The sequence below is a fragment of the Capra hircus genome, chromosome 21 (genome assembly GCF_001704415.2).
Source record: "Capra hircus breed San Clemente chromosome 21, ASM170441v1, whole genome shotgun sequence".
Lineage (NCBI taxonomy): Eukaryota > Metazoa > Chordata > Mammalia > Artiodactyla > Bovidae > Capra > Capra hircus.
The window spans coordinates 4,711,244-4,999,601 of record NC_030828.1 but is presented as its reverse complement, the minus strand read 5'-3'; the positions used below and the strand labels follow the sequence as shown (position 1 = coordinate 4,999,601).

Genomic DNA, 288,358 nt, shown 5'->3' with positions numbered 1-288,358 from the left:
TACCAAAAGAGGAGCTCCCCAGGTAGGTAGGTGCCCAATATGCTACTGGAGATCAGTGGAGAAATAACTCCAGAAAGAATGAAGCGATGGAGCCAAAGCAAAACCAATACCCAGCTGTGGATGTGACTGGTGATAGAAACAAGATCTGATGCTGTAAGAGCAATATTGCATAGGAACCTGGAATGTCAGGTCCATGAATCAAAGCAAATTGGAAGTAGTCAAAAAAGAGATGGCAAGGGTGAACGTCAACATTCTAGGAATCAGCAAACTAAAATGGACTGGAATGGGTGAATTTAACTCAGATGACCATTGTATCTACTACTGCAGGCAGGGATCCTTCAGAAGAAATGGAGTAGCCATCATGGTCAACAGAAGAGTCTGAAATGCAGTACTTGGATGCAATCTCAAAAATGACAGAATGATCTCTGTTTGTCTCCAAGGCAAACCATTCAGTATCACAGTTATCCAAGTCTATGCCCCAACCAGTAATGCTGAAGAAGCTGAAGTTGAACGGTTTTATGAAGACCTACAAGACCTTTTAGAACTAACACCCCCAAAAGATGTCCTTTTCATTATAGGGGACTGGAATGCAAAAGTAGGAAGTCAAGAAACACCTGGAGTAACAGGCAAATTTGGCCTTGGAATGCGGAATGAAGCAGGGCAAAGACTAATAGAGTTTTGCAAAGAAAATGCACTGGTCATAGCAAACACCCTCTTCCAACAACACAAGAGAAGACTGTACACATGGACATCACCCGATGGTCAACACCGAAATCAGATTGATTCTATTCTTTGCAGCCAAAGATGGAGAAGCTCTATACAGTCAGCAAAAATAAGACCAGGAGCTGACTGTGGCTCAGATCATGAACTCCTTATAGCCAAATTCAGACTTAAATTGAAGAAAGTAGGGAAAACCGCTAGACCATTCAGGTATGACCTAAATCAAATCCCTTATGATATTACAGTGGAAGTGAGAAATAGATTTAAGGGCCTGGATCTGATAGATAGAGTGCCTGATGAACTATGGAGTGAGGTTCATGACATTGTACACGAGACAGGGATCAAGACCATCCCCATGGAATAAAAATGCAAAAAAGCAAAATGGCTATCTGGGGAGGTCTTACAAATAGCTTTGAAAAGAAGAGAGGCAAAAAGCAAAGGAGAAAAGGAAAGATATAGGCACCTAAATGCAGAGTTCCAAAGAATAGCAAGAAGCAATAAGAAAGCCTTTTTCAGTGATCAGTGCAAACAAATTGAGGAAGACAACAGAATGGGAAAGACTAGAGATCTTTTCAAGAAAATTAGAGATACCAAAGGGACATTTCATGCAAAGATGGGCTCGATAAATGACAGAAATGGTATGGACCTAACATAAGCAGAAGATATTAAGAAGAGGTGGCAAGAATACACAGAAGAACTGTACAAGAAAGATCTTCACGACCCAGATAATCATGATGGTGTGATCACTAGTCTAGAGCCAGACATCTTGGAAAGTGAAGTCAGGTGGGCCTTGGAAAGCATCACTACGAACAAAGCTAGTGGAGGTGAATGAATTCCAGTTGAGCTGTTTCAAATCCTAAAAGATGATGCTGTGAAAGTTCTCCACTCAACATGTCAGCAAATTTGGAAAACTCAGCAGTGGCTCAAAAACCGCAAAATTTCACTCATCTCACATGCTAGTAAGTAATGCTCAAAATTCTCCAAGCCAGGCTTCAGCAATACATGAACCGTGAACTCCCTGATGTTCAGTCTGGTTTTAGAAAAGGCAGAGGAACCAGAGATCAGATTGCCAACATCTGCTGGATCATGGAAAAAGCAAGAGAGTTCCAGAAAAACTTCTCTTTCTGCTTTATTGACTATGCCAAAGCCTTTTACTGTGTGGATCACAATAAACTGTGGAAAATTCTGAAAGAGATGGGAATACCAGACCTCCTGACCTGCCTCTTGAGAAATTTGTATGCAGGTCAGGAAGCACCACTTAGAACTGGACATGGAACAACAGACTGGTTCCAAATAGGAAGAGGAGAACGTCAAGGCTATATATTGTCACCCTGCTTATTTAACTTCTATGCAGAGTACATCATGAGAAACGCTGGACTGGAAGAAACACAAGCTGGAGTCAAGACTGCTGGGAGAAATATCAATAACCTCAGATATGCAGATGACACCACCCTTATGGCAGAAAGTGAAGAGGAACTAAAAAGCCTCTTGATGAAAGTGAAAGAGGAGAGTGAGAAAGTTGGCTTAAAGCTCAACATTCAGAAAAAAAAGATCATGGCATCCGGTCCCATCACTTCATGGGAAATAGATGGGGAAAGAGTGAAACAGTATCAGACTATTTTTCTGGGCTCCAAAATCACTGCAGATGGTGACTGCAGCCATGAAATTAAAAGATGCATACTCCTTACAAGAAAAGTTATGAGCAACCTAGATAGCATATTCAAAAGCAGAGACATTACTTTGTCGACTAAGGTCCGTCTAGTCAAGGCTATGGTTTTTCCTGTGGTCATGTTTGGATGTGAGAGTTGGATTGTGAAGAAGGCTGAGCGCCGAAGAATTGATGCTTTTGAACTGTGGTGTTGGAGAAGACTCTTGAGAGTCCCTTGGACTGCAAGGAGATCCAACCAGTCCATTCTGAAGGAGGTCAACCCTGGGATATCTTTGGAAGGAATGATGCTGAAGCTGAAACTCCAGTATTTTGGCCAGCTCATGCAAAGAGTTGACTCATTGGAAAAGACTGTGATGCTGGGAGGGATTGGGGGCAGGAGGAGAAGGGGATGACAGAGGATGAGATGGCTGGATGGCATCACGGACGTGATGCACGTGAGTCTGAGTGAACTCCGGAAGATGGTGATGGACAGGGTGGCCTGGCATGCTGTGATTCATGGGGTCTCAAAGAGTCGGACACTACTGAGCGACTGAACTGAACCGATTGACTGCAGCACTCACAGCATCATCTTTCACGATTTGGAAGAGCTCAGCTTGAATTCCATCATCTCCACAAGCTTTGTTTTTAGGGATCCTTCCTAAGGCCCACTTGACATTGCATTCTACCTTATCTGGCTCTATGTGAGTGATCACAGCATCGTGGTTATATGAGTCAGGAAGATCTTTTAGTATAGTTCTTCTGTGTATTCTTGCAACCCCTTCTTAATATCGTCTGCTTCTGTAAGTCCACACAGTCTTGTCCTTTTTTGTGCTTGTCTTTGCATCAAATGTTCCCTTGGTATCTCTAATTTTCTTGAAGAGATCTCTAGTCTTTCCCATTCTATTGTTTTCCTCTATTTCTTTGCACTGATCACTGAGGAAGGCTTTCTTATCTCTCCTTGCTATTCTTTGGAACTCTGCATTCAAATGGGTGTGTCTTTCCTTTTCTCTTTTGCCTTTCACTTCTCTTCTTTTCTCAGCTATTTGTAAGGGCTCCTCAGACAACCATTTTGCCTTTTTGCATTTCTTTTTCCTGGGGATGCTCTTGATCCCTGTCTCCTGCACAATGTATGAAGCTCGTCCATAGTTTATCAGGCACTCTGTCTAGCAGATCTAGTTCCTAAATCTATTTCTCACTTTCACTGTATAATCGTAAGGGATTTGATTTAGGTCATAGCTGAATGGTCTAGTGGTTTTCCCTACTTTCTTCAATTTCAGTCTGAATTTGGCAACAAGGAGTTCATGATCTGAGACACAGTTGGTTCCTGGTCTTGTTTTTGCTGACTTCATCTTCAGCTGCAAATATTATAATCAATCTGACTTCAGTATTGCCCATCTGTTAATGTCCATGTGTAGAGGTTTCTCTTGTGTTGTTGGAAGAGGGTGTTTGCTATGACCAGTGCATTCTTGGCAAAACTGTGTTAGCCTTTGACCTGCTTCATTTTGTACTCCAAGGCCAATCTTGCCTGTTACTTCAGTTATTTCTTGACTTCCTACTTTTGCATTCCAGTCCTCTACAATGGAAAGGACATCTTCTTCCTTTTTTTTTTTTTTTTTTTTTTTTGGTGTTAGTTCTAAAAGCACGTGTACACCTGTGGCGGATTCATGTTGATGTATGGCAAAACCAACACAATATTATAAACCAAAAAAAAAAAAAAAAAAAAAGTCTTGTAGGTCTTCACCAAACTGTGAAAAAAGGACATCCTTTTTGGATGTTAGCTCTACGTCTTGTAGGTCTTCATAGAACCGTTCAATTTCAGCTTCTTCAGCATTAGTGCTTGGGGCATAGACTTGGATTACTGTGATAGTGAATGATTTGCCTTGGAAACAAGCAGAGATGATTCTGTCATTTTTGAGACCCAAAATGCACCCAAGTACTGCATTTCGGACTCTTTTGTTGACTATGATGGCTACTCCATTTCTTCTAAGGGATTCTTGCCTCTAGTAATAGATATAATGGTCATCTGAATTAAATTTGCCCATTCCAGTTCATTTTAGTTCATTGATTCCTAAAATGTCCGTGTTCACTCTTGCCATCTCCTGTTTGACTGCTTCCAATTTACCTTGATTCATGGACCTAACATTCCAGGTCCCTATGCAATAGTGCTCTTTCCAGCATCCGACTTTACTTCCATCACCAGTCACACCCACAACTGGATGTTGTTTTCACATTGGCTCCATCTCTTCATTCTTTCTGGAGTTGTATCTCCACTCTTCTCAAGTAGCATATTGGGCACGTACCAACCTGGGGAATTCATCTTTCAGTGTCATATCTTTTTTGCCTTTTCATACTGTTCATGGGGTTCTCAAGGCAAGAATACTGAAGTGGTTTGCCATTCCCGTCTCCAGTGGACCACATTTTGTCAGAACTCTTCACCATGTCCCATTTGTCTTGGGTGGCCCTACTTGGCATGGATCATAGTTTCATTGAGTTAGACAAGCCTGTGGTCCATGTCATCATTTTGGTTAGTTTTCTGTGATTGTGCTTTTCATTCTATCTGCCCTCTGATGAATAAGGATAAAAGGCTTAAGGAAGCTTCCTGATAGTAGAGGCTGATTGTCAGGGAATCTGGGTCTTGTTCTAATGGGAGGGGCCATAGTCAGTAAATCTTTAATCCAAATCTGTCAGTGGGTTGGTCTGTGTTCCTTCCTTGTTGTCTGGCCCAAGGCCACCAGAGACTCCCAGACACTCACAGACAAGTTGACTCAGTTTCCTACTGGCTTCCCAGGTTGGGAAATCTGTTGCAGGTCCTAAAACTTTCTTAACAGAGAATTTATTTGGCATAATCATTCTTCAGTCTGTGGGTTGTCTGCTTGGCAGTTCCATGGTGGGGCTAAAGGTGACCTCCTTCAACAGGGCTTCTGCCACAGGCTGTGTGACCCAAGTCTGCTGCGGGCAGAGCCCCTGTCTCCATGGCAGGTCACTGCTGACCTGTGCCTCCACAGGAGACACTCAAACACTCAAAGGCAAGTCTGGCTCAGTCTCTGTGGGGCCTCTCGGTCCTGGTGTGCACAGACCATCCAAGGGTCGCTGCTCGTTATGGGGTTCAATTCTGTCGACTAAAAAAAGATGTATGACTTGAGAGTTGTGAGTTCAGTTTTACTTGGGCCAAAATGAGGGCTGCAGCCTGGGAGGCAGCATCTCAGATAGGTCTGAGAGTGCTCCAAAGCGGCAGTGGGGAAAGTCAATATACAAGGCTTTGGTGAAGGGGGAATTCAATGCCATGAAGCACTCATTCTACAAACTTCAGTTCAGTTCAGTCACTCCGTCGTGTCTGACTCTTTGTGACCGCTTGAATCGCAGCACGCCAGGCCTCCCTGTCCATCACCATCTCCTGGAGTTCACTCAGACTCATGTCCATCGAGTCAGTGATGCCATCCAGCCATCTCATCCTCTGTCGTCCCCTTCTCCTCCTGCCCCCAATCCCTCCCAGCATCACAGTCTTTTCCAATGAGTCAGCTCTTCGCATGAGGTGGCCAAAGTACTGGAGCTTCAGCGTTAGTATCATTCCTTCCAAAGAAATCCCAGGACTGATCTCTTTCAGAATGGTTTGGTTGGATCTTGCAATCCAAGGGACTCTCAAGAGTCTTCTCCAACACCACAGTTCAAAAGCACCAATTCTTTGGCGCTCAGCCTTCCTCACAGTCCGACTCTCATATCCATACATGACCACAGGAAAAACCGTAGCCTTGACTAGACGGACCGTAGTCAGCAAAGTAATGTCTCTGCTTTTGAAAATACTATCTAGGTTCGTCATAACTTTTCTTCCAAGGAGTAAGCGTCTTTTAATTTCATGGCTGCAGTGACCATTTGCAGTGATTTTGGAGCACCCCCAAAAAATAAAGTCTGACACTGTTTCCACTGTTTCCCCATCTATTTCCCAGGAAGTGATGGGACTGGATGCCATGATCTTCGTTTTCTGAATGTTGGGCTAAGCCAACTTTCTCACTCTCCTCTTTCACTTTCATCAAGAGGCTTTTTAGCTCCTCTTCACTTTCTGCCATAAGGGTGGTGTCATCTGCATATCTGAGGTTATTAATATTTTTCCCGGCAATCTTGATTCCAGCTTGTGTTTCTTCCAGTCCAGTGTTTCTCATGATGTACTCTGCATAGAAGTTAAATAAGCAGGGTGACAATATCCAGCCTTGACGTACTCCTTTTCCTATTTGGAACCAGTCTATTGTTCCATGTCCAGTTCTAACTGTTGCTTCCTGACTGCATACAGATTTCTCAAGAGGCAGGTCAGGAGGTCTGGTATTCCCATCTCTTTCAGAATTTTCCAAAGTTTTTTGTGATCCACACAGTCAAAGGCTTTGGCATAGTCAATAAAGCAGAAATAGAAATAGAGTTCAGTTTTACTTGGGCCACAATGAGGGTTGCAGCCTGGGAGGCAGCATCTCAGATAGCTCTGAGAGTGCTCCAAAGTGGCAGTGGGGGAAAGTCAATATACAAGGTTTTGGTGAAGGGGGAATTCATTTCCATGAAGCACTCATTCTACAAAAGGTTTTCGTTAGTCGTGAGGATCAGGTGTCACCATTTAGGGATTTAGTGTTCTCTGGATAAGAAGAGATTGAGATCATAAAATCTGTTTCAAAAAACACCCAATTATCTAAAGACCTGTCCCACCAGATTCCCTGGAGCACGGAGGGCCTCACTGCACTCTGAACTCCCTCAGGGTGTGTTGAAGCTATAGCAGTATGGGTTTCAATCTCCATAGGGGCAGATGGCTTTGTAGCTGACAATTCCAAGCATGATTTCGACACTCCTACCATCTTGTTGGGGCTTCTCCTTTGCCCTTGGATATGGGATTTTCTTTTTTTTTCTTTTTGGTGGGATCCAACAGTCTCCTGTGGATGTTGTTCAGTATCGAGTTGCAATTTTGGAGTTCTTACAGGAGAAGATGAGTGGATGTCCTTCTACTGTGCCATCTTGTTTGCTTAATATTCATTAATAGTCCAAAATATTTTTAGTTTCTCAGTAAGATGAAGCCAGTGTTTAGTAATTCTTTCAGTACTTTATTTTATTTGGGAATGACCTAGTTATTTGATAAACTTCCATCACTTAATTTAGCACAACTCAATTATCAAATATATAATTGTCGAATATCTGGAAAGACTAAAATAAATAGACATTCCTAAAATATAATTATTCATAATAGAGTTTATCTAAGGCTCTTATCTCCTTTATATTTTCTTTGCTTAAAAGATTTTTCACATTGAGTTAATTTCCTTGCTGACAAATTTGCAACAGATATAATAAGACCTTATTTAGCTTATATTAGACCTAGGCACAATGAAAGTGTTATACTGATTATTATATGGATAACTCTAAAACATGTCTATATTAATTAGACTAACAAACTTGAACAGTAATACTAGGTACTAATTTAATATTGACTATTTCCCAGTTCACTAGAACCTGAAATTCATTTAGCTTAATTCTTCTCGTATTTAGAGTTGCTTGATTTGTAAATGTTTTTTCCTTTAGGCCAATTAGATTAGAGCTCATGGGCAAATTAATCTCAGCATTTCTATCAAAGACAAAGAAAGACACATTTTGAGACATACATTCAGTTCAGTTCAGTCGCTCAGTCATGTCTGCTCTGTGATCCCATGGACCGCAGCACCCCAGGCCTCCCTGTCCATCACCAACTCCCGGAGTTTACTCAAACTCATGTTCATTGAGTCGGTGATGCCATCCAACCACCTCATCCTCTGTCGTCCCCTTCTCCTCCTGCCTTCAATCTTTCCCAGCATCAGGGTCTTTTCAAATGAGTCAGTTCTTTGCATCAGGTGGCCAAACTATTGGAGTTTCAGCTTCAACATAAGTCCTTCCAATAATCATTCAGAACTGATTTCCTTTAGGATGGACTGGTTGGATTTCCTTGCAGTCCAGGTCAGCTCAGTTCAGTTCAGTCACTCAGTCGTGTCCGACTCTGCGATCCCATGAATTGCAGCACGCCAGGCCTCCCTGTCCACCACCAACTCCCGGAGTTGACTCACACTCACGTCCTTCAAGTCAGTGATGCCATCCAGCCACCTCATCCTCTCTCGTCCCCTTCTCCTCCTGCCCCCAATCCCTCCCAGCATCAGAGTGTTTTCCAATGAGTCAGCTCTTTGCATGAGGTGGCCAAACTACTGGAGTTTCAGCTTTAGCATCATTCCTTCCAAAGAAATCCCAGGACTGATCTCCTTCAGAATGGACTGGTTGGATCTCCTTGCAGTCCAGGGGACTCTCAAGAGTCTTCTCCAACACCACAGTTCAAAAGCATCAATTCTTTGGTGCTCAGCCTTCTTCACAGTCCAACTCTCACATCCATGCATGACCACAGGAAAAACCATAGCCTTGACTAGACGGACCTTAGTCGGCATAGTAATGTCTGCTTTTGAATATACTGTCTACGTTGGTCGTAACTTTTCTTCCAAGGAGTAAGCGTCTTTTAATTTCATCGCTGCAATGAACATCTGCAGTGATTTTGGAGCCGCCCAAAATAAAGTCTGACACTGTTTCCACTGTTTCCCCATCTATTTCCCATGAAGTTATGGGACCGGATGCCATGATCTTCGTTTTCTGAATGTTGAGCTTTAAGCCAACTTTCTCACTCTCCTCTTTCACTTTCATTAAGAGGCTTTTTAGGTCCACATCACTTTTTGTCATAAGGGTGATGTCATCTGCATATCTGAGGTATTTGTATTTCTCCCAGCAATCTTGATTCCAGCTTGTGTTTCTTCCAGTCCAGCGTTTCTCATGATGTACTCTGCATAGAAGTTAAATAAGCAGGGTGACAATATCCAGCCTTGTCGTACTCCTTTTCCTATTTGGAGCCAGTCTGTTGTTCCATGTCCAGTTCTAACCTCTGCTTCCTGACCTGCATACAGATTTCTCAAGAGGCTGGTAAGTTGGTCTGGTATTCCCATCTCTTTCAGAATTTTCCACAGTTTATTGTGATCCACACAGTGAAAGGCTTTGGCATAGTCAATAAAGTAGAAATAGATGTTTTTCTGGAACTCTCTGGCTTTTTCCATGATCCAGCGTGTTGGCAATTTGATCTCTCGTTCTTCTGCGTTTTCTGAATCCAGCTTGAACGTCTGGAAATTTATGGTTCACATATTTTTGAAGCCTGGCTTGGAGAATTTTGAGCATTACTTTACTAGCATGTGAGATGAGTGCAATTGTGCAGTAGTTTGAGCATTCTTTGGCATTGCTCTTCTTTGGGATTGGAATGAAACCTGGCCTTTTCCAGTCCTGTGGCCATTGCTGAATTTTCCAAATTTGCTGGCATATTGAATGCAGCACTTTCACAGCATCATCTTTCAGGGTTTAAAATAGCTTAACTGGAACTCCATCACCTCCACCAGCTTTGTTGGTAGTGATGCTTTCTAAGGCCCACTTGACTTCACACTCCAGGATGTCTGGCTCTAGATGAGTGATCAAACCATCGTGATTATCTGGGTCATGAAGATCTTTTTTGTACAGTTCTTCCGTGTATTCTTGCCACCTCTTCTTAATATCTTCTGCTTCTGTTAGGTCCAAACCATTTCTGTCCTTTAGTAAGCCCATTTTGCATGAAATGTTCCCTTGGTATCTCTAATTTTCTTGAAGAGATCTCTGGTCTTTCCCATTCTGTTCTTTTCCTCTATTTCTTTGCACTGATCGCTGAAGGAGGCTTTTTTGTCTCTTCTTGCTATTCATTGGAACTCTGCATTCAGATGCTTATATCTTTCCTTTTCTCCTTTGCTTTTCACCTCTCTTCTTTTCACAGGTATTTGTAAGGCCTCCTCAGACATCCATTTTGCTTTTTTGCATTTCTTTTCCATGAGGACGGTCTTGATCCCTGTCTCCTCTAGGGATTATCAATAATCTTCCCCAACACCACAGTTCAAAAGCATCAATTTTTTGGTGCTCAGCTTTCTTTATAGTCCAACTCTCACATCCATACATGACCAATGGAAAAACCATAGCTTTGACTAGATGGACCTTTGTTGGCAAAGTAATGTCTCTGTTTTTCAATATGCTATCCTGGTTGGTCATAACTTTTCTTCAAAAGAGTAAGCATCTTTTTATTTCATGGCTGCAGTCACCATCTGCAGTGATTTTGCAGCCCCCTAAAATAAATTCTGCCACTGTTTCTACTGTTTCTCCATCTATTTCCCATGAAGTGATGGGACCAGATGCCATGATCTTCGTTTTCTGAATGTTGAGCTTTAAGCCAACTTTCACTCTCCTCTTTCACTTTCATCAAGAAGCTTTTTAGTTCCTCTCCACTTTCTGCCATATGGGTGGTATCATCTGCATATCTGAGGTTATTGGTATTTCTCCCAACAATCTTGATTCCAGCTTGTGCTGCTTCCAGCCCTGCGCTTCTCATGATGTACTCTGCATATAAGTTAAATAAGCAGGGTGACAATATCCAGCCTGAAGTACTCCTTTTCCTATTTGGAACCAGTCTGTTGTTCCATGTCCAGTTCTAACTGCTGCTTCCTGACCTGCATTTCTCAAGAGGCAGGTCAGATGGTCTGATATTCCCATCTCTTTCAGAATTTTCCACAGTTTATTGTGATCCAGACAGTCAAAGCCTTTGGCATAGTCAATAAAGCAGAAATAGATGTTTTTCTGGAACTCTCTTGCTTTTTCCATGATTCATCGGATGCTGGCAATTTGATCTCTGGTTCCTCTGCCTTTTCTAAATCCAGCTTGAACGTCTGGAAGTTTATGGTTCATATATTTTTGAAGCCTGGCTTGAAGAATTTTGAGCATTACTTTGCTAGTGTGTGAAATGAGGGCAATTGTGCATTAGTTTGAGCATTCTTTGGCATTGCCTTTCTTTGGGATTGGAATGAAAACTGACTTTTTCCAGTCCTGTGGCCACTGCTGAATTTTCCAAATTTGCTGGCATATTGAATGCAGCATTTTCACAGCATCATCTTTTAGGATTTGAAATAGCTCAGCTGGAATTCCATCATGTCCACTAGCTTTATTCAGAGAGACACAACAAATTATTCAGCTTCAATTCCTGTTTGTTTGTTTGTTTGTTTTTTCCATCAGTTTCAGGAATTAGAGATGGTCTAGATAAGTGATCATGAGAATTCTGGTCTCAAGGTGTAAGGAGTGAAACTCGGGTTCTCCTATTGTTGTCCTTTAGTCGCTAAGTTGCACTCGACTCTTTGCAAGCTCAAGGCAAGAATACTAGAGTGAATTGTCATTTCCTTCTCCAGGGGATCTCCCTGACCCAGGGATTGAACTCAAATCTCCAGCTTGGGGGGCAGATTCTTTACCACTGAATCACCTGAATTAGAGCTTATTCTCTCAGAATTTTTTTTTCAAACCTTTCATAATAGTCCAGAATGGACTCATTCAATCCTTTGAATATTGAATTATTGTTCAGTCTAAGGTCTTGGGGGAAAACTCTAGGTTAAATTTAAGCAATTTTTGAGGTAAATCCTTATGTTCAGTGTAAGCCTGAGATCCAAGATCCATTAAGGGATGTTTCCACCCTGCTTTCTTTATTCATTTCTTTTCTTCCTTTTCAGACACTAAGAGCTGTATTAATTGACACAGATCTGAAAACCCAGGGTAATAGGACGAGATGGTTAACTCGAATTCTTCAGCAAATCCCAATAGGTCCTGACTTGGATTGGGAAATTCCTTAGCCAGGACTAAGTTCTGCTCAGGTCCTGGGTGTGCAGCTCCTGAAGGGAACTATAGCAACTTCTGATTATTATTATTTTTTTTAAATCTCCTTTGCTGGAGAAAGGGGAGCAGTAGGAAGAGGAAGATTAGAAAAGAAAAAGAGGTAGCATCTGGCCAAATAATTCAAATAGAAGAGGATAACTTAGAGGGAAAGACAAGTGCTAGCAGCCTTTTTCCTGTTTGTTTGATCCAGTCTCGAGAAGTTTCAAGTGAAAGTGAAAGTCACTCAGCCATGTCTTACTCTTTGCACTCCCATGGACATACAGTCCTTGGAATTCTCCAGGCTAGAATCCTGGAGTGGATAGCTTTTCCCTTCTCCAAGGGGTCTTCCCAACCCAGGTATCAAACCCAGGTCTCCTGCATTGTAGGCAGATTCTTTACCAGCTAAACCACCAGAGAAGCTCAAGGATACTGGACTGGGTAGCCAATTCCTTCTCCAGCAGACCTTCCTGTCCGAGGAATCAAACCGGGGTCTCCTGCATTGCAGACGGATCTTCACCAACTGAGCTATGAGGGAAACATAGTCTCAAGAGAAGCTTTTAGATACCAATCAAGGCAAGCATTCCATTCAGTCTGTTTGATCTTACAGCCAGCTTGTTTGACCGTGTGCTCAAAATGTATCAATTTTAGAATATCAAAAAAACATAATTTGGTCATTTTAAGCTGAGGTCTACATTAGTATAATTTCCCCAATTAAGTAGGTACTTGCAAGCATAAGTTTTATTTATTTATAACCCTGGCTGGGGTGTTATTTAGACATGGGTTTTCTAATGCCCCTTATGAAAGCATCAGATCAGCCTCTTACCTAAACACTCAGCACAAACCATTCAGTTTCCTACAACTGAGAAACCTCAATATCTTTCAACAAAGCCCCACCCAGTACCTTGCCACTTGGTGAGTGTCACCCAGTATCTTTCAACCAGCCCCCACCCCTGCCACCCCAGTATCTTTCCACTGGGTGAGTGTGTGTGTTAGTCGCTCAGTTGTGTCTGACTCTTTGCAACCCCATGGACTGCAGCCTGTCAGGCTTCTCTATCCATGGGATTTCTCAGGCAAGAAATACTGGAGTGAGTTGCCATTTCCTTCTCCAGGGTGTCTCCAGGAGACCCAGAATTGAACCTGGGTCTCCTGCATTGCAGGCAGATTCTTTAGGTAACTTTCAACTCCCCACCCCCTACCCTCCCACTAGAGTATGTTTCAGCAGGGAGGGGACAGATACATGCTCTACCACCAAATAAAACTCAAGATCATCAACCAATATGGGAAACCTGAGAACCAGGAGAGACTTACCAAATTCATGGACTCTCTGAGGAGATGGATGGACACAGGGCCTCTACTGGTACCAAGACTCCAGTTCCTCATAGAGTTCAAGTGAAAGAGAAAAATCCACTCTGAGTCCTTTCTTCTTGGTTGCCATAAAACTGTAAAAAAAACAAAAAAAATTTTTTAATGCACAATATGAGAGTTGCAAGTTAAGTTGCAAGGTAAGATATCTGGGGCAAAATGAGGACTGTAACCCAGGAGACAGCATCTCAGATAACTCTGAGAAACCGATCCAAAGAGGCAATGGAGAAAGGTCAGTATATATGTGATTTTGGTGAAGGGAGAATACATGCAATCAAGTACATATTCTTCAGGAAGATTTCTACTAGTCTTGTGATACTTTTGAGATTCACAAGTAACACTCATCACCATGAAAGATTTCAGTGCTTTTCTAGATATGAGGAAATATAAGAATTGGGTTTATGAAATCAGTTCCTAACTATAGATTCAAGGGATTAGATTTGATAGACAGAGTGCCTGAAGAACTATGGATGGAGGTTTGTGACATTGTATAGGAGGCAGTGATCAAGACCATCCCCAAAAAAAAGAAATGCAAAGAGGCAAAATAGTTGTCTGACGAGGCCCTACAAATAGCTGAGAAAAGGAGAAAAGCTAAAGGCACAGGAGAAAAGGAAAGATATACTCATCTGAATGCAAAGTTCCAAAGAATAGCAAGGAGAGATTTAAAAAAGCCTTCCTCAGTGATCAATGCAAAGAAATAGAGGAAAAAATAGAATGGGAAAGACTAGAGATATCTTCAAGAAAATTAGATAAATAAATAAAATACCAAGGGAACATTTCATGCAAAGATGGACACAATTAAGGACAGAAATCGTATGGACCTAACAGAAGCAGAAGATGTTAAGAAGAGGTGGCAAGAATGCCCAGAAAAACTATACAAAAAAGATCTTCATGACCCAGATGATCACTATGGTGTGGTCACTCGCCTAGGGCCAGACATCCTGGAATGTGAAGTCAAGTGGGCCTTAGGAAGCATCACTACGAACACAGCTAGTGGAGTTGATGGAATTCCAGTTGAGCTATTTCAAGTCCTAAAAGATGATGCTGTGAAAGTGCTGCACTCAATATGCCAGCAAATTTGGAAAACTCAGCAGTGGCCACAGGACTGGAAAAGGCCAGGTTTCACTCCAATCCCAAAGAAGAGCAATGCCAAAGAATGCTCAAACTACTGCACAATTGCACTCATCTCACATGCTAGCAAAGTAATGCTAAAAATTCTCCAAGCCCAGCTTCAATAGTACATGAACCATGAATTTCCAGATGTTCAAGCTGGATTTAGAAAAGGCAGAGGAAGCAGACATCAAATTGCCAACATCCATTGGATCGTCAAAAAAAAAAAAAAAAAATGAGAGTTCCAGAAAAACATCTATTTCTGCTTTATTGACTATGCCAAAGCCTTTGACTGTGTGAATCACCACAAATGGTGGAAAATTCTTAGAGAGATGGGAATTCCAGACCACCTTACCTGCCTCCTGAGAAATCTGTATGCAGGTCAGGAAGGAACAGTTAGAACCAAACATGGAATAACAGACTGGTTCCAAATCGGAAAAGGAGTACTTCAAGGCTGTATATTGTCACCCTGCTTATTTAACTTACAGGCAGAGTGCATCATGCAAAATGCTGGGCTGAATGAAGCACAAGCTGGAATCAAGATTGCTGGGAGAAACATCAATAACCTCAGATATGCAGATGATGCCACCCTTATGGCAGAAAGCGTAGAACTGAAGAGCCTCTTGATGAAAGTGAAAGAGGAAAGTGAAAAAGTTTGCTTAAAGCTCAACATTCAGAAAACTAAGATCATGGCATCCGGTCCCATCACTTCATGGCAAATAGATGGGGAAATAATGGAAACAGTGAGAGACTTGATATTTTTGGGCTCCAAAATCACTGCAAATGGTGACTGTAGCCATGAAATTAAAAAATGCTTGTTCCTTGGAAGAAAAACTATGACAAACCTGGACAGCATATTAAATAGCAGAGGCATTACTTTGCCGACTAAAGTCCGTCTGGTCAAAGCTATAGTTTTTCCAGTTGTCATGTATGGATGTGAGAGTTGGACTATAAAGAAAGCAGAGCTCCAAAGAATTGATGCTTTTGAACTATGGTATTGAAGACTCTTGAGAGTCCTTGGACTGCAAGGAAATCCAAGCAGTCAATCCTAAAGGAAATCAGACCCTAATATTCATTGGAAGGACTGATGCTGAAGTTGAAACCGCAATACTGATGCAAAGAACTGACTCATTGAAAAAGACCCTGATGCTGGGAAAGGTTGAAGGTCAGAGGAGAAGGGGTAAACAGAGGATGAGATGGTTGGATGGCATCACCGACTTGATGGACATGAGTTTGAGTAGGCTCTGGGAGTTGGTGATGGACAGGGAAGCCTGGCGTGCTGCACTCCATGGGGTCGCAAAGAGTAGGACATGACGGAGCGACTGAACTGAACTATCTGAAAAGGTATTCTGCCGGTTCCCCCTCCCACCCCCACCCCCACCCCCACCACCCCCCGCCCCAAGCAGAGGTCCTCAGAGTTCTCCACCCTGAACTCTTTTCAGGAGGTGCTGAAGAAATCAGCTGCAGCAGCCCATGATTTAATCCTTGTAGAGGTAGATGGCAAGCATCTATAGCAAGTGCCAATTTGTAGCTGACAACACCATATTAGGAATTCACTGTTGGTCTCTGCTGCTAGCAAATTGAGCAGTTGGCCTTGGTTCATGTAGGGAAGTCCTCAGGAAGCCATAGATACAAACTGGAAGGGAGGAGTTAATATAGCAAGAGTAGGGAAAATGGGCATTTGGGTTACTTCTTCATGTAATTAACTTGTGCCTCAGAGCCTACTTTGGCCCAATCACACGTATTACTTCCATCTGATGATGGAGTGTTGCTGCACACAGTCACATTCAACATTCTGGCTTGGTGTGTCACATAATGCCCAATTTATGGTGGGCAGCTCAGGTAATATGGCAACTTTATGGTTCATGGCTAAGCATTCAGTCCCCACTAAGACCTAGTAACAGACCAAGAGCTGTTTCAGAGCAGTCATCTGCAGAGAGTAGAAAGACTTTTCTCCAAACTTGAGTCTCATTGTAGGTCTAGAACAAAGAGGGTGTGTGTGTGTGCGTGTGTTGTGTGTGTGTATGTTGGAGAGTTGAGGGTGGATGGGTAGGTAGGAGGTCCTGGGGAGAGTCAGAAATCTTGCATGGCAGCTGCCTCAGGTGAAGGTCCTTACAGTTTCCTCTGCCAATGTAGGAGGATTAATCCTCTCAGATAGGGGCAACAAGGCAGCTTCACTGGGGGTAGAGAGGCTGTTTCTTATAGGCAAAGAAGACTCATTAGAATTTAGGGGGTCAAAGTTCCCAGGTTCATTAAGTTCCCCCCCACAACCACATCCCCATTCCAGCCTTCAGGAAACCATTCCTTCCCAATGGAGCAAACAGTAGATACCCTGAAAATTTGGAAATTCAATTTGAATTATTAGACAGTCACTCACTGGATGAGATTGTATCTTTGATTTTCAGCCATCTCAGCCCTGGGGCTATTGTAGATAAAGGGTCTCTTTCAGGGCAGACAGAGAAGCTTTCAGGTATATATTCAGTACTTGAGCTGGGAATTTGATTACTGAGCTCATACTTTTCTTTCCCTACTTTACCCAGCATTGATAGGAGCAACCAGTCAGTCTCATATACTTATTAGTCTGACAAAAATGTTTGAAAGTATCATATACATGATATTCAGATTCTTGCTTCTTTATAAGTGTTTAGTTAGGAATAAACAATGGTGATATTTTATGTATCTCTATTGGCCAGATTATGCCATAGGCATCACTGTTCTCTTTACAAACAGTCTTTAGTGTCCAGATTAGAGATCCAAATCCAGAAACCACAGAACCAATTCAGAAAATTTTTTCCTAAGGTTTTTTTCCCTCTAGAATTACTCTCATTACCAAAATCTCTTTTAGTCAGAGTTCTCTGGAAAAACAGAACCCATGGGAGATCTAATATATATGTTACACTTGACTCTAGAACAACACAAGTTTCAACTGCATGGGTCCATGTATATGCAAATTTTAAAAAGTAATTACATACTACAGTGTTGTATATTACCATTCACAGTGACTGAATTCATCGATGTGGAACAGCAAATATGAAGGGCTAACTGTAAAGTTACATGCCTCCCTAACCTCACATTGTTCAAGGGTCAAATGTATATTATATAAAAATTATAATTATATAATTATTAATAGAGTTTATACATGTTTATTTCTTAGAATAAATAGCCAACTTATTAGAATAATTCTCTTTATATGTCTTATTATATATATTTATATGTAGATATGTAAAAATGATTTATTTGGAAAGACTGGTCTCCTTGGCCAATATATTTTGTATATATATGTGTGTGTGTGTGTGTGTGTGTGTGTGTGTGTGTGTGTGTGTATGAATAAAGTCAAAGTGTTAGTTGCTCAGTTGTGTCCAACTCTTTGCAACCCCATGGACTATAGCCCACCAGGCTTCTCTGTCCATAGAATTTTCTATGCAAGAATACTGGAGTGGGTAGCCATTGCCTTCTCTAGGGGATCTTCCTGACCCAAGGTTCAAACCCAGGTTTCCTGTATTGCAGGCAGGTTCTTTATCATCTGAGCCACCGGGGAAGCCCCATATATATATGATTATAAATATAACTATGGAAATTTTATATAGTAGAAGTAAACTTCTATATATAAATATAAAATATAAATATGTATACAAAGAGATTTATTCTAAGAAATTGGCTCACACAGCTATGGGGTCTGGGATGTACAAAATCTGAAATGTGGGTCTGCAAGCTTGTGGCCCAGAAGAGCCGGTGGTACAGATAAAATCCAAAGGCTGGCTAATGGAGAATTTTCTCTTACTTAGGGTGGCTGGTCTTTTTGTTCTGTTGATTCCTTTAACGTATTGGAGAGGGCCACTCACATTATAAAGGGCAATCTGCTTTACCCAAAGTTCACTGATATAAATGTTAATCTCATCCCCAAAAGCCTCAAGTTGATGGTGTAAAACTAGTCATTATAAGAACTAACAAGAAAAATCACATGATTATATCAATACACGTAGGAAAAAGGATCAAAGCGTAACAGACAAACTGAGAACAGGAGTGTACCTCCTCAGTCTGATACAGTGAAAGGGAAAGTCGCTCAGTCCTGTCCGACTCTTTGCGACCCCATGGACTATACAGCCCATGCAATTCTTGAGGCCAGAATACTGGAGTGGGTAACCTTTCCCTTCTCCAGGGAATCTTCCCAACCCAGAGATCCAACCTAGGTCTCCTGCATTGCAGGCAGTTTCTTTACCAGCTGAGCCACAAGGGAATCTGATAAAGAGTATAAAGCATACTAACTAACTAACATAATTCTTAGTAGTAAGAATTATGGGAAGATGGGAACTTCCCATAAGAAGATGGGAACTAGACAACGATGTCTACTTTTACTGCTGTTATTCAATACATGCAGGAACTCTTGGAAATGTAAAAAGGCAAGAAAAAAAAATAAAGGACATTCACATTTGAAAGGAGACAAAACTATCTTTATTCAGACATTGTTATTTTACATAGAAAATTTCAATCTCATTTTTAAAAACATCTTGGAATTAATAATTGAGTTTATCAAGGTTATAGCACACAAGAGCAATATACAAAATCAGTCGTGTTTCTGTATAATCGTAATAGACAATTGAAAACTGATTTTTTAAAATAGTAACATTTACAATAACATTGATGAAATTCTCACATATAAATATAACAAACTGTGTGAGGATATGTTTGCTGAAAAATATAAAATGCCAGTGAAAAAGATCAAAGACCTAAACAAATAGAATGACATACAGTGTTCACAGATTGGAAGGCTTACTTAAAATGTCAATCTGCCTAAATTGATATATAGATTCAGTCTTAACAAGACTCTTTCTATATATAGACAAATTGAATCTAAAGTATGTATGCTAAAAATTAAAGAACTAGAATATCCAAAACAGTTTTGAAAAAAAAAAAAAGAGCAAAGTTAGAGGACTCATGTTACTTGATTTTAAAATAAGTGATAAAACTCTGGTAATAAATACAATGTAATAGTGTGGTAAAAGTATCAGTTCAGTTGCTCAGTCCTGTCTGACTCTTTGTGACCCCACGGCCTGCAGCACGCCAGGCTTCCCTGTCCATCACCAACTCCTAGAGCTTGCTCAACTCATGTCCATCGTCCAGCTGTCTTATCCTCTGTCATCCCCTTCTCCTTTTGCCTTCAATCTTTCTCGGCATCAGGGTATTTTCAAATGAGTCAGTTCTTTGCATCAGGTGGCCGAAGTATTGGAGCATCAGTATCAGTCTTTCCAATGAATATTCAGGACTAATTTCCTTTAGGATTGGCTGATTGGATCTCCTTGCAGTCCAAGGGACTCTCAAGAGTCGTCTTCAACACCACAGTTCAAAAAAAGGTAAAAGTATAGAGATACCCTTCAATGAAACACAAAGAAAATCCAGAAATAGGCCAAACAGATATGGCCCACTGAATTTTGACAAAGTTTCAAAGGCAGCTCAGTCAAGAAAGAACAGGTTCAATAAATAGTTCTGAACAATGGAACACCATGTGGGAAAAAAAAAAAAAAAAGAACCTCAATCTATATACACCTCACACCATATTAAAAATTAACTTAAATAGACTTAAATACATAGACCTAAATGTAAAACATAAAACTGTGAAACTCTTAGGAGAAAAATCTTCTTGACCTAGATTAGTCAAAGAGTTCTTAGACATCACACCAAAAAGAAATGTTTTTCTATTAAAAAATTGATAAATTGACAGGTTCGATGCATGAGACAGGGTGCTCAGTGCTGGTGCACTGGGATGACCCTGAGGGATGGGATGGGGAGGGAGGTGGAAGGGGCGTTCATGATGGGGAACACATGTACACCCATGGCTGAGTCATATCAATGTATGGCAAAAACCACTACAATATTGTAAAGTAATTAGCCTCCAACTAAAATAAATAAATCAATAATAATAATAATAATAATAAATAAAACCCTTGCCCTGTAAAGGATATTGTTAAAAGAATAAAAGCACAAGCCACAGACTGGGAGAAGATATTTGCAAATCACATATCAAAGACCTTGTATCTAGAATCTAAAAAAAGTCTCAACACTAAGAAAAATAATAATAATAAAATGAGCAAAACACTTTACCAAAGGAGCTAGACCACAAATAAACACATGAACAGATGCTCAATATCATTAACTATTAGGGAAATGCCACAACACATCTATTAGGATGGCAAAAAGATAAATAAATGAAAGACCAAAAGCATGAACAATAATACCAGATACTGACAGGAATAGAAAGCAACTTCTAACATATATTGTTAGTGGGAATGAAGATGGTACAGTCACTCTGTAAAATAGTCAGGCAGTTTGTTATGATAAACTATAGATGCACATGACACCTTGGATGAACCTCTTGGGCATCATGGTTAGTGAAAGAAGTCATTCTCAGAAAGTACCTACCCTGTGATTCTGTTCATATGACATTTTGGAAAAAGCAAAACTGCAGTGATGGAGAACAGATCAGGGCTGCCGCGAACTAAAAGCAGAATAAAGATTTGACTGCAAAGAGGCAGCATAAGAGGTTTCTTAGGGGTGTGGAAATTGCTCTGCTTTCTGTCTGTGACTGTGGTTATAAGAATCTCTGCATATATAAAAACTCAGAGTTGTTCACAAAGTTAATTTTATTATATATAAAGGATTAGATATATATGTTTAAAGTTTTATATATCAGGTTTATAAGTGTATGTATATATATCTGAAAATCATTATGTAATATGAAGTAGTTACCAATGAGCTAGAAATTTTTAAAGTTAGGAACAAAGAAAAAAATCATTTTAGAATGCTTAATTATATGTCATTTATCGATGAATAGAGTCTGTACGTTTTACAGAATTGTTGTGGGAATTGGATTCCTAAAATTATAGCTGTCCCATTTCTTGGGTATAATTAGATGTGGAATAGTGTTCTACATTGTTTAAAAGAGGGGGTGGGGGAGAAATGTCAAAGCTTTTCTGTCTGGCTGAAATGATAGGCCAAACAGCACAGAAATGTCTTTGGTTTTGGAAATTGACATTTGGGCGCAGATTGTCCAATTATCTGGGCCATCAGCCTCGAGTCTGAGCTGTCCACACTGATGCTTTCTAGGCCCAAGGCCAAGGCCTCTAGGCCAGGAAACGCTTCACTGACATCAGGAGACCAAAACTGGAGAGGAAGAGAGGGAGGGGTCCTCCCAGGATCCATGGCTGCTTTGAAAGAGATATTTGACTCTTAAGGTTCGGGATTTGGCTTCACTAGTAGCTCAGCTGGTAAAGAATCCGTCTGCAATGCAGGAGACCCCTGTTCGATTCCTGGGCCAAAAAGATTCCCTGGAGAAGGGAAAGGCTACCCATTCCAGTATTCTTGGGCTTCCCTTGTGGTTCAGCTGGTAAAGAATCTGCCTGCACTGCGGGAGACCAGGGTTCAATCCCGAGGTTGAAAAGATCCCCTGGAGAAGGGAAAGGCTACCCATCCAGTATTCTGGCCTGGAGAATTCCATGGACTGTATAATCCATTGGGTCGCTGAGTCGGACACGACTGAGTGATTTTCACTTTCTTTCACTAAGGTTCAGGATAAGAAGTTTACCTTTTCAAATTAGTTCATGAAGATCCAGCATGTGGGAGTTTAGTTGAAAATTTCAGTGTGTACTTGAAATGGAGACCAGGACTGTGGAACTGAAAGGCTTCTGTGTTATTCTCTTCCCAACAGTATATCTCCTTCCCAACAGAGCCCAGTGTGAAATCCCTCCTAAACGGTGGAGCCCTCAGATGAAAGGCCCCTTCAACACCAGCATCTCAGAGGCAGATCCAGTTGTGATTAGAGATGGTACTCAATTTGGGACTTCACTTTTTCAGAGAGGCTCCCATCTTCTTTATGACTGGATACAAATCTCACCTTCATAAAGTCTTCACTACCTAGAGGGAGATGACTTGCCAGGGTTTGGCTTTATCACAACTTATTGGGTGATTTATAACTTGAACTCTGTGCCAACTTTTTATAGCAACCCACATGGACTGATATAAAGGATTCTGGAAACCTCCTAGCCTCCTAAATATGTCATCCATTGGCCTCCAAGGGCACCCAAAATGCCTACAGTATTTACTCTTTGAACCAAGTTATTAAAATGAAAATGTTAACCAGGATGGAGCAACCCACTGACTCATCACCACCCGAGTGGTTGACTGCTCCACCAAGGAGAAGAGCCCTGACGAGATGGGACTGCTTTCAGGGAAGAAAGCATCTGGACTCTAGGACTTGGAGGTGGTCCTGCGATGGAGGGAGCTGCGTAAGTGTCCTGAAGGCCTGAGAGGTGGGGAGCAGCAAGGGGCACATCCACACATCATCATGCTCATTACTCCTTTCACAAATATGGTCCTTTTTTCCCAGAGCACCTGCAGGGTACCTGACGGTGCCTTTCCTAGGGTTGCTCACCCAGAACGAGTTAAGAGAACTGGTACCGTTTCCATCTCCTGGCAGCTGACACATCAGCACAGACTACACTGTGCCAAATCGAAATATTAGAAACAGACATCAATTAATAAACTAGGGGTTTATGTTTTTACATTAATGAAAAGCAAATGGGCCAGCATGTTTGGCAGAGGAATGTGAGAGGAAGGAATTGTGGTGGTAAATCCACACCCCTTATCTAAATATTGGGGCAGTTTCTTAGTGATAAGTGTCCCAGATACGTTTTAAAACCTGGGATGCAGAGTGCTTTAGTGAGCTGACAGGGAACAGGCATTCCAGTGTAGACATGGCTTTGGGGAAAGAGTGGAACAGGAACAAACTGTCAAAAGATAAAGTGCTTGAATATTTAAGTGCCAGGTGGCAAGATGAAGGGATGGATGACAAAAGCCAAAAAGGATGCAGGCAGTGTGGAACAGGCTCCTCCTATGTCCCCTGGCATCCCCTTGATTTGGGGGCAGCCATCTCAGCTCTCCAGCTCCTCAAAAACGATGGTCCCTTGGAAGGACCCTCCTGGCAGATACTACTCTTGGTAGGCCTGGGATTCTAGACATCCTGGACTAAGAAGTGGACAAGCTTAGCAACAGAATGTGGGGAAATTCTGCTGGTTCATGCCCAGAAACAGTCAGAACTCATTAACACCTAGTTAGCCCATCAACAGCATCTCTTCCCCAACTCCCTAACCCAACCCTTTGGGAGCATGGACTGGCCTCTCTTGCTCCCTCAGGAACCTAACTTCTCTTTCTTTTCCAACTTATCTTTAGGGGCCATTTGAAAAAAAAAAAATCTATTATGCAAATCTCCAAATACCTTCAAAAATAGAGAGACTAGGTGAATGCACCTATATGCCGCTTCAGTAAGTCACATATAAGCTTGTTACATCGACACACTGACTCTCCTCCTAACCCAGCTACTAGATTATTTAAAAGCAAATCCAAGACATCGTACCATTTTATTTATAAATAACAGAGTAGGCATATCCAAAAAGTTAAAGACTCATTTTGAAAAATAATAATAAGCTCAATATCATGACCACATCTGCATTTTTAGCAAAAAGACTAAGTGCCATCATATATATGGGAAATCTCACTGTGCACTCTGGAGTGGGGGATGTAAGAGCTATGTGTAAGGCATTAAAATATGCATTCGTAATTTACCAGTCTACTGGTATCACTATTTTAACACTTTGAATGAAAATAGGAATCTTACCATTTGGGTTCCTTTACTATGCTCTCTACACTTTATAACATAATTGCCTTAAATATGTCCTTGACGTATATTAAGCACCTCATTAATTGATGTTTTAATTTTTGTTTCAACCATCAAACTTCAATTTTAAAACTCAAGAGGAGAAGGAGAGTGTATTTTATTTTACTCTATATTACCCATTTCATCATTTCTGCCTTTCTGGTCTTCCAAGTTTCCTTCTATTACCATTTTTTCTTTCTGTTTGAAGAAATTTCTTTAGTCATTCTCCTAGGATTGGTCTGTTAGTAACAAATTCTCCTTATTTTCCTTTATCCTTTATTATATGCCTTTATTATCTCTTCATGCCTGAAAGATATTTTTGCTGGATTTGGAATTCTGGGTTGACAATTATTTTCTTTCACCACTTGAAAAATATGCCACTTCTTTCCAGACTTGTGATTTCTGGTGAGAAATCAACTCTTATTCAAATATTTGTTAGCCTGTAGATAATGTGTCATTTTTCTCTATGCTTTTTCCTATGTCCTTAGTTTTCAAAAGTTTGATTATGATGTGTCTGAGCATGGATTTCTTTAATTTATCCTGTTTGGAATTTGCTCAGCCTCTTAAATATAGGTTTATGCCTCTTTCCAAATTTGGAGAAACAGGCTTCAAACATTTTCCAGCCCCATTCTTCTTTTTCTCTCGGGATTCTGATGAAATGAACGTCAGACGTTTTATTGCTGTTCTACAGATTCTTGAGGATCTCTTCATTTTATTCAGCCTATTTTTTGTCTTTTGTTCAAATTGGGTAATTTCTACTCATCTGTCTTCAAGTTTACAGATTCTTTCCTCTTCTTTGCTATCAAATACATTAAGGATTTTTAAATTTTGGTTATTGTATTTTTCAGTTCTACAATTTCTACTTGGATCTTTTCTATTTTCTTGCTAGGACTTTTTAATTTGTTTCAAAAGTGCTTCCAATTACTTATTAGAGCATTTTTTATGATGTCTGCTTTAAAATTCTTGTCAGAAAATTCCAACATCTGAATCATCTCAGCTGATTATTTTTCAAGTTGTGATTCTGGTTCTTGGTATAATGAATGATTTTTTAAAACATTATACATGAAATTATGTATATGTATGACATTATGTATATGTATGATATAATTATTTATGACATTTGGGAATTATGTATGAGACTCCGAGTCCTATTAAATTCTTTCATTTTAGCAGGCAGTCATTTGCTTAGACTTAGCATGCAAGTCAATTCTGCTTCTTTTGTGGGTTCAGTTCAGTCACTCAGTTGTGTCCAACTCTTTGTGAAACCATGGACTATAGTACACCAGGCTTCCTTGTCCATCACCAACTCCTGGAGCTTACTCAAACTCATGTCCATCAAGTCGGGGATGCCATCCAACCTTCTCATCCTCTGTCATCTCCTTCTCCTCCTGTCTTCAGTCTTTCCCAGCATCAGGGTCTTTTCAAATGAGTCAGCTCTTCGCATCAGGTGCCCAAAGCATGGGAGTTTCAGCTTCAATATCAGTCCTTCCAATGAATATTCAGGAATGATTTCCTTTAGGATGGACTGGTTGGATCTCCTTGCAGTCCAAGTGACTATCAACAGTCTTCCCCAATACCACAGTTCAAACCATCAATTTTTTGGGGCTCAGCTTTCTTTATAGTCAAACTCTCACATCCATACATGGCTACTGGAAAAACCCATTGCTTTGACTATATGGACCTTTATGGGAAAGTAATGTCTCTGCTTTTTAATATGCTGTCTAGATTGGTCATAGCTTTTCTTCCAAGGAGAAAGTGTCTTTTAATTTCATGGCTGTAATCACCATCTGCAATGATTTTGAATCCCCCCAAAATAAAGTCTCTCACTGTTTACATTATTTCCCCATCTATTTGCCATGAACTGATGGGACTGTGATAGAAGCAAGGTCCGATGCTGTAAAGAGCAATATTGAATAGGAATCTGGAATGTTAGGTCCATGAATCAAAGCAAGTTGGAAATAGTCAAACAGGAGATGGCAAGAGTGAATGTCGGCGTTCTAGGAATCAGCGAACTAAAATGAACTGGAATGGGTGAATTTAACTCAGAGATGACCACTATATCTACTATTATGGGCAGGAATCCCTTAGAAGAAGTGGAGTAGCCATCATGGTCAACAAAAGAGTCTGAAATGCAGTACTTGGATGCAATCTCAAAAATGACAGAATGATCTTTGTTCATTTCCAAGGCAAACCATTCAATATCACAGTAATCCAAGCCTACGCCCCAACCAGTAACACTGAAGAAGCTGAAGTTGAATGGTTCTATGAAGACCTACAAGACATTTTAGAACTAACACCCCAAAAAGATGTCCTTTTCACTATAGGGGACTGGAATGCAAAAGTAGGAAGTCAAGAAACACCTAGGGTAACAGGTAAATTTGGCCTTGGAGTATGGAATGAAGCAGGGCAAAAGCTAATAGAGTTTTGCCAAGAGAACACACTGGTTATAGCAAACACCCTCTTCCAACAACACAAGAGAAGACTCTACACATGGACATCACCAAATGGCCAACACTGAAATCAGATTGATTATATTCTTTGCAGCCAAAGACGGACAAGCTCTATACAGTCAGCAAAAACAAGACCAGGAGCTGACTGTGGCTCAGATCATGAACTCCTTATTGCCAAAGTCAGACTTAAATTGAAGAAAGTAGGGAAAACCACTAAACCATTCATGTATTACCTAAATCAAATTCCTTATGATTATACAGTGAAAGTGAGAAATAGATTTAAGGGCCTAGATCTGATAGATAGAGTGCCTGATGAACTATGGAGTGAGGTTCGTGACATTGTACAGGAGACAGGGATCAAGACCATCCCCATGGAAAAGAAATGCAATAAGCAAAATGGCTGTCTGGGGAGGCCTTAAGAATAGCTGTGAAAAGAAGAGAAGCAAAAAGCAAAAGACAAAAGGAAAGATATAAGCATCTGAATGCAGAGTCCCAAGGAATAGCAAGGAGAGATAAGAAAGCCTTCCTCAGCAATGAATGCAAAGAAATAGAGGAAAACAACAGAATGGGAAAACTAGAGATCTCTACAAGAAAATTAGAGATACTAAGGGAACATTTCATGCAAAGAAGGGCTGGATAAAGGACAGAAATGGTATGGACCTAACAGAAGCAGAGGATATTAAGAAGAGGTGGCAAGAATACACAGAAGAACTGTACAAAAAAGGTCTTCATGACCCAGATAATCATGATGGTGTGATCACTCATCTAGAGCCAAACATCCTGGAATGTGAAGTCAAGGGGGCCTTAGAAAGCATCACTACGAACAAAGCTAGTGGAGGTGATAGAATTCCAGTTGAGCTATTTCAAATCCTGAAAGATGATGCTATGAAAGTGCTCCACTCAATATGCCAGCAAATTTGGAAAACTCAGCAGTGGCCACAGGATTGGAAGAGGTCAGTTTTCATTTCAATTCCAAAGAAGAGCAATGCCAAATAATGCTCAAACTACTGCACAGTTGCACTCATCTCACATGCTAGTAAAGTAATGATCAAAATTCTCCAAGCCAGGCTTCAACAGTATGTGAACCATGAACTTCCAGATGTTCAAGCTCATTGTAGAAAAGGCAGGGGAACCAGAAATCAAATTGCCAACATCCATTGACTTATCGAAAAAGCAATAGAGTTCCAGAAAAACATCTATTTCTGCTTTATTGACTATGCCAAAGCCTTTGACTGTGTGAATCACCACAGACTTTGGAAAATTCTGAAAGAGATGGGAATACCATACCACCTGACCTGCCTCTTGAGAAATCTGTATGCAGGTCAGGAAGCAACAGTTAGAACTGGACATGGAACAACAGACTGGTTCCAAATAGGAAAAGGAGTACATCAAGGCTGTATATTGTCACCCTGCTTATTTAACTTCTATGCAGATTATGTCATGAGAAACGCTGGGCTGGAAAGAGCACAAGCTGGAATCAAGATTGCTGGGAGAAATAAAATAACCTCAGATATGCAGATGACACCACCCTTATGGCAGAAAGTGAAGAGAAACTAAAAAGCCTCTTGATGAAAGTGAAAGAGGAGAGTGAAAAAGTTGGCTTAAAGCTCAACATTCAGAAAACGAAGATCATGGCATCTGGTCCCATCACTTCATGGGAAATAGATGGGGAAACAGTGGAAACAGTATCAGACTTTATTTTTTGGCAGTCCAAAATCACTGCAGATGGTGACTGCAGCCATGAAATTAAAAGACACTTACTCCTTGGAAGGAGAGTTATGACCAACCTAGATAGCATATTCAAAAGCAGAGACATTACTTTGCCAACTAAGGTCCATCTAATCAAGGCTATGGTTTTTCCTGTGGTCATGTATGGATGTGAGAGTTGGACTGTGAAGAAAGCTGAGCACCAAAGAATTGATGCTTTGAACTGTGGTGTTGGAGAAGACTCTTGAGGGTCCCTTGGATTGCAAGGAGATCCAACCAGTCCATTCTAAAGGAGTTCAGTCCTGGGTGTTCTTTGGAAGGACTGAAGCTAAAGCTGAAACTCCAGTACCTTGGCCACCTCATGTGAAGAGTTGACTCATTGGAAGACTTTGATGCTGGGAGGGATTGGGGGCAGGAAAAGAAGGGGATGACCGAGGATGAGATGGCTGAATGGCATCTCTGACATGATGGACACGAGTTTGGGTGAACTCTGGGAGTTGGTGATGGACAGGGAGACCTGGTGTGCTGCAACTCATGGGGTCGCAAAGAGTCGGACACGACTGAGTAACTGAACTGAACTGAACTGAACTGTGGAACTGTATGCCATGATCTTTGTTTTCTGAATGTTGAGTTTTATGCCAACTTTTTCACTCTCCTCTTTCACTCTCATCAAGAGGCCTTTTAGTTCCTCTTCACTTTCTGCCATAAGGGTGGTGTCATCTGTATATCTGAGGTTATTGATATTGCTCCCAGCAATCTTGATTCCAGCTTGTGCTTCTTCCAGCCCAGTGTTTCTCATGATGTACTGTGCATATAAGTTAAATAAGCAAGGTGACAATATACAGCCTTGATGTACTCCTTTCCCAATTTGGAACCAGTCTGTTGTTCCATGTCCAGTTCTAACTGTTGCTTCCTGACCTGCATACAGATTTCTTAGGAGGCATTTACCTCTTTGTGGGTTCAGTTCAGTTCAGTTCAGTTCAATTCAGTTCAGTCGCTCAGTCGTGTCCGACTCTCTGCGATCCCATGAATCGCAGCACGCCAGGCCTCCCTGTCCATCACCAACTCCCAGAGCCCACCCAGACTCGCGTCCATCGAGTCAGTGATGCCATCCAGCCATCTCATCCTCCGTCGTCCCCTTCTCCTCCTGCCCCCAATCCCTCCCAGCATAAAAGTCTTTTCCAATGAGTCAACTCTTCTCATGAGGTGGCCGAAGTACTGGAGTTTCAGCTTTACCTTAGGCTAATCTGAAATTCAGGGTGGTATTCTCTACTGTAGATCTCAAACTTTTTTGTCATGTTAATTCTGGTCAGTTTCATGTGTGGGAACTCACTGTTTTGTTATTCCTCAAATGCTGAGATTCCTGGCTTGTCTGTCTTATTCTTTCCACTATTCAGAGGCTTCTTATGTTTGTTGTTTTACAGGAAAGATTTTTAGTTGTTCTTAAGAGAAGAATCAGAGAAGGCAATGGCACCCCACTCCAGTACTCTTGCCTGGAAAATCCCATGGATGGAGGAGCCTGGTAGGCTGCAGTCCATGGTGTTGCGAAGAGTCAGACATGACTGAGCAACTTCATTTTCATGCATTGGAGAAGGAAATGGCAACACACTCCAGTGTTCTTGCCTGGAGAATCCCAGGGGTGGGGGAGCCTGGTGGGCTGCCATCTATGGGGTCGCACAGAGTCGGACACGACTGAAGTGACAGCAGCAGCAGCAGCAGCAAGAGAAAAATATGAAGAAATAAGCCTCATCCATATTGCCTGGCTGGCTTACCACATTCAGAGGATTTTCTGGGACCAGGTGGGGCTGGCACCATTCTTGGAATTTTCCAGGGTCAGAGAGCTGCTCTCTGATTTGAGATGGCTCCTGTTGAAGATGTAAGGTCCCTGAGAGTCTTGGAGGCATCATGGAACACTTCCTGGAGTCTACAAACATGGCTGAAAATTACTGCTGCCAGAGGCATCCTGGCTTTTCTGTGCGCACGGTGCTGCCCCTCACTCTACAAGGGAACCAACCACAGTGTCCTCACACAGGACTTCTGTCCCCCTAATGCCACAGCTGTGCCACAAACAGTCCCAGTATCTTACTTCCGATACCTGCATACTGCAAAAGCCAGCAATGGGGAAAAGAAACCAGTTCCAGAACTGTCAACCCTGTGAGCACTTGTTGAGTTAAACTCCCCAGATTGTTATAAAGTGAGGTGCATACAGCGTTTCTTTATCTCTACCTTTGTTTCAGAGCAGAAAAGTCACACCCAGTAGTGAAGTATTTGCTTTAAAAGAAAAGGTCCTATGAAACTTCAACAATAATGTTTTCTCACAAAGGAAACCATTGCTATTCAGTAATACTATCATTATAGGTAATCTTTTATCACCTCACCTTCTTTAAGTTGATGAATCTAAATGTTATTTCCCCAAACGGCCCATGTCAGATACCAAAAAAGCTGCAGAATTTAAATTCTGTAATTCATAGATCTTGATACAATTACCTCCAGGTTGACCTATCAGAAAACCACAAGTTTCCACTGAGGAAATGTCTGCCATGTGCCATCAACACGCTGCCTTAATGATGTCGCTCCAGGAGGGGGCTTTCTGGGCTCACTTCCTCAACAACACATCTCTTTGGTCTCTAGCCTTTATGGAAATGCCTTTTTTTTTTTTTAACTCTGTACAATCCCCAGGAATCCCCCAAAGTAACTATTCCTTCAGGGAATCTCTGCTTGTGGCTTAGATTATATGGAATTGCATAGGATCTCAGTCCTTTGCACCCTCTTTTAAACGGTTAGGTTATTATAGGTAGATGGTAATAAAAAATGCGTCCTTTAGTGCAGAATAATATCAAGATCAGAATACTTTTTAGAGTTATCATTAAAATCTAACCACCTCCTCAGGCTCTACTTCATCCCTGGAATTTTCCTCTTGCATTTGAGAGTGAAGAGAAGGGGACTTTCAAAGGAAAAGCTCCTCATTTTGGTGGAAATGTTCCTATTGCTTCTTGATTCTATTCATTAACTTGTTCACATACTTGCTCCTCTTTTGATAAAAAGGAAATTCAATAGAGGTGAAGAAAACATATAAACAGCAAATCAAGTCAAATCACTGATGTCTGAGCATCCACCACCTTCACCTCTCATTTTGGGTGCATCCGTAGTTCCCAAACTTTTATTTGTGGGCAAAACTTCTCATAAGTAGCCTTGATTTCTTTATGTAATTAATGTAAAACTGTGGAGTTTCCATCAACAGAAAAGGGAATTCCAGCCCCAGACTGGTAATAGGAGTAATTTGCCTTTATCATGACATAGAGCATGTAATCAGATGGCCATGGGTAAACCTGGGCAACCAGACCCTAGGAATTGTCCTGCTTTCTGACTGTGGACTTCTGGGGATGGTCTCCTGGGGCCTTTGAGTCAAGACAAGGAGCCTCCTAACTGCCCACGACCCAGGTCAGGGAGGGTCCTGCCCAGGACCACAGCAGAGGGAGTGAGTGCATGAGGTGGCTGGCAGGGCAGCACCCTCGAAGGCAAGCAGCAGGCTGGGGGAATTCCTGGACACTTGTGTGTGGCTTCTAGAGCAGTCAGACTTTGGGATGAGCTGGACAATGCCAAGCGTGAGGAGTTGAGGGAGCCAAGACAGTCTGTTCAGCTAGTGAGGGGCACCCATGTGCTGGTCTAAAGTGACCACTTGATAAGAGGCCCTTTCCAAAGCCATGCAAGCTCATGATTCAGCAGGAATTAGTAAGGAGCTTTGACAGTCACATGTCAACAGTGTAACAAAAATCAGAGATCCACATCATGGCTCAAAGCCACGCTAAACTCCTCAAACAAGGAAATTTGCCACCTGAACTATATAGGGCACGAGCTGCCTCTGGAGCCCAGGAAACGAAGGGTGAGAGGCGTGAGCACGCATGGGGGGCACAGAGGAAGTAGGGCCCAGTGGTTCCCAGAAGCCCTCCCGGGAGTGCACTCTGTGCCTCCCCCTTGTGGAGTCCTTGTTGGGAAAGGCCAGTTGAGCTATTGGGAACAAGGACAAGCAATGCCTTACCCTTGATTGAAGGGAGGAGCAGGAGCCCCAGCATCTTCCCCTGAGTGCCTGTGCCCTGACTGCACACACTCCTGAGGACAGGTGCCCAGCTGTCCACCCCAATGCTGGGCCACTAAGCCAGACGACTCCCCAGGTGCTCGGAAGAGGCCGTGGCCTTACCGGCTGTCTCAGCGCACGCATGACCTGTGCGGCACAGTCCCCCCCCTCCTGTCTTGTGCCTGTGGTTGTGTGGCCTGTGCTCATCTATCTCCACCTCCTGGCTCTGTCCACTGTTGGCCACCCTGGGATCCTCATCTCCCTCTGGCATGGGGCCACCCGCGCAGTCCACAGCCTCTGGGTCCCCTGGCTGGATTCAGGAGTGGCAATAGGGACAAGGTACATTCCCTAAGTGTTTGGAATGTCACCGGAGGAGTGGGAAGGGGGGTGGGAAATGTGGTAGCTTCTCCTGGGAGAAACAAACACCCTCAACAAAAGCCCAGAGGCCTCAAGCCCCAGATTGATGCAGACACAGCTCCATCCACAGGGTCCTGGTCTGCAGCCAAGGATGCTTGAGAAAAGTACACGAAGCAGGGATGATGGGTGCACATTATGAGTGCCCAATGCACTGGAAAAGTACAGTCCAGATGCTGGCAACTTGGGGTAGAGGGAGAAACCTGGAACGCCCTTGGAAATGGGGGTCAGGAGGGAGTTAGGCCATCAGTTGCGCCAGCCCAGTGTCACTCGTGGGGGGTCCTAGAGGGTTGGTTCAATGGAAGGAGAGGAGTGGAGAGTAAGGGATAAGGGGACAGGGAGCTGTCAATTTTCAGGACTCCACTAGCCTTACCAGGCAGAGGCAAACACCCTCAAATGCCTTTCCTTTCCTGCCTTCTTCTCCAGGGAGCACAGAAAATGGGTACAAGTTTCTCAGGAACTTTGAATACTTCTGGGATGTTCCCTAAGAATGATGTTCAGTGATACTTGTTAATCCCTAATCATCAGGCTATAACTCAGTAAATGAAGAGCTCATAGGCCCAGATTGGATTTTCTGAAATCTAGAGGATTTTTTTTCTACAATTTTTGGAAATCCACAAGAATTCCTTTGTCTTATCTCAAAGCATATTGGTTTGAGTGGATCTTATTACAGATATCAAATCAAGCAGTTGGCTTCTGATGATCTTTCCTCCACTGCCAGTCCACTCCTTTTTCCTCCACAGCTTCACCCTACCCTTGTTTCTGAAGATTTCCCTGGGTAAAGTCATCCCAAGACTATTCATAAAGCATCATTCTAGAGTTTTACAGTAAGAAGTCTCTAAACTATCATTAAGTCACATGCCTTCATTTTAAAGGAAGAAATTAGGCCACAGGTCATGAATACAGGGCAAATAAACAATGCCTTGTCTCAGCTAAACCACATTTTAGAAACCAGCACACAAGTCATATGCAATGTCAGACATTAACATTGTCTTTAAAGACGTTATCACACCGATGACAAAGTATAGTGAGTGAAGAATGGTGTAGCTTTTGAGATGGGGACAGGAAAGAACATGAACAAACTGTGGATGACTGTTTGATGATGGAATTTGCAAGGTAAAAATATCAAAGCTCAAGACTTGAAAAGCATAATATTCCATGTGAAAGACTTTAAGCAGCAGAAGAATGTTCATGACTACAAAAAAGAGGGCAGAAATAGTACAGTGCAGTAGATTGCCAATGTTTGTTAAAAATTGATCAGAAATACAACAGTGAGGGTTTCTAACTAATTATGAAAATGAGCCTTATCTCAACCAAATGAGATAAGTGATAAAACTGAGACAAGTGACATTTCATTCAACACGTGCCCAGACGATCTAACAGAAAAATTCCATTTCTTTTTTATTCCAGGAAGCTATGGGAGGATGTGTTTCATAAAAAAAAAGAGAGAGTAAAGCAAAAATAGGACAATGTGTACTCCAGGAAATGAGATCCAATGAAGAGGAAGGTAAAGGGTATTTGTGGAATGATGATGAAGGGAACTCTGATGCCAAGGGCTATGCAGCAGCCTTGAGAACGGTCTGTGAAAACTGAAGGGAGATGGGGATTCTGGGGTGGGGCTCCATCATGCAGTGGTCCTAGGAAGCTGGCTGGCATCCACATGTGAGAGCCCACTGTTAAATATTCAGGAAATTTACAAGCCATTATTTTAAGTTATATAAACTGATATTTAACTAAATTGTATTTTAAAACAAAGATAATAAATGCTAGAACTTCATCTCTTTTAAATTACTTTACTCCTTTTTCCTAATCTTTATGTTCCCGGGGTACAGAGGCTTTAAGTATCTGGATGGTAGAAGTATGCCATATGTGCCTTTGCGCATTTCTCCCCAGCTCTTTGTTCAGTGATGTCGCATTAGTAGCTTGAAATTGGCCAGGGTGGAAGCATTTATACTATGGAAATCGGCAAAAGTTACAAATCAGGCTCTGATTTGTTATTTTGATGGTCTATACTTAAGAAAATAATGAAGAAATGATAGTCCATCTGTGTGTGCTAAGTCGCTTCAGCTATTCTCCAGGCAAGAATACTGGAGTGGTTGGCATGCCCTCCTCCAGGGGATCATCCCAACCCAGGGACTGAACCCACATCTCCTGCGTTAGCAGGTGGGTTCTTTACCACTAGTGCCACCTAGGAGGCCCAAAGAAATAGTGAAGAATGTAGATTAAACTTTAAGGTGTGCTCTGTTTGAAGTCATTATATTGTAAATAGCAGGAACGAAATGAGGAAGTATTTATTCTTCCAACATTTGAAAATGAATATTTGATCAAATCATATAGAACAATACAAATGAGGTTCCAAAAAAATTCTTGATGTTTTCACTTTTGCCTTACTTAGGAACATAAATGGAAATATAACTAACAATCACCTAAGAACTATACTCATTAGTTATGGATACAAGAGTTTGGCAAAAAGTAGGGAAAGAGTTCCATGAAAATAGAATGGCTATATGGAAACTACAATAAAGAGTACTGTATATTTTATTGTTAATTGTAAATCGTGTACTATGATTTTTATGTTGGCTCAGATGCACTTTGGCCCAGGCCAAGAAAACTATCTTACAGAGCCATCCTGTGAAGGAACCTGGGGCAGGAACAGGTCAGTCCCCTGGCCCACATTCTTTGCACTAATGTCACATGTGTTCGAGAGCACTTAGCCTGCTGCGTGTACATAGATCTTTAGCATGCACATGGATTGTTAGCATGCACATAGCCTCTGCTTTTTTATAGAATTTTCATAGCAGGACAGGCATCAATCTTATTACCCTCCTCTTCCATTGACAGACATGGGATCGCGATTCCAGGGGTCTATGTGCTATACAAAGCCACACAGTGCCAGCTTGCCTCAGCTTGCAACTCTGCTCTATGGCCTGCAGAGCTGCATACCTCCCTGGGATAAGGGGCTTGAAGCTCTGGAGGTGACTGGGATTGTGGGTGAGCTCACCATGTCTGCCCTGAAGGCTCTCTGTTCACCAAATGACATCACCTTCTGCATTGTGTGATTGTGATAATCCCATCCATCCATGCTTCCCCTGAGAAAAGAAAGAAGCGGCCTCTTAATTGTCCTACCTTGACTTAATTGCCCTACCTTCACAGTCTTCGAGAAATATTCCCCACGTCTCAAGACCCTTCAAGCATGTATCTTTCAGTGATTATTTCTGGAAATCAGGCCTCTGAAATTCCACCCCATTTGTATGGGTCATCTATCTCAGTCATTATGCTACGTGCAGTTTTCTGTCCATCCAGAGAAGAAGCTTCCAACCAGTCTGCTACATAGATGCCACAACCTTCATGGCAGCTTCAGGAGACTGGCAGAACACCCAGGAGAGTGTGGGATTACAACCAGCAAGGTCAGGAAACACACAGGGGCAACACACAGAGGGGGAGTGTAGATGAACGATTGTACATACATCTACCCACCCTCAGGATTGGATGATCCAGACAGCCCCCAGCAAGCCTCATCTGATTGTGCTCCCTAGAGTCAGGGCAGAGCCGCAGATCAACTCAGCCTTCCCTGAACCACATTAAGGTTCTGAAGCTGACAAGTCTGACCAGATAAAGCCCCCATCCTGTATTGTGTCCAGGAAGAATTATAGATTTTGTGAAGAATGCTTTTAATTTTTATCTATGTCACGACAATGCTCATCTTGCTAAGCCATAATTTGTGTGGGGACTAGTGGCAGGGCACCCTGGGCAGTCTTGATCAGGAGCACTGTCCCATGAGCCAGGATGGTCCTTTTCTGTACTACACAGGTATCAGGAATCAGATTTCAATCCTTTTTTTGCATCTAGAGGGTTGACTACTGGTGACAACTGTGGTCTTCACAGCCTCCTGGCACACACCTGAGTCCACTTCAGTGCTATTTACAGACCTGAGCAGTTTATGGGATGCTCAAGACAAGAATCCCGAAGTGGTTTGCCATTCCCTTCTCCAGTGGATCACGTTTTGTCAGAAATCTCCACCATGACCGTCAGTCTTGGGTGGCCCTATGCAAGATGGTTCACAGTTTCATTGAGTTAGAAAAATGAAATGCAAAATGCTGGGCTGGATGAAGCACAAGCTGGAATCAAGATAGCAGGGAGAAATATCAGTAACCTCAGATACGCAGATGACACCACCCTTATGGCAGAAAGTGAAGAGGAACTAAAGAGCCTTGAAAGAGGAGAGTGAAAAAGCTGACTCAAAACTCAACATTCAAAAAACAAAGATCATGGCATCCAGTCCCATCACTTCCTGGCAAATGGATGGGGAAACAATGGCTTTGAACAGAACACACTTTAAAGTTTAATCTACATTCTTAATCATTTCTTCCAGTTTATCTGAAAAGCCAGGTAGCTCAGGTGTGGTGGAAACCTGGAATCAGAGAGACCAAGTTTGGAGTGAGGGAGTTAAATGACTTTGGACCAGCCATACTTAGAATACAGCTTGGCACACAGTGCTCAGTGATTGCTAGCCAATTGTTTATTATTAATATTCAAATTTACATAATTTTATGTAAAAAGTTGACTTTTATTTGGGGTACAGCTCTATGAATTTTCCCACATGTGGATTTGTATCTCCACCACCAGTTAGTCATGTGCAAATGTACACAGGTAGTCATATACAGATATGAGAGCTGGACCATAATTGTTTTTGCATTGTGATGCTGAATGAGACTCTTGAGAGTCCCTTGGACGGCAAGGAGATTAACCCAGTCAATCCTAAAGGAAAGCAACCCTGAATATTCATTGGAAGGACTGATGCTGATGCTCCAATACTTTGGCAAAGGATTGATTCATTCAGAAAGACCCTGATGATGTGAAAGATTGAAGCCAGGAGGAGAAGGGGGCAACAGAATATGAGATGGTTGGAGGGCATCATCAACTCAATGGACATGAATTTCAGCAAACTCCAGGAGACAGTGAAGGGCAGGTGTGCTGTAGTCCATGGGGTCGCAAAGAGTTGGACATGACTTGGCAACTGAACAACAGCAACAGTTAGGATCCAGAGAGCTCCCTCTTCCCGAACAACTCCTTCATGCTGCCCCTGTAGAGTCAGATTCTTCCCCAGCCCAACTTCTGGAAACCATTGATTTGTTTTCCATCTCAATAGGCTTGCCTTTTCTAGGATGTCATACAAAGGACTCAGACAGGAAGTAACCTTTTGAGACTATTTCTTTTAGCATAATGCTGCTGAAACTCATCCATATCATACGTGTGTGTTGATAGTTCACACGTTATGGCTAAATGGTATTCCATGGTGTACATTGCCATAGTTTGCTTGTTGAGTCATCCATCCAAAGACACTGCAGTTATTTAACTCTGGGGCAATTATGAATATTGTGTCTATATGTGTTACTGAACAGGTTTCTGAACACTTTTTTGAATGTATTTCCATTTCTCTAGAATAAATACCTAGGACAGAAATTATTGGATCATATGGTAAGTATGTGATTGCATTTATAAAATACTGACAAAAAAAAAAAAAAAAACAAAATAAAATAAAATAAAATACTGACACATTGTTTTCCAGCATAGCCACAGCCACACCATTTTGCATTCTCATCAGCAATGTAGGAGAGTGATTATTGCTCTTCATCCTCACCAGCAATTTGTATGTTCACTGTTAAAAAATTTTAAGCCATTCTTATAGGTGTGGAGTGGTATCTTATGATGGTTCGAAATTGCATTTTTCTATTGATGTTGAATATCTTTTAAGTGGCTATTTGTTATCCTTACATCTTCTTTGGTGAAGTGTCCAGTCAGATATTTTGCCTGTTTTAAAAATCAGATGCTTATTTTTCTGCAGTTGGTTAGGAGAATATCTTTTTGTATATTATAGATCTAAGTCCTTTATCTAATAAATGAATTGCAAATATTTTTTCCTACTTTGTGGTTTGTCTTTTCATAGAGACTTTTATAAGCAAAAGATTTTAATTTTTGATGAAATCCAGTTTATGTAGTTTTTTCCTTTATTGATCCATATACTGTTGATATCATATATGAGAACTTTTTGCCTGACCCAAGGTCATGAAGATGTTTTCCTATTTTCCCCTATGAGTTTATAGCTTTAAGTGATCTATTTTATTTTTTATTTTTTTATTTTATTTATTTTTTAATATATATATATTTTTTAATTTTTTTAATTTTAAAATCTTTAATTCTTACATGTGTTCCCAAACATGAACCCCCCTCCCACCTCCCTCCCCGTGACATCTCTCTGGGTCATCCCCATGCACCAGCCCCAAGCATGCTGTATCCTGCGTCAGACATAGACTGGCAATTCGATTCTGATCTATTTTAAATTAATGTTTTTATAATGTAATAAGCTTAGTTCAAGAATTGCTTTTAGTTTAAAAAAATTGCTTTTAGGTTTTTGATTTGTTTTAGTTTTTGCTTGTGCATTTCTGATTGTTATGTTGGCCAATATTAGCATGAATTTTGTACCCCCTGTTTATGTCAGTTTTCCTCTGTGAATCAAAGATCGTTTTACTTACCTAAAACAGCAAGAAATAGGCAAAAGGATGTGGCCCCCTGCCTAGAATGTTGTTCATAGAAAAGCAAATAAATTTTGGTTTAAATAAATAAATTTATATTAAAAATAAATAAATAAATCATACACTGAAAAGAAAACTGCACAAGTCTAAAGATTAATATCTGTCATCTGAAACTAAATTCTGAAATCACAAGGTAAAATTTGCAGCACTAAACTAAAAATCACCAAAAAGTAGTGATCACTGGCTCCAAGGTAGCCCCTCTGGAGACCCTCTTGGAGTAGAATGTCCCTGCCTTTTTATAGAAATGAGGTCAGTCCATTGTCCACTCCAGTTAGTGGTCAAATGGACTTTCTGTTAAAATGCATTGGCTTCAGCTGAGGTTGAAAACTGTCTTCATAAGCTGTGGAGTGTAGCATGTGTGGGTGTGTGTGAAACCCACTCTTTTAGTGTAGACCCCCCGACTCTGCCAGCGCAGACCCCTCATGGGAGCCATATGCATGTGAAGTATTTACCCCGGTGACTTTAAGACCATAGAACCCATCCAACAAAGGAGCTCATTTATTTCCTGACATGGTTAATGTCCTGATTTAATGGCCCTCTTATATCACACTCAGCACCCTAAATTATAGGGCAGCCCAGGCAATTACACTGCAGGATTTCAGATGCACCTCGCCCTAGAGCAGCAGCGCGGTTGTCACAGCTGCCGCCAGGGCTCATGTGAGAGAGGCTGCAGGAAGCTTTCATCCCCTCGTGTGAGCAGCAAGCCTTGCCTCTCATTAAAGTAATTGTTTGCACCTCCTTGTTGCTCCAGATCACTGTCTCCTGAGATTTTTCAGCCACAGGAAATATTATTCTGAACATGTAACTGCTCATGTGAAAGTCTACAAATGTCTTTCTTGTTGTTATTACTGAAGAAACAGAGCCCATGTTTCTTGATTGTGTATTAAAGGGGAAAAAAATCCCATCTCCTTGGCACGCTCTGAAATGTTTCTGTTATAAAAGATCATTTTCCATAATGACCCTTTGAGATGAAAGTAGTTATGGCAAGGATTTCACACACTTGAGTCCCCAAACTTGCTCCTAAATACTACCAGACGTAGAGTGAGGCTGATTAGGGAGGTTTAGCACCTAACAAAAATTTGGTCAGATGAGTTTAAGGGATTTTTTTTACCTCCCTGGCATTAACTGTTAGATTAACGTAAGGTAGAAGTTTACCATATTTACCATGTGTCAAGGGCCCACATCTAAGAGAACTGGTGGCGACTTCTGGGTTGAAACTTTCTAAGAAGCATCTTTTAGCTTTGATCTATTTATTCAGTAAATAAAGATTGACCTTTAAGCAAACTAAACAGCTGAACACATAAATTGTCTGGGAGATGAAATTTCACTTTTAAAAATAACATCACACTCCAAAGCTTAGATTCTGCTTCAGAAACATGGGGGAAAAAATAATGTATGTTTCAGTGAGACAAAGTAAAGAAAACTGGTTATAAAAATTAGCATTTATTTATAACAGGAAAAAATAACCTAAAATCCTCTAATTGTATCAATTTGATTAGCTAAAAGATCAAGTTGGAAGAGGGTCCATCAGGGGAGAGAAGAGAGGGTGGGTAGTAAGACTATTTTCTGCTCCAGACATTGTTTCATTCCTTTCTGAGTCCTCAAACTCTCTGCCTGACTCTGAGAAGGGATACATTGCCACTTTGGGGGGAAGAGACTCTTAAAAAGCAACAGAAATACCATAGTAATCATGACTATGTCTTCCTTATGACATTCCCACTGTCGCTGGCTATACAATCCATGCTTTTATGTTATTTCCAATTTAAGTGAACTGGTTGCTGAGAGCCCACGGTTTCCTCATGTGTAAAAGGGGAATAAAATTCAATTATTACAGAGCTGTTGTGATGACTAATTGATGTAACATGTGTAGAGCCTTTGGCAAAGAATGCCTTGACATAGAATGAAGATTCAACAAAATTTAGCTAGTATCATTATTGTTGTGTTCATTATCTGATGGATGATACCTTGTTGTTGTTTTTCAGTCAATAAGTCGTATCTGACTCTTTGTGACCCCGTGGACTGCAGCACACCAGGCTTCCCTCTTTTACACTGTCTACTGGAATCTGCTCAAACTCATGTCGTTGAGTCGATGATGCCATCCAACCATCTCATCCTCCATCATCCCCTTCTCCTTTTGCCCTCAATCTTTCTCAGCATCAGGGTCTTTTCTAATGAGTCAGCTCTTCACATCAGGTGGCCAAACTATTGGAGTTTCAGCTTTATCATCAGTCCTTCCAATGAACATTCAGGGTTGATTTCCTCTAGGACTGACTGGTTTGATCTCCTTGCTGTCCAAAAGACTCTCAAGCGTCTTCTCCAGCATCACTTGATGGATGGTGTTTTGGGGTTGTTCAAAATGGGAAATGCTATACTGTTTCCTGAACTGATGGCTGACCTAATCAGTGACGACACAAATATGCTCTCATTTTCTTTCTCTCTCATACGCACACACACATACACACACCCTACATACAACTGGTTTTAATTATAAGTTATTAAGCATTAGAATGGCTTGTTTCTTTCTGGTGCTTAATTATAAAACAATAGTAATTACTATAAAATAATAATTATTGTTACTATGTGGCACTGGAGTCAAGTACTGGTGGAATTTATAAGGGACGTGAGTAAGCTGCCCTGAAATCCATATACAGCTGTGTTTTCTCTAAATAAAAGAAACTGTGGAAACAGAAACAAAAAGGCACAAAAGGCAAAGTATGAGGGAGAAAAAGCAGGTAATGTACTCTATCCCGTACTTAGAGCTGATCAGCCCAGGGGACTTGGGCCACTCCCACGAGCTCGCAGCAGAAGGGAGGCCCCCGGCTCACAGGGGAAACTTAGATCTTTAATGGAAAACAGCCCTCAGCCCCACTGGAACTGCAGCCCACTGTTGCTGATAGCATGTAATACAAAACACATTTGTCATTTTTCTTTACACCTAAATAAATAAATACCCGGGGGGAAGGGGAAGCTTACTCCATATTCGGGTTTGGTGATGTGTCTTGAACAAGAATGCACACCCAAGGGCTGGCACGGAAGATGTGGACAGCAATCAGCCAAATGAAACAACTAGAAAAGACCCGCCACGATGGGACAGGGTGGAAAATGGCAAATGGTGTGGGCAATGGAACCAAATGAATCCCTTGAGAATTATATCATTTTCATCAGATTGAGTCATTGTGGGAAGATTTTGGGGAGCAAGTTAAAATCCATTACTTAAGGAAGCGCTCAAGACTAAAGTCACAGTTTTATAGGTTGTGTGCAAATATTAATAAAACCCATGTCGGGTTTTGCATACCACAATTCTGAATGATTTGAAGTATGCCTTCTCTTAGAGACATGCAGCAGAGAAGGGAGGTGCCTCAGACTGTGAAACTGTTAGAGAGGTTCTAGACCGCTGCAGTGGCACATGGGAAAGATAAGGGATGGAGCGTGACCACTCTGAAGGCCCAGGGGTGGAGCATTGCCCATCTGGTGGAGGTGAAGTTACTGTGTTCTGGGTTGTTGGCTAGATTCTCAGTTTTCTTAGCTGATAGAGCTGAAACTGATGGCCATTCACTTAATGATATAAGTAATGTCAGGCTACATTGTACCAAAAGTGTGTCAGGAACTCCAAGAGTTCCCCAGCTTATGGGTGGGGACTCGAGTCACTTGGCTTCCTAAGATAGGAAATTCACAGACTTTGGAACATATTTATATCCTTTATGTCACATATATCTCTATCATTGTCACTTTTTTCTAACTCCTCATTGAGCCTAAACTTCTAAACCTCTCAAAATGACATGATTGAAGTTGTGTGTTTTCTTTCATTTAACTGAAAGCTCAACCATGGTAAACTGTGAAAACAAAGTTAAATTATTTAGAAAAAAAGAATTTGAATTCTCAAAGTGTGGGGAGGCACGGCAGAAATGAAGAATTTTGCTCTATCTGCTTTTACTTGATCATGGACATTCAAGGCCAAATAATATTCATAGAGAAAAAGTTAACAGTGGTTACTCATGTATAAAGACAAATATTTTTCACAAATAAATGTAATCAGTCTTGCAAGTGCTAGTTTTAAAAACAAGTCTCAGGTCCAAAATGAAATAGAAAACAGGACTGCAGAATATTAGAAAATAAAAGTAATGCATATATGTAGCAGAAACTATATGATAGAGCTAAAGCAACACTCTGAGGAAATTTCTTAGCCTTAAGTACTTAAATTAAAAGAAATTAGGGAGAGAGCAATAATACATTTGAGGATATTGCAGGGAGAGAAATAGGAAAAATAAAAGAACAAAAAAGTAAAAGAACTTTTCCCTCCTCTGCCTTATTAAGTTAAGCAATTAACCAAAGCAAGGGAAAACCACAAAAAGAAAAAAAAATATGGAAATGAGAAAATTCTTAGCTACAAAGAAAAATTTTTAAATAATAAATATTTACCCTGCTCAGTTCTATAACAATAAATGTGAAAATCTGTATGATTTTCTTAAAAAATATAAATTGGTAAAAATAGAAATCAAAGGAGATAGAAATAGAAACAAAGCAATTTGCATAGTAGAAATTTTTAAAGTTATCAAAAAGTTACTTTCCAGAAAACCCCCAGTCCAGTTGGCATTGTAGATAAATTCTACCACATATGCGAAGTACAAATACCTTCAGTGACTTTTAAAGTGTACAAGATTGTAAATAAAGAGGGAAAGTTTCCAAATTACTTTTTATTTCAGAATTTTTATTTTGATTTTAGGTTTATTTTTAGATTTACAAAACAGTTGCAAAGATAGTGCAGAGTTCCCACTCATTCTTCTCCTAGATTCCCCTAATGTTAATGTCTTATATAATGAGAATATATTTCTCAAAACTAAGAAAGTAACACTGGTATTAGAGTATTAACTAAACTACAAACTTTATTTGGATTTGACCAGTTTTTCACTAGTGACCTTTTTCTCTTTTAGGATCCAGATCAAGATACTGTGTTGTAATTAGCAAATTAATTTTATGAGGCAAAAAAATGGTATAGTGATAACAAAATTTGACAAGGCCTCCTAAAGGAAAGAGCTAGATCAACTTCTCTAACAAAAGCTCCAAAGGGTTTCAATAATCCAGCCATGCTTTAGAAGAGAAATGCATCAAAGCCAACTGGAGTTCATTCCAAGAATATGAGACTGTTTCAGTTTAGATAATCTATTAATACAGCACAGTAGAGGTCAAGGAGAAAAACTAAATTTATTTCTTCATAGCTTAAGAAAAGGCATTTATTAATTTCAACAAAATTCATAATTCAATGTCTTTATAAAACAAATAATAAATTACAAAGACACTTTACTTGCCATGATTTTACATACTTACACACATACACAACAGCTATATTTTGCTTAATAATAAAGCGTTAGAAGTATTTCTATTGATGTCATGAAAGAGATAAGGATGCTCACAATTACTACAACTATGAATAAATTAGAATTACTCGTCAATGTAATCAGATAACAGAAACAAAATGCATAAAAATTGGGAAATAAATAAATTTTTCATTATTTGCAGATGACAAAAGAGTACGCCTCAAGCACACACATACATATACACATAGACACATGAAGAATCAACTGAAAAACTACTATAAGGATTATTGTTCGGTCACTCAGTCGTGGCTGACTTCGTGACCCCATGCACTGCAGCACACCAGGCTTCCCTGTCCATTGCCATCTCCTGGAGCTTGCTCAAACTCATGTTCATTGAGTCAGTGATGCCAACCAACCATCTTGTCCTCTGTCATTCCCTTCTCCTTCTGCCTTCAATCTTTCCCAGCATCAGCGTCTTTTCTAGTGAGGCAGCCCTTTGCATTAGCTTCCGCTATGGCATCAGTCCTTCCAGTGAATATTCAGGGTTGAATTCCTTGGACTGCAGTCCAAGGGACTCTCAAGAGTCTTCTCCAACACCACAGTTCAAAAGTGTCAATTCTTCGACACTCAGCATTCTTTATGGTCCAACTTTTATATCCATATATCACTCTTACAAAAATCATAGCTTTGTCTAGACAAATCTTTGTCAGAAAAGTGATGTCTCTGCTTTTGAATATGCTGTCTAGGTTTGTCAGAGCTTTTCTTCCAAGGAGCAAATGTCTTTTAACTTCATAGCTGCAGTCACCAACTGTAGTGATGTGGAACCCAAGAAAATAAAGTCCGTCACTGTTTCCATTGTTCCCCATCTACTTGCCATGAAGTGATGGGACCAGATGCTATGATCTTCATTTTCTGAATGTTGAGTTTTAAACCAGATTTTCCACTCTCCTCTTTCACCTTCATCAGAGGCCCTTTAGTTCCTCTTTATGTTCTGCAATAAGGGTGGTGTCATTTGGATACATGACATTATTGATATTTCTCCTAAAAATCTTGATTCCAGCTTGTGCTTAATTCAGCCCATCATTTTGCATGATGTACTTTGCATATAAGTTAAATAAACAGGGTAACCCCCTTGATGTCCTCCTTTCCTGATTTGGAACCAGTCTGTTGTTCCATGTCCAGTTCTAACTGTTGCTTCTTGATCGCCGTACAGGTTTCTCAGGAGGCAGGTAAGGTAGTCTGGTATTCCCATCTCTTGAAGAATTTTCCACAGTTTACTGTGATCCACACAGTCAAAGGCTTTAGCCTAGTCAATGAAAGAGAAGTATATGTTTTTCTTGCTTTTTCTGTGATCCAACAGATGTTGGCAATTTGATCTCTGGTTCCCCTGCCTTTTCTAAATCCAGCTTGAACATCTGGGAGTTCTCAGTTCACGTGCTGTTGAAGCCTGGCTTGGAGAATTTTCAGCATTAATTTGCTAGCATGTGAGTTGAGTCCAATTGTGAGGTAGTTTGAACGTTCTTTGGCATTGCCTTTCTTTGAGATTGGAATGAAAACTGACCTTTTCCAGTCCTGTGGCCACTGCTGAGTTTTCCAAATTTGCTGGCATATTGAGTGCAGCACTTTCACAGCATCATCTTTTAGGATTTGAAATAGCTCAGCTGGAATTCTATCACCTCCACTAGCTTTGTTATAGAGATGCTTCCTAACGCCCATTTGACTTTGTAATTTAATTGTCTGCCTCTAAGTGAGTGATCACACCATTGTGGTTATCTGGGTCATGGAGGTCTTTTTTGTGTAGTCTTCTGTGTTCTTCTTAATATCTTCTGCTTCTGTTAGGTCCATACCGTTTCTGTCCTTTTTTGTGCCCATCTTTGCATGAAATGTTCCCTTGGTATCTCTCATTTTCTTGAAGAGAGCTCTAGTCTTTCCCATTCTATTGTTTTCCTCTATTTCTTTTCATTGTTTACTTAAGAAGGCTTTCTCATCTCTCCTTGCTCTTCTTTGGAACTCTGAATTCAGATGGATATATCTTTCCTTTTCTCCTTTGCCTTTCACTTCTCTCCTTTGCCTTTCACTTCTCTCCTTTGCCTTTCACTTCTCTCCCTTTCTCAGCTATTTTAAGGTCTCTTCAGACAAGTACTTTGCCTTTTTGCGTTTCTTTTTCTTGGGGATGGTTTTGATCAGCACCTCCTATACAGTGTTACAAACCTTCATCCAGAGTTCTTCAGTCACTCTATCAAATCTAATGCTTTGAATCTATTCATCACTTCCACTGTAAGGGATTTGATTTAGTTCATACCTGAATGGCCTAGTGGTTGTCCTTACTTCCTTCAATTAAAGTCTGAATTTTGCAATAAGGAGTTCATGATCTGAGCCACAGTCAGCTCTCAGTCTTGTTTTTGCTGAGTATGTAGAGCCTCTCTATCTTCGGCTGCAAAGAATATAATCAATCTGATTTCAGTATTGACCATCTGGTGATATCCATGTGTAGAGTCTTCTCTTGTGTTGTTGGAAGAAGGTGTTTGCTATGACCTGTGCATTCTCTTGGCAAAACTCTGTTAGCCTTTGCCCTGCTTCATTTTGTACTCCAAGGCCAAACTTGCTTATTAACTCCAGGGATTTCTTGACTTCCTACTTTTGCATTCCAGTCCCCTATGATGAAAAGGACATCTTATTTTGGTGTTAGTTTTAGAAGATCTTGTAGTTCTTCATAGAGCCACTCAACTTCATCTTCTTTGGCATTACTCGTCGGGGCATAGACTTGGATTACTGTGATACTGAATGGTTTGCCTTGGAAATGAACAGAGATCATTCTGTCGTTTTTAAGATTGCACCCCAGTACTGCATTTAGACTCTTTTGTTGACTATGAGGGCTACTCCATTTCTTCTAAGGGATTGTTGCCCACAGTAGTAGATATTGGTCATCTAAATTCATTTCACCCATTCTGGTCCATTTTAGTTAACTGACTCCTTAAATGTTGATTATAAACATTATAAAAAAATTTTAAGATAGCTGGTGACAAAATTATACAAAAATTAGTAGGTTTTATATGTCCAAGCAACAACTCATTAGAAAATATAGCATAAGTAAAGAGTCATAAGAAACAGAGACAGGGAGACTGTCTGGGATTATATAAGAAATGTTCAGGTCCTATATTAAAAATCTTTAAATGGTACAATGGATTTAAGGGAGACTATAAAATAGGGGAAATTGCTTTATTGTTGGAGAGAAAAACTCAGTGTTTAATGACGACCTGTGTGTGTGCTCAGTGGTTTCCTACTGTTTGTGACCGCATGAACTATAGCCCACCAGGCTCCTCCGTCTGTGGAATTTTCCAGCAAGAATACTGGAATGGGTTGGCATTTCCTTCTCCAGGGGATCTTTTGGACCCAGGGATGAAATGAAACCTGCATCTCCTGGGCCTCCTTCATTGGCAGGTGGATTCTTTACCACTAAATCACCTTGGAAGCCCCCCAAATACTAGTAGGATCTCCTTTTTAAAAAATTATGCAAGTTAGTGCTAATTTCACATAGGAAAAAATAGACATTTGATCATTCCATAAAAACTGTTAAAACTCAAGAGCAATGAGAGAGGCAAAGCTGTAGTTTGGTCTTTGTGTATATCAGACCAAAAGATCAAGGGAACTGTGTAATAAATGTAGTAACAGGCCAAATGCATATGGGAATTTGGTATATGATCAAAACTACATTTCAAATCAGTAGGTAAAAAAGGTCAATGATTCAGAAATGGAGTTTGGGCAGCAGGGTAGCAATCTGCAAAATATAATATGGAGATTTTTATCTCATTTTATTTAACCAAAGTCTTCTTTATGGCTGAAAAATTTAAACACATACAAACAGTAAAACTACAAAAATATTACAATAAAACTCAGGAACATTTGGAAACACTTACATGGTTTTCTATGTATAGGTCTTTAGTTTCTTTAGGTAGATATATTCCTAAGTATTTTATTCTTTTCATTGCAATGGTGAATGGAATTGTTTCCTTAATTTCTTTTTCTATTTTCTCATTATTAGCGTATAGGAATGCAAGGGATTTCTGTGTGTTGATTTTATATCCTGCAACTTTACTATATTCATTGATGAGCTCTAGTAATTTTCTGGTGGAGTCTTTAGGGTTTTCCATGTAGAGGATTATGTCATCTGCAAACAGTGAGAGTTTTACTTCTTCTTTTCCAATTTGGATTCCTTTTATTTCTTTTTCTGCTCTGATTGCTGTGGCCAAAACTTCCAGAACTATGTTGAATAGTAGCGGTGAAAGAGGACACCCTTGTCTTGTTCCTGACTTTAGGGGAAATGCTTTCAGTTTTTCACCATTGAGGATAATGTTTGCTGTGGGTTTGTCATATATAGCTTTTATTATGTTGAGGTATGTTCCTTCTATTCCTGCTTTCTGGAGAGTTTTTATCATAAATGGATGTTGAATTTTGTCAAAGGCCTTCTCTGCATCTATTGAGATAATCATATGGCTTTTACTTTTCAATTTGTTAATGTGGTGAATTACATTGATTGATTTGCAGATATTGAAGAATCCTTGCATCCCTGGGATAAAGCCCACTTGGTCATGGTGTATGATCTTTTTAATGTGTTGTTGGATTCTGATTGCTAGAATTTTGTTGAGGATTTTTGCATCTATGTTCATCAGTGATATTGGCCTGTAGTTTTCTTTTTTTTGTAGTATATTTGTCAGGTTTTGGTATTAGGGTGATGGTGGCCTCATAGAATGAGTCTGGAAGTTTCCCTTCCTCTGCAATTTTCTGGAAGAGTTTGAGTAGGATAGGTGCTAGCTCTTCTCGAAATTTTTGGTAGAATTCAGCTGTGAAGCCGTCTGGACCTGGGCTTTTGTTTGCGGGGAGATTTCTGATTACAGTTTCAATTTCTGTGCTTGTGATGGGTCTGTTAAGATTTTCTATTTCTTCCTGGTTCAGTTTTGGAAAGTTGTACTTTTCTAAGAATTTGTCCATTTCTTCCACGTTGTCCATTTTATTGGCATATAATTGCTGCCTTATGACCCAGCAATCCCACTGGGCATACACACCGAGGAAACCAGAATTGAAAGAGACACATGTACCCCACTGTTCATCGCAGCACTGTTTATAATAGCCAAGACATGGAAACAACCTAGATATCCATCAGCAGATGAATGGATAAGAAAGCTGTGGTGCATATACACAATGGAGTATTACTCAGCCATTAAAAAGAATACATTTGAATCAGTTCTAATGAGATGGATGAAACTGGATCCGATTATACAGAGTGAAGTAAGCCAGAAAGAAAAACACCAATACATTATTCTAACACATATATATGGAATTTCAAAAGATGGTAATGATGACCCTGTATGCAAGACAGCAAAAGAGACACAGATGTGTAGAGCGGACTTTTGGACTCAGAGGGAGAGGGAGAAGGTGGGATGGTTTGGGAGAATGGCACTGAAACATGTATACTATCATGTAAGAAACAAATCGCCAGTCTATGTCTGACGCAGGACACAGCATGCTTGGGGCTGGTGCACGGGGATGACCCAGAGAGATGTTATGGGGAGGTAGGTGGGAGGGGGTTCATGTTTGGGAACGCATGTACACCCGTGGTGGATTCATGTCAATGTATGGCAAAACCAATACAGTATTGTAAAGTAAAATAAAGGAAAAATAAAAATTAAAAAAAAAACAACACTTACACGAATGGATAAAGAAAATGCAGTATATACATATAATGGAATACTATCTAGCCTTAAAAAGTAAAGAAATCCCACAATATGCAACAACATGGATAAACCTGGAGGACATTATGCTCAGTGAAATAAACCAGCTACAAGAGGACAAATAGGGTATGATTTCACTTATATAAAGAGTCAAAAATAATCAAGCTCATAGATGCAGAGTAGAATGGTGGTTGCCAGGGGCTGAGGGGAGGGGGACATGTGGAGCTGCTAATGAACATGTTTAAAATTTCAGTTATGCAAGATGAATAAGTTCTAGAGATCTGCTCTACAGCCTTGTGCCTGTAGATAACAATATGATATTGTGCACTTGAAAATCTGTTAAGAAGGTAGACCTCATGTTAAGTGTTCTTACCACAATGTTAAAAAAACCTTAAAAATATAGTATAAAATTTTTAAAAAGCAAATCTTATACATAATGAACAAGCAAACAAACAAATAAATATCCTTGAGTGTTTTGAGTTATGAATTTGATCACATAATTCTGTTAAGGACAAAATAGCATAAGCAGAGTCAAAAATAAATGACAGTCTAAAGGGAAATGTTTGTCACAGATTAGATAGAAAAAGGGCTGATTTCCATCTCATCTTCCATGATCTGTTGAGATTCAGTAAGAAAAGACAATAAACAGAGAAAAACTAAAGCTATTTCCATGTAGAAAGAAATGCCCAAAAAATGACTGCCCAACCTTAATCGTAATAAAAAACTTCATTTGATCTAAAAAACATAATACTTTTGCCTTTCAAATTGGCCATTATAAAGAGTTTAATTTTTCATACTGCTGTGGTGAAGCAGACTGGCATTTGCCAGCTGTGACAGGTGCAGCTTCTTGGGAGGTAAATTTTGCACTATCTGCCTTTTGACTCAGTTGATATAGGATTTCATCCTTCATTCCATTCACAGTGGTGTGTAAAGACATACACAGAAGAAGAGTCTCAGCTACAATGTTTGATCCAAATAACCAAAATGGTCATCAGCTAGGAGACTGGTTAAGTAAATTATGGTGTATCCCACCAATGGAATATTACACCGTTGTATAAATGAATAAGGAAATACAACTCCATTTTTATAAAAGAAAGAGCAAAACTAAATGAGATATTGTTCAGAGATTATTACATGCAGAGTAAAAAAATAATTTTTTATAAAGATTTAGATAGAATCTGGTTTTAAGCTGCATTTGTGGGCTCAGGGGTTTCAGTTTTATTACTGGGCTTAATACCACATACTCTTTATATATTCTGTTGTATCTGTCAATTTTGTAGTAATAACTGTTTTCAATGAGAGAGGTGGCCCTAGGCAACAACACAGGCAGTGGTCACACACAGGTTCTGGGATCAGAATCCTGGGTTAGCCCCTTCAGACTGGTGACCTTGGGCAAGCCATGCCTTTATTTCCACATATGCAGAATGGGCTTAAATAATTGCATCTACTTCCTAAGACCATTGAGAGCATACATACAAGCACGGATCTGGTATCCTGCCACTAGTGTAAGCAAAGCAATAACCTGCAAAATCCACAGAGAAGTGCAGAGAGCAGGGAGGCAGAAGTAAATGAGTGGCCACTCCCTTTGGTGCAGAAGGTAGAAGAGGACTGTGCTTTGTCTTAGAAAATCACACTTACCCCTGGAGAGGAGAACTCCACTGGGAATTTAGGATATAGGTAGACTTGCCTTTCATTGTACAGTTCGACTTCTTTTCCTCCATGCGTATGAGTTTCCTTTTTAATTAAACAAATAAATCCAGTACTAGGCCAGTAATAAGCTGAAAGCTTTTCTGCTCTGGTGAGGAGGAATTCCACATGCCCATGGCCTTTCTCTCTGCCCACTGATGCTTAAGCTATCAATAATCAGAGAGCTTGATGTCATGCCAGTTCCTGGTGGTGGTGACAGGCTCCAGCTCAAAAGTCCCTTTATTAGACCTTGTCCCTCAGTAAAGCTTGCAAATTACTCTGATCTTAGTAGACAAAGCCATCCCTCATTCTCTGAATCTCTGAGCATCCTACACAATAACATAAGAATTGGTGAAAATTACCCCAGATAAAGCGTCCTTTAGAACATCAAAGTCCCTGATTTCCAGGCTGTAGGCTGCAGGTATGTGACAGGGCTGACAGGCCAGATGGACAGCAGAGATAAAGCAAAAAGTGAAATTCTCCAGGAAGGGAGCCTGAGTTGGATTTGGTGCTAGGTTTTCTGTGGAGGGGATTAATGTTATTTTCGGAGGCGTGAGCACACATTGCTTTTACCTTGAAATCCAGGTAATCAGCAGCAGATAACAATCGAAGAAGGAAGCCTTTAAACCCTCTGTGAGCTGCAAAGCCTTTCTCCTCTCAAGTTTGGTCAATCCTGGACTAGGTCGTTTCAAATTATGCACACATATTTTCCATGTTTTGTCTCAATTCTTTGTTTCTAACTTAATTTAGGATGTGAGCGTCTTTCCCTCACCACCATCCTCATTGTGCTTTCAGGGGCAATGTTGCCTGTGGTGTGGAGGATGGGCTCTGGCAAACTTACCACTTTACTTGGTTGACTTAAACACTGTATGTAGAAATACAGCCCAGATGGAAACTTGCACACATTCCCCAAACTACGCACACATTGATCTGAAACCAGCAACATGAGTTAGAAGTTTAAATACCTTCTCTGAGGAGAGCGATGGTGTTTCACAACTCACAGAGAAGTTGCTTCGTTTGACCACTGAACTCTAGCTGTCTTTCTGGAAAGGAAGTATTTTACCATACAACAAAAAGAAATGTGAGACTTTTTATATTTAACAGCTGGACTATTGGCTTAACTCTGACTATTCTAGCATGAAGAGCTCTGTTCATAAAAATAAGCTCCACTCACTGAATTGGAACATGATCTTGTTTAACATAAATTATGGAAAACTAACAAGAAAGAAATAAGTAACATAAAGTTATAAGGAAAATAAGGAAATAGTAACATAAAGTTCCGTTATAAAGTCAAAACTAAAAAAAAAAAAAAATTAAGTTGAATTCAAAGTAACCGTGATATAAGCATAACTTGTAAACATTATTGACCCACAGTATCCCTGAGACAATATTTTCAAGGAAAGTAGAAAATAATTCAAATAATCCCAGTGCTATGATCTTTGGCTGAGGAAATTTAGTAATTTATAGATTTTATTGTTTAGATAAATGCTTCTTGAACCTGGAAGCAAAATGCCTGTGGCTTCATCTATGGGAAAATGCTGTGAAACAGAGTGGATCTCAAGCTGAAGGGTGTCTCTTGCAAGGAGCAGCTGTGTTGGAAAAGCATAAAGCATAGCGAATAAAATACTGATAGACTGATCTCCAAAGAACTGAATCCAAATGTACACTTTCAGTTGGGCACTGCCTCTTTGAGAGACTGGACTCCACTTTCATGATGGAGTTTTCTTGGAAACACTAGTTAACAAGCCTCTCCCACAAAGTGGGTCTCACTACTTTTCTTAAGATAGCAAAATTCTTTTAAAACAAAAGATGATATTCCCTACAGTGATTATTTTTTTCACCAGATCTGAGTGATTTTAGAATGATTTAATTCTAAAAGAACAAAGATCTGTCCTCCCAGAGGACAATCAAATTCCTGCACCACCAGCCCTGAGCTGCCCAGTTTCACTATAGACAAGGCTGGATCTCTGGGGCAGAGGGTCTGTCCCTGGAAGAGCATGCTCCCCCCAAGATAGTGTTGGCTACTTGTGGAAGGGCAGTTTTTTAAAAAAATTAATTTATTTATTTTAATTGGAGGCTAATCACTTTACAGTATTATAGTGGTTTTGCCATACATTGACATGAATCAGCCATGGGTGTACATGTGTTCCCCATCCTGAACCACACCCCCCACCTCCTTCCCCATCTCATCCCTCAGGGTCATCCCAGCGCACCAGCCCTGAGCACCCTGTCTCGTGCATCGAACGTAGACTGGCGATCTGTTTCACATATGATAATATACATGTTTCAGTGCTATTCTCTCAAATCATCCCACCCTCACTTTCTCCCACAGAGTCCAAAAGTCTGTTCTTTATATCTGTGTCTCTTCTGCTGTCTCACACATAGGGTCATCGTTACCATCTTTCTAAATTTCATATAAAAGGGTTAATATACTGTACTGGTGTTTTCCTTTCTTACTTACTTCATTCTGTATACTAGTCTCCAGTTTCATCCACCTTATTAGAACTGATTCAAATGCATTCTTTTTAATAGCTGAGTAATATTCCATTGTGTATACATACCACAGCTTTCTCAACCACTCATCTGCTGATGGACATCTAGGTAGCTTCCATGTCCTGGCTATTATAAACAGTGCTGCAATGAACATTGGGGTACACGTGTCTCTTTCAATTCTGGTTTCCTTGGTGTGTACACCCAGCAGTGGGATTGCTGGGTCATAAGGCAGTTCTATTTCCAGCTTGTTAAGGAATCTCCACAGTGTTCTCCATAGTGGCTGTACTAGTTTGCATTCCCACCAACAGTGTAAGAGGGTTCTCTTTTCTCCACACCCTCTCCAGCATTGTTTGTAGACTTTTGGATCACAGCCATTCTGACTGGCGTGAGATGGTACCTCATTGTGGTTTTGATTTGCATTTCTCTGATAATGAGTGATGTAGAACATCTTTTCATGTGTTTGTTAACCATTTCTATGTCTTCTTTGGAGAAGTGTCTGTTTAGTTCTTTGACCCATTTTTTTGATTGAGTCATTTATTTTTCTGTAATTGAGCTGTAGGAGCTGCTTGTATATTTTTGAGATTAATTCTTTGTCAGTTGTTTCATTTTCTATTATTTTCTCCCATTCTGAAGGCTGTCTTTTCACCTTGCTTATAGTTTCCTTCATTGTGCAAAAGCTTTTAAGTTTAATTAGGTCCCATTTGTTTATTTTTCTGTTTATTTCCATCACTCTGGGAGGTGGGTCATAGAGGATCCTGCCGTGATTTATGTCGGAGAGTGTTTTGCCTATGTTTTCCTCTAGGAGTTTTATAGTTTCTGGCCTTACATTTAGATCTTTAATCCGTTTTGAGTTTATTTTTGTGTATGGTGTTAGAAAGTGTTCTAGTTTCGTTCTTTTATAAGTGGTTGACCCATTTTCCCAGCATCACTTGTTAAAGAGATTGTCTTTTCTCCATTGTACATTCTTGCCTCCTTTGTCAAAGATAAGGTGTCCATAGGTGCATGGACTTATCTCTGGGCTTTCTATTTTGTTCCATTGATCTATATTTCTGTCTTTGTTCCAGTACCATACTGTCTTGATGACTGTTGCTTTGTAGTATAGTCTGAAGTCAGGCAGGTTGATTCCTCCAGTTCCATTCTTCTTTCTCGAGATTTCTTTGGCTATTCGAGGTTTGTATGGTATTTCCATACAAACTGTGAAATTATTTTTTCTAGTTCTCTGAAAAATACCATTGGTAGCTTGATAGGGATTGCACTGAATCTATAGATTGCTTTGGGTAGTATACTCATTTTTACTATATTGATTCTTCCAATCCATGAACATGGTATATTTCTCCATCTATTTCTGTCTTCTCTGATCTCTTTCATCAGTATTTTATAGTTTTCTTTATATAGGTCTTTTGTTTCCTTAGGTAGATTTACTACTAAGTATTGTAGTCTTTTCATTGCAATGGTGAATGAAACCGTTTCTTTAATTTCTCTTTCTGTCTTCTCATCATTAGTGTATAGGAATGCAAGGGATTTCTCTGTGTTAATTTTATATCCTGCAAATTTACTGTATTACTGATTAGCTCTAGTAATTTTCTGGTGGAGTCTTTAGGGTTTTCTATCTAGAGGATCATGTCATCTGCAAACAGTGAGAGTTTTACTTCTTTTTTTCCAGTCTGGATTCCTTTTATTTCTTTTTCTTCTCTGATTGCTGTGGTTAAAACTTCCAAAACCATGTTGCATAGTAGTGGTGGGGCAGTGCTTTTAAAGCATGGCTTTGTGGTCTCAGCTGATAACTGTGCAGTATGTGGCTCACACACTGTATGATGTGCTCCTCTGGAATCTGACCTACTGAAGGGCTAAACAGCCTTCAGACCTGGACAAGACAAACGCTTCACTTAACCATTGTCCCCAGATCATTTAGGACTGTTTTCCCAATGTCATATGGAGTCACTTCAGAGAGTTCCATCTACTGATCAAGACATTTCCTTGAAGGAACTCAGGTCACAGCTGTCTGATTCCAGCACCTCAGGGAAGCCCTCTGACATCATGAAGAACAGGAGGAGAGAGAGGTGGTAGGGCCTGGAGGACAACTGACTGTGACCTCATGATTCACAGTGCTCTCAAGAAACAGAAACCTGGACACATCCAAACCCGTGATGGTATATTTCAGAAAGATGTCAAGAATTATAAGACTGCACTGGTTTTTTCGTTCATGGTTAGGTTCAGTTCAAGACCTTAACCAGAATAACTTTTCATTTACCTAGGATACTTTAATCCAGCAGTGACAGGCTTTATTTTCCTAGGCTCCAAAATCATTGCAGATGGTGACTGCACAAAATTAAAAGAGGCTTGCTCCTTGGAAGAAAAGCGATGACAGACCTAGATAGCATATTAAAAAGCAGAGACTTTACTTTGCCAGCAAAGGCCTGTATAAAAGCTATGGTTTTTCCAGTAGTCATGTATGGATGTGAGAGTTGGACTATAAAAGAAGGCTGAGCACTGAAGAATTGATGCTTTCAAATTGTGGTGCTAGAGAAGACTCTTGAGAGTCCCTTGGACTGCAAGGGGATCAAACCAGTCAATCCTAAAGGAAATCAGTCCTGAATATTCACTGGAAGAACTGAAGCTGAAACGCCAATACTTTGGCCACCTAATGCAAAGAGCCAACTCACTGGAAAAGACCCTGATGCTGGGAAAGATTGAGGGCAGAAGGAGAAGGGGATGATAGAGGATGAGATGGTTGGATGGCATCATCAACTCAATGGACATGAGGTTGAGCAAACTCCAGGAGACAGTGAAGGACAAGGAAGCCTGGTGTGCTGCAGTCCATGGGGTTGCAAAGAATTGGGCACAACTTAGTGACTGAACAACAACATATTAATCCAATGAGTAAACAACAAAATGACATATTTTTCAGCTGAGAAGTTGCTCACTTTCCTGAAGTAGACTTACTCAGAAAAGGTTTCTTTCTATCACCTCCAGAAATTGATGTTTTGGAATGACTTGCAATGATTTCCAATGTGGTTAAGGCATGTGTACATTTCTTCTTTTGAAATTAAGAAGAGAATGAGTCTCCTTGAACGGGTGGGCAGTGGTGGGGAGGGGGAAAGCACTGGGCAGTGCAGGAACCTGTCTTTTTGAGTGGATATCAGTATGATGTTTTATAACTAAGCAATGTTTCATACCATCTGCTGTGCATATTAATATACTTATTTTTTCAAATGATAATAAGGGGAAAAATAAACATCTTCAATTGCTCTAAAATAAAACCTGTGTGTAAATATGTAGTATATACATAGGAAAATTATTCAGCCAAAAAGAAAGAAATCTTGCTATTTGAGACAACATGGATAGATCTTGAGGGCACTGTGTTAAATGAATTAAGTCAGACAGAGAAAAATAAAGACTTATGATCTCACTAATGTGTGGAATCTAAAAACAACAACAACCAAAAAGCCTGTACTCACAAATACAGAGAACAGATTGGTGGTATCCAGAGGCAGAAGGTAGTATGGGTGAAATGGATGAAGGCGGTCAAAAGTTACACACCTCCAATAATAAAACAAATAAGTCCTGTAACGCACAGCATGGTGGCTATAGTTTAAAATAGTATATTGCATATTTGAAAGTGGATAAGATAGTCAGTCTTAAAATTTCTCATCATAAGAAAAATAATCTGTGGCCATTGTCAAAAAATCTACAGACAATAAATGCTGGAGAGGATGTGGAGAAAAAGGAATTCTCCTGTACTGTTGATGGGAATGCAGACTGATACAGCCACTATGGAGAACAGTATGGAGAATCTTTAAAGAGCTAGAAATAAACCTACTGGAGATACTACTGGAGATCAGTGGAAAATAACTCCAGAAAGAATGAAGGGATGAACCTAAAGCAAAAAACAAATACCCAGTTGTGGATGTGACTGGTGATAGAAGCAAGATCCGATGCTGTAAAGACCAGTATTGCATAGGAACCTGGAACGTCAGGTCCATGAATCAAGGCAAATTGGAAGTGGTCAAACAGGAGATGGCAAGAGTGAACGTTGACATTCCAGGAATCAGCAAACTAAAATGGATGGGAATGGGTGAATTTAATTCAGATGGCCATTATATCTACTACTGTGGGCAGGAATCCCTTAGAAGAAATGGAGTAGCCATCATGGTCAACAAGAGTTCGAAATGCAGTACTTGGATGCAATCTCAAAAATGACAGAATGATCTCTGTTCATTTCCAAGGCAAACCATTCAGTATCACAGTAATCCAGGCCTACACCCCAACCAGTAACGCTGAAGAAGCTGAAGGTGAATGGTTCTATGAAGACCTACAAGACCTTTTAGAACACCCAAAAAAGATGTCCTTTTCATTATAGGGGACTGGAATGCAAAAGTAGCAAGTTAAGAAACACCTGGAGTAACAGGCAAATTTGGCCTTGGAGTGTAGAATGAAACAGGGCAAAGGTTAATAGAGTTTTGCCAAGAGAATGCACTGGTCATAGCAAACACCTTTTTCCAACAACACAAGACAAGACTCTACACATGGACATCACCAGATGGCCAACACCGAAATGAGATTGACTATATTCTTTGCAGCCCAAGATGGAGAAGCTGTATACAGTCAGCAAAAACAAGACTAGGAGCTGACTGTGGCTCAGATCATGAACTCCTTATTGCCAAATTCAGACTTAAATTGAAGAAAGTGAGGGAAACCACTAGACCATTCAGGTATGACCTAAATCAAATCCTTTATGATTATACAGTGGAAGTGAGAAATAGATTTAAGGGCCTAGATCTGATAGAGTGCCTGATGAACTATGGAGTGAGGTTCGTGACGTTGTACAGGAGACAGGGATCAAGACCATTCCCATGGAAAATAAATGCAAAAAAGCAAAATGGCTGTCTGAGGAGGCCTTACAAATAGCTGTGAAAAGAAGAGAAGTGAAAAGCAAAGGAGAAAAGGAAAGATATAGGCATCTAAATGCAGAGTTCCAAAGAATAGCAAAGAGAGATAAGAAAGCCTTCCTCAGCAATCAGTGCTAAGAAATCGAGGAAAACAACAGAATGGGAAAGACTAGAGCTCTCTTCAAGAATATTAGAGATACCAAGGGAACATTTCATGCAAAGATGGGCTTGATAAAGGACAGAAATGGTATGGACCTAACAGAAGCAGAAGATATTAAGAAGAGGTGGCAAGAATACACGGAAGAACTGTACATTAAAGAGCTTTACAACCAATATAATCATGATGGTGTGATCACTCACCTAGAGCCAGACATCTTGGAATGTGTAGTCAAGTGGGCCTTAGAAAGCATCACTACGAACAAAGCTAATGGAGGTGATGGAATTCCAGTTGAGCTATTTCAAATACTGAAAGATGATGCTGTGAAAGTGCTTTGCTCAATATGCCAGCAAATAGGGAAAACTCAGCAGTGGCCACAGGACTAGAAAAGATCAATTTTCATTCCAATCCCAAAGAAATGTAATATCAAAGAATGTGAAACTACCACACAGTTTCACTCATCTCACAGACTAGAAAAGTAATGCTCAAAATTCTGCAAGCCAGGCTTCAGCAGTATGTGAACCATGAACTTCCAGTTGTTCAAGCTGGTTTTAGAAAAGGCAGAGGAACCAGAGATCAAATTGCTAACATCCGCTGGATCATGGAAAAAGCAACAGAGTTCCAGAAAAACATCTATTTCTGCTTTATTGACTATGCCAAAGCCTTTGACTGTGTGGATCACATGAAACTATAGAAAATTCTGAAAAAGAATACCAGACCACCTGACCTGCCTCTTGAGAAACCTATATGCAGGTCAGGAAGCAACAGTTAGAACTGGACATGGAACAATAGACTGGTTTCAAATAGGAAAAGGAGTACATCAAGGCTGGATATTGTCACCCTGCTTATTTAACTTCTATGCAGAGTACATCATGAGAAACGCTGGGCTGGAAGAAGCACAAGCTGGAATCAAGATTGCCAGGAGAAATATCAATAACCTCAGATATGCAGATGACACCACCCTTATGGCAAAAAGTGAAGAGAAACTAAAAAGCCTCTTGATGAAAGTGAAAGAGGAGAGTGAAAAAGTTGGCTTAAAGTTCAACATTCAGAAAATGAAGATCATGGCATCTGGTCCCATCACTTCATGGGAAATAGATGGGGAAACAGTGGAAACAGTGCCAGACTTTATTTTTTGGGGGCTCCAAAATCACTCTAGATGGTGATTGCAGCCATGAAATTAAAAGTCGCTTACTCCTTGGAAGGAAAGTTATGACCAACCTAGATAGCATATTGAAAAACAGAGACATTACTTTGCCAACAAAGGTCCGTCTAGTCAAGGCTATGGTTTTTCCATTGGTCATGTATGTATGTGAGAGTTGGACTATGAAGAAAGCTGAGTGCCGAAGAATTGATGCATTTGAACTGTGGTGTTGGAGAAAACTCTTGAGAGTCCCTTGGACTGCAAGATCCAACCAGTCCATCCTAAAGGAGATCAGTCCTATATGTTCATTGGAAGGACTGATGCCAAAGCTGAAACTCCAATACTGTGGCCACCTCATGCAAAGAGTTGACTCATTGGAAAAGACCCAGATGCTGGGAGGGATCAGGGGCAGGAGGAGAAGGGGACAACAGAGAATGAGATGGCTGGATGGCATCACCGACTCGATGGACATGAGTTTGGGTGAACTCTGGGAGTTGGTGATGGACAAGGAGGCCTAGCATGCTGTGATCATGGGGTTGCAAAGAGTTAGACAAAACTGAGCAATTGAACTGAACTGTACTATGATCCCACAATCGAACTACTTGGCATATATCCCTAGAAAGCCACAATGCTAGGAGACTCATATACCCCAGTGTTCACTGGAGTACTATTTACAATAGCCAGTTCATAGAAGCAATCTAGGCATCCATCTACAAATGAATGGATAAAGAAGATGCAGTATGTACTGCAGTATATACAATGGAAATGCACTCAGCCATAAAAAGAATGAGGCGGAGCCAGTTCTAGTGAAGTGGATGAACCTAGAGCCTGTTATACAGATTGAAATAAGTCAGAAAGAGAAAAATATCACATATTAACACATATATATGGAATCTAGAAAATGGTATTAATGAACCTATTTGTCAGGAAGGAATGGAGACGCTGGTGTAGAGAATGGACTTGTGGTCACAGTGAGGGGAGCAGAGAGTGGGACAAATGGAGACAGTAGCACGGACATTTATATTACTACCATGTGTTAAATATCTAGCTGGGGAGCAGTCCCTGTGTATAACAGGGAGTACAGCCTGGGGCTCTATGATGACCTAGATGGATAGGGGAGGGGAGGGGAGGAGGCGCCAGAGCGAGGCGATATATGTATAATCAGGGCTGATTCACGTCGTTATATGTTAGAAACCAACACATTGTAAAGCAATTGTCCTCCGATTAAAAAATAACAAATGTTAAAAAAAATTGTAACTGTGTGTGATTAAATGTTACAAAAATACAATTTTTAAAATTTCTAGTAAAAGAGAAGCTATTATTTCTTGAGTTCCCACTCAGCAGTTACTTGATCATCAACTCTACTCCTGCCCTCCACAGGCAGGAGCTATTCTCCCACAGCACAGATGGAGGAACTGAAGCTTGGGTCAAACAGGGCACCCAGCTGAGGAAGGTCCAAGCTGGGACGGAGGCTCAGACTGAGGCTCAGTCTGCTCCAAAGTTGGCATGCTTGCCACCCCTTGTGCCAACTTTGAGTGGACCAAATATTGGAAAAACAGGCTTGCTCAGAGACCGTCAGTGACATGGCCCTGACTTTCTTTGTTTTTGCTTTTACCCTCCTTGTTAAATGTTAAATGTTTAAAAGTAAATAACTCTCCTAATGCATGACTTTAAGCTGAATTGTGAACCGAATCTGGAAGAAAACTAGCAATTTGTTTTAAAGTTTCTGAAACAATAAAAGGTAAGAATGAATGAGTAAAAACAAGTACTCACAATTTCACTACCTTTCTCTAATTACTTCTATTTTCTACTCTACACTCATAATTTTACTACCTTACAGTAGCTACTTCTATTTTTGCCTTCTTCCTTACATATACTTACATAATTGTAGTCACATATATTTGCCTCTGTTGTCTTCTTTCTCAAAAAACATTGTATCATGAATACTTCCCCTATTTCTAGCATTTACATAATTTTTAATCCCTGGATATCATAGTATAAATTTGACCTGTATATATTATTGTTAGTGTTTCCACCACTATAATGAATACCTTCAGACATACATTAATGTTTTTTTGTTATCTTAAGATAAATTCGCAAAGGGGCTGTTATTCAGACAGCATGTAATGTGTTATAATCCCTGATATATGTCACTAAGTTACTTTCTCAAAACTATACAACCAGTTCCTAGTGGCTACCAGTGGCAACCTCCACAAGCAATACCAGTTTTATTGCAACCTTAGGAACACAAACAGACCAACCTTCTAGATAATACTCACTGATTTCCACGATCACTAGCTATTTAAAATGTTATATATTTTCTGAAATGACTACAGTGGGAAACAATGAAATATCCAAATAAATAGAAAACAGCTCAGCTATGATTCTGATCATAGAATTTTAGAGCTCAAAAAGACCTTTGGAGGAGGGAAAGCAGGAGACACTTCACCATCATCCTTTATTTAGCACATGAAAAATCTGAGACTCATTTGCCTGAAGTTACAAATCAGGTCAGTAACAAAACAGATGGACAAACCAATAGAGGCCTGCTGGCTTTTGATGAGAAGTCCAGAGCAAACAGGAGACTCCACTTCCTTCTCCTTCTCAGGCAAAAGCCCCAGAATGAGGCTACCACTGCCTCTGAAAGGGAAGTTCCATTTCCTGGTGACTTCTGATGACTTGGATCAGTGTTAACGGGCATTTCAAAAGCCGCTGCAAATAGTCTCTGAGTCGCAAGGAGCGATGTATTCTGGACCAGTAACCGTTTGGATCTCACCATGTCTCCTTCCTCCTCCACCCTTCTTTTCTGTTTCTTATAGGACCTTGAAACTCAGAAGGTCAGATCTAAGCCATGTAAAGAATGACTTTCAAATATATCTTTTAAGGAAAATGACTCTTGGTCTCCAGCCTCTCTCTCTCATCACACTCTAATGCATCTCAGGGAAATTAGCAACTTGATTCTTCCCCTAGCTGTCATTTCAAATAGAAAGCTTTCTTATCTACCATTCAAGAAAAAAGTACAGTAAACCTAGCAACGGGCATACAGGGGTAATAAAACATGATGAATCACATTCAGCCAGCTCTCAGTGTCATGTTTACCTGGATGTTTCTCAGGGGTGCAGCGTGGGGATGATGAGAGGGCACATCTGGCGATAGTGCTGCCCACTCAGTATGCCACGGTGCACGCTGTACGTGACGAAGGGAGCAGGGTGGCCCACAGAGTGATCCCAGTGTCCCCAAGGCTACCCACATAGTCCCTCTGCTGGATATACAGAACCAGCGTGTGGTATCCACTTAACACAGAGCCTTTGGTGAACCCCACCGTGTATATATACAGGTATCTTCACAGAGGCTGTTAGAAAGGCACCTACACCTGGCTAAATACACACTTTTCCAAACTCCACCTTCACTCATGCGCACCGTGTGCCAGGCGCTATCCTAAGCACTTTGCTGATATCAGAGTAGAGTGAATCCTCTCGACAAAGCTACAGGGAGATTCTGCCACTCTCCCCAGATGGGGAAACCAAGGCACAAAGAGGAAGGATGGCTGCTGCAAAGGAAAAGAGACCAGCGAGACACAGCGTGTCTTCTCAGATGATCAGAAGCACGGTGCTAGAGTTAGGGTATCTCGGTGCTGTTCATCCTCTCAAGGGTGACTGCTGTATTGTGTCATGCAGGAGAATGTCTTTAGCCTCTAGGAAAGGCCTGCTGAGGTCTTCAGGAGGAAAGAAGCATGATGTCTGCAACTTAATTTCAAGTGGTTTATGAGGACCCAGAGATGAAGCAAATGTGGCAAATGCTTATAGGCACAGGACCTAGGTGAGCAGTCACAGTTATTCCCTGTATCACTCTTTCACCTTTTTCATATGTTAAAAACTTTTCATAATTCAAGTAGGAAAAAAATGGATCTATCTATCTATACTTCTTTTGAAGCATGCTGACTGAAAAGAAACTCACAACTCAAATCTTTGAACATAACATTTTAGGGGCAGCCTATCATTTTAAAGATTAGAAAAGTGAATATATTTAAAAGTTATTAAAATATAGTATTATAAATATTTCCATTAAGTTTATTTATCCTTTTAATGGTTTTCACATTTTTATAAAGTTGGAAAAAATGAAAATGTAAAGTATCTAAATATTTTACTAATCATTTTTAAATGTTAATTTTAATAAGCTAATACTGATAGATAATCACACATTATAAATATAAATGATTAGTGTGTTCAGCCCATGTTATGAATTAGAGAGCAGAAAGGTCCAGGACTTTACCAAAAGTATAAGTGGGACAGGGAAACTTGGGAGTTTAGTTTGAAACAACTCTAGTGGAGAAAAGTGGGAAAAGATATTAAAACCTAGGAAAAAGAGGTGGAGAGAGGGTGGCATGTGATGATTTTATTGAGTACTTCTACTTTATTTATACCAATCAGGCTACACCTGCTATAATATACAACTCTGGAAAGCCAGATCCAAAACAGATGGACCAAAGCACATCTCAGCTGTCATCAGCCAAGTATTTTCCAGACAACAACTTTGTGACCTGATAAACGTGCTTTGGCGGGACCGACGCCGTATGTGCTGGTGCCCAGCATGGAGAGTGTCTACCTGGGGGACCAGGGTGGAGGTGGGAGGCCATGGAACCGACAGCTATCAGTAAGTCCAGGTCCCCACATCTGTGGCTTCTGTCCTCTTCCCAAACACCCATGGGTGCCACCCCAACCCCGACATCCTCTCCCATCCCACAGACTGGTGACTGCAGGTCACCAGGAAGCCCCACCACTCATCAGTCCTGGTTCTTCCATAAATGGACTCAAAAGAGTGAGAAGCAAAGACATAATCATTAGAATTGTGAGTTTCCCACAATACCTGTCACTACAGCAGCTTAACATCTCCAGATCTTGTCCCACTTCTGCATCTGAGAAACCAGCTATGGTGCCTCCTTGAACTGGGAGCGAGAGTGAGCGTGAGGCTTTGTGGAGCTGCTCCAGAAAGGATCTCCCTCTCCCAGCAGGAACCAACCCTTTAAGAGGCTTAAGTAAATGCATCAGCAGATTTGGGCACTGATAAACACCTTTAAGCACTCTCACATTGCATGTATGGGTTTCTTAAGGCTCTTGATTTTAGATAAAATATGTTCCAATAAATTATATTTAAGCCATTCATATACATAAGTCATAGATTTAATTAGTATTGTAATATAGTACATTAAATAAAAATTTCTCAAAAGATATGAATTAATATGCTTAGGAAAACATTAATATGTTGTTTAAACCTTATGAATTAATATGCTTAGGAAACCCATTATTTCAACTCCCCTTGGATACTTTATATAAAATTGTGTTCTACAGGTACCAAATACTATAGCACCCTCAACATATTTGTAGCAATTGACTTCTGACACTCTTAAATGTTGATTTAGTTCTGTTTCATAATGCTATTTGCTCAGGCTTTAGAGCTCCACACCAGCAATCAGAGGAATAATATAATGCAGGTCATGGAATCTGTTTGGGGTGTTAGAATAACGCCAGCAAAACTTCCATGGCAACCCCGACCTCAGAGGTGGCTGGGAACCCACAGGCTCCTGTGAAGTTCTGCCCAGAGGGTTAAATGCTGACCCCACTGAGCGCTGCATTAGCGAGATGGGGTCTTCCACTCCCCCCAGCTCCCTGCTTTGAGTTTTCCCAGTTAGTACATGAATCAAATTACGGGCACCTCTGCTGGGTTTCCTGTGAAATAACAGATCTCACTGTAACCAAATATTACCATCTTGCAAAAACTGTATGCAACTAGTGAGGACTCTTCATTCTCAGGCAACAGAGAAAAGCTTCTTTGTTTTGAGACTGAACACCTGGAACACGTTATCCAGGGGGGCCTCTCTGGGCCCACAGTGCGGAGGGGGCTCTCAAGGCCTAGTCACACCCCTGTCTGTGGAACGCCAGCCCGCCCAAAGCTCTGCGTGGCCTGGTTTCTGCAGGCTTTGCTGTGGGCTGCAGCCACATGGCAGAGGGAACCCTGCGTCTGTATGGAAGGGCCGTGCAGGTGAGGACTGCATAGGTGAGAGGCAGCGTTCCATGGGGCAGAGCAGAAGGACTAGGGTTCGGGAATGGAGGGTGGGAACCTAACCTCCTGCCCCCAGCCTGCTCTCGCCTTCCTGAAGCATCTCCCAGATAAGAATGCTGGCTGTGTGTCCAGGAGAGCAGGCAGACGCTTGGCACGGCATCAGTCGGGGCGTGCAGCTGTGGACGGCTCCCCTTGGAAACCTACGAAACCCAGTGTTTCCACATTTGCTCCAAAACATTGACTTTCTGTAAGAAAACCTTGTGTTCCTCCTTTTATCTTTACGCCATGGCAGATCCAGCAGCCACGGAAAGGAATGTAACTTGGGACAGTTTGGAGGTGCAAGCTGAAACAGGTGTGTAGGGTCAGGATGAGGAACTAACAGCCTCACGCCTCCTCGTCAAGAGAATAGGATGACTGCTCAGTGTGGACCGCCAGGGCCCATCCAAAGGCAGATGTTGGTCCAAACACCATGTGACTTTTTGAAAGTGATATCCCACCTCTGTTAGCATCTTTTAACCTTATGTTGATGAAATATAAGGTCTTTGCTGGCTCCTCACTTACGATGCCCAGATGGGATATATAGTAGCCACCCCGTGTCTTCTCACACCCTCGTGTGTACGGTGGTGCCCTGAGACGCAAATCCTGAGTCAGTAATGGAGACAGGCCTGATGTAGCACTTTCCTAACAAGCTCCCAGGAGATGCTGGGGCTGCCAGTTCAGGCCACACTGAGATAGAAAGGGACGTCTAAATGACAGTTACTGGCCTACAGAACAGGCAATTTCCCACACCCACTGATTTCTCTTTGTCTCTAAGATAGTTGTATGAACATATCTTTTTTTCACCCCAGCAAAAAATAATAATAATAATAATAATAATGTCTGTGTGCTAATTCTTGTGTCATTCAGTTCAGTTCAGTTCAGTTGCTCAGTCGTGTCCGACTCTTTGCGACCCCATGAATCGCAGCACGCCAGGCCTCCCTGTCCATCACCAACTCCCGGAGTTCACTCAGACTCACGTCCATCGAGTCCATGATGCCATCCAGCCATCTCATCCTCAGTCGTCCCATTAGTCCAGTTATTTACATGTGAATATGAAGAATAAATCTAAGCAACTTGTAGGCCCTTTAGATGAGGAACTGGGGAAACAAATTAAGAAATGCATGCTTTTTTCAGAAAAGTGGGAACTGCATGATCACCAAGCTATTGCGAATAGCAATCATCATTTTAAATACATTTTAACAAAAGCTATTAACTTTTGCTAATGACACAGATATGTTTTGAGAGGGATAGAAAACCAGGTAAAGCCACTCTTAAGACTCTACCCTTTGCAGAAGACTGATTGGGAATCTGCACTTGACTGACACTTTAAAAACAAGTTCTTTTACTTAATGTTCATAAAGGATTCTATTGGTTTGCAGATAATTTCCTTAAAATGGTGGGAGTGCTATTAATTATTCCCTGCCCAGTGTAGTGTTTCCAGAGACCTGGTGTTCTTCTACTCATCGGAGCCAATCTCTCTAGCAGGATGCAATTCAACTGCTTCACTTGGTTTTAAAGCAAGTTTAATTTACTTGATTAAAAGTATGCTATGTTCAGTGTGTCTCCAAAGGGCCAAGGAGAGACATTCATGAAGACATTTCCTTTGAAATAAAATATGCAGATTTTGTTTCCCAGCGTTTTCATGTCGATCTTGCTTGCTTTCTTAGTTTTCATGTAGTATCCAGTGTCACAGAGGTTGGCAGCGGAACGACAGGGAAATGCTTCTGATGGGGGACCCATTCTCTAGGCTCGTAGGCGTAACATATATTTTACAAGAACAATGAGAAATCAGTGGGATTCACTTTTCACCATTCCCCGCAGAGAGAAGTCTGCAGCAGAAGTGGGGGTAGGAGGTCAGTGGCGTGATATAAAGCCCTCAGCAGAGAGACAAGTCCTCCTTTTCTGAAACTTTCTATCACTACAATCTCTTTCACAATGTTCCTTTGCCTAGATTGCTCATACAAATCATAAAAGTTCATGAAGAAAAAGGAACCCTACTGACCAGAATTCATATACAATTTTTTGAATGGAATGTTGTCTATTTATTATATGTTCACATATTTCAGAGGAAAATGTAAGGCATACATTTTCACCATGATGTGCAGAAATTCCTTAAGCAAATACGTGATTAAACGTTTTAAAATACAAGATTTGTTTATTTATAGCTTACACCACACATTCACTTTTATTTATCCCAAAAGATTGAAGCTGCACTTACTGGGTCCTTTCTCTGATTTCCTGCTAAAATATATAATTAGGCAAGTTTTCAATGCACCTAATAGCTCTGAGGGGACTAAGCAGTGATCTTTGTGAGATGAAAAATATTGGTAGGAAGTGGTTCTCTTCTTTTTTTCCCCAAGTTCAATAGCTCAGCTATTCGTTTCCTGTTTCCAACAGCCAAGGTAATTAGACCATAATAAGAACTCTTTACTTGAAGGATGACATCTGAAAGTTGAAACTATTTGCTGCACAAACCTTGACACAGGAGGAGGGGGCAGGGTGCGTCTCCTCAGAGGGACAAAGTTCTGCTATTAGAGTTTACTCCCCTAGATGATTTTTTCATGAAAAGACTCTTAAAGTCTAAGAGGGAAAGTGACATCTGTATTGATTCTTCATTGTGGAGGAAACATCTCTGAAAGCTCCAGAAAGAGCCAGAACATGCAGAAAATCTGGTTACTACGTAAACTATCTTTCTTTCCAGGCAGAGCACACATACAGTGATATGCACACATCGGAAAATCATATCTTGATGAATTTTTCACCTGGGTATATATCTATGTAACCACCACTGAGAATAAAAAGCTGCATCTTTGATCCCTGAAAGCTCTTAACTCCTCCTGGTCATCATCCCACCCAAGAGAGCTTCCATCCTGATTTCCATCCCCTGGAGAGGTTCTGCCTGTCCTTGGATTTCACACAGAACACACCTTTCTGTCTGGCCTCTTTCTCTCAAGGTTGTCCGTCCAGTCTGTCCAACCATATTGCCCTGGGTTCTGGTATCTTCATTTCAGAGTAGTTTCCTTTGCGTGGATATACCACCCTTAATTGACGCTACCTTTTATGGTCATTTGTGTATGTCCCAGTTCTCAGGAAGAAAGCTGCTGTGAACTCTCTTGTCCACATCTATTGGTGATGTGAAAACCCAGGTTCATGTCTTTGGGTAAACGTAAGCACTTTTTTCCTTTTGGGTAAGAATGGAATTCCTGAGGCATTCGGTATGTGTATCTTTGGTAAATTCTGCCAGATCGCTTCCCAGGGAGATTGTATCAGCCAGCCTTGTCACCAGGAGCCCGTTGGACACATTTTGAATGTCAATAAGGGGTGTAATCTCACCATTGAAGAGAAAACCTCAACTGCTCCTGAAAGGAGTCACCATGTTCCAGCATGAAGTCGCTCAGTCGTGTCCGACTCTTTGCGACCCTACGGACTTTAGACCACCAGGCTCCTCCATCCATGGGATTCTCCAGGCAAGAGTACTGGAGTGGGTTGCCGTTTCCTTCTCCAGGGGATCTTCCTGACTCAGGGATTGAACCCAGATCTCCCACATTGTAGGCAGACGATTTACCCTCTGAGCCACAAGGAAAGTCCAATAGGAAAGGGAGGAAAAACTAATTCAAAAACTGAAATCACTCCCAGGGAAGGAGCTGGCCTCAGTTTCCCTGGCTCTGTCCAGGTGTCCTGTTTCCTACCCACTGTGGTCAGGGAAGAGAGCTCACAGGCTTAGGGCTTTTGGCCATGTGTATGGCCAGGATTCTCCTGGGACAAACAAGGCTTTCTGGGATTAGGCTGCCTCTAGTACCATCCAGCCCAGTTCCTTGCCCTGAAGAGTGATACTCATGGGACTTGCCTGCTTGATCCAGTAAGTCACCTGAGCCTTTCTCATTTGTACCAAATCCCATATGTTCTCTTTTTCCAAAAACCTTTCTAATTATTGACCAAAAAGTAAATAGTGGGACTACTTAAGGAGGTCTGCCATCCCCGTGGTCAGCAGTCCCCCTACTCACAGTGGTCCTGCTGCCCTCTCTGGGTCCTGCCTGCCCCAGGGACAGCACCGTACCCTCCCTACTTATGCTCAGACCCACAGGAGGCCCAGAAGGAGGTCTTTGGGCCCTGGGCTCTAACTAGGCCAGAATCCCAAGGGAAATAGGAACCCAAGATGACACTCTCAGGCAATTTTAGAAATATGCAAGGCCATCGTCCTTACTGACAACTTTCCTGAACAACCAGCATGATATCGTTTTTAAAATTTAATATTCCTGCTGCTTCCTCTGCAAATCTGAAAATCTGCCACTAGCAGGATCTGTGTGGGCTGCCAAAGGGTGACTCTGGAGGCCTTTTGACTGGCAAAGCCTAGAACCTCTGGGTCAAGGTGCCTTGCCCATCTCGTGCCCCATTTCCTTGGCGCCACTGGCTTTCTCCTGGGTTTATCTCAAAGCTTTTGGTCCTTCCTTTCAACTCTAGGTTGGTTGATTGGAGTCTCTGCTGGGGGTTTCACATGGGCCAGGATGTTCAGCAGGCCCCTGGCCTTGAAAGTTTCATTTGTAACTCAGAGTTTGGGTATAACTCAAAGGCATAGATCAAAGGTTTATAGTTTTGTGGTAGCATAAAGGTGAACCCCAGGCCCTTGAAACTTATGGGCTTGGTACAATATATGCTTAGCTAGTGAGGGACACCAGCTCTCTATTCACCTCTTCTCAAAGGGGCATCTCAGTTTGCCCAGGCCAACACCTCTGACTCCAGCAGTCTACCTGTGGCAGCAGTGAGCTGGGGTAAGCAAGAGAAGTTAGGGAGAGTTCATGGGCTGAAGCATTTCTCTCTCATCTTCCCTTTTCATCAGGAGACTGTTTTGAATTGTATGCCCTTCACCCTCCTCCTGTTGGGGACCAACAGGGACAGATGGAGAAGCCCAGCTACAAGGAAGAGGGCTGCACAGGTCCTAGTGGACTCTCAGCCCTGCGGACGGGCCCCAGGATCGAATCGTTAGCTGGGGGGTTCGTGTAAGTGAAGTTGATACAAGACCATTGTCCTTACTGACAACTTTTCTGAACAACTGGCACGATGTCATTTTAAAAATGTAATGTTCCTGCTGCTTCTTCTCCACCTCTTCAATCGGCCACCTACACCAATCTGCGTGGGCTGCCAAAGAGCAAATCTGGGGAGACTGCTACAGAGCTCCTGGCCAATTCACCCAGCAAGTGAAGGGGTATGAAAGCATGGCCCCAGACTCTTGGATACTCCTCCTTCAAGAGGCAGGGCTTAATGCCCCTCCACTTAATTGTGAGCTGGACTTAACACCTCCGTTTTCACAAATAGAAGAAAGCAGAAGTGATGGAGTGTAACTCAAAAACTGAGTCCTAAAAGGCACTGTAGTTTCTTCTTTGTTTCTCTCTCTCTTACTGTGTCTCTGTCTCTGATTCTTTCCCTCTTGGGTAACTAGCTTTCGGAAAAACCAGCTGTCATGTCATGAATATTCTTGGGTGGCCCAGGGGAGAGACCCACACGGTGAAGAACTGAGGCCTCCTGCCAACAGCCATGTGATGTGCCACCTTGGAGCAAACTGTCCATCGCAGGCAAGCTTTCAGATGATGCAGACCCAGCCAACAACTTGGCAGCATCATCAGGAGAGACCCTGATCCAGCATCACCTCAGATTCCTGAGTAAGAAAATAAATAATTACTGTTCTAAGCCACTAAGTTTTGGAGCGATTTGTTACACAGCAACAAATAACAAAAACAGGAGGGTTTTAGGATTAATAACCAGATATTTCTGATTATACCTTATAGAAACACAGCAGGAGGATAGATCATTCCTCTGTGGAAGTTTTAGATATGCATATACAATTGCCTTTGGCTTCCCTCATGGCTCAGACAGTAAAGCGTCTGCCTGCAATGTGGGTGACCCAGGTTCGATCCCTGGGTTGGGAAGATCCCCTGGAGAAGGAAATGGCAATCCACTCTAGTATTCTTGCCTGGAGAATCCCACGGACAGAGGAGCCTGGTAGTCCATAGGGTCACAAAGAGTTGGACACGACTGAGGAATTTCACTTTCACTATGAAATGTGAGCAAGACTGGTGTGGGTCACCTCCTTGAGGGCACTTCAAGAGCCAACACACTGCCTCCATCTTTCTCCCTCTGCCAAACCAGTCATCAGTGTTGCCTATCAGGGACCATGCTGAGGACCCACGGTGGGGGTGATTGCTACAGAGCTCCTAGCCGACTGACGATGGACAGGTAGCAGAAGAAGAAAAAGGTCTTGTGGGTTTGAAGGTACTTCTGGGGTGTTTGTTACTGTAGCAGGTCTAGAACCATACTGACTAAAACAGGCCATCCCTGCTCAGGGATCCTCCATCCCTGCCCCCTTCTCTTCCTGCTCTTTGCAGGAGGAAGCCAATGTCTCCATCAGAGTCAGCAGGATCGCACTGGGAGCATGGGGCTCCCATCCTCCGGACAGGGAACTGCGCTTTCTTATGTCCGAGTGAGCGCAGGCGTGGTTTGGGAGGCTGGGGACTGTCTCCGTGGCTCTTGTTGTTCAGAGCCCAGGGGATAGGAACAGCTTGCGCGTGAGCTAGAGGAGCTGAAGGTGGTAAGGGCTCGTGTGATCCAGTTCTGAAAGTCACAAAGTCAGCCCTGATTGATTCTTTGCTTTCTTTTCCAGAACCATAAAGAATTTGGGGGAAATTACTGTCTGGCCACCCAGAAAACAAAGGCCAGTTCGGGTTTGTTTTATTTTCTTTGCTTCCCAGATCACCAATCCCCGGTTCCCCAAGGAGCCAGTGTGGTTTGGCGCTTCCTTTGTGCCTGCCCGGTCAGCTCCTCTCCACACGCCCCCTGCCCAGTCCCTCCCAGTCCCCCCAACGGTCCTCCTGTCCTTCTCCACAGCCTGGCTCTGTCCCCCAGCCCTCAGGCTCCAGCCTCCTCGTTAGGAAGTGTTAGAAAGTTGCTGGAGTGAGAAATGAGCCTGTGAAAGCTCGTTGTCCTAATTAAACTTCGACGAGGAGAGTGACAAGAGGCGACGGGGAGGAAACGGGTGCCACCGGGGTCTCAGCCTGGGCCCAAGACGGGGAGGCCTTTGTCCTCCAGAACAAAAGCTGCTGTTTGCATGTGTTAAACCCCATCAAACCGCATCAGACCCAGGTGCAAAAACCCGCATCCCAAACGCCATCCCGGCTTACGCCACCTTCCCGAGCACGGCCGGGGCCCCAGCCATCATTCCTAATCAGGACAGGACCCCACATCAAAGCTGCACCCCCTCCAAGGACAGCTTCTGCTCCAAGATGCATTGTTATTCCGACTTCCTACACTCAGCCCCTGCCCGACGAATTAGGGCACAGAGCCCCCTGTGGCATGGCTGGTCCCTGCTGGCGTTGTTAATGAGGTAGAAAGGGCGGGTTTGTCCTAGCCTGCGACTAACATAATCACATAAAGCTGTTGCTTTGGAACAGACTGAGCTGCCCCCAGAGTCAATTTCCCTAAAAGCAGCGTAGAGCAGAGCTTCCTGGGAGAAGACACAAAGCTGCCCATTGTCTCTGTCACTTCCTCTCCTCCCTCCCAGCACTGAAGCATCTCCTCAACTTGGAGCCACAGCCCTGTGCACAGGCTGTTTGCGGATGTCCCGCCGCGGTTTCCAAAACCCCGTGAGAAGCAGTTTCTTGCTACAGTCATTGTTTCCAGACTGACCAAGCTGGCTGGGAAGGCGAAGCCGGGCCAGGGAGACTGTCTTCCTGGCCCTGGAAAGAGACAGGCTTGCAACACAGGACGCTGGCAGCTCCGGGGGAGCTGGGTACACCTCCATATCTGGGCAGCATCAGGTGGGGCAAGGCCCGGGAGAAGCCTCCCAAGAGGCTGAATTCCTGGATGAAGACAAGAGTGTGGACCATCTAGCAAGTCCTCAGAACCATGCTGGGCCCCTGACAGTGAGCTTTCTGCCAGGAATCCGGGAAGCCATCTGGCCTCTGCTGACCTAAGCAACCTCTTCCTAACCATCACCCAGTCCAAAGGGCATGGGCCACTCCCCAGAAGTAGTTGAGGCTGGGAGGAAGCTCCTTTCACCAACTGTCCTCAGATTCATCTCTGCCACCAGTCATGTGTGCCCACCTAGGTGGGAGTGGGCTGGGGAGCCCACCAAGAGGGACCAGTGAGATACGGGGAGAACCTGGGCAGAAGGCAGGATGGCATGATGGAGCTGCAGCTTCCCATGTTCCCAGCGGTGTTTGGAACAGGGTGCTGCTGTATTCACTGGGCCACCAAAGGACTCTGCAAGGCCTCCAAGATTCTAGAGTGGTCAAGACATGGCCCTTCTCTTACTAGGCTGGGAGACCATCATGTGAACAACCCAAATATAACCTAAGGGGGAGTTTACTGAGGGTTATTTCAAAGGTTGAGAAGGGGACCTGAATGAGGAGGAAACAGGAAGCTTTGGTGCAGGAAGGAGGAAGCCTTCCCAAGAGGGCTGCCCTCACTCAGCCTGGTGGATGAGTGGAATCTTGCAGGGGAATGGAGCAGAGATGAAGTGATACTTTTACAAAAGCATTGCTTACTAACGGGGCAAGAGCATTCCAATCGAGTCCTTGGCGTGCATGGAAACCCGAGCCTTCTCTAAGCAGCAGCCACCTACTGTGTCCTCCCATCTCCCCCTGCTCTGTGTGGCGCATGTGGTGGGCACTGGAGAATACTTGCTGATCCTGACAGCGACTACGCCATAGCATGGGGCCCCTGGAAGCCCAAAAGGCCCACTTACGGAGATCACTCTTGGATGCTGGCAAGAGTGAAATCACCCGATAGGTATTTTGTCGTGTGTTTCTTTTTAACTATATGGAAAAAAAAAAAAAAAGGGTGGCTGTGAAAAACCCAACCCAAGAACCTCTTGGCTCAAGCTCAACTAGATGAAACTTTAAAAAATGATTTAATGTTTTGTTAGACTGTTGCATATTAAAGCAATGTAATGCCTTCTAAGAGATGAGAATCAGATCCTGGTAGTGATGACTCTGGCGAGTTTAAAGAGTTATAGCTCATTTCTCAAAGGAGCAACAATAAACATTTCACCCAATGTGTACCGTGGCCTGGACCTCTCATGAAAGTATGTAAATACCCTTTTATTTCCATATTATGATGCTACCACCTTCTATTTCCCTTTCTGAGCTTCATATTTCCAAACAGCAACTTGTGAGGGACAGGAAGCTCCTGGGAGAAGGGAGTACTCAGGATTGCACTGGCTAAAGAACTGGGCTGTGTGACTACAAAGTCAAATCGCTCCCTGGTAAATGCCAGTTTCCAATAGCTCTCTGGCCAGAGCTGCCAGGCGTCTGTGTTGGGTACAGCGCACCTCGAGCCGTGCTGCTGGGGAGGCCTCTCTGTACAGAGACATTCATGGAAAATGATTGGGCACTCAGCCCACACCAGATGTGATGGGAAATCAAGCCCGAGGAGCCAGGATGTAGCTGGGGAGGGGACACGGAGGAACTGGGAAGCCGAGCAAGGTAACCACAGGAGGAAACCCCAAAATATGAAGATATTCCCACAGTTCCAGAAAATGGGGCTAACTTAAAATGCAGCTCCTTTCCTTGAAGTGGGCTTGGCAGGTTCAGTTGTTGAAAGACAAGGGGAGAAAAAAAAAGAAAACATGTTTTACATTTGTCTGGCTTGCATATCTAGCTGAATTCCCTCCAGACCCCCTCACACGCTGAATTGATGTGTGTGATCAGAACAAAAGGAATTTAGAGTAGTTCTTGTTATAGGGCCCAGAGCTCAGGAAGTTGTAATTGTAAAATACTGTTTCATATGAACTTACGATACGAGCTCAGCAAACAGGTAGCAGGGTGCCAAATCCTCTTGGAAGCTCCCGAAAGTCTTAGACCTGTAGCCTCTCCAGCCACTGCTTTAGAGGGTCACCTGTGCCCCTTGCCCTCAGAGGTCACTTCAGCCCAGAAGCAGGAAGTGAAATTCCATCTCCCATAACTTTTTCTTGAGATTTCTTACCTCTGGGCTTTAGGCAAAAGTTGGTTCTCTGACTCCGCAAAGCTTTTCATCTAATGCACTCATCCTTTCTTTCTGCTTAAAAATGTCACTTCCCCAGGATGGAAGTTCTGTGATCAGGAAGTGGTCCCTGTGGCGGAGGTTGCCAGTTGTCAACCAATACATGTCCCTTTTTCTTCTTGACTAACAGACCTCTATATTGTTGGGGACAACAATGAGCCCAGTGAAGAAAATTACATTTATCAGGTTTAAGATATCTAGGTCAAGGAGATATAAATGCCTTTTGGAGAGGGGTGGTTCTTCAGAGAAAATTCTTCAAAAGGGGGATAATTAAACCTGGAGGTAGGTTTTCGTCTTTGACTTTCCTCCTTGGAATGTAGTCATGATGGCTGGAGTTTCAGCAGCCCTCTTGGGACTAACTTGAGGATGTAATGTACAAGCTAAGATGGCTGAGCAGAAGCAAAGACAGAAGGCATCAGTCTCTCTGGTGAGTGTGAAGCTGGCTTACCAGCTCTTAACTTCCCATCTCTGCATTTTTTTTTAACTTGAAAATAAACCTCTATTTACTTTAAGTCAGCTTGGTTTCCAGTCTCTGTCCCCAGCAACTAAACTAAACTAAGTTCTCCTCTTTCTGCATTTCTCCCTACTGATATTCACACTTGCAATTTCTTATGCTGAGACTGTCTTCTCCCCATAAGAGCTATGAGATCAGCAGTGTATGCATTATTTTCACCTCTGAAGCCTCATTGTCCGGCTTCAGCGTGGCACATAGTAGCAGCCTTATAAATATTTGTTAAATGAGAGGCCCCTGAAAAATGGCTCTGCCTGTGGATAGGCACCCTTGGAGCTGCTTTCCATAGAGTTAATCAAGCTTACAGGATATCAGGAGTTAAGGCTCATGAGAGGTCAGTGTTTAGAATAATTAGGGCTTAGAAGAGGGAAAATCACCTATTTATATTTATTTATAACAGTAAAATGGCTATTTTTGAGCACCTGCTCTGTGCTAGGCACTGTATTGGGGTTTGACAGAAAATCTTATTGATCCTCATAGTGACTATTGTGTAGATAGCTAGCATTCCTTACTTTAGTATATCCCCCTGGCCTCATGATCTATTGCTTTGTAACAAACTGCCTGAAGACTCAGTGACTTAGAACATGATTCTAGCTGCTGCCTGGGCCTCAGCTAAAGGGCGCTTCTGCCGGTTTTGTTTGGTGCTCATTTAGCTACAGTCAGAAGATGGCTGGAGCTGGTTATCCAAGATGGCCCTGGGAACGGATGGCACTGGGGCTGGACATCCAATATGGCAGCTAGGGTTGGTTGTTCAAGATGGTGCCAGACATGGACACCCAAGATGGCTTCACTCACTTGCCTGGAGCTTTAGCAGGGATAGATGGAAGGCAGTTGGGACATCAGGATGACTGGTCTTGTCTCTTTCTGGGGTCTCAGGGCTTCTCTATTTCTGGAATCTCTCTACATGGTCTCTTTGAAGGCTATCTGGACTTCTTACATGGCATCTCAGGCCCCCAAAAGTACAGAAGCAGAAGTTTCCAGACCTTCCGCACGACTTTGTTAAAGCACAGGCAGGACCAGCCCCGAGTTAGCATGGGAGTAGCTGCACAAGTGAGTGCACCCTAGGAGGACCATTCACGGGAGCCGTATATGGGGATAAGCTTCCCCCACAGTACCCCATGAATCTGTGTGACAATCTGTATGTTACAGGTGAGGGGGGCCTAGGCAGAGAGGAGTGAGGGGACTTGCCCTGGCCCTACACCACTGGAGGCAGGGCGGAAATGATGGAACCCCTGGCAACCCACCTTCACAGCCCACTCCCTCTCCTCTTCTTCACTCAGCCCCTTGGACACAGGGCTGTTCCTAAAGGCACAAGCAAAGCCAAACACACACTGTCAAGAGGTGCACACACCCTGGGTGGAGGCCAGATCTCTCCTCCATGTTTTAGATCTCTCATTTCCAGCAGTGATGGGGTTCTAGGGAAAACGTTGCCAAGATGAAAGGTAACTTGATGAGGGGCTGATATGCAGAGACTAAGGGTCACTCACCCCCCAAAACCCACAGCCATTGGCTTCCTCTGTTCACTCCATCCCTTCCTTTTTAGATTTCTGCCTGTGTATCATTTCTCACAAATTAAAACATTTTCCCACCCGCACTTTACCTACCTCATTCTCTCCCTCCTCAGCCAGGAATTTCCCGGTGCAGTGTCTGCAGGCCCAACAGGAAGAAGGGCCCTGAGGGGCGAGGTGCGTAGAAAGGTGGAGATGGAAGCAGGACTCCAAGGCCGGAAGGAATCCCTAAAGTAAGGTCCCTACAGAGCTTGAATGTTTCCTGCATTGATTCTGCACAAATGTGTTTTTGGACACACAGTTCCCAGGGCTCCGAGGCCCTCTGGCCTCAGAGCTCAGCCTTCGGGGTAGGGCAGAAGAAAGAATGCAATCAGAGTTATGGCTTAATGAAGTGAACTGTGATGACCGTAAACAGACAGTTTGGGATTCGGTTTGTTATTTTGTACAAGGCATTACCTTTCGACGGTAACTGGTGTTAGGGTCAAGCTTCAACATTTTCATGTCCCCAACAAAAAGACAGTGATGCCTTTGTTACACTTTACTTTTCCACCTTAAAATGGGATTGGCTTTGTGGGTTGGGAAAGTTACCAAAAATAAGTTCCTTCAATCACAGAAGTTAACACAAAGGAAGTTGCTAGATCATTTGAAAGATGAGAGCGGATGTAGGCAAGTAAATGCTATTACAGACGAAGACATGTCAGACCACCTACACTCAAGCTTTTGTTATGCATAATGCCAATAAGAGTCAATAAACTCAGTACAACTGGGGGAGTAAAAGCAAGTTCGTCTATTAGTCCTTATCCACAGAGTAGAGATAAAATAGCACTACGTGATCACTTCATGCTATGGTTTAAGAAAAGCAAATACCACACTTCATGCTATGGTTTAAGAAAAGCAAATACCAAAGTATGCCTTCCCCCTCGAGAACCAGCACCCCAAAGAGAATGCCCAGCACGGGTGTGCCAAGCAGCCTGACAATGCAGCTTCCAGCGCCAGTGCAGGAGCGACGAGACAGAGCGGGAGTAAGGACAGCGGCTCTCTCTCTCCTTCGGAAGGGGGCTCTGCTGTAAGTCGGTGGCTTTATTCTGTATTCCAACACATAGGCAAGACACCCCCAGTAACGCCCAAATCAGGTCTCTTTTCAGCACTTCCAGTTTCTGCAGCCGTTCAAGGGCTCTCTGAGGAGCTGCGCCATCTCTAAAGCACACACGAGAATGCCTTACAGGGGAGATGCTGAGAAGTGGGAGGTCTGAAGGGTGATGGTGCTGGATGATACGTTGGGCCACAGCTCACCAGACCTCGGCTCCAGGGTAGTGCACACAGCCTCACACAGACTTGAAAGCTGGGACTCTCTGGTGCCCTTGGCAGAGTTGAGCAAATACTGCCTGCTCTTATTTTGCCCAAGTAGGGTGACGACATAAAGGTCTAAGTATGTACCTTTGATTTCCCTCTATGAAATCCTTCCCTGTACTCAGGAATACCATCTCTTGCCATTCCAGAATGGCATAATATCTTGAACTGATAAATATGCGGCCTGGACATATTTTTCCCAACTAAATTACAAATTCCTGAGAGTGAAAGCAATATCCTATTTTTCTGTAGTCCATGAAACCTGATTAAAACACTGTATCAAAGTTTCAAACCTTTGGTTTACCTGAAGTCCTCTTCACTCAGGACTGACTTTTGAGAAGACACAAATCAAGCAGGTGCTTGGGCATGTATGCCTGTGAATCATGGATTTCCATGTGTGCAGAAGAAGACATCCTGAACTGGAATCGGCTAACTCTATGACTGTAGACAAACACTGCCCCTCCAAGTCCAGAGTTGATTGTCTGTAAAATAAAGAAAAGGGTTTTGGAGATCTGTACAGCCCCTACCAGATCTACAATATAGGCCAACCACTGATAAAGTTATTTCATCAGTAAATGTACCAGGAACGGATGGGAAGCCATTGTATTATTCCAGTCCAAAGCCTCATTTTAATTTGTTCTAGAAACATAACTAGTCCTGATACATTCATTGCAGACCTGCTAACACACCATCCTACTGACAGCTGATCAATGTGCCAAGAATATAAAAGGCCATTTGCATTTCGATACTTTGGGGCCCCTTTGGGACCTCTGGTACCAAGCTGTCCTGGGTCCCTGACACCACCTGGTGGCTGCTGCGGGGTTTCTATAATTATGCACTTAGGTTCTGGGAATAGGACTCCAGATAATAAACCAACAACTTGAAAAGTATGAGAAATGCTATAAAGACAGAGTTGGGAGAGAGAAGGATGGGGAAACTGTTTCAGAGGGGTTATGTGGTAAGGCCTTTCTGATGAGGCAGCATTTGAAATACGACTCCCATGACAGAAGAGGTTGCAAAGAGCATTCCAGGCAGAAGCAAGTGCAGTCACAAAGGCCCTGGGGTGGAGATATGATGATGCTTTCAAAACTGAAAGATACCCTGCACAGCCAGTGCCTGGCAAATATGCGGTGTGGCATGGATATGGTGAAGAGCAGGAAGGCAGTCGCCCTCAGCCTTCCAGAGAGGGTGGAGTTGCTTCACCCTGGACGGGGTTAGAGTCAGAGGGGAAAGAGCATGTTCCTTCTATGCTGTGTTCCTTCTGTGTCTTGCGCAGTCAGGTCAACTTTAGACAGTGTTTCTTTCCAGTCTAGCCTTTGCTCGGGTATCTCCAGAAAGCTTCTCTTCCCTTAACCAATCTTCCATTCCATCCCACTGGGAACAAACTGACCCTGACCTTTGCCAGTGAATGCCTTTTGGTATTGGAGAATCCTTCCTTGAGGAGATGAAGAGAGACTACACACCCAGCCTAACCAGGCACCCTCACCTGGAAAGACCTATTTCCAGAACAGCCCAGTAGCACCAGGACATCCATGCAGCTGTGGGCTACAAAGCTGTCCCATTTTTCAGAGTTGGAAGCTGAAGTTAAGAGACCTGCCCCAGGTCACACAGCCAGCAACTGCTGGAGCCAGGATGCCTGGAGTAGTCGTGTCACCTCTTTAACAAAATAAAAACGAATTATGGAAGCAATGCACGGACTCAACATTCAGCGACTTTTGTTTTTTTGGCACCTCCATGATGTTGGCCACTTGATTTGGCAATAGTGAAGAGACTAGACCATGTCCCTTTCTACACAGAGCTCAGTTTAATTTAAAGAAAAGACTAATATTGAATCAATGACTACACAAAGAATGCTTAATTATAATTGCATATACACAAAATCATGTTTACTTTAATGTAGCTACCCCCTGCGGAGAAGGCAATGGCAGCCCACTCCAATACTCTTGCCTGGAAAATCCCAGGAATAACGGAGCCTGGTGGGCTGCCATCTATGGGGCCGCACAGAGTCGGACACAGTTGAAACGATGACTTAGCAGCAGCAGCAGCAACCCCCTGAGTTGGAATATATACAGTGCCTAGAGTTGATGTGCTTACAAAGAAACTGGAGGCCCTGTGCCATCATACTCTGGCATCCCACTGCCTGCTTTGACCATCCACAGCCACACTTGCCCCTTGCACGTTTCCACCTTAGCCATTCTCAAAATACACCTTGTGGTGACTGCCTGCCCCCTGAGGAGGGGAGTCTTATATCCTGAGCCTAGTAATACCCATCCAAGCCCCTCAGTGGGCACAAGGTCTAATCACTTGCCATCCTCAAACCCCTGAATTCAAGATGGATAAAAAGAGCAATTTATGTTCCATGTAATAACAATAAAACCTCTTCACAGTATTACCCTGGTGTTTCTGGGCTTCGATCTTGTAAAAATGTACTGGTTAACACTGCAAAGCCATTCCCTTGGCAGCAGCTGTAAGTGCCTCTGAAGAGTGTGGGCAGACAGCTCCTGGCTAGGACAGGTATTAGAATTTCTTTGGGCTCATGGTGGAATGTAAAGTCATCTCTAATCTGAGAGTAATAGAACTAGAAAGAGAAGAAGGGCTCATTTCAGCCATCCTGACAAATTAGGCTTCAGGTTGGGGCACAGGAGACACTTTTCACAAGAATCCAGATAGTGACCAACCAGAAAACCAGTAATGCTGAAGAAGCTGAAGCTGAACAGTTCTATGAAGACCTACAAGACCTTCTAGAACTAACACCAAAAAGATGTTCTTTTCATCATAGGGGACTTGAATGCAAAAGTAGGAAGTCAAGAGATACCTGGAGTAACAGGCAAATTTGGCCTTGGAGTACAGAATGGAGCAGAGCAAAGGCTAACAGAGTTTTGCTAAGAGAACGCACTGGTCATAGCAAACACCCGCTTCCAACAACACAAGAGAAGACTCTGCACATGGACATCATCAGATGGTCAATAATGAAATCAAATTTATTATAGTCTTAGAAGCCAAAGATGGAAAAGCTCTATACCGTCAGCAAACACAAGACCAGGAGCTGACTGGGGCTCAGATCATGAACTCTTTATTGAAAAATTCAGACTTAAATTGAAGAAAGTAGGGATAACCACTAGGCCATCCAGGTATGACCTAAATAAGATCCCTTATGACTATACAGTGGAAGTGGAAAATAGATTCAAGGGATTAGATCTAATTGACAGAGTGCCTGAAAAGCTATGGATGGAGGTTCATGACATTGTGCAGGAGGCAGTGATCAAGACCATCCCCAAGAAAAAGAAGTGCAAAAAGGCAGAATGGTTGTCTGAGGAGGACTTACATATAGCTGAGAAAATAAGAGAAGCAAAAAGCAGAGGAGAAAAGGAAAGATATACCCACCTGAAAGCAGAGTTCCAAAGAGAAGCATGGAGAGAGAACAAAGCCTTCTTCAGAGATCAATGCAAAGAAATAGAGGAGAACAACAGAATGGGAAAGGCTAGCAATCTCTTCAAGAAAATCAGAGATACCCAAGGAATATTTCATGCAAAAATGGGCACAATAAAGGACAGAAATGGTATGGACCTAACAGAAGCAGAAGATATTAAGAAGAGTTGGCAGGAATACACAGAAGAACTATACAAAAAGGTCTTAATAAGCCAGATAATCATGATGGTGTGATCACTCACCTAGAGTCAGACATCCAGGAATGCAAAGTCAAGTGGGCCTTAGGAGGCATCTCTATGAACAAAGATAATGGATGTGATGGAATTCCAGTTGAGCTATTTCAAATTCTAAAAGATGGTGGTGTGAAAGTGCTGCACTCAACATGCCAGCAAATAGGGAAAACTCAGCAGTGGCCACCGGACTGGAAAATGTCAGTTTTCATTCCAATCCCAAAGAAAGGCAATGCTAAAGAATGCTCAAACTACTGCGCAATTGCACTCATCTCACATGATAGCAAAGTAATGCTCAAAAGTCTCCAAGCCAGGCTTCAACAGTACGTGAACCATGAACTTCCAGTTCAAGCTGGATTTAGAAAAGGCAGAGGAACCAGAGATCAAATTGCCAACATCTGTTGGATCATCAAAAAAGCACATGAGTTCCAGAGAAAACATCTACTTCTGCTTAATGATTATCCCAAAGCCTTTGACTGTGTGGATCACAACAAAGTCTGGAAAATTCTTCAAGAGATGGGAATACCAGACCACCTGACCTGCCTCTTGAGAAATCTGTATGCAGGTCAGGAAGCAACAGATAGAACTGGACATGGAACAAGACCGGTTCCAGTTTGGGAAAGGAGTAGTCAAGGCTGTATATTGTCGCCCTGCTTATTTAACTTATATGCAGAGTACATCATGAGAAACACTGGGCTGGAAGAAGCACAAGTCGGAATCAAGGTTGCTGGGAGAAATATCGATAACCTCAGATATGCAGATGACAGCACCCTTATGGGAGAAAGTGAAGAAGAACTAAAGAGCCTCTTGATGAAAGTGAAGGGAGAGTGAAAAAGTTGACTTAAAACTCAACATTCAGAAAACTAAGATCATGACATCTGGTCCATCACTTCATGGCAAATAGATGGGGAAACAATGGAAACAGTGAGAGAGATTTGGAGAGGCTCCAAAATCACTGTAAATGGTGACTGCAACTATGAAATTAAAAGATGCTTGCTCCTTGGAAGAAAAGCTATGACCAACTCAGCATACTAAAAAGCAGAGACATTATTTGCCAACAAAGGTCTGTCTAGTCAAAGCTATGGTTTTTCAAGTAGTCATGTATGAATGTGAGAATTGGACTACAAAGAAAGCTGAGCACCAAAGAATTGATGCTTTTGAACTGTGGTGTTGGAGAAGACTCTTGAGAGTCCCTTGGACTACAAGGAGATCCAACCAGTCCATCCTAAAGGAAATCAGTGTTGAATGTTCATTGGAAGGACTGGTGCTGAAGCTGAGACTCCAGTCTTTGGCCACCTGACGCAGAGAACTGATTCATTTGAAAAGACCCTGATGGTGGGAAAGATTGAAAGCGGGAGGAGAAGGGGATGACTGAGGTTGAGATGGTTGGATGGCATCACCAACTCAATGGACGTGAACTTGAGCAAGCTCTGGGAGTTGATGATGGACAGGGAGCCCTGTCGTGCTGCAATCCATGGAGTTGCAAAGAGTCGGACACAAGTTAGCGAATGAACTGAACTGAGCTGAACTGAACTGTGACACCAGAGCCTGGTGGCTCTCTTCTTCCACAATGCACAGAGGAAACTCCTGGGGCTCCAGTTAACATGCAATTTCTGATTCTTTAGGTCTAGGGTAGAGTCTGAGAGTCTGTGTTTCTCAAAAATTCCTAGGAGATGGTGATGCTGAAAACCTAGATTGGCATTTTCTGAGATACTTGTCAGTAGCTTGTTAGTAGTACAGCATCCTCAGCCCCGCCTCAAATCTATGAGTGGAGTCTTCGCTTCAGCAACATCCCAGGGGAGTCCTGTGCCCCATACAGCGTGTCAAGGCTGGTTTGCAGGCTGTCCCTGTGTACTGTGCCCGCAGTAGGCATCAACTCTCCCGCCACTGCTCTCACGATGAGCTGAGACCCTTTCTCACATGGCGCTCATCCCTGAGCATGCCTGAGGTCAGCCGGGAAAAGAGCCTTCTGGCTGCTCCAGGCTAGAGAGGTGAAGAAGAATCAGCCCTCACATCTGGCTAATGAAATAAGAGAGAGAAACAGGTCAGAGCAAAGTCTGGTTGCAGAGGCCCCCACACCAGAAAGATCTCTAAAAGGAGCCCAGGAAGGGTCTGCAAGGATGAGATGCTGCTGCTGCTGCTAAGTCGCTTCAGTCGTGTCCGACTCTGTGCAACCCCAGAGACGGCAGCCCACCAGGCTCCCCCGTCCCTGGGATTCTCCAGGCAAGAACACTGGAGTGGGTTGCCATTTCCTTCTCCAATGCATGAGATGAAGCACAGACATATGTGGAGGGGATGTGTTTCAGAGGGAGTAGACCTAGAGTCATCCAGAGAAGGGTCTCTGAATTCTGGAGCTGCCAAAATCACCTGTGGCATTGACCAGGGAGTAAACCAGGAAAGAGGTTCTGGAAGGGTTGAGAATCTGCCTACCCAAATGGGAGTTTTTTGTCCAGGGTTGAAGGCAGGGGCTGGGGTCTGTCTCCCCAGCGGGAGAGTCTTAGGGGGCATTAATGATGCAACTACCACACAACAGGCAGAGATGAGTCCTGTCCCCTAAATGGTGATCTCATTTAGGTGCCTCAATCTTTGAGGGAGGTCCTATTGTCCCCTTCTGACAGATCAGGGAATCGTCCCAGAAGGTCTGAATAAGGAGGCTAGAAAATGCCTTAGCAGGAATTTGACCCAATTGCTCTGCTTGCAAGGCCCAGCTAGGCTCATACGTATATGTATTTTAGCATTAAAAAAACTCTATTTCCCGCAATCTCTTGGCAAATTTTCATTAGAGAGTCCTTGACTGCCTTGCTTGTGTGCGAAACAGGAAGGGATGAGAACTGGTCGGTGGGGAGCTGAGAGTAGGCAGGACGGGGCTCTGTTAGATCAGTGATGAGCTGGGCAGTCGCGATGTGTCTTCCTTTCCATTTCACTGAAGTGCTTGGCATGTCACGTCTGCTCTCTCGTTTACCAGCCCCCGCCCCAATCTGGGCAGAAATCATAACTCCCATTTTCAGAAGAGGAATTGGAGTCCTGAAAAGCTCAGGTGCCAGAGTCTCACCTACATACGTGGGCAAAGAGTCTCACCTACATATGTCTGGTCTCAAAGACAGGAACCCTTCTAGGCTCATTAAGAGGTGAGTGGGCTTTTGTAGGCCAGCCTGTGCCCTAGTCTCCAGTTCTAGCATTGTGTCTATGATACAGCTAAAGTCTGGGGCACTCTCGTCTCAGCACCGTTTCTTCCTAAGTTGGGGAAGTCCTGTTTCTCACAGCAGAAAAAACTTCATGGGAACTTCCTACTTAACTTGGTCCCATCTAGTGGCCAACTGAAAGAGTGCAATGGAATCACTGGACATTGCTAGCAGGTGCAAAGCGTGGCATTTCCCGGGATAAAAGATAGGCTGAAATCATAATAACTTGTGTCCATGGAATTTATAAGATGCACATTTAAAACATGCAAAACCTATAATTTCAGTTTTGTTTGTAATATTTATGCTTATTAACTGTTGCTGGTGGGAGAAATACCTTATCCAACCAATCATCTTTTAACTGATAAACTATATTTGATGATAATATGATAAGACGTAGATTTAATATATATAATAGAATTAATAGAATATAAATAATATATGTACAATATAAAATAAACCTAAAGCATGCAGACATGCTTAATAGTGAAAAAACATTATAAATTTGAAAATGCTACAGAGCTAATCCCCTGGGGGTGGGGTGGATGCTTTCAGATCACCATATTGCAATATAAAAAAAAAAAAAAGAAAACTAGATTAAATATATATAAATATTTTTCCCATCTGTCCTCACTAAACATATGCTAAAACATGATGTGCTCTCTGGAGACTTTCTGATCACAGGGGAACATCAAGAGTGTCACTTGAGCAACACTCAGACCACAAATACAAACGCAGGAGGATCCCCAGGCCATCTCATGAGAATACAGATTTTAACAACCTCTCCCATCCTGTCTCCTCCTGGATTCAAGGAATGGCAAAAACCCAAGGTAAGATTCTTTGATAATTGATGCTCCTTTGCAGGGAGCCAGCTGAAAGGCAGGAGGAAAGTCTTGTCACTGTGAGCCCATCCGTCTATAACTTGAGTGTGATTTGCCAAACACACTCAAATTAGTTTTCAAACATTTTGGGTTTGGCAAACTGTATCTTGCTAAGCCCCCTTTCCCGACATTTTTATACCCCTGTGGATTTCAAGGAAAATTTAATATATATGTTTCTGATTCAATTCAGCTTAACTCAGCACAATTGTTAGTGAGAGCCACTTTGTGTCCAAGAATCTTCCAGAACCCTTTTATAAGCCCCTTAGACAACCTTCCTTCCAACCAGGAAGCATGTTTTTTGGGGAGTAAATTGAACTCAAACTCCCAAATAATTCAAATTTTGTTCAAAACTTAGAATCCCTCAATTTCTAAGAGGGTTAGAAAGTTTACAAACAAATCTTCATGTCACTAAGGAAATCTGGTGGGGGTACTCAGAAGTGTGAGCATCATCAGTGAGACGCAATGATTATATATAGAGATATTTCATCTGCTTTAAAACCGAGGTCTGAATTCTTGCTGCTTGGATCCAGTGCTGGCCTGGCCAAGAAGCTTTCAGTTCTGGGTGGCCCAGGACACAGCTTCCTGAGTGTTGGTGCCTTCCCCAGGAGGCTGGATGGTGCAGCCCCAAAAGCTAACACCCACGGTCATCATGGAACTGTGGGCTACCTGCCCAACCCCATGAGTACCTTTGTAACAAAAGGATTCTCTTTCCTAGCTAGGACCTCGCCATTCATTTTAGGCAATTAAAGCAGATAAATCAACAAGCTAGCTTCATTTATTCTATCCCAGGGTTAGTTTTGTCTTTTTAAAAAAATTTACCATAAACCTGAGCACAGAATGTTCAGGGCATTTGATCAAAGCCAAAAAAGTACAGATGGTGATAAGAAGATTTTTTTTAAGATGTGCTGCTCTTTCTGTACAAACATGACATAATGATTCCAGTTGAGTTTAGAAGATTGTTTTTCTAGTCACGGTAATGGGGCATGGTTTTAATTGTCAGCTGTATCACTTAGTAATGAGGTTCAGACACATGTAACAGAAAGCCCAAACAGCAAGCTTAAGTCAGACAGGGATTTACCCTTTGTTCACATGCAAGAAATCCAAGAAAGGAAATCCAGGCTATAAAGCCTAGTTCCAAGGTCCTCAAGGACTTGGGCTCTTGGCTCTTCCTATTTGCCTGCTTCACTTTCCTTATCATACAGCTTCTATTCTCAGCATTGCTTTAGATCACAAGGTGGCTGCTGGAGCCCCAGCCCTCATGTCTATGTTCTAGGCAGCAGGAAGGAAGAAGAGTCTCTCAGATGACTCAGTCCCCTTTAATGAGCTTCTTTAGATGCCCAAACCAAAACTTCTGGTTTATATCTAATTAACTACTTCTGTCTGCCAGAGAGGCTGGAAAATATGTATTATCAAAGCATATTGCTGCCCTCAATAATATAAAAGTTCCACCAGCAAGAAAGAAGAATTGGGCAGTCAACCAGTTGTCTCTACCTTACCTGTCATGCTCTCTCCTGCCCTTGTCACAACTCTTAATCACAGAAGTTACTGGTAGAAGCAGGACCAAGAAGAAAATTCTGGCAGCCAAGAACTGTCAGGCTAGGTGCCTGAGACCTAATCATGGCCTGACCCACAAAGATTCTGATGTATCTTCTTTGCTTTGATATACTTAGTTCTGTCCTTCTGCCTGGTCTAAAACTGATCTATCCAAGATCAATGTTGGGTTGGGAGATCTTTCCCCAAGGCCAGAAAGGACTAGAGGGGTTAAAGCGGTTGGGTAACACCTGGCCCATCTTCATCAGGCCTCTGGTGTCATCACTGACGAAATCTCCCAGGAAAGCAGATGTGTTTGCGTGACCCCTGAGGAGAAAATAATGTGGTAGCACGGGGATCTTGAGTTACAGGGAGTCTGAAAGGGAAGTAGTCCCTTACTCAAGTCTGAGCAACATTGGATAATCCATGTCATTGACACTAGTGGGGAGGTACTTGCAGTGAAGTCTTCCCTCATCGCAGGGGCCCTCGTCAGCCCATATTCTTAGCCAAGAAAACTGAAGTGAGGTCACCTGCACTGCGGGCCACACTTCTTCCCTCCTGTAGAGAACCATGTTCACCCAAGGAGCGGGGCTTTCATGGAAAGGCTTCCACACACTGAGATCCCAGAGCCCAACACTGACTCCTGGCTGCTGCGTGAGGTAAGTGTCTGTGGGAGGCAACTCTGCGTTGGCTGCCAGCTCTGGGGGTGCTGAGGGCTGTCAGAAGGGCCCTCAGTGAGGCTTAGGAGCCAGACTTGAAATGAGGTAAAACAAAATGGGGTTCCTTTACCCTCATTCTCATTATGAATTAATTTGCTACAGATTTAAATATCTCCCACAAGTTTTATGCGTTTGAAACTGAATTAAGATGAGCTTTTGGAGGGGATGGGACATCTAACAAATTTTATCTCAGTCTTTTCTCTTTATTCATGCTAATTTTTATGAAATATTCATCAAGCAAGCAGGCCCTCAGTATGAGATGTCCTGGACTTAGATAATTTGAGATGCCAAAAAGCCAAGCAGTGGACAGCAAGCAGCATCACCACATAACTGAATACAAAGTACAAATATGATTTTATTTTTACAACAAAATCACAGCAGAGTGACTGTTGACCAGAGAACTTGGTAGAAGCCAGAGAATCCAGGGGGACTTGCTAACAAAGCCTACTGAGAGGAATCAATCTCCAGGAAGAATAGGACAATGAGGAGCTGGCAGGCACGCAGCACTTTACATATTATAAAGCACCATTTTCCTGCTCAAGCTTCTCTAAACCATTTTATTGCTCAACCTTCTTACTGTAAAGTACGGAGGTTATTTTACAGAAAAAGAAACCAAAGCTCAGAGTGCAGTGTACAAGCCAGGGGTGCACAGCTGGAAGCAAGGTCAGGGTTGTGGTCAGAGCGGTCGGGGCTCTGAGGCCTTAGACGTTCGGGCAATACCCCTGCCGCCCAGACATCCAGCGGCTTTCTGTGGGAGACAATGGTCCTTTCTCCTTTCCTGGCACCTATGGTCTCCGCTTCTGAGGCCAGGAGCTAAGGGCTTGGTTTCCATGCAAGGCACACCGGGAGGGATGCAACTAGCATCTGCACCTGCGCCTCACTGTGCTCTCTGCTGCCCAGTGACACGGGGCCCTAGAGACAGGTGCCGCCCTTGGTGAAAGAAGAGTGTGGAAGGAAGGTAAGAGAAATCCCTCCCTGCCACCCTGCATGACCCACCCACACAGATCTGGCCCTGGTTCCTCCACTGCAGATGCCGTCTCAGGCAAGTATCTGCATGCTCCTGTTTACTCACCTGTAAAATGGGGAGAAGAGCATTTGCTTTCATCCTTTCCACTGAGTGGCAAGACAGGGGAGCAGAGGGAGCCTGCCGGTCTCAACAAGTCTCAAGCCAGGCCCGTCCTCCTGACCTGGGAGCCGCCTGCTATGGCTGAATACCCCACACCCATCCTAAGCTCCCAAGATCAGATGGGTGGATGTCAACAGGATGAGCCCCAGGGGAGGTGCTTGGTCCCCAAGGCCAGATGCTACCCGTCAGGAGGGTCTGCAGGCCCTTCTGGGCCCCAGCACCCAAATTCTGGGCTCAGCATCCAGGTAGAGACTACGGCTTCAGACACTGCCCACAGGTTTCCAGGAGGATTGAGTAGGGGCCACGAGGACAGGGAGCCAAGGGTCTGGCAGGAGCAGCTAAGAAAAGAGACAGAATTGCTCTGGGACTCATCAGTGCCAGGAAGCGCAGCATCAAGGACAGACTCAGTACATCAGTGAGTCCGCTCAGGGAACCCATCGTCCCCTTGCCCTGCCTCACGTGTGCATTCTAAGCCACAAGAGCACAGGAACCTTTCATGCCCAGAAGGCAGGTGGTCTGATGACAATTTTGGGCAAGTTTAAAAGCTTACTCCACAATCCCGAACACTCAGCAGCCCTGCAGTGAGGAAGAAGAGAGGGGACACAGATGCCACTGGAAACTCCAAAACAAACAGAAGGAGCCTGAGGACAGTAAGGAGTGTCTCCATTGTGTGTCACTGGAGATTACTCACAGAAGGAAATGGATGGAGGGGCTGCGGCTTCTGGGGATGAAACCACAGCTTTTGTCCCTCAGGTCGTGCCCCACACCATCCTTTCAGAAACTTGAGGAAAGACATGCATGAGAAGCCGCTTCCAAGTCTCAGATGGGACCTGGAGCAAGTCTCCTCTGGCACCGGTGGGTTCTCTGAAGAGAGCTGGCAAGTTGAGCAACCTATGGGACAAGCGCTTCCACTCAAAACAAAGCTGCAAAGATCTCATGGGCTTTCTCTCTCTTTTTCTGTTTTTCTTTTTTTTTTTTTTAATTGAAATATAATGCATGCATTTTAAAAAATCGAAACGGTTGCATCCCAGGGACTCAGGCTGGAGGCCCGCTGTGCAGCTGTGAAGGTCAGAGGCCGGCGGCCTGGGACGCGACAGCGCGGGGCAGGAAGGGCCAAAGGCTCTTCCCTCACCTTCTGCCCCTCGGTGTGCGACGCCCAGGGCCCGGGAGCTTCCTGCGCCGGCCGAGTGCGGCACGGCGGGCGTCGGTTCCCCAAGCCAGGCCCCGGCGGCGGCCGGACCCCAGGCCGAGGCACGTGGGCGGCGACGAGGGGCCGCCGCGCTGGGTCCCCGACGCGGGGCGCGGAGCGAGGCCCCCAGCGGGCCGGCCGGAGGGCGCGCCCTCCCCAGGAGGAGCGAGTGAGCCGAGCAGCGGCCGGCCGGGGGCGGCAGGTGCCACGGACGGGCTCGCTCGACCTCGGGAGGGCGCCGGGGCAGCGGCCCGAGTCCCCGCTCCCCGTCCCGGGACTTCCGGGGCCCGGCGGAGCTCAGGGGCGCTCCTCCAAGGGCGGCCTCCCAGGCGGGGAGCGCGCGGCGCGGTGGCCGGGCCGGGGGTGGCCGGGCTCCCGCAGGGGCGGCGGGCGGGGTGGGGTGAGGCGGGCCGGCCCCCTCCCCGCCCGCCCGCCCGCCCTTCCTCCCGTCCTGCAGCCAATTAGACAACCCCCTCGGGCGGGAGGCGTGGGGCGCTCCATAAAGCGGCGCGGAGCTGTCACCCTGCTAGCAGGCTGCGCACCGCCCAGGCCGGAGCAGGCGCCGAGGACTCGGGCGCCGCGGGCCGGGGAGCGCCGAGGAGCCATGGCCACCACCAACGGGGCTGTGGAGAACGGGCAGCCGGACAGGAAGGCGCCCGCCCTGCCGCGCCCCGTCCGCAACCTGGAGGTCCAGTTCACCAAGGTGAGACGGGCCCGCGTCCCACCCGACGGCAGCCTGGCTCTGCGCTGGGCTTGCCTGGCCGGGCGGGGGCGTGGACGAGGGGCCCGCAGGCCGCGAGCCCCGCCGCTGCGCTTGGGGCGTGCGGGTGCCTGGGGCGGCGGAGTCCGCTGGGCGCTTCTGGGACCCGAGCCTCGGCGCCGGGCCCGGCCCTCCCGAAGCCGCGTTCAGCGCTGGACATCCCGGCGGATGCCCGTGCCCCACCCGCGTCCGCCGCGCACCCCCAGAGGGACCCCGAGATTAGCACCCTCAGACGGACTCTCCGGCGCCGAACCCCGGGCGAGGGAGGCTCTGCAGCGGCCGCGCGGTGCCAGGCTGCGGCCGCTGCGGCCCCGACGTGCCCTTGCAGGCCCGTTTTGAAGGCCAGCGGTGGGCCGCGGGGACCGGCGCGGTGGTCTCCCCGCAGACTCTGAGGCGAGGTCTCCGGGGCTGGAGGGGTCGGGCTTCGGGGAGGTCAGAGGGTGCCTGAAGACACTGAGAGCCGCTCTGCGAGGTCAGGCTGCCCTGGGAAGCGTCCGGAAACGTCAGCGGGAGCAAGCGGAGAGAAGGGCACCTCCCGTGCTTAGCTCAGCTCGTCCCAGCTTACCAGCGGAGCAAGGGCTAGCGGGAAGGCGTCCCGGAGCCCCGGAGCCCCGAGACCCTGGTCTTGGCAGATCAGGGTCTCGGGTCTGGGCCTAAGAGACCGCGGGTTGCAGGGCTCCATCGTGCCGTGGAGTCCCGCACCTCGCGGTCCTTTCTGCGCCGCGGGGCCGGCAGGCTGGGGCACCGCAAAGTGGCGGGATCACCTGCCTGGGGCAGAGAGGAAGATGGCGAGGCCTGAGCTGGGCACAGCTGGCAGCCCCGCGGCCAGCGCGGAGCGCGTCCTCTCCAGTGCAGGGACACCCCGAGGCTGTTTGGAAGCTACTGGACTGGGTCTGGGGGCATTTCAGGGACGTAGGCCGAAAGTCACTGTGGGCTTCGCTTTCCTCAAGTTTACCTCCTTTTATGTTTGCGTCTTATCCATTGCTATCACCCTCCACCCCGCCACCCCGACTTCAGCTGACACAGCACTTAGAAAATTCCTCCATCAATTTGCTTTCAAAAGTAGCAATTATGTGTCTCAAATAGTTTTAATCAAGCAGAGAAAGTTGCAGGCCACTATGTGTGGCCTTCAGATTCTGATCTCTTGGCAAGTATGGTCGGCTGGACCTCTGATCACATAACATTAAAATTAACTGTTTCCAGAGGGCTCTGTAATCAACCGAGACAGTCCGATGGAGACCATTTTTAATGTAGTTTCATAAGTAGGAGCAGCTTCAGAGTGCAAATTCTGGGAACACTGAAAATAGTAGCTAAATATTTTTAGCCCCTAACACTGTTGGTTGTCACCTGTTGTAGGTGATGGTGACATTTTTTCTTTTATAGCAACCAAAAATTATATATGTTGTTTTCCTATCCCTTTTAACCTTTTACAGTGCTATCAGAGCAATGTTGCCACATATGGAAAGTTGCCCCTTTGCAATTCTTTCTGGCCCTTTGTGAGCGTAGATACAGCCCTTACTTAGAGAGGTGGATCTTAGCACATTTGCAGAGTGACCAGTCAGTCTTTGTTGTCCATCTTCTTAGTGGAATAGAACTGGGTTGTGACTAAGGCTCAGGGGACAGCATGAGATGGAAGGGGCTGGAAAGCCAGATCCTTAGCAGCTTCTGGCGATGAAGACTGAGGAAGCCCAACAGCAGGCCTCTGCATCCTCTTTTCTGCTGGAGCCTCTCTGTCCCCGCTCCAGGCCTACCTCACGGAGGCCTCCTCCTAGCACTTGTAGGGTTGGGGCGCCAGGGTGGCTGTGACTGAGGGCAGGCAAGCAATGCTTGCAGAGCCTCTGCCTGCAGAGGCAGCCCCCAGTGCGAGGAAAGAAATGGAGAATCAGAGCTACAGAATCGAGGCCCTCCTGGCGTGTAAGCGGTAACGGTCTGTCGTTTTTCAAACCTGACTCCTGATGCTTCTTGCTAATGGAGGACATGCAGGAAATGGTGGGTCTGGGCCCCAGCCTTGGGGGACCACATCCCAGGGTAAGTCCAGTCTCTGTAAGGAAGAAGCGCCTTTGTTTGTTTGCATGTTTTAACATTGGGCTCTGTTCTCTGATTTAGGGGAGAGGAGGGTCCCCTAGAAGGCCCACATAGGTCTCAGAGGGTAGCAGCCCCTTTCACTGCAGAAGGTCCCTGACTTTCCTTAACAATTCTTACAGTAGCAGAAATTTTTTTTTTTTTTCAGATTTTCTGGCTCAATAAAACGCTGGTTTTTGATGATTGTTTTCTATGAAAAGTAAAATTCCCTCAAATCTCCTTTTCTGAAAACACTGCTTTTGAGTAGAGCTGAGGTTCAGTGGAAGTTTCTGTAAGCGGTGACTACAGAACTCTCTTGTGTAACCACTACCCTCACCTCCCTGGGGCACCTGACTGCAACCACGGCTGAGGTTTTCCAGCTCAGTCTGGATAGGATGCCATTCCATTCCTCCAGTAGAGTGTGAATCCCATCCGCTCTGTGTAACATAGTTTTATTCCTCTGAAAGTTTTGTTTCTTACCAGTTCACAAGTCAAGGAAAACAGATTTTTTTTTAGACCCACTTGCCTGATTTGGGGTTCAAATCAAGAAAGCCAGCATAATTGATAAGCCACACTCTCTGACCCCTTCCTCATTTGTGTTTTCATTTTCTTTTAGTGCCGAGTAAAATCAACAGTAGAAACCACTTATAAGATTGCTTAGTAATGTAGTACAAAGCAAAAAATTTTGCTAAATTAGAAACATTGTGATGGGAAAATATGAGTAAAGTTGAGTAGCCTGAACTTTTTTTTTTTTAAGTTGCTGGTTAGAAAGGATTATGGATCAATGTCACAAAACAACCGAGTAATTATTTTTTGGGAAGAACATGCTTGAAGCTGAAGTATAACAGACATCTGATCATTGCAACATGTTTTTATCCCCTTATTTATATTCTCTTCTACTACCTGCTCATTTTCCCTCCCCCTTGTAATTGATATCAGGAAGGTCCTAGAATCAGCAGATTTCACTGACAGTCTCTATTATCTAACCCACGAAATTTCATCTTCCGACAAATGGGCCTCTCTTCCTGGCTGCACTTTCCTCCCTGCGCTAACTTAACCCCTCTGCTCTACTTATTAATTTCTCACTGTTACCGAGTGATTGCTTGCTGGATGGCAAAAGTGAACTCTCGGATTTGGTTTCAGCTGGAAGAATAAGCCTGTAATTGTAGCCTGGCCTTTCCCACATGCTTCCCTGGGGGCCTGGCCTCAGGCTGAAGGCACTGAGCTTCCAGAAGTGGGATGGGTACGTCCTACAGTTGAAGGCCACTGTCAGCCTGGACCCCACACGAGCAGGCAGGGACACTGCTCACCTCCCCCATCAGGGCTGGCCCTCTGTGCTTTGTCCCCACCACTCTCAAATTTCCCTGCTTTCCAGGGAGAGTTATCAAAACAGCCCCCCAGTGGCTTCCGAGAGAAGGCTTCCTTTCCCTTGAGCTTCAGAGTTTTTACAGGACAGCTGAGGACAGAGAACATAGACAGGTCACATGCTGGATAAATCGGCCACCCTCTCACCCATCCTCACCGGGGAACCAGGTATTCCAAATGAACGAGATTCACAGTTGTGGAAATTAGCCCTGCAGTCACAGTGATGGAAATCAGCCCTGTAGTGATGCAGTTCTCCCTTTAAATGAATCAAAGATAAGCATATAGATACATAGAATAAATGGATATAAAGACATGCATATAAATGTATGTGTATAAACATATGAATGTAGATACGGAGGCTTCCCTGGTGGCTCAGTGGTAAAGAATCCACCTGCCAATACAGGAGACATAAGAGTCTCAGGTTCAATCCCTGAGTCAGGGAAGATCCCTTGGAGGAGGGCATGGCAACCCACTCCAGTATTCTTGCCTGGGGAATCCCATGGACAGAGGAGCCTGGAGGGCTACAGTCCACGGAGTCACAAAGAGTCAGACATGATTGAGCAACTTAGCATGTACATAGATATGGAGATGGACTCTGATGAGCTGGTTCTGTATTTAGAAATTGTTGATGACATTTTACTCTGTGGAGATGCTTCAAAAGTATTTTAGCCATGTTCACTACTGGGGTCTCTCTGGTGCCACGATGGGCTCTGACCACGAGGTGGTCCCTAGCGGATACAGTGGGAGAGTCTGTCCTCTCACTGGGGGGCCAGGACCTCCGTTCTGTGAGAAAATGGTCTGTGTGGTATCTGTCACCTCAGTTCCTAGTTCTTTTCCCCAAATCCTCTCTTTTAATATATTTTAAGAACTTAGGGTAAGCTAAGAGTAAATAGGACACATATTTCAGTGCATAGACCATGAAATTCTTTTTAGTTTGTTCATAATGTCTTTTTTTTTTTTAATGTCTCTATTCTTGGCTGTGTTCTAGATAACTGAGCCTCAGAACTAAGTGATTTTTGTGAGTTGATTCTTTAGTTCTGGATATAAGCAGTTATTTGCAACATATGTTAATATAATCCGAACATTTCCTAACCCAGATATTTATCTTGCTATTCCAACACTGGCTTTTATTAAAGCCCAACATGAAAATAGACATTTTAAAGAGAATGGGGAGATAGCATTGATGTGCATTATTGAGGGCTAAAGGGTTAGAGTGAGATCCTTTTATAAATCCAGTTCCTTGGCGGATCCAGCTGGGGGTTGCAGCAGGAAGGAGGGAGAAGGGGAGGGTCACTGCTGACATACTCTTCAGGGGCAGGCAGATTGCTTGGCACTGTGTGTGTGTGTGGGGGGGGGGGTCCCCTGAACTTGATGAGTGTGTAAAATTTAACTCATGTCTTTTTTGTAACTAACTCTTTTATTCTTCTGTGACTCCATCTTATTGTCTAAAAACATTTTAGAAAAAATTCTAAATTACTTCAGTTTTATTTTGACAATTTGTAGTTCTCTGGAAATGTATTAAAATTCAGAAGACTTGGATTCTGTTGATAATTCTGAGTGTACTCCCAGATGGGCATGTGTCTGTCTCCCGCTTCTAGGTCCCACCTGTAAAATGGCAGGCAGGCAGGTTGGCAGGAGGGAAAGAAAAGACGTGACCTAAGGTCCTCATCATGTTGGAATTATATGATTTTGATTTAAGCCTAATGCATTACAATTTCCTTTCCTGGTTAGATATTCATCAACAATGAATGGAACGAATCCAAGAGTGGAAAAAAGTTTGCCACGTATAACCCTTCAACTCTAGAGAAAATATGTGAAGTAGAAGAAGGAGATAAGGTGGGTGCCCTCCCCCTGGCCCAGTAATTCAATTACAGATCACTAGAGGATAAGGAAGTGCTTCAGCGTAGCTGTAAGTCAGAGCTGGCCCACACTGAGGTCGAACCTAAGCAAGCTGCTTCGTAGACACATGGCCCAGAATGGGATCAATTAGGGACCCTGTGCTGTAGAGTCCTTCTCCTTTGATAGATGTTTTTCCATCTGTGAGGATGACTTCAGCCGTCCTTATCATGTGGCTAAAGGAAAGGTTTTTATCAATGATTTGAACCTGGCAGCATTAAAGAATCTTTCCTGAAAGCATTTCCGGCTGGCTGGTGTGTTTCACCAAATGCAACATTCTGGCAGGAGACACTTTTAAAAAAAAAAAGACTTGAAGGAGACCAAAGACTTGCTAAGTCATGCAGAAGTAATAATGTTATGCAATTGCCAGATTTTTTTTTTTTTTCTACCAGAAACTTAAATGATTGTGTAAAGCTATAGCCTATAACCCTATTTGACAGTGCAGGGTATATTGTATAAGCTGACTCCAGTACTTTGGCCACCTCATGCCAAGAGTTGACTCATTGGAAAACATTCTGATGCTGGGAGGGATTGGGGGCAGGAGGAAAAGGGAACGACAGAGGATGAGATGGCTGGATGGCATCACCGACTCGATGGATGTGAGTTTGAGTGAACTCCGGGAGATGGTGATGGACAGGGAGGCCTGGCGTGCTGCAATTCATGGGGTCGCAAAGAGTCGGACACGGCTGAGCAACTGAACTGACTGATATTATATATATGTAATATACTAATTGCATTATTATATATAAAGCTAAGAGACTCCTGGATATGTCCTTGATACATTTCAAACCATAAAATATCTTTTGAATATGTGTCATTAGGTAAAAGGTTGAAAGTACAACTTTTGTAAGGAGGGAAGAGGAACGGAGCTGTCTTCTCAACCACTGGAGTACTTATCTGATGTTCATAAATATGTAGGTAGTGTGAACGACATGTGTAAAATAGGCTTGAATTTGATTCTAGTAGCAAGATTTTTGTGACGGTGTGCCAAGCACCGTGTTTTTACCTGTTCAGCCCCTCCCGTGTGCAGTACCCCCATGAAAAGCTCTGTGTCTATAATACTAGCACCGAGGAGCTTATGTGAAGACGTTAGGGTGTAGAGGTGGGACACAATGCTGAGCAGGTCTCCCAGGTGTAGTACACAGGTGTCAGGGAGCAGTGAGATCCCCGCCACGGGCTCTGGCTCATCCCATGGTCTGAGTCACTGTTCCAAGCACCAGAAGACAGAGGCTTCCCCATCCCTGCAGCTGGAGAATTCCTGGCTTCCACTCCAGAGCCGGGGACAAGGAATTCAAAGCCCTAATATCTCCCTTGCCAAAGTTTCTGCTCCCCTCCAGGTTCATTTTGGATACACAGAAGCTTGGTGGAGTGTCCCTCTTGACTGGTGCTGGGTGTCCACTGCTGGCTGCATCTCCCTAAGGAAGAGAGGCTCAGAGGGATCTGGGGAGTAGAGCCCCTGATCTTTACCAACCAAAGCCTCAAACCTCATTTTCTTGAGCATAAGAATGGATGTCAGGGAATTCCCTGGCAGTCCAGTGGTTAGGACTCTGAGCTTCCACTTCAGGGAACGCAGGTTCGATCCCTAGTCAAGGAACTAAGATTTGCAGGCCACATGGTGTGGCCAAGCAATACTAAAAAAATAAAAAATTTTGAAAGACTGGGTGACATTACTCTAAATAGCTCTCGTTCTTTCCTAGTAAAGAAGATTTGACTGTAATTTTTCTGTCAGTGCCCAGAAGGTCCAGTTCTTTGTCTGTAAAATGATCACAGCTCCCAGGGGATAGCTGATAGTGTTTAGCTGCTCCTCAGTCCATGGGGTTTCCAGGCACGAATACTAGAGTGGGTTACTATTTCCTTTTCTAGGGGATCTTTCTGACCCAGGGATTGAAATCGCATCTCCTGCATGTCAGGCAGAGCCACCAGGGAAGCCCCAGGGTAGGTGAAGTGAGGCTAAAGGGAGAAGTCCCTGACGTGGGCTTTTCCAGTGCGGTCAGTTCTGAGATCCAGAGGAGGATTCTTGCCCCCGTTCTTGGACCGCATGTGGTTCTCAGCTGGAGTAAAGTGCCAAGACAGACATTTCCCACCTCATTGGTGAGCTGTGGGAGTGTGTTTGTGTCCAAACTTAGGTAGCAAGTCGACGCTCTCTTCCTACATAGGTCAGCAGGAAAAATGATTACAGTCACTGGTCTTATGACTCTTTTAAATACTTTGTACAATCAGAAGGAAAGTTAATCCTTGGCCCTTGTAGAAAACTTGAAAGACTTAAAGCAAAAACAAAATCCCTTAAAAGTCCCTGACCATTGAAGTGATTAGAAACTTGGCGACTGCTCTGAGCTGCCCGCCCACCTCCGTCCTCTGTGCCGGGATGGAGGCCGGACTCTGCAGTTCCTGGACAGCCGAGCCCTCCGCGAAAGGTGACACGCTCTCTCGGTTGTTCGGCCTTGCAGCCTGACGTGGACAAGGCGGTGGAGGCCGCACAAGCCGCCTTCCAGAGGGGCTCTCCGTGGCGCCGGCTGGACGCCCCGAGCCGCGGCCGGCTGCTGCAGCAGCTGGCGGACCTGGTGGAGCGGGACCGCGCCGTCCTGGCGGTGAGTACCGGGGACCGCGCGCGCGGGGAGGGGTCGTGGCCCGCTGGCCCCGGGGCCGCCCCTTCCCGGCGGCGCAGGAGAGAGGACTGGAGTGCGGGGTCGGGAGGAGGAGGGAGCGCGCGGTCCTGGCGGTGAGCACCCGGGACCGCGCAGGGTGGGGGGCGTGGCCCGCTGGCCCCCGGGCCGCCCCTTCCCGGTGGGGAGGGACCGCGCGGTCCCGGCGGTGAGCACCGGGGACCCGCCCGCGGGGAGGGGGGCGTGGCCCGCTGGCCCCCGGGCCGCCCCTTCCCGGCGCAAGAGACAGGACTCGGTGCCGGTTGGGAGGTGGTGGGGCTGCGCTGCCCTCTGAGGCACGGCTCTCCAGCCCCCGGCCGGCGTCGCACCCCTGGACTCAGACGATCCGTTCTGAGGTCAGACTTTTGCCCCTGCCGCCGTCGTCTCTGCCTGAGGAAGTTCGGCTGCACTAGTGGCTGCAAGACTCGAGATGCTCACAGACAGCCGGGCTGGGCCGCACCTTGGTCCTACGTGCACAGTTACGAGCTTAACTTGTTTTCTTACATCAACTCCTTTCCAAACTGAAATTTAACCTCATCCTCAGGGACAGTGTCTATGAAATTACAGGTGTAATGCGCCGGTGTGGTTTTTCTAATACTTATTAAAATAAATGCCACCCCTTGACACAGAAAAAGTGTCTATATATAGCTTTAAAATCACCCCTTTCACCCTTGAAATGGGCAGTGGTGAGTGTGTGTGGAGTGATGGTGAGGGATAACTTAGCTACAGGAAACTTCAGAGTGTGAAAGACCTAGGTTCGAACTCTCAGCTCTGCTGCTTTATTAGCTGCGTGACTTTGGACAGCTTGCTCAGCCTCCCTGAGTGTATGTTTCTTCACCGAGAATGTCACTATTATTGATATCTGAGTGTTGTGACAATGATCCACTTAAAATCTTTTGCAGTCCCTGTCATCCAGTAAGCACTAAACAGATGAAGTTATTAATAATGCGATCTGAGGACCAGGTTCTAAGCTCAGCTGTGTGTTCTCCTGGTGATTTCTAGCACCGTAATTCCTCAGCTGCAAAATGTGGATCTTTTTTCATCCCATTGTGTGAGGCTGGGCTGCTCTCATGAGATGGGCTGTGAAGACATTTAGGAGTAGCAAGTGCAGAATTTACTGGGATCCTCAGACCTTCCTTTGATCGGAGGAGATCCTGGGGCCCTGGGGCCTTTTCCTTTGCGGCCTGCACACGCAGCTATCATAGCTCAGACTCCCGTGTAACACTTGTCCCAGAACTGGAGGCCCAGTTGGTCGGAAAGGAAACCTCCTTTTTGGCCTCTGATTTGGAAAAACAGTTCTTTCCTTTCTTGATTTGATGTTGGGAATGAGTGGTCAGGTGGACACCCGCATGGAGGTCAGCGCCAGCGAGGACACTGAGATTCTCCTGGCCTTGCGTGTGTGTCATGGGTGGAGGCTGGAGAAACTCCGTTTCGGGTGCTGCTCGGGGCTGTGTTGCCCTGCGGGTGCGTCCACAAACACGGAGAGACCTGCAGCTTCCTTCCTCCGCCCCAGCTGGCCGGCCTGCAGTGGGGGAGAGAGATTCCTCCAGGGTCAGTGTCTCTCTCCACAGAGCCTCTGGTTCTTCCTGCAGCAAAAGCCAGTCTCAACTCTCAAGCTGCCAAACTGGCTTCTTCAAAAACATTTCTGTTTTCCCCCAGCATGAGCTCATCCGTCTGCAATGTCCGTGAGGACTCAGAGCAGGCGGGAGAGGATGTGCCCGGTACCCTCCCCTCCCTGTCCTTAAGCGTCAGTATCATCTGCAAGGCACCCCCCCCCACTTCACCTTCAGCCCTCTTGGCTGTCCTGGAAGGCTGCTGTGAGTGCACATGGTGCAGGGTGCCTCTGCCATCAAGATTCACTGCCCACAAGAAGTAAGGTCCAGCTCTTCACCACACCGTGGAAGGGACAAGCGAGTGACCGGCAAATACAGTTTTTAGAACCCAGACTGCATCAAGGGAAAGCACGCCCTTGAGAGGGTTTTCCTGCCTTCTCCTGCACAAAATGCCTCTTCCGTCATGTTCCCTTGCCAGCTTGGTGGCTCTGACGGAGCTGGGCCTGAATACTTTGTGTTCAGTGTTTGGAGACCGTGGGCAGATCCAGCGGCCCTGGTGCTTTCTCCCTCACCACAGTACCCGGACCCAGGCTCTGGTGTTTGCATGCTCATCTCGGGAGCCTCCAAAGAGGAGCTGTCGCTGTTTGCTCTTGTCTCAAGCAGAGCCCCACTTCTGAGCCCTTCATTTCAGCTTCAGCACTAGGGTATTGTGGGCATGTCCCCACCGCACTTTCCCTTCATTCTTTAGTATTTAAGGGTTAGCATGTGTTGATTTCTCAAAAGGTCTATTTTTCTCCTAAAATGTTAAAAAGAAACTTAAAAGCAGCTGTGGTTCTCTCATGGTCCAGCCACAATAATTGTTTAAAAGTCCCGACGAGTAGCTAACTCTTCATCTCTCTGCTTCATGTCTGCGTAATCACCTGAAAATTGTTTTTGATTTTTTTTTAAAAAAGAATTTCCTTTCTAAAGCTATCGTGACCCAGTTTTGCTTGGAAAGATTCCATAACACCAACCTGGCAAATTCCTGTTATCACGAGAGTAAGCAAACATGACTAAATTAATAATAAAAATAGTCAATGCTTGTTGAATGCTCACTCTGTCCCAGGCTTGTTGCAGGCACTTGATCTGTAGTATTTATCATCCTGTTTCAAAGATAAGAATGCTGTGGCCCAGAGAGGTTAGGTCATCTGTCCTAGTTTACCCAGCCAGAGGGTGAGCCAGGACTGGAGCTGGGCAGTGGCTCAGGCCCCGCATGTCCCCACAAAGCTCTGCCCAGCCCTTCCCTTTTTTCCCATCCCAGAAAAGCACCAAGAACAAGCTCCAGGTTCTGCTGATAGACGACCAGATGCTGTGTGGAGCAGCTGGGCCCTGGAGAATTTTGGCATTATTTACAATTGTTGAGTTCCCCCTGGGAAAAGAAAAGTTCCAAATTTGAATGTAAATCAGTAGGAGCCAAAGGTACAGCGTACTGGCTGTTACATTGCCCTGACTGGATCCCTGAGTAGCTTCCACCAGGGCTGAGACACCAGACCCAGACCAGCCCTGTCATCTCTAGCAACACACACTCCTGTCTCCTAACTGTCCCCAGATGAGGACTGCTGACCACCTGTCTGGCCCCAAAAGGGAAAAGGACGACAATCGTCACAGCTCTCATTACCATCATTTGAACAGTGTATGTGACTGGTACCATGGGGGGACAATGCTGTTAGTGCCTTATGAATGGGACTCCTTTAACCCACACAGGACTCCTGTAAGGTAGATACCATTGTTAGTGTTGTTTTACAGATGAGGGAACTGAGGCAGGATGACATTCAGGGACTTGCCACGGCCACTCAGCTAAGAAAGGGTTGCCTCCTGTTCAGAGAATGCTTAGTTCATTCCTGAAGCAAAGATTAAGTGGCGCCAGCCTTTCACCTAGCCATCCTACATGCTCTGGTGCAAAAGTCCAGGGCAGCGGCCTGAAGAGCCTCTCTGACCTGATGGAAGTCAGAAGGCCCGGACTCAGTGCCGGCGGTGCCCCTGCCCTCCTGGTAACATAAATGGGTCCTGGGCTCCGTTAGCCTTGGAGTCTGCACCTTGAAGCGGGAGCAGAGCTGTCCGTCGGAGGCGAGGCGTCTGCACCTGCGCACAGAGGGTCCTCTCTTCCTCTATAAACCGGCATCTCGCCCCAGCGACTCTGTGACCAGAATCCTGCCCTGGGCTCTGTGTCAGGGTGGCCGCTTCCTGCAGCCACGGATGACAATGGGCGGCTGCAGCCTTGGGCTCACCTGGGTCCGCTTGTCTGAGAGACACAGGGGTTCTCTTGAGCCTGGTTGGAAACAGAAAAGAATCCGTACAATTGAGTGGCTGCGTGCTCGCCTGGGGAGTAGTCACCCCTCATCACCCAGGGCGAGCCTGCTCGTTTCCCAGCCCGCATCAGGCTGGCGGCCCCGTCCTGGGCGAGGAGCGCGGAGTCGCGCCTCTGTGCTGCTAGTCTACTCTTCGGGGTCCGGCATGCTTTCCACAGCTGTGCTGGTCCGCGAGGCCGAGAAGAGAGAACCCGGGGACCCTTCTCCTTTGTTAGAGGACCTAGCCCCCTTCCCAGCCAGCCTGAAGCCGGCACACCTTCTGCGAGCTTCCTGGAGCGCGCGGACTCACGTCGCCAACTGCGCTCCGAAAGGAGGACAGAAGGCCGTGCCAGGGCGCATTTATTCCCTCCCAGAGAGGTGCCAGAACAGCCGCTGCCGTCCTTCACGGGACCCCTGGCCATGCTCTGGCCGATCCCCCAGGTTGAGGTGTTCTGAAAGAAAAGCAGTCCTTGACAGCCTGGGACAGGTTTTCTTTTGAACGTGCTGTCTTGCTTTCTAGACTCGCGTGGCTCTGAGGTCCTGAGGGCAGCGCTCCAGGACCCTGCTCTCTCTCCCTGCTCTCTTTACCCATCTGAGGGTCAAACGGGAAACCGTGTCTTAAAAACATGTCGTCTTATGATTGCAGACCCTGGAAACCATGGACACAGGGAAGCCGTTCCTTCATGCCTTTTTCATCGACCTGGAAGGCTGTATCAAAACCCTTCGATACTTTGCTGGGTGGGCAGACAAAATACAGGGCAGGACCATCCCCACAGGTGAGCCAGCTCAGAACTCCCGGCCCAGTCTTCTTTCTCCTCCAGGCAGCCTCTTCAGAGCAGCCTCTGATTTCTCTCCAGAGCATCCTTCCCACGCCCCCTGGCAAAAGAAACGGCACTGTGCCGATTCTTCTTCTAAGGAATTTTGCTTTTGAAATTGAGTTAAAAATCACTTCTTTATGAAACAGATAGGACTTAGAGTTGACTCTTTGATGGGCCTCTGGGTTTGTTTCTTGTCTTTTTAACTACTTAGGATTCTTAAGCTCGATCCACGTGAGATTAAGAGATTCTTCATCTCTCTTCCAGATGACAATGTTGTGTGTTTCACCAGGCACGAGCCCATCGGTGTATGTGGGGCCATCACTCCTGTAAGTAGGGCAGCTTTTCTTGCGAGATCTGTAGATCCCACCCCACTGCACTGCAGTCTTGGGAACCCGTCTCTAGTGGGTTTTGCTTTGACTGTGGTGGCACTAGCGAAGCATTGCTGTGTGGCATGGACCTTGATGCTTGGGGGCCAAGATGGACCCGACCCCATTCCTGTTCTCAAGGGGCCAATTCCAGGAATGCAGCAGAAGACACATGGATTCCAACCAGAGGGGTCAGGAATGGTCAGCTTCCCTTGGGCAGGAGGCTCTCAACTGGGCCTTGAAGGATAGGAAAGAGTTGTTCCCCAGGACAAAGGGGTTTCTGAGCATAGGAATGGCCTGCAGGAGAGTGGAGAAGTGTCTGGCTACTTGGGGGCAGCAGTGGGGTAGCTGGTGAGGTGGGAGCTTAGGCAGGGACAAAGTGAGGATGAGGAGGCGGACCCGGCAGGTGGTGCAGCCCAGCATCCAGCACCATGCTGCCCAGGGCCCAGGACTTTACTTTCTGGGTTGGGAAGTGCCTGGCAGGTGCCAGGGTTGCTGTGATTCTGCCCTCTGTGGGAGGAAGGCCCAGGCCACCGCGGCAGCTGCGGAGGCAGGCAGCAGTGTGGAGAGGCCTGGAGAAGCACTCTCTGGGGGCAAGAAAGGGGTGACGCTTCAGTAATCAGGTTTGAGAGCCAGTCAATGGTCAGGCCCATCAAGTTGGGAAGGGGTCCCCTAAAGATGGATATAGATTGAGAAAAGAAGAGGGCCCAGGGGAGCTCCTCAGACCACTAAGGAATCCCAGGGAGAAGCCTGAGCAGCCAGGGTCAGGGGCCCCCAGGGGCATGACACATTTTCAGAGAGAGATTGCTGTCGATGGGGTCATTTCCATCCTCCATCTCCAGGTCGTCTCCTACCTGGAAGTTCAAAACAACAGAGACACCTACTGTTAGATGTGCTCCCCAAGAGAGGTGCCGGGGGTGTCTTCGATGTAGCTGGGGCCAATGGAAAGGGCACATGGGCCTGGGCCTTCCAGAAGCTGCAGTGAGAGAGCAGGGAGCCGGGAGGAGAGGCAGAGGCCAGGAGAAGGTGCAGCTTTGCTTGTCGGAGGGGAGAGCTGATGGCATCTGTGTGCTCAGGAGTGGGGGTCTAGAAGACGAGCAGAGCCCGGGGACCAGCGGGGCTGTGCCTGCTGTTATCAGCCAGCCTCACGGGCCCCTGGGACCTGGGGTGTTCTGTTTGGTGTATAGTGGTAGGAATTTCAGACAGAGCTGGGGCGAAATCTAGCTGGCCGTTCATCAGCCCTGCTGGAGGAGAGGCATCCACGGAGCCTAAGGAGCCAAATGGGGGGCGTGGGCACAGGGATGAGGGCTGGCTAGAATCAAGCTCGGTGTGCTCTTGGAGACGCTCGGTTTCACCTCGTCTCATCACAGATGACACTTAGGCAACAGTGCGGTGAGGGAAACGAGCCTGGCTGTGAATCTGGCCTTCGTCTGACAGTTGGGACCTTGGTCCAGTGAGCTCACCCTCTGTGCCGTGTCCCCTCTTCTGTCGAGGGGAGTGGCAGTGTGAGTGCCCCCGCACAGGTGTGTCGGGATCAGATGAGTTCAGCGTTTGGAACTGCACCAGGCTCACAGTGGACGCCCAGTGGGCGAGGGTGCTTCTCAGGCCTGATGCCAGAGAGACTTTGGTGTCCCTGCCTCTGTGGTGAAAGGAGGACAAGAAAGTGTTTTCCAAGATAAATGTCACCAAACACCCATCGGGCAGGGGTCGGTCTGTGCTCTGTAGGAAGAGAGATAGGGGTTGAGGACAGGCAGGCCTGAGTTGAGGAGAGGCAGGCCTCATTCCTTTGGGGCTTTTCCCAGGTACTAACGTGCTGCTGGCATTGTTAACCTGCAGGAGGAGATGGTAGCACACCTACAGCAGAATCCTCTTTGCAGTGACCACCTATTAGCATCTCCTAGGGTGCAGTTCAGGAGACGCTGGGCAGGAATGCAGTTCTGATCATTGCATGCTGCTGTTGCTCCTGCTTAGCTGCTTCACTCATTTCTGATGTGTGCGACCCTGTGGACTATATGAGGACCCCGCCAGGCTCCTCTGCCCATGGCAATCTCTAGGCTAGAATATTGGAGTGGGTAACCATTCCCTTCTCCGGGGGATCTTGCCGACCCAGGGATCAAACCCGGTGCTCTCATACTGCAGGCAGGTTCTTTACCCCTGAGCCACCAGGGAAGCCCCTGATGGTTGCATACTCCTGCGTGACCTCCTATACCCCGCATCTAAACCATGCAAAGCAAGTGCTCGCCGCAGGCATCCCTGGGCCTTGGGGATGGCGGCGTGGGCAGCCCCGGGGCCCCCAACCCCTCTGTGTTCTGCTACAGTGGAATTTCCCTCTGCTGATGCTGGTGTGGAAGCTGGCTCCTGCTCTCTGCTGCGGGAACACCGTGGTCTTGAAGCCGGCGGAGCAGACCCCCCTCACCGCCCTCTACCTGGGCTCTCTGATCAAAGAGGTGAGACGTCCCAGGAGAAAATGCTCTATGTTATCAGGAACATTCCCACTCCCGGGAGCCAGGTTGCCGCCAGAGATGAGCCTGCCCTGCAGAGCCGGGCCGTGCGTGCCAGCGCCCGCTGGCTCCCGGCTGAGTGGGACGGGAATGCCTCCTGGTTTCACTTGGCAGCTGCTCCTCCCTGCCCCTGCTTGTGGCTGCTGAACTAGAAGGGACTCCATTCCTCCCCCGATCCCAATGAGAATGCTTCCTTCTGATGATGAGCTCAAACCTGTGGTCTCTGGCCAAATGTTTTGTCTAGAGAATTTACAAGGGGGTCGCTTGAGAGGTGACTTCTCCAGACCCTGTCTGCGTGGTGTCCGTCCTTCTCCTGGAGCTGTGACCCCCACCAGCACCCCCAGAGGGGCTGCTACGAGCCCCAGCCTCCTCCCCAGCGCTGGCTCTCAGGCGCCTGTCCTCTCCCTGGCAGCTACCACTTGGGGAAATGAGCTGCCCAAAGGGCCACCTCCTTCCGGACATATCTGGCAATGTGTTTCAGTCATTCTGTCTGCAAACTGTATGTTGCAAATATTATTTTAAAAGAAACAGGAAGAAAAGAGGGATGGGAGGAAAGGTCCATTCATTTCATCTCTTAGCCAGGCCAATACGACCGGGAAGTGAAACATTTACTGTTTAGGTGTAAGGCTGCAGAGCCAGCAACCCGCCTCCAGCTCATTTGCGCTGCTCTTGGTTAATAAAAAGCACCTAGCAGGCGCAGAGCACCACATGAACGAAATGTTGTTCTCCACCTGCAGGATGTACTAGCTCTCAGAGTGACCCAGGTTCAACAGTCAGGGACTTTGAGGGCGTGAGACCATATTGTCATTTGGAACAGTAATGGGACAGATTTTTAAAAAATAAGTTGAAGCCCAGGAAGTGTATTTTGCAGATGCTTCTGAGCCTGGGGGCTGTGACCAAGGTGTCCCTGCTCCCTCAACACACAGACAGATATAGACTCACAGAGAGAGACCCATGCTGACTCACACACACACACACACACACACACACACACACACACACACACACACACACGCAGACACATACAGAATGGTGCTCTGCTACAAAGGCAACTGCCGTTTTGTTCCGAAGCCCTTTGGGGTAGGCAGGCCACCTGGGAGAGAGGTATAGGCCTCACCCCATCCCACCCACTCACTGGCTGACTGGGTCTGGCCCTGGAGAGGTTATCGGACCCGAGCCCAAGCTTCCAGGTGAGGCTGCCACTCAGCTCAGGGACCTTGCCCAGCTGTGGCTCTCCCAACCTCCTCTTCCGACCACCGTCTTGATTTCCTTCCAGGTGGGATTCCCTCCAGGCGTGGTGAACATCGTACCGGGATTTGGGCCCACAGTGGGAGCAGCAATTTCTTCTCACCCTCAGATCAACAAGATAGCCTTCACTGGGTCCACAGAGGTAACTCCTTACAGGCCCAGGGGGCCAGCAGCTGTCACTGGGAATTTTTCCTTTAGAGGCTAAACTGTGATGCGTCCCTGTGCTAAATCTGACCCCACTTTAGTACATAGCAATAGTAAAAACAAAAAAGTTACTGATCCAGTTTCCAAACTAAATAAATGTCTAACTTAATTATTCAGAAGCCTCAGAAGAAAATACTGTTAGATAAGATAAAAATGTGTAATAGCCATAGGATAAACTGCATAATCAAGGTTAAAAAAAATAAGCCTAGGGTGACTGGCAATATTGTAGTACTGATCACACATTTGAAAGTGTCAACTTTTGATTCAGAAAGTCCATTTTGAAGTAGTTGCTTAGCAACTACTATTTTCATGAGCATTCAAGGACATACTTTGCATTGTTTTATATCTATACTATATGATGTTTTATAGCCATTACAATAAGGAAAGCTGGGCCATGATCTACTGCTAAAGCACACACACAAATAGTAAACTGCAGGAAAGTATATACCACATATACATATATACACATACATACATATATATACACACACATATATATATATGTATTGGAGAAGGAAACAGCAACCCACTCCACTATTCTTGCCTGCAGAGTTCCATGGACAGAGGAGCCTGGTAAGGCTATAGTCCACGGGGTCACAAACAGTCAGACACGACTGAGTGACTAACACTACTATATATATAAAGGTGTGTGTAGAGAAATAGAAATTGCCTGGAAAGACTGCCAAGAAATTCTTACTGTGGCCTCCTCGGTAGGTCCTGGGGCATTAACAGATGAAGGGAGATAAAATCTTTCCCCTTTAATTTATATGCATCTATATGTGGAATTATTTCTAACGAAAAAGCGCTTCTGTACTTAAGAAATAGATGGATAAAATCTCCCAGGCAGTAAGCATTCCTATCTCTCCTATTTCGTTCAGCAGGGGTCCCCAGCCCCTCTTCTGCAGCTGGAGGACAGGACCCTCAAGATGGGGACAGAGGGGTGGGGGCAGAGAGGCCCCCCCCCCCGCAGTGGCTCCCAGGTCTCCCGTCCTCTCCGTGACAGGGGGCGCATCCCTGCCCCCGCTGCCCTCTCTTGGGACCATGGGGCCGCCCGTCGGGCCGTCTGGGTTGTCCAGGCGCACCGGCTCTGAGTGCCCTGCTTCATGCCGGCACCCTCCCCCCAGCCCTGGGAGCCCAGCTCCACCCCCTGCTGGCCGTCTGGCCCGAGGCCCGCGTGCCCCCTGGTCTCTGAGTCTGCCGGTCCTGAGCTGGTGGCCCCAGGACGAGGCGCTGCTGAGCCAGGCCCCCGTCCAGTGGTGTAGGGGTGACGGGCACACACGGGAGCTAGGGTGGCACAGCTTGCAGTTACCACGCTTACTTCACGGAGAAGCCGTTCTCTCCCTGCCCCGGGGCCCTCGGTCGTGGGGTGCGTTTCCAGAGGATGGGCACCTTCCCGCGCTGCAGATCAGGTCCCCCGTTTCTCTAGCCCTCGGAGGTCCCTCAGATCAGACCAAAGGACCGCGCAGAGCGGCCGCCCCTCGGTGCCTCGGGCGAGACCGGCTGCTGCTGGCGGTAGGCGGCAGGCGAGGTCAGCTCCGCCGCTGGCCGTGGGTGGCCATGGGCGAGCCATGGGCCTGCGAGGCTCCGGCCCACCCCTGCGGGGAGCCGCTCAGAGCCGGGATTCCACCGGGTCACAGGACACGCTGCGAGAGCCCAGGGCCTGCTCAGATCGTCCTGCCGCTTCAGCTCTGTCCGAGGCTTCTTCTGTCTGGTTTTTACCCCGAAGGTTGGGAAGCTGGTTAAGGAGGCGGCCTCCCACAGCAACCTGAAGAGGGTGACGCTGGAGCTCGGCGGGAAAAACCCCTGCATCGTGTGTGCTGATGCCGACCGTGAGTCTCCCCGCTTCCCAGAGTCGCAGTGGCTTCACTCAGCCCACAGCTTTCTCCTCGCTTCCTTGCCTGAGCCAGAACCCGTTGCGGGAAACAGGAACACGCGTCGCGGGGATGTTTCTCCACCTCGGGTCATCGCACAGTAAATAACAGGCAGATGGAGACCCGAAGGCCAGCTTCACTGCTGGGAAGCCGCCCTGGAGGAGGGCAGGTTTTATGTGTAGCCACAAGGGCCGCCTGTTTCTGCCCTTCGAGGCTGAGTTTTCCTTCCCTGTCCATGCAGAGCTGGGGCCGTGACCAGCGGGTCTGGGTCTTCTTCAGAGCCCCTGTGTGGGGTGGGGGGAGGCCAGGAGGCCGGGACGGGCACCCCCACAGGCATTCATCACTCAGCCCTCCAGCTCAGTGCCTCCTGCGCCGCTTGCCAGCTCTCGAGGACTTGAGGTGTTCCTCTCTTCTTTGTCTCAAACCTGACAAATCAGAGGCCCGAGGCAGGGGCCCTCAGGAGTATGCTGCTGGCTTGGGCGCTGTATTTCCCTTGACTGCCTCTTCCCTGGGAAAGCCTGCCTGTCTAGCAGCTTGTGTCTCCTGATACAACATTAAAGTAAGCACTATTCTGGGTTGCCGCGTCCAGAAGAGGGAAGAAAGGGCCATATCGGGCCATGGCTGACCTGCTGGCAGGGTCAGCTGCCCAAGGTGTGATTTCCCAAGGACACTAAAACGCCTTTGCCTTGGTGAGCACCTCCCCGCCTGCCCACTGGTGCCTGGGATGCCTTTCAAGCAGTCCGAAGCCTCCCGTTCCATGGTCAGATATGGTTGGAATTGCACATTTCCCCAAGAAGTGACCCTAGCGTCATTTCTGGCCCAGGTGCAGATCACTGGTAGCAGTTCTCCTCACAGTAGGCTCCTGGCGGGGGAGAGGACTGGACGAGGACTCAAGCGCCTCCGAAGGAAGGGGAGCTGGGTGTGAAGACGGACTGCTCGTTTTCGCCTGGTTTGCTGCTTCCTACGGGAAGTAGGACCAGTGTTGCTAATGGTCTGTGCAGCCACGTGGGGCAGTCCTGGGTGCCCCTCCGCTGTGACCCACATGTGGAGCTTGAAGCTCCAGTCTCAGAGAGCAGGACTCCTGTTGAGCCCTCCTGTGACTCCAGACCCTTCTGTCCATCAGCATACTCTCTTCCCTCACAACCGGGAAGCCTGCAGCAGAAACACGGACTCCTGTCTGAGTGTTGGCTTGACAAGGGTCATAAACACCCATCTCCTGTTCCTTGGCTGGGCAGTGGCTGTCCACAAAATTCAATCCTGGCATAGCTGGCATCCCAGCTATGTAACAGTAACATGCCACTGTCTCCCAACACTGCAGCTGCCCGCCTCTGGGTGCTGTCAGTAAGTAAATGAGCTGTTTTGGAGCAGGGGTAGTTTGAAGCTGCCTAGGAGAAGGTGGGGTGCAGGCAGAGACAGAACCTTGTAACGCTGTCCTGCTGTCACAGTGACTGACACAGAAGCCCTTGCTGGGTAATGATGGCTCTTAAAGCCCAGAGCAGCCTTCCTCAGAGCTGCCCAGAGAGCAAAGCTGGCTGATGTGGACCCTCCGCCCACGTCCAAGGGGGCTTGGTCTTGCTTTATGCAAAGGGAAGCTGCCCTGGAGTTGGGAGGCAGGCAGGTGGGGTGTAGAAGCCCCTCAGTGAATGTCAGTGGCTTCTCTCCCTGACCACCCGGCTAGTTCAGTCTGAGTGCCTGGTTTTATTTTGGTGTAGCTCTCTACAGTGCAGATCCAGCCTGCATCAGGCAGAATCAACACATTTTTTAAAACCCTTTTAAGTTACACATAGTGTTGTGTTCCTTTCATAAGCTCCCCCTTGTCACTCAAGGTGGAAAATTTCGGCCCCTTGAAAAATTCTCACCAACTGGTCAACATCAATACTTAAAAAAGGTTATTTTATAGACCGCTACTCCCCAGAAAAGGAAGGGGAGGGATCCGTGGGCAAGGGAAATGGGGATATGAACAGTCTCCGTGCTCATTAGCACAGTAAAGATGCTGAGACATCCAGCAGTCAGGGACCTATTTAACCCGGAATTCCGTGGACCCGAAAACCCCCTTTCCCATCCTCCGCTTTTGGGAAACGCTGAGCAAAATTAATTTCTGCACCGCAGCCATCCCGAGGCCTGTTTTCCCGTGTGGGCAATTAGAGCTGCAGCTGTCGCCCGTCAGGCCCTAACGACTTAATCGCTTCCTCTCCCCGCCGCCCCTCCCTGCAGTGAGCTTGGCAGTGGAGTGCGCCCATCAGGGAGTGTTCTTCAACCAAGGCCAGTGCTGCACGGCCGCCTCCAGGGTGTTCGTGGAGGAGCAGATCTACGAGGAGTTTGTCAGGCAGAGCGTGGAGTATGCCAAGAAGCGGCCGGTTGGAGACCCCTTTGACGTCAGGACCGAACAGGGGCCCCAGGTAACTGAGGCGTCACGTCCCAAGTGCATGTTGAGGGGTTAAGCAAACAGGCTTCCAGCCCTGCACAGCTCTGCTGCTCCCTGGCTTCAGGGTCCCTCCTGAAGCAAGGGCTCCCTTACCCGCTTGCCTGCCCACTGAGGGCTGTTGTTCCAATGCTGACTGACAGTTCCGTCCCGTCAGGCCTTGGTAAGGTTATAAAATCAGAGTGGACACACAGACAGTCAACTCTTCAAGGCAGATAATACTGAGCTCTGGGCCTTGGCAGAAGAGAGGCATTCCCGGTTCACAAGCCCGTGTGCCTGCACCCTCCAGCCAGAGGCACCTCTTCTCTGAGCCACAGTCTCCCCAGGAGAGAGCCACAGGCAGAGGCTGCTTGCTTGGCTGGCTTCTCTGCAGAAGCGAGTCGGAAGCCGGGCTGAAAGGCAGCAGAGTGCAGGTGGAAGTGGCACCTGGAGTCAGAGGCTAGCGGTCTCCAAACCTATGGGATTTACAGGACGAGGTGACCATCAGAATCTCAGTAGAAAGGGTTCAGAGGATTGGGATACATCTCTGAACAGCAGGAACATGTCTCTAGCAGCCTGGTTTGTGAAGCTAACAACAGGATGGAAATGATCATAACCCCAAGGTTTAATAACCTCAGTAAGAGGGCACATCCTGTATCACTTTCTAAATGTGCAGGGCAGCAGATGGATAAATATTTAAAAGAGGACAGCCAAACCATCCCATGAATTATTGAAATGGAGCTCAACAGTAACCCACTTTGCTTATAGCCAAAGTCCTGCTCCAGCCAGGAAATTTCAAATCACATGTCAGGACTCACCCATTTGCGTCTGTCCCAGGAGCTAGCTACTCACCCAGTGCATTGGCCCCATGTGTTTCCATGGGAAGCCATGCAACTGAGGACAAGTTTGGCTCTGGAATTTTGTGAAAACCACAAGCTCCTTCCAAACCTCAGTTTCCTCATCTGGAAGACAGAGCTATTGATGAATATTAAGGAAATTTCAAGGCATCTAATAAGTTTTTATTCTTTAAGGGGAGAGGCATTAAAAGGCAGGCACCCTAAGCTAGGTGGAAGTGAATATACATGACTTCAAGCCACATCAATTAGGTCTTGCTTGACCATCCTTGGGGGGACGCCTTGGCGGGGGAGTAGGGGTGACCACGTGGAAAAGGTGTGTGTCTGGCCACAGCGCCCACCTCTGCCTTGGCCCAGCCCACATGCTGTAGCTCTGGTGCCACGTGACCCTGGTGGAGAGAAATATCTCTACTTGTGGCCAACATTCTGCTTCCTGTCAGGCCTCAACCTAGTAGTGGCCAGTGAGACAAAGTCCAGAGTCCTTGGTTGGATTTCAGGTCTGCGTACAGACGTGGCCACAAGTCATTATTGAATCTGCTGTGATTGTGAAGCTAATCCAGAATCCGTGGGAAATATGTGAGCTGATCCATCTAAGGAATCCCTTTTACCCCATCATTATTCGTAAGTCTCTTTCCAAGGTTTCAGGCTTGACTTCTGAAGCCAGATATAGAAATCTCTTCCAAGAGAGCGGAGTGGTGTTGATTTCATCAGTGCTTTTGATGCTGCTGTTGAAAGTCCTTTTGAAAACTCCCTTAAGCCATCTAACTTCAGCATATTATTTAGGGATGCTGTTGAGTTGTTTTGTTTTTGTTTTTGTTTTTTTTTCCTCCCAAAGTGCTTTTTCATCTACGTTAGTAAGATTTTACTTTGAGAGCATTTACAGCTGTCTAAATAGTCCTGTTTATCTCATACCAGTAAAACAACTAGCTGACCAGCTCAGGGGCCACTACAGGCAGCCGGCATGCTCCAAAATTATTCAGGTTTATTTGGCAACTGAGCAAAGAGATGCATGGACTCTCACAGGCCACCTCGTGCAGGGCAGGGTCCCAAGTCCTCTCCACCCTCTCCTCTCAGCAGAGCTCCTCGCTGCCTTGGCTACCCTTGGGCCCTGCTTCTCTGCCTCTGGTGTGGCGCTCTGGCACAGCCCTCACTTCGTAGCCGGTTCTTCTCCTGCATCGTGAGGCAGCAGCTGACATTCATGGAGGATTATTAGATTTAAACAACATATTCACACAGACTCACCAGGGAGAGTCAAATCGGGATGGGTAGAGTTTCCATGGAGACCCAGTGCTGGCTGAAGGATAGATGGTCCTGGAGGCAGAACATGGTCAGCAGCCACTGAAGATCTGTAGTTTGTTGAAGCCCCACAAATCTCTTGGTCTCCAAAGAGGAGGAGAAAGCAATCCTGGCTTTTAACCCAAGACTTGGTTCACCCAGAGAGAAATTACCAGATTACCAGGCCCATTGTAATTTGAATTACTTTGTGAGATGGCAGTACATACACATGAGGGGCTTACCAGGTGGCGGAGTGGAAGGGAATCTCCCTGTCAGTGCAAGAGACATAGGAAAGATGGATTTGATCCCTGGGTCAGGAAGATCCCCTGGAGGAAGAAATGGCAACCCACTCCAGTATTCTTGCCTGGAAAGTCCCATGGACAGAGGACCCTGGCAAGTCACAGTCCATGGGGTCGCAAAGAGTCAGACACAACTGAGCAACTAAGCACGCATACATAAACACATGGTCAAAAGCCAAAATACATATAAAAGTCAATAGTGAGAAAGCTCCCCTCCATTCATTCATAGACATGGTTATTACTCTTCCCTTCATGGGTATCCTGTGTACTTAGTTCTTAGGTGAAAAGTCTCCAGAATTTTTGTATATACAAGCAAAATTGAGTATGTATACAAGAATGTAATATGAATTCTGGTCTCCCAGAATTTATTTTATTTATTTATTTTACCCCAGATACCTGTACACAATACTGTTTTGCACCTTGGTTTTTACCGCCTAACAAGAAACTTGAAGAGCCTTCTGTACCATACCAAACCATGGGAACCTGCCTTGTTTCTTTCTATAAGTACATAGAATTCTGCTGTATGAATCCAACAGAATTTTAGAAACATGTACTGATAAGTATCACATACAGTGCCACAGAATATGTCATTCTGCACATGTGCAAGGAAATCCACAGGACAAATTGCCCAAGTGGGATTGCCGAGTGAGAGCACATTTGTAATTTCTATAAGCGTCGCCAATTTACCTTCAAAAAGGACGAACCAATTCATGCTCCCACCAACCTTGTATGAGCCTGCCTATTTCTCCAGCCTTACTAACAGAATATGTATGGCGTTTTGCCCATCTGATAGTTAAAAATGAGATCTCATTTGTTTTCAATGTACATATATCTCTTATGGGCTTCCCGGGTAGCTCAGCTGGTAAAGAACTTGCCTGCAATGTGGGACACCTAGGTTCAATCCCTGGGGTGGGAAGATCCCCTGGAGGAGGGCATGGCAACCCACTCCAGTATTCTTGCCTGGAGAAAGTCCATGGACAGAGGAGCCTGGTGGGCTCCAGTTTATGGTGTCTCAAAGCGTCGGACCCGACGGAGCAGCTAAGCGCAGCCCAGCAGCACGGCACAGAGCACAGCATATCTCTTAGAATGAGTAGAGAGGAACATATTAGTATTATGTTTAAAGGTCATTTATGCTTCCTTTTTTATCAACCATGCGTGTGCTTTGCATATTTTTCTCTTGTACTGCTGACATTTTTTGTCACTTATAAGAACTCTTTACATCCTGGAAGCATTAGCTTTATCTATTGTGTGACTTGTCAGTTTTTTCCAGTTTGTTGTTTTGCCCCTTTGACTTTGCTTATGATGCTTTAGCCTTCTTTTTTTACTTGCTCAAAATTATTAATCTTTTCTTCTTGGCTTCTGCATTTCAAGTCCTAGAAAGGCCATCAGCACTCCTGTTTTACCAAGGCATTCTCCCACCTGAGAGAATCTGAAAACTTTTCATGGCTTCACATTTCATGATTAAGTCTTTGATCTATTTGGAATCTATCCTAGTACAAAGTGTGAGGTGTGGATCGTGTTGGTATTTTAACACTGAATTCACATTTTATCAGATGGTTAGAAAGGGGCTTGCATGGTTTCTGCCCACTCTCTCAAAGAAAGTCAGCCTGTGCCTCGGGGACAGAGTCATCCAAATGAACCATTCAGTTCAATTCAGTCACTCAGTTCAGTTCAGTTCAGTTCGATCGCTCAGTCATGTTCGATTCTCTGGGACCCCATGAACTGCAGCACGCCAGGCCTCCCTGTCCATCACCAACTCCCAGAGTTCACTCAAACTCACATCCATTGAGTCGGTGATGCCATACAGCCATCTCATCCTCTGTCGTCCCCTTCTCCTCCTGTCCCCAATCCCTCCCAGCATCAGAGTCTTTTCTAATGAGTCAACTCTTGGCATGAGGTGGCCAAAGTACTAGAATTTCAGCTTTAGCATCATTCCTTCCAGAGAACACCCAGGACGGATCTACTTTAGAATGGACTGGTTGGATCTCCTTGCATTCCAAGGGACTCTCCAATACCACAGTTCAAAAGCATCAATTCTTCAGCACTCAGCTTTCTTCACAGTCCAACTCACACATCCATATATGACCACCGGAAAAACCATAGCCTTAACTAGACGGACTTTTGTTGGCAAAGTAATGTCTCTGCTCTTCAATATGCTATCTAGGTTGGTCATAACTTTCCTTCCAAGGAGTAAGCATCTTTTAATTTCATGGCTGCAATCACCATCTGCAGTGATTTTGGAGCCCCCAAAAATAAAGTCTGACACTGTTTCTACTGTTTCCCCATCTAGTTCCCATGAAGTGATGGGACCGGATGCCATGATCTTCATTTTCTGAATGTTGAGCTTTAAGCCAACTTTTTCACTCTCTTCTTTCATTTTCATCAAGAGGCTTTTTAGCTCCTCTTCACTTTTTGCCATAAGGGTGCTGTCATTTGCATATCTGAGGTTATTGATATTTCTCCCAGCAATCTTGATTCCAGCTTGTGCTCCTTCCAGCCCAGCGTTTCTCGTGATGTACTCTGCATAGAAGTTAAATAAGCAGGGTGACAATATACAGCCTTGACATACTCCTTTTCCTATTTGGAACCAGTTTGCTGTTCCATGTCCAGTTCTAACTGTTGTTTCCTTACCTGTGTATAGGTTTCTCGAGAGGCAGGTCAGGTGGTCTGGTACTCCCATCTCTTGAAGAATTTTCCACAGTTTATTGTGGTCCACACAGTCAAAGGCTTTGGCATAGTCAATAAAGCAGAAATAGATATTTTTCTGGAATTCTTGTGCTTTTTCGATGATCCAACAGATATTGGCAATTTGATCTCTGCTTCCTCTGACTTTTCTAAAACCAGCTTGAACATCAGGAAGTTCATGGTTCACGTATTGCTGAAGCCTGGCTTGGAGAATCTTGAGCATTACTTTACTAGCATGTGAGATGAGTGCAATTGTGCAGTAGTTCCAGAATTCTTTGCCATTGCCTTTCTTTGGGATTAGAATGAAAACTGACCTTTTCCAGTCCTGTGGCCACTGCTGAGTTTTCCAAATTTGCTGGCATATTGAGTGCAGCACTTTCACAGCATCATCTTCCAGGATTTGAAATAGCTCAACTGGAATTCCATCAACTCCACTAGCTTTGTTCATAGTGATGCTTTCTAAGGCCCACTTGGCTTCACACTCCAGGATGTCTGGCTCTGGGGGAGTGATCACACCATCGTGATTATCTGGGTCATGAAGATCTTTTTTGTACAGTTGTCCTGTGTATTCTTGCCACCTCTTCTTAATATCTTCTGCTTCTGTTAGGTCCATACCATTTCTGTCCTTTATCAAGCCCATCTTTGCATGAAATGTTCCCTTGGTATCTCTAATTTTCTTGAAGAGATCTCTAGTCTTTCCCATTCTGTTGCTTTCCTCTATTTCTTTGCATTGTTGCTCAGTTGTGTCCAACTCTTTGCAACCCCATGGACTGGAGCACACCAGGCCTCCCTGTTCATCACCAACTCCCAGAGCTTGGTCAAACTCATGTCCATCAAGTCGGTGATGCCATCCAACCATCTCATCCTCTGTCATCCCCTTCTCTCCTACCTTCAGTCTTTCCAAACATCAGGGTCTTTTCCAATGAGTCAGTTCTTCACATCAGGTGGCCATAGTATTAGAGTTTCAACTTCAGCGTCAATCCTTCCAATGAATATTCAGGACCAGTTTCCTTTAGGATTGGCTGGTTTGATCTCCTTGCAGTCCAAGGGACTCTCAAGAGTCTTCTCCAACACCACAGTTCAAAAGCATCAATTTTTTGGTGCTCAGCTCTCTTTATGGTCCAACTCTCACATTCATATGTGACTACTGGAAAAACCATAGCTTTGACTAGATAGATCTTTGTTGTAAAATAGTGTCTCTGCTTTTTAATATGTATCCTGGGTTTGTCATAGCTTTTCTTCTAAGGAGCAAGTGTCTTTTATTTTCATGGCTGCAGTCACCATCTGCAGTGATTTCAGAACCCAAGAAAATAGTCTGTCACTGTTTCCATTGTTTCCTATTATTTGCCCTGAAGTGATGGGACCGGATGCCATGATCTTAGTTTTTTGAATGTTGAGTTTTAAGCCAGTTTTTTTCACTCTCTCCTTTCACTTTCATCAAGAAGCTCTTTAGTTCCTCTTCACTTTCTGCCATAAGGGTGGTGTCACCTGCATATCTGAGGTTATTGATATTTCTCCCAGCAATCTTGATTCCAGTTTGTGCTCTATCCAGCTCAGCATTTCACATAATGTACCCAGGATAGAAGCAAATAAGCAGGGTGGCAATATACAGCCTTGATGTATTCCTTTCCCAGTTTGGAAGCAACCCATTGTTCCATGTCAGGTTCTAACTGTGACTTCTTGTACTGCATACAGGTTACTCAGAAGGCAGGTAAGGTGGTGTGGTAGTCCCATCTCTTGAAGAATTTTCCACAGTTTGTTGTGATACACACAGTTAAAGGCTTTAGAGTAGTCAATGAAGCAGAAGTAGATGTGTTTTTGAATTCTCTTGCGTTTTCGATGATCCAGATGTTGGCAATTTAATCTTTCATTCCTCTGCCTTTTCTAAATCCAGCTTGAACATCTGGAAGTTCTCAGTTCAGATACTGTAGAAGTCTCACTTGGAGAATTTGAGTATTGCTTTTCTAGCATGTGAGATGAGTGCAGTTGTGAGGTAGTTTGAACCTTCTTTGGGACTGAAAGAAAACTGACCTTTTCCAGTCCTGTGGCCACTGCTGAGTTTTCCAAATTTGCTGGCATGTTGAGTGTAGCACTTTCACTGCATCGTCTTTTAGGACTGGAAATAGCTTAACTGGAATTCCATCACCTCCACTAGCTGTGTTAGTAGTCATGCTTCCTAAGGCCCACTTGGCTTCACACTCCAGGATGTCTGGCTCTGGGGGAGTGATCACACCATCGTGATTATCTGGGTCATGAAGATCTTTTTTGTACAGTTGTCCTGTGTATTCTTGCCACCTCTTCTTAATATCTTCTGCTTCTGTTAGGTCCATACCATTTCTGTCCTTTATTGCCAGGGTCTAGCCCCCACAGGATCCAGGGGAACCTGAGGGAGAAGTGGCATTGGCGAATGAATGAATGAATGAGAGAGGAATACAAGAGAGAGAGAGGCTGATATTCCTTGGTTTACACAGAAAGCCAATAAAGCCCTGAGACAAGGGGCTTGCCCTGTTCACAGAGGCCACAGGTGCCCTCCAGGTCTCCCAAGGGAGTGAAGACGCAGAACGTCTTCCCGTTCAGGTCTTAGAAACCCGGGCAGATAAGTGAACGCAGAGAGCCTCTATGCTCCAAGGGATCAGCCTGAAAAAGAGAGTAAGAGAGAGAAAGAAAGAAAAAAAAAAAAAAAAAAAAAGAGACATGGGTGACCAAGCTTCTTTGAGCGAGGCCCCTTATTTTATTTTCAAAAAGGACTTTTATAATTTAACTTGTACATAGAGGGAAATGAAAGATGCAAGGTCATACAGAGTCAGCCCAAACATTCCAGCAGTTTTGCCCTTATCGAAACCAAGATTTTTTCTGCATACCTTTCCCACCAATGATGTTGTGTACATTATCTTCTGGCCTTGGAGGCCTGTGAACATTTTATGACCCTCTTTTGATAAAGGCTGCTCAACCAGAAAACTTATTTTCCCTCAACATGTTTTTTCTTTATATTTCTAATCTATGTCAGCCTCAGAAAATGCTGAACAGAGTTATATTTCTCACAGAGCAAAGGTGCAGTGAGTTACAAGAAAGAACCAATTAGCTCAAAGTTCTGATGTGGTTAAATTCAAGGCTACACTTGTTTTTCTTACATTCCAACTATGTTAACTAATGCACTCCCAGGTGCACAGTGGATAAGAGATATAGGAACTTAGCAACAAGCATTGGCCCAATAATGAAATCCTACACCAGCACTACTCTAATAACTTTCAACTCTTTGAAAAGCTCTATGTTTTAGGCTTCCCGTGCCTCTCACAGTTGGGAGGCTGCAAATAATCACATGTGTAGCTGCAAGAGTCTGGATAAACCTGCCAAGCAAGCTAGAATGCTAACAGAGGGTATTTGATTTGAAATATTCCTCTCATGTCCAGGAGACTTATTAGCTAGAGCCCTAAGTTGATTTTCTCCAGAGAAAGGTGATCAGGGATAGACCCCTGTTAATGTCAGGAGAGTTGGTGAAAGGCACAAAACAGTAAGACAGACAGATTCTAGTTTTGGGGTAGATGCTCAAGCTGGTCTATGGAGCCCCTCGAGTCCTGAAGCCTTGCTTAACAGTTTTCTTCCACATGACCTTGTCATGGGTGGGATGGCCCGTGCTGGCTCCTGGCACTTTATCGAGCCCATCTTTGCATGAAGTGTTCCCGTGGTATTTCTAATTTTCTTGAAGAGATCTCTAGTCTTTCCCATCCTATTGTTTCCCTCTATTTCTTTGCATTGATCACTCAGGAAGGCTTTCTTGTCTCTCCTTGCTATTCTTTAGAACTCTGCATTTAGATAGATATATCTTTCCTTTTCTCCTTAGGTTTGCTTATTTTTTTTATTCAAATTTGCTTAAGTTGAGCCACTTTTTTACTTGAAAGTCACAGCTACAGCAAACCTATCTAACGAAACTCTGGCTCTCCCAGCCAGAGAGAAAGGAGATTTACAACAGAGTCATGGTAAGAACAGGGTTCCCATGGACTTGGTAAGAAGGACCATTTTGAGTGGGGAGAGCACTTTCCCACCTTAAGTCTCCCAGAGAGGTGCCCTTTGCCAGCTGGTTGAGTATAGCATCAACAAGCTGGATATTTAACACTCCAGCTGAGGAGATCCCTTAAACACAGAGGCAGAAAGTAGAGCTCTTCTGATGAGCTGGCTCCCCACCAACCAGGAGCAGCCTGTCTACCCCCTTGAGCCTCTATTTTGTGTCCATGGGTGATGAGTAAGGTTGTCAGCATTATTTCTCACTTCTCTGCCCTGTGGATGGAGAATTCCAGGAAGTGTTACACTCTGATCTGTGGTGTCCTAGGAGCAGTGTCCAGTTTTGCCAGATAAAATACATGGCAACTAGTTCAAATGCTGAAGCTTAAGCTCCAGTATTTGGCCACCTGATACAAAGAGCCAGCTCATAGGAAAAGACCCTGATGCTGGGATAGATTGAGGGCAGGAGGACAAGTGAGCAACAGAGGGTGAGATGGTTGGATGGCATCACTGATTCAATGGACATGAGTTTGAGCAAACTCCGGGAGATGGTGAAGGACAGGGAAGCCTGGCATGCTGCAATCCATGGGGTCACAAACAGTCAGACACAACTTAGCAACTAAGCAATAACAACCCAGTTCAGATAAACAGTGGGTACATTTTTAGCATAAGTATCTCCCAAATATTGTTTGGGATTTGCTTATACTTTAAAAATTGTTTCCTGTTTTTTTAGGAATTCAAATTTAATTGGGTATCCTGTGGTTTTATTTGCTAAATCTGACAACCCTAGAAAGATTCGAGAGTTAGAACCAAGAATATGACTACTTCAGATTTTGTTTCACCCATGGATTTGCTTAAGAGCATGGCTTCCCTGAGGGCTAAGTGGGTAGAGAATCCGCCTGCAACGTAGGAGACACAGGAAATGTGGGTTTGATCCCTGGGTTGGGAAAATCCCCTGGAGAAGGAAATGGCAACCCGCTCCAGTATTCTTGCCTGGAAAGTCCCATGGACAAGGGCGTCGGGCAGGTTGCAGTCCGGGGGGTCGCAAGTCCAGTCGGACTTGACTGAGCGACTAAGCACACAGCACCCATGGAGGGGGTCAGATGGATGAATACACTCATACCTGGAGAGGATGAGAACAGCCCATCTCTCCCCTGCCCCAGAGAACCTAGATTTGTGCGTTGGAGCTACATGTGCATACAAGGCACATCTGGTCCATGAATTTTGTCTTGGCTAGAACATAATGAGATCAGCCGCCACATAGGAGGCTGTTGGACACATACACTGGCAGCCAGCATCCAGAAAGAAGCCAAGCTCACCTCCCTCTGTTTTACAGATTGACCAGAAGCAGTTTGACAAAATCCTCGATCTGATCGAGAGCGGAAAGAAGGAGGGAGCCAAGCTGGAATGCGGGGGCTCCGCCATGGAAGACAGGGGGCTCTTCATCAAACCCACCGTCTTCTCAGAAGTTACGGACACCATGCGGATCGCCAAAGAGGAGGTCAGGGGGCTGCGAGGAAAACCATGTCCTGTGCTGAGCTGGGGCTCTGGGGGCAGGGAAAGGGGCTGGGCCTTTCAAAAAGAGCCTTCTCCAGGGCCGAGGGATCCCCGAAGCCTTTGGGAAGGGAGTGTTTTCCTTGCTCTGTGGTTTTTTCCCTCTCCTCTGGAGTCCTCTGGGCGGTCATCCTGCCCCGGGACCCGTGAGCTCTTTGTAGAGCTTGTCCTAACCCCCACTCCCATGCCTTGCTCATCCTCTCTGGGAACAACAGTCCTTCTTCTGTGCTCTGATGTGTCCTCAGGTTAGCTGGGGGTGGAGAGCCATCGCAGCCTGCACCCTTATCAGAAACTGAGCCAGGGATTCAGGGCCCAAAGCCGCATTCACTCCCCCAGATCAAACCTAAATGGCAACTGTCCATCCCAGAGACCTGTCCTGACTAGAAGTCTCTTAGTAGCTGTCCATCATGGGCGTCCTTGGAGTGGTGGAAATCAGGGTAACTCCCGTAAGAGTGTAATTCTGTCTTTCGGGGCCACTGTTAAGCTAGCTGGAAGTGGTTCCCACCTGGGTCCCAGGTGCCTGGACCTCAGGCTGTGGCACTTTGGGGGGCATGTGAAAGAGGGAATCACTGCCAGAGTCTTGCTGGTATGAGCTGTTTATACACGCTCTCCTTGGGATTTCGGGGGGTTACTAACTGTACCGTGATGGCGTGAGACTCAGCTGTTTAGCCTCCGTGAGAGAAGCTCCTTGGGAACCAGGGAGGTGTTTTGGAAGGCTGACACTGTCCTCCTGAGGTGTGGCGCTGAACACTGAATCCATTACAGGCTCCTTTCAAAATTACCTCTGAATGTTCAGCCTGTAACTCTTTCCTTTTATTTGCTATGTTGCAGATGGTGAGAAACACAGTCTCGTTCCTTCCCTGGGAATTATTAGGGAAACATTTCAGGGCACCTTCCTTGATAGAACACACAGCACAGAGAGGCCAGGGCCCACAGTCTGTGCCTGCAAACACCCTTCACAGTAACTTCCCAGGGATGACTTTCAGAGCTGTCTGTGCATCCCAGCACGCAGAGGCTCCTCTGAGGCTGGGACCTCTTGACGCCTTGACCACAGTGAGAGGGTTTCCACCCAACATAGTATTTTGATAGTTATTTTTTACTTATGTTTAGTTCAGTCCTTTCCTTCAGATTTCAACCATCGAACAGCTAAAAAGAATGCTTGGGTGCTGTCCTTCACTCATCCTCTCCCATGGGTGTGAGCACTGGGTGTGTGAAAAGAGCATACGTGAAGGAGGTGCCTGCTCAGGGCACACAAGCTTCACTCTGCAGCCTCTCATTGCCATCCTTCCAATTAATCATAGATTTTTGGACCAGTGCAGCCAATACTGAAGTTCAAAAATATTGAAGAAGTGATCAAAAGAGCAAATAGTCTTGAATATGGACTCACAGCAGCTGTGTTCACAAAAAACCTCGATAAAGCACTGAAGCTGGCCTCTGCGTTAGAGTCTGGAACTGTCTGGTAAGTAGAGCGTGAGTGCCCAGCCCCCGAGCTGCCGGCCAGCCGGTCTCCTTACCCTTCTGTAAGCAGAGAGCTTTCCGTCCTGCGTTATGCACCACACATGTCTGAGCATGTTGCCCCCTCCTCATGACCACCTTCATCATCTCTGCCTCACAGCTGAGGGACTCGAGACACAGAGAGACTCTGTGACTTGCCCGGGGTCACACAGCCAGCACATGGCAGAGCAGAGCTCAGAGCCAGCCATTCAGCTCTGATGAAGCTGGTGCTCTTGACCACCATGTTGGATCTCCCCCTTTTATTCTCTCTTTCATCTGCTGATGACACTATCCTCATTTTAAAGATAATCTTAGAAGATAAGTGTGAATTGGAGGCCAAGAAGCAGGAGAACTTTGAAATGAGTCCCGTCTCATTTCTGAGATGATTCTTATCCCCTTAGCAAAATTCGCCTCTGTCTTTTTCTCCCCTTGTCATTTCCTTCCTACCCCCGTGAGAAGATTTATACTTCACAATATTCAAACTTTAGTTTCTGGTGGTGAGAACAAGAAGGCAGAGATTGAAAACACAGCTTTCCTGGTATAAAACCTGGACAGAGACCATGGCTTCGGCAATGCTCTGCACCCAGCACCAATGCCCGCAGCACTCAAGGGCTGGCCAGGTCCTCTCCCGGTGACCACGAGCGTCTCTCTATTCCCTTTCCAGGATCAACTGCTACAATGCCATCTATGCACAGGCTCCTTTTGGTGGCTTCAAAATGTCGGGGAACGGCAGAGAACTGTAAGTGTTCCCGTCACCGCACGCCTGTCCGCAGGGCAGACGGAAGACTCACTAGGTCTGCAGGGTGGTGGCGGGTGCTTGGTCCAGAGCCTTGCCCTATGCTCGTGTGTGCCAGCCTGGGTCAGCTGTACCTGTGGGCTGGTGGTCCTTTCCCTCTGGGCTGGGCTGGACCCCCGTCTTCTCTCCCTCTCCTCCTGCTCCACCTGCCCCCTCCTGCCCCAGGACCGACCCCCAGCCTCAGCGACCCCCAGCACCCAGCCCACATGGAGCTGTGCAGCAGGTGCTTGAACCTCCACATGAGGACAGGGCAGGGCTGGGAAAGCCTGCGGCAAGGAGGGTGGGCACTCTCCGTGGTCAGGGTATGGCCCTTCTGCCCACTAGTAAGGTCTCAGGACAGACCCAACATGCTGAGCCTCTCAGCCTGTCACACTACGCCCTCCTTCACGGTTCCCTTCTGTCTTACCCTTTGGGAGGCCGTGCCCCATCGGCCTAGGCTGTGGTCTCCTGTATCGGGCCTAAGATAAAAGGCCCCGCCTCCTGATTTCTTCACATGAAGGGCCGGCAAATTTCAGGCAGACACACTTGTGCAGTCCATCAGAGGTGGGTACTGCTCCTGTCCCTGTTTTTAGATGAGAAAACTCAGGGAAGTCCTGTGCCTTCCCCAGTTCACACTGCCAGTGAGTGACAAAGTTGGGACTGGCCTCTTTTTTATTAATTTGTGTACTCACTTATTCATTAGCCGTGATGGGTCTTCACTGCTGTGTGGCCTTTTCTCTAGCGGCGGCTGGTGGGAGCTACTCTTCATTGTGCTGTGCGGGCTTCTGACTGCAGTGGCTTCCTTTGGGCGTGGGGCTCTGGGGCACGCACTTTGGTAATTAAGGTTCCTGAGCACAGGCTCAATAGTGTGGCATTGGGCTTGGTTGCTCTGCGGCATGTGGGATCTTCCCGGACCAGGGATGCAACCCACGCCTCCTGCCTTGACAGGTGGGTTCTTTCTATCCCTGAACCACCAGGGAAGTCCCTGGGGGTAAACTCTTAAACCCTGCACACCACAGGGCCTTGCTCCCCTGGGCTCCCCTCATCTGTCTCCTCTGCGCTGTGGCCTCAGCCAGCCCCACTAAGGCCTCCTCTAGGGGCTAGGTGCAGCCTCCACCCACAGCAGAAACTTCAGTCCCCAAAGCAGGTATCCTTGGGTGTCAGAGCTGCAGGAAGGGTGTGTGGGACCCACCTGATCCTAGGCAGCTGACTCCTACCCTCTGTCCGCTCCCTGCTTTCCTGGCCTGCATCTCCCCACTCCTCTGTGGTTCTGCCTGTCCGCTGCAGGACAGGCCCGGTGTCTGCTGCACCCAGTCCACGTATCACCCTGCTGATTAGCCACAGTGGGGACTTTTGTGGATGTCTTTTTTTTTGACCGTTGGCATATATTTTTCCCAAAGCTTTTGGCAATGTACTTTGACATAATCCACAAGGAGCCCAGAAACTGGCTCGAAAACCAGTCCCCACTTCCAGTTGTCTCTAATTAATGTCTGCACGTTGTGGTAAGTTCCCCTTTTCCATGCGGAGCCCCATGTGGTGGATTCCATGGTTTTCCCCGTCCCCAGGCTCCTGGCCACCCACGGGCCCCTCACGTCTCCCCCTGTGCAGATCTGGGAACAAAGCCTGCAGTTTCTCCTCCTCCTGGCTGTTTTTCTTAGTTCTTTGTTTAGCTTTGCAATACAGTAAGGGAAAAAAAATCCACACTGTAGAGACACATGGAAAGTCAAGGCTTCCCTCCCTTGACCCTCAATCCCGTTTGTTAGAAGTAACCACTGTTCCATCATCCATTATGTTCCTTTTGTGCACTTGTTCTTTGTTCACTGGCATATATTTACTGAGCACCTTTGATGCCCTGGGCACATGCTGGGTGCTGAGCACACAGTGGTGAACTCTGTAATCACAAGTACCAGCGCCCCAGTGTTCCGGTGAGGTCCAGTGGCAGAAAGACTGGGCTTATGGATGGCCTTGAGCCCCAAGGTGGTCAAAACTGGGTGAGAAGCCATTTAGAAAATGCCACAGTGGGTCAAATAAAAGTGACAAAAACTTGAGCAGGGCAGTGAGTGCAGGAATAAGAATTAAGTGATTCACGCACTTCATCTTACAGGAGTGATTTTGTATTTGACTTACTGGTTACGTGCTGGTTCAACATGGTTTCATCACTTGGTTTGCTTTTCCTTATGAAGCCGACAAATCCACTACTTTGAATTTTTACACTGTAACACTATGCTCCGTTCAGTTCAATCACTCAGTCGTGTCCAACTCCTTGTGACCCCATGAACCGCAACACACCAGGCCTCCCTGTCCATCACCAACTCCCAGAGTCCACCCAAACTCATGTCCATTGAGTCGGTGATGCCATCCAGCCATCTCATCCTCTGTCGTCCCCTTCTCCTCCTGCCCTCAATTTTTCCCAACATCAGGGTCTTTTCAAATGAGTAAGCTCTTCTCATCAGGTGGCCAAAATACTGCAGTTTCAGCTTTAACATCAGTCCTTCCAGTGAACGCCCAGGACTGATCTCCTTTAGGATGGACTAGTTGGATCTCCTTGCAGTCCAAGGGACTCTCAAGAGTCTTCTCCAACACCACAGTTCAAAAGCATCAATTCTGCACTCAGCTTTCTTTATAGTCCAACTCTCACATCCATACATGACCACTGGAAAAACCATAGCCTTAACTAGATGGACCTTTGTTGACAAAGTAATGTCTCTGCTTTTTAATATGCTGTCTAGGTTGGTCATAACTTTCCTTCCAAAGAGTAAGCGTCTTTTAATTTCATGGCTGCAGTCACCATCTCCAGTGATTTTTGGAGCCCCCAAAAATAAAGTCAGCCACTGTTTCCACATGTATCTGCCATGAAGTGATGGGACCGGATGCCATGATCTTCGTTTTCTGAATGTTGAGCTTTAAGCCAACTTTTTCACTCTCCTCTTTCATTTTCATCAAGAGGCTCTTTAGTTATTCTTCACTTTCTCCCATAAGGGTGGTGTCATCTGCATATCTGAGGTTATTGATATTTCTCCCGGCAATCTTGATTCCAGCTTGTGCTTCTTCCAGCCCAGCGTTTCTCATGATGTACTCTGCATAGAAGTTAAATAAGCAGGGTGACAATATACAGCCTTGATGTACTCATTTTCCTATTTGGAACCAGTCTGTTGTTCCATGTCCAGTTCTAACAGTTGCTTCCTGGCCTGCATACAGGTTTCTCAAGAGGCAGGTCAGGTGGTCTGGTATTCCCATCTCTTTCAGAATTTTCCACAGTTTATTGTGATCCACACAGTCAAAGGCTTTGGCATAGTCAATAAAAGAAGAAATAGATGTTTTTCTGGAACTCTCTTGCTTTTTTGATGATCCAGTGGATGTTGGCAATCTGATCTCTGGTTCCTCTGCCTTTTTTAAAATCAGCTTGAACATCTAGAAGTTCATGGTTCACATATTGCTGAAGCCTGGCTTGGAGAATTTTGAGCATTACTTTACTAACATGAGAGATGAGTGCAATAGTGTGGTAGTTTGACCATTTTTTGGAGTTGCCTTTCTTTGGGATTGGAATGAAACTGACCTTTTCCAGTCCTGTGGCCACTGCTGAGTTTTCCAAATTTGCTGGCATATTGAGTGCAGCACTTTCACAGCATCATCTTTCAGGATTTGAAATAGTTCAGCTGGAATTCCATCACCTCCACTAGCTTTGTTCATAGTGATACTTCCTAAGGCCCACTTGACTTTGGACTCCAAAATGTTTAGCTCTAGGTGAGTGATCAGACCATCATGGTTATCTGGGTCATTATGATCTTTCTTATATAGTTCTTCTGTGTATTCTTGCCACCTCTTCTTAATATCTTCTGCTTCTATTAGGTCCATACCATTTCTGTTCTTTATTAAGCCCATCTTTGCATGAAATATTCCCTTGGTATCTCTAATTTTCTTGAAGAGATCTCTAGTCTTTCCTATTCTATTGTTCTCCTCTATTTCTTTGCATTGATTGCTGAGGAAGGCTTTCTTATCTCTCCTTGCTATTCTTTGGAACTCTGCATTCAAATGGGTTTATCTTTCCTTTTCTCTTTTGCTTTTTGCTTCTGTTCTTTTCACAGCTATTTGTAAGGCCTCCTCAGACAGCCATTTTGCTTTTTTGCATTTCTTTCCCATGGGGAATGTCTTGATCCCTGTCTCCTGTACAATGTCACGAACCTCCATTCATAGTTTATCCAGCAGTCTATCAAATCTATCATATGTCAAGGTTTTGTACATTTTCTATGCATACAATGGATGTAAACATGTATTTTTTTTCTGTTTTCAAATGATTTGAGAGGAAAATACTTGTGCTGTTATGAGTGGGCTTTGGCTATGCTGACTTTTTCATTGGTGGGCTCCCATGACTAACTTCGGTGCTATTTCCAAGGGGTTTTGCTGCCTCAAACCTGCTGATGTTCTTGTATGCATCACGACTGTGCATCAGGACCCTTATGCGCTTGTGGGAAATTGTTTTCAGAGGAAATTCCCCAAATCAGGTATCCAGCATAGGAAAAATGGGTGCCTCACTCTTTTGGTTTGCATTTCTTTAATGGTAAGGGATTGAGCACCGTAAGAACACCTATTGGTAATCTTTATTTTGTTTTCTGTAGACTGACTGTTCATATCTTTTGTTGATTTTTCCATTTTTTAAAAAAATTGGTCTGTAAGAGTTCTTTGTGCTTTAAGGTAAATAGCGCTGTTTCTCACAGTGTTGTAAATGTAATTTTTCTAGTTTATAATTTGCCTTTGGGCTTTTAATGGCGTTTTCTGCTCTGTAAAGGTTGGATTTAACATTCTGTATATGGCTTCTATGTTTTGTTGTGTTTAGAAAAGAATTACAAAATAATTTACCCATTATCATGGGTCCTTGAATTTGGTATTTAGGACACTACCAAAGAATCTCAATGACACATTAGCAATAAAATCATAATATTACTTTCTACCATTAACTTTTTACCTAGCACATAGTAGGCAAATTTGTTCTATTTGAATCAATTCTAACTATAAGGAGGTGATGGTATTCCCATTTTACAGATGATAATATTGAGGCTCAGTGAAGGCAAAAAACTGGCCTAGACTGCATAGATCCAAGGCTGTAGTTATCCAACTTGAGCTGCATCAGAACCCAATGACTTGTTAATCCTCTGGCTGTTAAAACACAGATTTCTGGGTCCCACTCCTAGGTTCAATAGATGTATTAATTTTCTATTGCTGCTATAATAAATAATCACAAAATTTGGGGCTTAAACAACATGAATTTATTATCTTACAGTCCTGAAAACTGAAAATCTGACATTCTCTCCCTTAGCTAAAATCAAGATGTCTGCAGGGCTACATTCCTTTCTGGAGACTCTAGGGAAAGAATCTATTTCCTTGCCTTCTCCACCTTCTGGGGCCTCCCTCCCATATTCCTTGGCTGGCAGCCCCTTCCTTCATTTCAAAGCCAGTGGTGCTGCATTTCTCTGAGCTCTTCTGTAGTTTCACCATCCTCTGAATCTCTTCTGCCTCCCTCTTCCTCCTTCAAGGGTCCTTGTGATTACCCTGGGTCCACCCAGATAATTCAGGATACACTCCCTATTTTAAAGTCAGCTAACTACCAATTTTAATTTTGTCTGTAACCCTAATTCCCCTTCATCATATGATATTTTCGAAGCTTCAGTGACTTGTGATGATGACACCTTGAGGCGGGCATTATTCTGCCTCCCACAGAAGGTCTGGGGGCCTGAACCTCTGCATTTCTAGCAAGTTCTGAGGTGAGGCTGATCTGATGGTCAGGGAGCCACACTTTGAAAAGCAGTGGTTTAAGGGATGAGATGGGATTCTGTCTTGCATGTTTCTAGCAGCAGAGCTTCAGTAGCCCCCTCAACACCTACCTCTTTTCCTAAACAGGTACACATTCTTATTTACATAATGGCAGAGAAAGGGTTGCAGAGACTTTTAAATTGATCCAAAGCCACCTTTCAGTTCTGGGAAGGGGCCCTAAGCATGATTCCTGGAGCCTGAGTCAGTTCACTGGGCTCTGCAGGACTTCAGGAAGGGACACATATCAGAAACATGATCTCAGAGGCCATGGGCTCCCTTGTGTCCACTCTGCTAACGTCCGTGTCCCTGCCCAGGCCTCATTCTTCTCACAGCTGGTCCCCAGCTGTGCTCTTCAAGACCAGCTCCAGGTCCTTCCTAGCCCTGCCTCTCACGGATGCTTCGGCCACAGTCCAGTCAATAGCTTCAGGCCTCTGTCTCTCTTGTCTCTTCCAGCAGCTCCAAATTGCCCGCAGAAGTCTGCAGAAGTTATCCATTTACTCCTCAGCTTGCCCATCCCTCACCGCACAGGCTGTCTCTGCTCTCCCCTCCATCCAGGGAATTCACTTTGTTTTAAATCCTCTTCATCCTCTGAAGGCAGATCCTTAGTCCTGAATATTTCAAAAGCATCACACAGACACACACACACACACACGCACACACAAAACTTGGCATTTAACCTTCAGTTACACATCCAGATACTTAAACTTACTGATGGTCTTACAGCCCTTAGACTCTATTAAATCCTCACTTTTTGGCCTTTTGCTCAGACTCCAGACTGCCCAACAGAGGACTCGCCTTTGAAGCATTAGAACAAAGTTCACACAGAGTGTCTAAGTGCCATTTTATATCTCACTCTTTTCTGTGATCACAGAGGTGAATATGCGCTGGCTGAATACACAGAAGTGAAAACTGTCACCATCAAACTTGATGACAAGGATCCCTGAAGGAGAAGCAGGTTCCTTCTTCAAACATCTGACAACTGAATGTGGCTGATCGAACTTACTGAAGAAAAATTAACATTCTGACCTTCCTGGGATACTTTCTTCTGGAGATTTTAAACTTGCTGGAGTTGAACGGTTTTTGTTTTCCTCTTACATTCCTTCTTTATTGACTGAAACGTTGTATGTGAAATTGCAGTCCTGCCTGGGGTTGGGACTAAGGGCCATATCTGTTTTCTGCTTTTCACCAGATCCCTGGGATGGTGAGGCGGTTCAGGGCACTGTCAACAGGAAGTGGTATTTGAAGTATTGAGCCGTCACTTTAAAATGCTCTGTTGACTCTAACCCCAGTAAGGATTTGGAAAAAAAATTCCCTGTATGTTCTGAAACAGGACTCCACCTGTGGGTTCCTTACCTGTGCACAGGACAAGCCCCTCCGACTACTCAGTAGGAGGGAATAGAACTAAGTTTAAAAAAATTTTTTTTTAAAAACAAGGTTGGGATGATCTGATGTGGGGAACATTGTGGAAGCAAGTACCAGGGAAGGGTCCTGAAGGCCCTGGTGTGAATGCTCTTCAAGGACTGCATCTTGACATTGACCATGGGACTCAGCTTAAAACCAATACGGCCTTTGAAATATGACCAAATCAACAACCGTAAGAGCTTATCTAACGCATGTTGTGGTCTACTTTAATCAAGACAGGAAATGTCGCGAATGTCACCATCACTGCTAAAGACCCAGTGCTCTGACAGTACAGATTCTAGGATCATTAAGTCCCACATTTTACTAATTAAAGGCATAATTTGCTTTTCCCAGTTAGGCATTTCTACCACTTGCATTGATTTATGATAAACCTATATAGTTTTCCTTTTCTCCAGATGGGTTATCAACATTTTAGATGAGTAAGACATATACAACTGAAAAGACTGCTGTTGTAATACAGCTCTGGTTTTACAAAGTCCTGTTTTGATATTAATTAGTGATTAATTAACAAACAACATCTGAACTTCATGGAGGAACTGGGTCTGCTACTAGAGTGGTTTGAGCACTGCACTAACAGGTTGAAAAGTTTTCTTTTCCACTTTGTGTATCCAAAGGATGTGCAATTCCAAGTCAACTTGGAAAACTGAAAGTGTCCCACAGAGCTTTAAAAAAACAAAACCAAACTGCAATTGTGTTATTCAGATACTTTTACTGTTACTAACTTGTACTTTTCTAATGGTGCTTATGTTTGAGAATTAAGTTATGTTTGAGAATTAAATTGGGGGGGAAGAATAATAAAATGGAGGTCTATGTCGAAACCAGTGTTATGTATAGAGAAAGTCGTATGTGAAGTGAGGTTATCATTCCTGTTGGAAATACGCAAATACAATTCTCCTTCTCTCAATGAATTAACAACACATCACTTAGACTACCAGTAACTTGTTAAATCAGGATTTGACTTCATATGCTGAATTTTCAGGATTTTATCTCAAGTAACTAAAGACATTAACCTTGATAGTAATACATTAGAGCGTTCTTATGCTTTCATTGTACAATAATGCCTTTAATATGATGCTACATTATTTATAATTGGTAGAGTTAATGTATCTTTTTATAGTTGTAAGTAAACAGAGGTGATGTATTTAACCTTCTGTAATATACTGTATTTAGAAATGGAAATCTATATAGCATTAGACTTTAGTTCTTTTAAGGTTTACTCCTGTGGTATGGTTTAAAAGAATCTATTGGCCTGGGAATTCTGACCCTAATTGCAGATTGTGTCCAACAATGCAATAACTATAAAATAAAATCAGATATTTGAAAAAAACTATGTTTTTTCATTTAAAGACCAGAAGACCCCTTTTTCTGTGACTGACCTTTCTTTTCCTTAGAACTTTGGTACAAAGTGACTTACAAGAAAGTGGTTTCAATCACTTAAGGATAAAATTACATTTGCTCAATCAAAGTCCTGTGCTTAGCTTGAGTGTGAAACTCACTTTGACGGTTTTGGGGGTGGATGAGGCAGCAAGCTTGGCCTCTAAGGCTCTGCATCTTAGTTGGTGAAGTTAAAGCTGTCATTGAGCTTACCGAGTCCCTTTTTATCACCAAGAGATGAGGATGTGAGTGTGCAGAATGTGGGAAAGTTGCTTGGGGACTCAGGGAAACACTGCGTCCTGCAACTGTGTGCACAAGCGTTCATGTTTGTCCCTTTTCTCCATGAGGATCTCTGTGTTTGTGTCTAAATTACTCAGAGTTTCTAAGGCTTCAGACCAGTAAGCCTCAATCACTGAGTTGTACACTGACACTGAGGTTAGATGAAGAATATTTCTGTACTTGGTTAGATCCACCGTGTTCAACCATGCCTTGGATAAGATCCATCTTAATTTATGCACTTGTGTATGCTTGAATGCATTTAGAAACCTTCCATTTCCCAACCAAAATGTGAGCAACACATTCAAGGAAAACAGCAATTCCTTTGTTTGTCATTACCACGACAGGAACCGTTTTGAGGACATACACTGTGGCTGTGGTGTGAGTGTGTGCATGTGTGTGTACAGTGCCTTTTGGGGGTGGGGACAGTAAGTTGGAACATTCTCTAAAAGTGGACCCTTTGAAACACTCAAGCTTCTCCCAATGGCAGGCTGAGCCCTTTTGAAGTTCTTGCTCCTATCATGTCTTGATAATAAGGGACATATTTTAAGTGTCCCAGGAGAAATATCAGTGGAAACGGAATACCCAGCTGAAGGGAGGTGACTAGAAACTGAGGGCCTATTATACAGAGTAAAGTAAGTCAGAAAGAGAAAAACAAATATCATATATTAATGCATATATATGAAATCTAGAAGGATGGTGGGAAGGATGCTGGGAAAGGTTGAAGGCAGGAGGAGAAGGGGACAACAGAGGATGAGATGGTCGGATGGCATCACCAACTCGATGGGCATGAGTTTGAGCAGACTCTGGAAGATGGTGAAGGGCAGGAAAGCTTGCTGTGCTGCAGTCCATGGGCTCACAAAGAATCAGACACGACTGAGAGACTGAAGGACAACAAAAAGTATGGTGCTGATGAAGCTGTTTGTAGGGCAGCAATGGAGACGCATAGAGAACAGACTTGTGGACACAGCTGGGAAAGGAGAGAATGGAGAGAGTAGCAATGAAACATATACTTTACATATGTAAAATGAATAGCCAGTGGGAATTTGCAGGGAGCTCAGGCCCTTTGGTCTGTGACGACCTAGAGGGGTGGGAATGGGTGGGAGGTTGGAGGGAGGTTCAAGAGGGAGGGGATGTGTGTATACAGCTGATTCATGCTGATGTGTGGCAGAACCCAACTGAATGTTGTAAAGCAATTATCCCTCAATTAAAGAAAAAAAACTACTACACCTTCAGAAGGCAGAAAGGGTAGCTCAGGGAGGTAGCTTTCAATTGACCCCACCGTGAAAGTGAAAGTCGCTTGGTCCTGACCGACTCTTTGCCTCCAGGCCAGAATACTGGGGTGGTAGCTGCTCCCTTCTCCAGGGGATCTTCCCAACCCAGCAATGGAACCCAGGTCTCCCTCATTGCAAGCGGATTCTTTACCGTCTGAGTCACCAGGGAAACCCCTCCCTGCCTCCATTACCTACTTAGGATAAAACTTAGAAAGTGAAAGTGAAAGTGACTCAGTCGTGTCCGAGTCTTTCTCCAGGCCAGATCACTGGAGTGGGTAGCCGGCCCCTTCTCCAGGGGATCTTCCCCATCCAGGGATAGAACTCAGGAATCCTGCGGTGCAGGTGGATTCTTTACCAGCATTCCAACATGAGACGTTGGTCAGCGGGGGTTAAGAAGCATAAAGAAATCTTAACTGACCTGTAACAATCGCCTCACGCAAACCTGTAAGTAACGCATGCCAAGGGTAAGGTTAAATGCTGGGATACCGCCAGCTCGAAACAGGCCACCCATGTGACAAGTTCTTTCTACCTTGGACACATTTCTAAGCGGATGGCAACTCATTTAAAACCGGCTTGTCCTCACCTCCGTGGGCCGCGTCTGCCCCCTGGTCCGCCGGTCACCCGGCGCGCACTTCCTCGCGGTCCCGCTAGATGGCAGGACCGGGCGCCTAGGGGTGGGGGTGGGCGCCGCGCGGCGATCGCCAGGCTCACTCTGCACCGTGGACGCCACGCCCTGCAAATTATTAGGGACTTTTCGTTAGCGACCATACTGCCGCCTTTTGCATATTGGAATTAGAACCGCGGTGGTGAAGGCAGGGTTGCAGAACTGCACCCTCCCTTTTGGAGGGGCGTGTGGCCCGGGAGAGCCGACGCGGCAGCCTCTTGGGCGCAAAACTCAGCTGCCCCGTGGTCCCCTCTTTGGTGACCGCTCAAAGTGTCTGCGAGGTCGTGGAGGCGGGAGCTGGCTGCTGCTGGCCGGCTTTTGTGAAACGGCAGTGAGGATGCTGGCGATTTGTCTCTGAGCCTTGGGATAAACCCTGGGAATGTTCCAGTCATAGCCGTACACGGGAGGAACCTGGGGTGCGCAGATCCTGCCAGGGTGCAGAACCATCCGCTTTTTCCGAAGAAGTCTTCTCTTTCCCTGGTGGGCACGTGGAGCCCAATCTAAAGCCTGCCCGCCCGCATGGACATACATCATAATGATCTGTCTTTGGATAATGGCCTTAGTTGTGGGTACATCTTTTTATTAGGTTGAAATAGAAATTGCCTACACTCCAGCAGGTTTATCTACCACCGCCACCCCCAAAATAGACCCAGACAATTTAAAATGATTCACCAGTGATATCTTTGTGTGTATCCGTAATTTAGTAAATCCATGTGGTGGAAGGGTTGAGGTTTGCAAACTATTAAAGTTTTACATTTCATACGTCTAGTCTGCTGTAGAAAAAGTTGTACACAAACGAATATTCCTGTCTTTTGAGTATTTACTGCCTCCATAGACGAGTCCGGAGTTCACCAGCGGATTTCGCTGCTGAGCGGAACAGAGGGGCAGGGAAAGCTGGGCTGCGCCGAGAACCGACCAATCTCGCCTCTGAGACTGCCCTGCCGGAGGGCAGGGGACCCAGACCCGGAGGAGATCGGCGCTGGGGGTGCCTGCGGACCCCGTGGCCTCCGGGGTCGCCGTGAGGGAAGCGGGCGGGCGAGCGCAGGGGCTTCCCGCGCGCGCTCTGCGGAGGCCTCTCGGAGGCCGCCCCTCGCCCGGCTCGCCGCCCGCCCCGCTCAGGATTGAGGAAGTGAGTCTGGCCCGGCCCGGCCCCCGGCGCACGGCCGGAGCCTCCTCGGAGGAGGGCAGAGGGGCGGCCCGGCCCCGAGCGCCGCCGTCCGCCCGGCCCCGCGCAGCCCGCGCCCCAGGCGCCCGCTGCCCTGCCCGCCGCCGCCGCCCGCAGGTAAGCGCTGCCCCGCCGCTGCCGGCGCGGAGTCCCAGCCCCGCCGCCCAGGGCCCGCGCGGGAAGCGTCTCCCCCGCCCTCCGCGGCGCACTGCCCTGCGTCTCCCGCCGCGCCCTCGGGCTGGAGGGTTTGGGGGGGCGCAGGCCGGCGCCCGGGCCGGGGGAGCGGGCGAAAGCCACAAAAGGAAGAGGCGCCGGGGCGTCCGCACGATTCCTCCGCCCTTAGAGAAGCCCCTGCCTTCCAGCGGGAGCGGACGCGCGGGCGCGCGTGTGCGCGGGGTGTGCGAGTGCGGGGCGGCGCGGGGGCGCGGCCCGGGACGGCCTGGCGGCGCCGGGCGCCCGGGCGCCGTCTCCCCCACCCCGAGTCCGGGATGGAACCCGCCTTCTCCTGGCGGCCTCTGCGGGCGACCTTCCGCGTGGGATGAGTGTGATCGCGGCCGGGGAAGGCCGGGGACCCCAGGGGGACAGTGGTGACCGAGGCTCTGGGATCTCTGCGGTCCGCTCACCCTGCCCGTCCACCTTGTGAGGCCGGGGAGTTTTTCTCCCATAAGCATCGGAGGTGTAAGGAAATAGGAGCGTGCAGTTACGTTTTCAGCGAGCTTTTCACCAAATGCATTGTCTTTAGAGTTTGCCACTCACTCCCATTGTATCCAGATTCCCTGGGCGTTAAAGGGGCAGATGGCAACCCACTCCAGTATTCTTGCCTGGAGAATCCCATGGACGGGGGAGCATGGTAGGCTACAGCCCGCGGGGTCTCAAAGAGTCAGACAAGACTGATCGACTTCACTTAAAGGGGCAACTAGAATACGCACGATTTTGAAAAATGCTAACATTCAACTTCTTTTGTGGTCTGATTTAATTATCCTTGTGAATGTCCTAAAATAATAAAAAATTAAGTTGAAAACATACAAACCTCACACTCAGTTTGTCCCTACAGGTTTGTGGGCCTGCCAAACCTCTCCCTCAGGCTTCCACACCTCAGGGAGCGGCCCTAGTACTCAGATCAAAGCCTGAGACATAAAAACCTGGGAGCTGTCTTCCCTCCCGTGTCCTCATCCCTTGAGTTCAGATATTGGCAAGGACTGTTGAGTCGTCCTCTCAAAGGTAATGTTCAGGTCCAGCCCCTTCTCCCTCGCCAGCGTCTCTTCCCTACAATTGCAGCTCTCCCCTCCCCCATTCTCTATTTGGGAGCCGGTGTATAGCCGGAGTAATTTATTGTTTAAAAAGGTAAATTAGAGTGTCAGTCCTCTACTCGGAATCCTCAATAGTTTCCTCTTGTGCTTGGCATGAAATCTCAAAGACCTCCTTCCCCTCTCATCCCCCAGTTGATCTGGCCTCTGCCATCTGAGACCCCCTGGCTCACTCCAGTCACCCTGTCCAAACCCAGCCTTATTCTCTCATCTGTCCGTGTGCTTCTTTTTAGTTACCACTGTCTGTGTTCCTACTTTATCTGTTTAATTACTCCTTTAATTCCTCCTGGAGGTCTCTTCTGCTGCTCCAGGTGTCAGAGACCCTACCAGCCTTGCTTACTGCTTCGCCTTTACGTCCAGAGCTGTCTGGGAGGCACCAAATGCGTACAAGTAGAAAGACTGAGTGGTGAATTGACAGCCTTAGCTTGTTCGTGCCTTAGGCTCTTGAAGGGCTTCTGTTCTCATCTGGGATTGAGGAATACATATTTCTCCAACTTGTAGCTCTGTAATATTTTGATGTCCACAAATACATTAAACACGTTTCATAGGCAAGCCAAAATTCGTCAAGGGATGCCAACAGTGCCAAAATGTTGTCTAAGAGATGTGCCAACCATCTCAACTAGGCTTTTGATTAAAAAAAGAGCTGGATGATGAGTATGTTTCTAACATGCTTCACTTGCCAGTGTCTTCCTGCTCTTTGGCACTGATGGCCCTGTTCAAACTTCCTAAAACGACAAGTGAGTAGAGTCAGGACATTCTTTCAGTGGCAGAAAGTTTGTAGCAAGTACTTAACAGTGTCTTCCTCACCAACAGTAAGTTTCATTAACTGTTGAAGCTCACTCCCTATGAAAAGGACCCAATACAAATATTTGTAGAAGGAATATCAGGTTCCTTTTTCCTTTTTCATCTTTGATGAGATTTTTAAAATTATTAAAATAATTATTATTGCAGGACACTTCTTGAGGCCCTCTTTAGGATATACATACTATAATGAAAAGAAAACGTGTAACTTGAAACCATTATTTGTTTCATTGATCTGAACCCAAAAGAAGCAGGAAGAAGCTAAGATCCGTTAGAGGGCAAATACAGGGCAAAACTTGAGTTACTTCATTTTAAGACTACTACCCTAAAGTCTAAACCAAAAACCAAGTTACAATTGAAAAATTGCTCCAGTCGCAAAATCCTCCATTGGTAAAATGATTTTCAAAAGGAAACTGAAAATAAAAAGGGGAACAAAATGGCTGGGCGAGGATTGGCCTAAAATATTCTTAAGACGTTTTTAACTTAAAAACATTATACAGTAGATATTTCTGATTCAGAAGAAACATCTAGCTTTTGGATTTCTGAGGTGGTGTTGGGTATAGTTGGTAGCTGATTTTGAGAGGCGCTTAAAAGCAGGTAGCAGCTGAACACTTTGGTTTCTGACATTGCCGTGTGGTTTGGAGCTTCTGTTTGAGAACAGAGATTCTGCTTTGCTGCTTCTCCCTGTCACCTCAAGTTGATTTTCCTGATCAGGTTTTGCAATTTATAAAGCTTTGATTGTCTCCTAAATTGTGTCCCTTCTTTCCTTCTTGGACTTTTCAGGCTCCCAAACTTCAGACATAGATTTCACCAGTCATGGTTTCTCTGAACATTTTGCTCTTTAACTCAAGAAGATACAGGTGCACAGAGGCCTCAGGGCAAGCCCTCTGGTTGGGGCTTTCCCAGCCCCACCTCTCCTTGCTTGCAAGAATACAGATCACCTGGGCCAGGGCCGGATTTTTTCAGGCCCTAAGATGAGAGAACTCCGGTGCTCTCACAGCCTTGTTCCACAGCTTGTTCAGTGCCTACCTTCTAGAACCTGTTTACTGGGGAAACAGTGGGTTGGCCCTCGATTTTCTGAGCTTTTTTTTTTTTTAATTTTCGGCCACGTAGCACGTGGGGTCTAAGTTCCTCAACCAGGGGTCGAACCCATGCCCCCTGCATTGGAAGCACGGAGTCTTAACTGCTGGGCTGCCAGTCTCCTTCCGAGCTTGTTAATCAGAGGGCAGGCAGGGGACCCTGCTGGCTTCCCAGTTCTCCCATTATTATGGTTGCAAGGAAGAACCATCTCCAGTCCCGTGAAAAGCGACTTCAGAAACTTGGCCTTGGTAGAAATCTCACAGCAATGCTGAAAGGTTGCCTGGGGAGGAGGGTGCATGTCTGTTTTTAACAGACGATATTGTCTTAGGCATCATATATATTACCTTGTTTATTTTTGTGGGGGGGGGCTTTACCATCACCCTCCATTTCAGAGTTGTCTGTCTCAGAGAACAGCTGCTAAGGACACCATGCTTTTTATGTCTGCACTATAGACTCCATGGGAATGCTGAGCGGGACACATGCGTTTCATGTGGTCATCCCTTCCCACCGTGCAGCTCACCCCAGGTCCTGCAGAGCTGGGCCTGGGTCTTTCCCTCTGGGTGCTTCTGGTCATTTAATCAGCAGGCTGGGCCATCGTGTCAGGGACCCCAAGCTCAGTGGGAGCCCCGCATGTGAGAGCAGTGTCTTGCCTCATCACAGACTCCTTGGTCTTAGGAGATGTGTCTTAATCCCACTCAGAATTTCTCAGGGTACTTCTCAGCTGTGGATGGCTGCCCTGTGTGGTGCAGGATGTTCAGCAGTGCCCCTCTGGGCTGCTACCCGCTAAATGCCTGTAAGCACTCCCATCCTGCATTGTGATAACCAAACATGCCTCCGGACATTGCCAGATACCCCCAGGGGTGATGGGGACTGGTGGAACATGGGGGCTCCTTTCCGCCACCCCCCAGGACTCACTCTCACTTGGCTTCATAGCCAGTGCCTTCCAGACCCTTCTCTTTGGGACGTTGCCTGCTGACCGCTTTGTCATTATGTGCCCAGCTCCAGGCTCTGGAACGGTCTGTTCTGGGCAAAGGGAAGCCTTGGCTCTGTTTATGTGCGTCTGCCCCACCTCAACTGGAGGGTGAAAACCCCGAAGGCAGGAACTTCATTTCACTGTCTCGGTGTTGCCTTGCTGGTGACAGTGAGTGCGTGTTGATATAACAGTGATTGCGTCCTTTACAGTAGGTGTTCTGCGATTGCCTGGGGTTTCTGAACTCTTCTCAGGCAGACAGAAGCCCGGCTGCCAAGTGTGGTGGCAGAGCTCCGTCTCTCCACTGCCCACATCTGACTCACTGTGGCCGAGAGATGGAATGTAAAGAGAAGTGTTGCAAAAACGGGGGAGGGAGATGACCAGTGCACATTGCCACTGCCTTGTAAATACAAGTGTTTGTGCAAGGTTCGGGAAGGGACTTGATAGTTAAGAAAAGCCTTCTGACTTGATGTTTTTTCACCACCAGGAGAAGACAGTTTTCTGCTCAGCCATGACGGCGGGTCTGTGATATGTTCCACCCTGGACTGTAAGCCATGACCTAGTCCACCCTCGGGCAGCAGCAGCGGCAGGTGTGACCACGACGGAACTGACTTGGGAGAGCAGCTACCCCGAGGGTTGATGGCTGGAATGTCTCGGCTACCGCCCAGCATGTACTGGTGTGTGGGGCCAGCAGGGTCAGCTGTGTGTCCAGGACGCGCCATGGAGACCCAGGAGAACGGTACGGGCAGGGCTGGTGGCGTCCGCTTTGCATGCTGTGTGCACAAACCAGGGGTTCTCAACCAAAACACGTAAAGTGCCAGTTATTTGATGAGTTGTGCAGTTTTTCATTATAAAACATATCGTGGGAGTCTCATTTAAATTCTACACATTGAAGATGTCATGAGACAAAATTTACGTGGACTTAAAATGTATGTGGATGTTAAGAGTCAAGGCATCATTTCGTGCTGGTTAAGAGGATTTTTTGAAATGGGGATTTGGTTTTGTGTTCTCAGTATAAAGCTACTACATGTTTATTACACAAAAATTGAAAAAAGAAAAAAGAAGTAGAAAAATGTGTGAAATGATTGACCTAATTCTTACTCTCCTTCTGGATGTTTTGGGGCATTTGGGTTTCTTCTAGCTGCTGACTCAGACCTAAATCATTCCATGTCCACCTTTTTATACATGGTTTTGAGATTATTTCTTTGAGATTGATCTACAGAAGCAGGACAATTAGGTTTGAAGATTTTTAAGCCTCTTTACGTATTGCTGGGTTGTCCACCAGAGATGTGTCACTTTAATCCTCAATAGTATATTATTGATATTGTTAACAATAAATATTTGTTAAACCCTAAGTACATACCAGGCACTGGTTTTAGTGCCTTAGGAAATTTAATGCTCACAGCAACTTATAAATGGTACTTTTATCCCCATTTTATGCCCGAGGAACATGAGAGAAAGAGAGGTGTAGAAACTTGGTCAATGTCAACAACTTGGAATGGGCAGAACTGCCATCTGAACCTTCCTTAACCCTCAATCCTCAAAGTGTAGGCTGTCCTGCGGGCTTTGAGAAGACCTGTATGTTTGCACCTCAGTCAAGTTAGTGATTCAGTGTAGTACCTGACTCTGCAGACATTATGTTCAGTTACTGGAGTAATTTTTCTCCATCGAAAATGCCCAACGTCTGACTAAGGTGATGTTTCTGCAAGGTTTTTTTTACACATAAATTAGATTATGAAATGAGAAAAGAATTTGCTTCTTGACATTGTCCACCACTAAATGTTCCCAGAGTGTTTGAGTGTGCACGTGTGTGTGTTTTTCAGATGTTTGAATTTTTTCATTTGCTTGTTAGGAAGGCCCTGCCTTACTACTGTGAGATCAAGGTGCCCTGTCAATGACATGCTAGTCCTGATTGGGGTAGAGCTTTTCTCCAGGCTCCCTCAGTAGTCCCTCAGTGTCCCATCTTCTCCCCTCAGCAATCCTGAGGAATGCGGCTGGGACAGGGACGTTGGGTCCCTTTGTGGCTCGTTGAATGGGCGACTGTGTCATCTGAGAAAGCCCCAGCAGGGACTCTGCCCTGTCCTCATCCCAGGCACAAGTTGGTGGTCTGAGCGAGCACGTCTCTACCCTGGCCCCAGAAATGCTGGGCAGAGCCTGGAACTGCCTGCCCAGCCCCCTGGAGCGGCGTCCTGTGGGGAGGAACACGCGTGGGAGTTTTGAAAAGTTCTTGCCTTCCCACTGCATGATCCTGATGTGCAGCTGGGGGTGAGAAGCACCTGGTCTGGATGATTCGGCCCAGCGCATTGGTGCAGCTTTTCTCACAGTGCGGTGTATACTCCAGTCCCCTGAGGACCTTGGTGAGCTGTAGCTTCTCATCCCCTGGGTGTGGGACACCCCTGTCTCTAACAGGCATCTCTAACAGGCTCCCAGGCCATGCCAACCGTCCACCAACGAAGTGGCAAGGCTGAGACCTTGGCTTTTCCAAGGTGCACAGGGATCTAATTGACTCACAGAGGTCCTGGGGACCTGGGACAGACAGGAAACAGCCTTGCCTCGGGGCCTGAGGTGGGTGATGTCCAGAAAGTGTTTGTGTGCACCAAGAGGCCAAAGGTTGATACTCCCAGCCCCTGTTTCTCTCCCTTGAGGTCTGGGTCTGAACTGTGTGCCGCTCCTAGGGCTGGTCCCCCCTCCCCTACCGCCGTGGTCCCCCCTCCACGAATGCCGTGGTCCCCCGTCCCCAACCGCCGTGGTCCCCCCTCCCCGACCGCCGTGGTCCCCCCTCCACGAATGCCGTGGTCCCCCCTCCCCAACCGCCGTGGTCCCCCCTCCCCGACCGCCTTGGTCCCCCCTCCCTGACCGCCGTGGTCCCCCCTCCCCGACCGCCGTGGTCCCCCTCCACGACTGCTGTGATCTCTGGGCAGCACAGAGCAGGCTCAGAAAAGTCTTCTCTTCTCAGGGCCTGGTTTGCCAGTGGAATCTCAGGGCTCCACGACGCCCCAGTCTGGATGGGCCTCAAGACACGCGCAAGGTTTGACCACCCTGTTGGGAATTGTGCAGCCTTGTCCTGGTGCTGTTCTCGTGCCTACACTGGGGGGTCCTTGCAGGGGGGTACCCAGGCCTTGTGAACCCAGGTGCTGAGGGATGTGTTTATGCAGCAAACAAGACATGTAAACCATAGAGTGGAAAAAGAGAGCAAAGTGACATGAAATACACTGGAAAATTCTGTCCTATGGCTCAGCGTTGTGGAAATTATGAAGGACAAAAGCGTGCCCATTCTCCAAGAGTCAAAAGGTCCCATACTGGCAGGCAGGTGAGGAGCTGTGTGGAGGCCCTGCCCCAGGACCCATGGGGAAGAAATGTGCCCTGTGCCGCTGGCAACAGGCTGCTTACGTGGCTTGGCAGTCAGGCATGGGGCCCCTCCTGGCCTCTTCCTCTACCACTCAGCTGGCCTGAGGGCAGGGACTGAGGACACTGACTGAGGACTATGACGGGGGACGCTGACTGAGGGCAGGGACTGAGGACAGTGGAAGACACTGTTTCCTTTCTTGCTGGGTCCGGAGGACAGTGTCACCATGGGGACTTGTGTGGAAGCTGGGAATGCAGAACCCATTACCTTCGACTCTGGATAAGGAGCCACTACTAATTCCGTGTGTGCTGGACTGATGCACACCCTCGTGCCTGTCTTGCTTAGAGCCCCACTGGTGGCTAAATCTGTGTTTCCTCTTATTGAGTGAGAAGGTGTGAGGAGGCACTCCTGGGACTCACTCAGTGTGAGGAGGGCTCAAGAGCCTGCCTGCGGGGCTCATTAGGCCAGTTTTTAGTTCTGGGTTACCTCAGCTGAGTGGCTTAACATCTCTGAACCCGGATCCAGACAGACAGAATCTCAGTCGGATATACCGTCAGTGCTTATTCCTGGCCCTCTAACCCATGGGAGTTCTGGGGCTCTGCTGCACCCTGTAGTCTGCGGCTCTGCTCTGCATGGCTCATCTCAGAGCCCAGCAGGCTGGCATGGTGCCTTCTTCCCTGCCGGTTGCAGAGGTGCAAGCAGTGAACGTAGAAGAGTCTGTTAAGGCTTTGTCTCAGACTGACAGGCTGTTGCTGTCATGCTCCACCCTTGGCCAAAACAAGTCACATAAAGAAGCCCAAGTGAAGAGCTGCCTCCATGAGGAGGCCACTGCCAGGCTGTGGATGTAGGCAGAGGGTAAAAATTGGTGTCCGTCATTCCATCTACCACAATAGGGGGTGGTGGGCTCAATTCTTTAAAAAATATATCTTATTCATATATTTATATTTATTTAAGCAGCCAGCATGGAGAAGGCAATGGCACCCCACTCCAGTATTCTTGCCTGGAAAATCCCATGGCCGGAGGAGCCTGGTAGGCTACAGTCCATGGGGTTGCAAAGAGTCAAACACTACTGGGCGACTTCTTTCACTTTTCACTTTCCTGCACTGGAGAAGGAAATGGCAACCCACTCCAGTGTTCTTGCCTGGAGAATCCCAGGGATGGCGGAGCCTGGTGGGCTACCATCTCTGGGGTCGCACAGGGTCAGACACGACTGAAGCAACTTAGCAGCAGTAGCAGCAGCAGCAAGCAGCCAGCAGGGCTTCCCTTGTGGTTCAGCTGGTAAAGAATCCACCTGCAATGCAGGAGACCTGGGTTCGATCCCTGGGTTCAGAAGATTCCCCTGGAGAAAGGAAAGGCTACCCACTCCAGTATTCTGGCCTGGAGTATTCCATGGTCTATAGTTCATGGGGTTGTGAAGAGTCGGACAAGACTGAGCGACTTTCACAAGCATCCAGCAGAGCCCTTTTCTCCTGTGAACCTTGACAGGAAGCCCCAGCCCCCCAAAAGCTAGCAGTGGGGTCGCTTCGATGGGCCGTCGTGGAGGGATGGGAGTGGTGAATCTCACTGATAAAATGATCTTTGCCTTGAACCCAGAGCTCTGGGGGCCCTATTTTAAAACATTGCATGTTGGATTTCATTTTCGCAAACCAGAAACATGTGCACCAAGACCACAGCCTGGGAGCAGGTGACACTCAAAGAGTACAGTCCTCGGGGATTATAGCTTTTACTTATCTGTAGAGCTTATGCTTTCTACAATGAGCATGTGTTCTTTTGTTCTTGTTTTGCATTACTTTTGCAGCCAGGAGAATAATATTGCAATTTACTTAAAAAATTGTTGTCTAAGTACAGAAATTTTGTGATTAGGATCCAACCTGCATACCTCCTCCATCACTGGGTGCTGACTTCCAAGGTTAAATTTTGCTTTAACTGGCCTCTCTCTCATTCACTTCTTTCTGAATTAAATGGGGCAATATTTGGCTTCAGGAGTCTGCAGCTGTGCCTCTCACAGGGCTTACCCTCTTAGTTCTGTCCCTACTGGATGAGTTTTCTGCCCCCCCTTCTCCCCAGGGGAGTCCTGCCTCCCCAGTCCACCAACTTCACCCCAGGAAAGATCCTTGCAGACTTAATTCTCAGCACTGCCTGAGGAAAACTGTCAGAAAGAGGAGCAGTGATATACTCAAGTTATTCTCAACGTTGGAATAAAATCACCCTTTAAAAATCCTTGGAAGGTAGCATGCTTTGGAAATAATCTTACCATTATAGGAAAAGATCCAAACTTTAATAAAAATTAGTTAAAAAAAAAACCAACTAACTTTTTTACTTTGGGAGTTTTGGTAGTGGTCTTTTGTGTGTGTACCGGGTGTGTTTGTTAGTACTTCTGCTTATTTTGACTTGCGCAGCCCACCCTGTGCTTGTTCAGAATGGTTAACCCTTGCAGCGCCCATGAACATACATGTGGTACCAGGCTGGCTATAGGCGTCTATCCTGGGTTTGTGCAGCACAGTTCTGCCCCAGAAAGGCTCGTCACAACCATCCTCTCATCGTCAGCATTACCCCAGCCTTGGATACGGAAGGAACACTTGGAAAGTGTGGATGGGTCCTGAGTGCGTGAGCTGAGAGAGCAAGGGTCAGTGAGATCCCGGGCCAGGACTGCGGGGCGAGCCGGTTTGACAAACAGGTCGTTAGACATTCTTCTCCATCTGCCTCACACTAGTCAAAGTGGAAAAACCTGTCCTGTCAGCTGAGGTTAGGGCTCCCGGGAAGCAGAGAAGTGAGGAAACTTCCAGATAATTCTGGCCAGGAATGCTTGGTAAGATTCCTCAGGACCATGAGGCTGGGGGGCACTTGGACAGACGTCACCCGAGGGAGTCTCACCCCTCTCCTCTCTGTGAGCTGCCCTGAGCTCTGCTGCCTGCTGCTGAACACTGTCCTCCACTGGGCCCAGCATGGACAGAAGAAGGAGATGGGAACATTCCGGAGGGCCCTCGAGTCCCAGGTTTTGACATATCTACTTCCAATGTTCTTTTCTTCTTGCTTTGAGTTTTTCAAATCTATACTGAAAATAACTTCTTAATGGAAGAGCCAAGTAGATTTGTCTGCCTTCTAGAAATAGAAATAGCCTAAATAGGAAGTGCCTCTTGTGTGGCCGCATGGTTCCTCAGTGAGCCTCGGGAGGAAATCCTCCAAGGGGCAGATTCCTGGTTTGGGTGCCTTTCTGAGCATAACTGCCCACGCACGCCTTGGAGCTCTTCCTGGACTCGGTGTCCTGTTCATGCCTGCTGGGAGGACAGGGCCTTGCCAGGAAGGGATCTGGCTGCAGGAGCAGCTCTGGGCCGCCAGGGAGCGGCCAGTGTCCAGTCAAGAGTCCCTCACTGGGAGGTGAAGGGGAAGGAGGCTGAGTGGCAGCCCAGATCTCCGGAGAAGTGACAGTGGTGTCCATCTGTGTGGGAGTGGTTGACACAGCTGTGCTTCCTGCCGGCGAAGACCTGCCCTCTGCAGAAGCTCAGAGTCTGATGGGGCTTTTACTATTAATCTGGATCTGAGGCTTAAATCCTCTGATTATTTGTTCAGACTATGCTTGCTTACTTCTAGCATCGGGGAGCTGACTCTCAGATATTCGTGTGGGCTGCTCTGGTGGGAAATCAGTGCTGCTGAGGCCAGTCCTGTCTCTGCTGCCTCTGGCTCCACTGCCTAGGCTGACCGGCATCTCTTAATCCCTTCCTTGAAATAACTAAGTATCTCGCCCTTGGACTCCATTTTAATCTGCGCGAATCATCCCACTGCCTTCAAGAAAGGTAGCCCACAACACATTTCCCTCAGGTGTCACCAAGCAGAACTCCTTAGTCTGTGGACCAACCATTAGGCAACGGCCGCCTGGGCCCAAGGAGAGAACGGCCTCCCACCTTCCCTGTCCCCGCTGCTGTGGGTTTCTTGCAGAAAAACCAAGCATCACACTCGGAGAGTTGGAGAACTCAGGTTTATTATGCCAGCCAGCCCAGGGGAGTTAACACTCCAAGCTCTGAGCCCCGAACAAAGGAGTTACAGAGTTTTTATGGACAGACTGAAGTGGACAACACTAGCTATTAATAAGCTGGTTTAAACTAAGGGATTTCGCATGTGCGGGAACAGCAGTCAAGATGGGCAAGGGGGTACCTGTCCTTTACATGGACAGGCATGATTAAGCAGGTTTGCAGGGGCTGGGCAATTGCAAAGAGCAGGACAAGGGTGAGTGAGATAAACTCCAGTTCCTAGTATTGTAAGCCCCGCTTTCTGAGATTACATGACCTACGTGATCTAGACTTTACAAGGGGCAAGCTGAGTTACAGAGGCAGGAGGAGGAGAAGGTTTTGTAGAGTTTTAACTTTTCCTCTTCAGGTTGGCTCTCTGGGGCATCCCATCCCCCCACCCCATCCTCTGCAGGCAGAGCCTGAAGCTTACCAGAGCACCTTCCCTATCTCTCCAATTTTTGTTTGTGCTTTAACTTCTCTGTGTCTTGGTACTGCAGCCTCTGCTTGGTCTTCCATGTTGCTGATTTGTCCTTTGGCTCTGTCCGTTATGCTCTGTAGCAAACCTATTGTGTTTTATAGATCACCTCTTTCATTTTAATTGCCCAGCTTTTCAGCCCGTTCTTTGATATGGATGCTGCGTCCCCTTGTATCTCTCTAAGACGTCACTCATATTTATTTTGAGGGCTTGTTCTTGCTATATAACACTGTTTCTCGGTGGAAATGGGGCCCCCAGATTCTGGAAAGCTAGAGCCCGAGATCCTGCTTAGGGGAGCTCAGGCCCTGACTCCCAGATGAGAGTAGTGGTTGCCAATAGCAAGTTCAATCATCAGCCAGTCCAAAGTTTGCCCACACGCCCTTATCTCGGTGACTGGGTTATTTGTGGAGGCTTTCCCACTGACCAGTAATATAAGGGGAAAGCAAGAGGTGCAGGTTCTCAGATCTGGCAAGGCCCTGCCTTGCCCAACCATTGTCACCGTCAACTGCTCACTTCCCCTTGGAGACTCTAAGGCCCAAGGGAGAGCTGTAGTGGGATATGCCTCATCCTCTCCTGCCCTGGGTGGTGGTGGGGGCGGGGGTGGCAGCCAACATGCTCCTAGGGGCATTAGGTCCTTGGCTCAATAGCAGGGAACTTAATTTAGCTTTGCGTGTGGGGAGATGGGGTTGGGGAGGAGTCTCTTCTTGCCTATCTGCAGCTGCCTTGCTTGGAGGTGCGGTTATCAGAGTTGGGTGCTTCTCCTTTATGATGTTAATCTTCCTCAAATGTTTGTGGGTATGTGGTTGGATGTTGATCTTTGTGTCTGGGATTCCCCAAAACTGTCTGTGAAGGCCATTTTGGTTAATGCAGGCTGCAGAGAGTTGGGCAGGGAGACTGTAGCAGGTTGCCCTGGGGGTACACCTGGGTGGATGGCTTCTGGGCGGGGGACTACACAAACCTCCCGAGTGTCAGCCACCACCTGAGGTTTCACACTTCGTCTCTAGCACACAAGGGACAGGAACCTTGGCCCTGTATTGCCTGGCGCAATCTGGAGAAGGGCTTACTGTGGGTTTTCCCTCTGCGCAGTACCCCTGCTGGTGGCTTTGGAGGCCTGACTTCCTAGATGCACTCCGTGCAGCCTTGCAGCACTCCTGAACCTTGCTCACCTCTTGCACAATGGTTTCTGGCCCTATCAGGTCTCCTTGTTCTCTGTGCTCACATGGCTTGTTGAGTTTGTTATGTATAGGAGTTTGTGGCTACAGTCAGGCCTCAGCCTACTGTCTGGATATTGTCTTCCAGCCTCTCCTTGGCATTTCCCAGGTGTGCAATTTGCACAACCTTAGGAGAAACTGAGTGATGATGTTAAAATCGTAGACTTGGCAGTTGGAAGGAGGCAGGTTCAAATCCTCATCTTTCTGTACCCCAGTCCTCATCTATAACACAGAACTGGTTAGAATCTGTTTGCTAAGTATGCATGCTTGGTAAATCCTCAGTAAATCATATAGCCTCAGCTGGATCCTGTTTCTGTTAGTGAAAATGATGATATTATTATACTGATAAAAATGAGGAGGTCCTTAAAAATGGGGATCTTTAATTTTGGGGGCTTGAAGCTATAAAAGGGATAGAAGTTAAAACTTGACAAGTCCTCATTTTCAAAATGTGTTTATCACTGAAATGTGATGACCCCAATTTAATCATCAAAATTGTTTTAATTAAAACTGTTTAATTAAAGTTTTAGTTGAAAGTGTTTTCATTGAAGTCGAAACCTTTCCTCACCTTATCTTCAGAATGCTTTTTTTTTTTTTTGGCCAGATTACAAAATCTGTATGTCTCTTACTAAAGCTCAAAGTTCTAATATTCATGAGTATCCTAAATGTTCAGCCAAAAGCTATCCATAAGGAGTGCCTTGAACTCAGAGAAATAGTGATGGCTGAGTCAGGTTTTGATGGGCAAAGGGCCACAGTAGCAGAACTCAGGCTTCTTGGCATGTTTGTGATTTCCAAGGAGTCGTGGCATTTCTTGCTTTAATAATCAGAACAGCACTCATAAAAACAAAGGGCCATATTGTTGTCTGGTGAGGGTTGTATTAACCGAAGAAGTTTGTACTACGTTGGACATTTCCATAGAGGAATGTCCATTGAGTGGACACTTCCATAGAGGAATGTCCATTGAGTGGACACTTCCATAGAGGAATATCCATTGAGTGGACATTTTCATAGAGGAAAATAGTGAATGCGACAATCACAGAGCAACTGTGTCCAACTCAGCCGCAGGCTTCAAACCTAGCCACAGAGGAGTGGGGCGCCCAGGAATGCAAACTCTTACTCAGACTGAAAATCTTCTTTTCATTTTTGCCTCAGGGCAGAAGGGTGAGGCTGCAGGCGTTTGCTTCTGTTAAGCATTATCTTTTAGGCAGATACATTTGTGGTGCTTGCTTTTAACTTTTCAGAGGCCACTTTGTAATCACCTGTGGGGTTCCCTTCAAATCCATGTGTTAAATACATCAACTCATAACTCTGTGAGCTACAGAGAAACCCCTTATCTTGGCTTTTTGCTTTTTTTGTATGTGCCTGCTTTGAGATTCAGAAGGCAGATGGCAGTCCCAGTTTTGACGCAAATCAGCTGGAGTCAATTTTTATTGTTTGAATTCGAGGGTGTGTATCTCTGCCTGAAGACATGCAGAGGAAAAGGCAGAGTGAATGACTTCATGTCTTTTTCCTTGCCAAGATCCTAAAACTTTAGTTGTTTGAATACAGTCATACTACTCAACAACCATAGTGACAATTTACAATTCTTTGGTTTTTACATCCTTCCAGATTGTACATATACAAGCAAAACAAATGTAGACTCATATTTTCCCTCTTTTACACAGTGGGTAGCTGATCACACACACTGTTCTGTACCTTGCCTCTTTCTCTCACACATTTATCATCATTCTTTTGACAAATGCATAGCATCTATTGTATTGTACCTCAGTTCAGTTCATTTCAGTTCAGTTGCTCAGTCATGTCCGACTCTTTGCGACCCCATGAATTGCAGCACGCCAGGCCTCCCTGTCCATCACCAACTCCCGGAGTTCACTCAGACTCACGTCCATCGAGTCCGTGATGCCATCCAGCCATCTCATCCTCGGTCATCCCCTTCTCCTCCTGCCCCCAATCCCTCCCAGCATCAGAGTCTTTTCCAATGAGTCAGCTCTTCACATGAGGTGGCCAAAGTACTGGAGCTTCAGCTTTAGCATCATTCCTTCCAAAGAACACCCAGGACTGATCTCCTTCAGAATGGACTAGTTGGATCTCCTTGCAGTCCAAGGGACTCTCAAGAGTCTTCTCCAACACCACAGTTCAAAAGCATCAATTCTTCAGCGCTCAGCCTTCTTCACAGTCCAACTCTCACATCCATACATGACTGCAAGAAAAATCATAACCTTGACTAGACGGACCTTAGTCGGCAAAGTAATCTCTCTGCTTTTGAATATACTATCTAGGTTGGTCATAACTTTTCTTCCAAGGAGTAAGCGTCTTTTAATTTCATGGCTGCAGTCACCATCTGCAGTGATTTTGAAGCCCCCAAAAATAAAGTCTGACACTGTTTCCCCATCTATTTCCCATGAAGTGATGGGACCGGATGCCATGATCTTCCAGCGGTATTGTATTGTACCTCAGTTTATGTATTTATTTATTGTATTATACTTCAGTAAGCAGTCCCCTCTAATGGACATTTGGGCTACTAACATTTAGGTATATAACGAATAATGCTGTTGATGTCTTTTCACACATATACAAGTGTATCTACACAGTAAATTCTCGAAGTAATGGGCCAAAGAACGTGTGTGTGCGTGCGTGGTAAGTCGCTTCAGTTGCGTCTGACTCTGTTCTACCCTGTGGACTGTAGCCCGCCAGGCTCCCCCATCCATGGGATTCTCCATCCATGGGATTCCCCAGGCAAGAATACTCGAGTAGGTTGCCGTGCCTTCCTCCACAGGATCTTCCTGACCCAGGGATGGAAACTGTGTCTTTTACATCTACCTGCACGGGCTGGTGGGTTCTTTACCACTAGCACCACCTGGGAAGCCCCAACAGGCCAAAGAACATACGCCTCCAAATCACCCTCCATGGGAGTTTTTCCTGTTTGCCTCCGCAGTGTATGTGCTTGCCTGTTTCCCTATAGGCCTGACTACAGTGTTATCAAATTTTTGGTTTTTCCTAATCTGCTATGTGAAAAAAAGATGTCTCAGTATAGTTTTGATATGCATTTATCTTAAGATGAGTGAGACTTAGCATGTTTTATTGTGTGTGAGAGCTGGTTATATTTACTCTTTTTGAGCTCTCTCTTCATGTCTTTTCCTTATCAACCTCTAGGACCTTTTGGTCTTTCTTTATCTTTCCTGGGAGCTCTTTGCATTGACATTGTATGTAGTGGGTAACTAAATACCCTATCCAGACTCACTTATAAGCTCTGAAGAATTGAAATGAGAATTTTGAATGTCCAAGGGGCTATCAGTAGAAAAGTTTTGCTTTTTTCTTAATTATTGAATTAATATAAATAAATGTGCACTGTCTTGGGAAAGTAATGATAAATATACAGGGCCATATAAAGGAACCTTTAAGACTTAGGTTAAATAAGTCTTATTTAGATTTAATGCAGAAGGAAATGGCAACCCACTCCAGTGCTCTTACCTGGAGAATTCCATGGGCAGAGGAGCCTGGTGGGCTGCTGTCCATGGGGTCGCACAGAGTCAGACATGACTGAAGAGGCTTAGCATGCATGCATGCATTTAGGTTTAAGTAAATCTAATAAGTGCTAAATATCCAAAATGTATAAAGAATTCATAGAATTCAATATAAAAAGAAAACCTGATTTAAAACTGGGCAGAGGACCTAAACAGACATTTTTCCAAAAAGACATATAGATGGCCAACAGTCACATGAAAATATCCTCAACATCACTGATCATCAGGGAAATGCAAATCGAAACCACAATGAGATGTCACCTCACACCTGTCAGAATGGCTATCATCAAAATGTCTACAAATAATAAATATTGGTTAGGATGTGGAGGAAAATGGAACCCTGATGCACTGTTGGTGAGAGTGTAAGTTGGTATAAACATTATGGAAACAGTATAGAGTTTCCTAAAAAAATTGGAAATAGAACTGCCATATGATCCAGCCATTTCACTCCTGGGTTTATATCCAAAGAAAATGAATAGATTTATTCAAAATAGATTTATATCAAAAAGAAAATTCAAATAGATATATGTACCCCAATGTTCACTGCAGCATTATTTACAATGACCAATATATGAAAACAACTTAAGTGTCCATCAACAGATGAGTGGATAAAGATAAGGTATATATATGTATATTCTTGCCTTGAGACCCCCATGAACAAAATGAAAAGGCAAAAAGAGACAACAGTTGTGGATGTGTCTGGTGGAGAAGGTAAAATCTGATACTGTAAAGAACAGTATTACATAGGAACCTGGAATGTTAGGCCCATGAATCAAGGTAAATTGGACATGGTCAAACAGGAGATGGCAAGAGTAAACATCAACATTTTAGGAATCAGTGAACTAAAATGGACAGGAATGTGTGAATTTAACTCAGATGACCATTATATCTACTACTGTGGGCAAGAATCCCTTAGAAGAAATGGAGTAGCCCTCAAAGTCAACTAAAGAGTCTGAAATGCAGTCTTTGGGTGCAATTTCAAAACCGACAGAATGATCTCAGTTCGTTTCCAAGGCAAACCATTCAACATCACAGTAATCCAAGCCTGTGCCCCAACCACTAACGCTGAAGAAGCTGGAGTTGAACAGTTCTATGAAGACCTACAAGACCTTCTAGAACTAACACACAAAAAAAGATGTCCTTTTCATCATAGGAGACTGGAATGCAAAAGTAGGAAGTCAAGAGATACCTGGATTTAACAGGCAAGTTTTGCTTTGGTGTACAAAATGAAGCAGGGCAAAGGCTAACAGAGCTTTGCCAAGAGGACACACTGGTCACAGCAAACACCTCTTCCAATAACACAAGAGAAGACTCAACACATGGACATCACCAGATGGTCAACACCAAAATCAGACTGATTATATTCTTTTAGCTAAAGATGGAGAAGCTTTATACAGTCAGTAAAAACAAGACCAGGAGCTGACTGTGACTGAGACTATGACTTCTTCTAGAAAAATTCAGGCTCAAATTGAAAAAAGTAGGGAAGACCACTGGGTTTCCCTGGTGGCTCAGAGAGTAAAGAATCCACCTGCAATTTGGGAGACCTGGGTTCAATCCTGAGGTTGGGAAAATCCCCTGGAGGAGGGTATGGCAATACACTCCAATATTCTTTTTTTTTTTAACTACAGATTTACATATATTTTATTTATTTATTTTTCTGTTTGGGAGATGTCTTTAGTCCATTCTGGAGGAGATCAGCCCTGGGATTTCTTTGGAGGGACTGATGCTGAAGCTGAAACTCCAATACTTTGACCACCGCATGCGAAGAGTTGACTCATTGGAAAAGACTCTGATGCTGGGAGGGATTGGGGGCAGGAGGAGAAGGGGACGACAGAAGATGAGATGGCTGGATGGCATCATGGACTCGATGGACGTGAGTGTGAGTGAACTCCGGGAGTTGATGATGGACAGGGAGGCCTGGCGTGCTGTGATTCATGGGGTCGCAAAGCGTGGGACATGACTGAGCGACTGAACTGAACTGAACTGAATTACTTTACAATATTGTATTGGTTTTGCCATACACTGACATGAATCCACCACGGGTGTACATGTGTTTCCCATCCTGAACCCCTCTCCCACCTTCCTCCCCATCCCATCGCTCAGGGTCATCCCAGTGCACCAGCCCTGAGCACCCTGCCTCATGCATAGAACCTGGACTGATGATTTGTTTCACATATGATAATATATATGTTTCAATGCTATTCTCTCAAATCATCCCACCCTCACCTTCTCCCACAGAGTCCCAAAGACTGTTTTTACATCTGTGTCTCTTTTGCTGTCTCACATATAGGGTCATCATTACCATCTTTCTAAATTCCATATATAAGCGTTAATATACTGTATTGGTGTTTTTCTTTCTGACTTTCTTTTGCTCTGTATAATAAGCTCCAGTTTCACTCACCTCATTAGAACTGATTCAAATGCATTCTTTTTAATAGCTGAGTAATATGTGTATATGTACCACAGCTTTCTTATCCACTTGTCTGCCGATGGACATCTAGGTTGCTTCCATGTCCTGGCTATTGTAAACAGTGCTGCAATGAACATTGGGGTACATGTATCTCTTTCAATTCTGGTTTCCTTGGTGTGTATGCCCAGAAGTGGGATTGCTGGGTCGTATGACAGTTCTATTTCAGTTTTTAAAGGAATCTCCACAGTGTTCTCCATAGTGGCTGTACTAGTTTGCATTCCCACCAACAGTGTAAGAGGGTTCCTTTTTCTCTGCACCCTCTCCAGCATTTACTATTTGTAGACTTTTGGATAGCAGCCATTTCAACCTGTGTGAGATGGTACCTCATTGTGGTTTTGATTGCATTTCTCTGATAATGAGTGATGTTGAGTATCTTTTCATGTGTTTGTTAGCCATCTGTATGTCTTCTTTGGAGAAGTGTCTGTTTAGTTCTTTGGCCCATTTTTTGATTGGGTCACTTATTTTTCTGGAATTGAGCTGCAGGAGTTGCTTGTATATTTTTGAGGTTAATTCTTTGTCAGTTGCTTCATTTGCTATTATTTTCTCCCATTCTGAAGGCTGTCTTTTCACCTTGCTTCTAGTTTCCTTCGTTGTGCAAAAGCTTTTTATTTTAATTAGGTCCCATTTGTTTATTTTTGCTTTTATTTCCATTACTCTGGGAGGTGCTTCATAGAGAATCCTGCTATGATTTATGTCAGAGAGTGTTTTGCCTATGTTCTCCTCTAGGAGTTTTATAGTTTCTGGTCTTACATTTAGATCTTTAATCCATTTTGAGTTTATTTTTGTGTGTGGTGTTAGAAAGTGATCTAGTTTCATTCTTTTAAAAGTGGTTGACCAGTTTTCCCAGCACCACTTGTTAAAGAGATTGTCTTTTCTCCATTGTACATTCTTGCCTCCTTTGTCAAAGATAAGGTGTCCAAAGGTGCGTGGATTTGTCTCTGGGCTTTCTACTTTGTTCCATTGATGTATGTTTCTGCTTTGTGCCAGTACCATACTGTCTTGATGACTGTTGCTTTGTAGTATAGTCTGAAGTCAGACAAGTTGATTCCTCCAGTTCCATTCTTCTTTCTCAAGATTTCTTTGGTTATTCGAGGTTTTTTATATTTCCATACAAATTGTGAAATTATTTGTTCTAACTCTCTGAAAAATACTGTTGGTAGCTTGATAGGAATTGCATTGAATCCATAGATTGCTTTGGGTAGTATACTCATTTTCACCATATTGATTCTTCCGATCCATGAACATGGCATATTTCTACATCTGTTTGTGTCTTCTTTCTTTCATCAGTGTTTTATAGTTTTCTATATATAGTTATTTTGTTTCTTTAGGTAGATTTATTCTTAAGTATTTTATTCTTTTCATTGCAGTGGTGAATGGAATTGTTTCCTTAATTTCTCTTTCTGTTTTCTTATTGTTAGTGTATAGGAATGCAAGGGATTTCTGTGTGTTAATTTTATATCCTGCAACTTTACTATATTCATTGATTAGCTCTAGTCATTATCTGTGGTGTCTTTAGGGTTTTCTATGTAGAGGATCATGTCATCTGCAAACAGTGAGAGTTTTACTTCTTCTTTTCCAATCTGGATTCCTTTTATTTCTGTTTCTGCTCTGATTGATGTGGCCCAAACTTCCAGAACTATGTTGAATAGTAGTGGTGAGAGTGGGCACACTTGTCTTTTTCCTGACTTTAGGGGAAATGCTTTCAAGTTTTTACCATTGAGGATAATGTTTACTGTGGGTTTATTATATATGGGTTTTATTATGTTGAGGTATGTTCCTTCTATGCCTGCTTTCTGGAGGTTTTTATGATAAATGGATGTTGAATTTTGTTAAAGGCTATCTCTGCATCTATTGAGATAACCATATGGTTTTTATCTTTCAATTTGTTAATGTGGTGTATCACATTGATTGATTTGTGAATATTGAAGAATCCTTGCAGCCCTGGGATAAAACCCACTTGGTTGTGATGTATGATCTTTTTAATATGTTGTTGGATTCTATTTGCTAGAATTTTGTTGAGGATTTTTGTATCTATGTTCATCAGTGATATTGACCTGTAGTTTTCTTTTTTGTGTGTGTGGCATCTTTGTCAGGTTTTGATATTAGAGTGATGGTGGCCTCATAGAATAGAATGAGTTTACAAGTTTACCTTCCTCTGCAATTTTCTGGAAGATTTTGAGTAGGATAGGTGTTAGCTCCTCTCTAAATTTTTGGTAGAATTCAGCTGTGAAGCCATTTGGTCCTGGGATTTTCTTTGTTGGAAGATTTCTGATTATGGTTTTGATTTCTGTACTTGTGATGGGTCTGTTAAGATTTTCTATTTCTTCCTGGTTCAGTTTTGGAAAGTTATACTTTTCTAAGAATTCATCTATTTCTTCCAAGTTGTCCATTTTATTGGCATATAGTTGCTGATAGTAGTCTCTTATGATCCTTTGTATTTCTGTGTTGTGATTTCTCCATTTTTATTTCTAATTTTGTTGATTTGATTCTTCTCCCTTTGTTTCTTGATGAGTCTGGCTAATGGTTTGTCAATTTTATTTATCTTCTCGAAGAACCAGCTTTTAGCTTTGTTGATTTTTGCTATGGTCTCTTTTGTCTCTATTGCATTTGTTTCTGCTCTAATTTTTTTTATTTCTTTCCTTCTACTAACCCTGGGGTTCTTCACTTCTTCCTTTTCTAGTTGCTTTAGGTATAGAGTTAGGTTATTTATTTTATTTCTCTCCTGTTTCTTGAGGTAGGCTTGTATTGCTATGAACATTCCCCTTAGCACTGCTTTTACTGAATCCCATAGGTTTGGAGTTGTTGTGTTTTCATTTTCTTTCATTTCTATGCATATTTTGATTTCTTTTTTTATTTCTTCTTTGATTTGTTGGTTATTCAGAAGTGTGTTATTTAGCCTCCATATGTTTGTATTTTTAACAGTTTTTTTTTCCTGTAGTTGACATCTAATCTTACAGCATTGTGATCAGAAAAGATGTTTGAGATATTTTCAATTTTTTGAATTTACCAAGGCTAGATTTATGGCCCAGGATGTGATCTGTCCTGGAGAAGGTTCCATGTGCACTTGACAAAAAGGTGAAATTCATTGTTTTAGGGTGAAATGTCCTATAGATATCAATTAGGTCTAACTGGTCCATTGTATCATTTAAAGTTTGTGTTTTCTTGTTAATTTTCTGTTTAGTTGACCTATCCATAGAACACTCCAGTATTCTTGCCTGGAGATCCCCCATGGATGGAGGAGCCTGGCGTGCTACAGTCCATGGGGTCGCAAATAGTCGGACACAACTGAGTGACTAAGCACACAAACACAGGGAAGACCACTAGACCATTCAGGCATGACCTAAATCACATCCTTTATGATAATACAGTGGAGGAGATGAATAAATTCAAAGGGTTAGGTCTGGTAGACAGAATGCCCGAAGAACTATGGATGGAGCCTCATAATATTGTACATGAGGTAGTGACCAATGCCATCCTCAAGAGAGTAAATGCAAGAAGGCAAAGTGGTTGTCTGAGGAGGCCTTAAAAATAGCTGAGAAAAGGAGAAAAGAAAAAGGCAGATGATAAAGGGAAAGATATTCCCAACTGAATGCAGAGCTCTAGAGAATAGGAAGGAGAGATACTTCCTAAGTGAACAATGCAAAGAAATAGAGGAAAACAATAGAATGGAAAAGACTAGAGATCTCTTCAAGAAAATTAGAAATGCCAAGGGGACATTTCATGCGAAGATGGGCATAATAAAATTAATAAATGGCTAGGACCTAACAGAAGCAGAAGATATTAAGAAGAGGTGGCAAGAATACAATGTACAAAAAAGGTCTTAATGACCCAGATAACTACGATGGTGTGATCACTCACCCAGAAGCAGATGTCCTAGAATGTGAAGTCAAGTGGGCCTTAGAAAGCATTACTATGAACAAAGCTAGTGGAGGTGATGGAATTCCAGCTGAGCTATTTAAAATCCTAAACAATAATGCTGTTAAACTGCTTCACTCAACATGCCAGTCAATTTGGAAAACTCAGCAGTGAACCACAGGACTGGAAAAGGTCAGTTTTCATTCCAATACCAAATAATGCTCAGTTGCTCAGTCATGTCTAACTCTTTGCCACCCCATAGACTGTAGCCTGCCAGACTCTCCTGTCCATGGAATTTTCTAGGCAAGAATACTGCAGTGGATTGCCATGTCCTACTTCAGGGGATCTTCCCTACCCAGGGATCAAACCTGCTTCTCTGTGTCTCCTGCATTGCCAGGCAGATTCTTTTACCACCAAGCCATGTTGGGAGCCCTAATCCCAAATAAGCCAATGCCAAAAAATGTTCAAATTGCCATACAATTGCATTCATTTCACATTCTGGCAAGATTATGCTCAAAATCCTTCAAACTGGGCTTTAGGAGTATGTGAGTTAAGAATTTCCAGTTGTACCAGCTGCATTTAGAAAAGGCAGAGGAACCAGAGGTCAAATTGCCTACATCTGCTGGATCATAGGAAAAGGAAGGGAATTCCAGAAAAACATCTACTTCTGCTTCACTGACTATGCTAAAGCCTTTAATTGTGTAGATCACAACAAACCGTGGAAAATTCTCAAAGAGATGAGAATACCAGAGCAACTTACCTGTCTCCTGAGAAACCTGTATGCAGGACAAGAAGCAATACTTAGAACTGCACATGGAAAAACAGACTGGTTCAAAACTGGGAAAGGAGTTCGTCAAGGCTGTATGTTGTCACCCTGTTTATTTAACTTCTATGCAGACTACATCATGCAAAATGCCAGGATGGATGAACCACAAGCTGGAATCAAGATTGGAGGGAGAAATATCGACAACCTATCATATGCAGATGACACCACTTTGATGGTAGAAAGTGAAGAGGAACTAAAGACCTTCTTGATAAGGGTGAAAGAGGAGAGTGAAAAAGCTACCTTAAAACTCAGCATTCAAGAAACAAAAATCATGGCATCTGGTCCCATCACTTCATGGCAAATAGGGAAAAAATGGAAACAGTGACAAACTTTATTTTCTTGGGCTGCAAAATCACTATGGACAGTGACTTCAGCCATGATGCTTACTCCTTGGAAGAAAAGCTAGGAAAAACCTAGACAAACCATATTAAATGCAAAGACATTACTTTTACTGACAAAGGTCCTCAATAGTCAAAGCCATGGTTTTTCCAGTATTCATGTATGAATGTGAGAGTTGGACCATAAAGAAGGCTGGGCACTGAAGAATTGATGCTTTCAAATGGCAGTGCTGGATAAGACTCTTGAAAGTCCCTTGGACAGCAAGAAGATCAAACCAGTCAATCCTAAAGGAAATCAACTCTGAATATTCATTGGAAGGACTGATGCTGAAGTTCCAATACTTTGGCCACCTATGTGAAAAGCCAGCTCATTGGAAAAGACCCTGATGCTGGGAAAGATTGAGGACAGGAGGAGGAGGCAACAGAGGATGACATGGTTGGATGGCATCATTGACTCAATGGACATGAGTTTTAGTAAACTCAGGGAGATACTGGAGGACAGGGAACTCTGACGTGCTGCAGTCCATGGGGTCATAGAGAGTTGGACATGACTTAGCAACTGAATAACAACAACATATATACACATACACAATGAATATTACTCAACTATAATAAATAATGAAATTTTGCTCTTTATAACCACATGGATGGACCCGAAGGGTATTACGCTAAGTGAAATAAGTCTAACAGAGAAAGACAGAAACCATGTTTTCACTTATATGTAGAGTCTTAAAAAATAAAACAAACATTTGAATATAAAAAGACAGAAAGAGACTCATAACTATAGAGAACAAGCTAGTGGTTACCAGAGGGGAAAGAGACAGGGAAAGAATCAAGATCAAGGGAGGGAAAGAAGTGCAAACTACTAGGTATAAAATAAATAAGGTACAAGGATATAATATATAGCACAGGGAATATAACATTTTAAAATAACTTTAGAGTGTAATTTATAAAAGTATCAAACCACTATATTGTACACTTGATGCTAATGTAATACTGTAAGTCAACTCTCTCTCTCTCTCTTTAGTCACTAAGTCATGTCCTACTCTTGCGACCCCATGGACTGTAGCCTGCCAGGCTCCTCTGTCCATGGGATTCTCCAGGCAAGAATACTGGAGTGGGTTGCCATTTCTTTCTCCAGGGGATCTTCCCAACCCAGGGATCGAACCCAGGTCTCCTGCACTGCAGGCAGATTCTTTACCAACTGAGCTTCAAGGGAAGTCCAACTATATGAGGGAAGTCAACTGTACTTCAGTATTAAAAAATGACATATCATCCTCTTATATAGAGAGACAACATTGTAAATATATTGGTTCTCTACATGTTGATTTTATAACTCAGTGCAATTGCAGTTAAAATGCAAACAAGATTCTTTTAGAACATAAAGAGAGAAGTAAATTCTATGTAGAAAAATAAACATGAGAATAGCCAAGAAAATTCAAATGAGAAGGAGATCAGTTAAAAGAAAGAGTTCCACCAAATGTTAGAATTATTACAAAGCCATAGTAATGAAATGTGTTGGAGACTAGAGAGAGAAAGGACAAGAAAAGCAATGGGTTAGAGCCACAACTCAACAAATAGGCCAAATGTACATTAGTTTTGCTTTACTATTTAGGATTTCAAATTTGTCCAGAAAAGAAAGTTTGCTTGATAATAGGACAAAAATAACATATTACTTCCTCACTTCCATACCAAAATCAGTGTCAGATGAATCAAATGTTTAAACATAGAAATGAATACCAGTAAAAGTCTAGGAAAATGATTATATAATTTGGAAGTGAGGAGGGACTTTTTCCTAAGCATGGTACAGAACCCAGATACCATAAAGGAGAAAATTAATAAAATAATTACATAACAATTAAAACTATTCTGCAGAAATAGAAGTGACAACCACCAAACAGGTCAAAACTGTTTTCAACATATACTGCAAAGAACACTGGTAAATCAGTGATAGAAAGAATAGCCCAATTTCAAACGAACCAAAGAGGAGATTTAGAGAATTTATTAGTTCATTGAAAAAGAAATGATGGATCAATGTGAAAATATATTGAATGCCATTCATATGAAAAGAAATTGAAGCCAAAACTAGTTTTGAGATATGTTATTTTGCTTTGCAGATTGCAAACAATCAGGAAGTTTGATATCATTTAAGACAGCAAAGATAAAAGTTTTGCTCTGCTTTTCATATTTTATTTTAAACTAATATTGGGTTGATAAGTAAGGACATAATTGATGCAACTTTTGGAAAAGCAAATTGGTAATCTTTATAAAAATCAAGGCCTACTATGTCCTCTGCTTCTTCTACTGCTAGGCATTTACCCTGGGGAGACAGTTCAGGTTATGTGTGAGAAATGCACAAATAAGGCTATTCAGTGCGGCAGTGGAGGGGGTTACACAAAACTAGACATGCCCTAAATGTCCGTCAGTGAAGACAAAGGGCTGCCATGGCAACAGCTGTGCTGGGTCTCTGAGTGCCCCCAGAACTTCCAAGTGAGAGAAGCAAGTTGCAGAACATAATCGTAGTATAATTCATTCCTTAAAAAGGAAGAAGAAGAGAAATGAATATTTACGTGAGATCCGGGGAAATCACTCATGGCCTCTAGATTCCAAGGAAACTCCAGCCTGGAATCTTAAAATCATGAAGCAGCTTAGATCTTTACTTAAGTTTTTTGAAAGAACATCCACAAGGAATTCCATTTAAAGCACACGGCCAAACCTCTGAACTCCTTTGCCCAGATCTTTCCCAGAAGTTCACAAAATGCAGCTTCTGTCCTCAGTCTCTAATCTTGTACTCTCAAGAGACCTCCCAGGCATTTCCCCCAGAGTCAGCTTGTCTTGTCTTGGTGAGAGTCTGTATCCATCTGCCTGCCCTGCTTCTGCCCTTTCTGGTGCAGACACCGAAGCACCCTGCCCTGCCTGCCCTGCACCAATAAGGCCTTCCAGATGCTACCTAGGAGGATGAGGAGATGGAGGCAGGACATCTGCTTGCAGCTTCTCTCCCCAACATCAGTACTTCTGGATGCACTGAGACTGCAGATGGGCATGAGGAGGATCCTTGGCAGTGACCCCTAGGCGGGCACAGGGGCTGGGACGAAGGGAGGGGCCTCTCCCTCTTTCGGGAACCAGTAGTGCTTTCTGGTCGGACTCAAGCCAAGCACAAGTGCTGTACTTCCTTCTGCTGCGCTGAGCCGAGCTGCCTCTTGGGGGCATAATTCAGATTCCTTACTTGCCCTCTGCTGAGCTAGTCTGCCTTCCCAGCTCTAGGATGGGGTGAGCAGACCCAGCACATAGGGTCACTGGAGGCTGGCATGTCCTGCGCCCTACCCCGGAGAGAGGTAATGGGAACTGCCCTGAGAATCACAGAGCAATAGGAGATGACCCCCCAGTATAGAGAACTCTTTCTCTCTCCTTCTTATTGCTTCGTAGGGCTCTGTTGTATGGATGTTCCATAGTTTCTGTAGCTAGTTCTCTATAGATGGACACCTAGATTTTTTCCCCTGCAATAGCAATACAATACTAGACATGATTTTGTATTTTTGCCTCATATCTTTTGCATAAATTTCTAAAATACAGAGTGCTGGGCTAAGAGGGAAAATGCAGATGTAATTTTGCTAGGTATTGGTAATTTCCCTCCGTGGAGGCTGCGCCATTTTGCATTCCCTCTAGCAAAGTAGGGCAATCCCAAAGAATGTTCAAACTACCACATAATTGTACTCATTTCATATACCAGCAAGGTAATGTTCAAAATCCTTCAAGCTAGGCTTCAGCAGTACATGAACCAAGAGTTTCTAGATGTACAAGCTGGCTTTAGAAAAGGCAAAGGAACCAGAGATCAAATTGCTAGTATCTGTTGGATCATAGAAAAAGCAAGGGAATTCCGGAAAAAACATCTGCTTCATTGACTAAGCTAAAGCCTTTAACTGTGTGGATCACAACAAACTGTAGAAAATTCTTAAAGAGATGGGAATACCAGATAACCTTACCTGCCTTCTGAGAAACCTGTATGCAGGTCAGGAAGCAGCAGTCAGAAGTGGACATGGAAGAATGGACTGGTTCCAAATTGGGAAAGGAGTATGACAAGGCTGTATGTTGTCATCCTGCTTATTTAAATTCTATGCAAAATTCTGTGCTTAGTCACTCAGTTGTGTCCAACTATTTATAACCCCATAGACTCCTCTGTTCATGGGGATTCTCCAGGTAAGAATACTGGAGTGAGTGGCCATGCCCTTCTCCAGGGGATCGTCCCAACCCACTGATCGAACCCAGGTCTCCTACATCGCAGGTGGATTCTTTACTGTCTGAGCCACCAGGGAAACCCAAATTAACCATACTTCAATTTTTTTTTTTTTAAAGTGAAATCTGGAAAGAATACAGCTCCACACTCTAGCTTTTCCAACCTGTCTCATCAATGTGTGTCCCCAGGCTCTAGCTCAGCACATTGTAGGTATTAAGTATTTATAAAATGAGTGAGCAATAAATTTTCAGAAGAGGACCTCAGTGTTGGAAAAAATTCATCTTTGTAGCTCTGTATTTCTGCATCTCTTTTCAACTGCTGCTGAATTCGTGGCTGAATTGGTTTCCATTTCCTCTCTGGTTTTTCATCTAATAAGACAGAATCACAATAAAGTACAGAAATGGTAAGGATCTAACAGAAGAAGAAGAGATTAAGAAGAGGTGGCAAGAATACATGGAAGAACTGCACAGAAAAGGATTGTAATGACCTGAATTACCAAATTCAGACTTAAATGGAAGAAAGTAAGGAAAACCACTAGGCCATTCAGGTATGATCTAAATCAAATCCCACACAATTATACAGTGGAAGTGACAAATAGATTCAAGGGATTAGATCTGATAGACGGAGGTTTGTAACATTGTACAGGAGGCGGTGATCAAAGCCATCTCCAAGAAAAAGAAATGCAAAAAGGCAAAGTGGTTGTTTGAAGAAGAATTACAAATAGCTGAGGAAAGAAAAGTAAAAGGCAAAGGAGAAAATGAAAGATATACCTATCTGAATACAGAGTTCCAAAGACTAGCAAGGAGAGATAAGAAAGCCTTCCTAAGTGAACAATGTGAAGAAATAAAGGAAAAAAATAGAATGAGAAAGACTAGAGATCTCTTCAAGAAAATTAGAGATATCAAGAGAACATTTCATGCAAAGATGGGTACAGTAAGGACAGAAATGGTATGGGCCTAACAGATGCAGAAAATATAAAGAAGAGTTGGCAAGAATACACAGAAGAGCTATACAAAAAAGATCATAATGACCCAGATAACCACGATGGTGTGATCGCTCATCTAGAGCCAGATATCCTGGAATGTGAAGTCAAGTGGGCCTTAGGAAGCATCACTATGAACAAAGCTAGTGGAGGTGATGGAATTCCAGCTGAGCTATTTCAAATCTGCACTCAATATGCCAGCCAATTTGTAAACTCAGCAGTGGCCACAGGACTGGAAAAGGTCAGCATTCATTCCAATCCCAAAGAAAGGCAATGCCAAAGAATGTTCAAACTACTGCACTATTGCACTCATCTCACATGCTAGCAAAGTAATGCTCAAAATTCTCCAAATGAGGCTTCAAATGTATGTGAATCGAGATCTTCCAGATGTTCAAGCTGGATTTAGAAAGGGTAGAGGAACCAGACACCAAATTGCCAATCTCCATTGGATCATAGAAAAAGCAAGAGAGTTCCAGAAAAATATCTACTCTGCTTTGTTGACTATGCCAAAGCCTTTGACTGTGTGGATCACAACAAACTGGGGAAAATTCTGAAAGAGATGGGATTATCAGACCACCTGATCTGCCTCCTGAGAAACACATATGCATGTCAAGAAGCAGCAGTTAGAACCAGACATGAAACAATGGACTGGTTCAAAACTGGGAAAGGAGTGCATCAAGGCTATATACTGTGACCCTACTTATTTAACTTATATGCAGAGTACATCGTGCAAAATGCCAGGCTGGATGAAGCACAAACTGGAATCAAGATTGCCAGGAGAAATATCAATAACCTCAGATATGCAGAAAACACCACCCTTATGGCAGAAGGCGAAGAGGAACTAAAGATCCTGTTGATAGAAGTGAAAGAGGAGAGTGAAAAAGCTGGCTTAAAACTCAACATTCAAGAAACTAAGATCATGGCATCCGATCCCATGACTTCATGGCAAATAGATGCGAAAACACTGGAAACAGTGAGATTTTATTTTGTTTGGCTCCAAAACCACTGCAGATGATGATTGCAGCCATGAAATTAAAAGACCCTTGCTCCTTGGATGAAAAGTTATGATAAACCTAGATGGCATATTAAAAAATCAGATACGTTACTTTTCTGACAAAGGTCCATATAGTCAGACCTACAGTTTTTCCAGTAGTCATGTGTGGATGTGAGAATTGGGTCACAAAAGGCTGAGCACCAAAATTCAAACTGTGGTGTTGGAGAAGACTCTTGAGAGCCCCCTGGACAGCAAGGTCAAACCAGTCAATCCTAAAGGAAATCAATCCTGAATATTCATTGGAAGGACTGATGCTAAAGTTGAAGCTCCAATACCTGGCCACCTGATATGAAGAGCTGAGTCATTAGAAAGGACCCTGATGCTGGGAAAGATTGAAGGAAGTAGAGGAAGGGAAGGACAGAGGATGAGATGGTTGGATGGCATCACTGACTCGATGGACATGAGAGTGAGCAAGCTCTGGGAGATGGTGAAGGACAGGGAAGCCTGGCATGCTGCAGTTCATGGGGTCGAAAAGAGTCAGACATGACTGAGTGACTGAACAACAACAATCCATGACGGTATGGTCACTCACATGCAGCCAGACATCCTGGAGTGTAAAGTCAAGTGGGCCTTAGGAGGCATTACTACAAGCAAAGCTAATGGAGGTGATGGAATTCTAGCTCCACTGTTTAAAATCTTAAAAGATGATGTTGTTAAAGGCCTGTGTTCAGTATGTCAGCAAATTTGGAAAATCCAGCAGTGGCCACAGGACTGGAAAATGTGTTTTCATTCCAATTCCAAAGAAGGGCAATGTCAAAGAATGTTCAAACTACCTTACAATTGAGCTCATTTAACATGCTAGCAAGGTAATGCACAAAATTCTTCAAGCTAGGCTTCAGCTGTATATGAGCAGAGAACTCTCAGATGTAGAAGCTGAGCTTAGAAAAGGCAGAGGAACCAGAGATCAAATTGCCAGCATTCGTTGGCTCATGAAGAAAACAAGGGAATTTCAGAACAAATCTACTTCTGCTTCACTGACTACACCAAAGCCATTGACTGTGTGGATCATGACAAACTGTGGAAAATTCTTAAAGAGATGGGAATGCCAGACAACCTTACCTGTCTCCTGAGAAACCTGTATGCAGGCCAAGAAACAACACTTAGAACTGGACATGGGACAATGGACTGGTTCAAAATTGAAAAAGGAGTTCATCAAGGCTATATGTTGTCACCCTGTTTATTTAACTTCTATGTGGAGTGTATCATGCAAATACCAGGATGGATGAATCACAAGCTGGAATCAAGATAGTCAGGGGAAATATCAACGGCCTCGGATATGCAGATGACCCCACCCTCATGACAGAAAGCGAAGCGGAACTAAAGAGTTTCTTGATGCAGATGAAAGAGGAGAATGAAAAAACTGGATTAAATATCAACATTCAAAGAATGACGATCAGGGCATCTGGTCCTATCACTTCATGGCAATTAGATGGGGAAAAAATGAAAACAGTGGTAGATTTTATTTTCTTTGGCTCCAAAATCACTGTGGATGGTGACTGCAGCCATGAAATTACAAGATGCTTATTCCTTGGAAGTAAAGTTATGAGACACCTAGACAGTGTATTAAAAAGCAGAGACATCACTTTGTCAACAGTGGTCCATTTAGTCAAAGCTATGGCTTTTCCAGTAGTCATGTATGGATGTGAGAGTTGGACTGTGAAGAAGGCTGAGTGCCAAAGAACTGATGCTTTCAAATTGTGGTGTTGGACAAGAGTCTTGAAAGTCCCTTGAACCAAAAGAGATCAAAGCAATCAATCCTTAAGGAAATCAGTCCTGAATGTTCATTGGAAGGACTGGTGCTTCAGCTGAAGCACCAACACTTTGGCCAGCTGATATGAAGAGCTGACTCATTGGAAAAGACCCTGATGCTGGGAAAGACTGAGGGCAGGAGAAGGGGGCAACAGAGGATGACATGGTTGGATGGTATCACTGACTCTGTGGACATGAGTTTCAGCAAACTCGGGGAGATACTGGAGGACAGGGAACCCTGGTGTGCTGGAGTCCATGAAGTCACAAAGAGTCTGACACAACTGAGTGACTCAAGAATAATAACAGGACAATTATCTCACCTTTTAGTTCCCACATGTTTCCCCGGCGCATTATGTTCTGAACAATTGCCCCACGTTTGGTTGGGTGCACTCAGCCTGTGAAGTGAGGAGTTGGACTTTGATGACAGGACCTATCTGCTCTTAGAAGCTGGGTGGAGGCGCTTTATCTAATTACTCATAGCACTGGTCACCTGGTGAAAAGTGGTGGTAAGAGCCACTGTGTTGCATGGGTGTTCGGAGGAAGGTGGATGTACGTAGAGTATTTCTTATAGCATCTGGCAGTTCTTAATAATCGGTAACCATTACTGATTTACTAAATGTTATCACAGATCATTTTATTTTTTCTTTTAAACTCCATGACACCTTTGCCAATTATTGTCCCAGAAAATGTTCTTACTGTCTTTATTCCCAGGGCAACGGTGTCAGGACATGGTTACCCAAGAGCTGCTTTAGTTTAAATAATACCATCAAAGAACTAGTCCATTAAATCTGAAAGGAGTTAACGTTGGGTTGGATCCATTTTATCTTTGTTATTATTTTCCTTTTCTTAATTGCAAAATCAGTACAAACTTGATGAGAAAGAGGAAAAGATTTTGGAAAACACAGATTAAATTTTTATCAACAAAAATAATAGCCTGTGCTCATTAGAAATCTCCCTTTTCCCCCCAAGCATTTTAATAAGACATCATCTGCAAACCTGGAATAAACTGTTTCAATTTCACTGTGTATGTTCAAATGATTCCAACCTGTTTTCTGTGTTATCTATTTTCCCATTTTTTCCTCTGTGCTCCATATTCTGCTCTTTTAGCTTAATATCATATAAGTAATTTTGTTTTTTTACTTAGTTTTCCATGTAATCAGTATTAATGGTTGCATGGTAGTTCCTCATTTTGAAGTATCCTGAGGTCCTACTGGGCCAGCTGGCTCAGATGATAAAGAATCTGCCTGCAATGCAGGAGACCTGGGTTTGATACCTGGGTCAAGAAGATCCCCTAGAAAAGGTAATGGCAACCCACTCCAGTATTCTTGCCTGGAGAACTCCATGGACAGAGGAGCCCGGCAGGCTACAGTCCATGGGGCTGCAAAGAGTTGGAAACTACTGAGCGGCTAACGCTGCTACTACTTTAGATGGCTCAGGCTGCTATAAAGTTGCCAAAGCCTGGGTGCCTTAAATAGCAGACATTTCTTTCTCACTCCAGGGGCCAGGAAGTCCAGGAGGAGGTGCTGGCAGGTTCTGTTCTCGGCAAGGACCCACCTCCTGGTTGTAGATGCCACCTTTTCATCGTGTCCTCGTGTGAGAGAGAGGATTGAGCTCTCTGTCTCTTCTCAGTTCAGTTCAGTAGCTCAGTCATGTCCGACTCTTGGCGACCCCATGAATCACAGCACGCCAGGCCTCCCTGTCCATCACCAACTCCCAGAGTTCACTCAAACTCACCTCCATCGAGTCGGTGATGCCATCCAGCCATCTCATCCTCTGTCGTCCCCTTCTCCTCCTGCCTCCAGTCCCTCCCAGCATCAGAGTCTTTTCCAATGAGTCAACTCTTTACATGAGGTGGCCAAAGTACTGGAGTTTCAGTTTTAGCATCTTTCCTTCCAAAGAACACCCAGGACTGATCTCCTTCAGAATGGACTGGTTGGATCTCCTTGTAGTCCAAGGGATTCTCAAGAGTCTTCTCCAACACCACAGTTCAAAAGTATCAATTCTCCGGTGCTCAGCTTTCTTCACAGTCCAACTCTCACATCCATACATGACTACTAGAGAAACCATAGCCTTGACTAGACGGACCTTAGTCAGCAAAGTAATATCTCTGCTTTTGAATATGCTATCTAGGTTGGTCATAACTTTCCTTCCAAGGAGTAAATGTCTTTTAATTTCATGGTTGCAGTCACCATCTGCAGTGATTTTGGAGCCCCCCAAAATAAAGTCTGACACTGTTTCCACTGTTTCCCTATCTATTTCCCGTGAAGTGATGGGACCAGATGCCATGATCTTCGTTTTCTGAATGTTGAGCTTTAAGCCAACTTTTTCACTCTCCTCTTTCACTTTCATCAAGAGGCTTTTGAGTTCCTCTTCACTTTCTGCCTTAAGGGTGGTGTCATCTGCATATCTGAGGTTATTGATATTTCTCTGGGCAATCTTGATTCCAGCTTGTGCTTCCTCCAGCCCAGCGTTTCTCACGATGTACTCTGCATAGAAGTTAAATAAGCAGGGTGACAATATACAGCCTGATGTACTCCTTTTCGTATTGGGAACCAGTCTGTTGTTCCATGTCCAGTTCTAACTGTTGCTTCCTGACCTGCATATACAGTTACTTTTAGCCTCTTTATTTTCTTTGTATTTTGTAGCTCTAAGAGACATTGGTCTAGGTGCGAGCATTGCAGAACTACAGTGAAGGGTCCCAGGTCCCAGCCTGTCTCAGTAAGGCTTCCCATGACAAATGAACCAATTCCACCACACTCCGGCCAGCAGTAAATGTTAGAGCTTGTTAAATTTTTTACTATATCAGGTAGACATAACATGATATCTTATGAATAGTTGTATCTTTTATTTCTAAAGATAATCACACTGTTATACATGTGATTTCCCTCTGTCCAGACTGCTCGTAGGTATAACCGCCCATGCCTCTTTTATTAGCAAAAATTCATTTCAGGGATTTGGTGAAAATATCCACAGAGAAATTTCCTATCAGTGCTGGGAGGCTTTGCTGGTGTGAGAAACGTGCAGCCTGCGCGGCTAGAGATCTGCTCCGTGTGAGCTGTGAGCCAGGCCTCTGGCCAAGGCCACCTCTGTCTTTGCTTTCGTTTCTGATGCTGGTCTGATGGCCCAGCCTGATGGAGCTGAGCCCCAGCCATCTGGAGTCAGTGAGGAATTACTGCTGAGGGTCACCCCCGGGGGTCATGTCGCCCTCCACACCCCCAACCTCTGCCTCTTGCCTGAAGAAGTAAAGGGTTGGGTTTCACTGTAATGCGACCCAGAGATGAAAAGTGCTGCTGAGGCTAAAACCCTAGAGGGACAGCTGACAAAGAAAGAAGCATCCTTCTCGCTGAAGGCTGGTGAGCCCAGGACTGTGGCGGACGGGCCCCCGCAGTGCCAGGAGGGTGTCCGCTCCAGGGAGGGACAGCCCCTGACCCCAGGATTTGGCCACACAGGGATTCGATGGACAGTGGCACAGGAAGGCCATTGAACAATTATGACCAGGTCAGTCGCAGCCTAGAATTTACTCTTTATTCTGCTGTGAACTCTGGGTTTTTAGATATATTTTTACTTTTTGCTGCTCCATTGATGCAGGTGAATGTAATTTTTTTTAAAGCATGTATTCATGTAAATGGTAGTGTCTTTTCTAGGATACACAGGGGATGCCAGAGATTTTTGAATCAAGAAAGAACATTTGTCTTCTGTCACGCATGCTTTCCTTGATGGGGATGAGAGAATTAAGCAGTAGTATAATAAATATATATATGTAAGAGACAAACTGATTTAGAATTGATAGAATTAAAGTCACTTTCATACTACGTCTCCATTGTCCTAGATTCACAGAAAAATTAAAAAGCAGTAGAGAGAGAATTGTAGTTCGACTATGGGTCAGGAGGAATGGTTTAACCAATACTGTTCTAGACGAAAAGGTAAGAATACCTCATTAGGATATAAAGCCAGAACAGATTCAGAATCAGCAGACGAAGGAGGACTAAATGGGGAAGACCACAATGAACTGTTAGTGAAGTAGCGTGGCTTGGATCACCAGGTATCATTCTGTAACATTTGTGAAATTCCATTTCATTCCTTTCCCAAAATGAAAGAGAAGAATAATTCCTGTTCATTTTCCTATAGTCAAAATGATTTATTTTTCTAAAACCTGGATTACAGAAATAACATTGAGAGTTTGAGTTATTGGCAACTAAAACCATTTATCCTATAAATGTCAGAATATGTAAAACATACAGTGTTACTGAAAGTATTTTTTTTTTTTTTTGTAAATAGATTATTAACTCAAAGTGAAGTGAAGTGAAGTCGCTCAGTTGTGTCCGACTCTTTGCAACCCCATGGACTGTAGCCTACCAGGCTCCTCCCTCCATGCGATTCTCCAGGCAAGAGTACTGGAGTGGGTTGCCATTTCCTTCTCCAATTGACTTGAAAGTGACTGCCAAAGGCTAAATGATGTTCTGGTTTCATATGTTTTAAAATATTTTTAATAAATACTTTTTCACATAATGAACTTTCATTTACTGCCCATGTCCAGCATATTTAAAAACCAGGCCTTATAGATATTAACATTTATCACCCACCCACTCCAGTGTTCTTGCCTGGAGAATCCCAGGGACGGGGGACCCTGATGGGCTGCTGTCTATGGGGTTGCACAGTCGGACACGACTGAAGCGACTTAGCAGCAGCAGCAGCAGAAGTATGTTCACTTGTCATCGTCACAGCTTATTGGAAATATTTCTTGTATTCTCGAGTATGTCTGTGTCCTAAATCCATAATGCTAGTCATCCACTACATTTATAGCTTTCTTTCACTAGCTCCTACTTCTACTTACTTCTAGTTGTCTCTTTCCCAAAAACAAACAAGCAACAGTAATCAAACCTTAAAAATAAAAAATACTATACTAATGGCTTCCCCTTCTCCTTTTTTTAAAGTTATCTTCTCTACTAAGCATATTAACTTAATCTTAAAAGCAAGTAGGATGCCGGTTGATATATATATGGAATTTTCATTGTTATCTTGGAAAATAACTACACCCATTGTAATAGAGAACAAAAAGGATTTTAAAAAATGTTGACGCTCAATCATTCTAATGTTCTACTATTAATTTCCTACTAGTTTTAGTTCTCTGCTACATTAATATTATATTGAAATAGATAAAAAGATAGATAGATAGAAATAGATTGAATAGAACATATTCAATCTATTGAAATAGATTCAATAGATTGAATATGTTTGGGGGTTGTATTTTGAGTATGAATTTTAAATATGTATGAATAAAATATTTAGAACTGTGATGTTTTACTGTATTAAAGAATATAATTATGGAAATGTTTGATTAATGGGCAAAAATAATCAAATAATCTCAAATAGTATAAATAAATTATCTTGCTCTAACTTTAAATCAAAGGTCACCAATTCTCAATATAAAAGTTTAGTAGTATTTTTGTAAAAATAAAATTACTATTCAGTTCAGTTCAGTTCAGTCGCTCAGTCATGTCTGACTCTTTGTGACTCCCTGAATCGCAGTACGCCAGGCCTCCCTGTCCATCACCATCTCCTGGAATTCACTCAAACTCACGTCCATCGAGTCGGTGATGCCATCTAGCCATCTCATCCACTGTCGTCCCCATTTCCTCCTGCCCTCAATCCCTCCCAGCATCAGAGTCTTTTCCATTGAGTCAACTCTTCGCATGAGGTAGCCAAAGTACTGGAGTTTCAGCTTTAGCATCATAAAATTACTATTAAAGTACATATATTTACCTTTAACAAAAGACATTTCATGGTGGGGAAGAGGGTTGCTGCCTTACATGATGTATCTCTGCACTATTTAATTTTTTTTCAATGAGAATGTGTTCTTTTATTACTTATTTGATTTCTTTAAAATTTTAAATTAAGTCATATGATTCCATTACAGAGACTTTAGGAAATAAAGAAAAATGTTTTCTAATCCTTTCTAATTCCCCTCAGCCCATCGTTAATACTTAGCATTTTGGTCTTTTTCAATTTAAATAAATGCTCACCCTTCTTTTTACAATTTCAGGAAATTAAATGAAGTTGGCAGATTAAATTAAATGTATATGCATTAATTGATATTTTCCCATAATGTCCTTCCAACAGTTTGTTTGGACCAGAACCCCCAGCTCTTGTGTCAGTGACAGTGGACATGTGTTGTCCATGTAACTTAAGAAAATCAGATTCAAACTGAAAAAACCACAGCATTAAAAACAAATATATATATAAATAGAACTGAGCAGAGTGTTTCTAATTACGTCATTTATTCCACATCAGTTCAGTTCAGTTCAGTCGCTCAGTCATGTCCGACTCTTGGCGACCCCATGAATCGCAGCACGCCAGGCCTCCCTGTCCATCACCAACTCCCTGAGTTCACTCAGACTCATGTCCATCGAGTCAGTGATGCCACCCAGCCATCTCATCCTTTGTCGTCCCCTTCTCCTCCTGCCCACAATCGCTCCCAGCATCAGAGTCTTCTCCAATGAGTCAACTCTTCACATGAGGTGGCCAAAGTACTGGAGTTTCAGCTTTAACATCATTCCTTCCAAAGAAATCCCAGGACTGATCTCCTTCAGAATGGACTGGTTGGATCTCCTTGCAGTCCAAGGGACTCTCAAGAGTCTTCAACACCACAGTTCAAAAGTATCAATTCTCCGGTGCTCAGCTTTCTTCACAGTCCAACTCTCACATCCATACATGACTACTGGAAAAACAGTAGCCTTGACTAGACAGACCTTTGTTGGCAAAGTAATATCTCTGCTTTTGAATATGCTATCTAGGTTGGTCATAACTTTTCTTCCAAGGAGTAAGCGTCTTTTAATTTCATGGCTGCAGTCACCATCTGCAGTGATTTTGGAGCCCCCCAAAATAAAGTCTGACACTGTTTCCACTGTTTCCCCATCTATTTCCCATGAAGTGATGGGACCAGATGCCATGATCTTCGTTTTCTGAATGTTGAGCTTTAACATTGCATGATTTAAAAATCAAGTTAAAGTAAAACCACCCTTGTAATTTTATGTGCATCCCATGTCCTAGGTTCCACCTTCGCAGTGTTGCTTAACTTGGGTGTAAAGGTGAAGTTTTTATTTATGTTCCTAAGGTGAACAGAAGAGGTTACTTTATTCCTAATCTGAAGAGAAGAAGTTACTTTATGCCTTTGCACACACCTGTCTTTTATGGGGCTAAGGGGGATGTTTAATTCTGAAAGATGAGCAGTGACGTGACTAAGTGCCCCTTCTGATGGATGCTGCTGCTGTGTATTCTGCCTTCTTGCCCCGCCAAAGGCTTCTCTCCCCAGTGGCCTCCTTCTCCCTGCCTGTGGGGCTCAAATGTCTCAGGGTCTCTGATTATTAATAATGAATGAAGATTCTATTTTACATGGTAGTAAATTGTACGTCTTTTACAGGGTAGTATTATACACGGTAGTGTATATATCAGTCCACTTTCTCAAATAGATGGCTAGTGGGAAGATGCTAGCACAGAGCCTGGCACTCTGTGATGACCTAGAGGGGTGGGTGGGAGGGAGAACTAAGAGGGAAGGGATATATATATATGTGTGTGTGTATATATATATATATATATATATATAGTTATTACTGATTCACATTGTTATATGGCAGAAAACAACATGATATTGTAAAGCAATTATCTTCCAATTAAAAATAAAAAGAAATGACATAAGATGGTAATTCTAATTAAAAGTGATAAATGAGAGAAATAAATGGTAAATAAAAGGTAACTACAAATATAAAAAAAATAATAGTTAGTGAGGATTGTTAGTGTGTGTTCAGATGCGAAGCTGCCTTGAAGTGTGTGTGTTCAGCCACGTCTGACTCTTGGCGGTCCCATGGACAGTAGCCCGCCAGGCTTCTCTATCCATGGGATTTTCCAAGCAAGAATACTGGAGTGGGGTGCCATTGCCTTTTCCAGGGAATCTTCCCAATATCCTGCATCTCTTGTGTCTCCAGCTTTGGCAGGCAGATTCTATACCACGAGCGCCACCTGGGAAGCTGCCTAACATGTAACCTCTTGCACACTATACCCTTTGCTGATTCCTCTTTCTAAAAATACACAGCCAAAACCCCAGTAAACTCCATTTAAGCACAGCAGTCTTGCATTCATGTTTCGGGAAGGGTGCAGATTGTGAGTGATGCTCCTGAAATCCACTTAACGTGGGCTTTCAGAATGGCTGTCTTGGAAATAGTCATGGCTTAGAGTGAGCTACAAAGACTCTGAATGGGATCAGGGACCTTTACTGTAAGCAGTTTGTCTTTCCCTTTCTCCCCAAGCAGGATTTTTCTGCACTGGCGGTGGAACTCGTTCAGTATGCCATATGGCAGGCCTTGCATTTAGGGTACGTTATTCTGATTTACTTCTCCCAAGACTTTGTTGTGAAAAGTTTTGAACATACAGTAAAACTGAAAGGATTGAACTCTGTATGTCCATATACCCACCACCGAAATTCTACCATTAACACTGTCTGAAATTACTCTCATTTCTATCCATCTCTCTGTTCTTCTGTCCATCTATCAATCTGTTATTATTAATGCATCTCAAATTAAGTTGGAAATATCTGTACTTTTCACCCTCAAATACTTTTGTATTCATTTTATTCGCTATAGTTTAATATTGTTTATAATTTTTAGATAAAATTTATATAAAGAAAATGTACATAGCTTCATTGGACTATTTGATAAGTTTTGACAAAAACCAGCACCTGTGTACTGAAAAGGTCACCAAGATATAGAACCATGCCCAAACGATTTCCTGGTGCTCCTTTTCTGGTAAACTTCATGCCCACCCTCAGGAACCACTGTTCTGATGTTTTCCCCACCATAGATCAGAACAGCATATAAATGGGATCGTTTTATGAAGCCATTCTTTCATTCAGCAGTGTGTTTTTAGATTCCGATCAGTCATTTCATGGATCAGTTTATTCCTTTTGATTGCTGAGTAGTCACTATACTGTGGGAGTTATTTATTGAATTCCTTTTGATGAACACCTTTACAGTTTGAGAATGCCATGAATGGCACTTAACATAAACATTATTGGATATATTTTTAGACATATTTTCTTGGGTAAATATCTAAGAATAGAATAAGGGAGTCATAGGATAGGTGTGTACTTATCGTAAGGAACCACTAGACGTGTTTCCAAAGTGGTTGTACAATTTTAGACGCAACCAATAAGGTATGAGTGTTCTGGTTTCTCCATATCCTCACCAAGTATTGTCAGTCTGTTTAAATTTTACTGACTTTTGTGGGATTGTAGTGGTGTTTAATTTTCATTTCCCTGATGGCTAATGATATTGAGCTTTTTGAATCTCTTCTGCTATTCAAATCTTTGCTTGTTTTTAATGGATTGTTTGTCCTTTATTACCAGGTTAGAGGAGTTCTTCCTGTTTTCTGAATACTATTCATTTTTTGGGTGTATGTTTTGCGAATATTTTTTTCCAGTATATAACTTGCCTACACATTGTCAAATGGTAAATAGTTTTTAAATGGTAGATCAACCTTCTGATGAGTATAAGTTTTAAATTTTGTTGAAGTCTAATTAGTAATTTTTTCCTTTTATGTTTATTACTTTCTGTGTCCCATCTAAGAAAGCTTTGCCTACTCTGAAGTCATAAAAATGTCCTCCTGTAATATTTTTTCCTAGAAGCGCTACGGTTTTAACCTTTATGTTTAAATCCATGATCCATTTCAAAGTAATTTTTGTGTGTGGTGAGAAGTAGGAGTCAGAGTCCCTTTTTATTTAATGATGTCCAGTTGTCCCAGCACGATTTATTGAAAAAATTTTTGCTTTTCTCATTGTGTTGGCACCCTTATCAAAAATTAATTGGATGTACAAGTATGAGTCTATTTCCCAACAGAAAGTTGAGAAACTATTCTGTTCCACAGACAAATCTGTATATACTAGTAGCACACTGCTTTGATTATTATGCAGTTTTATGTAAGACTTGAAATCAAGTAGTGTAGATCCTCCAACTCTTATTTTTCAAGATTATCTGGGGTAACTCCTTTGAATTTTTGAACAAATTTGAGGATCAGGTTGTCAATTTTATCCCTGTCAAATCCTATTGGAATTATGGTTGGGATTATATTGAATCTATAGATAAAACTGGAGAGAATTGAGACTTAATAATATTGATTGTTTTAATCCATGAACATGAGATGTCTTTCCATTTGTATAGGTCTTATTTAACTTCTCTCAGCAATGTTTATCGTTTTCAGGGTATAGATCTTATCCATCATTTTAAAAATTTATTTCTAAACATGTAATTTTTATCCTATTGTAAATAGATTTTGAAAAAAAACTTTGTTCCAAATGTTAGCTGCTGTAATGTGATTTGCTTTTGTGATGTGAATGTTTGGAAGGCAACCTTCCTCATCATTTACATTTTTACATGAAAAAAGAGCCTGTTTTTTCATCTCTTCAAAGAGATGGAGTGGGGTTAGCCCCAGCCTAAGAGCTGGTGAACCAAACACCAGTCACGGTTTGCCTCTTACAAGCTGTGTGAACTTGGCCAAGACTGATTTTCGAATTCTGTCCTCATTTCTGCTGCCACTTAACACAATCAAAATGTAACTACTCATTCATTGCAGTCTTTTCTATGGTAGAGACAGAACTTTAGACTGTGCATTTGCAAATCTAGTAGGAACCTTGAATTTTCTTCCCAGAGAGATGTGCGCACACACACACACACATACATGCACAATTTTCTGTGCAACTTTAGGCTGTGCAGGAAGTCTCTGAAGCCTTCTGGGATCTACAGACTGCTAATTATAAAGCCATTCTAGAGTGGGAGCTCCAAGGGCTAACTGGTTTCATGTCTGTGTCTTCAGACCCAGCAAGTATGGAGTAAGGGCTGCCATTCTAAATCCCATGCCCTTTGTGGCATTTTCCAGGCAGAGAGGGTCTAGATTTCCACATGCTCAGGTTTTGACTTGCCTTTCTTCCTCCACGGGATACCGTATCCCTCTGAGGGACATAGCAGTGGGGCAGTTGGTGGTGGTGTTGGTGAGGCCAGACTGCCAGGCAGCTGCCCTGGGGGACTTGAACCCGCTCTCCGGGCATTGTCTCACTCCAGAATCTTCCAGCCTCCTCCCTCCCCCCACCTTCACCTCTGGCTCCATGCAGGAAGTGCCTCCACAGGGGGCAGGTGCTGAAGTTGGCTGTGCTGCGTGAGAGTGGCAGCATTTCAGAGCAACCCTCTCTGGCTAAAGCACATCCTGCTCTTCTGGCTGGTGGTTCCCATAAGCAGCACTGGCGGTGGAGATGATGTCGTGTGTGTGCCTCTGTTCACCCAGGTGCTGGGGACATGGGCAGCAAACTCTCCATGCCAGGTGGTGAGCCCATAGTGCAGAGCCTCAGGACGGAAGGCATTCATGCTGCATACAGGCGAGGAGACGTCAGCAGAGCCCAGCATCTGCTCCGAGAAGCTTGTGACGAGAGCACATCCCAGCTGGAAAAGGTACGGTCTATGCCAGCCCTTCTTGCCAGAACTTGGGACCCTGGTTGAGTGAAGGTTACCACGAAAATTATTTTCTTGTTATCATTATAATAATGGGGATATTTCCTGGGTTCTGAATACCTTGTTTCTCATGTAAACCTCCTGGTGTCAGTGCTTTCGAGTGGACTGCTCAGCTTGTCAGGTAAGCACGCTGCACCATCATTCCCAGGGGCAGGAAGGGGTCACAGAAAGGAAAAGGACAAAATTGACAATCGAGGGTTTAACCTAATACAGTCTTTTATACTTTCTTCCACTATAAAATAGCACATGTGCAAACTGAAAAATTTAAAAACATATAAAAGTAAAGGGAAAAAGAACCAAAATTAATCATCCAAACAATCCCACTGAGCATTTTTGGTATACTCTGTTCCGAGTTGCTGATCTGAACATTCGTTTTTTGTTTTTATTGTTTCTAATATAGATACAGTCTTACTCATGTATAGTTTTGCATACTGCTTTCTCTTACCTAATATTATATGAACCATTTTCTGTATGACTGTAGGTTCCTTATGTGCACCACCCTCAGTGGATACATGACATTTCATCTGGTAGAGACACTCTCATTTATCTGGCTGTTCCTTTTGGTTAGATATTTGGATTGTTTCTAATTGTTATTACTTTAAATAATACTATACTGAATGTTTTTTGCCTAATCGTTTTCTTATTGTCAGCTATTTTCTTCACTTAGGTAGATTTGTGAAAATTGAGAATGTGGGTAAGAGCCTTTTTAAAATTTTGAAACATATGCCAAACTTTTTCCAAAAGCTTGTAGAGATCAACCCTCTTGCTGGCCTACAGCTTGGGAAGATCATTGCCATGTTCTGGTCCTTGTGGGAAATTCTTGTTGGCTGTAAACCAAGAGAGCACTTTATTGATGTTTTGTGTGCAATACTTTGATTAGCACAGGTTTAAGGTCTTCATTTAATTAACAGTTGGAAATAGCTCAGTTACTAAACCTCCAGCCTGTTCTCAAAGTTGTAAGATAATTTTTTTGGGGAAATGGTCAAGTTCAGTGTGCTTGATAATTATTGAGAAGAGAGCATTTTTGGAAAATTCTCCAAGCAAGGCTTCAGCAGTATGTGAACCAAGAACTTCCAGATGTCCAAGCTGGATTTAGACAAGGCAGAGGAACCAGAGATCAAATTGCCAACATCTGTTGGATCATAGAAAAAGCAAGAGAATTCCAGAAAAACATCTTCCTCATTGACTATGCCAAAGTCTTTGACTGTGTGGATCACAGCAAACTGGAAAATTCTTAAAAACATGGGAATAATAGACCACCTGACCTGCCTCCTGAGAAATCAGTATGTAGGTCAAGAAGTAATAGTTAGCACTGAACATGGAACAACAGACTGGTTCCAAATCAGGAAAAGGAGTACGTCAAGGCTGTATATTGTCACCCTGCTTATTTAACTTATATTGCAGAGTACATCATTAGAAACACTGGGCTGGATGAAGCACAGGCTGAAATCTAGATTGCCAGGAGAAATGTCAATAACCTCAGATATGCAGATGATACCACGCTTATGGCTGAAAGTGAAGAGGAACTGAAGAGCCTTTTGATGTATGTGAAAGAGGAGAGTGAAAAAGTTTGCTTTAAACTTAACATTCAAAAAACTAAAGTTATGGCATCTGGTCCCAGCACTTCATGGCAAATACATGGGGAAACAGTGGAAACAGTGACAGACTATTTTCTTGGGCTCCAAAATCACTGCAGATGGTGACTGTAGCCATGAAATTAAAAGACACTTGCTCCTTGGAAGAAAAGTTATGACCAACCTAGAGACATCAAAAGGTAGAGACATTACTTTGCCAACAAAGGTCCGTCTAGTCAAAGCTATGGTTTTTCCAGTAGTCATGTATGGATGTGAGAGTTGGACTGTGAAGAAAGCTGAGTGCTGAAGAACTGATGCTTTTGAACTGTGGTGTTGGAGAAGACTCTTGAGAGTCCCTTGGACTGCAAGGAGATCAAACCATTCAATTCAAAAAGCAGTAAGTCCTGATTTATTCATTGGAAAGACTGATATTGAACTGAAGCTCCAATACTGTGGCCACCTGATGCGAAGAATTGACTCATTGGAAATGACCTGATGCTGGGAAAGATTGAAGGCAGGAGAGGAGAAGGGGACAATAGAGGATGAGATGCTTGGATGGCATGACCAACTCAATGGACATGAGTTTGAGCAAGCTCCAGGAGTTGGTGATAGACAGGGAAGTCTGACGTGCTGCAGTCCATGAGGTCACAAATAGTCGGATGTAACTGAGTGACTGAACTGAACTGAGCATTTTTGATTCCTCCCATTATGAATTAACAGTAGATGTGGTCAAAACCTCTCTTCTTATGGGAGAACTGGAGCAGGTCAAAGTTGTTGGCCCACCGTTTGTGGCCTGGGGATTGTAAGCGGGGACTCAGGAAGCAACAGTCCAAAGTGTTACCCACAGAGCAGTCGCACTGCCTGGGACCTTTTCCCAAATGGAACTCCAGACTGCCGTCACACAGAACTTCCCATTGAACCTGCACCTCTGGCATCTCCTGCATTGGCAGGCAGTTTCTTTACCACTAGCACCACCTGGGAAGGCATGTTTAAGTCCAGACGTCAGCAAATTCAGTTTCATGGTGTATATACTATTGCTCTCCTCTGCTGTTTCTTTTTTTCCCCCTTTTACTTTGTATTGAAAGTAGACCAGATAATTCTCTAATAAATATTTGTATTGTTAATTTGTATATGATGAGGAGATACATATATATATATATATATAAAACTATATAATATAATTTGTTAACAAATCTGAACCTGAGACGAAAGTGAAAACTTTTGTCAGAACAATGATGCTATTCCAAAGAAATAGAATATGAGACACTTAGAAGGTCAAGTTTTCTAGAAGTAGCATTAAAAAACTAAACAAAAACAGGTAAACTTTTCTTAATTCTTAATTTTTAAAATTATGATAGTATTATAACACATTTACAGAAGACTTGAAAAATGCAGAACAAAGTTACATATAGTTCTACTATGTATTACAATTTTTTAAGAGGATAAATTAAGGTTTTTAGTTGGAATTTCAAAATAAATCAAACCCTCAAAAGTTAATAGAATAACTGGACATGAAAGTAGAAGGATATAGTAGACCTGAGAAGCACTGTGAATCAAGTCAACATTATTAAGATGTATACAGTGGTCACACAACTCAGGGTACAAGTTCTATTGAAGTTGCCACAGACCATAAACCAGGAGATGCTGGAACATATCCAGGGATATAAAACAAAGGGCAAAACTTTCATGGTCAAAGGTATTGAAGTTATACAGAGTCTGTTCTCTTATCACTGTGCACTTATGTTAGAAATCAGTATCAAAAGATATTTGAAAATAACCCACATATGTTCAAGTGTAATGTGACAGTTACCAAGAGACTTAGCCATTGAAAACCTCAAGAAGGTTAAAAGACAGAGAAAACACAGAAGATGATTGCAGAGAAGAAAGAATTGAAATGAGAAGCTAACATCAAAATGAGAAATTAGCATCAAGGATACTTTAAAAACTCCATGTATTTGGAAAATAAATGTCCACTTTTAAATGACGGGTGTATCTAAGAAACCATAACAAGGAAAATTAGAAAATATTTGTAACAGTTTAAAAATGAAAGGAAAATTTATCAGAACCTGTTACATGTAGCTGAAACCACTCAATGCAACTAAATACAATGTGCAATCTTGGAAACACATAATGAACAGTGAAGGGTCTCCTGTGGAGGTGTGGGTCAGCAGAGGCATTGGCAGCAGCAGTTCTGGGAGGTGCCCCTTGGCAAGCGAGCCCTCTTGGAAGTGGTTATTAACCCTGCCATAGAGCCTATAAACTCCAGGGCTGAGTCACCTCAGGCCAAACAGCTAATAGGGAGGGAGCCCCACCCATCAGCAGATTACAGTGTTACTGAGCATGACCCTGCCCACCAGGACAAGACACAGTTTTTCCCCATACCAGTCCTTCCCAACAGCCTCATCCACCAGAGGACAGACAGAAGAAGCAAGAAGAACTACAATCCCAGAGGCTCCAAAACATAAACCGCAGCCACAGAAATTTAATTAAAATGAAAAGGCAGATGATTACCTCCCAGATAAAAGAACAAGATAAAACCTCAGAAAAACAACTACATGGTGGAGATAGGCAACATTCCAGAAAAAGAATTCAAAATAATAATAGCACAGATGATTTCAGTTCAGTTGTTCAGTCGTGTCCAACTCTTTGTGACCCCATGGACTGCAGCACACCAGGCATCCCTGTCCATCACCAACTCCCGGAGCTTGCTCAAACTCATGTCCATCGAGTCAGTGATGCTCCTGCCTTTAATCTTTCCCAGCATCAGGGTCTTTTCAAATGAGTCAGTTCTTTGCATCAGGTGGCCAAAGTATTGAAGTTTCAGCTTCAGCATCAGTCCTTCCAGTGAACACCCAGGACTGATCTCCTTTAGGATGAACTGGTTGGATCTCCTTGCAGTCCAGGGGACTCTCAAGCCCTTATCCAGCACCACAGTTCAAAAGCATCAATTCTTCAGCACTCAGCTTTCCTTATAGTCCAAATCTCACATCCATACATGACTCCTGGAAAAACCATAGCCTTGACTAGAAGGACCTTTTTTGGCAAAGTAATATCTCTGCTTTTAAATATGCTGTCTAGGTTGGTCATAACTTTTCTTCCGAGGAGCAAGTGTCTTAATTTCATGGCTGCCGTCACCATCTCCAGTGATTTTGGAGCCACCTAAAATAAAGTCTGTCACTGTTTCCTCATCTATTTGCCATGAAGTTAAGGGACCTGATGCCAATGATCTTAGTTTTCTGAATGTTGAGCTTTAAGCCAACTTTTTCACTCTCCTCTTTCACTTTCATCAAGAGTCTCTTTAGTTCTCCTTTGCTTTCTGACATAAGGGTGGTGTCATCTGTGTATCTGAGTTTATTGATATTTCTCCTGGCAATCTTGATTCCAGCTTGTGCTTCATCCAGCCCAGCATTTCACATGATATACTCTACATATAAGTTAAATAAGCAGAGTGACAATATACAACCTTGCTTGACGTACTGCTTTTCCTGTTTGGAGCCAATCTGTTGTTCCGTGTCCAGGGCTAACTGTTGCTTCTTGACCTGCATACAGATTTATCAGGAGGGAGGTCAGGTGGTCTGGTATTCCCATCTTTTTAAGAATTTTCCACAGTTTATTGTGATCTACAAGTCAAAGGCTTTGGTGTAGTCAATGAAGCAGAAGTAGTTTTTCTGGAACTCTCTGCTTTTTCAATGATCCAACAGATGTTGGCAATTTGATCCAGTTGATTTAGGATCTCGGAAAAAGAATGGAGAAGATGCAAGAAACATTTAACAAAGGCCTAGAAGAACTAAAGAACAAACAAACAGAGGTGAACAATACCCTAGAAGGAATCAACAGCAGAATCACAGGTAGAATGGATAAGTGACCTGGAAGAGAGAGTAATGGAAATTACGGCTGTAAAATAAAATGTAGAAAAAAGAATGAAAAAAAATGAAGACAGCCTAAGAATGTTCTGGAAAACATTAAGTGTACCAACATTTGCATTATAGGGGTCCCAGAAGGAGAAGAGAGAGAGAAAGGACCCAAGAAAGTATTTGAAGAGGTAAGAGCTGAAAACTTCCCTAACATGGGAAAAGAAATAGTCAACCAAGTCTAAGAAGCACGGAGTCCCAGGCAGGATAAACCCAAGAAGGAACACACTGAGACACATATTAAATAGTAATCAAACTGACAAAAATTAAAGACAAAGATAAATATTAGAAGCAACAAGGAAAAAATGACAAATAACATACAGGGGAATTCTCATCTGATTATCAGCTAATTTCTGAACAGAAACTCTGCAAGCTGGAAATGAATGGCACAATATATTTAAAGTGATGAAAGGGAAGAACCTACAACCAAGAATACTCTACCCAGCAACACCTCATTCAGATTTGATGTCAAAATCAGGTTGTACAGACAAGCGAAAGTTAAGAGAATTCAGCACCACCAAACCAGCTTTACAATAAATGCTACAGGAACTTCTCTAGGCAGGAAACACAAAAGAAGGAAAATGCCTACAAAGAATAAATCCAAAGCAATTAAGAAAGTGGTAATAGAATCATACATATCAAACTTAACTGAAATGTAAATAGATTAAATGCATCAACCAAAAGACATGGACTGGCTGGGTGGATGAAAACATGTGCATATATGTACTTCCATGTACCACATCACTCTGCTTAATGCCTCAAATTGTAATTATTTTATACTGTTAGGTTAATCATGTTTCCATTATGGCTTGCAATTATAATTATCTTTTATTTTTAGTCTGACTATTAATGTGAAAACTGATGAACATCTTTTACTATTGTGATTATATAACTATTAATAGTATTCTAATACAATTCTGAAAATGTAAAGAAATATCATCTTGTAAGAAAATAGGAAATTAACCTGTGATACAATATTGTTAACTAAAGCAAAGATATTGGTCAAATTTCACAAAACAGGTAAACTTTAATTCTCTGTTTTATTTAAGTAGAATATATTAAAGATGATCATTTCAACATGTAATTAATATAAAAATTATTGACAAGATTGTTTTTGTTTTTCAGTCAGCAAGTCGTGTCTGACTCTTTGCAACCCCATGGACTGTAGCACACCAGGCTTCCCTGTCCTTCACTATCTCTCAGAGCTGGCTCAAACTCAAATCTCTTGGGTTGGTGATACTGTCTAAGTCATTTAACCATCTGCTGCCTCCTTTTCCTTTTGCCTTCAATCTTTCCAGCATCAGGGTCTTTTGCAATGAGTTGGCTCTTTGCATCAGGTGGCCAAAGTATTGGAGCTTCAGCTATATCATCAGTCCTTCCAGTGATTATTCGAGACTGATTTCCTTTAGGATGGACTGGTTTGATCTCTTTGCAGTCCAAGGGACTCTCAAGAGTCTTCTCCAGCACCACAATTTGAAAGCATCAATTCTTCAGTGCTCAACGTTCTTTATGGTCCAACTCTCACATCCATACATGACTACTGGAAAAGCCATAGCTTTGACTATATGGACCTTTGTCAGCAAAATATGTCTCTGCTTTTTAATACGCTGTCTAGGTTTGTCATAGCTTTCCTTCCAAGGGACAAGTGTGTTTTAATTTTCTTTGTTGCAGTTAGTATCCACTGTGATTTTAGAGCCCCAGAAAATATTGACAAGATAGTTTACCGTTTTTGTAATAAGTCTTTGAAATCACCTGGAAAAGACCCTGATGCTGGGAAAGACTGAAAGTAGGAGGAGAAGGGGACAACAGAGGAAGAGATAGTTGGATGGCATCACTGACTCGATGGACATGAGTTTGAGCAAGCTCCAGGAGTTGGTGATGGACAGGGAAGCTCAGCATGCTGCTTAGGGTCGCAAAGAGTCAGACGCGACTGAGCAACTGAACTGAACTTTGAAATCACATATGATTTTATATTTTCAGCACATCTCACTTTGCATGAGCCATGTTTCAAGCCTTAACAGCCACACGTGACTGGTCCTGCCGTCCTGGGCAGCACAGTCCCAGACTTGCCCGTGGGCTTGGTAAACCTTTAGAGTCGATTTTCCTGGCAGTTCCCAACAGCACTCTTCTTGCTGACGTCTTGTCCCTGCCCTGTTTTAACCAGAGCCAGCTCCTGAGTATCTCTGCAGCCCATGGTGACCTGGAGACCGTCCGGTATCTTCTCACTGAGAGGCTGGTGGAGCTACGGACGGAGCCCACCGACGACAACCCCGCCGTGGTGGCAGCACAGTTTGGGCACACTGATGTCGTTCAGGAGCTACTCGAGTCTTTGCCAGGTAAAGAGGCTTTGCTTCCCTGGTGGCTCAGACGGTAAAGCACCCACCTGCAGTGCGCGATACTCGAGTTCGATCCCTGGGGTGGGAAGATCCCCTGGAGAAGGAAATGGCTACCCACTCCAGTACTCTTGCCTGGAAAATCTCACAGACAGAGGAGCCTGGTGGGCTACCGTCCATGGGGTTGCAAAGAGTCAGACACGACTGAGCCACTTCACTCATTTTGCCAAGTAAGTCCCAGGGTGTGAGTTCTTCACCCCTGCTCAGGGACCCTCTTTTTGAAAAAATACTCATTTCCTTATTTGTTTGGCTTCATTGAGTCTTGGCTGTGGCACGAAGGATCCCCGTTGCTGCACGCAAGCTTCTATCCAGCTGTGGCGCACCGGCTCAGCTGCCCCACAGCATGTGGGGTTAGTTCCCCAAACAGGGATTGAACCAGCGTCCTCTGCATTGGAAGGCGGATTCTTAACCACTGGACCACCAGGGAAGTCCTTCAGGGACCCTCTTTTCCTAGGAAGCAGACAGACATTGGCAGGGGTTGGGGGGCTGCACTCCAAAATGTTTATGTCCTCACACTGTTTACTGATCCAGATCCAGAAATCTGGGGGTATTCTTTAAAGCAGTTTTAGGTTTAAAGAAAAATTGTTGAGCAAGTACCAAGAATTCTCATATACCACCCTCCACAGTTTCCCTGTTATTGATGTTTTGTATGAGAATGGTACAGTTGTTAAAACTGATGAACGAACCACTATTGATGCGTTATTACCAATGGGAGCTCATAGTTTGTACTAGGGTTGTATATTCTATGACTGTTAACAAATGTGTAATGACGTATATGGACCATTACTGTATCAGGCAGAATAATTTCACTGCCCTCCTGTTCCACCTGTTCATCTCTTTCTCAGCTCCCGGCAACCACCGCTCTCTTTACTGTCTTCATAGTTTTGCCTTTTCCAGAATGACATATAGTTGAGCCTTTTCAGATAGGCTACTTTCACTTAGCAGTATGCATTCCAGTTTCCTCCATGTCCTTTCATGACTTGAGAGCTCACACACACACACACACACACACACACACACACATATTTTATCACTGGATAATATTACATTGTCTGGATGTTCCTTGCTATGTTGCTTTCTTAATAACAAATAATTTTTTCCTCTGGTAGACTCAGGCATCCTGGTCTCCTTTGATTCCCTGTAATGGCCTTGGATCTGTTACAGTTATTGCTACAGCTATAGGCTGAGGCATTGTCTTAGCAGTGGGCTTTGGGAGTTAGAATGTTGCAAGGGAGTCGGGCCAGCTTCACTGGTGTGTGACTGTCACACAGGGCCCCATACTTAGAAGGGCCCCACACTTGGTTTGTGAGCATGCCTGCTAAGTCACTTCAGTTGTGTCCAACTCTTTGCAGTCCTATGACTGTAGTCTGCCAGGCTCCCCTGTCTGTGGGATTCTCCAGGCAAGAATACTGGAGTGGGTTGCCATGCCTTCCTCCAAGGGATCTTCCCAACCCAGGGATTGAACCCATGTCTCTAAGGTCTCCTGCATTGGCAAACATATTCTTTACCAGTAGCGCCACCTGGGAAGCCCACTACACTCTGCAGTTACCCTCTTGAAATTTGTAATAATTTTTAAACAAGGGACCCCATTTTAAGTTTTACATGGGACCCCACAAATTATGAAATGGCAGCCCACTCCAGGATCCTTGCTTGGAAAATCCCACAGACAGAGGAGCCTGACGGGCTTCAGGCTATAGGGTTGCAACGGGTCGGACATGACTGAGCAACTAACACACACACACACACACACACACACACACACACAAACACACCACAGATTATGCAGTAGTACTGTTAAGGGCTTCCCTAATAGTTCACTTGGTAAAGAATCTGCCTGCAATGCAGGAGACGCCGGTTCGATTCCTGAGTCGGGAAGATCCTCTGGAGAAGGAATAGGCTACCCACTCCAGTATTCTTGGGCTTCCCTTATAGCTCAGCTGGTAAAGAATCTTCATGCAGTGCTGGAGAACTGGGTTTGATCCCTGGGTTGGGAAGATCCCCTGGAGAAGGGAAAGGCTATACACTCCAGTATTCTGGCCTGGAGAATTCCATGGGCTGTATAGTCCATGGGGTTGCAAAGAGTCAGACATGACTGAATGACTTTCACTTTTCACTTTTTTTTTTTTTTTACTGTTAAGGGAGTGTCTGACTATGTCCTTTGAGGTAGATTTGTGCTCAGATTTGGTTCCAGGCTGGCATGCCCCTCATATGCCTGGAGGAAGAATGAGTTTATGAACAGAAATCAGGGCACTGTTAGGGCCCATAGACACAGATTGGGTCACGCAAGGTATAGGAAGACAGAGAGGAGCCCCTGAGGTACCAGTGGCTGATTCTTTCTCCTCAGGAATCCCCATGAGTAGCTCTGTTCTTGCCCCAAAGAGTCTATGCCAGCTGACTCACTCATTGGAAAGCTTCCATTTATTGAGCGTTTGCCAAGTACTGGACACACTGCAGAACCTGAAAGACACAGAGGCTTTTTAAAAAGGTGGGCCCAGCCCTTTAGTAGCTCCTGGTCCAGCAGAGGAAACTGAGGCAGAAAAAAGTAACTGTGTGGTGTAACCATGCAGAAGGTGAAATGTCTGCACAGTCGTTTGTGACCATACATCAGGGGCTGGTCTTGTCTGCGTGCAGGCTGGGGTCTTCAGAAGGAGTCGACATCTCAACTGGGCTTTGCAGACTGAATAGGTGTTTACGTGGTAGACAAGCAAGGGAAGAGCCTGGTTTGCCGGCTTTTGCAGAGTGGGGAGCTTGGCTGGACCTGAGTATGTTGGAGCTGAGCATGGTTTTCAGCAGCTCCTGGGGTGTCCTGTCTTTAATTCCACTCGGGACAGAGCTAGTGGGACTGAAAGAGTTCAGGGCACTGTGCTGAGCCCTGTGGGGGTGCAGAGATGGGCAGAACAGTGTCTGTCCTCTGGGAATTCCCAGCCTGTAGGGAGGGTGGCCCTTGTCAGGAGTAAGGTAAGGTAAGAGGCAGCTGGAGAACAAGGGCGGGTCCAAGAAGAGGAGGGACAAGAGGTCCATGGTGGGTGGGTACATCACAGTGTAATTATGAACATCACTTGAAGGACATCATTATGTAATTCCTGGTCTTGTAGCTCAGCAGGGCTGACGAGAAATAGGAGGTGGAAAGATGGAAACCAAAATGGGGCTCTTTGAGCTGGATTGGGGCCTCAAAGAATACACACAGGGGTTTGTATAGTTAAGATAGTACCCTTTGGTTTCGGGTAAAGCAGAACTTAAGGCTTGACTTTGCCTTTACCAACTGTTGGACCTTCAGCAAGTTCCCAACTGTCCCTGAGCTTTGGTCTCCTCATATTAAAATGATGACTGTGAAATACAGGGCCTGCCTCCTGAGACTGACATACTCCATCCTCAGCAGAAGTTAGCGTGACAACCACATTTCTCACAGTTGGATATCTGGTCGTAACAGAGTTAGGGATAATTTGTTTTCTGCTCATGTACCTCCTCCTTTGTTTTTTTTTTTTTTCTTGCAGCATTTTATTTTTTTTTTATTTTTTTATTTTTTTTTTTATTTTTTAAATTTTAAAATCTTTTAGTCATCAATTGAGGGCAAAGAAGGGATATTTATTTAGCACCCGCTGCACCCCAGACATGATGCCAGGTACCTTGTGTACTGAGTTTTAATTCTTGCCTTCTCTTCCTCACCCCATTTCCTGGTCAGTTTCCTATGACACAGAGAGAGACACTCTCTCCAGGCTCCAGAGCACTTTGATTCCTGAGAACTCTCCACCTCTGGAAATGAGTGTTATGATGCAATTGGGAAGTGTCCACGTGGGGGATGAGATCATTTTTCCATGGCAGCCAGATCCAAAAGACCTTGCATTACTTTGAACTTGAAGATACTGTGACATTTCAGCCCATGCTGTCCCTGTTCAGTGTGTTATTTCATCCTGGAATTAAGAAGGCAGTTCTTTTAGGGAGCAGTTCTCTTAAGTTTAAGGCTGATCTGTTTCTTCATCAAAGTATTTTTTAACTTATGAAAGTGGTGTATGTGTATTACAGATAATTTGGGAAAGCAGAAAGTGTTGTTACTCTAAGAACATGATGACATACCACAGTGAGTTATATCAGGCACTTGTCAGATGTTGCGACAGTTTATTGAGTCAAGTACTTGACATACACAATGTCATTTAATCCCCACATTAAACTTGGAAGACAGGGTGTTCCTCTTCCCGTTTTACTTATGGTTAAACTGAGCCACAGAGAGGATAAGGAATTTGCCCCAGATGACACAGCTGAAATATTTTAATCCTAAGTCACCTGTCTCCAAAACCTGTGTCCCTGTGTGTGACGCTGCTCCAGGGCTGTGGTCAGGGCTGGGGATGAGGCAGAGCATAAGGCCATCTCACCACCCTACCACCTGGAGAGAACTCCGCAGCTCTGAGGGAGGGTGGTCCTCCCTAGTCTTACTCCCACGCAGCTTTCATCACGGCCTCACTGCGTGTGCTGTTCCGAACGCTGCTTTTCCCCAGCGGGTGTTATTTGACGGGCCGGTGGGTTTATGGTGATGTGGGGAGATGGCATATGCAGTTCAGAGGGGCTGTTCCATAGACACTGTCAACTGGACATAAGCGACTTCCAGCTGGAAACAGGGCCGTGGCTGGAGGGGATTTCAGAGCAGGAACAGCCGCCCTCTCTCTGTCCTGTCATCCGTGCAGGTCCCTGCAGCCCCCAGCGGCTCTTGAACTGGATGCTGGCCTTGGCCTGCCAGCAGGGGCACCTGGCAGTGGTGAAGCTCCTGGTCCTGACCTACGGGGCCGACCCGGAGAGCTATGCAGTCAGGAAGAACGAGTTCCCTGTCATCGTGCGCCTGCCGCTGTACGCGGCCATCAAGTCAGGTGGGTCCCCGTCAGGCCGCAAGAGGCTTTGTGCTGTAGAGACGCGGGCCTGCCCTTCACACTCGCCTTCTGCTCTCCAACGTCCTGTGTGGAGTTTTGCAGCTCTGTTCTTGGCTGCTTCTTCAAAAGATCTGCGTCCTTCTTCCTTCCCCTGATTCCCTCCTGCGAGGGGTTCATCGCCAGGGACCAACCACGGCAAACGCGACTCTCCTCGGAGGTGCTGCAGAGGGCAAAGCCCCACAGAAGTGTTCTCACTGATGGGCACCTGTGGAGTCAAAGGAGGCAACAGAAACGTTCATGCCCCTTATATTTTCGTTTCACGTGCATGTCTGGCCTTTTGGATGACCGTGATACACTTTGCATCCCGAATGCCCTGAGCACTCTGCTTTCTGTCCTGTAGGGAATGAAGATATTGCCATATTCCTGATTCGGCATGGAGCCTTTTTCTGCTCCTACATTCTACTGGACAGTCCTGACCCCAGCAAACATCTCCTCAGGAAGTATTTTGTTGAAGCAAGCGCCTTGCCCAGCAGTTGTCCGGGAAAAATGGTGAGTAGTCTTTGTCTGTGGATGGATGGATAAGGAAGAGGTGGTGTTTACATACAGCGGATTATTCTTCAACCATGAGAAAGAAGGACATGGTTCCATTTGTAACAATGTGGATGGACTTTGAAGACGTTATGCCAAGTGAAAGAAGCCAGACAGAGAAAGATAAGCACTGTATGTTTTTACTTATAGGTGGAAACTAAAAATGCCAAACCATGGAAACAGTAGATGGTTTGACAAGGCCTGAGGGGTGGGGCACATGGGAAGATGTTGGTCATGTAGCTGGAGTGTTGGTCAGTTCAGCCATATGATAAATAAGCCCTGGAGAGCTAATGTGTAGCACTGTGATTGCAGCTAACAACACTATTATATACATGAAAGTTTCTGAGAGAATAAAGCATAAATGTTCTCACCACAAAACAGAAATAGTAATTAAGTGGGCTGGTACAGGTGTTAGCTAAGGCTACAGTAGTAACCGTTTTACAATATATAAATGTATTAGATCAACACGTCATAACTTACACAATGTCATATGTCAATTGTAGCTCAATAAAACTGGGGAAAAACACATACGGGAGTTAGTTCTAGTTCGTTTACCATTTTAATAACAAAAATAGGGTTGCATTACTTATATGATCTTCAATTTGGCTCTTTAAATTCAGCACTCTATCACTGACTCCCCCTCGTTCAGTCAATGTAGCTGGGTCTCGTTCTTTTTGATATATGCTTAAATCTAGAGTGAATATAGCTTAGTTGACTCGGCCCTTTTCCTGGTGGTGGACATTTGGATTATTTCTGGGTTTTGCCCTTGTGATATTGCCTGATTTCTAGGGTATTTCTTATGTAGATCAAAGTCCTGAAAGTGGACGTTTTGGAATCGCTTCCCCAAACGCTGTGGTGACTCAACACTGTCACCAGTGTGACATGGGGATTTCTATTCCCCACACCCTGGCCAGCACTGGGTGTCCAGGGGCATTTTAATTTTCATTACTCTGATGGGTAAAAATGGAATCTTCTTGTTTTAATGTCCGTATTTCTTATCTTAATCATGTTGAGCAGCTGTGCATATCCTCATAAATTATTTGTGTCTCCCCTTATGTGAGTTGCCTGTTACAATTTATTGATTATTTTTCTCAAGGATTACTCACCTTTTCCTTCTAATTTTGAAGAGTCTTATTGTATATGAGAGATTTTTGTTTATCATAGATGTTTCCAATATTTTCCCCAATCCATTATTTGTCTTTTATCTTTTGAGATAACAAAGATATGCGACTGCTACTGCTACTGCTGCTAAGTCACTTCAATAGCGTCCGACTCTGTGCGACCCCATAGACGGTAGCCTAGCAGGCTCCCCTGTCCCTGGGATTCTCCAGGCAAGAACACTGGAGTGGCTTGCCATTTCCTTCGCCAGTGCATGAAAGTGAGAAGTGAAAGTGAAGTTGCTCAGTCATGTCCAACTCTTCAAGACCCCATGGACTACAGCCCACCAGGTTCCTCCGTCCATGGGATTTTCCAGGCAAGAGTACTGGAGTGGGGTGCCGTTGCCTTCTCCAAAGATATGCGAATATATAACCAAATATATCTATCTTTTCCTTTATGGCATTTAGGTTATATAAGAAAGTCATTTTCCCCTCAATTTTATGTAAATATTCTCTTAGAGTCTTTTATACTATTTTGACTCTTTTATTTTTTACATTTTAGGTATTAGTTTTCCTGGTATTTCTTTGTGTATGTGGTTTGAGGGAGGGAATCTAACTTTCCTCTCTTCCACGTGGATGATCAAATATTCCAGCACATTTTTTAAAGTAAAATTTGATTTTCCTTCTGGATTAAAATGTCACTATTGCCATTTCTTCCAACATATATTTATATATATTTTGGGATTCTCTGCACTGGTCCACTAGCCTTTTAATCTATTTCTGTTCAAATGCCATGCTGTTTTGATTACAGGCATTTTATTTAAACCTTACGACTGGTTAATGCAAGTTTTCTACTCCTTATTTGCTTTTTTCAAAAATACCCTAACTGTTGTCAGACATTTGTTTTTTCCGTTTTGTGCATGTCCCACGGTAACTTCCATGGTGACTTGTGCTGCATTTAGGTCCTTTAATAGGATTTTATAGTTTTCCTGATAAAGGTTTCCTGAACCTATTTTGTTTATTTTTTATTGTTTTTGCCATTGTTTGAATGGAATGTTTATCATTCTTTCCCATTTCCAGCTTGACATTGCTGATATGAAGGAAAGCTCTTCTGTCTATTTATTTGTTTTACCCAATCCCCTTACCAACCTCTCTTATTAATTCTAATAGTTTTCAGAGAAGTTCCTCAAAACTTTTAGGTATTTATCAAGTTATCTGCAAAGTCAAAGCAGGTTTATCTTGTCTTTTCTAATATTTATTTAACTTTATTCTGTGGCTTATTGTGTATTAGCAGAAATGTCAAAAGTTGAATCATCTGAAACGAGCAGATGTATCTCTCTTGTTCCTGATTTTAAAGGTCTTGGCATCAGCATTTTTGGTAAATAGACTATTGCTATATTTAGGTAGTTTCCATGTATTCCTCTTTGCTTAGGTTTTTATTAAGAAAAGTTGCTGGATTTTATTGGATCTATATTAGCAGCTGTGGATATACTCACATAGTTTTTCTACTTTCATCTGCCGTTCTAATGAATGATAGTAGGTGTTGCCCCAATATTTAAATCTTGTAATAAATGTTAATTGGTGTTATTATGGATGGATTTGACCTATTGATATTTTATTTACAATGTTTGCTTCTGTATTTATAGGTAATTGGTCTATACTTTTCTATTTCTATTGTGTTTGTGATTTTGGTATCAGACAATGTTAGCTTTTCAGAATGACTTGGAGAACTTCCCATTTTATTACAGTTTGGAGAAGTTTCATAGGAATTATTTATTGCTAATGGTTGATTAGATAAAGCAGGTCTTTGTTTTCAGACATCTTTTGAAACCATTGGTCAGTTCAGGTTCTCTGCTTTTGCTTACATGCAGTTTAAGAGGTTATATTTTGGCAGAAAATCATCTGTTTCCTTTAGAGTTTTGAATTTGCCATCATGGCATGTTACATTTACCTTTTTTGGTAATTATTTTCTTCTATGTCTGTAGTTATATTTTCATTCATGTTATTGATTTATGATGTTGAACAGTTTTACTTTTTCTCTTTTAAATTTAATCAGGCTAGTCAGGGTTTTATATATTCTAAAGGTCCTCATGGAGCCACTAGATTTTATTTATTTTTAATGATTTATTTTGTTTGTTTCTTCATTTACTTTGGCTTTTATCTGTACTGAAACCGTCTTGACATCATCTCTGAATATTTGGTTGATGGGCTTGTGGTCAAGCACGGCTCTGGTGGGAGGCTTCCCGGCTCGGCTCTAATCTGGGCTCCAGGCCCCACTGCTCTAGGACCTCCATCTGGTTCCTTACATCTCTGGGTCTTGGTTTCCTCATCTACTGATTTTTATCTAGTTCTTCATATAGTTCTTAAAGTTTTTGGTTTGTACTCCTGGTTTATGGCTTTATAACCCATTTGGACCTATTCATTATGTCAAATATCTGCCTTAACCCCGTCAAAGCTTCTATCCTTAAAATTGGGTTTGTCTGCTCTGCACATGACATACTTCCCTTTTTTCCTTTGCATCTACCTTGTATAAGCTTTCCCAGCCTTTATATTCAGTTTTTTCTTTGTCTTAGGTGTATTTCTTATAAACAACATTGTGTTTTTTTCACTTTAAATTATAATGATATTTTATTTTGCATAGTCACAGCATTTGACACTTCAAAAAAAGATATAACACTGATAAATTACAAAAGTAGATATACTTGTCAAAGTTACAACAGACATAATGTTTAGCTGAGAATCAGTTCAATAGCAAAAGGCTCTAAAGGTTCCAGATAAACCAATACTTGTTTGGAATAAGATATGCAACTTTCTTAATGATGGGCTTACAGAAGAGGTCCTGGTTCCATGTGGTCAAGGTTACAGTCATAAAACCTAAAGTTTTAGCACAATCGTGCTTCAGACTAAATTTTAAATAGTTATGATAGTTTACACAATATGTGATGGACTGCCTTCTGCAAAAAGTTACAACTTGAAGACTTCTTTCAGGCATTACCAGGACCTAATATGTGTGCATTGTAAATAATTCTGAAAAGAGCAAACTTCATAGGTTCTGATACTCATATCTGACATCTCAAGTTTTATGACTGGCAGGTCTTAATGCTCCTGGACTTTGGGGTTTACAAGGTAGCAATATTTTAAATTTGTTTAAGTAGGATGTGGGGAAAATTAGGATCAAATGGGCATACATTTCTTGACTATATAGTGCCATTACCCCTCAATTAACTCTATAAGGAATGATTAAGCATCAAAAGCTAAAGCAATAGTTTTTTATGTTAAAATGTAAATACTAGTTACTCCATACTAGTAACACTTTAAAGTTGCTAAACTCTTTCCCTTGTAGAGATAACATACAGAAATGAACTGACAGAAGAGAAACAAATTATGAAAAATGCTAATTACCTAAATGGATCCATGTCCACCCTTTGTGTCTATTTCATACATTCTTCCCACCCACCGCACTCCAAAAAATGTTCAGATTATTACATCCCAAAGTAATCTATTCCTGAATGACTTTTCAAGAGACAAACCTCCCTACAGTGTATAAGCTACTTAAGTGTACACCTTCTATGATGATGTACTTTGATTGTCCTAGCTCTATACTTTGGAAATCTGCTCAGGTTTAGTCTCCTTTTAGAACCTTTCCAAATAAACATAATTAGGATTTGTGATACTTAAATTCAAAGACAGTGCAGATTATGTGACACCTCCTCTTTTTTGGATTAAATGAAAACCACAGGATTCTGTGTGACTAAAAGCTAAATCTGAATTACTCGTGTCTGGCATTGTGTAAATATATTTTTAAGTTCATTTGGTTGGACTTTTTTAACTAGTTCAGGTTCTACAGGGCTCTTCTGAACATTTGCCACTGCAAATTTTATCCCCTGGGTTAATCCAGCTTGGGTAATGTTAGCAACCTGTTCTGTGAAACTTCAAACCTTTGCAAAGGGAGAGACTGCTCTATTGCTACAGCTCTCTGAAGGAAAAAGAGTTACATGAAGCCCTGTCTCAAGTTCAAGCATGCTGGATTTGGAGCTGGTGGTCTTTTGAGTTTCAACTGACACAAACTGTGGCCCTGTTGCGGAAAAAGACACATCTAATTGAGATGGTGGAGAAGGTATCTGTTTCCATTGATTCAATTGAATTTCTTCATGAGAAACTTGATTAGCCATTTGATTTCCTTTCTTCCTATCCTGCTGAGGAACAGAGCTGGTTTCTGATAGCTTGGTCATTTTGTTTTGTGCATCTTGAACAAATCTGTGACAGCAAATATCCACAGGCTTGGCAAAGCCAGGCAACGTATGTATGATGTCAGCAGAAGGACTTTTCTTGGCCTTTTCCAAGCCCACGTTCATGAGCGATAGTAACCTCTGAAGGAACATGAATGCTAATATCAGTGCCTCTAGTAAACTAAGATCTTCTGGCTAATTGAGGTGCTGAAGCAATAATACCAGTTAGGAAGAAATAGTCTACTGTCCCTACACTCTCTGAAGAGTTAGCTAACTTCCTGTCTTCATCAGACTTAGAATTTGTATGGAATTCATCAGAGTGGTATGAGTCATTATCTGAAGACATTTCTCCATCTGACTCTGCCTGGGCTTTCTTATCCATCACACTTGCATTTTCCATGGTTTCAAGACTATTATCTGATTTCCAAAGATTGACTTTTAAGTTTGGTTTTAGAAAGTTAACTTTCATTTCGGAGTTTATAGTTTCTAAACTTCCATAGATTGCCAGTATTTACAATGAATTTGGTCTGTATCACTTTTTTATTTAGAGATGATGCCAATGATGTCTTTGTGAGGTTTACTGATTTTTCTCTCAAGCTTTCCCTCTATTATAGGTACATCTAATCTCACGGCTTGCTTGCTGATCTGCAGCACCTCTGCAATGCACTGAAGGGTATCTTTTCCATCCTCTTCTGGATTGTGCGTTACAGCTCTCAGTGTGTGATAACAGCCACTTGCTTCTATATATCTTCAGTGCCATCTCACGCAGGACAAATTTGGCTAACCAAAGAGTGGGTTCGGGACCTATTTCTATTTTTCCCAGATCTACCAGACTTAGATGTTGATCAGTTCAGTTCAGTTCAGTCGCTCGGTCATGTCCGACTCTTTGCGACCCCATGAATCGCAGCACGCCAGGCCTCCCTGTCCATCATCAACTCCCAGAGTTCACTCAGACTCACGTCCATCGAGTCCGTGATGCCATCCAGCCATCTCATCCTCGGTCGTCCCCTTTTCCTCCTGCCCCCAATCCCTCCCAGCATCAGAGTCTTTTCCAATGAGTCAACTCTTCGCATGAGGTAGCCAAAGTACTGGAGTTTCAGCTTTAGCATCATTCCTTCCAAAGAAATCCCAGGGCTAATCTACGTCAGAATGGATTGGTTGGGTCTCCTTACAGTCCAAGGGACTCTCAAGAGTCTTCTCCAACACCACAGTTCAAAAGCATCAATTCTTCGGTGCTCAGCCTTCTTCACAGTCCAACTCTCACATCCATACATGACTGCTGGAAAAACATAGCCTTGACTAGATGGACCTTAGTCAGCAAAGTAATGTCTCTGCTTTTGAATATGCTATCTAGGTTGGTCATAACTTTTCTTCCAAGGAGTAAGCGTCTTTTAATTTCATGGCTGCAGTCACCATCTGCAGTGATTTTGGAGCCCCCAAAAATAAAGTCTGACACTATTTCCACTGTTTCCCCATCTATTTCCCATGAAGTGATGGGACCAGATGCCATGACCTTTGTTTTCTGAATATTGAGCTTTAAGCCAACTTTTTCACTCTCCACTTTCACTTTCCTCAAGAGGCTTTTTAGTTTCTCTTCACTTTCTGCCATAAGGGTGGTGTCATCTGCATATCTGAGGTTATTGATATTTCTCCCAGGAATCTTGATTCCAGCTTGTGCTTCATCCAGCCCAGCGTTTCTCATGATGTACTCTGCATAGAAGTTAAATAAGCAGGGTGACAATATCCAGCCTTGACGTACTCCTTTCCCTATTTGGAACCAGTCTGTTGTTCCATGTCCAGTTCTAACTGTTGCTTCCTGACCTGCATACAGATTTCTCAAGAGGCGGGTCAGGTGGTCTGGTATTCCCATCTCTTTCAAAATTTTCCACAGTTTGTTGTGATCCACACAGTCAAAGGCTTTGGCATAGTCAATAAAGCAGATTCATCGTCATAACAGGCCATGAAGTAGACAGAGCTAGAAAGCAGTAATGCCGAATCAATGAGGATGTGCTCTTAAAGCTGTCTCTTGAGCCAAGCCATAACAATTATGTCATGACACGTAATATGAAGCAAATTCGACACCTACTAATTAGTGTTACTTCATCTTAGCTTCTATTTTGACACTAATATTTACATCTGTCAAACATGATCTCAGTCAAAAGCATCAAGTCCAGAAGGAAAAGCACTTGGCATATAACAGGCAGTTGAGAAAAATGTCTGCCCTTCCTCCACCCACATTTTTGCCAAAGTATAAGCTTCAGTAAATACTCAATTTTCCACTCCACCACCCTCTACTCCACTTAAACGGAAAAAAAAAACGACAACAGAAAAGAAACCCAGACCTTTTTTAAAACTCAGACAAGAAAAGAAAGGAAAGCTCTTTGGGTGCTTCCCCGCCCCCACGCCTGAAGGAAGGGCAGCCAGTCAGACAACCCTCCTTCCACGACGCCTCCATCCCCTCACGCAGCCCCACCCCTGCAACGGTCATCAGGGTACATGAACGGGAGGTTTTAGAAAAGCAGTGATTTTCAGGACAAATACAGCCTTACAGGAACTTTAACTTGCACAAAGGAGAAAGATCTGGAAAGTCACTGCCAAGTTGCCTCCTGAGGCTGGGCGGGCAGGAGCCGAGCCTGCTCTCCCAGTGCCTTGCTGCACAATCACAGCAGTCTGTGCCAAACCCAGTGCCTGTGGTGACTGCCTGTACTCTCAGGTTTGCCTTTGTCTTTGGTGTATTTCTTGTAAACAGCGCTGAGTTTTTAGTCCCAACTGAGAGGATGTCTTTTGAAAGAGGAACACACCTAATTCACATTTTTGTAGGACCCGTCATATTGCTTATGCCTTCCATCTTTTGGATTAAGCATGTGCGCTAAGTCCCTTCAATCATGTCTGCCTCTTTGTAAACCTATGACCTATAGCCCGCCAGGCTCCTTTGTCCATGGAATTCTCCAGGCAAGAATACTGGAGTGAGTTGCCGTGCCCTTCTCCAGGGGATCTTCTTGACTCAGGGACTGAACCCTTGTCTCTTACATCTCCTGCATAGACAGGTGGGTTCTTTACCACTAACACCACCTGGGAAGCCCCTTTTTGATTACATATATTTCTATTTCTTTTCTATTTCACTAAAGTCCTTGACTATGTGGATCACAGCAAAGTGTGGAAAATTCTTAAAGAGAAGGGGGTATTAGAGCACCTTACCTGCCTCCTGAGAAATCTGTATGCAGGTCACAAAGCAATAGTTAGAAACGGACATGGACCAATGGACTGGTTCAAAATTGGGAAGGGAGTATGACAAAGCTGTATATTGTTGCTCTGCTTATTTAACATATACAGAGTACATCATGCGAAATGCTGGGCTGGATGAAGCTCAAGCTAGAATTAAGACTGTGGGAGGAAATATCAGTAACCTCAGATATACAGATGATACCGCTGTAAAGGCAGAAAGTGAAGAGGAACTAAAGAACCTCTTAATGAAGGTGAAAGATAAGAGTTAGAGCTGGCTTGAAACCCAGCCTTCAGAAATCGAAGATCATGGCATCCAGTCCCGTTACGTCATGGCAAATAGAAGAGGAAAAAGTGGAAACAGTGACAGACTTTATTTTCTTGGGCTCAGAAATCACTGTGGACATTGACTACAGCCATGAAGTTAAAAGATGCTTGCTCCTTGGAAGGAAAGCTATGACAACTCTAGATAGTGTATTAAAAAGCAGAGACATCAGTTCTGGTTCAAGATGGTAGGGTAGAAGGATGTGTGCTCATCTCCTCCTATAAAAGCACCAAAACTGCAACCAGCTTTTGAACAACCATCAACAGGAGGACACTGGAAGCCACCAAAAAAGGATGCCCCATGTCCAAAGACAAAGAAGAAGCCACACCAAGATGGTAGAAGGGGCACAAACATGTTCAGATCAAACCGCATACCCGCTGAATGGGTGATCCACAAACTGGAACAACAACACTGAAGTTCTCCCATTGCTGTAGAGGTTCTAAGCCCCGTGTCAGGCTTTCCAGCCTGGGGGTCCAACAAACGGACTGGGAACCCCTAGGGAATATGACTCTGAAGGCCAGTGGGACTTGATTGCAGGATTTCCATAGAACTAGGGGAAACAGAGACTCCAGTCTTGGAGGGCAAAATAAAATCTTGCATGCACCCAGACCCAGAAGAAAGGAGAAATGACCCATATGGGAGGCTGGACCAAAACTACCTGCTGGGGTGGGGTGTCTCCTAGGTCAGGAGGGGTTCAGGGACAAGGGCACTGCAGCAGCAGTCCTGGAAGGTCCCCCTTGAGGTAAATGCTCTTGGAGGTCCCCATTAACTCTGCCATAGGGTTTGTAGACCCCAGGACTGGGTCACCAGGCTAAACAACTAACAGGGATGGTGGTCAACCCCATCCTTCAGCAGATAATTGGATTAAAGCTTTACTGTGCAAGGCCCTGCCCACTAGAGCAAGACCTAGTTTTTCCCACCCTGTCCCTCCCATCAAGAAGCCTGCTGAAGCCTCTTAGCTTCATCCACCAGAGGGCAGACAGAAGAAACAAGGAGAACCACAGTCCCACAGCAGCTAGAACAAAACCACATTACAGAAAGTTAATCAGGATGAAATAGCATAGAATGATGTATGTCCCAGATGAAGGGACAATATAACCACCACCACTCCCAAAAATCAACTAACTGAAGTGGAGATATGCAGCCTTTCAGACAAAGAATTCAGAATAATGATAGTGAAGGTTATCCGTATCTCAGAAACAGAATGAAGAAGATGCAAGAAGTGTTTGCCAAAGACCTAGAAGAGCTAAAGAACATACAAACAGAGATGAGCTAGAAGGGATCAATAGCAGAATCACTGAGGCAGAAGAACAGTTAAGTGACCTGGAGGACAGTTCAGTCGCTCAGTTGTGTCCGACTCTTTGCGACCCCATGAATCGCAGCACGCCAGGCCTCCCTGTCCATCACCAACTCCCAGAGTTCACTCAGACTCACGTCCATCGAGTCCATGATGCCATCCAGCCATCTCATCCTCGGTCGTCCCCTTCTCCTCCTGCCCCCAATCCCTCCCAGCATCAGAGTCTTTTCCAATGAGTCAACTCTTCACATGAAGTGGCCAAAGTACTGGAGTTTCAGCTTTAGCATCATTCCTTCCAAAGAAATCCCAGGGTTGATCTCCTTCAGAATGGACTGGTTGTATCTCCTTGCAGTCCAAGGGACTCTCAAGAGTCTTCTCCAACACCACAGTTCAAAAGCATCAATTCTTCGGCGCTCAGCTTTCTTCACAGTCCAACTCTCACATCCATACATGACCACAGGAAAAACCATAGCTGACTAGATGGACCTTAGTCGGCAAAGTAATGTCTCTGCTTTTGAATATACTATCTAGGTTGGTCATAATGGTGGAAATTGCTGCCGCAGAACAGAATAAAGGAGAAAGAATGAAAGAGAATGAAGACAGCATAACAGACCTCTGTGAAAGTGTAAGTGTTAGTCGCCAAGTCATGTCCAGCTCTTTGTGATCACAAGGACTATTGCCCACCAATAGCTGAAGAAAACTTCCTGAACATGGGAAAGGAAATAGTCAGCCAAGTCCAGGAAGCACAGATTCCCAGGAAGGAGAAACCCAAGGAGGAACACATTGAGAAACATGGTAATCAAGCTGACAAACATTTAAGATGAACATAAAATAGTAAAAGCAACAAAGGGAAAATGACAAATAGCATACAAGGGAACTCCCATCAGGTTATCAGTTGATTCTCAACAGAAACTCTACAAGCCAGAAGGGAATGGCACGATATATTTAAAGTGATGAAAGGGAAGAACCTGCAACCAAGAAAGACTACCCAGCAAGACTCTCCTTCAGATTTGATGGAGACATCTAAAGTTTTACAGACAAGCAAAATTTAAGAGAATTCAGCAACATCAAACCAACTTTACAACAAATGCTGAAAGAACTTCCTTAGGCAGGAAGCACAGGAGAGGGAAAAGACCTACAGAAAATAAGCCCAGAACAATTAAGAAAATGGGAATAGGATCATTCATAGTGATAATTACCTTAAATGTAAATGGATTAAATGCACTAACCAAAAGACATAGACTGGCTGAGAGGATGAAAACGTGCATGTATGCACTTCTGCTGACCACATCACTCTCCTTGACCGCCCCCTCCCCAAATTGTGTGTGATTATTTTATATTGTTAGGTTAGTCATGTTCCCATTATGGCTTGCAGTTATAATTATCTTTTACTTTTTGTCTGGCTATTGATTGTGAAACTGATAAACATCTTTTACTATTGTGATTATTAACTATTATTCGTTAAATACCATTGTATCATGATTGGTCGACAGAAAAGTAATAGAATTCTGTATCACCAAAATTACCATTTAATAGAAAAACCTGTAATCTCTTTTTAAAACCCAGACCCATATCATAATTTTCTTGGAATTTTTTTGAAAAATACAAAGGCCCAGGTATTGCTTTTTTTCTCCAGAATGCCAGATATATCTCTAATGAGGAGCCATGTTTAAAAACGACTGGACTATGATGATCTTTTATCCAGTTTGTTTCGCTTTTTCTGTTTCATATTCATTGCTCCCATTTCATTTAGTTTATGTTTTCCAATTTATCCATCTCTTCTTTTTTTTATGTTCTTAAGCCTTTATAAAGCATTGCAGAAAAACTTTAGTATACATATATATAAATTGTGTGTATAATATATATATTTTCGGAAACATGAATTTTTGCCTAACTAAAAAATTTGTGACATTTTGATGCTACGTGTTTGCCTTAGTATGACTAAAATGCTAGATTTCTAAGTTGAAAGAGATATAGAGCAAGCAGCAGAGGTTTATTGTATAGCACAGGGAACTACACCTGGTATCTTGTAATAACCTATAATGGAAAATAATCTCAAAAATAATGTGTGTATATGTATAAATGAGCCACCTTGCTGTGTACCTGGAACACTGTAAGTCAGCTATTTTATTGTTGTTCACTCAGTCATATCCGACTGTACAACCCCATAGATTGCAGTATGCCAGGCCTCCCTGACCCCCATCTCCCAGAGTGTGCTCAAACCTATGTCCATTGAGTCAATGATGCCATCCAACCATCTCATCCTCTGCTGTCCCCTTCTCCTCTGCCTTCAGTCTTTCCCAGCATCAGGGTCTTTTCCAGAGTCAGCTCTTCATATCAGGTGGCCAAGGTGTTGGAGCTTCAGCTTCAGGATCAGTCCTTCCAATGAATATTCAGGATTGATTTCCTTTAGGATTGATGAGTTTGATCTCCTCACTGTCCATGGGACTCTCAGGAGTCTTCTCCAGCACCACAGTTCAAAAGCATCAATTTTTTGGTGCTCAGCTTTCTTTATCGTCCAAGTCTCACATCTATACATGACTAGGTTTGACCATATGGACATTTGTCAACAAAGTGATGTCTCTGCTTTTTAATATTCTAAGTTTGTCATAACTTTATTTCTAAGGAGCAAGCATCTTTTAATTTCATGGCTGCAATCAATGTCCACAGTGATTTTGGAGCCCAGGAACATAAAGTCTGTCATTGTTTCCCTTTTTTCCCCATCTATTTACCATGAAGTGATGGAACCAGATACCATTATCTTAGTTTTTTTTTAATGTTGAGTTTTAAGCCAGCTTTTTCACTCTCCTCTTTCACCTTCATTAAGAGGCTCTTTAGTTCCTCTTCACTTTCTGCCATTAGGATTTCCCTGATAGCGTGGTTGGTAAAGAATCGGCCTGCAGTGTAGGAGACCCCATTTCGATTCCTGGGTCAGGAAACTCTGCTGGAGAAGGGATAAGCTACCCACTCCAGGATTCTTGGGCTTCCCTGGTGGTTCACCTGGTAAAGAATTTGCCTGTAATGCAAGAGACCTGAGTTTGATCCCTGGGTTGGGAAGATCCCCTGGAGAAGGGAAGGGCTACGCACTCTAGTATTCTGGCCTAGAGAATTCCATGGACTGTATAGTCCATGGGGTCACAAATAGTCAGACATGACTGAATGACTTTCACTTTCACTTCACTTTCATCTGCATATCTGAGGTTATTGGTATTTCATCCAGCAATCTTGATTCCAGCTTGTATATATGTGTATATATGTATATATATGTGTGTATATGTGTGTATATATATAGAGAGAGAGAGAGAAAGAAAGGGAAAAAAAGTACAGACATCACTGTGCTTACAAAAGTCCATATAGTCAAAGCTATGGTTTTTCCAGTAGTCATGTACAGATGTGAAAGTTGGACCATAAGGAAGGCTGAGTGCCAAATAATTGATGCTTTCAAATTGTGGTGCTGGAGAAGACACTTGAGAATCCCTTTGACTACAAGGAAATCAAACCAGTCAGTCCTAAAGGAAGTCAACTCTGAATATTCATTGGAAAGACTGATGCTGAAGCTGAAACTCCAGTACTTTGGCCACCTGATGTGAAAAGCCCCCAATGCTGGAAAAGATTGAGGGCAGGAGAAGAAGCGTGTGGCAGAGGATAAAATGGTTAGACAGCATCACTGACTCATTGGATATGAATTTTAGCAAACTGGGAGATAGTGGAGGACACAGGAGCATGGTGTGCTGCAGAGCATGGGGTCACAAAGAGTCAGACATGACTCAGCAACTAAACAGCAACGTTTCCTTTTTACCTTTTTCTTTTCTTAGTATTTATTTACTTATTTATTTGGCTGCTTAAGGTCTTAGTTGTGACACGCGAGATCTTTGGTCCTTATTTGTGGCATGTGGGATCTAGTTCCCTGACCAGGAATGGAACCCAGGCCCCCTGCATTGGGAACTCAGAGTCTTAGCTACTGAACCACCAGGGAGGTCCCTTTTTACCTTTTTCTAATCATTTCTGGTTTGTGAGTTTCTAGAGAACACTGATATTCTGTTTTCCACACCTTACCTCTCTGTACCTTGGCTTGTCTCAGTTATAAACGGAGGTAGTTATAGTATCTACCTTGGAAGCCAGCTGTGCACTTAGCCTAAGGCCTGGCACATAATAAATCTCAATAAACCTTAAACATCAGCTTCATGTTGCAAAAGGAAATAATGATCATCTAACCCTTACATGTGTATAGCGTTTAGTGTTTTTCCCAGCACTTTCTTATCATATTTGAACCATATAACACTTCAGTAAGAACTGCAAGAAATAGAATTTGTTTACCAGATGAAAATATTGAGGTTTAGAGACATTCTGTTACTTGTCTGAGAACAGAAAATATTAAACAGTGATGCTGAGACCAGAATCTGAATCTTTGTAACTTGGGGATCTTCTCATTTCACGATCCCTGCAGTGTATGTACCCCGTAGGTCTTTCATGGAGATCAGTGGTTCTTGCACTTTTCTGTAATTGGAGTCCCTGGTGGCTTTTAAAAATCACAATGTGAAGGCCACGTTGTACACTACCTAAATCCGAATCTGTAGGATGGGACCTGAATCAGTAGTTTTTTAGAAACTTCCCAAGTGACTCTAACAGGCACCTGGTGACTTTCACTTTTTTGGTTTAAGGTTAAACCTTAAACCTGTGTCTGTGATATTTTCGACCGGTAATTCCTGCTAATTTGCCAGGGTAGGGATAGAGCGTGCATGTGATTATTGCAATCTGTAAATGAGAACGCAAAAACAAGACACTTGCTTTTCTTTCCCTTGGCTCTCTTGGGTAGCATCGGAAGAGAAAATGAAATTGCAGTAGAGCCTGAGTCATAAGGACTCTTTGGGCTTCCCCAAAGAGGGTGGTGTTTTTTTTTTATTATTATTATTATTCAAGTGAATTTCATACTCAAGCGCCTTGCAGTAGGTGCGTTTGGCTGCTCGGATCGCTGACCTGTGACAGCACTTTCCTTCTGTGCTGCCAGCAGAAGAGAGGAGGTTAGCGTGGGGGGGGGGGGGGTCCAGCCTCAGGAATGGAGCCAGAGGTAAGTGCCCTGACCTTCCCAGGTGTGCAGGGGGATTGAACCGGCATTTGGGGTTTAGAATATTGGACTAAGGCTTCGGCATCAAAAGGGTGCTTGGCTGCCATGTGTACACAGCCTGAAATCTCCCTGTATTCCTGGCCATTCATGGCAGCGACCTTGCTAAAGTAGTCGTCTTGTTTCCTTCTGTTTTTGTGCTCTGCCTTCCCCACCAGCCAGTTGGTATTTTTTAGCGTAATTTCTGCCTCTGCGGAAGCTATGGCTGGTTGAGGTTCCCCACGCCTCTGTGTCAGGCCCAGCCTAGTTCTCAGGCTGCCAGAATCTGTCTCTGCCGGCAACCAGGAACGGCCGAGAAGCCCATGTTGATTTTCCACCGTCAGCGGGCAGTTAGGTCTTGATGGTGTTTGGAGAGGAAAGTCTAGGAGCCTGCATCACATGGTCTGGATGCATTTTGCAAAGAGCAAAAATGAAGCCAAGTCAGACCTGACCAAAATCGTTCCTAGCTCTGGCTCCCGGGTACCCCTCTGGAAAGTCGCCCAAACCCTTGCCTGGATGTTTAATGAGCTGGCCTGTGTTCATGGTGACCATCCTGTCAGTGTTTGCTTTGTTGCCATGAGAAATAACACTTTGGTGTTGGCATAGCCAGAAAGAAACAAATGCCAGGAGGCCAAGGCAGGGCCTGGACTTTGCATGGTATTTGTCCCATTCAGCAGTGAGAAGGCTGGGCTGGAGGGCTTGCTGGGCTGGTCTGAGTGCTGGAGTAAGTGGATTAGGGCTGAAATTTTTGAAACTACCCAATTGTGAACTTACTAATTTTCTTTAGACGTCTCTAATGATGTCAGATCTGATAGTGAACCTAGAGAGGACCATTCATTATACCTACTGCTGCTGCTAAGTCGCTTCAGTCGTGTCCGACTCTGTGCGACCCCATAGACGGCAGCCCACCAGGTTCTCCGGTCGCTGGGATTCTTCAGGCAAGAACACTGGAGTGGGTTGCCATTTCCTTCTCCAATGCATGAAAGTGAAATGTGAAAGTGAAGTCGCTCAGTCGTGTCTGACTCTTAGCCACCCCATGGACTGCAGCCCACCAGGCTCCTCCGCCCATGGGATTTTCCAGGCAGGAGTACTGGAGTGGGGTGCCATTGCCTTCTCCGCATTACACTGTCATTATTACTGCTGGCACTTTGGATCAGCTCTGGCTTATGATGCACCCTGCACATTTCCAGTGGCCGGCCATCCAGATGCTGGTGTCTGTGCCCGGGCACAAAGGGCCTGGCTGCCCTGGGGAGCTGAGGCCGCCCTTCTGAGGCATCAGGGTGGTCTGGAGGGTCCGAGGAGGCACACGCGGGCGGCTCGGAGGGGCACCCCCGCCGCAGGGCCGGCTGCTCAGCTCTGCTCGGGCCGCCGTGAGCAGCTGACCGAGGGCTGCTGGCGCTGGGGGAGGTAAGGCTTCTGGGACGCATCCTTGCCCCAGTTAGGCCTGGGGTTTGGTGTCAGGGTCCTACCCGAGAACTGTGAGCTCTCCAGGGCATCTCTGCATCTGTACGGCGCGCCTTTTCGGCTCCTCGCAGCCTCCTCGGGCGGGGCCGGGCGGGGCGGGTGGTGTGGCTGGCCTGGCGGGTGCGCAGCAGCACCGGGCGGCCTGAATATGCGCGGTTCTGCCTCTTCACCACCGGCTTGTGTGAGAGGAGCCCTCACCTGCCCTGTGAGAGTTACTAAATATGAGCTCAAAATCAGAACGGTCATGGCCTCTGAAGTAAGCTCCGCTTTTCCGTGCCCTGGAATTCAGCCGATGATCCTGCACGTGTCTATTTTCTCTAGTTTCCGAATGCCACAGCTTTCTCCACCCTCATGCCCTGTTGACAGGCCTTCTCTATGGAATAAACTTGCCACTGTGACGCCGCCCTCACGGTGAGTGCTTCCTGGAACTGGAGAACAGACAGTGAGGGTCACAGAGGAGAACAGGTGAGCCAGGGAACCGTGTAACCTTCCAGGCAGGTGTTCATGCTGGGCGTCCCTAATGGGACATCCCTAATGGATCATCAGACATAACACAAAGCAGCAGTTATGCAAACCACTTGCATTTAATTTACAATGGAGAAAATGATTCATAGAGATACAGAAATACTATGATTTGGAATATGTGACAAGCTAGAAAACACATAAGGAAAGAATAAGAGGAGAAAAGGAAACACTGTCAAAGGTCATTGAAACTATTGGATATCAGCATTGTTGTTCAGTCCCTAAGTCACGTCTGACTCTTTGCAACCCCATGGACTACAGCCCACCAGGCTTCCCTGTTCTTCACTGTCTCCCAGCGTTTGCTCAAACTCATGTCCATTGAGTCAGTGATGCCATCCACCCATCTCACCCTCTGTTGCCCCCTTCTCCTTCTGCTCTCAATCTTTTTCAGCATCATGGTCTTTTCCAATAAGTTGTCTCTTCACATTAGGCGGCCATAGACAAGTACATTCATAATTATGCTAATTAATTCCAGACAGGTAAAAGTTAAGCATTGGAAACTCGCTAGAATATATTTTAAAAGCACATTTATTCCAGTTATAAAAGAAAATGATTATATTTCAAAACTTTAAAGGTATGTCAAGATGTATAGTCACAAATAAGATAAATGATATATATTAAAATTAATTATAGTAAAACATAGTAATATAGTAAGATATATTTTTACTATAGTATACTAGTATAGTAAAATATAACTTTTAAAGAAATATTAAAAAGGAAAACATTAGAAGATACTTGAGAAAAAAGAACTGACAGAAACTGAAATCCAAAAGAAGTAATTGATACAAGTATATGTCAATTGATAATTGAGTTTAATTCAGTCCCTGTTTATAGATCACCTATTAGATGCTTAGCACTCTGCAGTGTGTGGGAGACCCAGGTTCGATCCCTGGGTCGGGAAGATCCCCTGGAGAAGGAAATGGTAATCCACTCCAGTATTCTTGCCTGGAGAATCCCATGGACGGAGAAGCCTGGTAGGCTACAGTCCACAGGGTCACAAAGAGTTGGACACGACTAAGCGACTTCACTTACTTACTCACTTACTCACTTACTTATATGTCAATTGATAATTGAGTTTAATTCAGTCCGTGTTTATAGATCAGCTGTTAGATGCTTAGTACTCTGCAGTGCCCAAGCCAGAGCCATGGTCATATTGCTTACAAATGGCCTTGGGTAAGAAGTTCAGAGAAATGAATGGTTAATTTACATAAGAGAAAACACAGGCAGTAAATCATGGCATGGAAACACATACAACTTTATTGGAAACTACAGAAATAAAAATTAAAATAACTTGAAAATGCTGTCACATACCTGTTAAACTCACAAAAATAAATATAAATGCTAAGACACTTGGCAGCGTCAAAGAGAAAGGGTCACCAAAGCCTTGCTGCTGGCAATATAAATTGGTTCCATATGTGTAGAAAGTAATTGGCATCATGTGACAAAAGCTATAAAGTGCTTTTCTCCCAGAGAACAGCTCTGAATTTGGTATTTCCTTTCTGAAAGATACCTCTAGGACATAACTCAAAAGGAAAAAAAAAAAAGTAATTGCCACAAAGCACGACTATTTATAAGAAAGTAGGAGAAAACCCCCACTACCCAGCAGCAGGGGATCTGCAGCGCGCGTACTTTGCCCAGAGGCGGACACTGCCCAGCGGGGACAGTGCCCTGCCCGCGCTCCACACCGCACCGCCCCACCAGCTCGCCACACCTCAGCCCCAGCCCCGGGAAGGGCTCCCCTAGCCCACAGGCCGGGTCACATCCCTCTTCCTTCTTCTAGAGCTCCCTGCCCTTTTATTCATAGCACTTAAAGTTTGGGGTTGTCTGTTTAGGTGATATTCTTGTTTAATGTCAATTCCCCCATTTAACTGGAAGCTTCTCCAAAGCAAGAATTTGCTCACCCTGTATTGGCCCCTCAGTGTAGGGCCTGGAACAGGGTGAGAAGATGGTTGCTTAGATGGATGGATGGAACATAGGTGGGTGGGTGGATGGATGGGTGGGCTTCCTGGACAGATGCATGGATGGACAGGTAAATAGATGGATGGATAAATTTTTACACATGTAGTAACCTTCTGTTTACATAGGACTTCATGGCTAACAAAGTACTTTGCAAAACATTCTACTTTAATCATCTGTACAAATCTTTGAGGTAGAAATTTTCTTTATTTAAAAATTGAGGAAACAGAGTTCTCTCAAACAGCAACTTGAATAGGGTAGTAATTGCAAAGATAGTATTTTTATTTCTTGCTTTTTTCTTTCTCTCGAATTGCTACTGGCAAAATTCTTAAGTTGGAAGGAAGATTTTTTTTGGTAAATTTCCTGTTTTTGAAAGGAATGACCGAAATACTACAGGGAAAAAAAGCGCATGTTGATTTAAAAGCAGACCTTGTTTACCTATTTTTAAGAATTTTAGTGAAGAAAAAGTGATAAATTTTAATATATTTTGGCGTTTAGATGATTCAAAGACCACTTTTCTTTAACAAAATGAGCTTGATGGCTTTCCAGAAGTTACCACTGTGCTCTTTTGTTGGTATAGATCCTGCTTTGTTGGAGAACTGAAACCTTTGAGTTCAGTTGTTGATTTCCATTAGAGAAAATTTTGTTACAGTTTTTGCATCCATAGGTGTACATGAAGTTGACTTAGAATTTTAATGGCTCTTGCAGAGTAATTGGTTTTACTCATGAAATGAAGTGAGTCTTCTGTTAAGGAACCATGTATGTAACACAGAGACAATTAGTTCTTTGAAAGACTGGATTGAAAAAGAGCTATATTGAATCAGGAGCCTTTGGAGAGTGATCCTTTAGTTATTTTCCTTGCTTGTCTCGTATACATTATTTCGTTTTTTCTTACTGTGTCACTTTGAGAACTTTTTATTTTAGAAGTAAATCTTGCATTTCAACATCATTATTTGTTTTTTTAGCTCTGGCTGAGGACATCTCCCATAACTTAAACATTGTTTTCCAGTGGTTGATAGATTGTCATTTTATTCTTAGATTATTAAGGTACTTTTATTTTTAATTTAGTCATTGATTATCAACTTTATTATTTTCAAAATTCTAAAATTAGTTTTATTTAGCAACTTCCTTGTTTTTATTTCACTTTGTTTTTTCTATTTTTAGTCTGATTTGATGTCCCCACTTTCTTTTAGCTTTCCATTCTAAGCAGGGCAGGGCTAGTTTGTGACGCTTCACTTTTTCCTTTTGGTAACTGTTATCGGAGTTTTTGTCCCCATTACTTGTGATGCTTTTGTTGGTCTAAAAATATATTTCACTCTTATGAATTGGTTTTCCCTCCTGTGGTGGTGTTAGTTGTTCAGTCATGTCCAGCTCTTTGCAATCCCATGGACTGTAGCCCACCAGGCTCCTCTGTCCATGGGATTCTCCAGGCAAGAATACTGGAATGGGTTGCCATTCCCTTCTCCAGGGGGTCTTCCCCACCCAGGAATGGAACCCGAGTCTCCTGCTTTGCAGGCAGATTCTTTACTTCTGAGCCACCAGGGAAGCTGTTTTCGCTCCTACCCAAGCATTATTTGAAAGAGTATTTTTAGTGTCCAAATAATTGGAGACCTTTCAGTTCTGCTTTCATCATTGATTTCTACCTTTACTTTGCCTTTGTCCACTGATAAGATATGCAGGAGGCTTGCCTTTTCCCTTTTTTCCTTTTACTTTTGTTTCTTACTCAGAATGCTATCAATTTATGTGCAAGTTCATACTGATTTGAGAAAAGAATTTGGTCTTCTGGCCCCTACTCCCATTCTTATTATAATGTGTAATTTTATAATTTTCTATTCTTTTTTTTTGCATAAGAGACCTATCATATTCTGCTAATATTTTTCTAAAATTTTCATGAGTTTGTTTTTTATGAATTTGTCCTGGGTTGGAACCCAGAGATTTAGCATGATGTATTTTGGGGCTTTATCATCATCGAGGCACCTTGATTATCTCTCCTAATGCCTTTGAAATCATGTCAGCTATTTCATGGCCTTGTGACTGAACACAGTCAGTGGGGAGAGAACATTAGGCTCCTGATGTGAACTGTGATCCTGGTTCTCTTACCTTCAAACAAATTTCCTCACTGAGGCTGTTAATGTGCAAATTGTGCCTGAGCTTACAGGGTTACTATGAGGGTCATTTGAAAAAGTTCTGTGTATGCCTTGCAAAGAGTTACCAGGTATTATCATGCCACCTCAGCTCAACTTCCAGAAGGTTCTCCTACAGGGTTCAGTTTTGAGTGTGCCCCACTAGGCAACAGACTGTTCCGTGTTGACTGTTTAAGATGCCACTGCAGGATTGTTTATAAGTTATTTTTGTGCTTACATTTTGCATTGCTCTGACTTGCTTGGTTATGTTTCCCTTTTTTTTTTTCCTTTGTCTGAAATTTTATTGGCAGCTAACCACCACTAATTCTGACATTTATAATATTTTTAGCAGGAAGGCTTTTGTCAGAACTGATTTCATTTTTTTTCCTCTAAGTTATTTAATTTATTAACTGAGTCATTTAATTAATCTTTCTTCTGAGTTTAGAAGGAAGGCTATCCTCCCCTTTCTCTTTTCCTCTCCTTTCCCTTACCCCCTTTATTATCCTCAGGTCATTTTCAAATTTCTCCTTTTTCATCATAGAGTCCTCCTAGGCTTTTCCCTAAATTAATAACTGGTTTCACTGTCCTTTCCCTACATTTTTATTGTGTTTCTAATCTGCTTATCTCAAGAGGCATCCCTGTGGCTTTCAAGAATCTCTGCTTATTTCATTTCCTTTCTTAATCTGTGGGCTTCTGTTGATGAAATGTTCTGGATTCTCAGGTCTTGTTACCTTCTGTATCGGTGCCACTGTAACAAAGAAACAAACACGAGTTGGCTCAGAATAACAGGAGTGTATTGTCGCAAGTTCTGAAGGCTGCACATCTGACTCAGGGTGTTGACAGGGCCTGTGCTCCTTGTCACAGCTCCGGCGGAAGACCCTTCCCTGCCACTTCCTCGCATCCGGTGGCTACTGGCGGTCCTCGGTGTTCCTTGGCCTGTGGACCCATCACTCCAGGCTCATGCCGTCCCCCCACCCTGACTTCTCTTCTTTTCTCTGCACGTGTCCACCTCTGTGTCTCACCTCCCCTTTCCATAAGGACACCAGTCATTTTAACTTGATTACCTCCGTAAAGACCCTGTTTCCAAATAAACTCAAATAAGCTTATTTTCAGGTACCTGAAAAGAAACATATCTTTTGCCAGGACACAGCTCCGCCCATGACACCATCCCGTGGCTGCTACTGCATTTCCCTTGGCCTAGTCCGCCTCCGTGGTGGTCTCACACGCACAGGCAGATAGCCAGTCAAGCCCAGGCTCCTGCTCCTCCTTCCACTTTCAATGCCCCCTCCCTCCTGAGAGCCTGTCCCTGCCAGGTGCGTGGACTTGAGCAGGCACTCCGGAGCCTTGCACGGGGGGTTCTCCGGGCCGTGGCTGGGGGTGCAGTCAGTCCTCACTTGCCGTGGCCCTCACCTGCACAGGACGACTGGGCCAGAACTGCTGTCTCCAGCATGCCTATCCAGCTGACGCCCCGTCACTCAGAGCCTCCTCTGACAGTCTGGGCTCCAGAAGACACTTGCAGGCTTGAAATTTACCGCTAACTTGTACAGACCCATGCACAGACCCCCTTCTGCAATCACTGACGTTACTCGGAAGGCCTAGGATTTGTCTTCAGATTCTGCAGCTGACTCTGCTGCCCTGGGCACCTTCATTCTTAGGTTTATTTTGGCTTGTTCTTCAGACCTTTTTGTGAGTCTGTTCCTTTTTGATTACACCCGTTGGATTTGCACTCCTTCAGCTGTCTGGTGCCCTGACTACTCCTTTGGAGTCAGAAGGTAGTTCTTGTCTTACTGTCTATTTCAACAAAAAACCACCACCCAGGAATGTGCTTACTCACAAAAAGGAAGTCTTAGGTTCTATGTAGTCCAAAGAAAGAAAGAAAGTGAAGTCGCTCAGTCGTGTCTTGACTCTTTGGGACCCCATGGACTGTAGCCTACCAGGCTCCTCTGTCCAGGGATTGTCCAGGTAAGGGTACTGGAGTGGATTGCCATTTCCTCCTCCAGGGGATCTTCCCGACCCAGGGATCGAACCCAGGTCTCCCGCATTGCAGGTGGATTCTTTGCCATCTGAGCCACTAGGGAAGCCCTATGTAGTCTAAGGGTCCATGAATACATTTTAGAACGTTCTATGCATTTCTCCCCCACTTTAACTTATGTATCTTGACTGAAAAGTCTAATTGCACTGGCTGCCTTTTTTGTGTCATGCCTTGCTGTCACTGAGTTCCCGTCTGTCCCCTCAAAGGACAGTGAGATGAGAATATGAGGAGAAGGGACGCAGATTCTGCTTTGTGGGTTCCACAGAGACCTAAGAAGGGGGCAGCTTGGAGCTTACTCTGGTGGGGCTGTGCTCAAGATTGCAGAGGCACGTCCTCCCAGCACTGGGGCAGAGTCCTCTGTGTCCTGTCAGGGCCCAGTTGCCAGCCCCTCAGCTCTTTAGGTTAAAGCCAGCCTAAAAGCATTATCAATTTCAGCCCTTCATAAACCATTATATTCTCCAACCATAAGGGTTGTGCCAACATAAAAGCATGAAAGAGGGCATGCTCCCAGTCTTGGACTCAGTCTCTGTGACATTTATCTATGGAAGCTTTAGGCAGCGGTGTATGCTGCTAAGTCGCTTCAGTCGTGTCCGACTCTGCGACCCCATAGACGGCAGTCCACCACGCTCCTCGGTCCCTGGGTTTCCCCAGGCAAGAATACTGGAGTGGGTTGCCATTTCCTTCTCCAATGCATGGAAGTGAAAAGTGAAAGTGAAGTCGCTCAGTCCTGTCTGACTCTTCACAACCTCAGGGACTGTAGCCTACCAGGCTCCTCCGTCCATGGGATTTTCTAGGCAAGAGTCCTGGAGTGAGTTGCCATTTCCTTCTTCAAGGCAGCGGTGTATAAAGGCAGGCAATTGCCTTCCTGGACCACAGCTTCCATCGCAGGACAAGACCTTCTTATGCAGAGGTCCTCCCAAACATCATTCCCTGTACTGAGCCTAGTGTCCTGGTCTTCCTTAAACTGGTCATAGTTACTATCACGGCCTTGGAAACAAGTTTCTTAAGTCACCTTCATTGCCTTCTAGAGATCAGTACTTCCTTTCCTTTGGTCCAGAATTGAAAGGACTCATGCTTAAGAACCAACATAGCAGTTTGTCTGTCTGCTTCTTACAGGGTGATGTGGCCTTAACCATGGTGCTGTTGAATTTGGGGATCTCTACAGCCAGCTATCTTTGACTTTGCAGTTCAGCGTGCATGGACTTAATGATACATTTGCTAGGTTGTCTCCCTCAGAACCTGGTTTATTGTGGTCCTGTGCCGGGGTCCAGCCCCGGTGGATCCAGGGAATTCAAAGGGTGGATGGCGTTGGTGAGGAAAGACTTATTTATTGATTGATATAAGATTAGATTAAGAAACAATAGTGTAGTAGGAAAATTAAGTGGAGAAAGAGGGCTAAATAACTTGGATTCTGCGGAAGACCAATAAAATTCCAGACAAGGAATTTGCACCATCTACATTGGGCCACCGGCGCTCGCTTGAATATCTAAGGGTGCCTCACCTTAGGCTCCCTTTCGCGCGGGTCTTAACAGCCAGGGCAAGTAAGTAGACTTGGTGAGCCTCCGTGCCCCAGATGGGAATTCAGCCTGAAATTAAAGTAAAGAGCAGAGGGAGGGAAAGGGAGAAAAGGAGAAAGAGAGAGAGAGAGAGACACAGGGGAAACAGTCCAGCGACTGGCTCTGGCCCCTATTGTTCAGAAGGCCTTTTATACTTTTGATGAAACATGGAGATCGATGGGTAACACAAAGTTATGCAGCGTTAGCAGCCCAGATTCTTATCAAAACCAGGCTTTTCTCTCTGCATACCTAGTTGTATACACAAATCTTAGGTAATTTACATCGTCTTCCAGCCAAAAGGGCCAATTAACATTTTACAGCCTTTTTTCTGATAAAGGTTTGTCAACCAGAAGACTTATTTGTGTTGATCTTCCCAAAGTCTGGTGCCATTCTCAGAAAGCACTAAATAAAGTTACATTCTTACATAGCAAGGACACAAGAGGAGTGCAGTGATATATAACAAAGAGAAAAGTAATTAACTCAAAAGTCTAGTGTTGCTAACATCAAAACTACTATATATCTTTTTCCATATCCCATTTACATTGATTAACATCCTCCCAGGTGCCTAAAATATAAAGAATATGGAGGCCTGGCAGCAGTCATTGAGTCAATTTTTAACTACCAATATAATTTTTAACTCTTTTGAAAAGGCTTTGTATCTTTAAGATGGTTTAAGCTTTGTGCCTCTCCCAGTTGGGGGGCTGTAAGCAATTCACAAGCTGCAAGAGATCCGGGGGAACCTGTTAGGCAAGCTAGAGAGTTATCAGAGGGGGTTTTAATTGAAACATCCCTTTCAAATGCAGAAGACTAAAGCCCTGAGTTGACTTTTTTCCAGAGAATATCAGAAGAGTGGAAAAGCAGGCAGATTCTTATTTTTTGGGGGGTGGATGCTCAGGAAATTCCAGGGGGAAAACCTGAGGTCTGATTAGCCTTGCCATCAGAGCTCTGCCACATGACCTTGTCACGGGTGGAATTCCTCACGCTGGCTCCCGGCATTCCTGTCTTCACTAAACACAAATAAGTAATGGGGGTGGCCCAGCTAGGTTTCTATGCATCCTTTTTCCTTCCTTCTTCCTCACTGCCGCTTTGGAAATACTTGTACACCCTGGAATGTTTGTGCACCAAAAGGAAAGTAACTTTTGAAGGTGAAAGTTCTCAGACTAATCCAAGACCAGGTGGAAACCTTACATGCTTTTCCAGCCACCATCCAGCCCAGAAGTCTTTTCACAAGCATGTCTGAATTCTGAGTGCGTCCGTGGCATCGTGCTTTCAGACTTCTGCTTTTTACTGCTTCTCTCAGGGCTTGAGCTTGAGTTTCACAGATTTCAGCCCTGCAGAAACTCTGGTGGGCATTAGACCTAGAAAAAGCTCAATTTTAGGAACTGGGAGGATCTGCTTCCTCCCCTTCCTCATGTCTGGTTTACTGAGTGCCACACACAGCCACTCACTTCTTACTGATGATTTACTTCTGATAAATAGTGCCTCCAAAGAAGCAGAGAGGCTTCCCCGCAGGTGTTCGTTCCTGGTTTTGTGGTTAACATCATATGCTCTAAGTCCATGAAAACCAAGAAACTGGTGAGTTAGGCTGTCTAGATGCGTGGTCAGTACACACAGCTCTTCCTTTGAGCCATAAACTCCCTGGGCCTTGGTTCCATCTGCAGCCTCCAGATCTTCAAGCACAGTGCCTGGCAGGCTGGCCTGCACTTGGCAATGCTCAAGTAAGTGCTGACTCTGAGGCTGGATGGCATCCTTGTTGCCTAACTGGGGGCCATAACGCAGACCCTTGCTGAAGCACTTGCAGGTTCAGGAGGCTTTAGATGACTCAAAGGATGAGGGCTCTGAACTCCAGGAGAAAGAAAACGGACCAGGGAGCACCACGTCCCCTTTGTCATGGTGGCAGGACAGAGTGCAAAGGCAGAGGCGAGAATCTGGGGTCCCTGAGTAACCCTGTGAAACCCAGGATCAAAAGCGACCTCTCTCACCTGTAAACTTGTGCAAGACTCTCTTCACTCTGGCCCACCATCCTGGTGTTTCCAACAGCTCCAGAGAACCCTGGTGGCCCTTTGGCAGGTTGGTCAGTTGGTTACTGACAGCAAGGCCATGATCCCTTGGCCCCACAACCTTTCTATGAATTCTAGTGTTGGGTTCACTTTCTGAGCCCTGTGGTTCATTTATGAACAGGTAGTTTCTGGTGCCAAGAATACACAGAAGAACTATACAAAAAAATCTTCATGACCCAGATAATCATGATGGTGTGACCACTCACCTAGAGCCAGACAGCCTGGAATGTGAAGTCAAGTGGGCCTTAGGAAGCATCACTATGAACAAAGCTAGTGGAGGCAATGGAATTCCAGTTGAGCTATTTCAAATTCTAAAAGATGATGCTGTGAAAGTGCTGCACTCAATATGCCAGCAAATTTGAAAAACTCAGTAGTGGCCACAGGACTGGAAAAGGTCAGTTTTCATTCCAGTCCCAAAGAAAGGCAATGCCAAAGAATGCTTAAACTACCACACAATTGCATTCATCTCACACGCTAGCAAAGTAATCCTCAGAATTCTCAAGTGAAGATTCAGCAGTGTGTGAACCATGAACTTCCACATGTTCAAGCTGGTTTTAGAAAAGGCAGAGGAACCAGAGATCAAATTGCCAACATCTGTTGGATCATCAAAAAAGCAAGAGAGTCCCGGAAAAAACACCTACTTCTGCTTTATTGACTGTGCCAAAGCCTTTGACTGTGTGGATCACAACAAACTGTGAAAAATTCTTAAAGAGATGGGAATACCAGACCATCTTATCTGCCTCCTAAGAAATCTGTACAAAGGTCAACAAGCAACATTTAGAACCGGACATGGAACAACAGACTGGTTCCAAATCGGGAAAGGAGTACGTCAAGGCTGTATATTGTCACCCTGCTTATTTAACTTATATGCAGAGTACATCATGAGAAATGCTGGGCTGGAAAAAGCACAAGCGTTAATCAAGATTGCTGGGAGAAATATCAATAACCTCTGATATGTAGATGACACCACCCTTATGGCAGAAAAGAAAGAACTAAAGAGACTCTTGATGAAAGTGAAAGAGGAGAATGAAAAGCTGGCTTAAAACTCAACATTCAAAAAATGAAGATCATGGCATCTGGTCCCATCACTTCATGGCAAATAGATGGGGAAATAATGGAAACAGTGAGAGACTTTATTTTGCGGGGCTCCAAAATCACTGCAGATGGTGATTGCAGCCATGAAATTAAAAGACGCTTACTCCTTGGAAGAAAAGCTTTGACCAACCTAGACACCATAATAAGAAGCAGACACATTACTTTGTTAACAAAGGTCCATCTAGTCAAAGCTATGGTTTTTTCAGTAATCATGTATGGATATGAGAGTTGGACTATAAAGAAAGCTGAGCGCCAAAGAATTGATGCTTTTGAACTGTGGTGTTGGAGAAGACTCTTGAGAGTCCCGTGGACTGGAAGGAGATCCAACCAGTCCATCCTAAAGGAGATCAGTCCTGAATATTTTTTGGAAGGACTGATGCTAAAGCTGAAACTCCAATACTTTGGCCATTTGATGCAAAGAACTGACTCATTGGAAAACACCCTGATACTGGGAAAGATTGAAGGTGGGAGGAGAAGGGGATGACAGAGGATGAGACTGTTGGATGGCATCACTGACTCAATGGACATGAGTTTGAATAAGCTTCAGGAGTTGGTGATGGACAGGGAAGCCTGGTGTGCTGCAGTCCATGGGATTGCAAAGAGTTGGATATGACTGACCAACTGAACTGGACTGAACTGAGTTTCTGGGCTTTAGTTGGAAGTTTTCCTTTAGTCTTGAATCCTCAGTTCTAGGAGTTGGCCTGTTCCCTGGTTTTTTCTACCTTCTACCAAGAACAAATTATTAACCCCACAAGCCATCTGCTAAAAGGAACCCAGAGGGTGGGCAGAGGTCTTGGGAGAAACAGTGGGCCAGAAATTTGGGGAGTGTTTGGAGCAGATTGTGGAGGTGTGGGGCTGTCCGGGGCAGGAGTTGAGGTGTTCTCTGCAGACAGACTGCAGTTGGGGAGGCTGTGGGGTTTGAGCAGACCTTGATAGTTTAGAGTGGTGGATACGGCTAGAGGCGGTAGTAGATGGATTGTTGGTCACAGTGGCTTGACTCTTTTCAGCACACAAACAATTCTTGAGTGTCTGCTGCACGCTAGGCACAGTGCTGAGCTTCAGAGGTGGTTACATGAGGCCTAGCACTGGAGATGCAGACAGTCCAGCTTCTGGAAGGCCACACTGCCTCCTGGGGCAGAGGAGATGGAGACAACCCTCGGGCTGGCAGCGTAGCACGGAATCCACAGGCGGTTTCCTAAAAAGAGAGTTGAGCCTGACAGTGCCTGAAAAAGTGCTCACCCTCACTCAGCTTGCCCAAGACCCCACATGGGGTGAGTTAGGCATACACAGGGCTCGAGTCCCCGAGGCAGAGTCCCTGCCCCTTATGCAGTTCTAGGCTGCAGCTCCAGGATCAGAGAGGCTGACACAGAGGAGATGCAGGAGGAAGGTTGCCATTGTCGAGACACAAAGTCTCAGCTGGTTCCCCGAGGATGTCTGATTTGTGTCGTAATTGGCTCGTCTCACCATAACAACCTGAGTTACACCTGTTGTTTTATTTTTGATGGCCCTTACAGAGTTTTATTTATAAAACTTTCAACCAACACCTAAGGCTTGTTATTTAAAAGCAAACCCAGTCTCCTTTTCACTTTGCATTTGACTGCCGTATCAGTTCAGGTGACCTGAATGGCCACACAGGTCCGTGCAGAGGGGAGAGAGTCAGACTGCGATCTGGACGCCTTGGATCAACAATGGCTGCTAACACCACAGGATGAACTGACGTAGGAACAGGAAACATTCCCTAGTCTCCGAGTATCACCCTCTCAGATTGCTAATCACAGAGCACAGTGTGACTTCGTGGCACAGAGGTAAACAGTCTGCCTGCCAGTGGGGAGATGCAACAGACTCGGGGTCGATCCCTGGGTTGGGAAGATCCCCTGGAGGAGGATCTTCAGTATTCTTGCCTTGGAAATTCAGTGGACAGAGGAGCCTGGCGGGCTCCAGTCCATGGGGTCCCAAAGAGTCAGAAACAACTGAGCGTGCTCACACACGTGCACACACAAAGTGTGGCATTACAAAGGACAGATCCCTTAACCACGGGATCAGACTTGGCATCACCATTAGTGAAGGCCATTAGGCCACGTCAGGTGGCCTCTTGTGGAGTTCAGTTAGTAGGAATGAACACTGAGATTTTTGCCAAAAATGTTTGACTTGAATCTAAACATTAGGAAGCAAAATTCAGATTATGGGATATTCTACAGAACAACTAGAATGACCTGAAAACTGGCAGTGCCGAAGTTTAAAAGGACAGCAAAAGGCGTGAGGATTCTTCTAGATTCAAGAAAGGTTAGGGTTAACTAAATGCAATGTATGATTTTTGTTGAGATCCTGGATCAAGATGCAGAATAGTTATGAAAGACGTTTCGGGAATATTTGAACATGGAGTATGGATTTGATAATGTTGTACTGATTTCATTTCTTCCGAGATAACGTTGGTGTGAATGAGGCGCCACGGTTACTTTCAGATGACTCAGCAAAAAATGGAAAGTGTGTGTTTGTGTGGAGGGAAAAAGAAGAAAAAGAGATGTGGCAACATGTTAACAGTTGGTGAATCTAGATGAAGTGTATATGAACGGATATGCATTGAACTGGTTAAGCCTTTCTGCAGTTTTGAAATTTTTCAAGATGCATAATTATGGGGGGAAACAATAGTGATAATAAAAACAGGCTACAGCTCAAGCTTGACTTGTCTAAAATAAAACTGAGACTAAAACTCCATTCTCTTGACCTGAAATCCAGTAATACCACCGCCTCTCTCCATCGAGGTGAGTGGAGAGAGACAGGCAGACAGAGACAGAGCCCCCATCTCCTTGGTTCAAAACCCAGAGTTTTGAGAAGGAACAGCAGACCCAGCTTTCCAGCCCTGGCAAGTTAGCCAAGGAGACAAAGCCGAGGCGCACACGCCACCTTGTGACCAGATAAGGGAGTCTACTGCTGCCAATTTTGAAAGCGAACTTACCTCGCGTTATTGGTATCCTTCCCAGTTGCAACATTTTCCCTTTAGTGAAGCACTAATTCTTGTTTCTCCAATTTTCTGATACGGATTTCCAGCTGCTTTAGAGACACTAGCCAAAAGAGCCGATTTCCTTTCCCCAGAAACCTCAGTGAGCCCCACATTCTTGGATGATCAAGAAGAGCAAAGCCCTGCTCGTGAACATTTCACCAGATCCCACTTACCACCATGTGCCAGCAAGCTGCTGGCCTTTCTGACCCAACCAAATGAGAAAAGCAAAGGAGATTTATTCAGCGCTTTTGATAGCGAGTCAGCCACCGTCGCTTGCCTTTTGTCAGAGGAGTGGAGAGGCTTTATCACGGACAAGGGCAAGCCATCGGGTGTGCCCTGTCTGGTGGTGGTTGGTGGGCAAGCTGGAAGCGGCGACCTAGAAGGGGGCATCCTTCATAACTGGTTGGGGGAGCATGTTTGACTTTCCCTAATTAGTCATAGCAGTTGTCTTAGCCTAGGGCTAGAGAACCCTTCTCACCTGAAAGAAAGGATCATATAATTTATACTTTATTTCTTTAAATAGAATGAGTCAAACTCTAGGTCAAGTTCAGTCTCTTCCTTTCCAGAGTGTGTTCCTTAGACCAGCAGCTCTGGCATCACCCGGGAGCTTGCAGGAAATGCCAAATACCAGGCCCCACCCCTGACTCACTGCAACGCCTAGTAACAGTCCAGGAAGCTACAGGGTAACTTCTGTAACAGTTGGCCCCAAACGTCCGGGACTCGACTGAGAAGTAACCGCTTCCCTAGCTTTGTCCCTGCTTCCAGTTTAGATGAGGGGGTTATTAGTGTCCTGGTAGACTGCTGCAGGTTGTGGGTCAAAGTCCTCTTTTTCCCATGTGGTGTCTGGCGGTCGCCTGTGTGTTGTTGCTCACTCTGGAAGCGGTGCATCCACAAAGCACCCCACATGGTGTGAGCACGCGCAGGCGCTTCTTGCCCTAATCATGGGGAAGAGTGACCTGAAGGGAGAAGACCCAGGTTTGGGTCTCCGCCTTCTTCTGCAGGCTGGGGAGGGTCCTCCAAGTTGGGGTGGCCTCTTCTGCACAGAGCAGGGGCTATTCCTGCTGAGTGTCCCGCCTGGCTGTGATCAGCCCTCTCAGAGGTGACGCAAAGCCCACGTGCTCCCTCTCGAGTCTGGAGAGCGCATTGCTGTGTCTGCAGAGATTCCCTCAAGGATACAGGTGCCCCCAAGTGACGACGTGCTCCCAGTTCTCCTGATCTCTCAGGACTCTGCTGAGATGAGCAGACAGACTCACACTTGGATAAACCATTGCTTTATTCCAAGTCTGTGTGAGCCCTGGGTTTACCACTGGCGTGTGCTTTGCCCATTTCTCCAACACCCAGGCTCTTCGTGTGAAATGGTCCCACCTCAAGCTGCCCTGGGTGGATCTGGACTGGCTCATCGACATCTCCTGCCAGATCACAGAGCTGGATCTTTCTGCCAACTGTCTGGCGTCCCTCCCCTCGGTCGTCCCCTGGGGCCTCATCAACCTCCGGAAGCTGAACCTCTCGGACAACCACCTGGGGGAGCTGCCCAGCGTGCAGTCATCAGATGAAATCATCTGTTCCAGGTGGGCTCCTGCCCCGCGGCCCCGGTGGGGGGCCTTCGCCATGGGAGCCTGGCTGCCCCCGCACCCTCTGCCTGTAGCATCTGCTTCCTGCAGTCATGCTGCCTGATTATAGCTGGTGCTTTGGAAAACAGATTTTCAGCTAAAATGAGAGAAGGAAGTTGTGTGTGCCTTTAGCAAGCTCTTGGGCACAAGGTCCTGGCCTGCTGTCCACGTGAACACAGAGAGTTCTGCCAGGGTTGGCCCATGTGTCCACTGCTCTTTGCAGCGATGCAGGCCTGCCAGCCCACGATGCCCAGTCTTGGTCCTGCAGGCAGGCATCAGAGGAAGGGGGCTGGTGGAGGCCACGGGGCCCAGACACTCCAGCTTTTGGCCTACCTCCCAAGGAAAGTGAGCAGGGCCTCCAAGAAGCAGTTAACTGCACAGGACTCTGGCCATGGTCTAACAGTGTGGGCAGCTCCTGTCTCTTTCTGGGAGGCCTTGGGAAGACACCCAAGCCCCCCGATGAGGCTGCATAGGGAGGGGAAGGACCTTCCCTTCCCTGATGTACTGATGATCATGTCTGTAAGCCCTCGTTCCATATGGGACATGAGCTGATTTCAAAAGCTAAGGCTCTAAGTGAAGTGAAGAAAAGACTGTTGATAAGAGCGTAGGGTTAGCAGTAACTCGTGGGAAAGAAGCCCTGTACAAAAAATTAAGTGCCGTGGAGTGGGGGTCCTTAACCGGGGCAGAGCCAAGAGTCCAAAAGGTTACAAAGCACTGCTCTCTGGACTTTCAGTAGCTTCAGGACACCAGCTTGTTCTGTTATCACATACGTGAAAAAGGTTACATCCCTACTGGTCCATGAGACCCGGACCCACCAAAGAGAGCTCTGGTCTTTTTCTGCAGACGACACAGCGACAGTAACACAATTAACAGAAATCATACTGGTGTTTCACTGCACCTTCCTTATCCTGTGCCAGGAGAAAAAGAAACATGTTTACAGAGAAGTACATGACCACGGCTTGCTTCTGATGCCTTGACTTTCCCAACTACAGGCTACTGGAAATTGACATTTCCAGCAACAAGCTGTCCCACCTCCCACCAGGATTCCTGCATCTCTCGAAACTTCAAAAACTGACGGCTTCAAAGAACTATTTGGAAACATTGTTTGAAGAAGAGAGTGGTATGTTTCATCATCAGTAACCTGATATACTTTGTCATTTTCTTCTTGACTGGGATATTTTTTTTACCAATTCATCCTCTCTTATTTTCTCCTAGCCACGAACTGGATTGGTTTACGGAAGCTACAGGAGCTCGATGTTTCTGACAACAAACTGACAGAACTCCCTGCACTTTTCCTCCATTCTTTCAAATCGCTCAGTTGTCTAAACGTCTCCAGAAATAACCTGAAGGCATTTCCAGATGCCTGGGCTTGCCCTTTGGTTAGTAACTTGCCAGAAACCGTGAAGGGAGCGGTCAGTCCCGCAGAGCTGAGGGTGCACCGTGCTCCTCCCCTCGGTGTGCAGAGTTGCACCATGTTATAGATGAGCGTGTCTGTCACTCAGCATCTTGCAGCTGAGGGTCTCAGGCGGGTAACTCACCTGAGAGCCAGACCCCCCAGCTTTGGGTTTGAGATTGGCACCATAGCACCTACGAGACTTTCCACAGCTACAGCTTGGAAATGGAATGGCCGGGGTCGAGTTCTGTCCAAAAACGTGAGGCCATTCCCTTAGGACAGCCATAAAATAAGAATGAAGGTGAGAAGGCGTAGTCTGCACGCATAGCACTCCCCTTCAAACGGTGGTTTTGTTTCTTGGCAAGTTTGCCTGTTAAAACGGATGGGCCAGCATAAAGTATATTTGTGTTTTCTTGCTGTTATTTTTAACAGCAAATATGGAAATTCTCCACTCCTAAAGTTGACTCATTGGAAAAGACTCTGATGCTGGGAGGGATTGGGGGCAGGAGGAGAAGGGGACAACAGAGGATAAGATGGCTGGATGGCATCACTGACTCGATAGACGTGAGTCTGAGTGAACTCCGGGAGTTGGTGATGGACAGGGAGGTCTGGCATGCTGCAATTCATGGGGTCGCCAAGAGTCAGACACGACGGACAGACTGAACTGAACTGAATATTAATATTTCTAGTTTAAATATATATGTGTGTGGGGTGTAGGCTCCTCTTCAGAACACTGTCCTGAATTGTCCCATTATTTTCAAGGACAATGGGCCAGGCGTCCTGGGGGAAGGGAAAAGACCACGAGCCACCTTGGTCTCCCCAGGAAACCTTTCCCACCCGTTCCCTGGAGCAAGGACAGGAAAACAGGGCAGGATAGTCTGCATACATACGTGCTCAGTTGCTTCAGTCGAGTCTGACTCTTTTTCATCCCATGGAATGTAGCCCACCAGGCTCTTCTGTCCATGAAGACTTCCTGGCAAGAATATTGGAGTGGGTTCTTTATCGCTGAGCCACTAGGGATGCCCAGGAATAGTCTGTAGCCTCTTAATTAGCTGAATTGTATTTATTACAGAGGTTTTTGTAATGGTCTTATTTTTAACATTAAATTTGGAAAGTCTTTCTCATAGAAACCCCAGCCTTTAAAAAGCTGATTATTTCTCTTTATTTTCATACTCGTAGAAATGTTGCAAAGCATCCAAAAATGCCCTGGAGTTTCTACCAGACAAAATGGCTGTGTTTTGGAAGAACCACCTGAAGGATGTGGACTTCTCAGAAAACGCACTGAAAGAAGTTCCCCTGGGACTTTTCCAGCTTGATGTAAGTCAAGTAATAGCACCTTATTTCTCATTTTCAGGTTTTGTAAGAAAACCACTCCACACTGCAGTTCTATGTACTTCTTCAGAGCTTTTGAGACAAAGAAAAAATAAGTTGAAAGAAAAGTTTAACCGTCAAGATCATGCATGCTAAGTCGCTTCAGTCGTATTTGACTCTGTACGACCCCATAGACAGCAGCCCACCAGGCTCTGCCGTCCCTGGGATTCTCCAGGCAAGAACACTGGAGTGGGTTGCCATTTCCTTCTCCAATGCATGAAAGTGAAAAGTGAAAGGGAAGTCACTGAGTCGTGTCCAACTCTCAGTGACCCCATGGACTGCAGCCCACCAGGCTCCTCCGTCCATGGGATTTTCCAGGCAAGAGCACTGGAGCGGGGTGCCGTTGCCTTCTCCAAAGACATGCATGGTTGTGTGCGAAGATTGAGAGGAAATGTGCAAAATGACAACAGCTCTGGGAGGAAGTGGGATGATGGGTTTTTATTTCCAGAATTTTCTTTAATGTTGACAGTAAGCACAGCCCCTTGGACCTTCTGTGGCTCTGTTCCTTCCCGGCTGGCGCATGAGGCTCGGGCGGCACTGCCGTCACGTCCCTGCTCCCTGCCCGGAAGCGGAAGAACTGGAATTGCTGGGCGTGAACTCAGGGAATGCCCTGTACCAGAGCCCTGGCTGTGTGTGTCCCAGCAGGGCTATTCCCAGACCTGTCTGTCTTTCCTGCTCTGGTGGGAACCTCTGAAAGTGCAGCATGGGTCCTATTCATTGCTTGGTGCCCAGTGGGAACCTCTGAAAGCAGAGCATGAGTCCTAGTCACCATTTGGTGCCCAGTGGGAACCTCTGAAAGCAGAGCATGAGTCCTAGTCACCATTTGGTGCCCAGTGGGAACCTCTGAAAGTGCAGCATGGGTCCTATTCACCGCTTGGTGCCCAGTGGGAACCTCTGAAAGCACAGCATGAGGCCCAGTCACCACTTGGTACGCAGAGCCAGGCCAGGGTGGGGAACTCTCCATCACCCCAGAGGAGTCCATGTCAAGCTGGCAGAGGTTCTGTGACCCGGGCAGTCACCCTCGGTGTTGCTGCTGCTACCCGACCCCTGTCCAGGGTGTCACCTGGGCCAGCCCAGGGAGCCGTCACGCTCTGCCCACCCCTCTTGTGCTGGCACTGTGGCCTCCAGGGCCTCAGACTCTTCTGCTGTTCCTGGAATGGGTCCACAGTAATCGTCGCTTCTAAGAAGCGTCAGTTCATTCCTTTCATTCTGGAATAATCGCCTCGCCGTGATCCGAAGGGAAGGGTCTACTGACTGTCCCATTTGCCCTTACTGCTGTGATGTCAGGAGTGTGAAGACTCTGTGAGGGCCCTCACTATTGGAATCCCTGTGAGAGTGAATTGGTTATAACCGTTTGGTTTCCCTTCTGTTCCCCTACCCCTGTGGTATCTGACATCGCCTTTGCCCTCTCTCCCTCTGCCCCAGGCCCTCATGTTCTTGAAGCTGCAGGGAAACCAGCTGGTGGCACTCCCACCTCAAGAGAAGTGGACCTGCAGGCAGCTCAAAACCCTGGATCTCTCCAGAAATCACTTTGGCAAGTAAGCAGGGGTCTCTGTCCCCGGTGAGCTCTCCAATGTATGTGTGAGCCCAGTCACAGACCTGTGGGATGGCATCCATGCGGGCTCGCTGAACGACCATGGCAAAGTGCTGTTGACCAGGCAGCTGAAACGATAGGCATGGATCTCCCCCAGTTCCGGAAGCTGGAAGCCTGAGAGGGAGGCGGCGGCAGGGTCGATTGCTCCCGGGGCCTCTCCTCGGCACGCAGACAGCTGACCCTGTGTCCTGATGCAGTCGGTCTCCCCCATGCCGTCTGTGTTCTGATCGCCTCTTTTGTAAGGACAGCAGGCAGACTGGATCCAGGCCCACGTTCATGACCTAATCTTAACTGGATAACCTGCTTAAAGGCCGTGTCTCCAAATACCTCACATTCTCAGATGCTGGGGGTTAGGACTTCAACATGTGAGTGGGAGGGACGCAATTCAGCCCAGCACAATATCCTACAGTTGCCAATCTTTAAAGACTCCTGGAGACTCTCCCTGCATCGGCCTCAGTTGTCCTTCTGTTCAAATTGCCAGTCACTAGCCAATATGTGTAGACTGAATAAAACGTACCCTCCAAGGTCTCCTCAGGAAGACCAGCTTCCTTAGTTCACTGGCTGAGGGCCACCGCTGCGGCATCTCAGTGGGACTTACCCCTCTAGGAGAGCTCCCCCGGTGAACAGAAAAGCAGCAGCCCCTGGAATGGGCCTTCCTGCCAGGCTTGCCTTGCCTGAGACGGAAAAGCTCAGGGGTGGAAACCGCCAGTTACCTTCTCTGCTTGCTTTTTTTTTTTCCCCAAAGACTTGTGAGCACAACTGGTGTAGTTATCAGACAGTGGCTGTCCACGCTTACACATCAGCCGCAGGGGCACCGACGCCCTGCTGGGGGTGTTTTCTCCCTTCTTTCTGCGTGCCATTGCATAGTCACAGCCCGAGAAGAAATGTCTTTGCCATGCTTTCCTCAAACCCGGACGTTTCTCCCCTGCAGAAACGAAGACATCCTTAAAACAAAGCGCATTTCCTTTTTCACCACCAGAGGCCGCCAGCGTTCGGGGACGGAGGCAGGTGTGTGTGTGGCCGCCGGGAGGTGAGACGGCTGGGGTGGGGGGCCCTGCAGGGAGACGGCTCCGGTGGCCTCTCGCCTGCGGTGCCCGGTGGAAGGCCAGAGACGCCCGTGCTTGATTCGGGCTCCTGACTGTGCCCATGGCTCGTGTCCCACAGATGGCCAATCTTTGTCCCGAAGCCGCCTTTCCTGTTTGCAGCCCATAAGTCCGGCAGCTCCCGTGTGTGGATGGCCTGCCCTGTGAGAACTGCCCTAGATATCTTGCACGTGTCAGTCTCTCTGTGACCACCACCGCATGATGTGGGTTATGATTTTCCATCTTGCCAATGAGGAAACTGAGCCTCCTGGAGTGTCTTCAATTTAGGCTTCCATAGCAAAGCACCACTGACTGGGTGGCTTAACCAACAGAAATATATTTTCTCTGTTTTGGAGGCTGGAAGTCCAAGGTCAGGGTGCACAGTGAGTTTCTGGTGAAGGCCCTCTTCTGGCCCGCAGACAGCTGCCTTCTTGCTCTGTCCTCCTACGGCAGAGAGAGCCCACTGATGTCTTCTTATAAGGACAGTAACACCATTGTGGGGCCACCCTCGTGAGCTCATCTAAACTCGGTCACCTTCCAAAGACTTCATCTCCTAATGCCATTGCGCTGGGGGTCAGGGCCCCCACTCACGGATGTGAGGGGACCCAATTCAGTCTGAGCACAGGGCTGACTGATGTGGGCAGGGACTGTTGAGCGGGAGAGCCAGCCCAGCACCGTGAGCATCAGCCTTGGGCCTGGGGGCAGCAGTATCCTTCCTCCACACCGTGGCTTCCTGTGAGGCGCGTGTGAAAACACCATGGTCCTGGGTCCTGCAGACTGTCCTGGCTGTGCTGAGACTATAGAGGAGCTCGAGGTCTTCCTCCAGACTCGTCAGGAACAGAACCTTTTCTAGAGGGTTGGGACTGGCCACATGACAAGGCCGGTTCAGCAGAGAACATTTCTAGGAAAAAAGTTCTTCTAGCTCCTCATTTCTGTAAGGTACAGTGAGAGGTGTGGGCTTGTCCCTCTCATTCAATCACCAGCCCTCTTTTTTAATCTGAAAGTCAGGAGTTCTAAAGCCATCAACACTCACATATATATCCCTGTGGATACTGTCCAATGGAACCGATATTTAGGTTATTTTAGGTGTAATATAACTTTTTTCTTCAGCTTGATTGATCTATATTGACAACTGCTTTTTAAGTGTGGTGGTGTCAGGTAGGGAATAAGCAATGCCACAGAGGCCAAGACACATTTACAGGAGGTGAACTAAACAGTCAGCCTACCTGTTGCCCTTTTTTGATGATTATATATGATTGAAAAAAGAATGTATCAAAGTGAAACAGAGAAGAGTCCAAAAATAGGAATTTAGTATGACGCAAGTGGCATTTCAGTTCAGTGGGGAAAAGAATGTCTTATTGTTTTAATAAATAGTGCTGATATAACTGCTTGTCCAGCTGAAAGGGAAAACACAGCGCTAGATGCCCACCTTACATCAGTTACAAATATCTCCATGCGGATGTCAGCTTGACGCATAAAAGAAAAAAGAAAATAACATTTAAGAGCATAAATATGTAATTTGTGTGTAGGCAGATCTTTAAAAGCTAGGTGGGAAATCCAAGAGTAATTTTTTAAAAAGCAAAATCTTTAGCATTGTAAAAAATGGGAAAACTTTGTTCAATAAAAGGCATCGTAAGCAAAGTCATAATGCAAACAGACCAAGAGGAAATATTTGCAGCAAAAATTGTTGCAACATAAACTGGCTTAAGTCCCTAATATACAAAGACGGCTTACAAATTGACTTTTTTAAAAAGTCAACCCAATAGGCAGAAACTGGGCAATGGATATAAACAGTTCACAGGAAAGGAAGTCCAGATGGCCCAGGAAGAAACAGAAAGGCCTCGAACCTCGCTACTAGGGAAATGCAATTTGGGATTTCATAACTGATCCTTTTCAAAACAAAGAGCCTTAGGACTTTGGAAATTGAGTCCAGACCTGAGGATTTCACTTGGAAGGAAGGAAAAGCAAGCATTTTTTGTCTCATGGAAGCCCAAACAGGCTGACAGGCAGGAGAAGGGCTGCTGGTGGACCTCAGCTGCACTCCCACTGCGGCAGGCCAAGCCCAGGGGGTTGGAGTGGACTAGAATGGTGTCTCTAGTCCAGAAAGGCAGACCATGCCAGCGCCTTAGAAGGTGGGCCAGCACTCCCTGGGGGACCAGCCGCTTTTTCATGAAACCGCCAAAGTGCAAGACCAGAGGCACACAGGGCCCAGCGGGGCAGAAACACGCACCGTGCCCTGAAAAGAGGCCCCGCGGTGGCCAGCAGGGGCGTGGCTGGAGTGGGGGAGGACCCATCCCTCCAGAGGCTCCCTGGCAGGGGTGGGAGTGCTGAGCTGTCTGCATGCAACAAGAGCCCTGTGATTTTGTCGATTTTATCTAGAGAGTTAAGGCCTGTGCCTGGGTGAAAGGGAGAGACGCTTTTCTTAGGAGGGTTGTTCTCTCAGGCTGTTGACCTGGGGTAAGGCATCATCTCTATTTGTTTGCAGATGGATAGAAAACTCCAAGTAGATTTATGTACATTCAAGTAGTCACATTGGCGCAGTGGTCTTGTCCAAAAATAATTTGGATGGCCATTTTTACAGTAAAATTCATACCAGCTGAGTCATAAATAACGTATGAATAAGTAATTACAGTTCATAAATACCTCAAGCTGTGCTCTCTGCCCAGCCCGGTTTTCAGGGTTTCCATTCTGGGCCAAGACGTCTGTGACAGGTGTTGTCTCTGTTTAGAGGACAAGTCCCTTATTCCATCTGTCTGTTTCTTAAAGAGGCTTCTTAAACACCAAGGTGAAACTAAATATGGAAACTACAGAGGCCATGTGTTCAGAACGTGTTCTCTGGGAAGAAAGTGGGTCTTTCTTAAAGTTTTTTTTCCATGCAAATTAGGGCAGGGTGAAGTTGATCATTCTTTTTCATTTAAAAAAAAAAAAACATTTTTTGAACATTTTTCTTATAGAACAAGGATTAGTACAAAGCTGTCCTTAAGAATCTGTTGCACATTTATTTCTGTAGAGGCAACTGTGTTGAGTCCCATTCATATGTTACTAGCTGGGCAAATTATCTAGGCGTCAATATCAGTATCCTGTTATCGTCTCTCACAGAACATTCTCTGATGCCAGGTTACCCTGTTACCATTGAGACTGCATCTACATGTGTGAAGAAAAGCCAGAGTTAAGGGAGGAGCTGTGATCCAGGGCGGAGGCATCGTTTCAGCCCCACAAAAGAATTCCAGCTTCTCTATCTTGTGTGTCTGGCAGAGACCTGGCTGAGAGGGCTTTGAGGCAGTTGTTTTATCTTGAATTTGAGCTGAAAGGGATCCTCAGGGGTGTGCTCACCTGCCCCCATTCTCCCTGCCTCAGGAGAGAGGAGAAGGCGCTTCAGAGATTCTGTTGCAATCTGACCCTCTGATTCCTATCAGTTTCCAAGCTTTCCCCACATTCTTTCTCAACTCACACACTCTGGTGCGGTAGAAACAGCAAATTTGATGTAATTTTAATAGGAACCTCAAAACCAGCATAATTACTGAAATCACTTAAATGTACTAGAGAGTTGACTTGTTCCTAGGAAGCATAAAAACCAAGTCCACATTATTATTTTTTCAGTTAACTGGCTTTTTTTTCAATTGAAGAAGTAATATATGCATTAATATATGGTAAACAAAATTTCTGAACTGCACCCAAGGGTGTGGAGTGGATATTCAGTCTTCCAGTGTTACCAAACTGAACTCGGGTCCACTCACCCGTGTCCAGTAAAGACCATGTAGCTACACTGGGTCGTGGTGAAGGCAAGTGCATTTATTGCAGGTGCTTGTCTAGGCAAGCCGGAGAAGGCAATGGCACCCCACTCCAGTGTTCTTGCCTGGGAAATCCCACGGATGGAGGAGCCTGGTGGGCTGCAGTCCATGGGGTCGCTAAGAGTCAGACACGACTGAGCAACTTCACTTTGGCTTTTCCCTTTCATGCACTGGAGAAGGAAATGGCAACCCACTCCAGTGTTCTCGCCTGGAGAATCCCAGGGACGGGGGAGCCTGGTGGGCTGCTGTCTCTGGGGTCGCGTAGAGTCGGACACGTAGTAGTAGTAGTCTAGGCAAGCAAGCTGTCCAGGCAGCTAGTGCTCACCGGCTTGAACTCCCCAAAGGCTTTCAGGGAAAGGTTTCTAAAGACGGTGAGGGAGGGAGATTGGGGGGGTGGGAGCAGCTTACAGACATTCACCTGACTAATTGGTGGTGAGGCAGTCGGGAGTCAGCGTCAACTTTCTGGTTCTGAGCGGTCTGGGGTCTATGTTCTTGTGGACAGCACGCAGTTAACTGCTTCCACCTGACTGGGGTCTCAGACTCTGCATAACAGCTCAAAATATTCATGGCTCAGAATATTCTCTATAGCCCTTGAGGAGGAACTAAAGCTCCTTGACTTGTTTAATGGATGAATTATTATTTTGGCTTGCTTGGCTGTTTTCCTTTCTTTCTGTACTTTCTCAGCTTCTCTGATGAAAAGTACTCTTTGGAGCTGGGGAAGCCTAGAAGGCCCGTTTTTCTACAGACAAGAGGCGAGCAGAGGACGTGTGGTTGGGGAGGGCTGTTCTGGGAAAGCCCCATAGGGTCCTGCTCAGTTAGTTACACCAGTGACCTCCTTCTCCAGAGAGAACTACGGAACTTCACGTGTCCGTCGTAGCAATTGCATTTGTGTCTGACGTGCACTATAACACATAACATATGTAATGTGTGTATTTGTAGTTTATATACACATGCTGATGACAACATGTAACGTATACATATTAATGTGCATGTGTGGTATATGTGTGCACACATATAACATATGTGCATGCACATAACTTCATGTAACAAAAGTAAGCGTGCAGGCATGTATGTTGTGTGCACATACCATCATATAGCACGCATAATTATGCACACATGCGTATAACATATCTAAGTGCATGGGGGGCTACTGTTTCCCATGTCTGCACACGTTTTATGGTACACAAATTTAGGCTTTTAGATACCTGCTTCCACACCTTGCTTTTTTGATTTACCAGTATCTCTTGTGTATCTCTTCATACCCATACATGTAGACCCACCCTGTACTTTGTAATAATTGCATAGAATCCCATTATTCATTTAACCAGCTCCTTGTGGGTGGATATACAAGTTGTCTTCTGCCTTTGTTACTGCAAACTATGCTGCTGAGTGTCCTTGTTCTCACATCTTTGCCACACATGCTAGGATGTCCGTAGGACCGTTTCCTAGAATTGGAATCCCTGGGTCGGTGAGATGAGCACCTCATTCTGATAGATTTGTCAAAATACCCTCTAGAGGTTGTACCAGTGTATGCACCCACCTGGCCTCCATGCTGTCATGGCCCAGAATTACCCTCCAATGTACAGTCTGCTTTGCCATCTCTTCACAGTGTGTGTACTCGAATTTCCCGCCTTCCTAAGTGAGTCTTTGGAAGTCCTTTGTCTGAACGACAACCACCTGGATGCAGTCCCGCCCTCAGTTTGCCTACTGAAGAGCTTATCAGAACTCTACTTGGGGAAGTAAGTACACAGCCAGCGCTGCTGCACCGGCCCTCAGCCCAGGAAGCAGAATGTCCTTGTGTGAACCATCCAAGGACACGGGAGCCAGGGAGACATTATCTACATACCAAGAAGCAGCAGTTGGATTTTCAGAGCCAGACTTAGTCAAAGAGGTAGGGGAGGGGGAGGTAGGGGTAGCTATGCAAGGATGTTTTCCTTGCCATTTCACTCATTTATAATGAAAGAGTGGCTCAATCATCCATCCTTTCATTCACTGACTATCTACTGGCAAATAGTGCAAAAGGATTCAGACAGTGTGCAAAATAATTCAGGCTACATTGCCTTGTCTAGAAGAGGTAGTAATCATCTTTATGATAGTGTAATTAATCGAAGAGATGGGGAAGTTGGGGGAGGGGACCCTGTTCTAAGCCATGGGGATTTGCAGAAGACAGCTGCCATTGTGCCACTGGCTTCCCAGGGAAAAAGGCTTTGGAAAACCATGCGTGTTCAGTTGCACAGTCTGATTCTTTGCGGCTCCATGGACTGTAGCCTGCCAGGTTCCCCTGTCCATGGAGTTTTCTAGACAAGAATACTGGAGTGGCTTGCCTTTTCCTGCTCCAGGGGATCTTCCCAACCCAGGAATTGAACCTGCGTTTCTTGCATCTCCTGCATTGGCAGGCAGGTTCTTTACCACTAGGGCCACTTGGAAAGGCTTTGGAATGAGTATTTAAATGAAACACTTGAAATCAGGGCCCAAGATATTTGGTTTGGGGTACAGATTGTCAGTGGCCCCCACAGGCCCTGGAGGCCGACAGGCTGCTGTGTGTGTGTGTTCTCCCGCGGGGTGTGTGTGTTCTCCCGTGATGTCTATGTGTGTGTTCTCCTGTGGGGTATGTGTGTGTTCTCCCGCGGGGTGTGTGTGTTCTCCCACGGGATGTGTGTGTGTTTTCCCATGGGGTGTGTGTGTTCTCCCGCGGGGTGTGTGTGTGTTCTCCCGTGGTGTGTGTGTGTTCTCCCGCAGGGTGTGTGTGTTCTCCCACAGTGTGTGTGTGTGTGTTCTCCTGCAGGGTGTGTGTGTGTTCTCCCGTGGGGTGTGTGTCTGTGTTCTCCCGTGGGGTGTGTGTCTGTGTTCTCCCACGGGGTGTGTGTGTGTTCTCCCGCGGGGTGTGTGTGTGTTCTCCCGCGGGGTGTGTGTGTGTTCTCCCGTGGTGTGTGTGTGTTCTCCCGCAGGGTGTGTGTGTTCTCCCACGGTGTGTGTGTGTGTTCTCCCATGGTGTGTATGCGTGTTCTCCCACGATGTGTGTGTGTGTGTTCTCCCACGGTGTGTGTGTGTGTTCTCCCACGGTGTGTGTGTGTGTGTTCTCCTGTGGTGTGTGTATATTCTCCTGCAGTGTGTGTGTGTTCTCCCGTGATGTGTGTGTGTTCTCCCGTGATGTGTGTGTGTGTTCTTCCGTTATGTGTGTGTGTGTTCTCCCGCAGGGTGTGTGTGTGTGTTCTCCTGAGGTGTGTGTGTGTGTTCTCCCATGGTGTGTATGCGTGTTCTCCCACGATGTGTGTGTCTGTGTTCTCCCACGGGGTGTGTGTGTGTTCTCCCACAGGGTGTGTGTGTGTGTTCTCCCGTGGGGTGTGTGTGTGTTCTCCCGTGGGGTGTGTGTGTGTGTTCTCCCACGGGGTGTGTGTGTGTTCTCCCACAGGGTGTGTGTGTGTGTTCTCCTGTGGTGTGTGTATATTCTCCTGCAGTGTGTGTGTGTTCTCCCGTGATGTGTGTGTGTGTTCTCCCGCGATGTGTGTGTGTATTCTCCTGTGGGGTGTATGTGTGTTTTCCCATGGTGTGTATATGCCCTCAGCAATCCTAGCCTCCGAGAGCTCCCTCCTGAGCTGGGGCAGCTGGGCAACCTCTGGCAGTTGGACATTGAAGACCTGAATATCAGCAACGTGCCTGCAGAGATCAGAAAAGAAGGTAGGGCTTCCTCGGCATTGCAAGCCCCCCTCCCAGGGAAAGATGCTCGAGTCTAGTTGCTAAGGACCTGGAGTAGACACTCCTGGGGACCCATGGAGCCTCTCCAGCTCCTGCGTTTGGGAAGATGCTGCCAAGTTCTCTGGAACTAGGATGCTGTCTTTAGAGCCCTGACTTTTAGATTTCACTTTTGGGGTGAATTGTATCACACCTTCTCTCCATAGACCCAAAAGTCTTCTCAGTTTACCCCATTAGAATACACAGAAGGTGTTCCTTCAGATAGGACGTTGTTTCTCCAGAACTGTCAGTGTGTTCCCTGCTCTGTGTCAGCAGCAGCATCTCCTTTGCCCTGCTGTGGTTTTGCACAGGCCCCAAAGCGATGCTGTCTTACCTGCGTGCTCAGCTGCGGAAAGCAGAGAAGTGCAAGCAGTTGAAGATGATCATCGTGGGTCCGCCGCGTCAGGGCAAGTCCACCCTCCTGGAGATCTTACAGACGGGGAGGGCCCCCCAGGTGGTACACAGCGAGGCCACCATCAGGACCACCAAGTGGGAGCTGCAGAGGCCGGCTGGCTCGAGAGCCAAGGTCAAGGATGATCGGCGTGCAGAGTCCCTGTGGGAGGGAGGGCGTGCCCAGGGCCCCTGCTTCCTCTTCTCCAGAGAGCCCAGGACTTTCTCTGCCCAGTGTCTGAGTCCCAGGATATTTGCAAGAGTCATCATGTACTGTTTCAAACCAGCTCCAAGGACAGTGAATCATTTCTTAAATGTCCTTGTATTTTTTCTCTTATAGCTGAGCTGAGGTTCCAGGCCAGTTGTTCCAGGCCTGGCTGACGGTTAGACTTTTTGATGAGCTTTTAAAGACCACTTTGCCCAGGTCTCATCAGCTCTAACCCCAAGGACTGTGATTCAGATGGCCTGGGACAGGGCCCTTCCCCATGGCGGAGAATGAGCTACTGCTATAGGAGTGAGACACAGCAGGAAGGCTGAGAAGGCAGCCCCAGAATGAAGGCCCTGTCCTCACTGACACCCACTTTCACCCCAAGTTCTGAAAAGTCCAGTTTCTAAGCCCTATTTTAAATGAGTCCTTCGATGAACCTGTTAATCATCCTGTTTTCCATTCAGTATGAGACAGATAAAAGCGAGAATTCTCTTACACTTGAATCAGAGAAGGGAGCCTGTTTTCTCCCAGCCCAAGGGATGGGCATGTGCTAGTGATGCCTCCCTTACCTGTTGCTGTGTTTGTGGTATACACGTGGCCACACAGGGACACAGGTGCAAGGAGGTTATTTGTGGAAAACTCAGCAGCCTTGAGGCCAGAAGCTGCATGATGTTCCCCATGGCCTGGAAACCAATTTTGTTGCAGAGTCTTTCATACAAAATCACTTTGCAAGTCAAGGAAATCCAATTTGAGTCATTAGGCATTCAAGCTGAATGTCTATTTTTTTATAACTTAATCTCTTTCATTGGAAGATAATTGCTCTACAATGTTTTGGTTTCTGCCATACAACGTGAATCAGTCATAACTGTGTGTGTATATATATATATTTATATATATCCCCTCCCACTTGAGCCTCCCTCCACCACCCATCTAGGTCACACAGAATACTAGGTTGGGCTCCCTGTATTATGGAAAGTCCTCAAAAATCTAGCAATAAAACAACCAAGAAAAGTGAAAGTGAAGGTCTTTAAGTCGTGTCCCACTCTTTGCGACCCTATGGACTATACAGTCCATGGAATTCTCCAGGCCAGAATACTTTCCCTTCTCTAGGGGATCTTCCCAACCCAGGGATCGAACCCAGGTCTTCCACACTGCAGGCGGATTCTTCCACATTGCAGGCTGAGCCATGAGGGAAGCCCATGCCAGCAGTCCAACTACTGGGCATATACCCTGAGAAAACCACAATTCGAAAAGATGCACATACCGCAAAGCTCACTGCAGCACTGTTTACAATGGCCAGTAAAGCAACTCAGATGTCCATCAACAGATGAGTGGGTGAAGATCTTGTGCCACGTATACAGGATGGAATATTACTCGGCCATGAAAGGAATGAATTTGAGTTGGTTGTAGTGAGGTGGGTGAGTGTAGATACGGACTCGGAAACTAGTTCTCTAGAGTGGCGATCTGCCCACTAGGGCCAGAACAGTCGAATTATTAACTCCAGCACTGCCCCCTTCCCCAGCAAACCCCAGAAGTGAACCTAGGTAATGCATGTCCAGAGGTTTTTGAAAGTAACCAGAATCTCTGGATTCTCTCCTACTTTTTTAAGCTGTTCTTCCAGCTGTTTTTTTCCAGCTGTTCTTCAGCAAATAGCTGTCTGAGGTTTGAGGAGTGACCCCCGCCCCTTCCTTTCTGCCATGATTCACGTTTCCGCCTACCCTTTTCAGGGAAGGACAGCCACCTGATCTTGTGAACACTCAGCTTTGTAACTCTCTGTGTGGCCGGGCCTTCAGCCAGCTTAGAACAGCTGTCCATTTTCATCTTTTTTGCCGAAAAAGCCGGTCAGCACACTGTTTTGGAGGCCAAGCTGCATCATGGTGGGAATGATTCTTTGCCACCAAGAAGCGCAGCTCTGGCCCGACTCTGACCTCATAGCGAGATAGAGAAACCGCCGTTCACACAGCCTTCCCTGGAAGCCCCGCAGCGGACCTGTTAGCGTGCTCAGGGCCCTCTGCCGCCACCCTCGGGGGCGCAGTCCGGCGGCCCGTCTGCGTGGCCTTGCCCACGCTCAGACAGAGCGTCAGTCTTGCTGTGAGCGCTGCGGTCAGCCTCAGGCTCCTCTGACAGGCGTCCCCTCACCTCCCTCACCTGAAACGGGCGCAGACAGCGCCCTCCTGCGCTCCACAGACACCCCCGCCCGAGGGAGCCAGCCGTCCAGCGCCCACCGCTCGGGCAGCTGGACCCCCTTCTGTCCCTCAGACGGCTGATCCCTGAGACGCACAGCAGAGCGGGCGGTGCTCTTCCGCAGCTGCGCCTTTTCCAGACTCCCGTGTGCGATATGCTGCGGGATCAGTTCTCTCAGTGGCACTGGCTAATGCCCTGGTTGCTAAAGTGTCTCCCTGTCGCTGCCCTGTTGCTCAAGTAGGTTGAATCTGTGGAGTTCACCGTCTGGGACATCGGCGGCCCCGCCAGCATGGCCACGGTCAACCAGTGCTTCTTCACGGACAAGGCCCTGTACGTGGTGGTCTGGAACCTGGCTCTGGGGGAGGAGGCCGTGGCCAGCCTTCAGTTCTGGCTGCTCAACATCGAGGTGAGGGGCCCCCGCCCTCCAGCCTTCAGTCCTCAGGACGTCTCAGGGGTGGGGTGGGCGCACAGAAGATGGGTAGGGAGACCCTGGGTGCGCTTGGCTGCAGTGTCACGGAGGCCCCAGGATCACAGATTGCCGTGAAACGCAGCCTTCTGTCCCTCCTCCGCTACACGGTTGGCGGTGCCCTTGTCCTTTGCTGCTTCCTTTGGTGTAAGAGCCCGCATCTTGGACCCAGGAGGGGAACAGGGCTCTCCTGCAGTGGAAAGGTGCTGTGGGCCAGCAGGTGGGGTGCAGTCTGAAGGAATCAGAGGTAGAAACCCCAGGGAGGAGTCGAGGGCCCTCACACACCCCCGGCATGCGGCAGGCCCTCGAGGTTTACAGAGAGGAGTTCCGGGGGGCCAGCTGAGGGTCATGGGCGTCCAGCGTTGACACACCCGCCGCCCAGGGGACTGTTCCGGTCCACAACCCAGACTCTCTCTTGCAGGCCAAGGCCCCAAACGCCGTGGTGCTGGTGGTGGGAACACACCTGGACTTAATTGAAACCAAATTCCGCGTGGAGAGGATCGCCACTCTGCGCGCCTACGTGCTGGCCCTCTGCCGCTCGCCCTCTGGGTCCAGGGCCACTGGCTTCCCGGACATCACGTGTAAACACCTGCAGTGAGTGTCCTACGGCATCCCGTGCACCCAGCCTCTCGGGGCTGTGGCTGCCTGCCCCTTGCTGTCTGTCTCTCCAGAGACAGCTGCTCTGCCCACAGGGGGCTCCTGAGGGGGGTCTTTGCTCCCCTGGAGCCCCGTCCGTGGTGAAGTGTGGCAGCTGTGGCCTGAAGAAGGTGAGGTGCTGCCCAAGGACCTGCAGGACAGGGCCTGGAGATGCTGTCTGAACTGCCCGTCTGGGTCTCCCTGCTGCCAGGCTCGGCACTGTGCGCGCGGCCCCAGTGGCACCAGCAGACAGGAGCTCACACACCACCCAGCACACTGTTGGTCGCTGGGCAAGAACAGCCCCCAGGCGTGGCCCTGGGCCGCCTGCTGGGTCCGAGTGGTCTCAAGGGCTGGGATGGGCGAGGGTGCCACGGGGTGGCGGGTGAGGCGGGGCGGTGACAGGGCCCCCAGCACCACGCCCTGCACCACGTCAGGCCTCAGTGAGTCTCCGTGCCTGTCTGTCATGAGCTTTCTCAACTTGCCAGTATTTAGGATGGAACCTTTGGGAAAACAGAGACCCTGAAGTGCTGGTCAGAGAGGGGGGTGTGGTGAGTGCGCACACTTCATTTTTGTACCCACAGCGAACTCTCCTGTAAGAGCCTGGAAGGTCAAGAAGGGCTGCGGCAGCTCATTTTCCAGGTCACATGCAACATGAAGGACGTGGGCAGCACCATCGGCTGTCAGCGACTTGCAGGGAGGCTGGTGAGTACTCGTCATCCCCTGGAAGCGGGGAGGCTGATGGGTTCCCCTCATCCCCAGGAAGTGCAGAGGCTGGTGGGTATCCCCCATTCCCTGGAAGTGGGGAGGCTGGTGGGTACCCCTCAACCCCTGGAAGCAGGGAGGCTGGTGGGTGCCCCCCATCCCCTGGAAGCAGGGAGGCTGGTGGGTTCCCCACATCCCCTGAAAGTGGGGAGGCTGGTGGTTTCCCTCATCCTCTGGAAGTGGGGAGGCTAATGGGTTCCCTTATCCCCTGGAAGCGGGGAGGCTGGTGGGTTCCCCTCATCCCCAGGAAGTGTGGAGGCTGGTGGGTACCCCCCATCCCCTGGAAGTGGGGAGGCTGGTGGGTACCCCTCAACCCCTGGAAGCAGGGAGGCTGGTGGGTGCCCCCCATCCCCTGGAAGCAAGGAGGCTGGTGGGTTCCCCGCATCCCCTGGAAGTGGGGAGGCTGGTGGGTACCCCTCATGCCCAGGAAGCAGGAGGCTGGTTGGGTACCCCTCATCCCCTGGAAGCCAGAAGGGCCCGCTCTCCACCTGTCGGGGTCCTCACCTCCCTCTCCCCGCTGCCCTGAGGCACGTTGCTGTGCATGCTGTGGGTTGGGCCCTGAGGCCCCTGTGTGAGTGGTTTCTAGGGGAAGGTGGGGGGCCGTGGCAGAGACAGCCCGCCTGCCCGGTGCTCAGGAAGCTGGTGGGAGGCCCCGAGCCTGAGGGCCCAGGCTTGCCCTCCCGCCCCAGATCCCCAGGAGCTACTTGAGCCTCCAGGAGGCCGTGCTGGCGGAGCAGCAGCGCCGCAGCCTGAGCGACGACGTGCAGTACCTGACGGACCGGCAGCTGGAGCAGCTGGTGGACCAGATGCCCGGCAGCGACATCCGAGACTACGAGGATCTGCAGTCCGGTGGGCAGGCAGCGAGGGCAGGCTGGGCGGGCGGGTCGCGAGGGCTCAGCTGAGTGCCAGCAGGCACAGCCGTGGGCGGGGTTCTGGGGAGGGGCACCCAGACTTTTCACTGCTCTGTGCACAGCTGCAAATAATGGCAAAGACTTCAGCTATTGATTTGGGGTGGCAGATCCATTTTAATGCGTAAGCAGATTGGCACAGATGGAATGCATGAATTATGGAGGTCAGTACGTTGGTTTCTTGAGAACCTGTGAGGAGGCAGCTGACTGCTGCAAAGGGCCCCCTGTGTTGGGAGCTTCCTAAGAAGAATCTGTGGCCTGGCGCCCCTAGGAGGAGGTCACCCAGAGCCCCTTCTGCCCTTTGTTTGACGCTGCCCCCTCCTCCCCTCCCCGGGCAGCCATCAGCTTCCTCATCGAAACAGGCTCCCTGCTGCACTTCCCGGACACCAGCCACGGCCTGAGGAACCTCTACTTCCTCGACCCCATCTGGCTGTCCGAGTGTCTGCAGAGGATCTTCAACATCAAGGGCTCTCGGTCGGTGGCCAAGAACGGGGTGATCAGGGCCGAGGACCTTCGGCTGCTGCTGGTTGGCACGGGCTTCACCAAGCAGACAGAAGAGCAGTACTTCCAGTTCCTGGCCAAATTTGAGATCGCCCTGCCCGTGGCCAACGACAGGTGAGGCGACGGACTGGGCCGAGCGGCTGCTCCCCGCAGGAGGGAACTGGGGCCAGGGCCCCTGGTGGCCCGACAAGGTTTCCAAGGATGGGCCCTCACAGTGGCTGCCTGCCTGGGCTGGGGCAGGGTGGTTGGGCTCAGCTGGTCCCAGCTGGCTGCTCCTCCCTGTGCCTTGGGTGTCTCTGTTCAGGGAGTTCAAAGAAACCCATTTATTGGAAAGGCTTAGGAAAACATGTAAGCATGGCAATGGCCTTAAAAGTAGCTTTGGGGAGTTCATGCTTTGAGCAGTTGATTGGTTATTTGATGAGTAAAAATGGAGTAGGTACAAAAGTGTGCATGCTAACTATCCAGCCCAGTTTCAAAATGCAGGGAGGGCAGGGACTCGAGGGGCATGTGGGTTCAGTCTAATGGCACTCTGGCTTGGTTCTCAGGGCCTCCTTTCTCTACTTCAGTTTCAGCTGTTTCCTGGGTCTGATGCTGATGTTGCCCATGAGGCAGTGGCCAGGATGCCAAATCCCCAGACCCTTTTGATGCCTGTCATAGAACACAGCACCACCCGGCCCCTTAACCCCAGAGCTCTGGGGGAACACCCTCTGGACTCTCAAGGGGCTGGCCTGGCCACTCTATGGCCAGCCAAACAATTCCATCAGCACAGTCTGGGTCTCTTGGGAGCCAACTCTGGGCCATCTCTTCCTGAGCTCCCATCCATATATCCACTTGGTCTAATGACTATGGGAGGGGCCTCAGTCCTTCCTGCTTCAGCCCCATGGGGACCAAGAGTGAGTCCTAAAAAGAGAAACCCCAAAGGGGAATTCAGAATCCACATGACCCCTCCCATCCTGGCCCAGGTGTGTCCTTGACTTTGGCCCCTGGTAAAGCAGCCTGTGAGTTTACAGCATTGCCGGAATTTGACAGTTTTCTGATTATTTTATCAACAGCTTAGAGGAATGCGGAAATACTCTCACTCTGTAAAAGCAACTGCCTCTTTTTATCCTCATATGTAAAATAGAAATAATACCATCACCTACTAGTATTATGGTCAATGTGAGGATTAAATCAGAGAGTACGTGTGAACTATGAAACGTATCTCCTGCACCTTTGAGCTTCGGGGACATCCAGGATTATCAGTGCTATTATTGTTACTATCTTTGCGTTAAGTACTCATAGTCAGTGGTGTCTCATTCCATCTAAAGTCAGGAGTGTCTGAGCACTATACCTACCTCTAAGTGTAGATATAATGGGTCCCTTGTACCCCAGAGACAGGGAGTTTCAGCTCTTTGCACCATAAGCTTTTATATGATCAACGAAAACAAAGGCGTTTGCTGCTCCTTTTAGAGCGTGGCTTTCAACCTGCAGTCCCTGGGAAAACCTTCAAGGCCTTTCTAAACCTCTCTCTACACTTTCGAGTGTTTGTACTTCTTCCAGGCGGGGATGCACTGGCTCTCAGCACTCGGGGAAGGCTCTGGCCCAACTGCTAAGACAGCCTCGGGGGCATATCATGGACTGGCTCCGCCGTAGTACAAACCCCGTGCAGTGCCCAGGTCTTCATGGCTTTCTAGTCAGCAGGCACGTGAAGAACTCCCCTCTAAGTTCCCCGAGCCCACACCTTTGGCAGCCCTGCCCTGTTAGTGGTCGCTCTCAAGCCAGTGCCCGTGGTTTCGCCCAGGGCTCTGCTCACGTTGAGAGGGGCTTCCTTTGCCCATCAGTTTCAACCTCTTCACTTGCCATTCTGGCTTTTAAGTCATCCGTACCTTCAAAAATATTGAACACCTGCTGTGTGTGCCACGTGCTGGGGCACCTGGGTACAGAGTGTGCCCCCTCCCTCAGGGCACGCCGGCCACATGGAAAGAATTGGGAAGTCCCAGGGCACAGCCACGGAGGGGGTCCCATGTGCCCAAGCTGAGCATGGCATAGGCAGAAGAAGCAGGCTAGATCTCACTGGGCACTGACAAGGGCCTCCTGTTTGAGGTCAGAGAGATAAAGGGCTTCTCAGAACTGAAAGGCATGTGCCAGAGAATTCCTGGCTGTGGAGAGAGGCACTCCAGCTGGGGTCGTTGGCAAGGTCCTTTGGGCCAAGACCCATAATGGCCGAAAAGGACTGAAACGCCACCATCTGTCCCCTTGGACCTCACCTACACAGCCACTGTCCGTTCTTCTCTAACCCTGCAAGGCTGGCATCCCCACTCTTCTGCCATCAAGGAAGCAGAATGGCAATGAGATTGGGCCGTGTGCTGAAGACACCCTGGGTACTCCACCCCCAGGCTGTCTTTGAATTTTCCTTCCATAGTGTTTTCAGGGGTTCCTTTCAGAAAGTCCTAAAAACATTTTAGAGGACCTAAACTAATGGGATTTTAAAGGATTAGGGGAACTGAAGGCAAGCCTTTAAGGACACACCCAAGGCTCTGCCCAAGGCCATCTTAGCTCCTCCAGGACACACAGAAGATGCTGGTTTTCAGGGAATTACTGCAGGGACCTCCCTCGTTTCAGCTTATTAAAAGTGATCGCAGTCATGAACAGCTCACTGACACTGCAGTTCAGTCCTTTTATGAGTAAGACTGCTTTTATAAAACATCATTCTTTTGCACAAAGAGCCTCATTCGAAATTTCAAGGTAATTGTGTTATCTCAACTGGCCAAGAACAATAAATAGCTTCTAAGGCCAAAGACATTTCTCTGACCCCCGATATCTTGTCCTTGGAACTGTGCAGCTGTATTTGTTTTTCCTTCACCATCCGAAGTTAATTTTAAGTAACTCCCCAATCGCAACCCGGTTTACAGAGAACCAACTGTGATTTGTTGTGTCTGTGTTTATGACCACAGATGTTTTCACGTCTTCCCTCGCCGTGTTCTAGTCTCTGTCTTAGAGACTTCGACAAACTGATTCGCTATGCCTATCTTCATTTTCTCTTGGAGTATTTATGCTCACCATATGAACTACCCCCTCTTTCTAAAAATGGTTCCAAAGGCCCTGGGAGGAAGGCATCGGGCAACCTGCGCTGTTTCAGCAGATCCCGCCCCAGGCCAGACTGTCTGCAGGGGTGAGAGCCCCACAGCAGAGCTCAGGCCTTGGTTCAGCAGCCCCCTTTGGTGTTTCAGCTATCTCCTGCCGCATCTGCTTCCATCCAAACCCGGCCTGGATACCCACGGCATGCGGCACCCCACAGCCAACACCATTCAGAGAGTGTTTAAGATGAGCTTCGTTCCGGTTGGCTTCTGGCAGAGGTTTATAGCACGGATGCTGATCAGCTTGGCTGAGATGGACCTCCAGGTAGTTGCGTTTTCTGCATAGGGCACTATTTGCTTGCAGGCCAAGCCCCTGCGGCTATGCCCTGGTGGGAGTGGAGGGAGGGAGACACCCTTTGCTGGAGGAGCCTGACTGAAGACCCTTTCCTGCAGCAGAACTGCTGGCTTAGGGTGCGGACACTGGTACAGCATGGCTGCCTCCTCTCCTGTGGGCCACAGATCCACTTGAGTCATTCTGTGAATGCCAAATCAGCACCTAGCTGGCTTGGAGAGACTATCCCATGAGGAGCAGTGGTTTCAGTCTTACCAACGTCCACATTCCCTGGCTCTGTGGCTGTGGACCGGGACTCAGAGTCTGCTTATCCAGACACTGACCTTGAATATGCTGCTGCTCAGGGATAATGCCCGGAAGAACCATGGTTTTGCCATTCAGGCTGTGACTGAACTCCCCTGGGGAGCTCTTAATAGACACAGACCAACAAGTCAGAATCTGTGGGTGTGGCGCACAGGGATCATATTTTTTAAAGCTCTCCAGGTGATTGATTTCACTGTCCAGTCAAGCCTGAGAACCCCTGGCACAGAACTTTAACTTGGTTTGGGAGGAGTAAAGGCCTAATGGACGGAGTTCTTTTCTGTGGGTTCACCTGGGGTTGTTGGAGGAGGGCTTGGCTATCAGTCAGTGTTCATTTCATGCAGGACAATGATGTAGAAGTGGTAGCTGGCTAGAGCAGTAGTTCTCAAAGTGGGGTTCCTGGGCCAGCAGAATCAGCCTCACTTGGGAACTTGTTAGAAGTACAGATTCTCCGAGTGAATCTATACTGAAAGTCCCTCGGTCATGTCTGACTCTTTGCGACCCCATGAACTATAGCCCTCCAGGGTCCTCTGTCCATGGAATTCTCCAGGCCAGAATACTGGAGTGGGTAGCCTTTCCCTTCTCCAGGGGATCTTCTCAATCCAGGGATTGAACCCAAGTCTCCCACATGGTGGGTGGATTCTTTACCAGCTGAGCCACAAGGGAAGCCCAGGAATACTGGAGTGGGTAGGCTTTCCCTTCTCCAGTGGATCTTCCCGACCCAGGAATTGAACCAGGATCTCCTGCATTGCAGGTGGATTCTTTAGCAACTGAGCTCTCAGGGTCGCCCTCAGGCCTGCTCCAAATGCCTGCCTTAGAAGCACTGGTATAGAATTAGTGGCTCTGTTTCTCAGCTTTCCAGAGAATTCCAACCTACTTCGCCTGGTGAGAGCCCTTGACATAAGCCAGAATTGTTGAATAATGGGCAGTAGACTCGGTGTGAGTTTGCCTTTGACATGTTCGAGTTATAAGGCCCTTATGGAATTAAACTTCCTGCCTATTAAATAGAGATATTCTTTGATCTTCCCATTTTACTGAAATGTTCAAAAGTAAGTGCAAGAGCCTGAAAGTACCAAAACCTCTCACAGCTTGTTAGCAGGAAGGAGTCTTGTGAGCAACCCAGTTGGGTGCACTGACGGGCGGAACGAGTGGGCGCAGGGCAGGCTCTCCCAGTGTTCCCGCTTAGTCACTCTCCTTCCCTTTGAACTCCGCTTCCTGCTGTGTTCTAAGCGGGAGGTCACACACACCCCCGCCCCCCTGCCGAGCTCGGCATCGTGTGAGGCCTGAGCTCCCAAGGGGGCTCAGTGGCTGGCCAGGTGGGCGCCCTTCACGGCAGCATCCCTCACTCAGAATTAGGAAAAGAAGCTTTGCTGGAATTCAGTCTCAGAAGTAATCAAAGGTATGCAGATTCAAGCATGGATAATATACTACTTTTCACCTATCAAACTAGCAGAGAGCTGACAGCCAGCCCCGCAATCAGGGAAGTTCTCCCGTCATGGTGAGTGGACGTACAGCTTAGTCACCCTGGAAGCGATTCCTCACTAGGAATCCAGAGCCTGAGGACATTCAAGCCCTTTGACCCAGTAATCCTACCACCATAAATCTGAACTATAGCAGTCATTTGAAATCAGAGAAAGCTCTGTGCTTTTTTCATGTTCATTGGGCTTATCCGGAAGAGCAAAAGACTAGAACCAATCTAAAAGTCCAAAGAAGAGAATGACTCAACAAATTACTTAATAAAATATTGAGATTTAGAAAAATGAATTTTATGAGTTTCTAATCAGACAGGAAAAGCAGAGTTTTTAAAAGTACACACAATTAGAAATTTAGAAATGCCAAGTTACAAAATATGGCCTCAGCTGTTTTATAAACATTACAGATAGATAGGAAAAACCCTAGAATAAGATACACCAAAATTTTCATGACCTGTGTGTTAAACTGGTATTTTATTTTCTCTCATATTTCTCTGTATTTTCCACATTTTCTAAGGTAGCCTTTTGCTTGTAAAATCAGGGAGGGAAAAGAAAGGCCTATTTTTGGTGTTTTAGGGAAAATGTGTTCCCAGAGTATCCTGGAGGCTCCTTCAGATGATGTAGCATTTTGTTTGGCAGCAAGATAAGGGTGCGGAGGGTGGGGGACGGGAAGACGGGCGGTGTCCTTTGTCCAGATGGGGCCAGACGGGCCTCCTCGCAGCTCTGCCCAGGGCCAGCACAGAGCCCAGAATACTCAAGCAGGGTCTTTTCTCTTTCAGCTGTTTGAAAACAGGAAGAATACTAAGAGCAGGCACAGGAGAGTCACCATTTATAGTTTTACAGGAAACCAGAGAAATCGTTGCAGCACATTCAGAGTGAAAAGGAACCAGACCATCTATTGGCAGGAGGGGCTCCTGGTCACTTTTGATGGGGGCTACCTCAGGTAGGTGCATGAGGGGCTCACCTGACTGGACCCCCATGGCACGCTGGGAATGGCCCCCGGAGGAGCCGCCACTGGACACCTGTCCGCTTGGCGTGCAGAGCCCCGTTCCCAAGGGCAGCGCATCATGGAAGCTCGCTGGAAGTAGAAAGGCCCGCTAGCAAACATCCGAGAGGGTCCCTGTCTCCTCACGCCTCCTCCTCTCTCTGACAGGACAGGAAAGGACAGGGAGGGTGTGGGGACCAAGCCCAGCGGGAGGGCAGTGGGCAGGCAGCCCCCGAGCTCAGGGTCGGAGCACCCAGCACCCCGGTCACTGAAGGGGCTCCTTAGGGCCTCGCAGCTGTCCCACGCACCTCCGCCTTGTCCTAAGAGAGGGCACCCTAGGGGAAGACACTGGTCCCCAGACCACATCTCGTGATACCTAACAGTACGTTTTTCGTATTATCTTTTTTTCTTTTTTGGTGGTGGGGATGAGAGAGAAGGAGAGAAAAAGTTGGCTCAACAGGTTAATAACTGATTTTTAATCAGGTTTAATTTGATATACACAAGATTATTTCATACTTTAAGTGAGATTTTCAAAATATTTGTCAGCTCTGTGAGAAGAATGGGGGCGAGGGGAAAGTGACTGACTATTGTGAGGGTTTGATTTGGGCCACGCTTGGTGCCTGGGGTTTTCAGGTAACATTCCCACTTAAAGCACACAGTTATCACTTGGTGGACGAAAGCCCTTGGCTCAGATGGGAAACCCTTCCCCAGGGTCACATCTAAGGCCCAGAGCTCAGCCTGAGCACCCCTTGTGGCAAGGTCCTCGCGTCCACCTCACCATTTGGGGGCAGCAGGGGGACAAGGCAGGGCCATGCACACAAGTACACGGACTCAGGACCTCCCCACCCCCGGGGGAGCGGTATCCTGGGAGTTGTACCCTCACCCTGGAGGCAGAGAGCTTATCCCAGGGCCCTTGACAGCCAATTGCAATGGACCTCTTTTGGTTTCTGGGTTGCAGTGTGGAATCCTCGGATGTGAACTGGAAAAAGAAAAAAAGTGGAGGAATAAAAATCATGTGCCAATCAGAAATAAGGGACTTCTCGGCAATGGCTTTTATCACAGACCATGTCAATTCCTTGATCGACCAGTGGTTTCCCGGTAAGAAAGCATTCTTGAACCAGGCCTTGGCTCATGGTAGTATTTCTTTATAAATTGGGGTGGGGCCCCTTTGGAGAACAGAAATCCCGCTGGGATTCAGCCCGAGGAAACCAGAGGGCTCCTAGCAGCCCTTTGGTGGAGCTCTGAGCCCTGGGGGTCCAGCTGCAGGCATAGCTGGGGGTGCCATATGTGAGATGGGGACCTGGAGGCGGTACTTGGGCCCTGGCGCCACAGCGTATAGGAAAAATGCCCCGGGTACCACACGTGGTCTAGGAGGACCATCAATAGGCGCCTCACATGGTCTTATTTACGTGGTGAGGACAAAGCTGCTGAGATCCAGAGGGGAGCCCGAAACTGCCCTTGTGCAGGGGTGGGAAGGAAGGCACCAGAAACACCTGCCAAGAGCCCCCAGTCTCCTTCCATGCCTACCCCAAACCCCCAAGTCCCAGCAGTGATCAGCCACCCACGTAGCCCTTTCCAGCCCCTTTGATCAGTTTCCTCACTGACAGTCCACCCAAAGAAAATACTTTTTGAAGTAGAGCCATTGAGGTCCTCTGTTTGTTTTGTTACTGAACTGGAGACAAACCCACTGCGGGGTATCCCGCACGGAGGAGGCCGTTTGAGCAAAACCAGGCCATTTCTTCCCTGTGAGTGCTGGAAGGCTACAGATGGAGAGAGCGGAGAGCGGGTCTGAGATCTGAGCACCCCCTCTGGCCTGCTGGTCCAGTCCTCTGGCCTCCTGAGCTGGCTTCCCAGGAGAGCATCAGAGCAAACGAGACAAGGCTGGGCACGCTCTGGACGCCAGGCTCTGGTGTCCTTTGCGTGTTGACGGGAAAGGTGACCTACAAGGAGAAAAGGCAAAGAAAGGGGCCTAAGAGAAGGTAATTTTAAGAACAGCTCCTTACTGACTGTGGCTTGGTCATTTGAGTGTGGCATAGCTCAGACCCTGCATGCAGTGTCCTGCACAGGGATCCCCAAACTCTCAGCGCCTCCTCGGCCAGCTAGCTCAGGGTCTGCACCCCTTGGCGACTATCCAGGGCATCCCCGGCCCCTCCCTGTGAGTGTCTTTTAGGATTGAGGATAGTGCCCTCCAAGAAGGAACCAGAGTGTGACAGGCACATTTCAGCCTCTCCTGGGGGTTCAGGCCAGGGAAGGCAGGCCCCCCTCTTGTGAAAGGCCCACCCAGCCCGGGGATGCGGGTGCTTCTCAGGGGCCTGCTCGCAGCTGCCTTCAGTTGAGCTGACGCCCGCTCTGTCCCCGTTTAGCCCTGACAGCCACGGAAAGTGACGGCACCCCGCTGATGGAGCAGTATGTGCCCTGCCCAGTGTGCGAGGCCTCCTGGGCTCAGCACAGCAACCCCAGCGAGAGGTCAGAGGACGTGCAGTACTTCGACATGGAGGACTGCGTGCTGACAGCCATCGAGCGGGACTTCATCTCCTGCCCCAGGCACCCTGACCTCCTGGTGCCTCTCCAGGAGCTGGTCCCCGAGCTGTTCATGACGGACTTCCCAGCCAGGTAGGCCTCGATGCTGACGCACAGACCTTCTGCTTCCCAGCCAGCCCCGGGTGGCATCTAGGTTCCTGGCCTAGGCTGCCTAAAGGGAGCCAGGCTGTCCCTCTGTTTGTGAGGCACACAGGCCCAGCCAGCAGGCAGACCACTTGGAGAGCAAAGTCACCTTGGGGGCCCCACCGCATCTCACCCTCACGTTAGCTGGCACTCTTTCCCGTTGAGCTGGCCCTCCTCTCTGACTCCTACTTTGCCGCCAGATCCAGGAATAGAAGACAGAGATCCATTAGTGTCCAAGAAGGAAGTGCTCCCAGACCTACACCTCCTTTTCCTTTCTTCGCCTATGATGACTCCTTACTGCTGCTCTGGTGCTGAGCATTTAGATCCCCTGAATCTGTCCCTAAAGATGAGTCTACCTATACTAATCTAAGATAATAACTAGGGAGGTAATGCTGGAGAAAAGAGAACACTTTGTGGTCCCGTCCTATAGGAAACCATCACAGAATCCAAGTAGTCATGGAAACCGGAAGCCATGATTTGGTCTCCCTGGAAACAATTTGACTTTGGTGGTTAGCAGTGTTTTTGGAATGTTTCAGAGTTGTTTTCTTATTCAAAGAATTGCTTTATCTGATTTCTTTAAAGAAAACTAAACTTGGGGATGTAAGAATATTTGTATCATCATTTTTTCCAAATTGTTTCCCTGACCCAAGAAAATGGATGTAGAATACTCTGATACTGCAGAATTGTGGCTCCAAAACATGCTTCTGGATGAGTCTATTAAACTAAGAAATCACTTCCTACATTGGAGAAATTTCCCCCATGGTTTTTTCATATTCCCGTTACCTCATTGGTGGAAATGAAAATTAAATACTACTCTACTGTGAAATAACTTCCCTTTATTCCTAGATCTTTAACATGAGGGTCATCACTTCTCAGAGACCACATACAGAGTTTTATATATGTATGAATCAAATTTCATGATGGGGTACCCAATTAAACAGCCCCAAATTTTAGCATTTTTATTTATTTGCTGAACCTTTTTATGTTTTACACCCCCACTGAATCTGGGCTCTGGAATCTACTGTATGGAATCTGGAAAGCCAGGTTGGTTATTCCTGTTGGTTTGGATCTAATTACAAGCTGTAGCATGGTTCTTAAACCAAAGTACTCGGCTGGGAGTTGAAAAACCCAAGAATCTGAACAGGGTTTACAATCCAGCAGAGTCTCTCTGGAAACTTTGGCTGATGTCCCACCAGGACCTCAAAGCATCACACTCCCCAGCTGGGAGTTTGGGCAGGTGCAGGCAGGGAGAGTCTGGCTCCACAGAGCCTCATCCTGTGTTCCTATTCAGGAGTCCTGACAGAAGGCCCTGAGGGATCTCCAGCATTTCCACTGTTCCCTGTCTCAGGAGGCTCCCAAGGGCCATACTTCCTGAGCAGGGGTTTTGGGGTGGGCATTTGGAGAACAGCCCGGTTCCTCTTCAGCTGATCACCAAGGCCCGCCATGGGTACAGTGGCATCTGCCTGGAGTGTGATGTGGTCGGGCTCTGCAGAGACTCAGCTGCTGCACCGTCTGTTCCTGGAAGGCCTGGGCAAGACTGCATGGTGATGGGGGACAGAAGGGGTCGGTCTGTTCCGTCAGGAGAGCTCTGGTGGAGGCACCTGGCGGAGGTAGCTGAGCAGAAAGATCTGGGGACCTCCTCAGGTCTGGAGGGACCCTGAGATGGGAGGACATTGGGGTGCTCGCCCGCCACCCTCCCCGCCTCCCTCTCCCCATCCACCTTCCCTCCCTCCCAGGAGTGACTTGCAGTGCTTCCAGCAGAAGTCTCCCCCTGACCTAGGATTATAACATACAAACAGGTGGGAAGGTCTAAATCCCTGCCTTTGGGGGAAATCCTAGCCATCAGTTGTTGGGACACCAGCCACACTGACCAGAAGCTCTACATGGCCATTTATATAATCACTGGCTTATTAGTAAGAAATGAGACAGCTAACCTAGCAATAAATATATGCAATTTCCAATCGATACTAGCTCTCAAAGCATAGCGTCTTCTGGAGGAAAAGGTCCACAGGAATTCTTTTTCTGTGTCCACCACCTTTGGAAGCTCCATCCTATACCAGTCAACATTCATACCTCTGAGACCATTGCTGTTATGAATCCACTTTCCAGAGGAGACCAAGGCTTGTTAAGGCTAAGTAACCTACCCAGAGCTGGCATTTATCCCAGATCTGTCTGACTGCCCCCCACTAGGTGGCTTTGAACCTGTCTTTGCTCAGTGGGAACTGATAGCCAAGCATATTCTTGCACCCGCCCAGCCCAGGACCCGCCTCTGATACCCGGCGGGCATCTCTGGGGGAACATGGGGCAGGAGGGAGGTCTGTTCTGACCCCCCAGCACACACACGGTGTTTCTGGCAGGCTCTTCTTGGAGAACAGCAAGCTGGAGCACAGCGAGGATGAGAGCGCTGTCCTGGGCCAAGGTGGGAGTGGCACCGTCATCTACCGGGCCAGGTACCAAGGCCAGCCTGTGGCTGTGAAGCGGTTCCAGATCAAGAAATTCAAGAACTTTGCAAATGCCCCTGCAGGTAAACAGGGCCCTGGGTTGTTTCTTTTCAGACATGTCTTCCCTTGGTCCAAACCTGTACCACCTTAGATGCCCAAGGCCACACGGGCAGCGGAAGAGGGGGGTGATGCCAGTGTGGGCCCCAGGGGTGGTCCTGCTTTCTGCCTGGTGAGACATGGGCCAGGACTGAGCATCAGGCTGAACACGGCCTAGAAATTGCTTTCGGAGGTGACTTTCTTGTCTGACATGAGCCCCCAAGAGCATGGGCCAGCCTTACAGTTTCTATCTGTTGCATGTCCAGCACAGTGCCCACATGATGGGCACACAGTCAGACCCCAAGTGGACCCCTCACCCTGGGGACCCACCTCCCCATGCAGTTACTAAGGGAAGGATAGTGGCTAAGGTTCAATCCCAATCCAGATGAATGGATCGGGAAGCCGTTGTGGGTAGCTTCTCCCTCACCCCCGCCCCTCCCGCCCTTGTCCACTCATCGTGGACAGCTCAGAGGTGCTCCAGAGCCACCTGCCACCACCTAACGCCCACCAAAGGCGAGCATGTGGAGGCCTTCTACCTTCCAGCCGCTGAGCACTGCATTTCTCATGGCCCCTGGCTTAGCACAGTTATCGTCATGATCGCAGAAGGAATTTACACTCGTGGTAGAAAAATTAGAATCGTGGAACAGTATGACGAACCAGATTAGAAAGGAAGAGACAAAACTGTAGACGTGGGAAGAGAATGGAAATCTAAGAGGCTACTAAGCGTCAGAGCCAGTAAGAGTTTGATAAAGTTTGCTAGATGTGAGCTCAACATCAAATTTGGCAACAATGACCCATTAGACAATGCCTTCCGTGGCAGCCATTAAGCCACAAGGTATTGAGAAATAATTAATAGATATCATTCAATTTAGTTCTCATCTAAACTCCAGCGGTGTGTGTGTGTGAGAGAGACAGAGAGAGAGAAAGAGAGAAATCTGACTAATTCTAAAATTCATGTGGGAACTTTGCTGCTGGTCCAGTGGTTAAGACTTTGTGTTTCCACTGTAGGGGGCAGGGGTTCGATCCCCAGCTGGGGAACTAAGATCCTGTGTGCCATGCAGCAGGGCCAAATAAATAAATTAAAATGGAAAGAAAAAGAAAATGCATGTGAAATGACAAACACCCAAGAACAGCCAGGAAAACTCCACAATGGAAGACAAAGAGCAGAGGCTTTTCCAGCAAATGTCCTGACTTACCAGGCTCCACGTGTTGGGGCGGGGTACTCCTGGGCACGGTTGGGCCTGTCGGGAACAGAGAGAGCCTGCATGTAAGCAAGAGGCTGGCACACGACAGAGGTAACATCGGGAGTCAAGAGAAAGGCAGGCTGTTCATTAAACTGGGGCAGAGACTTCAGCCATAGTCAAAAATACATGATTAATGGTATAAAGGCCCAATGTGAAAAACAACTTTTACACTTAAAAACAAATTTGTCTGGCTCACACATCCATCTGGCACAATCAATCCATTTTAACTGCCAAGATTCTCTTTCTGCTGTTGAAACTTCCATGTCCAGTGATTCCTGATTTTAAAATCTGAACAGGGGAGGGACAGATCAGAACCCAAGAGGACAAGCGGGCTCAGTGACCTCCGGGCTGGCCGCAGCCTGGTGGGTGACCGATGGGTGGAAAAGACCCCTCTGGGGACTCAGGCAAACGCCTCCCACGTGGGGTGCATTGTGAGGGCAGTGGGTGGACGTTGCAGCACAGCCCGTCACTGCCCCAGACGCTCCTTCTTGGGCCTGAGAGAGCCTGTCAAGGCCCATGACCGCCCTGCGGTTTTCCTTCTGGCCGACACGAGGGTGGTAGTCCACTCTGCCTTCATGGCCCCGGCCTCTAGGAGTAAGATGAGCAGCAGTGACCAAGCCCCCAGCATCCTTGCAGCTGAGCAGTGGGGGCTTGGTTACTTGCCAGGCTCTGGGTGACCCTCAGGGCTGCAGATTTGGAATAAGATGCAGCTGAGAGCCTTAGGCGGTGAACAGCAGGCTGGGCAGAGGGCAGCAGAGTGGGTGACGAGGGTGGGGGTGTGCGGCCCTCCAAGAAAGGGTCCGGGACACCGAGTGTAGCACCTGACAAGCATGGTGCCCGAGGAGGGGGCTTGATACTAGCCCGGATGCCTCAGGAGGGCTCCCATTTGGTGCCCGATTCTGGGTGATGGTACTGCAGCCCCCAGAGGTACAAGTCCTGGCCCTGACCAGCCCCAGGAGTCCCCGAGGGGCGGCTCCGAGCCTGGCGGGGCCCCCGCCCGGCTGGTGCTGACAGCCGAGCTCCCCCCACAGATACCATGCTGAGGCGCCTACAGGCCACCGATGCCATGAGGAGCTTCTCGGAGTTCCGGCAGGAGGCCAGCATGCTGCACGCCCTACAGCACCCCTGCATCGTGTCCCTCATCGGCATCAGCGTCCACCCGCTCTGCTTCGCGCTGGAGCTCGCCCCTCTGGGCAGCCTCAACACCGTGCTGTCCGAGAACGCCAGAGGTACGCACTGCACCTGGAGTCTTCCCCCAGGGGCCCACGGCGGGCAGCACAGGGCCCAGGGAGCCAGCCGGGGCCGGGCACAGCTGCCTGAGTCTCGTGGGCCATGCCTGGTGGAAACAGGAGAGCTTCTCCACACCGAAGTGTTGGGCAGTGGAGTTGGCACCGCTGGAGGAGATTGCCGTTTGGAGTCAGACAGAACTGTGTTCTGAGTCCAGGTTCTCTGCCATAATCTGGGAAGTTGCTTCATTTACTCATCCATCAAAAGAGGCAATAGCCCCCCTTGGAGGGCAGTGAGACCATCAAAGGAGGCAGCCCCTGGAGCCCTGAGCGGCAGAGCCCGGGAAGCCCGCGGCCACTCAAGTCTCTCTCTGCCCACAGGGCTCCGTGTCCATCCACTGTGGTTAAACATCCGAGGCCCTGTGGTCAGTTTTAGCCTACATTATTTTTCAACAAAGCTTTAGAACACTTACCCTAAGAAATGGGTAACTAAATTCCAATGAGCTGACAGAGGGAAAGAGATAGCTATCTTTTAACTCAGGAAGAAGAAATGCAATTAAAATTAATTATTTCTCCTTCAACAGAAGAGATTTTCTTTTAATGGAGTTCTTATACCTGCAACTCACTCCTTGACATTATAGTAGCAATCTTGGCCTGAAGTGAACTCTAGGAATTTTGAATCCTGGCTTTTTTTTAGTAGAACCACCAACCACTGCAGGCATGAGATACTATGAATAAAGCACTCACAATAAGCATTTGTAACCTAAATAATCTTAAGAAGGTCGTCCTCTGTCTCTTCTGGCACCTAGCCTAGAGAACAATGAGAATGCATCTGTAGACTATAAAATATTGGGGAAGACAGAGGTAAGAAAATAAGAGTTGTTATGATAATAGTTTGATATTTTTTCTTTGCCAAGATTCCTCCTTTATGCCCTTGGGACACATGCTCACCCAAAAAATAGCCTACCAGATAGCCTCTGGCCTGGCCTACCTGCACAAGAAAAACATCATCTTCTGTGACCTGAAATCCGACAACATCCTGGTCTGGTCTCTGGACATCAAGGAGCACATCAACATCAAGCTGTCCGACTATGGCATCTCCCGGCAGTCGTTCCACGAGGGTGCCCTTGGCGTGGAGGGCACTCCCGGCTACCAGGCCCCAGAGATCCGGCCTCGCATCGTGTATGACGAGAAGGTATGGCCCACCCACAGCAGTCCCTTGGCCCAGGATGGCCTGGTCCCAGGGCACCTGCAGCTCTGGGCTCTACACGCCCTCAGGCACACATCTCTCCTCTCTCGTGCTCAACCGGGAGGCCCTGGAATGAACCAGAAGGGCACAGAGGCCTGTGTCCACCTAGAAACGTCAAGGGTGGCGTCTCCTTAGCTGCAGAACAGTGACTGAACCTCAGAATTCTCAAACCTCAGTTCAGAAACATAGTGGAGGCTGTGCACGGTGGACAAAAAGTCCAAGACAGAGATGATTCTTATCCGCATCTGCCAGTCAGATATGCAAAAGGGGGACAGAGGACCAGCTTCGCAGTGGCTCATGAGGGACAGACAGATAAGGCTGCTAAAGGGCCCGGGTTGGATCAAAAGGCAGCGTCACTAAAGCCAGGAGGAGAGAGTGATTCCAGCAGGTCCAGCATGGCCTCCTAGACGGCCGCGTGGCCAGCCTTGACTGGGACGAGGCCTTCTTCCCTGAGGACTGTTTGGTAGGTGCTGGTACACAGACAACTTCAAACTCTCTTGCAGTGCTCACCTTGCATCTGGGGCTGGCCCTGGCTAATTAGTCATCCAGCAGTGAAACTCCTCTTGTCTATAATTTCTCATTATTTGGTGACTTGCAGATGAGTCATTGACTGATGGCTTCACGAATGACCCAAGCATGTTAACCCAGCACCGTGGCTATTAACCAAGATAGAAAAGGCAAATCAGGGTGACAAAAATAAGCTTCTGAGTAGCAGATGGCAAAGCACCTCATAACTAAATTTATAACAGAATCTTCACATTGAGAACGCTCAGGTCTATCTTAGCCATTTTCCTGCTAAAAGGTTATTTCTTGACCCTTATGGAGAACCATGTCACTCTCTCCTTTAGGGGATTTTTCATGACATTTGAATGAATCAAGATGTTGTGATCTGGGAGACTTTCCCCTTTTTCGTGATTTGCGTGTACTACTATCAAGCATGTTAAACCAAGGGTTTGCATTTTCCTGCCTTGTTTTGATAAAGGGGAAGTACCATGGCATCCTTAAAAGCCTTATGCAGTGCTTGACACCAGGTTTTCATTATGTGTTCAGTGGATGGATGGAAGGAAGGAAGTTTTGGAAGATGGGTAAATGGACAGGACAGTCAAAGGGCTGTATATATGGATACATTGAAAGATGGACAGATAAATGTGCAGAAGGAAAGGTGATCGTGTGTGTGGGTAGATGGATGGATGTATAGAAAGGTGGGAGGGAGGAAGGAAGGGAAAAAAGGACTGGAAGATAGATGGATTAGGGGACAGAATCATGGAAAGTCAGATGGTTGGTGGAATGTTTGGACAGGCAGAGAGAGGTAGATGGACTGGTGAACTGATGATTGCTTCCTTTGGGCAGAACCCACTTTTTCCTTCTCTAATGTGTCTTCCCACTCCCTCTCTGTCAGAGCCAGCTTGCAAGATCTGCTGGGCCCAGGCAGGGTGTCTGATTTGGCTTGCCTCTCTGCCCAGGTAGACATGTTCTCCTACGGGATGGTGCTCTACGAGTTGCTGTCAGGACAGCGGCCCGCACTGGGCCAGCACCAGCTTCAGATCGCCAAGAAGCTGTCCAAGGGCATCCGCCCAGTTCTGGGTCAGCCGGAGGAAGTGCAGTTCCATCGACTGCAGGCGCTTATGATGGAGTGCTGGGATACGAAGCCCGAGAAGGTACCTGGGGCCCTCGCAGCTCCTGCAGCTGGTGGAGGCTGTGGGTCTCTAGAGCACACCTGTGTGGTTGCCTGCCCACTCTTCACTGAGGGTCTAAAACAAATGGGCTCTTCTCTGCTCATCTCTTTTACGAAGATATATGTGTTACTCTGACACACCTAGTTCATTTTCTTTGTGTGAGTGTCACTCTCAGGAAAAACAAAGTTTCTTTTCCTCCCCAACTTTTATGTTACATCACCATGCACATAAAACAAGCCAACCCCTTTATAGCAGTATAGCCCCCAGGCAAGAGCCATGCGAATGTACATATCTCTTTTTAAAGGAATGGGAAGAAAATTTGCTCATGAGAAACAGGAGTCATAGTATCATTTTGAAGCTATCATTTTGTTTTTGGAAGAGATCAATGGTTTCAGGATTAAAACTCATTTATCAAATTAGATTTGGTCATTGAAAGTAAATGAGGTCTGAGAAAAATTCTTTCTACAACTGTGTGTCCCTGGACACAAGGGTTGGAATATCAGAGCTTATGCTCACCTGACCACCTGGTTTTGAGTTGCCATGGATGACGGTGAACCAGACACCTGGGAGGGTTTATTTCTGGTATCTGAAGTTGTTTTGGCTTCTTGTTTTGGTTGGGTACTGAATAAGCAGATTCTACTTCTTCCTGGTTTAAGACCCTTAGTTTTGAGGACAGGGTGGGCACTGATTTGGTTGTAAGTGACCCTCACTCATGACACTGCGGGCCTGTCTCCCTCAGCGACCACTGGCCCTGGCGGTGGTGAGCCAGATGAAGGACCCGACCTTTGCGACCTTCATGTACCAACTGCCCTGCGGGAAGCAGACATCCTTCTTCTCATCCCAGGGCCAGGAGTACATGGTGGTGTTCTGGGAAGGCAAGGAGGAGTCCAGGTAACGTGTGAGGCTTGCCATAACCTGCTGCTGTCAGAGTGGGGGGCAGCGGTGGGTGGGGAGCAGTCGTGGCTGACCATGGTGAGAGATGTTTAGTGAATGGTGAGTTGAAATCCTGATGGCGTCTGCTCAAGAGAGAAAGCAGTCCGCAAGCATACAGACAAGCACGTGTGGGTTTGTGAATAAGAGAAGCAGAGAAAATGTGGTGTCTGCCTGGGACATAAGGGGCAGAGATCAAGGGAGGGTTATGTTTTAAGGTGGGAGTTACTTGCAGCTCGATGGCAGAGAAAGTAAATGATGCTGGGGGACAGGAAGAGAGAAGGGTGCTAGTGGAGGTGCTGAGCAGAGAGGAGGGAAGGGGCCCCTGTTCAAGCAGAAAGGGTGCCCAAATAGGGATTCATGCTGCCGCCCACCCAACTTCCAGGCGCATCTCTTCTTAGTGATGGGGCGGGAAGAACAAGGGCCTGGGGGAGAGGATTTCATATTCATTCAAGGAGAAGGACACCGAGGCCAGGGATTTGGAAAGATAGCATCAGAGACTTTGCAGAAAAGCACATCCTATGTGAGATGCTTCAGTCCTGGCCCCTCCCACCTACCTAGTGTGACCCCTTCAGAAGCAGGAAAGTTTTTCAAGGCATGATCTAGGAAGCCTACTGCAAATATGTGCAGGTGCGCAAATCTGGTAAGGCTCAGATGAAGCAAAGCTTAAGATGCAATGAAATAAATGAGGAATTTGCCATTTTACTTAGGTCACTGTTGGTATGGTTTTCATCAGGGTTTATGCCGCTGTGACGGAGCGTTCTGACCTAAGACATGCTCTGAGAAACCATGCCCTAAGGAAAAAAGAAAAGTAGATATGTAAACAATATATACCTAAATACCCATAGCCATGTAAAAATGCATATGTGTGTGTGTATATATACACAGTAATTATAATGGTGGTGATAGTGTGTTGCTGTTTTAAGGCATTGCTTATAAACTATAGGGTAAAGTAAATGAGTAATTATATTGACGCTGTGCTTTGCAAATTGTGATATTTATCATGTAAAATATAAAAAATAGGTTAAATAAAACTTCTGTAGTTCTGAATTTAAATTGGATAGATTTGTGAGTATTTTACCTTTAAGAATAATGAACTCATATTTCCTAGCTCTGCCCATTGAAAAGGCCTAGAAACAATGCCAGTGAGACCCCCTAGGATGCAGATGGTCCTCTCTCAGGGCCAAGGGAACCAAAGCTTACTGGAGAAGTGACTGACTCCAGATCTGGGGGAGGAAGTAGGCCTGAAACACTGGACACTCTGACAACAAGGATGCCATCAGAGATGGTGAGGATAGATCAAACGGACTCAGGATCCAACCTGAAGAGGTTCCCATGGGCCAGACAGGGCAACAAGCCTCAGCAAGAATAAACATCTGCAATAAACTGAGACACATCAAATTGTTTAAGCTCACAAGTTTCTAATGCTACTTAGTAAAAAGTAGTAATTAAAAAGACTTTTTAATTAAAAAAAACTCCTCATTTATCATCATTGGAGGCTCCTAGAGAGCAAACTTAATATTTTGAAAACTAGTCTGTCTGGAATGTGAGCTGTGCCCCAGGGTAGCTAGCAAAAGAGATGTTAGGAGGAAGTTTTTCTTTCTAGGGTAAATGAAGCTAGTAAATGGAGAAAGATACTAGAATTAGAATGGCAGTATTTTGTAATCCCTGTTGAAGTAACGGACGTCGGCAGTGACCATTAACGATCACAGAGGGAGCGAGATCCCGACATTGTGTGCCTCCCAAGAGAAGCGCACATCCTACTGAGGACGCCCTCTAGCCCAAGAAATCAGATGAAATCTAATCGAGACTGAGAATCGAGGTGGGGAGCAGGGGAGTAAGGTGGATGATGCCCCGGGCTGCAGGAACTCCACAGGGCACCGCCTGTGTCTTCAGCACGTGACTTGCTCCCTGCTTGGAGAAAACGAGAAGGGAAGCCTAAAAAAGACTTGGAGACATAAAAATCAGCAGAAATGCAGGCTTTCTTTCACTACCGATTCAAGTAAACTGTGAAAGCAATGATGAGAGAATTAGGGAAGTTGGAACACTGGACATTCGTGACATTAAGGAATTAGCATCTCTTAGGTGTGGTCATGCCCTGTGGTTAGGTTTCTAATTTTTTTTTCTAATAATTTTTTAGAGATAAATGCAGATAAAAGTTAGATAAAAAGATGATTTGGGGGACTTGCTTCCTAAGAATCTGGGGAGAGAAAAAAATGGATGGGGGCAGAAATACACTGACATGGCCATAGAGTGATAGTTCCTGAAGCTGGGTGATGAGCGCGGGGGCTGTGATATGCGCGCTGCAAAAGAAGGGAGGGAGGAGCTGAGAGGGAGGGGCTGGGCGCTCTGGTTTGAATGACAGCACGTGGCAAGAGACGTAAAAGACACAGGTTCAATCCCTGGGTATGGAAGATCCCATGGAGAAGAAAATGCCAACTCGCTCCAGTGTTCTTGCCTGGGAAATCCCATGGACAGAAGAGCCTGGCAGGCTACAGTCCATGGGGTCACAAAGAGTCAGACACGACTAAAGTGACTTAGCACATACATAGTTTTCAAACTCCTTTATAGGTACAGACAGCATCCTGATGCCACTAACGCTTTGGGGGACTGTCACACTCTCAGAAGACCAGGAAATACAGGCATACTGTCTATCGTGAAAATAAAGCCCTCTTACTGTTAAAAGATATAAATGTACACATAAAACAAATTGAAATGCTCGTCAGATATATAAATATAAAAATAAATCCCATTTTCCATATATATTTATTTTCTCAGCAGACTCTCAAAAATCTTTTAAACAAATAGAGAAAATCAGAAATTATTATCTGTTATTTCAGAGACTTTTACACCTCAGTGGGAAAAAATACTAAAATCTCAGTCATAAAATAGGCAAGGCATATTTTTTAACAGTAGAACTTTCTAATAATTAAAGAAATACAAATTCAGTCTGCAAGATTCCTTTTTCTTCTCCTTTTGGCAAGCTCTATTTTCAAACATAATAATGTAAACTGCTGAAGGTTGGTCATACCTTACTAGTGAGTATGTAAATTTGCACATCTGTCTGAAAAACAATTTGTTGATATGTTTTGAATGGCTTTGAGATACTCATGCCCTGTGACGCAGCATTTGCACGCCTAGGAGCGGCGGAGCCTGGTGGGCTGCCGTCTATGGGGCCACACAGTCGGACACGACTGAAGCGACTTAGCAGCAGCAGCAGCAGAGCCTTTCCCAGGGGCGCTGTGCTCTGCCCCACCTCCCCACCGCCCCACGACGGTGCTTTCTTTACCGTCTCAGTGTTACAGACTCACCCACAGTATTGGAGACAACACTGCCCAAAGCGGTAAAAGCTCATCTCCAGTGGGAAGGGAAAGGCCCCTGTGATGTGGGGAGGTTTTAAAAGCTCACCACCAGCCTGAAGGAGGGACACGCTCACTGAAGCCAGAGCACGAAGGGCAGTGATCCTGGAAAGTGAGAGTGGAGGGGGAAATGAGACCGTCCTAAATTAGGGAGGAGAGGGGCACCGACTCAATGGACATGCGCTCGAGCAAATGCTGGGAGATGGTGAAGGACAGGGAGGCCTGGTGTGCTGTAGTCCACACAGTGGCAAAGAGTCGATTGGCAATTGAACAACAACGAAGGGGTAAGAAGGAAGCGGGTGCATGCAGAAGACAGGACATGCATAAAATTCTTGTTGGAGGGAATAGGGGAGTGTTATCCTGTAAGTGTCTCTATATTTTAATTTTTTTCCAAGTTAAATGTAGTTATTTATAATAGTTTTATGTTTTCAATGCATAGAAAAAAGACTGGAGAAAAGGGGGGTGTGGAATATAACTTTGAAGAAAGTGTTCATTTGCTGATTTTTCGTTCAACTCTATCATGTACAAATACACGTTATCAGTCAACCGTGGCAAGGGTTTCCAAAATTTGATGGCAGAAAAGTTTTACATTGAGAACTGCTAGCCACTCACTTGACTTATTCCCTCGGACTGCAGGACGGATCTGCAGGGACCCCTGCCCCAGCTGCAGTCTCCCCTGCAGCAGTGAGCACAGTGGGTGTTCATCAAGGGTGGTGGGGAGACAGAGTGCAATGTGGGGGGACATAGGGGTGGGTGGGTGAGAGAAAGGCCCTCTTTGTAAACAGCAGCTTGAGTTCTCAGGGCACTTATGCTTTTTCGAGGCCCACCCCCCTCACCCTCCCGCCCCGCCCCATCTACTCTGCAGCTCACTCACCGTGTCTCTAGTGGACCTGATGTACTCTGCTGGGGGCAGGGAGAGGACATGCCCAGGGAGGGGGCAAGGAGTGACTGTGGTGCACGTACAGCCTCCTGGTGTCCTTTCATGCAACTTTTTGAGCCGTCAGAGATCACAGAGAGAGGATCATTCTTCCTCTTGGGAATGCCTTTCTCAGCCTAAATGTTCAAGCATGACCAGGCAGGTAAACCAGGCTCTGCCGCAGCCTTGAGCCCCTCAGAACGAGCAGAATTGGACCCTGGGCTGGAAGGGGTAAGCAAGGCCCACAGCTGATGCCCTCCTCCAAGGCTGCTCTAGGCCTGCCCTCGGGAGGGGGGCCCGCGCTGACTGCACCGTCTTGCCGCTTGTAGGAACTACACGGTGGTGAACACGGAGAAGGGCCTTCTGGAAGTGCAGCACATGAGCTGTGCAGGAATGAAACTGAGCTGCCAACTCAAGATCCAGAACTCGCTGTGGACGGCCACTGAGGTAACCGCGCCCCTGTAGGGCTCTAATCGACGTGGGTAACTCCCGCCCCTGGGGGTTCAGGTTTAGCAACAAAACAGGCAGGACACCCAGGCACATTTCAAACTTCAGATAGAACCCCAGCCCACACTTACTCACAGGGCCGGCTCACCCGCCCGCTCCTGACTGGTGGCTGGGACGGAGCTTTGATGTGTCCAGTGCAGAATCCCAGCAAGAGGGATTCACCCCGATAGGCTGGTGAAGTGACTGGGCTTCTTATAACACCACCTGCCTAACAGCAAATCCACTCAGCTCTGAGGCCTCTTGTTTTCATGCAAAGAGGTCAGCAGAAGGCACAAGGAACTGTCTTTTGAGAACTCCAGAGAGGAATGCCACAAAAATAAATGATCTGAAGCTACTGGGCGGGAGAATATGAATTGGTGCCACCTTTCTAGATGGCAAGTGTCGTTCAAATGTGCATCAGAAATCTCAACAATATTCATGCCTTTGTAAATCTTAGTGATTTCAGTTTTAAGAATTTGCTCTAAGGAAAAAACCAAGACATGCAAACACAGAAACACTCAGACAAGACAAGAGGGTAGGAATACTTATTCCAGCGTAACTCAGAGCAGCGAGAATGAGCAAATATGCATCTGACAGCACAGCAGCCAAATTCTGGTGCACTCAAGTGATGGGCACGCCTCATTCCCTAACAGACCAGGGAGGAGAGGGCCTCTGCCCACACCCGTCGTCCTGGGAGAAGAGGAGTGCAGAAACAGCGTAGCAGTGTGGCCCCGCTGCTGTTGGGAATGCAGACACACACCAGGACACAGAGAAAACTGAAAGTCTGGGCCCCACATTTCAATCCTGAAAATTAGATTGTGGTGTAGGCGATTTTATGTTTGTCTTTAGACTATTTTGTAGTGTTCAGAGTCTCTAAAAAGAGCAGAAATATGAAACCAGCCAATCAGAAGGCCTCGATAACTGTTACTTCCCTAGGGGTGGGGGGCCTCCTGAGGCCGCGTGCACCCCGGGAGCTGGCAGGCCCGGTGCAGCCAGCTCTCACGCTAGCTGTCTCCTCTGCAGGACCAGAAGATTTACATCTACAGCCTCAAGGGCATGTGTCCGCTGAACACACCCCAGCGGGCTTTGGACACCCCGGCCATCGTCACCTGCTTCTTGGCAGTACCTATTATAAAAAAGGTGAGATAAGGAGGTGGGTCCACAGGTTTCTGGTTCTCTGTTGACTGTTCTGTTGGGCTGATAGGGAAGGGAGCAGAGCCATGCTCTTCTGGACTACCAGGCCTAGGTCACAGTCAGCCGTAGAGACAGGAGGCCCAGGCCATCCTTGGTGCCTCTGGGTCTCTGAGAAGCTAAGTGTTGGCCGCTCAGTTGTGTCCAGCTCTGTGTGACCCCATGGACTGTAGCCCACCAGGTTGCTCTGTCCTTGGGATTCTCCAGGCAAGAATACTGGAGTGGGGTGCCATTTCCTCCTCCAGGGGATCATCCTGACCCAGGGACTGAACCTGGGCCTCCAGCATTGCAAGCAGATTCTTTACCATCTGAGCCACCAGGGAAGCTAGTGACCAGTAAAACTAGGGCTAAGCGCAGGCAAGTGCCACAGCTCCAGCTGGAGATGCTTTTCTGGTACAGCTGGCATCCAGGAGCAGCTGCACGTGTGCCCTCTGAGAACCCGGCCCAGCACCCCCATAGCCAGTCAGTCCCCAGGCCCTGGCAGGCCCCCACCCCTGTTGGGTAGCCAGCCATATCCCTGCCCCCTCCAGCTCTGCCTGCTTTGGGATACACACCATCCAGCCTAGACCTCAGTCCCTGTGTGTAAGTCTGGCCCCAAAGACTCACCACCTCAGCTTCTAGCTTCTGCCTTTCTCAAGTGAATCGTGAGCGGTACCCACGATTCCGAGCCAGGATTCCGAGCGCTGCTGCAGCTGAGATCAGACTGAGCCCACAGGCTGGCCCTGCCGCACCCCTCCCCACCCAGCACCACGTGCCCAGCAGGCCCTTCCCTCCAGAAGTGATCTGGCTGCTCACACCTCTTCTTATTCATTTCTGAAGATGAGGGCCATGAACCCCCACTCTGAGAAGCTGAGCCCCCCTTTCCCCAGCTCCTTGGTGACGTCCCCAAGGCTTCTCCAGCCTCTGGAACCCCTTTGTGGGCCCTGAGGCACTTGTTTGTACAGCTTCCCACTCGAAGGGCCATTATTGGTGCGGCTTTGTTAAAACGAGTTGACTATCATCGTCTGATTCCAGTTTTCCCATCTGCAAAGTGGACGTAAAAGAGATGGTAAGGAGGATCTCTGGGCACAGCATACCTAAAGCCCTGGGCCAGCACACTGGGTAAATGAGAGCAATATTGCTACTTCCTGACAGTCGTGAACTACATACACTCTCCTCCCTACCCTCTACGGTTTCATTTCTTAAGAAAAAGAAACCCTGAAATCAATGTTAGAGTCAGTTGTGACTGTGGCCCCACAGGCGCGGCTGGGCGGCTCAGGACCCAGTTGCACTGAACCACAGAGCAGGACACAAAGTGCTGCTTAAGGCCATGGCTGGCCAGAGCCCCGAGCCGGGGCCCCGCCGCCTGCGTGGCCGGCAGGAACAGAGCCGGCTCTGTGCGGAGCCTCCCTGTCGGCGTGTCTGCACCCTCAGAGGACGTGCTGCCCGTTGGCCGCAGAGGGCAGACCCTGAATTCTTGCACGTGCATGTCCACACCCAGCTGGGACGTGGGACTCGCCGCCTGGCTGGGGCCTGGAGCTGGGACTCAGAGAGAGACCTTGCTCCTGTTTGCTTTGGCTCTTTTCTGTCCTGGAATCCTGAAGATGGATTTTGATAAGCATTCTGAGGGCTGTTGATCTCGGGGCTGGTTCACTCATCGCCTTGGACAGCCTGCCTTCCCAGCTCCCGACAAGGAGGCTTTCTGCTGCTCACTCTCGCTGGCTCAAGGCCGGGCCGCTGCCCTTTCCCGGCTCTGGCTTTGTGCTCCTGAACCCTTCCCGCCCCTCTCCTGGCCCACCTGGGCGTCGAGCCTGCTCAGCTGCTCTCTGCTCCCAGCTTTGCACAGACACTCCAAGGCGCCTGGGGCTGGGCCCGGCGTTCAGCACCACCTCTGCCTGGTGACCTCTAGTGGTCGTAGAAGAACACGTGCTTCACGGCAGGGCAGGGGCAGCCTGAGGACCCTCTCAGTGTCGGCTGGACCACAGGCGTTTCAGAGTAGATGCGGGAAGCAGGGCATGCGGCGTGGTGGCCAAGAGGTGCCTCCATTAGAGGACTCGGCTGGAAGCGACTTCTTCAAGACTTAGCTCAGCAGGCACCCGTTGGTACCTGAGCAGAAAACTGGGGGGAGTCCTCGAGGTGGCTGGGAGTCAGCCCCTCCCTGTGTGGACCGGCCCTGGGGGCAGGCACAGACCCAGGCCTGCTCTTGCGGAGCGCCGAGCGGGAGTCCTGGCCCTGTGGGGCACCCGTAGCCAGCGCGAGTTTACGCAGCAGAGTTCAGGGGAAGGAGGGTACCACTGCAGCCTCGGAGGAGGCCTGGGGACCGAGGGGAAGGCTGCTCCCTCCTCCTGGCCTGGCAAGAGGTCCAGGCTCACCGAGGGTGGGCCGTCTGGTCCTAGCAGCACGCGGCCCTCGCTCCCAGGGACTTCTGCTCCCAGGAAGGAGGGCAGAGGCGGCTCTTCTGGGCCTGAGCCGCGCCTCTCTTGGGAGCACACCTGGAAGATCCTGCTGGCAGCCCCGGCCTTCGTTAGAAGCCAGGAGGTGCAGGCAGAAAGCGCGTGCTCACGGGGGGCCTGCAGGGGTGTGTTGGGCACATGTTGTCTCTCTCCTGGGATGCCCCAGCTGCAAGGGCATCAAACACCTTGTCTTCCCCCCTCAGAACTCCCACCTGGTGCTGGCGGGCCTGGCGGATGGCCTAGTGGCAGTGTTCCCTGCGGCGTGGGGCGCCCCGGACTACGGCTGCTCCTACCTGTGCTCGCACACGGCCAACAGGGCCAAGTTCAGCATCCCCGACGAGGACGCCCGGCAGAACCCCTACCCTGTGACGGCCATGGAGGTGGTCAACAGCGGGTCTGAGGTCTGGTACAGCAACGGGCCAGGCCTGCTGGTCATTGACTGCGCGGCCCTGGAGATCCGCCGGCGGCTGGAGCCCTACGTGGCGCCCTCGGTGGTCACGTCGGTGGTGTGCGGCTCGGAGTGCCGTGGCGAGGAGGTGGTGTGGTGCCTGGATGATAGGGCCAACTGCCTGGTGCTGTACCACTCGGCAACCTACCAGCTGTGTGCCCGCTACTTCTGCGGGGACCCCAGCCCCCTAGGGGATGTGTTTCCCGTGGGCCCAATGGGCCCGCCGCCCCTGGACAGCCCCGCAGCCAGTCCAAGGGAGCCCGCGAGGGGCTCCATTGCCGACGTGAGCTTCATGTTCAGTGAGGAGCTGGGCACGCAGATCCTCAGCCACCAGGACTCGCTGACTGACTACTGCTCCCTGTCCTCCTGCTCTGCGGCCTCGCCACACCCAGCACCCACGGCCCTGTCCAGCCTGCCCTGCTCCCCGGCCAGCTCTGCCAGCTTGCCCTTCTCTGCTGACTGCGAGGACACCAGCCAGCTGCCTGAGCCTGCTGTGGGCTCCAATAGGTCGGCGCATGACCTGAGCCCTGTGGACGGCGAGGCATTCAGCCAGCACCTGCAGGCTGTGAAGATCCTCGCCGTGAAAGACGTCATCTGGGTCCCCAGGTAGGTGTCCTGCAGGGGTGTCACCCTGCGCCCTCTCTGCTCTTGCTTTGGGGCCAGGGTGCAGGGAACCTTCAAGTACAGTCAGATGCATCAGGGGCCGCCTTTCTCTCCTGGACCTGGAGGGCTCCCTTTAGCAAACCTAAGAAGGCCTGCACAGAAGCCTGTCAGCCCACCAGAGCTCAGGGCACCAGAGAGGAGAGCCGTGGTCGGGTTTCCGACCGGGAAAGGGCTTCTCACCCAGCTCTGGGGCCCTCTCAGTAACCCAATCCATTTGCTGAAGCTGAGTCTGTTTCCCTGCCTTTCTGCACACCCGCTCCATTTCCCCTTGGAGAGCACAGCCCTGGACAAACGGTTCCCCTGCGGGGTTTTGGTTTCTTAGGCGAGGTGGAGATATCATCGTCATTGGCCTGGAGAAGGAGGCAGGGACTCAGCGGGGCCGCGTGATTGCTGTCTTGAAAGCCCGAGAGCTGACTCCGCACGGGTAAGATGGAGGGCAGCTATGTGGGGGCCAGGCTGTAGCTTAGGGAATCAAGGCCCTGCTGCCACCTCCCTGCGTGATGGCCATGGCCCTTCCATCCTCTACCCAAAACCGACAGCATCCACCCCTGTCAGCAGAGGCAGAGGAGGAGCAACACAGAGTCTGCGGGAGGCAGCTCCCAGGGGATCAGCAAATGCCAGCTGAGCTGGGCATCGGTCACAGTCATCCTACCTTTCCTGGGGGGCCCCGTGCACCTGTGGACCCCTGCCCCGCCTGAGGTAGCCTGCAGAGCCCCAGCTCAGCTGCAGTCGCAGTGGGGATCCAAGTCGTCCCCCACTCTTTCTGCCAAGCAGGGGAGCCCTCCTGAGGAGTCTCCTCCTACTGGGTACCAAGTGGAGCCACGCTGCCAGGCCACACCAGCCTTCACCACGTCCGTGCCCACCATGCCCATTCCTGGGCTCAGCTGTACTTGCCCACCATCAGGAGGCAGGCCAGACGCCACCATAGGATGCCTGTCGGACCCTGCCCGCCTGGCTGTACTGACGCAAGGCTGGTCCAGCCAGTGTTCCTGGGGCTGTCAGGCAGTCCGCAGCGTCCACACCCCTCACTGGGCTGAGTCCCACGCGCTTTTCTCCCTTATGGAGAAATCACATTCGGCCCATTTTCCCCGGAGCAGAACAATGATGGAGATGTACATGGCCCCTGGGCCAGTGGCCCTTGCCCTACCCGTGGTTCTGGAGACTGGAGCTGGGTTTGCTCCTGAGTGCTGGCTGAGTGTGAGGGCAGTGGTCCCCAGGTCCCAGGTCAGGCTTCCAGGGGAGCAGGTGCGTCCATACAGCCCAGGCCTGTTGACCTCAGAGTGCCCACCATCAGTGCCCTTGACTTTTCCCCTGCTGTTGTTTTTCCCCCAAAGACAGGTTTACCAAGAGCAGGCACCCTCACTGCAGGGAGAAAGCAGCCTAGGCAGCCAGCAAAAAGAAGGCCGTAGCTTGAGCCCACCAGATGCGTCTGGCGGGCTCGACGTATCTTGGGCCGTAGCTTGAGCCCATGTGTCAGATGCGTCTGAGACATTTAGTCCCTTGGCAAATAGCTACCAAGTGCCCAAGACATGCAAGGCCCACAAGAGCAGATTCCTGTACATATCCCAGTTTATATGCTGGCCTTGGTGCCATCAGGCCACACGGGCAGAGGGAGGAGAGGCTGGCAGTGTCTGCTCAGAGCGGGGCACACGGCCTGCAGATGCCCGGAAGGAAGTGTGTAGGGTGTGCCCGGGTCATGCTGAGCTTGCTTTTAAAAATGTACGTAGTTTGGACTTGGCACAGGTTTTCTGTCTAGTATATTCCCCTATATTTTCTAGGCATGTGGAAACATAATAAGAGAGAAGAATCATACCCCTACTGAGTGGCAAGGAAATTGATTTAAAGCTTAAAACCTGTCATAGACCATTGATAAGCAAGAATTGTTAGATAGAATTGATCATTCCAGCCTCTCTCAGCATCTGCAGGGGCACTGATTGCAGGACTCCTACAGATACAAAAGTCCAAGGATGCTCAAGTCCTTATATATGAAGTGATATAATATAGTCAGCCCTGGGATTCCCAGGTGGCTCAGTGGAAAAGAATCTGCCTGCTAATGCAGAAGGCACAGGTTCAATGCCTGGGTCAGGAAGATCCCCTGGAGGAGGAATTGGCAAGCCACTCCAGTATTTTTGCCTGGAGAATCCCAAGAACAGAGGAGCCTCATGAGCTACAGTCCATGTGGTCACAAAGAGTCCAACATGAATGAGCAACTACGCACACACAAGGACACACAGTCAACCCTCCATATCCAAGGATGCCAAACTCGTAGACACGGAAGGCTGACCATTTTTTCTGGACATGTTGGGGTCTGAGGTATGTTAGGGAGGATACCTGCTCTGAGGTGAAGCTGAAATGATGCCCCTTTTTAGGCTTTAGAAAGACTGCCCACATGCTAGACCACCAGACAGAGAGGCACATGGCTGGTGCCAGACTGGGGTGCACAGATGCCCCCTTAGCCAGGCTCTGTCCTCTGAGGAGCTGCAGGGTGAGGGTCGCCACCCTGACCAAGCAGGAACTCCTGTGGGTTTTCTCAGACCCCTTCTCTCCGCAGGATTCTCACGGATGCTGCCGTGGTGGCAAAGGACACGGTTGTGTGCGGCTTTGAGAATGAAAATCTGGAGTGGTGCCTGGCTGTCTGGAGGGGCTGGGGCATGCAGGAGTTTGACATTTTCTACCAGTCCTACGAGGAGCTGGGCCGGCTGGAGGCCTACGTGCGGAAGAGGAGGTGATTCCTGTGGGGCAAGCGTTCCCTGAACATGTCCAGCGTGGGCCTGCAGTCTGAGCTCTCTGCCTGCAGCCCGCGGCCCTCTGAGGACCCGGCAGGCAGGCTGGGTTGTCCTCCAGACCACTTGCTGCTAAGAAGTGCTGAGAAGACCCCACCACACCGGGGGTTTAAGGGTTCTCCTGTTCCAAGACACAGTCCTCTGGGTACCTGCCCGCCCCCCCAGTACTGGTTTTACAGCCCAAGGGAAGGCAGTGGGCAGAACTGATTGGGCCCCTGCCCCCTCTGTCCACTCTCAGGGCTGGGCCTGGCTGGCCTCGTGGGCCTCCCCAGTTTCACCCCCAGGCCTGGGGTGGAATTACACTAGGGCCCTCAGTTGGGGAGCAGCTCAGGGCAGGGAGGGAGGAGGGCTGTGACCCCTGCCCCTTCCCCTGGCAGCTCCCCGGCTCTCAGCACGTTTCTCAAGCTCCCGGGTCCCCGGGGCCTGGGGCCCCGCTTGGGCAGGCGGAGATCAGATGTCTCCCGCTTGGGAAAGCCTGTGTGTGAAAAGCCTCAGAAGGACCCCAAGAGGAGCACTGCCCGGCGTGGGGATGAATGGGCTCCTTTAAGTGGCGGGCCGGGAAGCCAAGAGCCGCACAGGGCGGAGCGCGCCTTCGCTGCTGCCTTCTTCTTCTGCCGACAGAAGGCAGGAGAGACTCCATCCATCAGCAGGACTTGAGAAAGGGCCTGTGTTTACAGCTTTGTGAAATAAACTCGGACACAGCTGCAGCATAAGCCCTATTTGTTTGCACATAATAAGCTTTTCTATTACTTTAAGTCATATCTCAATGGTTAGACCTCTTATTGTGAAATCACATTATATCAAATTATCTATTTGCTAAACAGTACAGCAGAATAAAAAAAGTGAGATTGTCAAAGGGGGATGTATGGGTATGACAGCAAGAACTTTCATAAAGGATGCACACACTTGTGTGTACACACGCATGCATTCATGTTCACATCATCACTAACAGTAACTGTTTGAGGCTGCTTAACCCAGCACAGGAGTGGGAACCTGAGATCATCCTCCAGTGCAAACTGTTGACTTTTTTCTAAAATTAAATTATAAAAATCAAACTTAAGGTTTTGCTGGGGTATGCAGGCAAATGTGATTCCTTTTATCTGAAAATAAACAGACTCTCAAGAATGAAGTCACAGCTTCTGTCTGTGGAGCGCACACAGTAACAGTCCGAGCATGTTCCACCCGGCCCACTTGCTGTCCTGGCAGGAGGGGCGTGCCCTCCGGGCTCATGTGCCCCCAGCAATGCTTTCCATGGCCTCAGGAGGACTGGAGTCTGAGCCTCCAGCCCGCGTCCCTGCCGTTCACCCCTAGCAGGGACTCAGAGGTTACCGCTCCCCCGTCCTGCCGTCTCCACACCGCTTGGCTGCCTAGTTAACTTCTCAAATGCAAACCAGGCCCTGTGCCTCCTCTCCCAAACCTTTGCTCCACCTCACTTGTGGCCGGACTGCTCTGTGGCCCTCAGGAGCCCCGGGTTGGGTCCCAGCCTTCCCCTCCGCCCTCGCCCAGCCCCAGGATGGTTACAAGCTGCACTGAGCTCGGCCCGTGTTCTCGAGAGCCAGCTGGGGGGTCTTCTCCACCAAAGTTAGAGATCGTACGGAAGTGGTTCATTAACCTGAATACCTTAAACTTAAAAACTTAAATGGAAAAATTTCTACAAACTAAAAAGATAAGCAGTCAATTGAGGGGAAATACTTGTAACAAAAAGGAGAGACAAGTAGTTGGTTGATCCTTTAAGCAAAAAGTTTGTAGCTGTTGCTGAAAAAGAGAAAACTCAAGAGGAAAACGGGTAGAAGACATAAACAAGACTCAGCCTGACCCAACAGTAAGGCAACAGTTGTGGAGACAACGATGAAACGCTGGGCTTGCCCAGGGACACTGTGCAGACGCCTGAGTAGGGCTTGAGAAGAATCCGTGAGGGCCGACTTGGCAGGAGCCCTCTCCCGCCTCCCTGGTCCTCACTGGAGCACCAGGGCAGGGCCCCCCCACGGGGGAGAGGGGCAGCGAGGCCCTGGGCAGTGAAGGGCGAGCTGCCCGCCACACCAGCCCCAGCTACCTCCCTTTGGGCTCTTTGTCATGTCACAGGCAAGGAAAGTGTTTTGTTGTATAAGCATTGTCCTGCTCTCTGTTAAGCCGGAGCCAAATGCAATTCAGGTGTATTTGCTACTGGCCAAAGCAAAGCCCCGAGACCTAACAGGTGATGCTCTGGAGCTGACCCTAACAAGCATCTGTTCAAGTTTGGGCAGAGACCTGAGCAACGGCGGACTGGAACATTCTGTGGCTGGCCATGCCAAAGCTTACTTCTGCATTATGAGCACTGGGCACGACTTGGCCTGTGGATCTTGTCCCTGGAACAACCACAGGTACAGAGGGAGGTCTGGGGCTTCAACCTCCTTCCCAAAGGCCAAAAGTAAGGGTGTGACAGCTGTAAGTTTAAACCCTCCACTCTAGGCAAGCTACCCTAGTCCTGTGGCTCTGGTCTCTCCTCTGTGAGATGGCCATGACATGTCTTACCCCATCAGGGTTGGTTGGGGACCAAGAGAGACAAATATGTGACAGTCCAGCCTCAGCCCTGACCCAGGGCCAGGACTGCCTCCTGGCCCCTGGTCATGACCACCATCCCACCCAGGACCCTCACCCAGCACACACACACGTCCTCTCTGAGAACTGCTCCAGGGAAACACGGCTCTGTCCCTGTGAAATAGCGCAACTTTAAACGTAAATCTCCTGGGACTTCCCTGGTGGTCCAGTGGCTAAGACTGTGCTTCCAACGCAGGGCACCCGAGTTCAATCCCTGATCAGGCAATCAGATCCCACGTGCCACAACTGAGAGTTCCACCCCACCGCTGAAGATCCTGCATGCTACAACTAAAGATCCCCAATGTTGCAACTGAGACTTGGCACAGCCAAATAAATGTTTTAAATTTTTAAAAATAAATCTCTTTTTTTCTGAAGTATTCAGAAGACTTTTACTAACACCTTTGCTTGAGAATTGAGTTAGGGTGTAACACACATCACAGTAGATGAAAGCTGATGTATGGGTATAAGAAGGCAACAGGAATCCCATTGGGAACACACGCTTTAAAAATGAAATAGGCACATAAATAAAATTTTAAAATTTCCCCTTTGCCCTCCATGGGCTGTGCCATCCTCTGGGCCGTCACTGTGTTCCCTGCTCTTCTGGGCCTGGGGTCTGGCTGCACACTCTACCCCCAGCCTTCAGGAGAGGCCACGGGACTAGTTCTGGCAGGATGCGTGGAAGGGTTGCCCATCACGTGGGGTGAGCGCACTGGGTTGTCCCTGTGAGACTCTCCAGGGAGCTCTCCACTCGGTCCCCAGGATCTGCAGCTAGAGCTGGTGCTTGTTCAATCAGCTTGAGTCGCTAAGAGGTGACCCGGAGTGTCCCAACACTCCACCACACACACAGAGCACGAGCAAGAGCAAGACGTGAGCTTTGTGGTTGTCACCCAAGTTCACCTGGCCATGCTGCTTGATACTAACCGCTGATGCCTCACCCCCTCCACACCCACCCCCAGCACACTCACACAGGGCTCTCGTGCCCTCAGACCAGCCTCTATAGTGCTGTTCTCTCTGCCCTGCTCTCCCAGACTGAGAACTTCTCGAGGAAGGGGACAGGGAATTGAGATACAAATCAGCAAAAAGCCTCATCCTGAAAGAAAAGGAAAACATGGAGGTGGAGTACCATAATTCCTGAAACAAGAACCATCCACGTGGTCTCATAACCGTCAGTGTAGAAGACCAAGAGTTCAGACCTGTAGTTGCCTTGAGAGGTGAATCAGATGGCTAGGATTTATATCATGAGTGTTACTTACTTTAAAAAATCAAAACTAGTATATAAAATCATCGAAAGCATTTTGGAGCCCTGTAATTAAAAGTGGGCATTTCATACTTCACCATCCTCACGTACGCGTCGCCGTCCTCACGTACGCGTCGCCGTCCTCACGTACGCGTTGCCATTCTTACGTGTGCATCGCCATCTTCACGTACGTGTCGCCATCCTCACGTACGCGTCGCCGTCCTCACGTACGCGTCGCCATTCTTACGTGTGCATCGCCATCCTCACGTACGCGTCGCCATTCTCACGTGTGCGTCGCCATTCTCACATATACGTCACCATTCTCATGTATGCCCCTGGATCTTAAATCTGGACCTACTGCATTTCTCCACTGAAGGGTAGCAGGGCTCTTCTTCAGAAGGCCGCTGATTACATCTCCACACACATTCACACACGTCCACACACGCATATGCAAAAATATGTGCATACAAACACACATAAGCATACACATACTACTTAGAATGGGCCTGAGGCAAGTTGAGTATCCATGGATTTCAGGGACAGTGTTTAAAGGGTAAAGGAACCCACCATAAAGGGGATTACTCTGGCTGAGTGCTGATGGTTCATTAACTAGTTAATTGAAATAGCGCAAGTGTTAGTAACCACTGACCGAAACCACCTGCGTAGCCAGGCACAATGATAATCACTTGTAAGCGTTGTCTTGCAATCAGGAGTCCCAGTAAGGAACAAGGTGCTACCACAAGAAAACAGGATTTGGAAGGGGCCAAAAGGCCATAGAACTGGAAAAGGTCAGTTTTCATTCCAATCCCAAAGAAAGGCAATGCCAAAGAATGCTCAAACTACCGCACAATTGCACTCATCTCACACACTAGTAAAGTAATGCTCAAAATTCTCCAAGCCAGGCTTCAGCAGTACATGAACCGTGAACTTCCAGATGTTCAATCTGGTTTTAGAAAAGGCAGAGGAACCAGAGATCAAATTGCCAACATCTGCTGGATCATCAAAAAAGCAAGAGAGTTCCAGAAAAACATCTATATCTGCTTTATTGACTATGCCAAAGCCTTTGATTGTGTGGATCACAATAAACTGTGGACAATTCTGAAAGAGATGGGAATACCAAACCACCTGACCTGCCTCTTGAGAAACCTATATGCAGGTCAGGAAGCAACAGTTAGAACTGGACATGGAACAACACACTGGTTCCAAATAGGAAAAGGAGTACGTCAAGGCTGTATACTGTCACCTTGCTTATTTAACTTCTATGCAGAGTACATCATGAGAAATGCTGGGCTGGTAGAAGCACAAGCTGGAATCAAGATTGCCCAGAGAAATATCAATAACCTCAGATATGCAGATGACACTACCCTTATGGCAGAAAGTGAAGAGGAACTAAAAAGCCTCTTGATGAAAGTGAAAGAAGAGAGTGAAAAAGTTGGCTTAAAGCTTAACATTCAGAAGACGAAGATCATGGCATCTGGTCCCATCACTTCATGGGAAATAGATGGGGAAACAGTGTCAGGCTTTATTTTTTTGGGCTCCAAAATCACTGCAGATGGTGATTATAGCCATGAAATTAAAAGATGCTTACTCCTTGGAAGGAAAGTTATGACCAATCTAGATAGCATATTCAAAAGCAGAGATATTACTTTACCAATAAAGGTCCATCTAGGATGTGAGAGATGGACTATGAAGAAAGCTGAGCGCTGAAGAATTGATGCTTTTGAACTGTGTTGTTGAAGAGGACTCTTGAGAGTTCCTTGGACTCCAAGGAGATCCAACCAGTCCATCCTAAAGGAAATCAGTCCTGGGTTTTCATTGGAAAGACTGATTGATGCTGAAGCTGAAACTCCATTACTTTGTCACTTCATGCAAAGAGTTGACTCACTGGAAAAGACTCTGATGCTGGGAGGGATTGGGGGCAGGAGGAGAAGGGGATGACAGAGGATGAAATGGCTGGATGGCATCACCAACTTGATGGACATGAGTTTGAGTGAACTCTGGGATTGTGATGGACAGGAAGGCCTGGCGTGCTGTGATTCATGGGGTTGCAAAAAGTCAGGCACGACTAAGCGACTGAACTGAACTGAAAAAGGAGGGGGGTTGGCATGTTCTACCAACATCCCAGAATCCTTCTTGCTGGAATCTATCTTGGTTGAGATGTGTGCACCACCAGGAAGGACCTCGAGTCAGAGTAGGAGCCAAGCAAAGTGACTGACCAGAGACACCCTGGAAATTAACCCATTTACCAAAGAATAAAACCCGAGAGAGACTGCAAACCATGGGGCAGAGCAGTTCTCTGCGTTCCCTCACCTCACTGCTCTCTGCTTTGATGCTCCTTCCCAATAAAGCCTTTTGCTTTGTTAGCACGTATGTCTCCTTGGACAATTCATCTCCCAGGGTCAGACAGGAGTCCACCTTCAGGCCCTGGAAGGGGTCATCCTTCCTGCAACCCAAGTTGTAAAAAGTTGGAACGATACCAAAAAAGAGAAGTTATTTAGAGCATGTAAATTGTAGTTGTAATTTCAAAGATATGTATAATTTCTAATAGATTCAAGGGATTAGATCTGATTAGACAGAATGCCCAAAGAACTATGGACAGAGGTTCATAACATTGTACAGGAGATGGTGATCAAAACCAGCCCCAAGAAAAAGAAATGCAAAGAAAAGCAAAATGGTTGTCTGAGGAGGACTTACAAATAGCTGAGACAAGAAGGAAGGATATACCCATCTGAACAGAGAGTTCCAAAGAATAGCAAGGATAGATAAGAAAGCCTGCCTAAAGTGAAAAAAAAAAAAAAAGCAAAGAAATAGAGGAAAACAATGGAATGGGAAAGACTAGAGGTCTTTTCAAGAAAATTAGAGATACCAAGGGAACATTTCATGCAAAGATGGGCACAGTAAAGAACAGATACTGTATGTGCCTAACAGAAGCAGAAGATATTAAGAAGAGGTGGCAACAATACACAGAAGAACTGTACAAAAAAGATCTTTACGACCCAGATAACCATGATGGTGTGATCGTTCACCTAGAGCCAGACATCCTGGAGTGTGAAGTCAAGTGGGCCTTAGGAAGTATCATTACAAAAAAAGATAGTGGAGGTGATGGAATTCTAGCTGAGCTATTTCAAATCCTAAAAAATGATGCTGTTAAAGTGTTACACTCAATATGCCAGAAAATTTGGAAAACAGCAGTGGCCACAGGACTGAAAAAGGTCAGTTTTCATTCCAATCCCAAAGAAACTCAACGACAAAGAATGTTCAAATTGCTGCACCACTGCACTCATCTCACACACTAGCAAAGTAATGCTCAAAATTCTCCAAGTGAGGCTTCAACAGTATGTGAACTGAGAACTTCCAGATGTTCAAGCTGGATTTAGAAAAGGCAGAGGAACCAGAGATCAAGTTGCCAACATCTGTTGGATCATAGAAAAAGCAAGATAATTCCAGAGAAACATCTACTTCTGCTTCATTAACTAGGTTAAAGCCTTTGTGTGGATCACAACAAACCAGAAAATTCTTCAAGAGATGAGAATACCAGACCACTTTACTTGCCTCCTAAGAAATCTGCATGCAGGTCAGGAAGCCACAGTTAGAACTGCATGCAGATTTAGAACAATGGACTGGTTCTAAATTGGGAAAGGAGTACATCAAGGCCGTATGTTGACAACTTGCTTATTTAACCTATATGCAGAGTATATCATGCAAAATGCTGGATCAGATGAAGCACAAGCTGGAATCAAGATTGCAGGGAGAAATACCAATAACCTCAGATATGCAAATGACACCACCCTTATGGCCAAATGAGAAGAGGCACTGAAAAGCCTCTTGGTGAAAGTGAAAGAGAAGAGTGAACAAGTTGGCTTAAAACTCAACATTTACAAAACTAAGATCATGGCACCTGGTCCCATCACTTCATGGCAAATAGATGGGGAAACAGTGGAAACAGTGGCTGACTTTATTTTTCTGGGCTCCAAAATCACTGCAGATGGTGATTGCAGCCATGAAATTAAAAGACGCTTGCCCCTTGGAAGGAAAGCTGTGCTAAACCTAGACAGTGTTTGAAAACCCTCTGTGTGTAAAAAGAGCCTCTGTTTCCACATCACTTTGCCGACAAAGGTCCGAATAGTTAAAGCTATGGTTTTTCCAGTAGACATGTACAGATGTGAGAGCTGGACAATACAGAAGGCTGAGCATCAAAGAATTGATGCTTTTGAACTGGGGTGCTAAAGAAGACTCTTGAGAGTCCCTTGGACTGCAAGGAGATCAACCAGTCAATCCTAAAGGAAATCAACTCTGGATATTTATTGGAAGGACTGATGCTGAAGCTCCAATACTTTGGCCACCTGATTTGAAGAGCCAGCTCATTAGAAAAGACCCTGATGCTGGGAAAGATTGAAGACAAAAGGATAAGGGGGCAGAAGAGGATGAGATGGTTAGATAGCATCACGCACTTAATGGACACAAATCTAAGCAAACTCCAGGAGATAGTGAAGGACAGGGAGCCTGGTGTGCTGTGGTCCATGAGGTCTCAGAGTCAGACATGACTTAGTGACTAAACTAGAATAACAACAAAGGATGAAGACTGTTTTCCAGGAGAACCAATCACATAATCCACGTAATTGGAGGGTTGGAACTTTCAGTCCCACTTCCTGACCTCCAGGGAGAGGAGATGAGTTAGAGTTTGAATTGATCAGGAATGATCAATGATTTAATCATTGTACCTATATAATAAAATCTCCATAAACACCCAAAAAGACAGATTTGAAGAGCTTCTCCCTATGGTGAACATATGTAGATTAGTGGAGGGTGATGCACCCAGAGAAGGCACTCACACTCCTTCCCCATTCCTTGCCCTAGGTATTTCTTCGACCTGGCTGTTCTTGAGTTATATCCTTTTATAATAAACTCATAATCTAGTAAGCAGTATGTTTCTCTAAGTTTTGTGAGCCACTTTAGTGGGGCTCACTGGAATCTCCAGTCTATAGCCAGTCAGTTAGAAGCACAGATGATGACTTGGACTTGGATTGGCATGTGAAATGTGTGGCAAGGGCAGGGCAGTCTTGTAGGAATCTGACACTATCTCTGGGTAGATAGTGTCAGGTTTGAGTTGAATTGTAAGACCTCCAGATGATTTCAGAGAATTACTTGGTGGTGTATGGAAATTTTCTTCTCCCTTATTTGGGTTGAGTGTGAAACCCACACACTGCAATGTTAGGAAGGCTCAGAAACCACAAGAAGAACTATGACTAAGTTGAATATGAAGATGACTAAGAAGAAGGTTAGTGTGGAACAAGGAAGAAGAATGTGGCTCCAAGGCAGTAGGTAGCATTTGGGGCACAGCTTTATAGTTAGGGCAGCATTTGATTGTGTAGCCTTTGTAGCTTTTCATATATGTTTGCCTGTTTCTTAGCACTGAAGGTAATCTAGTATTTTAGACTTTGATTTTAACTGTTTATAAGTGGGATTCAATAAAATTTTAAATAGTGTTTAATTGCAGAAAATTGTCAATACTCCGGTGTTATGTGTCAGATATATAAGAAGTGTATTAATATTTAGAGATGGGTTATTGTTTCATGTTTAATAGATTCACAAGCCAGATAAATTGGGCATCAGCAATGTACAGACAGTAACATGTAAGCCCAACAGCATGCCCACAGCCTGTTTCCCAGCCTTGCACCCAGGAAATGTGCATGATCACAGAGTTAACTGAAGGCAGAGGGAGACAGCTATGAAGATGCTTTGGGTTTGCCATCTTAAAATGCCAGAAGTCCCCCATTTCTCTGACCTAGGGGCCAGAAAGATCAAGAGGATGACAGCATCTGATTTCCATCTTTTCCAAGCCACTCCACTCCAGGGCAGATCCCCCCATCTCTGCCACACCCATAAAGGACCCAGAAGGAGTGAGCTGTGGGAGGAAAGATCCCGACAGGCACCCTGCTGGGCACACCTGTGGGATTCTGCAGAGGCAAATCTTCACGAGGTGGCACACAGCAGCAATTTGGGAGGCCAGGGATGGCCCAACACCATCCCATGGGTCATGCTGCTCTAGGACTTCCCTTCCCCACCCTGGAGACTGCAAAAAAGGAGACCCAGATGGGAGCCCACTGTCTGAACCATGGTCCGC

The 288,358-nt window shown here is 45.7% G+C and overlaps 2 protein-coding genes and 1 pseudogene across 6 annotated transcripts; 2 read left to right on the top strand and 1 right to left on the bottom strand.

The window, feature by feature from the left end:
• Nucleotides 93,122-136,208, top strand: ALDH1A3 (aldehyde dehydrogenase 1 family member A3). The gene is made up of 13 exons (XM_018066420.1): nucleotides 93,122-93,416; nucleotides 98,631-98,735; nucleotides 101,243-101,383; nucleotides 105,964-106,093; nucleotides 106,400-106,461; nucleotides 108,819-108,947; nucleotides 110,278-110,391; nucleotides 112,180-112,282; nucleotides 114,539-114,723; nucleotides 125,174-125,338; nucleotides 126,693-126,850; nucleotides 127,550-127,624; nucleotides 134,340-136,208. The coding sequence occupies exons 1-13, from the start codon at nucleotides 93,318-93,320 to the stop codon at nucleotides 134,410-134,412; spliced, it is 1,539 nt and encodes a 512-aa protein (XP_017921909.1). The 5' UTR covers nucleotides 93,122-93,317; the 3' UTR covers nucleotides 134,413-136,208.
• On the top strand, nucleotides 138,151-279,549 carry LRRK1 (leucine rich repeat kinase 1). 5 transcript variants are annotated; one of them, XM_018066303.1, is made up of 35 exons: nucleotides 138,151-138,258; nucleotides 144,289-144,540; nucleotides 146,758-146,829; nucleotides 183,195-183,358; nucleotides 191,068-191,239; nucleotides 195,976-196,155; nucleotides 196,556-196,704; nucleotides 229,165-229,391; nucleotides 230,426-230,553; nucleotides 230,649-230,812; nucleotides 232,006-232,143; nucleotides 233,623-233,735; nucleotides 234,723-234,799; nucleotides 240,274-240,403; nucleotides 242,230-242,342; nucleotides 242,708-242,922; nucleotides 245,420-245,584; nucleotides 246,066-246,238; nucleotides 246,862-246,982; nucleotides 247,732-247,891; nucleotides 248,289-248,565; nucleotides 251,661-251,832; nucleotides 254,411-254,574; nucleotides 255,575-255,714; nucleotides 256,980-257,229; nucleotides 259,638-259,804; nucleotides 262,093-262,290; nucleotides 263,205-263,482; nucleotides 265,000-265,194; nucleotides 265,952-266,103; nucleotides 270,747-270,864; nucleotides 271,927-272,043; nucleotides 274,730-275,580; nucleotides 275,960-276,061; nucleotides 278,189-279,549. In XM_018066303.1, the coding sequence occupies exons 2-35, from the start codon at nucleotides 144,441-144,443 to the stop codon at nucleotides 278,364-278,366; spliced, it is 6,120 nt and encodes a 2,039-aa protein (XP_017921792.1). In that variant the 5' UTR covers nucleotides 138,151-138,258; nucleotides 144,289-144,440; the 3' UTR covers nucleotides 278,367-279,549. The 5 variants fall into 5 exon arrangements, with proteins under 5 accessions (XP_017921792.1, XP_017921791.1, XP_017921793.1 ...); XM_018066302.1 differs by lacking the exon at nucleotides 138,151-138,258 and adding an exon at nucleotides 139,723-139,760; XM_018066304.1 differs by lacking the exon at nucleotides 138,151-138,258 and adding an exon at nucleotides 140,712-140,864 and having other exon boundaries at nucleotides 248,313-248,565.
• Nucleotides 201,467-212,566, bottom strand: LOC102177930 (annotated as a pseudogene).

What these genes read in the sequence shown, in the direction of transcription:
- ALDH1A3 (XM_018066420.1), top strand. Translation starts at nt 93,318, where the DNA reads ATGGCCACCACCAACGGGGCTGTGGAGAACGGGCAGCCGGACAGGAAG. An exon ending in AAGTAGAAGAAGGAGATAAG is followed by an intron (nt 98,736 to 101,242) that starts GTGGGTGCCCTC and finishes TCGGCCTTGCAG; the next exon opens with CCTGACGTGGACAAGGCGGT. An exon ending in TCGGGGAACGGCAGAGAACT is followed by an intron (nt 127,625 to 134,339) that starts GTAAGTGTTCCC and finishes CTGTGATCACAG; the next exon opens with AGGTGAATATGCGCTGGCTG.
- LRRK1 (XM_018066303.1), top strand. Translation starts at nt 144,441, where the DNA reads ATGGCTGGAATGTCTCGGCTACCGCCCAGCATGTACTGGTGTGTGGGG. An exon ending in TCCAGAAATCACTTTGGCAA is followed by an intron (nt 233,736 to 234,722) that starts GTAAGCAGGGGT and finishes TCTCCCCTGCAG; the next exon opens with AAACGAAGACATCCTTAAAA. An exon ending in CTTTGCAAATGCCCCTGCAG is followed by an intron (nt 259,805 to 262,092) that starts GTAAACAGGGCC and finishes CTCCCCCCACAG; the next exon opens with ATACCATGCTGAGGCGCCTA.